This window comes from Opisthocomus hoazin, chromosome 8, assembly GCF_030867145.1.
Source record: "Opisthocomus hoazin isolate bOpiHoa1 chromosome 8, bOpiHoa1.hap1, whole genome shotgun sequence".
Classification (NCBI taxonomy): domain Eukaryota; kingdom Metazoa; phylum Chordata; class Aves; order Opisthocomiformes; family Opisthocomidae; genus Opisthocomus; species Opisthocomus hoazin.
Window position 1 is genome coordinate 73255735 of NC_134421.1, and position 247349 is coordinate 73503083.

At 51.5% G+C, this 247349-nt stretch overlaps 6 protein-coding genes across 9 annotated transcripts; 3 read left to right on the top strand and 3 right to left on the bottom strand.

Moving 5' to 3' along the window:
• Positions 1–2593: 2593 nt before the first annotated feature.
• Positions 2594–9453, top strand: LOC104332182 (uncharacterized). Its single transcript, XM_075429072.1, has 20 exons — positions 2594–2708; positions 3484–3630; positions 3714–3835; positions 3938–4046; positions 4141–4257; positions 4438–4505; positions 4596–4703; positions 4838–5023; positions 5111–5213; positions 5306–5447; positions 6086–6269; positions 6383–6482; positions 6571–6689; positions 6830–6867; positions 7076–7188; positions 7282–7430; positions 7649–7743; positions 8040–8118; positions 8378–8486; positions 8859–9453. The coding sequence occupies exons 1-20, from the start codon at positions 2648–2650 to the stop codon at positions 8930–8932; spliced, it is 2223 nt and encodes a 740-aa protein (XP_075285187.1). The 5' UTR covers positions 2594–2647; the 3' UTR covers positions 8933–9453.
• A 2269-nt stretch (positions 9454–11722) lies between these two features.
• KLHDC10 (kelch domain containing 10) lies at positions 11723–39018 on the bottom strand. The gene is made up of 9 exons (XM_075428992.1): positions 38872–39018; positions 23708–23929; positions 23023–23177; positions 20608–20756; positions 19878–19962; positions 18931–18997; positions 18282–18329; positions 15992–16131; positions 11723–13593 (listed from the first exon to the last, which is right to left on the bottom strand). Exons 1-9 carry the CDS (start codon positions 38987–38989, stop codon positions 13384–13386), a joined length of 1194 nt encoding a protein of 397 aa, XP_075285107.1. The 5' UTR covers positions 38990–39018; the 3' UTR covers positions 11723–13383.
• Positions 39019–39226: 208 nt separating this feature from the next.
• Positions 39227–52224, top strand: ZC3HC1 (zinc finger C3HC-type containing 1). The gene is made up of 10 exons (XM_075429167.1): positions 39227–39562; positions 40955–41065; positions 41246–41397; positions 44773–44856; positions 45404–45531; positions 48096–48253; positions 49110–49335; positions 50277–50483; positions 50675–50884; positions 51792–52224. Exons 1-10 carry the CDS (start codon positions 39441–39443, stop codon positions 51858–51860), a joined length of 1467 nt encoding a protein of 488 aa, XP_075285282.1. The 5' UTR covers positions 39227–39440; the 3' UTR covers positions 51861–52224.
• A 2912-nt stretch (positions 52225–55136) lies between these two features.
• On the top strand, positions 55137–117910 carry UBE2H (ubiquitin conjugating enzyme E2 H). Its single transcript, XM_075429006.1, has 7 exons — positions 55137–55480; positions 86173–86249; positions 86940–87014; positions 100502–100541; positions 101243–101295; positions 106619–106747; positions 113932–117910. Exons 4-7 carry the CDS (start codon positions 100507–100509, stop codon positions 114054–114056), a joined length of 342 nt encoding a protein of 113 aa, XP_075285121.1. The 5' UTR covers positions 55137–55480; positions 86173–86249; positions 86940–87014; positions 100502–100506; the 3' UTR covers positions 114057–117910.
• A 15375-nt stretch (positions 117911–133285) lies between these two features.
• Positions 133286–220921, bottom strand: NRF1 (nuclear respiratory factor 1). Of its 4 annotated transcripts, none has more exons than XM_075427743.1 (11): positions 220758–220921; positions 197539–197767; positions 194615–194729; positions 192271–192397; positions 187701–187841; positions 179177–179335; positions 177984–178181; positions 175062–175163; positions 171716–171873; positions 165388–165512; positions 133286–135322 (listed from the first exon to the last, which is right to left on the bottom strand). In XM_075427743.1, the coding sequence occupies exons 2-11, from the start codon at positions 197759–197761 to the stop codon at positions 135159–135161; spliced, it is 1512 nt and encodes a 503-aa protein (XP_075283858.1). In that variant the 5' UTR covers positions 197762–197767; positions 220758–220921; the 3' UTR covers positions 133286–135158. The 4 variants fall into 4 exon arrangements, with proteins under 4 accessions (XP_075283858.1, XP_075283857.1, XP_075283860.1 ...); XM_075427742.1 differs by having other exon boundaries at positions 197539–197770; XM_075427745.1 differs by lacking the exon at positions 220758–220921 and adding an exon at positions 202991–203013.
• Positions 220922–232910: 11989 nt separating this feature from the next.
• On the bottom strand, positions 232911–239287 carry SMKR1 (small lysine rich protein 1). The gene is made up of 2 exons (XM_075429208.1): positions 238275–239287; positions 232911–236748 (listed from the first exon to the last, which is right to left on the bottom strand). Exons 1-2 carry the CDS (start codon positions 238317–238319, stop codon positions 236545–236547), a joined length of 249 nt encoding a protein of 82 aa, XP_075285323.1. The 5' UTR covers positions 238320–239287; the 3' UTR covers positions 232911–236544.
• Between the last annotated feature and the right edge of the window lie 8062 nt (positions 239288–247349).

The following is a 247349-nucleotide window of genomic DNA, read 5'->3' on the forward strand; positions in this document are numbered from 1 at the left end:
TAAGTTTGTTTTTTTATTTTTTCATTTTGTTTTTTTAATTTTTTTCATTTTGAGGTTTTTTTCATTTTAAGTTTGGTTTTATTTTTATTTTTTTCATTTTAAGTTTTTATTTTTAATTTTTTTTCATTTTAAGTTTGGTTTTTTATTTTTAATTTTTTTTCATTTTAAGTTTTATTTTTTTTAACAAAATACGCGTGCCATCCCACCTGGCGGCCTCGCGAGCTCTGAAATACCGGGTGTCTCCAGTACCACCGCAGCGTTACCCCACTTTTGCTTTTTCGTAATTGATTTTTACAGCTCCCGTCGGCGTTTTCCTGCGCGTAACCTCGTGTTGCGGGAGCGTTACCGACTGGCACGTGGCTTCAGCGCCTCGGCGGGAGACCGGGCTCTGCAAACCCGCGGACTTTTTAAGTCCCCGCTTTTGGGGATTTACCTTTTTTTGGGGAAAAAAAAACCCCACTTGGATTTGTTTCAAAGAAGGGGCTGTTTGATATTTGCCAAAAATCCTTTTTATGTAGGGGAGGGAGGGGAGAATCTATTTTAAACTCTGACAAATGAGCATTTTAGAAGTGTACATAGTTCATTTTAGTAGCTTTTTTTTTTTTAAGGGGGATAAAAATCTGTTAACACTGAGACTCTGAAGATCTCCGAGCTGAAGACGGGGGTGGCGGCTCATTTCCGCTCACCCCATCTCCGTGAACAACCCTTCCCCCCACCCTAAACTGCCCCAAACCCATCATAAACTGCCAAAAATTCTCCCCTCGCAGCCGTGTTTTGTTATGAGAACACATTTTCCTCCGGTATTTTTTGCCGCGCTGGGGCCAGGTGCGCTCGCTCTGTATCTCTGCGCGGGGGGGGAGCCGCTATTTTTCGGTGTGAACCCACGGGACGCGCGGGGTTTTCCCGAGGGGCCGATAACGAAACGGCTCCTCCGGTTCCCGGATTAAAGGCGTTGGTTTTGTCGGACGCTTGTTTGAGTTTTTCCGGGGATTCGGCATCGCTAAATCCATCCGTGTGCCACGGAGGGGACGTGTGAGAACCGGGTGTAGGTGGGCTTCACCCCGAATCTCGTCCCCCCAGGGCAGCGTGGGGCTGTCCCCGTTGCCTTCCGCCCTGTGAGCTCGGTGACGCTCGGCTGCTCGAGGCTCCCCAAGGGCTGAAATTTTCTAATTCGACCCAAAAATGGGTGTTTCTCGAGAAGAGCCTGTGCTGCGGGGGCCCCAGGCTCCTGGAGGCCCAAGACCCTGTGCAACCTCTTCCCCAGAGCCTTGTGCACCCCGATAATGCTGCACCCCCCCATTCCTGTGACCCCAGTACGCCGTGGACCCCCGTCCCTGTGCACCCCAGATTCTCCTGCACCCTCCTCCCAGCGCAGAGCCCCACCTGCCCCAGTACACCACGTCCCCTGGAGCTCTGCGCACCCCCAATTCCTGCGTACCCCAGTCCTCGTTCACCCTGAAACCTCCGCCCCCCGAGGCACTGTGCACCCCGGTTCCTGGGTGCTGAGGTCCCTGCGCACCCCGATCCCTGTTCACGCGTGCTCCCTGTGCACCCTGACGCACCACGCACCCTGGTTACTGCGCACCCCAGTACCTGTGCACCCCGATACACCGTGCACCCCAGTTCCTGTGCACCCCCATCCCTGTGTACCCCAATACACCGTGCACCCTGGTCCCTGTGCACCCCAATACATCAGACATGCTGGTTGCAGTGCACCCCTGTCCCTGTGTACCCCAATATACTGCTCCCCCCAGTTCCTGTGCACCCCTGTCCCTGTGCACCCCGATAAACTGCACACCCCGATTCCTGTGTACCCCGATACAACCGCACACCCCAGTTCCCGGGTATCCCTGTCCCTGTGCACCCCGATGCATCGTGCACCTTGGTTCTTGCATGCCCCAGCCCTGTGCACCCCAGTCCCTGTGTACCCCATTACACCGCGCACCCTGGTTCCTGGGTATCCCTGTCCCTGTGTACCCCGATACACTGCGCCCCCCGATTCCCGGGTATCCCCGTGCCTATGTACCCCAATACACCGCGCACCCCGGTTCCTGGGTATCCTTGTCCCGGTGCACCCCAATACACCGTGCACCATGGTCCCTGTGCACCCCAATACATCAGACACGCTGGTTGCAGTGCACCCCTGTCCCTGTGTACCCCAATATACTGCTCCCCCCAGTTCCTGTGCACCCCGATACACTGTGCACCCCGGTTCCTGTGTACCCCGATACAACCGCACACCCCAGTTCCCGGGTGTCCCTGTCCCTGTGCACCCCGATGCATCATGCACCCTGGTTCTTGCATGCCCCAGCCCTGTGCACCCCTGTCCCTGTGTACCCCATTACACCGTGCACCCTGGTTCCTGGGTATCCCCGTCCCTGTGTACCCCGATACACTGCGCCCCCCGATTCCCGGGTATCCCCGTGCCTATGTACCCCAATACACCGCGCACCCCGGTTCCTGGGTATCCTCGTCCCGCTGCACCCCGCTTCACCGCGCACCCCCCTCCCCGCACCCCCCGGCCCCTCCCGCTTTGGGGGGGGGTGGGCTGCTCCCAGGGGCGCGTCCTGCGCATGCCCGGCGCCGCCCGTTAAATACCGGCGGAGCGGAGCGGAGCGGAGCCGCCCCCGGGCCCGCCGCCCCCGCCATGGCCAGCGAGAGCCAGCCCGGCCGCCGCCGCCGCTGCTGCTGCGCGCAGGATGCGCCCGGTGAGCGGGGGAGGGCCCGCGGGGGGGGGGAGGGCCCGCGGGGGTGTCCCCCCCCCATCCCGAGCATCCCACTGGGGGAGATTTCCCCCCCCATCCCAGGCATCGGTGGGATTCTCCCCCCCCCCCCATCCCGAGCATCTCACCCGAGGGGGATCCCCCCCATGCTGAGAACCAATGGGGACCCCCCCATCCTGAGCATCCCACCGTGGGGTGTATTCCCCTCATCCCGGGCACCAGTGGGGACCCCCCCCCCCCCCATCCCGAGCATCCCGCCGCGGGGGGGATCTCCCCTATCCCGGGCACTGGGGGGGGTGCGTCCCTGATCCCAAGCATCCCACCGTGGGGGGATCCCCCTCATCCCGGGCACTAGTGGGGTCCCCCCCCCATCCTGAGCATCCCACCGGGAGGGATCTCCCCTATCCCGGGCAGGATATGGGAGTCCCCCCCCCATACCAAGCATCCTGGGCACCGGGTGGGGGTCCCTGATCCCAAGCATCCCACCGGGGAGGGGATCCCCCCCCATCCTGAGCATCTCACCGGGGGGGGATCCCCCCCCATCCCAAGCATCCCACCAGGAGGGATCTCCCCTATCCCAGGTTCTGGGGGGTCCCCGATCCCGAGCATCCCCTGGGTGCCACCGGGGGAGCTCTGCGTGTGTCCCCCCGTGGGTTTGGGGACCAGGGTGACGTCCCAGCGCAGCAGCCCCCGGGGGGGCCCGTGGCACCGAGCCCAGGCAGGAGACGGCCCCAGCATGATCCTGCTCCTCACCCCGCAGATGTCCCCAAGGCCACCGAGCCCCAGGGTGACAGCGACGGCCCTCGCCGGGGCTCCCTCTGCGACCGGCACTGCGCCACCATCAACAACGTGCACGGTGACCTGGGCGACCCAGGCTGCCACGCACACCGTCCCCGTGTCCCCCCAGGTAGGCTGGCCACGGGATGGGCTGGGTGTGGGGCTTTGGGGGGGGTCCCACACCCCCTGTTACCCCCCCTGTCTCGCCCGCAGCCATGTCCACCCCGCCATGCTGCCAGCAGCACTCGGACGAGGTCTGCGAGAGCTGCGTGGTGAAAACCACCCTGACGGCCGAGAACGCCGTGGAGGCCAACAAACTCTCCAACAACTACAAGGTGGGTGCCCACGGTGGGGGTTAGGGGCACCCATGGGTGCTCCTGGGCGGCTGCAATGGGTTTTCTTCTTCTCTCCCCCCTCGAAAAATACTCTCTCTGCAGTTTGGGTTCAAGAAATGGAAGAGCCACGTGACGGCGCGGCCCTGGGAGGACCGATCGGAGATCGTGAAGGAGCTCTACTCTGACCTCAACGTCATCCGGGGCTCCGGAGGTGGGTGGCCTTGGGGACAACCCTGTGCGGTGGCAGCGTGGATTTGGGCTGCTGCAGGTGACAACGGTCCCATCTGGTGCCTTCCCTCCCGCAGGGTCCACGGTGACGTGTGGGAACGTCCTCTACCTGCTGTTCTTCGGCTGGTGGCTCTCGCTCCTCTACGTCCTCGTGGCTGCCGTGATGTTCATCACCGTTGTGGGGGCTCCTTATGGTGAGTCCCAAATTTGGGACCCCATCATGTGAAGGGCTGGCTGAACCGTGGGTCTCTTGGCTGAGCCCGAAACGGCACCCATGGGTCATGGGGTCTCCTGGGTCCCGTCTCTGGGGGGTGGCCCTGTAGGTGGTGGGGACATGGGTGTCCCCAGGAGAGGTGACGCTCGTGTCCCCGCAGGGCGGCTCTGCTGGGACCTGGCCGGGTATTTCCTCTGGCCCTTCGGCAAAGTGATCCAGAAAGTGGAGGTAACGGCGTGCCCCGAATCGGGACCCCACCGGGGGATAAATCGGGGTGTCCCATGCCGCACCCTGACACCCACCCCCGATCTCCCCCAGGTCCCCAAATCCCACCAGGCGCCGGGTGCGGGGGAGAGCTCAGCGCTGCTCGGCGGCCCCGTGCCGCGCCGCTGGCGCCCGCGGTGCTGGGCGGACGCCGGGCACTGGGTGAGCCCCGTGCTGGACACGGTGACACCCTTTTCCCGGTCACGAGCACCCCGGGAGCTCCCTATCACGGTGGGGATGGCACCCATGGGTGTTTTAGGGTGGGCAAACCCTGAAAGCGACTCACCCGTTCGCAGCGGCGTGCCGGCGGCGTGGCGTGGCTGTGCCTGGGCTACCCGGCGCTGGCGCTGGCCCACGGGCTGGCGTGCGTCGCCGCGTGGCTCCTGGTCGTTCTCATCCCCGTGGCCAAGCTGAGCGCCCGCGCGGCCGCCCGCGTCCTCCTGCTGCCCCCGGAGCGGGTGCTCGTCCGGCGCTTGAGGATGGTGGGTGACTGGGTGCGGGGGCGAGGGTCCGGTGGATTTTGGGGTGGGGGGTGCTCGGAGCGGTGTCACCCACTTGTCCCTCCGCAGACGGAGGTGCCGTTGGAGGGGGAGGTGATCCTGTGCTGCTACCGCGCCGTCAACCCCTACTACTACAAATACGCCGTGGACGGCATCAACGTCTTCGCCGTCAGTATCCTTTCGCGGGCCGGAGGGGGAACGAGGTTCGGGACCTGGCCCCAGATCCCACCCCACCTCAGTCATCTCCTTGACCGGCCACCCCAGACCTGCTGCCGCTGGTGCTGGTGACGCTGGTGCTGGGCTACGTGGACAGCCACAACCGCCTGACCAGCTCCCCCGTCAAGTTCACGTTGGCCCTGCTCTCCATCATGCCTCTCTCCTACTACATCGGGATGGCCATCGCCAGGTGAGCGGTGGCGGGAGGGACCCGTGTCCCCCCCTTCACAGAATCACAGAATGTTCGGGGTTGGAAGGGACCTCTGTGGGTCACCCAGTCCAACCCCCTGCCCAAGCAGGGTCACCCAGAGCAGGCTGCAGAGGACCTTGTCCAGGTGGGGTTTGAATATCTCCAGAGAAGGAGACTCCACAGCCCCTCTGGGCAGCCTGTTCCAGGGCTCCGTCACCCTCAGAGGGAAGAAGTTCTTCCTCAGGTTCAGCTGGAGCTTCCTCTGCTTCAGTTTGTGCCCATTGCCCCTTGTCCTGTCGCTGGGCACCACTGGAAAGAGTCTGGTCCCATTCTCCTGACACCCACCCTTGAGATATTTATAAACATTTATTAGGTCCTCTCTCAGCCTTCTCTTCTCCAGGCTGAACAAGCCCAGCTCCCTCAGCCTCTCCTCACAGGAGAGATGCTCCAGTCCCCTCACCATCCTCGTAGCCCTCTGCTGGACTCTCTCCAGTAGCTCCTCATCTTTCTTGAACTGGGGAGCCCAGAACTGGACACAGCACTGCAGATGGGGCCCTCACCAGGGCAGAGCAGAGGGGAAGGAGAACCTCCCTTGCCACCGTGCCAGCCCCGCTGACGCTCTCCTCCTCCTCCTCCAGCATCTCGGCCCAGAGCAACTTTGCGGTGGGAGCGGTGGTGAACGCCACGTTCGGCTCCATCACGGAGCTCACCTTCTACATCACGGCCCTCATCAAAGGCTCGCGCGAGGGCAACCGCTGCTACGCCGAGGTCGTCAAGTCAGCGTTGACGGGGACGCTTGTGGGCTGCGTCCTCTTCGTCCCGGTGAGATGGGGTGGCACGCTCACGGCACGAGAGTGCCCGGTCTCTGCAGAAAGCCAGGAGGATGCTGATGGGGACATTTTCTGGGGGGGTGGGTGGGTTTCTCCATCCCCAAGGGTCTGTGCATGGTGATCGGTGGCATCCGGCACCAGGAGCAACGGTTCAACAGCCGCTCGGCGGGCGTTGGCTCGGCCCTGCTCTTCCTCTCCGTGGGAGGTGAGTTGGGGACAGAGGTGTCCCCAGGTTTGGATGGGGGGGGTCCCACCAGCGTGGGCGCCCACCCTGTGTCCCTCCCTCCCCACAGGTGTCTTTGCCCCGACGCTGTTCTCCAAGGTGTACGGGAAGCTGGTGTGCGGCGAGTGCCACAACGTCACCCAGAACCCGCTGGGCCACTACCTCTGCCACAACTGTCACTTTGACCTGGTGAGGGGGGGACAAGGACCCCCACCCGCCGAGGTTTGGGGTCGGGGATGCTCTGAGCCCACCTGGCTCCTGCTCTTGGCGGTGGCAGCGGGGCTGTCCCTTGTCCCCTGCATCCCCTTTGACAGGCTCTCTCTCCACAGATGGAGGACAACGGCACCCTCTACTATAGTCACGTCCAGTGAGTGTCTGCTGGGGTGGGGACAGGGTTGTCCCCACAGTGGGGTGGCACCTCCCAGGCTGGGTTGTGGCCCCACATCCCTCCCAGGTCCCCTCTTTGCCACCCTGAAGGGCTCCGATCCTGCACCCCCATCTCTTCCATCCCCAGATGGTGCAAGGGAACCTTGCCAAGGGATGGTGACACTGAACATGTCACCCATGTCCCACAGACCCCTGGTGTACACCGTGTCCCTGCTGCTCCCTGCTGCCTACCTCATCGGCCTCTTCTTCACCCTGAAAACTCACTCGCACATTTACGACATCCACATCAGCGACTGTCACAGTGAGTGTCCCCAAACCGCGGGATGCCCTGGCTGCAGGGCTGGCTCTTCTCACTGCCCTGGGGTGTCCCACCGTCTCTCTGCTCTTCCCCCAGTGCCTGGCCACCACCACAGCGCTGTGGTCCACTGGTCTCGCTGGCGGGCACTGGTCATCCTCCTGCTCTCCACCCTTTGCATGTCAGCCTGTGCTGACCTGGCCACGGAGCACATCAGCCCCATCCTCACCAACTCCACCATCTCGCAGGTGAGTGTGGGGATGGCGGTGAGCCTGCTTGGGGTGGCCCTGGGGACCAAGATGTGCCCTCCAGGGATGAGAACCTGCCCTGGCTGTGGGGTTGAGCCCCAAAAGCTGGGGGACAAGGTGCTGAGATGCTCCATGCACCGAGGAGCCTGGTTGTCCACAGCTTGGATGTGGTCAGGATCAGGCCACACGCATATGCTGATGTCGCCTCTTCCCTGCAGTACTTCATTGGTGTCACTGTGCTGGCGATGGTGCCTGAGCTGCCGGAGATCGTCAACGGCATCCAGTTCGCCCTGCAGAACAACCTGAGCTTGAGGTGAGATGGCTCGAAGGATGGGCTTTGGGGTGTCCTCCTCCAGCGTGGTCCCCGTGCCCCGTAGCTGTGCCTTAGCGATGGTGATGGGCTTGCCCAGCTTAATTGCATTGGTGGGTCAGATCTGTGGGGATTTGCCCTCTAGAGGACTTAAAGCCACCCAAAAAATGGGGCCAGAATGAGATTGGGCTCCATGATTTGGTTCCCTGAAATGGGTTTGTTCTCACCCCAAGTTGAGTGACCCAAGGGCTGCTGGAGACCTGGCTCTTGGTGGCTCTTAACCTCTCTGTCCTCCCCAGCATTGAGATTGGGAACTGCATTGCCGTCCAGGTCTGCATGCTCCAGATCCCCATCCTGGTGCTCTTCACCATCTTCTACGTGAGTAGCCCCAGGACAGCCCCAGCAGGGCTGGGGACATGTGGCACTCCATGAGAGGTGGCAAGGGCACAGCCACTGTCTCCTCTGCTCAGTGCAGGGGAAGGTGGGGTCAGATGTCTTCTACCTTGGCTGATGCTGTCCCCAGCCCTAGGGACATGTAGCAGAGGGGGTTCAAGGGCTGACGTGCAAGTCCCCAACCGCAGTTGGTGAGGGGCTGTCCTTGGTTGGCCATAAATCCAAAATCGTCTCTGCCTCACAGCCGACCAACTTCACGCTTGTCTTCAGCGACCTCCACGTCTACGCCAGCATGTTCAGCGTGGTGCTCATGAACTACATCTTCATGGATGGCAAATGTGACTACTTCCAAGGTGACCGCTCACCCGCAAGGCTGCTGTGGGACTTGGTGTACCCAGCTTCCCTGCGCTGATGGGGTGGGGGGCGCCTGGAGACAGCCCTGGGGGCATCTGCTTGCTGCAGTTCTTGGCATGTGGTGGCTTGAGCAATTCTGGGGTCTTGGTTGACCACCTTGGGGGTGCTGGAGCTGCCACCCTGCAGCAGCTCCAAGGGGGAACACTCCTTCACCCTTAAGAGGGAATTTTAAACCCCTTTTAATTGAGATTTTGCAGAGGACCATGGAAGTCCTCTACAGTGGGCCAGTCCAGACCACACCAGAAGGTCTTAAAAGGTCTCCCTCCTTGCTCCAGGGAGTAACTGCCTCCAACCTGCTCTGTCTGCCCTAGGCACGGTGCTGGTGATGGTTTACTTCATCCTCCTGGCTGTGTATTTCTTCGCCCCATCGCCCAGTGGTTGCTGAGGTTTGGATTCTGCGTTCTCCAACCCTATCATTGGGTCCAGCGCCCATCAAGGCGTTATTCGGTGTCTCAGGGACTCGGCCGGGCTGGCTCCGGTCTGGAAGCATCGTTTGCTGAAGGTCCTGCTGCTGCCTCGCTCCCCTAGTGGGGTGCCAACGGGGCTTCAGTGATGGGAAGGGTGGTGGCAATGGAAGCACTCCTGAACCAAGAAGGAGCCTCAATGCCAGAGCACTTCACAGAGGTATTTCCAGCCCATGCCTGTGCGGTTAGAAGGAAAATTGTCCTTAGTGGAGGGTCTTGAAGGGGGTTTCTGTGCGGTCTCAAGGACAGACCCCTCCCTTGGGACATCATGCACTGGAAGAAGGTGCCTGGAAGAGCCTCTCGCCCTTCCAGGCAGTGGGTGATCCTGGGCCTGGAAGGGACTCAGGTCTGGGGATCACAGAGAGCTTCGTGATGGTACTAGAAATGCACCAAAAAGTATTTTTCAGCTGTTTTGTCATTAAAGCAGTTTTGTACAAATCAGAAACAAGCTTGTTTCTCCTTAAATGAGCCTTTGGTCACCTGTCCAGGCCCCTCTAAGGGGAGTCCACCAGGTTAGTGATGCTCTTGAGGTGATGGCTGCTTGGTGCCCGCCAAGGCTGGCTCACAGTGTGGTGGGTGTTGGGCACCAGCGATGGCTCAGTTGGAGCCAGCATCCCTAGGAGTGGAGCAGGGCAGTGCCCAATGTCCTCAGCCACAGCACAAGGGTGGGGAAGATCCACCACTGTGCTGTAGGAACAGAGACAGTGGTGGGCTGGCTGTGGGCTCCAGCTTTCTCCTTGACCCTCCCTAAGCTCCAGCTCTTGTTTCCAGCCTGGTCTTGTCATCCTTGCTCAGAGGTCTTTACCAGGCTCCTAAGAATCACAGAGTGGTCGGGGTTGGAAGTGACCTCTGTGGGTCATCTAGTCCAACCCCCCCCTGCCGAAGCAGGGTCACCTACAGCAGGCTGCACAGGACCTTGTCCAGGTGGGGCTTGAATATCTCCAGAGAAGGAGACTCCACAACCTCCCTGGGCAGCCTGGGCCAGGGCTCCGTCACCCTCAGAGGGAAGAAGTTCTTCCTTGGGTTCAGCTGGAGCTTCCTCTGCTTCAGTTTGCTTCAGTTTCTGCAGGGTGGGGGTCAGGAGGATGGGGCCAGACTCTTTTCAGTGGTGCCCAGCGACAGGACAAGGGGCAACGGGCACAAACTGAAGCACAGGAAGTTCCGTCTGAACATGAGGAGCAAAGCCTCCACCACCATGAGCCAGCAAGAAGCTTTTATCATTAAAAACTCAACATGCAGTAGACTAGCAGCAACTCCAGCAAACCCTCAAAAGAGAGCTGTCAGCTTTGCGGTAGTTAAAAGTAATTTTTTAGGAAGAGCAGCATCCAGGATCTTGTGCCCATCACGCAGCAGCCATCCCAGGTTATTGGGAGAGGCCTCCCATCGGTGGCCAACGCTTGTATTGGCAAAAGCAAGTCCCTGATCCTTCATTCCATAGTTCTCTTGGCCATGCTCCTGGAAGTCCTGTGTGCTGGGGACGTAGCATGGCTGTGTTGGAGGGGGCAAAACCAGCTCCAGGCCACCGGTGGAGGGCACAGGCAGGCTCTGGGCTTGCACCTTCAGTGGTCCAGCCCGTGGAATAGGCTTGGCGCTTGCGTCTGGGTGACCCAGCAGTGGGTTCGTGTGTCACAGGGACATCAGGGGCTGTATCGTCCTGCCTAGGTGGCTGAACATGTTCCATGGGAGGATTTGAAGCCAAGATCAAGTGACAGTGTTACAGGTGTCAGTATGGAGCCAAGCTGAGGCCACATTAACACCCACCATCTTCTTCCCCATGTTCACATCAGGGGGAAAGCTCCTGGCTGCCCCTGTAAGGCTGCCGGAGCAAGGAAGACGCAAGAGCATAAGGAATCTGCTTGATCAGAGATCCAGGCTTGGATGGTTTTAGCGTTGCCTTGGTGATGATGGGAGATGCCCTTTAAAGCAGGTAAGGGAAGAACCAGCACATGTATGACCCAGTATAAAGGTCCCAGCAGCACTGGGGGGTGGAAGGCAAAGACTAAGTGCAGATATTCAGCCTCTACAAGAGGCAAAAGCCACCGAGTTCAGGCCAGAAGAGGGAGCTGGAGCAAAGGTCCATTAGCCCACCATGGTCCTGCAGAAGAGGCCACCACAAGCCAGGGGCAGGAGAGTTAGCAGCCCTTCCACAGCTGCCAGCAAGGTCTGGGGTCAGCCCCTGAGCCCAGGAGCAGCGGGATGCTGCAGCGAGCAGCCAGGGAGGCTCAGAAGGGGTTGAAACAGGATGGTAACACTCTCCAGGAGCAAAGGCGTTCTGTCCCGCGGGCTCCGAGCTAGAAGCCAACCCAAACACCAAGACCTGGAGGGTCTGAGCATGTTTCCGTCTGAACATGAGGAAGAACTTCTTCCCTCTGAGGGTGACGGAGCCCTGGCCCAGGCTGCCCAGAGGGGCTGTGGAGTCTTCTTCTCTGGAGATATTCCAACCCCGGCTGGACGCGGTGCTGTGCAGCCTGCTGTAGGTGACCCTGCTTCGGCAGGGGGTTTGGACTAGATGACCCACAGAGGTCCCTTCCAACCCCAAACGTTCTGTGATTCTGTGAGGGGCTGCCAAAGCCACACGGTGCGGCTGAGTTCCCAGCTTTGCCTTGTGAGCTGCACGTCCTGCATGGGTACAACACAGGGGACAGATACAACAGAGCTACAAGCAGCTGCCACCGCTTTCTGTGGTCCAAAGCACCAGAGAACGCTTCAGCTGTGATGCCCAACCTTTATTTTTCTGGGCCCTGGAGGGAGAACGATAAAAAAAAAAAGCAACGGAGGCTACAGAAGGGGGGGAAAAAATCTATCCCCAAGAACAGGAGAAGCTTAACATTGGGGCAAGTGGCAACACCTCAATGGAACATCAGGGGTGGGTGCTCTGTAAGCGCGGCAGCAGTGACTCCATCAGCCAGTGCTGCTCAGATTAACAACATGAAGACAACGCTACGGTTTATTGAAACATAAATGCAATCTCTTAAAAAGAAACGAAAACCCCAGGGGCTAACCTTTGCCTTTGATGATGGAAGGGGAAGGTAGTAGGAAAAGCCGATTTAAAAAAAGAAAAGGCACTTAAAAATGGTCTTCAAACGAAAAGGATTTTGCACAAACCTGGTGCCGGCTGACTGGAGCTGCTCGGAGTTCAGCGGCCGCTCACACACGGTCTCTAGAGCTAACTCCACAGCGTGTGGAGCACAGCAAGACACGAGCCAGACATCCTCTCCTCTCTGCTCACAGCAAGAGGGAGGGATGTTCCCTCTCCCCTTTTTTTGATGCTGCGTTTCCCGGGACGAGCAATCCGTGAGCTTCCAAGGACCCAGAAAGCCACACGTAAAACCAGCTTAAAACCACACGCAGCAGTAACACCCCCCACCCCCAGAGGAACACGAAGCAAACTAGAAAAAGGCCAACATGTGATGTGTGGGAGGAAGGAAAACAACAAAGCTTACAGGTACACGCTGGAGTCAGATGCTGATAGCCAGGACTGAGCTGGCACGGGTGGCTGGCACCCAAGCACCAGGTAGAAAGCGCTGCAGGTTAAAAGACAGCTCCGAAATCTACGGGGGTGAGTTTTTGCAGTTAGCTCGTTCAGAGCGCGATGCGAGCAGACAGGGTTAAAAAAAGATTCAGCAAAACCTTTTCCCTCCCCTCACCACCCCGAGTAAACTACACAGTAGTCCATTAAGTAGCAACTTTTAACCAGTCTTCCAAGCAAACCTTTCAATATGAAAAGGTGAGGGACACAGACACGGGGTGTTTCAAATCACTGCAACACTGCACCAGAAAAGCTGCACAGGCAAAGCTTCGCTCGCTGCCCCATGCGACGTTCCAGCCGTCTTCCGAAGCTCAAAGAGATGGGAACGTGCCCACGAAACTCATGCAAAGCCTTCAAGCAGCAGGAGTTCTCGGTTTTCTAGAGGGGGAGCTCAGCTGGGCGTTAGCGGGATGAGTGTCATCCAAAGCAAAAGAACGGGTGGGCTGCTGTTCTGCGCTGAACGTCCTCCGTGAGATACATCTCGCGAAAATACTAAGTTGAATGCGCCACGTGGAAGCACGGGCTCAGACATTCACTGAGCTCCCCACCCTCCCCAATTAAGTTGCAAGCATGTGCTGATGACAGTTCGATGGCTGGATGTGAAGGATTAGTCCCAGAGAGTATTTTTGATTAATGGTGTAATTTCGAGATCCATAAATAAAAAGTGGATTTTCAACAAGTTAAAAGTAAAAATTTCTAGAAAGGCATCGATGTATTTGCTGAGTAAGGCGTTGAGCGGGTTTCCTCCATGTTCTTGGCAAAATCATCCACGGTATCCATAAATAGGGGGTGGGAGGGGCCTTCTTGAACGTAGTGTGTCTTGGACAGAAGCATGAGATGTTCTCATTTTAGTCGCTCAACGAGTCCCTGCGTCAGTCCAAGGTGCAAAAGCTGAGATCTGGAGAGAGTTGCCAGATGAGGGAAATATTCCAGGAGCTTCTCCCACGACAGTTCCAGCAGGCTGGGTACCACCAGCCACATTTTAAACAGAGAGCCAGTCCGTTTGTTTTCATGGATGTTGACCACCCCTCCGTGAACGTACATGCAGCCAGCCTAGGTGGGAGAAGGGAGAGAGGGGAGTTACACGGGGCACAGATCGAACTGGCACACCGGAAGGTGCTGAGGAGCCAGGAAAACCAGGATTTGACTCTGGATTCTCAGCTGGAGACTCAGAGAGTGAGGATTCATCATCTCACACACCTTTACGTGTCGGTAAGAGAAATATTGCTGCCTGAGCCAGCCACCCCAGGCTCCCCTCATAGCCAAGAGGAGGAGATCACGCTGCTGAAGGACACGTCTCTCATCCTAAAGCACATACCCACTCACTTAGAGCGCTTTGCTCTGTATTTCAGGTGAACTCTACCCCAAGAAATCAATTTCAGGAGTGGGACAAAGTGTTAACAAATCACTATAAAACCATAGGTAGGTTTCAGCTAAAAAGAACATATTTTTTTTTAAACTAGAACCACACCGTACAAAGACACGCTGCGTTCCCTCTGCTGGCTCAGCACAACCCTGCTCCAGGAACCACAGGAACACGGAGAGACAGGAAAAGCTCAGACGCTGGCCTATTTTGAGCGCTGGCATTTCTTTAGTACACAGGAAAAGAAGAGGCATTCCTGCTGTCCACAGAATCACAGAATCACAGAATAGTAGGGGTTGGAAGGGACCTCTGTGGGTCATCTAGTCCAACCCCCCTGCCGAAGCAGGGTCATCTACAGCAGGCTGCACAGGACCTTGTCCAGGCGGGTCTTGAATATCTCCAGAGAAGGAGACTCCACAACCTCCCTGGGCAGCCTGTTCCAGGGCTCCGTCACCTTCAGAGGGAAGAAGTTCTTCCTCATGTTCAGACGGAACTTCCTGTGCCTCAGTTTGTGCCCATTGCCCCTTGTCCTGTCACTGGGCACCACTGAAAAGAGCTTGGCCCCATTCTCCTGACACCCACCCTTCAGATATTTGTAGGCATTTATAAGGTCCCCTCGCAGCCTTCTCTTCTTCAGGCTGAACAAGCCCAGTTCCCTCAACCTCTCCTCATAGGGGAGATGTTCCAGTCCCCTCACCATCCTTGTAGCCCTCCGCTGGACTCTCTCCAGTAGCTCTTCATCTTTCTTGAACTGGGGAGCCACCAGACACCCACCTGCAGCCACCGAGCTTCCTGGGAAACACCTTTATCAGGCCTACAGTTTCCCAGCAAAAGCTGCATTTATAACAATCCCCAAACTAGGTGACACCCGCTCTTACAACCAAAGAACCTCACTCTCTGCCCTCGCACGCTGCCCTAAGGCGACAAGTAGCTGCCGGAGGCTGAAGTCACAGCTAAACGCATTTCCTGCTGCCTGCTGCTTATCAACCACAGGTCTCTCAGCTTCTAGTTACACAAAAAAGCTCTGGCAATACCAGGCTTCCCATGAGCAGCAGTTTCGAAAGAGGGCTGCTCACCTGCTAATCTTTCAACCCAGGCTGTCTGCAGTATCACAGAATCACAGAATGGTAGGGGTTGGAAGGGACCTCTGTGGGTCACTCAGTCCAACCCCCCTGCCAAAGCAGGGTCACCCACAGCAGGCTGCACAGCACCGCGTCCAGCCGGGGCTGGAATATCTCCAGAGAAGGAGAATCCACAACCTCCCTGGGCAGCCTGTTCCAGGGCTCCGTCACCCTCAGAGTGAAGAAGTTCTTCCTCGGGTTCAGCTGGAGCTTCCTCTGCTTCAGTTTGTGCCCATTGCCCCTTGTCCTGTCGCTGGGCACCACTGGAAAGAGCCTGGCCCCATCCTCCTGACAACCACCCCTGAGATATTTATAAATATTTATTAGGTCCCCTCGCAGCCTTCTCTTCTCCAGGCTAACCAAGCCCAGCTCCCTCAGCCTCTCCTCATAGGAGAGATGCTCCAGGCCCCTCCTCATATTCGTAGTCCTGCGCTGGACTCTCTCCAGTAGCTCCTCATCTTTCTTGAACTGGGGAGCCCAGAACTGGACACAGCACTGCAGATGGGGCCTCACTAGGGCAGTGTAGAGGGGAAGGAGAACCTCCCTCAACCTACTGGCCACACTCCTCCTAATACGCCCCAGGATCCCATTGGCTTTCTTGGCAGCCAGGGCACACTGCTGGCTCATGGTCAACTTGTCATCTTTCTGCTTTTTTTCCTTTTCAAACAGGAACTGCTGTTCACACATGGAGTGAGTCCTTGGAGCGGATGCAGTTTAAAAGCTAAAACTCCGCACCGCTGCTTTTAGAAAGCAAAACATACTGTGTGCTACCGCTCTTTAAACAGCAGCAGAAGTCAAAGCAGTCAACGCAGTGACCAGCCCTCAGCCTCCCTAAAGACGCTGCATCCAGTGGAGGTCACCTCCTTGGTAACATCGGTTCAGCTCTATTTGCAGCCCACGCAAACGTCAGAGTGCTAGGACGAACGGCTTGAACTTCGCCTGTGTAATGAAGAAATGAGTCACTTACTGGTGTGACAGCAGCACAGTGAAAATACACTGGTTCCGGCATGGCAGCTGGGAGCCTGACCCACTGGAAAGTTTGCAGATTCAGCTTCCAGACGTCTCCCAGAATCACTTCTCCGTTATAGCCTCCGCAAACGAACACATCTGTAAGAAAGGAAACCCACAGTGCTTACAGGCCCTGCCATCCTTCATCCAGCAGCTGCAGGACACTCGGTGACTGAAGTCAACGATCACCTTTCCAAAACAGTTTCAGGATCAACAATTATTTCACCTCAACACAAGCTCTCAGTACCTCGCAAATCAGTCCCAGCACACTGTGCATAATCACAGAGGCCACTTACAGAATTACAGAACAGTTTGGGTTGGACGGGGCACTTAAAGATCATCTTGCTCCAACCCCCTGCCATCAGCAGGGACCCCTTCCACCAGCCCAGGGTGCTCAGAGCTCCATCCAGCCTGGCCTTGAACATTGCCAGGGAGGGGGCAGCCACAGCTTCTCTGGGCAACCTGGGCCAGGGCCTCCACCACCCTCAGCATAAAAAATTTCTTCCTTATATCTAATCTAAATCTCCCTTCTTTCAGTTTGAAGCCATCACCCAGGCCCTTGTCCCAGCCCCTCTCCAGCTCTCTCGCAGCCCCTCCAGGCACTGGCAGCTGCTCTCAGGTCTCCCCGCAGCCTTCTCTTCTCCAGGCTGAACAGCCCCAGCTCTCCCAGCCTTTCCTCCCAGCAGAGGGGTTCCAGCCCTCGCATCATTGCTGGGGCCTCCTCTGGCCCCACTCCCACAGCTCCAGCTCTGCCCTGTGCTGAGGGCTCCAGAGCTGGACGCAGGACTCCCGGGGGGGTCTCAGCAGAGCGGGGCAGAGGGGCAGAATCCCCTTCCTCGCCCTGTGCCCACACTGCTGGGGATGCAGCCCAGGGCACGGTCGGCCTTCTGGGCTGCCAGCGCACATTGTTGGCTTATGTCCACTTCCCCTTCTGCCCATGACCCCAACCCTACCATGGCAGATTCAGGGCTAAAACCATTGAGAAGCAAGAGTGCATTCCCACTTTTAGAAGCTGTATTAAGCCCTAGCTAGCCTGAGTTCTTAGGCACCTGGGTTTGATCAGATTCTAGAGGTTTTAAATCCACAGGGAGCAGCCCCAGCCCCAGCTCCTAGTCCAGCTGCCTGCCAGAGGCAGGTCCTTGCTCCCGGCTTTGCCCAAGTTCTAAACTCAGAGGCTTGCACTGCAGCAAAATACTGCTGATGAAGACAACTGGAAGCATCCCCCAGCTCCTGTCTTACTTTTATTGGCACAATTAGCACTCTTAAGAAATGTAATCTGGCATATCACTCCACCCTTTAACTTACAGCTTTCAGTAATGGATCTGAAGAGTTTTGAAAAGAAGGATCAATATTGTAACTGCTTCTTCAGTCCATTATGAGCAATCTGGCTTTTACCAAGTTCGGGGTAATGCATTCTTGGAGCACAAGGAGGCTACAGGCGAGGCCCAAATCTAGTTGAAAGAACACTCTACCGCTCAAAATTGTGGCTAATTGAACATGGACTGCACATGCAGAGCCCTCTCTAAGCTGTGCCTCAAACAGCGCCGCACAAGTGATTTACAGCAACATTTGGAGGATCAAAGTGAAGAACAAAACGCTCTACTAAGCTCCGTGCAGCTCCTAACATATAAAATGGCCCTCGCTTTACTAGAGAATGGAAAGACTCAGGTGCTAACTCTGCTGCTGCCTCATAATCCCCTCCATATGAGCACCTTGGATTTACAACACCACGAAAAGGACCCACTATCAAAGAAATCCCTGAACAATCTCGTCTCCAAAGAACTCGTTTTCCAGCACTTGGCCCCACTTTGCCTTTTGCAGTGGAGTGTAAAGCTAACAGGTTAGTCACCGAGCTGTAGCGGGAGCATCACTTATACCTGTTCGTGAGCTTGCAACCAGCAAGTTGCAAAGTACTATGGAGATCGTGGCTAAAATATGTGGTGTTTTACCCTGAAGTGGCCACTTGAGATTTACGTGTTGCACAAAATACTGCAGAATTCCAGAGAGCGACAGTACTGTGCAGCGCAGAAGTAGATTTGCCTACAGCAGCAAGATCCCTCCTATGAAGAACAGTGCCAACTGGGCAGCTTAAAGCCTGTTAACAAGAAAGAAATCCTCTTCCAGAAAAGACACGTGTCCTGCTGTTCTCTCAAACATGTGTTGGAGGCCAGCATCTCTCAGGCTAGAAAGATGGGCTTGTCACTGCTAGGTCGTGTAAGATACACCGATTTTCAAGAGGCAGATCTTACCATTTTTTATCTGAACACAGCTGTGGCATCTTCTGGCTGCTGGGAAGCCTGAGGAGAATTAAAAAAAAAAAAAAAAGCATCAACTATAGCTGCTTTAAAGTCTTGGGCAAGTGGTGATTTTATGTCAACATATAATCATGGATAGGAGTCATTTATTTCATTTATAAGGGGCTTCTGATTTCCTAAAGTCACAGCTATAACATCTCTAATTTAGCAACCAGCTGCTTCAGGTTTGACTCCTACTTGCTCTCCAGCAAAGGACGAAAAGTGCTGGAATCCCATTCCCCACAGACTCCAGCTCTCAACACTGGCTTGGTGAAAAACAGCAGCCAAAGGCCTACGAGGTTCCAGGGAAAACCCCGCTGCTAACCAGCCCAGCACATGGTTCCTCAGAGGGAGCAGAGATGATGAGTATCTTCTTCTGGGAGGAGAGCCAGCCACTATCATCTTTCTCACCCAGGGAGGGAGAGAAGCCAGACTGCTAGTCCTCACTGCTAAAGCTCTAAAGAAGCAGGACCTCGAAGCCAGCACTAAGTCCCATACTGTACAAGGTTACGAGAAAGGCTTTCAGCCTGCCAGAAGAAAACTGCATCTTTGAGGCACTCTCTGGATCACAGGGAAAACCAGACACGGGAAATTCCAGACTCACCAACTTTTTCATGAGGTTTTGTGGCAATTTCCTCCCAGGTGTTGGTTTCAAGGTTGTACGCATGGATCTGAAGGGACAAAGAGAAGCCATTAGTTCCTCCTGGCTCTCAGATGACGCAGCTGCAGACTCTGACCCAGAGAGCCACTATAAATAACATCTCTTTTTCATTAAGTGTAAAAACAAAAATAGCTAATGGCAGCCAGTGACTAAGCAGGTATAAAATCACCTTCAAAGCGTACCAGCTTACTAAAGCTTTTATCTCAGGCTTTGCTCCTGGAGCCCCACAACTGAAGAAAAAGAATATTGCTTTCAAAAAAACTGGACCAATTAAAACCCACACCTCCAGTTCTCAGAAGTACTTAGAAATATCTAACTCATACTGCATGTAATAAGAAAAGAAATGCAGAGAACAGAGAGATAAAAAGGCATGTTAACTGCTGCAGTTTCAACTTTTTTGGAAGTAGAGCACTATTTTAAAGTCTCCTCATTTATCATGTCAGCATTCAAGATGAATTCACCCTTCCCTCCCCACAGTGTGTTGGAGATAAAAGTTTACCACAAGAAAGGGAATTAAAGCATACGACTGTCGTGGTTTAACGTCAAGGAATTCCTTCCTTCGGCACCTTCTTGTTTTGCCACAAATACAACATTTAGAAATATGTCCTAAGTGTTTTTAAATGAGAATCTTTGATAACAGATCCACAGAAATGAAGCTGTTTTGCAGATGAGTATGGTCACTGGGTACCACAGATGCAGCATTTGTTAAGTCAACAGGACATGCCTGTGGCAACACCAGTCTCTACAGAAATAGGAGAATAATCTGTTCCTAGTTATCTATTTTTTTACCAAGCTCTCCAGGCAAAGCCAGATGAAGAGACTGTGCTGGTTACGCTTCACTGCAGACAATCTCCTATCCAGCAAGCACTGGAGGTTTCCGATTGCCTCACCTTGTCTAAGGAATAAGCTGTCCAGGAAGTTCCACCTCCCAAGATATAAATCCGTTGACCATCATGTGCGATTTCATGTCTGTACCTGAAGGTGCAAAGAAGGATATTTAGCAGCACAAGAAATTAGTGCAAGTGAGCTACAACAAAAGCTTTCTGGAAAATACTACCAAATTTGAGTGGTTTAGGCAGACACCCCAAGCCTGGCTATGCTGTATCAGCCCCTCAGGTTGGGAGCTTTCAGAAGGTGTAGAAGCTTTCATAAGCAATCTGAGCAGCACCCCAGAAGCCTGAAAGGCATTTTCTGACAGCAAAGCACCATGGAAATCAAGTACAAAGATTTATGGAGCACCACGATGGCCCTCAATACTCCATCCTGTTCTCTCACTAAGGTGGTCACTGATTGATCTCCCAGCCCTCCTTCTTCCATGCCTTGCTGCAGATTAGAACACAGGGATCAACCAGAGGCTCTTTCCCTCCTCAGCACTCCTCAGCTCCCCGGGATCCCCGGCTCTGTTGGCACTACACAGTAGAGATCAGTCTTGGAGGAGGCTTCACACCCCATCCCTACATCCCCCTGCCTGCCAGATTGCTGAAGTACCCATCGTGCAAGATTCACAGCCAAAAAACACCACTGTAAGCGTGCCCAGTCTGTGCTCTTTCGGCTTCTCAGTCCCACTAAACGTGTTGGCTCCCCAGTGCAAAAGCTCTCTGAGACTGCCCAGCTTCTCACCTCTCCTCTGGCATGTCACAGGACATATTGTTTGGTTTCAGCTGGACCCACTCTCTAGTGTTGAGGTCTAGTTTGTGTAGGTCGGTACTGTAAATGTAACCAGTTGTTCCTCCAAACACGTAGAGACAACCATTGATGATGGCCATGGCCTGGAAGGTAACAGAGAGAAATCAGCTAGAAAGGACGCGTGACATCAGTCTCTGAAAAAGAGAGAATTCCCACCCTCCCAAAGCAAGACACTGCTTGCAAAGCTCTACCTACAACTTAGGAAATAACGTGTTCAGGAGGAACATGAAGGGCAAGCAAGGACAATACACAAAAGATGGGGAGGGGGTGTTAGTAGGAATGGAAAGTAACTCCATGGTCACAAAATGAGGACCTAGAAGTGGAGTTGTTGAGTTTCAGGCATCAGACAAGACAGATCTGTGCATCAGGGCCTCCCAGGAGCTAAAACCAAAGCACAGTTAACCCTGAATCTCTTCCACACTGACCTTATACAGATAGTGTTACAGAGAATCTTACAAACTAGCTCTCAGATAGCCAGCAGACTGAACAACGGAGACAGCCTGTACAATTCCAAAGCGCACGGGCTATCAGCCTGCTGAAACTGCGAAGGTGGTGCAGAGACGTCAGCGCCTTCTGCTCCCAGCTGCCTGTTTGCCAAAGGCCAGCTCGAGCTGAACTGGGGAAGGGGAAGACTACTTTCCTCCCCCCTAAGTGTCTGGCGCACATCCAAATGAGAAATCAGTCGGGTTATCAATGTCTGCACCACAAGTACGTTGGCAGCTTGACTGCAAAGCACAGCAAAAGCTGGCAATCACAGAATCACAGAATAGTAGGGGTTGGAAGGAACCTCTGTGGGTCATCTAGTCCAACCCCCCTGCCGAAGCAGGGTCACCTACAGTAGGCTGCACAGGATCTTGTCCAGGCGGGTCTTGAATATCTCCAGAGAAGGAGACTCCACAACCTCCCTGGGCAGCCTGGGCCAGGGCTCCGTCACCCTCAGAGGGAAGAAGTTCTTCCTCATGTTCAGCTGGAGCTTCCTCTGCTTCAGTTTGTGCCCATTGCCCCTTGTCCTGTCACTGGGCACCACTGAAAAGAGCTTGGCCCCATTCTCCTGACACCCACCCTTCAGATATTTGTAGGCATTTATAAGGTCCCCTCACAGCCTTCTCTTCTCCAGGCTGAACAAGCCCATTTCCCTCAACCTCTCCTCGTAGGGGAGATGCTCCAGTCCCCTCACCATCCTTGTAGCCCTCCGCTGGACTCTCTCCAGTAGCACTTCATCTTTCTTGAACTGGGGAGCCCAGAACTGGACACAGTACTCCAGATGAGGCCTCACCAGGGCAGTGTAGAGGGGAAGGAGAACCTCCCTCGTCCTACTGGCCACACTCTTCTTGATGCACCCCAGGATCCCATTGGCTTTCTTGGCAGCCAGGGCACACTGCTGGCTCATGGTTAACCTGTCGTCCACCAGCACACCCAGGTCCCTCTCCGCAGAGCTGCTCTCCAGCAGGTCCACCCCAAGCCTGTACTGGTGCATGAGGTTGTTCCTCCCCAGGTGCAGGACCCTGCACTTGCCCTTGTTGAACCTCATCAGGTTCCTCTCTGCCCAGCTTTCCAGCCTATCCAGGTCACGCTGAATGGCAGCACAGCCTTCTGGTGTATCTACCACACCTCCCAGTTTGGTGTCGTCAGCAAACTTGCTGAGGGTACATTCTAACTCTTCATCCAGGTCGTTGATGAAGAAGTTAAACAAGACTGGGCCCAGTACTGACCCCTGAGGGACACCACTTGTCACCAGCCTCCAACTAGACTCAGCGCCGCTGATGACAACCCTCTGAGTTCTGCCATTCAGCCAGTTCTCTATCCACTTCACCGACCACTCATCCAGCCCACACTTCCTCAGCTTCCCTAGGAGGATATCATGGGAGACTGTGTTGAAATCCTCCTCTGAGAGTGAATCTAGTTTTTTGTGCATTGTGCTCATCCAGGACACTATAGACAGTTATAAAAGTTGTTATCCTAATACAAACATGACCTACTAAACACCGTTTTCATGTATAGTCTGGGGTTTTAAAGGCTTTGAGGAGGCCACAGAGCAAACTCAGAAACTACCAACCACTCCTTAAACCAGACTTACTTTTTCATTCAACTGCATCTGGCATTTAGTAAACAAAGTTTGGCTTTTCTAAGCACAAGAAAACTATTCCTTTCCTCTGAAATCCCAAAGAGCCAAGACTGCTCTATTTCTTTGTGAACAATACCTGCCTTTCCTTACATTTATGTACACAGAGAACAACGCCGGTTACGAGCAGGGAAGAGGATCCCCGAGCTCTCGCCCCTTTTCTGCGACACACAGCGCAGCGTACGCAGGCACACTCAGAGTGCCTCGACAAGGGCTGTGCTTCGTACCTGGCCATAGATTCGATTGGGTTTCTTCCCTCGGCAGCTGAGCAGAGCCCATCTTTTGTACTTGACGTTGCAGACGTGGACGTCGTTGCCATTGCAGTCCCCAAAGGGGATCCCGGTGCCCCCGAACACGAGCAGGTTGTTGCCATGCAGTACAACTAGGAGAGAGAGACAGAGCAGAGATACTTGTTGCTGTGAGACGCAGTCAACCAGAACGACTCTCTGCTCCGGGGACAGCAGGCAGCGAGTGTTCAATATTGTTCAAATACCCTACAATTCACACAACGCATTTACAGCTTTGAAATGCTCTAGAAGAGAAAGAATGCAAGCTAAAACCATGGTAACCAAAGGCCTGCTTTTAAAAATGACTAGTGAACAAAACAGATCTATTTTTGGATGCTTTGAGACACCTGATTGCACTGAGCACCTAGCTGCTGAAAGTGCAGGTGCCTTGCAGCTATCAAGTTAAATCACCTCTCACACTCGAAATTTTTCTTTCCCTCTGCCTCAACCCGAGCGAGAGGGGAACAAAAAATCACAAAACCAACCCAAACTCAAGTCCCGCTTGCCAAAGAGTTGGAAACAGGATCCAGATTTCCCAGTTCTTGCCTGGTTTTGCATTCCACTAGGGACACCGACTAAAATAGCTCCAGGAGCAGGCTCATAGGAATTGAATTTCGGTACGTACGTGACATGGAGGCTAGTTCCCTGGGCATGTAGCCTTCGGTGCCCATCTGATGCCAGGTGTCTGTAGCAAAGTTGTATCGCCAGAGTTCCCTGAAGAGCGGGTAGTCTTCATTCTCTGGCCCACCCGACTCATCATAGTCGGGATTGTAGCCCCCAAACACATATAGGTTGGCATTATCTGCCACGCAACGATGGCCGCTTCTTGCTGGTGGAGATCTATGGCCTACAGCAAAAAGAGAAGGTAAAATAGCTTCAGTGAAATGCCAGCAGAGGAGCCGAGCTTGCACCCGAGGGGCAGGACTCTCCAATGGTGGTCCTCCAACGAGAGCGATTGGTGTTTGGCTGTAGAGAAAGATCCCTGCAGCCAGGAGGAAATGGCTCTGTAATGACAGATCCACGTCTCCAAGCAGGAATGGGGAGAGCCTCTGCGTGTCACCATCTTGTTCGTGTCCGCTTCAGTCCCTGGACCACACCTGCCTAAGGAGACCTGTCTGCAGGTCGACACATGACAACTCTTCCACGTGACAATCCTTCCGTCCAAGCTGTTTCCAAGCTATCTCACAAATTCCCCCTTCTGTCATTCTGTACGGCAGATTCCACTTAGGAAACAGTTCCAAAAAGTTTATATTTAAAGCTACCCGGGGGAGAACAAAGAAGGAAAGTAACGATTTGCTCTCCCTCCTACACAAACCTTCTCTCAGTTTCTTCTCTTCTGCTCCTTAAACCTTGTATCTCAAGGAGGCTCTTTCACCTTGGACAACCCTGGGCTTCCTGAACATCAAGCAACGCAGGTCTGATACAGCAAGTCAAAGTCTGCTCACAGATAAAGGCATTTGCACTGTGAGGGAGTGCAGCAGGGAAACCATCTGAGAACCTACAGGTTGAGCCTGACAAGTGCCGGACGCAGCCTCTCCCATACTGAAGCCCTCTGCCTACCCACCCTCTTCCCTAAAAACCAATGGAAATAAAAAATGGGGAGAGCAATTCAAGCTCAGGTCTCAACTGGAGTAGATAAAACGAACGATTCAGTCCAGGAAAATCTGCTCCAGTGCTCCGTCACCCTCAGAGGGAAGAAGTTCTTCCTCGTGTTCAGACAGAACTTCCTCTGCTTCAGTTTGTGCGCATTGCCCCTTGTCCTGTCGCTGGGCACCACTGGAAAGAGTCTGGCCCCGTCCTCCTGACCCCCGCCCTGCAGATATTTAGAGGCATTTCGAAGGTCCCCTCGCAGCCTTCTCTTCTCCAGGCTGAACAAGTCCAGCTCCCTCAGCCTCTCCTCATAGGAGAGATGCTGCAGTTCCCTCACCTCATCTTTCTTGAACTGGGGAGCCCAGAACTGGACACAGCACTCCAGAGATGGGGCCTCACCAGGGCAGAGGGGGTGGAGAATCTCCCTTGACCTGCTGGCCACACTCCTCGTGTCTTGAGAATATCTTGAATATCTCCCCAGGATCCCATTGGCAACCAGGGCACACTGCTGGCTCATGGTCAACCTGTCGTCCACCAGGACACCCAGGTCCCTCTCCACAGAGCTGCTCTCCAGTAGGTCCGCCCCAGCCTGTACTGGTGCATGGGGTTGTTCCTCCCCAGGGGCAGGACCCTGCCCTTGCCCTTGTTGAACCTCATCAGGTTCCTCTCTGCCCAACTCTCCAGCCTGTCCAGGTCTCCCTGAATGGCAGCACAGCCTGCCAGTGTATCCACCACTCCTCCCAGTTTTGTGTCATCAAAAAATGACAAGTGATCAAAAAGTAATTCTGAGCTTGCTCGAATTTGATGCACACCAAACAACCGCAAAACAAATGAGAAAGATGAAAGGAACAGAAAACAATCAGGGCCTTGAACAAAAGAGCTGGTTGTGAGACACAGGCAGAACATCTCAAGCTCACTTAAACCAGGAAGGCTCCAAAAATCATTTTTCCTATGCATTACAACAGTGTATAGGGAAGAGAAACTCTAAGCTTCATCTTGAGAAGGAAGATAAATAATAAGTCCCCTAAAATGCACAAATTCAATGCATAAGCATCACTCTCCCAAGCACATCCTCTGCTTGTTGCACCTCAAGATAGGCCCACTTCTGTTCAGCTGACACTAAAGAGCGAACCAAAAAAAACATCAAAAGAAGATCCCCAAAGACCCTTCACCCAAACAAACCAGCGACCTTCACCACCCACCTGCTCTCACAGCTCTTTTACGGACTTTTGGGATGGAACAGGACCCAGAGAAGCACCTGGACTTGTGCAAAGCATTTGACACTGTCCTGCACGACATCCTTGTCTCTACCTTGGAGAGATATGGATCTGATGGATGGACCACTCAGTGGGTAAGGAACTGCCTGGATGGTTGCACTCAAAGAGTTGCAGTCAATGGCTTGAAAGAAGAAATTCTTCCCTGTGAGGGTGGTGAGGCCCTGGCCCAGGTTTCCTGGAGAAGCTGTGGCTGCCGCCTCCCTGGCAGTGTTCAAGGCCAGGCTGGACGGGGCTCTGAGCAACCTGGGCTGGTGGAAGGGGTCCCTGCCCAGGGCAGGGGGGTTGGAACTGGATGACCTATGAGGTCCCTTCCAACCCAACCCAACCCAACCCAACCCAACCCAACCCAACCCAACCCAACCCACTCTATGATTCTGTGATCTAATGAGAACCCATCATGTTTTCTTCTTAGAGCCTGTTCCAATTATCAGCAGTGAATCAGACATGCGGAGCAATAACAAACGAGGCATCAAGCATCTTTCCCACAGGAAAGGTGAAACAAATTATTTGTCCAGACCGAATAATGAATTTTAACTCAGCACAAGCAGCTTTGCTTAATCACGTCCCCTGTTTGCTGCTGCTTTAAGCTCCAACTCTTGTCCAAAATTAAGCTGCTCTACAGGGTTCGGACAAACTCCTCGTGGCTATGTTTTGACAGATTTGGGTTGTTTCCAGTAATAATCGCATCTTGCAGCAATCCCCACTTAGAAAACTAATAAGCACTGGCTGAAAAAGAGGGCAGGAAAGTTAAGGAATTAATGGAAAAATCTGCAGTCTTTGGCCCAGCTACTGAGACAGCGCAGTGCCACTGGGTACCTGGAGCGGCGCGGGGTGGATATTACAAATACTAGCAGCGGCAGCCAGGAAGCTACTGGCCTCAGTGCTGGACTAAACTGTTACACAAATATTACGTGCTTTAGAGGTGATTCACAAAGGGAAGGAGAAGCATCCGTCCCTTTGGGCTTTTTATTTTAAACTCTGAAAATACCCAAAGAGATGGATTAATTTTGAAGTGAACACATTGACAACAAAGGTATTTACAATGAAAGGAATCATTCAGACTCTTCTAATCGGAGAGGACGATTCATCTGATCTTGAATATCTGCTAAAAAAACCATGCTTGAGAAGTGCCTGTGCCTCTCTGCATATCCCAGCAAAGGCCTCGCGTGTCTGCGCTCGGCCAAAGGGAGCTCATCCTGCTGGTTTCTTCTTCTGTGTTGGTCCTGAAGGTCTCCAAAAAGAAGACCTGAAAGAACTGAAATGGGAGCTTAATTCCAGGGAAGACCGGGAGCGTTGAGCACACACTTTGCAGGGAAGTGAGGATTTAATTCAATCACCCATTGAATTTAAAAGGTGTTAGGGAATTAGGAGTTGAAATATTACATTAACTATAGATCCTATTTCCCTCTAGTTGTAACACTTGCCATGAGAAATTTCCAGAGAGAAGAGAGGAGAATAAGGCCGAGTTTTATACAAAGCCAACAGACTAAACAGTAAGAAGCATAATTCAAAGAAAATAAATTAAAAAGCAAAATCAAGGCGGCTGTCTCTGCCATTCACCTCTCAAAATTAGAAAGGGAAGACACCTGACTTTGCCATAAAACCCCAGAACAGTTAAGCTTCAACAGAAAGGGATCAATGTTCGACGCATGCAGGTCCTCGAGATAGCAGGACGGGTACATTAAGCCTACACGCAGCCCAGGTGCTTTCACCTCTTGCCATTTACCTAGAAACCCATCTCCTATCTTTAAAAGATTATTTTTTTTCAAGATATTCTCAAGACACAGAAAGGGCATCAGAAGCCAGAGCTGGCTTCAAACAGATACTTGCAAGTACCCAACTGAGATGGTCCAAAAGGACCACCCTTCCCATGCAGCTGCTCCTGCTGCAAACCACATCTGCCACCAGTTCCCTGCCCATTCCCACTACTCTCACTCAAAGGGCTCTACACTACAGGAACAAATTTTTCAGTTAAACTCTCACTCAGTAACTGCCCTTGGTCAGAAGCTAGGGATCCTCATGGCAGAGGTAGCAGCAGAAAGGATGCCTGTCCCCTGGTCATGCATTCACAGCTCAGCTGCTGAAGGGAAATCCACCATCCTCAGCGTTCAGTTGAGCACCAAACCACGGAGGAGAGCGGCCAAAACGCTTCCTCCCGCTGTGCCTGCTACACGGCGCTGACTCCCAGGGAAAGGAGAGCTGGGAATGCCAACCAGAGCAAGGTTTCCAAAAGCTCAGGGCCAACCCCTTTAGCTACAAACACAAGCAATTTCATTTCGCTCTGCTCTAGAGTAGCAGATTTTGTGCTCTACTCCAGCAGAACCCAGCTGTGCTTGCTCAACACCATGCTCCACATGTAAGGACCGACTTCTCTCCCAGGGCTTCACACTTCCAGCCTGATGTTTTTAAGCTTTGCTCTTCACTAACCCCTTCATCTCAGCGGACCAGACCCTCCTGCTGGCAGAAGCCCAAAGCAGGTGACATATCTACTCATAAAACAGGAAAAAAACTACCCAGCACATCTTCCCAGTCACCTACGCAAGCACACTGGCAAATGTATTAACGAACTAAACAATGTTCAACTGAGTTAAACTGTCACCAAACTCTTCTATTCAGAATTGAAATGACCTCACTTCAATTCAGAAAAAAAGTCCTAGAAAAGAGAGTCCTCCAGTTATGCCTTTTTAAAGAAGGGACCTGTAAAAGCTGAACCTATTTAAGAGTTAATTCGGATTAGTTTCTTCAGCAGACAAGCTCTATGACTTGCACCTCCAATAAAGAGCTGCATTTCCATTTAATTACATTTTATCAGATGATTCACGTCTCCTACTAAAATTCTTCATGCAAGTTTTGGATCTGTTTTTGCTCCAGCATTGGTGGTGCGCAACGAGCATATTACACAAGCGCAAACTCTGGATGGTGGAGGAAGATGGAAACACCCAAGGGTTTGCTAACTTCCTCCTCCAGTTGGCAGAGCCCATCTCCCCAAGAGCTGAGCCTGCCACAGATTAAAGAAGCGTCTGACACTAAGCGAAGCCCAGCAAAGCACCATCACCGTGAAAAGCTGCAAGTCACCGGGCCCTGCTGTGAATTCTTTGATGCCGGACATGGGAAGCAGCAGCACCATGTACCAGGTCAAGACAGATCTGTGGGAAAGAGATCATGAAGCTGGTTATCAAAACGGCTCTGAAGTGGACGGATATCATTTGGAAAGCACTTGCTTTCCCAGTTTAAGACTCCAAAGCAAAGCAGGAAGGAAGGATGGGAAGGTGCATTCACAGGGAGACTCCTTTTCCTTAGTCCTGCAGGCAGCAACGGGAGCTATAAAACTTTCAGAGAATAAGAAGCTCCACAAACAGAATTAAATTGAAACATCGTGACATAATTAAGGAAACTCCTAATTTAGGACTAAGCTATCTGATAGAAACTTGCTTGCTGGCTACGCACTGACCTGTTAACACCCTGTTAAATTCACCCTTTTCAAGTGACTCAGAGGGAGCTGCTCAGATGGCCCAGATTGACTTTATTGGTGTGGATGCCCAGCTGAATACCTCTCCTGCCAGAGGTATTATTAGAACAGCAGGAGAGTAAGCAAAAAGGCGGCACGAATATCTATTCCTCAGTTTCCTGATGTGACGCAGCACACTGACTGATGCACAAGACATTCGTTTCCTATCTCTCCACAACTTTGAATATAGAATGGACCTGGGGCGAGAAGGAGAAGAGGACAGAGATGTTCATTACGAAAATGTAAAGAAACCCTTCGTTTTAGAGGAGAAAGCGTCATGGTCCTGAATGGTATCCAAGAAGACCGCGGTGCAAAATGTCCCTCTTATAGGGAGGGCAAAGCTGAATTGCACCTGCTAAGCCATAAATGTTGTTCCTATTCTGACTAACACAAGCATCAAAGCTTATTAAATTCCAACTCTGGTGCCTTGACAGCTACAGAAATCTACGGAAGGCCCAGAGAAAAAAAAAACACCACAAAAATCCCTTGGCATCAGCAGATTACTTGAAGTTACAAAGCAGATTAAATGCCACCAGCATGCCCAGAACCACAGCACGTGTCAACAGCCACGCTCAAGTCTACTGGATTTATCTACCGCTCTTCAAGAGCTCTGTGATAAAGAGGAAGAAAATTTAAACTGCGAAGTACCAAGTGGGTGCACTGAATCACACACAGTGCAAACGTAAGGCGCTTCAGACCGAGCAGCACAAAGACAAGTTTCGAAGAACAAAGGCGGTTTTTTTCCATTTGATTATGCTCCCTTTCGTGACTGCAGGAAAAAAAAATGTTGGCATCATCTCACTGGGTAGGTTAAACAAGAGTGGAGTACCTGCTATTTGAGTTTGTCAGCTAGCCAGCTGGCCTTTTTTTTTCCACACAAGAGGGGAAAAAAGGTCTAATTAGCTGAATTCATTTCTTAAAAATAAAAACCAACAATGAAAGAGTTGAATACAAAGCTGTTTTGAGAGCCTGCCTAAAACTGTCCTCTTTCTTATCATGACCATGCTGCCAGAAAACAAACCAAACAAATAAATCTATTAATCAATGAGAAGCTCTTGGCAGAGAGTGAGGTCTGCCTATGCCACCAGGTTCTGCAGAATTTAGTTTTTCTTTTTAAGGGGGTTTTCCCTAATCACAACCATGTCTCGGCATCAGTTCCCAGCAAACCGACGCAGCGCTGTTCTCCCGAGGTGGCAAACCCACAACCACTGCCTCCCTTTCCCAGCCAGCCTCGGAAGGAAGAGGCCAAGGGCCTGGGCTGTCCCACCACCCGCTCAGAAACCCGTAAGGAGTAAGGAAAAGAAGAATGACCCCCATAACATCCCTCGCCAGGGCCAGGTATGAGGCTGAGCTGTAGCCAAAGCAACCTGCAACAGAAAAAAAATGAATCCTAGATCCTTTGAGAGTAAAGATGAGGGAAGTGAAACTCCTAACCTCACGCTTACAAGGCAACTCTGGACATGGAACCAGGTCAAGCTCTTTTGCCTCCACAGCTACCAGAAAGAGATTTGGCTGTTGCTAGCAGAAAAGCCAGGAGCAGGACTAAATAAACACACTCCTCTTGCAAACACACACCCCTTCCCCGTGGGTCACTGCCTTGGGGCTGCAACTGTGACGACGTTCCCGCTTCAGGACGCCCCATTTCCAAACTCTGCCACGGGACGCTGCCTGCTCAGGGTGCGAAAAAATCTCGCGCAGTCAGGCGAGCAGACTCCTAGCCTGGGGTGTTGATTTTAAAGTTTTGCCTTCTTTCTTCCTTCAGCCTTAGAGGATCACTAGGCCTGTCTGAAACTGAAGCACAACTACAATGTCTCGACACGCTGCTTGCCCCATCCCAAGTCAGGGAGTCAAAACATTTATTATTTTTTATGATTTGTTTTTCCATGTGCTGCTTGCTTGTTTCACGCAACCATTCTATTGCTTGCTCATTTGGCCATTTAAAGACATTGCTGTTCACAAAAAGGAAAGCACATAAGATAAAGGCAACAGAAATTGGGGAGAACTGTCTATTCCATTCAGAATACACAGGAAACGATCCCCAAAGCCAAAACCAGTCATTAAAGGCCAATGTGAAAGGTTTCACTCTAATCTTCAGGTCACGTCTGACCCCAAGAATCTGTATTTTCCTTATAGCACGTGGCTTTCTCAACAGAAGCAGCAAATCCTCATGTTTTTTTTCCTTTTCCTTCTGCCCAGTTCATGTTAAAGCAGCCAAAAAGCAAAGGAAAAGAGCAGGATGGAGGTCCTGCCGGCAGCGGATGGAGCCAGGGGATGCTCTGGCATCTGGAAGCTCAGAGTTCGGCGCTGCAGGGAGGTAGTTGCTCAGTGCAGGGTTTTTTTCCCCCTGTAAAACAAACCTTCCTGGGCACTCGGGAGAATGGTGAAATGTATTCATGCGGTATCAGCTGCCCAGAAGATGTCCACACTCAACATCATCTCACGCAGGAGACCGGAGTTACAAAGGACAACTGGTCTCGAGTTCAGGGTTTCCACATGCAGGTGGGATTCAAGGTCAGAACAAACTGCTGGCTTCTAACCTTCAGAAAAGAAGTTTCTCCAATAAAAGTTACCAATATTTCTAAATCTTGAGGACAAGTAATCATTTTGGTTTTTTTCCAGCCAAGTTGCATTTGAAAAAAAATATTCTACATATTTTTTACCAACACATCAAGTTCTTTAAAGATTCAGAGACTTCAAAAATTTGGAAATAGGGGCACACAGAAGCTTACAGATTCCTACCACTAAATGAAATTTGCTTCAAACACACAGACCACCGTTCGTTAAGATGACGGCAGTTCAACCATAAGCTCACGATGGCCGTCCAAATGTTTACAACCAACAGTATACACCCTACTTTAAGCTACCCATTTAGAGCCTCACCTCAACCTCACCGCACAACACAATGCCAGGTCACCAATAACGATGTTATTTTACCAAAATCTACCCCAAATTTACCAAAACTTACCCAAGCACCGGCTATCAGCGTTCACAACACAGCGTGGCATCTGCGTTTTCATCTCCAACGCATGCTCAAGGCAGCAGGCCAGAGAAAGAGCAGACCTACGGAGGCGATCGCACGCTTCCGCCAAGTAATTCTCCTTTGCAAAATTAAAGATTAAATGCTGCTCTACCTGTAGTTCTTTGAGCAATATTATACCATGGGACAGAGCAAGGGAATGCAGCCATCCCATGGCATAGGGAGAAAGCATCTGGATTCAAGCTCTCGTTGTAGCTAACGCTGGGCAAGTTCCCAGTTCATTCCTTGACCAAAGCCGTATCGTTTTTCTTCTGTAATTCGATGGATTAGAGGTTGCCACGCACATCAGGTGAGCTGAAACAGATCAACGTTGAGGACCTCCTCCAGCTTAAACATTTGGGGCTGGCAGCAAAATAACAGCAAGGATCACGTTCTGCCAGGCTACAACAGGAAAACGCAGCCAAAATAGATTGCTAGAATGACAAAACATATTCTTGAGCTGCAATCAAAGCACGGATGGTTTTAATACTCTGAATTTTCATTCTGGTTAAAGACTCGCACCTAGAGAGATGTTCCTTCCAGAACTACAAGACTATTTGCTATTTTCATATTTACTGATGAAAACCAATTGCAGGTACAGCCATGAAACCTCTAGATTTTACGCGTGGCCCAGATTGGGATTTGGAGACTACGCTAAAGTTCTTTAAATCAAGTCTCTCTTTCCCTCTCCTCCAGACCACCCAGAACAAACCAGGTTTTATGAATTCCTGGAGCATAACCAACAGATATTCAGGTGCAGCTCCAAATGCCTCCCAGAGCTGCAACCCCAGCACCGCCTTTTATAAGCTCCTTTTTTTTCCTCAACCTATTTTAATCACGATATCCACTGATAGGTCATTTGCAAAGTAAAGCATGCAAGAAGTTAGCGCAACAAAATTCAGCATGAGGTTTTGGGCAATGGGCACAAACTGAGGCACAGGAAGTTCCGTCTGAACATGAGGAAGAACTTCTTCCCTCTGAGGGTGACGGAGCACTGGCCCAGGCTGCCCAGGGAGGTTGTGGAGTCTCCTTCTCTGGAGATATTCAAGACCCGCCTGGACAAGGTCCTGTGCAGCCTGCTGTAGGTGACCCTGCTTCGGCAGGGGGGTTGGACTAGATGACCCACAGAGGTCCCTTCCAACCCCTACTATTCTGTGATTCTGTTTTGGGGAAGGGAAGGGTAATTTTATTTTACAAAGTCTTTAAATAAGCTGGTTCTAGGATGTTCACACTCACAAGCACCAAGTACAACCAAGTGATCCGGCCAGGATCTCTTACGTACGGCACAGAGGATGAAAGGACAACTGCCAAGTCCTCATTACGATTCCTGGGTTGTTCTTCATTTAGCAGGACAGTCTAGTTTTGGATGGGTCTTTTATACCCTCTGGGAACCTCTGGCTCCTACAACGAGATGCTTTGGCCTCAAGAGTTTTGCTTCCTTCAGCTTCCATGAAGTTTAGACAGGTCTGCTGCCTATTGTCAGCGTTTCCTCATTTTGAGTTTCTTAAAAGTTCTTCCTGTCGGGCTGACAGGAAAAGGAACGGCACAGGCACCGAGCCGCAACCGCATCGACTCTGTCCTGTTACCAGGGTGTAGCGTCTTCTGCTCGTAAGACTTGCCCCAAACACGCTGCCTCCTTCCATCAATCTGCGATCTTCAATCCTACTAATCCCAGCGCAAGGCTTAGATTACACCGCAATATTATTAGCATTACTGCTAGCAATATAATTTCTATTTCAAGCAGTATTTTTGGAAATACAAACTAAATAACTACAGGATGTAAAGCTAACAAATACAGTGTGGCTTTTGGTTCCCACCTTTTCAAAGTAATGAGCCAGCAGTGAACAGCTATGGGGTGTGTACGCACCCTCTTCACTGCTCCTTACGGCCTTCTAAAGATGGCACCAGAATGGGGGTTGGAGCATCTCTCCTATGAGGAGAGGCTGAGGGAGCTGGGCTTGTTCAGCCTGAAGAAGAGAAGGCTGAGAGGGGATCTAATAAATGTTTATAAATATCTCAAGGGTGGGTGTCAGGAGGATGGGGCCAAACTCTTTTCAGTGGTGCCCAGCGACAGGACAAGGGGCAATGGGCACAAACTGAAGCAGAGGAAGCTCCATCTGAACATGAGGAAGAACTTCTTCCCTCTGAGGGTGGCGGAGCACTGGAACAGGCTGCCCAGGGAGGTTGTGGAGTCTCCTTCTCTTCAAGACCCGCCTGGACAAGGTCCTGTGCAGCCTGCTCTGGGTGACCCTGCTTCGGCAGGGGGTTGGGCTGGGTGACCCACAGAGGTCCCTTCCAACCCCTACTATTCTGTGATTTTCCCTCCTACCTCATTTTTCAACACCCAGAATAGCAGATTTCAACATCTCCCTCTACATTTACAATTTCTGCAAGAATTCTGAAGGACGTTTAGGTCAAGGGCTGAAGCCAAAGCACTGCCAGCTCTTGAGCGAGAACAGGACAAGTCAATATTGACTTTGACTCCAGTCTTCAAAGCTTCATCTCTTTCATACTGGCCAGACAAAATAAGATTGTAACTGATGTAATTAGAGTCCCTTACAAACGTTTGGATAAGCAGGATGTGAATGAGTCGCTGAGAACAAGGTTTAAAACCTGTTTGTCCATCCAGCTGCGTTCAGCCTCTCCAGATCACACAGCTCCCTTCCGCGGCACGCTGCCCGTGCCTGAAAAATACCCAGGAGAGAAAGCAGTTGCGCCTGGGACCCCGACGCCCGAACGACTCTGCCCAGGGCCGAGGGCAGCTGGGAGAGGCCAGAAGATCCGGCCAAGGATGCCAAACACAACCGGCCAAGAGCCTCTCAAATACCTGAAGTCTCTAACGCAGTGTTTCTAGGAGAACAATCATTCTGACATCCCAGCTGTGAGAGCTTTCAGGCTGCGATCGTCGTCCAGAACAGGTCCGCTTCTTTATCTCGGTTTTTCCGAGACTTCTGTTTTCAAAACTCTTCGTAGCAATCACGTATTTCAAAAATTTCTACAAGCCTGCAATTGGTTGTCGATATTTCCTCTGCTTAGTAAAACAGGAACGGGATTGTAATACAGAAGACAGCACCCCAGAGCGGAGAATAAATAAGGATTCCTTGTGAGTGAACTGTTCTTATCGAGAAACCAGAGCAAAAGAGGAAACGTTTGCCCCAGAAATATACATATATATTACAGATTGTGGTGTGTTTTTACACTGAAATTGTTTGGTTTGGTAGGTTTTGGATTGTTTGGCTGTTTTTTTAAATGTGTAAGGACAATAAAGAAAGGAATTCTGGAAAATTAGAACCACAGAACAGCCCAGGTTGGAAGGGATCTGGGAAGATCATCTGATCCAACCTGTTGCGGGAAAAGGAGCTGAGAGATTATTCAGCACCTTGCCCAGTCACATCCTGGAACTCTCCAGCAATGGGGACACTAACACATCCCTGGGGAGGTCATTCCAGTGACAGACTGCTCTCGCTGTAAAAAATGTCATTCTTAAATCGAGATGAAACCTCTCCTGGTGCAACCTGTACCCATAGCCCCTCGTTTTCTCCATGTAGCTCCTCCGAAAGAGCCCCTCTGTCCTCTTCGCAGCCAGAAAACTGTGATGAGGTCCCTTCCCAAGCCTTTCATTCTCCAGGGAGAAGAGACCTGACTCCTTCAGCCTTTCCGCACATGTCAGGTTCTCCAGCCCTTCGACCAGCTCCTTTGGATTCTCTCTGCTCTGTCCACCCCCTTCTTGACTTGTGGAGACCAGAATTGGACACAGCACTCCAGGGGTGGCCTGACGGAGTAGAGCAGGATGATCCCATCTCTCTTTCTCTCTGCTAGTAATGCCCCTGCAGATGCAGCTCAGGATCAGACTGGGCTTCAGGCTTGCTCCCCCATGTGACACAAAGGGGTTCAGGATATCTGGGGTTTTTATTGTGTTTTTTTTAAATACGTATTAGAAACTCTGAATCTCTCCACATGAAAAAAAAACTCTGCTGTGACTGCTACACTGGGAAAATTATAGCTCAAGACAAGAGCATAAATGCTGAGCATGCAAGAGGCAAAGATATATTTAGGTCTCCAGATCGTTTCTATCCACCTAACCCTGAGAGTCTGATGAAAACACTGCAAAGATTTAAAAGTGGACAGGAAGGTTTCCAGTGAGGAGAAGAACAAACCACACACCACCTATATTTGACATTTTTGATCTTTCTAAAGCTTACCAACACCTAAAAATAGCTCCCTCCTTTCCCTTATCCAACATACAATTTTACACATTTAAAGAGTCTGTACCCATCATGGGGCAGCAAAAACACAAAGAAATTGCCTTTTTTTTTTCTTTTTTTGAGCTGTTAAGCCATCAACGAGACTCTTTTGGAGACGCTGCTTGAGAAATGCCCCCTATTGAGAAACGCTCCACAGAAATACTCGGCTTGAGAAAGCAAACAGGGAAGCACAACCCCGGCACCACTTCCCGCTAGCTGCCTGCTCACCTTTCATAATCATTTCCCCGTGCAAATGAAATTCTCCGGAGTGTAAAAGGTGACAAAAATTTAAAATCTTTCCTACAAGTAGGTGGAAAAGGAGAATGTGACAAAAGCAGCGCTTCAATCAATGTGCATGCTCTCGCGTTTTACTAAGAGATAGCGGAGATCTACTTCAAGCAACACACATGGCTCAGCAGGAGCAAAAGAGCTCTGCAGGGAGGGACGTCGCGAACACATCCAACGCCAAAGCGTGCTACGAGCTCTTCGCACGACAGTAATTACCTATAAAACCAGGATTAAAAGGAGACAGCATGCTTTATGGAAAGAGTCATGAGCATTGAATGGTGGGGGGAAAATGAAGGAACGCCTCCTGGAAACTCTGAAAGAGAACCGGGAGGTAAGAAAACAAACCTGGCTGGAGGAAACAGAAGGAGAGGGAAAAAATATTCCTCCTTCTCTATCTCAATGGTTATATAAGGGCTGCTGCTGGGGCTCTATAAATAGGACGTTAACAGGTGTCAAACGGGGAGAAAACTCCAGCAATCAAACGGGATTTTTCCATCAGGCAGTTTTTTAGCAAGCTTGACAGCCAGCTTCGGGTTTGTTAAGGCTGGCCTTCAGTGCCAAGGCTGAGCTGAACGGGGGTAGTTTGTCCCCAGGGCCGCAGCGTCTGCCCCTTCCCAGGCGGCGGAGGGCAGGATTCCACATCGGGACATAATCCACATTCAAACGCAGGATTGTTACAACCGTGTCAGGAGGATGTGCTACTGGTTAGCTGAAGCGAAAGATTAAAATTTATGAACACGAAGATAATCAGCTCTTGTGTTACCAGAAAAGGCCCTTATCACAGACGGAAGGAAACATGTTTGAGAATTTGCCCAAAAATAGAAGGTGTGGAGCCACTTCGCAAATTCACAGCGGTCTTGCACGAGGCTGGAAGGCGTCCTTGCTGCAGATTCAGATCGTGACAGGTTTCACAGGGATGGAAACACGGACTCCGGTCTGAAAGCCCGTTCCCAGCCACTGCTGGCATTCCAGACATGCCGAATGCAGGCTCCTACCCCCGAGACAGCCAGGGGCTTCACGTCCCCCACCGAGGAATCTGAGCGGCGGGGCGAGGGGCAGCCAGGGCAGAAAAGGATGCCCTGGGCCTGGGGTACCCAGTTGCTGGGTGGCAGCACCCCAGCACCATGTGGCCCTTGAGGAGAGGGTGCTATGGAGATAAGGAGGGGGGAACACCCTAAACCAGCTGGGAATATCCCACCATCACAGTACCACGGGGTGCCCCATGTCCCTCCCAGTACCACAGAACCATTGGGATGGGGATGACCTCCCCACTCCTGCGATTGTGGGTTAACCCCTGCCTCCCCATGATGTCCTGGGGCTGCTGGGATGGGGTGACCCCACACAACCAGAGACTACGGGGTGTCCCCTCCGCACACCAACACTGCTAGGAGGGAGGTGGAAAGGGGGAAGAACCGTCTTTCCCAAGGCACAGGAGTGGGCTGACGTCTCATCCCAGGGCTCTCTGGCAGCCTGGACCCCCCCATCCCAGCATCACCCCTCCCAGGACTGCGAGGCTCTCCCGCCCCAAAACCCCTGATCCGTTAGGATCGGGGCTGAGAGGGTGTCACTAGGCGTTAGCACAGGGCCATCCAGGATCCCGGGGTCACTGAGCTAGGGCTGGCCCCTGCCCGGGACCGTGGGGTACCCCATGTCGTCCCCCCCCGTCCCGGGTCCATGAGGTATCCCAAGCACCCCCCCTCAAAATGTCCCGGGGACGGCGGTGACCCCCCCACATGGGACTACGGGGTATCCGTCCCCTCAGGGCGGCAGAGACGGAGATGTCCCGGTCCCCAACACCCCGGGGCCTTGGGGACGGGGTCATTCCCCCCCCCCCCCAGCCCCGTCCCGGAACCGGCCGCCACTCACCCGCCGAGCGCGGCCTGCACGGCAGCTGCACGAAGCGGTTGAGGAAGCCCCCGCCACCTCCCGCCGCGCCGCCCGAGCCCTCCCTGACGCCCTCCCGGGCTCCATCCGCCGCCGACATGGCCCCCGTCCGCTCCTCCTCAGGGCGAGCCCGGGCGGCAGCCAGCGGCGGCCCCCGCCCCCTCCACCGGCCAATCAGCGACGAGCTTCTACGGCGCGAGCCTATGAAACGCGGGCTTGTTGGCAGGTGGTGGGGGAAGGTTGTGGAGAGAACGCTGTTGTTGCGAGGGCCGAGCAATCGATCGCCGTGCCTGCGCGCCGCCGCGGGGGGCAGGCTGGAGCAGTAGAGCGCCGAAAGCGGGAGCGGAGCGCCGGGGGCGTGGGGGGGCCCGGGGAGGGACGCGCGACCCCGCAGCGGAGGAGGCAACGCGCCGCGAACCCTGCGTGGGGACGAGGAGGCCGTGCGGGATTTGCGTGGGGTCATGGCCAGCCCCGCGGGGGAGGCGGAACCGTCCTGCGCGGCCGTGTTTCCCGCCCCCCCTCCCCGGGTCGTGACGGGCTGAGGGACCAAGATGGCGGCGCCCAGCGCCGGGGCGGCGGGGGGGGCTCGGGGGAGGCCTCCCGCCGTCACCCCCCAGCAGATCCGCGACCTCATCGACGGTGGCATCGCCCCCGAGGGCGCCGGCCCCGACGGGTGAGGGGGGGCGGCGGGGGCCCGAGGGCGCCGGGCCCGAGGGGAGCTGAGGGGAGGCCGGGCCGTGGGGCACCGGCCCGGGGAGCGGGGGGGACACGGGGTTGAGGAGCCCTCGAAGTTATTGGGGGACGCTGGGAGACGATGGGAGTTGTTGAGGAGGTGCTGGAGAGCACTGGGGGTTGTTATTGGAGAGGGGTAGTGGGAAAAGAGGACGCTGGGAGGGACTGGGAAGCACAGGGGGGCACTGGGAGGCGATACTGGGAGTACCGGAGGCACTAAGGGGCAGTGGGAGGCAGCACTGGTGGGACGAGGAGGTACTGGTGGCACTAAGGGACACTGGGTGCCAGTACTGGTGGGATGAGGAGGTAGTGGTGGCACTAAGGGGCACTGGGTGCCAGTACTGGTGGGACGAGGAGGTAGTGGTGGCACTAAGGGGCACTGGGTGCCAGTACTGGTGGGACGAGGAGGTAGTGGTGGCACTAAGGGGCACTGGGTGCCAGTACTGGTGATACTAAGCGGAAATGGGAGGCAGTACTGGTGTCACTGGGAGTGCTGGAGGAACTAAGAGGCACAGGGAGGCAGTACCGGTGGGATGAGGCGGTGCTGGTGGCACTGAGGGGCAGTGGGAGGCAGTACTGGTGGCACTAAGGGCTACTGGGAGGCAGTACCGGTGGGACGAGGAGGTGCTGGAGCAACCAAGAGTAGGCGTGGTGGTGTTGGGTGGATAGTTGGACTTGATGATCTTAGACGTCCTTTCTAACCTATGATTCTATGATGGGAGACGGTAGCGGAAATTGGGAGATACCGGGAGGCAGTGGTGGGCAGTGGGAGGCACTGGTGTGCAGTGGGAGGGCAGGGGCAGTTAGGTGACCTGTAGAGGTCTGGTGTCCCTGCAGCCCAAGCCAGCAGAACTGGCTGTGTACTGGGGCTCTGACCCAAAGAATGCGGGGTCACACCCTGGGTGGCCACTGAGAGTCACAGGAGTTACTGGTGGGCACTGGGGGGACTGGGAGGCGCTGGTTGGGTGAGCTTTGGGGGGGGTCTGGCTAAAGCCAAGCAACCATGGTTGCCCGTGGAGGCACGGTACACCCTTGACCCAACCATCCCCACCCGCCACCGCTGTCTGTCATCATGAAATGTTCAGTGTGCATCTTCCCTTGTTGCAATATGTATTTTTTTAATTTGTTTATTAGTAAAATAATTGAAAGTCAGGGCTTAGGAGCTCTGGAGAAAGGGTTCTTGTAAGGATAAACCTGAAGGACGAGAGGTTAGAAAGTAGTCTGTGTGGTTTTTTTAATTGATGAAATTGATGGGGTTTTATTGATTCAAAGAAATTGATGAAATTATCTGACGGCGCGGATGCTTTGCTTGCTGACTTGCTGTTCCTTTTAGGAAGGACGGATCCGACTGGTCAGAGTCGGCTAACGGATCTTCTCAAATGGATGCTCTCTCCTTGGAGTCCACCAGCAAGGAAGCCTATTTCAGCAGAGTGGAAACGTTCACCATATCCTTTCTGGCACTGAACTTCAAGCCGTCCCCCACCCTGCTTCACTGTCACCCTCCCCATGGCTTCCCCATGGGCTCTGTCTTCTCAGAGGCTTTTCTTCTCTGGCCAAATAAACCCTGGCCAAATCTTTGACTGTTTAACCCATAATTTATTGGCTTTTCTCCTTAACGCGAGCACCCGCTGAAGTGGGCGGGCAAACCCCACGAGCTGTCTCCCCTGGTCTGCGCCAAGTACGGCTGGACCAACGTGGAGTGCGACATGCTGAAGTGCTCCAGCTGCCAGGCCTTCCTCTGCGTGAGCCTGCAGCTCGCGTTTGACTTCACCAAGTGTACGTATGCCGGCGTCCTGTGGGTACAGAGGGGTGGGCGGAAGGGTTTTGGGGGTGGGTGTACCTCACCGTGTATGTAAATGGCTTCCCTAGTCTTCTCCTGGGGGGTGCTGGGTGTTTGACATCTCTGAAAATAAAGCGCAGGTCAAGTCAAGTTGCTTTTGTTTGTGAGAATGGGATGAAACTTCTTGCTCACAGAATCACAGAATGGTCGGGGTTGGAAGGGACCTCTGGGGGTCACCCAGTCCAACTCCCCTGCCGAAGCAGGGTCACCCAGAGCAGGGGGCACAGGACTGCGTCCAGGCGGGGCTGGAATATCTCCAGAGAAGGAGACTCCACAGCCCCTCTGGGCAGCCTGGACCAGGGCTCCGTCACCCTCAGAGGGAAGAAGTTCTTCCTCGGGTTCAGCTGGAGCTTCCTCTGCTTCAGTTCATGCCCATTGCCCCTTGTCCTGTCGCTGGGCACCACTGAAAAGAGTCTGGCCCCGGCCTCTTGACCCCCACCCTGCAGATATTTAGAGGCATTTCGAAGGTCCCCTCGCAGCCTTCTCTTCTCCAGGCTGAACAAGCCCAGCTCCCTCAGCCTCTCCTCGTAGGAGAGATGCTCCAGTCCCCTCATCATCCTTGCAGCCCTCCGCTGGACTCTCTCCAGTAGCTCCTCATCTTTCTTGAACTGGGGATCCCAGCACTGGACACAGCACTGCAGATGGGGCCTCAGCAGGGCAGAGTAGAGGGGGAGGAGAACCTCCCTCGCCCTGCTGGCCACACTCTTCTTGATGCACCCCAGGATCCCATTGGCTTTCTTGGCAGCCAGGGCACGCTGCTGGCTCCTGGTCACCCTGTCGTCCCCCAGCACTCCCAGTCCCTCTCCGCAGAGCTGCTCTCCAGCAGGTCCGCCCCAGCCTGTACTGGTGCCTGGGGTTGTTCCTCCCCAGGGGCAGGACCCTGCCCTTGCCCTTGTTGAACCTCATCAGGTTCCTCTCTGCCCAGCTTTCCAGCCTGTCCAGGTCACGCTGAATGGCAGAATTGCTTCCCCGGTCGGGGATGGGTTTGAGCAGTTCAGTTGGAAGGGACCTGCAATGATCAGCTAGTCCAACTGCCTGACCGCTTTGGTGCTGACCAAGGGTTACAGCATGTTATTAAGAGCATTGTCCAGATGCCTCTTAAGCCCTGCCAGGCTTGGGGCAGTGATCACCTCCCTAGGAAGCCAGTTCCAGTGTGAGACCACCCTCTCAGTAAAGAAATGCTTCCTGATACTGAGTCTGAACCTCCCGTGATGCAGCTTTGAGCCGTTCCCATGTGTCCTGTTGCTGGATCCAAGGGAGAAGGGGTCAGCTCCTCCCTCTCCACGTGCTCTTCCTTGGGAAGCTGCAGAGAGCAATGAGGTCGCCCCTGGCTGCTGGTCACCAGGTCAGTCCATTCATAGAATCGTTAAGGTTGGAAAAGACCTGTAAGATCATCAAGTCCAACCATCCACCCAACACCACCATGCCTGCTAAACCACGTCTCCAAGTGCCATATCTGCACATTTTTTGAACCTCTTCAGGGATGGGGACTCCCCCACTGCCCTGGGAAGCCTGGTCCAAGCCCTGACCACTCTCTCAGCAAAGAAATTTCCCCCAATATCCAATCTGAACCTCCCGTGATGCCACTTGAGGCCATTCAGGTGGTCACGTTGTGTAATTTAATAAACTCTTCCACTGCCCTCATTAAACAGCTTGGACTACCAGCAGTAAAGCTTCCACCTCCTGTTCCCCTCCCCGAGCTCCCTGCCCAGGCCCAGTGCATTTTTTTTCCCCCCTGCTTGCAGAGCATCGGCCGTTCCTGTCGCTGTGGGGAGCAGCAGCGGCTCCGGTCTCGACAACGCGGGGCTGAGAGTGGGGCAGGAACGCCAGTCTCCACGGCATGCTCGGCCCCGTGGCGTGAATGTCACTCATGAGCCACAGGACAGCGATGACCTGTGCTCGATCAGCTTCCCAGGCCTTCACTTTCCTTTACCTGCATCTGTCCTCTGCAGAAAGATGTTTATTACCCCACCACAAATAGGTGTCATCTCCACTTCTCAGTTTTCTTGACTGCAAGCTCCTGCTCTTGTTATCCGGACGGGAGCAGAGAGCGCAGCCCTGATGGCTGATGAAGGCAGCGTGGGTCGTGTGTAGTGGGCAGCTGCGTGAGCATTTCCTTTTGGGTCACTCTGAGTGTTGACGTCCACTGTTTGTTCAGATTATCTTTTTTTAAATAAACCTTGGCCTAATTATTCTGTTGGTAATGGCACTGGTTTAGGAAAATCTGAAATGATCAGAGGCTGGAGGAAGGGCTTGAAAACTAAATTGAAAAATGAATTATTTGGTTCTGGAAGGGGTGAAGAAGTTTAAGTATGAAATCTATTTTTTTTTGAGAAGTTTGATTTTCAGACGTGGCTGTGATTTGGCTGCTAAAGCCAGGGTGGAGGGGTCAGGCGAGTTAGCTAGGGACTGGCAGCAGCCCAGGAGGTAAAACTGGCAAGAGCGGGCGGTTCCCCGCCCAGAGGGGACTGGAACATCTCCCCTATGAGGAGAGGCTGAGGGAGCTGGGCTTGTTCAGCCTGGAGAAGAGAAGGCTGAGAGGGGACCTTAGAAATGCTTATAAATATCTGCAGGGTAGGTGTCAGGAGGACGGGGCCAAGCTCTTTTCAGTGGTGCCCAGTGACAGGACAAGGGGCAACGGGCACAAACTGAAGCAGAGGAAGCTCCAGCTGAACATGAGGAAGAACTTCTTCCCTGTGAGGGTGACAGAGCACTGGCCCAGGCTGCCCAGAGGGGCCGTGGAGTCTCCTTCTCTGGAGATATTCAAGACCCGGCTGGACACGGTCCTGTGCAGCCTGCTGTAGGTGACCCTGCTTCGGCAGGGGGTTGGACTGGGTTGACCCACAGAGGTCCCTTTCAACCCCTACCATTCTGTGATTCTCTGATTCCTGTGCTGGTGGTTGGTTTGAGCTGTGTCTCCGCTACGCTGCCGTGCAGCAGGGCAGGCTCCCCCGCTCCGTGGTTGCTGTGGCTGGGAATGGGAGAGGAATTTGGTTGCGGGGAGGTGAAACCACTCTGCTCACGCTTGCTGTGGTGGAGATAAGGCCTTGAGCCTTCGCCGCGCCGTGGTTGCCTGCGGGGAGGCTGGAGGTGCGGCAGCTCCTTTCGGTGGGGAGGGAGAGGAGTCGGAGGCGAGAGCTTCAGGCTCTGCAGCCTGCAGCCTTGGGTGGCGTCCGTCACCCAAGCTGTGCTGAGCGGGAGGAGCAGGGAAGCCCTCGTAGCCTGCTGCCTTCCTCTCCTGATTTGGCTTTCCCAGCCATTCCCCGAGGAGGTGGCTCCGCAGGGGAGTGGAAGTGAGCTTTGCCTTGCAGATAAGGAGCGCTGCGTGGAGCTGAAGAAGGCCTTGTGCACCGCTCATGAGAAGTTCTGCTTCTGGCCGGACAGCCCCTGCCCAGGTTGGTGTCTCAGAGCCCGGCTAGTGCACGTGTCCGGCATTATTCCCTTTTTTCTCCCTTTCTGTTGCTGCTCTTGTCTACCATTGTAGGAACTGTGGTTTCTCTTCAAGTTCTCAAAGCAGGCAGTGTCATCGCAGTCCCCTTTTTCCCTGTGGGGACGATGAAACACACAATGACAAAGCAGCCTTAGTGAATAAACAACTGAACTGTGGCTGGAGCCCCTGGCCAGGCTGTACCCAGCCTCTCTGGACCTTTGCGTGTCTCTAGGCCAGTTTAAATGCTTTTTGGTTTGTAACTGGGTGTGGACAGGGGAAGTTGGAGGACATGGGATGCTCAGAGGGTGATAGATCTCATCTCCAAAGCTGCGCTGCACGGGGAAGGGTGGTTGCGAAGGAGAAAGGCAGTGCTCAGCTTTTCTTTTAAAAGCCAGGAGACCATCGTGGGGACATCTTGGCTGGATTCGTCTTCTCCTCCCTTGCCCTACGGGAGAAGGAGGGGCTGGAAGGCTGGTAGCTCAGCTCAGGCCTCCTGTGTTTGCTTTCACCAGATCGCTTTGCCATGCTGCTGGTGGATGAGCCCAGAGCCCTTCTCCAGGACTTCCTGGACCGCTTTCAGAGCCTGTGTCAGCTGGAGCTGCAGCTGCCTTCCCTCAGACCAGAAGACATGAAAAACATGGTGAGTTCCCATCTGCCCCCGAGATCGGGTGCGTTCCAGTCGCCGGTGGCAATGCTGGGCACGCCTCTGCTGTACAAACCGTGACCAAAACAGTCGCGAGATGAGGTGGGTTGAGAACTGGCTGAAGGGCAGAGCTCAGAGGGTTGTCATCAGTGGTGCTGAGTCTGGTTGGAGGCCGGTAACTAGTGGTGTCCCCCAGGGGTCAGTACTCGGCCCAGCCTTGTTTAACTTCTTCATCAATGACCTGGATGAAGAGGTAGAATGTACCCTCAGCAAGTTTGCTGACGACACCAAACTGGGAGGTGTGGTAGACACACCGGCAGGCTGTGCTGCCATTCAGCGTGACCTGGACAGGCTGGAAAGTTGGGCAGAGAGGAACCTGATGAAGTTCAACAAGAGCAAGGGCAGGGTCCTGCAGCTGGGGAGGAACAACCCCAGGCACCAGTACAGGCTTGGGGTGGACCTGCTGGAGAGCAGCTCTGTGGAGAGGGACCTGAGTGTCCTGGTGGACGACAGGTTGACCATGAGCCAGCAGCGTGCCCTGGCTGCCAAGAAGGCCACTGGGATCCTGGGGTGCATCACGAGGAGTGTGGGCAGCAGGTCGAGGGAGGTTCTCCTCCCCCTCTTCTCTGCCCTAGTGAGGCCTCATCTGCAGTGCTGTGTCCAGTTCTGGGCTCCCCAGTTCAAGAAAGATGAGGAGCTGCTGGAGAGAGTCCAGCGGAGGGCTGCGAGGATGATGAGGGGACAGGAGCATCTCTCCTATGAGGAGAGGCTGAGGGAGCTGGGCTTGTTCAGCCTGGAGAAGAGAAGGCTGAGAGGAGACCTAATAAATGTTTATAAATATCTCAAGGGTGGATGTCAAGAGGATGGGGCCAGACTCTTTTCAGTGGTGCCCAGCGACAGGACAAGGGGCAACGGGCACAAACTGAAGCAGAGGAAGTTCCGTCTGAACATGAGGAAGAACTTCTTCCCTCTGAGGGTGACAGAGCACTGGAACGGGCTGTGCAGAGGGGCTATGGAGTCTCCTTCTCTGGAGATATTCAAGACCCGCCTGGACAAGGTCCTCTGCAGCCTGCTGTAGGAGACCCTGCTTCGGCAGGGGGGTTGGACTAGGTGACCCACAGAGGTCTCTTCCAACCCCGAACATTCTGTGATTCTGTAAGATTCCAAGTGGAGACTCCAGCTTGCCAGATGGGCAAAGCTCAGCCCAGCTTCAGCGTGAGTGGTCTGTCATTGCCTTGCATTTCTCCTCGGTTGTTCCCTGCGTGGTGGTTTCACCTGGTGTTTCTGGAAGCAACTGTGAAAGCCAGTTTGTAAAGCCTCTTCTGCCACGCAAGCCCTTGACCAAAGCAGGCGCAGCTGGCTCATGTCACCACGATGTTGCCAGTGGGAATTGGGCTGTGGTGTCTACGCCTTTCCTGGCACGCAAGATGCTCTCTTGGTGCCTGGCAGAAGTGATTTGTGGTCCCACAGATTCCTTCAGGAGCTCTCCCTGGCAGCTCCCGCCCCTGTTCATTACCTCCAAGCGCTCCATGAGATGCAGCAGCCCGTGGATGGCCCCTTTAGCTGGGATCCCACAAGACTGGAGACAGTCGTTGCGTTAGGTGGGATCAGGAGTTTGGGGAGTCCAAGGCTGCCCCGGAGCAGAGGTGTGGGCAGAGGCCCATGATGGTGAGGGACCCCAGGGAGTGCGGTACAGAGGGGTCTCTTGTGTGAGGCAGTCACGCGAGGAGGCTCAGCAGGCAGGAGGGAAGAGCAGGAGCTATGGCATAAGGGGCTGGAGCGTAGCCGCAGCCAGGGGCAAGTGTGGGATTGCCTCCTGGTAGGGTCCTGGCCAGCCCTCGCTCTTCTCCAGCCAAGTCTGGCTTGTTGGGCGCTTGCTCGCCAGGAAACAGACGGCTCTCGGTGGTGAGAAGCCGTGTGGGAACCGGGGAATTCTTCATCCACTCAACAGAAATTGTGGAAGTGTTTTGTGGTTGCCACCATGGGCTGGCTGAGCTGTGAAACCCAGCAGAGCCCCCCAGGAAGAGACAGCACAAAGCCAACGGACAGATCGCATCTCCGCGTCTAACTCTCCAGCTGTCCCACCAGCAGCAAGGTCTGGAGCCCGGGCAGCGGCCTCCAGGGACTCTCTTTTCTCCCTGTGTCTCAGCAATGGCCCCAGAAGCGCTCGTGGTTTGCCTTAGCACAGGCAGACGCAGCCCTGCTGCCTCCCTGGGGTCGAGGGACTGGCGGTGGCTGTTCAGACCCATGCTTGCCATGGGAGCTGTGACCTGTTCCACTGTCCCCACGCGTGCTCCGGGGAGCAAATGGTGCTTAAACAAGAGTCTGCGCAACGGGGTCAGAGAGACGGGCACAACACAGGAGGAAGCCATCGCTCCGTTTGGCTTTTGTCTCTTAACCAGAGTGGAAATGCTGATGGAAATGCTCATGCCCCCAGCTCTTTTGGGGAGTGAAAAAGGGATTTTTCTCCATGTTGTAAGTACACAGTTTGTGAGTGGAAGCAGTGTATTTTATCAGACTGCTTCTGACTTCCAGCTCTGCCACCTTTCTCTGTCCCGCAGTGCCTGACAGAGGAGAAGATCAGCCTGCTCCTCCAGCTGATCGGAGAGGAACTAGAGCACAAAGCAGAGGGAGAGAAACCGCCGATGAAGTTTGCCACGGAAATCCTGCAAGTGCACGTCCCTGCCTGCGTCCTGGCTCTGTGTGGCTGGACTTGCAGGTGGGTAGCGGCGTAGGACTGACGCTGAACTGGCTGCCGCGCTTTGTGGTTTCTGGGGAAAGCTGTCAGAGGCTGGAGGAATGTGGATGTCCCTCGTGTGAAATGTTCAGTATCCCCTATTTCATTATTTTATTATCTCCAGATGTTTAAACTGACGGACTTCCACAAACCCCGGCGCAAAGCTGCCTGATCTAAAAGAGATGTCTCCCTGAAACAGCAGAGAGTCTGAAACAACCGAGCTGTCGGTGGCCCCACTCGTTGCTGATTTAGATGTTGAAGCCAAGCCCTGAAATGTCATCCTCGGCAACGCTTTGGTTGCTTGTCAGGCCTGCGGGGAGGGGAGGGATGGTTCGTGACCTGAAGGTTCGCGGCTTCCCAAAGCGTGTGCTGTGAGCAGAACAGCCGCGCTGTTTGTGCCCGAGGCAGCTTGCTGAAGGCGAAAGCGATCTGTTACGGTGCAGGCTGGCGAAGGGCTGACGGTGGGCAAGAGCCGAGCTGCTGCTGTGGCTGGGCAGTTCAGGGGCTGAAGGTGGGGACATGCTTGGCTGATACGCCATAATTGAGTGTGGTCCTGCTTCATGGCAAGCCGGAATGTAACCTAGCCAGTTTAAATCAATGCTATAGATGGGTTTTGATGGACTTGGCTTAATTCTTGGAACACGGGGCTACAGAAACAGTAAATCTGTGCCTCAGCACAGGGGTACTGATGTCTTGAAATGTGCTGGCTCAGGTACCTGCAGCTGAGACCGTTCCTGTGCTCTGCCAAATACCTGCATCTGTTCTGAAAGCTGCGATTCTGGGGAAGGGCCCAGGCTCGTCCCTGACCTTCTCTCACGACTTGGCTCTGTCCCCGCAGCGCTGCGTCTGGCTCCGTGCACCTCTCGGTGATCACCTGCTGCCGCTGCATGAGGAAGGTGGGACTGTGGGGCTTTCACCAGCTGGAGTCTGTGGGGCCGGAGCTGGACTCCTGCAGCATGATCAGCACACTGCCGGCACCTGCCGAGCGCATCCCGCTCGTGCCCACGTCTCCACGCAGGATGCTCACGCGGAGCCAAGACTCGCTCCCTCCAGGCTCCGAGCAGGTATGGCCCAGCTCAGCCGGTCCGTGAGCTCGGGGTGTCTGGGTGACACAGGAGCACATGGGAGTCAAGACTGACGTAGTTTGTGTGTCTGCTGGCTTTTACCTTGAAAGAAGCTCATTTTGGTGTCATGTCTCCAGCTGTAGGCAACATCTAACAGAAGTGGGTTGCTGCTCGCCTTGCCCTTTCACAGAATCACAGAATGTTCGGGGTTGGAAGGGACCTCTGGGGATCACCCAGTCCAACCCCCTGGCAAAGCAGTGTCACCCAGAGCAGGGGGCACAGCACCGCGTCCAGGCGGGTCTTGAATATCTCCAGAGAAGGAGACTCCACAGCCTCCCTGGGCAGCCTGTTCCAGGGCTCCGTCACCCTCAGAGGGAAGAAGTTCTTCCTCATGTTCAGCTGGAGCTTCCTCTGCTTCCGTTTGTGCCTGTTGCCCCTTGTCCTGTCACTGGGCACCACTGAAAAGAGTTTGGCCCCATCCTCCTGACACTCACCCTGCAGATATTTATAAACATTTCTAAGGTCCCCTCTCAGCCTTCTCTTCTCCAGGCTGAACAAGCCCAGCTCCCTCAGCCTCTCCTCATAGGAGAGATGCTCCAGTCCCCTCATCATCTTTGTAGCCCTGAAGCCTTTGCAACTCTCTGTCCTCCCCTCCATCAGCCCTCCTGTAAGAGGGCACAAAAAGGGCCTTTCCAGCCAGCATCCTGACATTTGTCTAACTTGGGGTGCTCCGAATCAGGGGCTGCCCTCACCTGTGTCCAACTAGACGCACCTGAGATGCTTCTGGTGTAAAGGGAAGGTGGCACAGCTTCTGCCAGGCTGGCTGAGAAGGTTTCGATCTCCGGTTTGAGCTGTGCAGGGCCCACCTGTCCCCTTCAGGCAAAGAATATGCTGGTGACCAGAGGAGCTCGATTAATTCCTTGTTCTTTCCCCACTGGCAGCACGAGAAGAGCACGTCCCCTGCCATCTCTCGCTCGCGGGGTTGGGACTCTCCCATCCCCATGGACCGGAGTGAGTTGGAGGTGGCCAGCCCCACTCTGAGGAACCGCCCCGTCACCCGCAGCATGGGGCAGGGGGACAACGTGGAGATGCCATCCAGTCCTCTCCGCAGAGCCAAGCGGATACGGCTCTGCTCTTCCAGCAGCTCGGTGAGCGACCCGGGTGCAGGCGCAGGGAGAGGAATCTGGGCAGTGCACTCCTGATCCAGGGAGCAGTGTTGTCCCCATAGCCAGCTCAGGGCTGGTGTTTAGGCACGGAGAGGGTTTTATTGTGTCATTGGAGTCTGTTTTAAACCATGCTGTTGCTGTCCCTCTTCACTATTACCTCCTCCCCTACCCAGGACACTTTTATGAGGAGCTTCTTTGACCCCAGCTCTCAGCATCGTGACTGGTGCCCCTGGGTCAACCCAGTGGAAGGAGGTGAAGCCCTGGAGGATACCACGACCCAGACTGAGAAGGAACCTGCAAAGGCAGAGCCGGGCTGGCAAGTGGTACTGAACACGCTCCTCGCCACCAGAAAGTGCGACAGAGTGCCCGAGACGGAGCCCGTGGTGAGCCTGCAGCATCCCCAGCCCCAGACCCGAGCTCTCAAAACACTGCTTGCCCCAGCCTTGCCCGGGGCTGAAGGCTTGTGGGTGGAATTTGGGGTAGATGGGCTGCGTTCAGGAGCGGAAGCTCACCTGGGTGGCAAGGACCAAGCGTGTGCCTGCAGAGCTGCAGCTCCCGCTCCGGCTGTGCTGACAGCCTCTCGGCCAGGTGTCAGCCGTGACAACGATGCGTTGTGTGCAGATCTGCTCGAGGGCTGCTATAAATAACAGCCCTTCCACTGCCCAAAATCCAGTTTCATTTCACATCCTGGTAGAGAACTCCTGACCCTCTCTGCAGCCATCCTGCGGCCGGCAGCTCCCGGCTGTTGGACCGGTGGGTTGGCCAAGCCGGGGGAGCAGAGCTGAGTCCACAGGTCCTGCTGCTGCCTCCCTGGGCCCCATCACCCACCTGGATTCCTCCTGCTGCCTCCCCCCTGCTTTGCTCAGGGCTGAGGTGGAGGGACCAGTGGAGCAGTCCCGTGCCAGCCTTTGTCTTGGGGACTTCGTGTGAGTTGTCGGTCCCTTCTGGCTGCCCCACGTGCCGGCGAAGTGCCAGCTGGTCCCGTGGGACCAGACACGAGCCAGACACACGAGAAGCAGGGGATGGTTGGAGTCCTGTCCCACTTCTTGCTTGCAGTCACCTTGCCCTTCTCCCCTCCCTTCCTGGTAAATAGAGCTAACAAAGAAGAGGAGCAAATTAATGTCATGGCAGCCAGTTAGGATATTTCAGATATCCTAATATCCAGATATCAGATGGGTTTTTTTGCTGCAGTTTCTCTCCTTGTGTGCTTTGTAGGCAGGTTGGTGGCAGTTGCAAGTGCTGTTGAGGTGCCGTAACCTCTGGTTGCCGCTTTGCTCCCCTCTCTCGCAGAGTCTCTCGGTGAAGTCCTGCAAGGTGTTCCGCATTTTCCGGCAGTGGGAGAGCATGAATTCCTCCTGAACGGGCTGCTGCCTCTGGGAACCGACGCCATGCATCGGTGCAGCAGAGATCCACTTCGCAGCTGCTCCCACAGCAGCTCCATGCCCTGGGGAGGGGATGCCGAGGAGGCTCCACACCAAACGCAGCCCCCAGCAGCCGCTGGGACCCCTCCCTCCCCGACTGCCTTCCTTGAAGCCCCCTGCCTTCACGAATTGCTGCTGTAGCCCTTGGCCCCGAGGGTTTCGACAGCCCTGCCCAGGCACGCGGGGCGAATGAGGAGACGTGGTCACCTCACGAGGGTGACCATCTTGTCCAGCTGTGACCCTCCACCAGCGGCACAGGGAAGCGATGCCAGGTGGGAATAAACATTTCACTTTTGTTTTTTTTTTTTTTTTTTTTATTTTCTTACTGCTGGTGCGGTGCTTCTTCCCAGGGCAGGCTGAGCTCTGGACCTAGCACGTGGCTCCTGTATCCCTCGGGATGCTCATGTTTCGTGGGATCAGTGTCCAGCTGCCTCCCTGTCCTGTTGCCTGCTCCTCGTTTTGCTGTCTCCCCTGCCTGGTGAGGGCTTTTGGCAATGGCTTCAGCCCCTGTACGTGCCTCGTGCCCCAATATACGCCAGCGGCTGCCCGAAGCAGATTTAGCTGAGGGCTGATAGCTTCCCAGGGTGATAAATCACCCAGCTCAGAGTACAGGGGAGGCTGGGAGACAGCCAAAACCCTGGAAGAGGCGGGTTTAGGGCTTCCCCGTGGCTTGTGGCCATGAGGCTGGGTGCTGGGAAGGGACTGGTCTTCATGGAACAGGGGGGGAGAAGAAGCCAAGAAAGGAGACCCTGATCTGTCATCTCCATCCTCAAGGATGTCAGGGAAGGGGCTTTGGGGAGGGCTCAGACTCCACAGACAACCCAGGCACACTTGGGCCTCCTCACCCCGGATCTGCTGCAGCCACATGGATGTGGGTGAAGGCACAAGGAAATGCCATTCCCTTTTTGGTTTTTTTTGAGCAAAGGGAGCCCCTGCCTCGGTTTCCCCAGTCTGCTTTGGGGTTTCTTCTGCATCTCACCTTGCCCCATCCCCTTTGGGGCGTTTTCTGGCTACTCTGAGCCTCGGAAAGCAACAGCTGCCTTGGTCAGGGCTGATCCAGGCTCTCCCAGCACCCCAAAACTTGGGGGTGCACCTGCCCAACTGGGGGCTTCTTCTTGGAGACACCCTTTCCCTACTGCCTGCGTGGGTAGGTGCTGGCCGGAAAGCCCCCTGAGTGGGGAGCAGCGAGGCTTGAGTCTGGGTGGGTGGCTTCCTTTCCTAAGAGGGTCCTAATTGCATGGCCCTAACGAGGGGCTGCTTCACACCATGGCTGTGCTGGGCTGGGAGTTTGGGGTGGAGATGGGGGTGTCACACCCACACGTACGTCCTGGGTACCCCCCGAGGGGTGAGAATGGGCTGGGATCTGCAGCGGGGTGTGGAGGAGCCCCTTCCACAGCTGCCCAAACCCCCAGATCCTCTTGTCCCCAACAGCCCCAACATGGTTTTGCCTGGCTCCCCTCATCCCCCATAGCTCTCCCCACTCCTTAGAGCTTCCTACAGCTTCGTATCGGTCCCTGTAGCTCCCCTGCTCCCCAGAACTCCTTTGCCTCCCCCATTTCCAGTGATTTCCCCCAGCTCCCCATTATTACCAAGATTTTCCCCCGTTCCCCATGGCTTCTGACACCCCCCCTTGCCCTCTCCTTTCTGCTTTGTCTGCCTGGCCCCAGCACGGTTGGGGAACCACCCCCCAAACCACGGGGGGAACAACGTTCCCACACCGGGGTGCACAAGGCCAGCCAGCACCCCGGCCCACGCACGCCGACTTTCAAACCCAGGAGGGCTCAGAAGGCCCCTGAATCCCCTGTGTACCCACGTAGAAGGGTCTGGGTGCTGCAAGAATGGTCTGAAGGCGTCTGAAAAGGCACAGGATGCCATCGTAGTCCCTAGAATCACAGAATCATTAAGGCTGGAAAAGACCTCTAAGATCATCAAGTCCAACCATCAACCCAACACCACCACCATGCCTGCTAAACCATGTCCCCAAGTGCCACATCTACATGGTTTTTGAACCCCTCCAGAGATGGGGACTCCCCCACTGCCCTGGGTAGCCTGGGCCAACCCCTGACCACTCTCTTAGGAAAGAAATTTTCCCCACTATCCAATCTGAACCTCCCCTGACCCAGCTTGAGGCCATCGCCTCTCGTCCTGTCGCTGGTTACTTGGGAGAAGAGACCAACAATCACCTCACTGCACCCTCCTGTCAGGTGGTTGTAGAGAGCATAGTTATTACCCTGAAATTATCCCAGTTGCAAAACTACGGTATTACTCAGACGAAATACAAGGATTTAAAGAAATTAAGGAAAACCCCTGATTTTTCCCCTTCTTTTCTCTCAGTTGCCTGGAACTGGTTGGGAAGGGCTGGGAAAATGGGGGATCCTCTACCTCCAACCTCTCCCTCTGCTCAGTTATAAACCCCCTTCCACTTTGCTTCTCCAAATTCCCCGTGGCGTAGCTCGCCCTGGGGTGCGGATCCGACCCCTCTCAGTGCGTTACCTCCTGTCCCAGCCGGGCTCGGGGCAGGTTGGGGCATTAAATGGAGGACACCACCACCCCCACATGCACACTTGTGGGGTGAGGCTCCCTCCTTTTCTCAGACTTCTTGGGGTTCCCTGGCTGCGTCTCCTCCCTCTGCGGGGAGGAAGCGTTGGGGTGGATTTTTGGGGTGATGCCGGGGTCAGGAATGCGGGATGTCCGCCCCGGGCGGGGAGTTGCCACGCCAGAGCCCCGCCGGCTCTTCCCCGTGAACGCCATCGTCACGCGCCTCGCTGTCACCTCCGGGGCGCTGGCGCGTGCCTTCCCCGTCCGGTCGGGTAAACTGAGGCACCGGGAAATGCTTTGCTGGTGTCGCACCGGATAACCGGCGCGGTGACTCGTGCTGCAAGGTCTGCCAAGTGCCCGGTTTGCAATCCAGAGATGGGGAGGGGGGAGGTTTGGCTTTAACGCTGGCTTTCCCGGGGTGATACTGGACATCCTGCAGGGGGGTGACCCGCTGCGCTGGGTCCCCCCCATCCCCGAGCCCCGACGGGGTCTCGAACCGGTGTCCCCGACGGGACTGCAGCTCCCCCCACAGTCGCCCACCGCACTACAACTCCCGGCGTGCCTCGGGGCGGGCGGGGGCCGGCGCGGCGTTCCAGGCGCAACCAATGGCGAAGGGGCGGGGCGGTGAGGTCACAGCGAGTGACGTCAGGGGTCCAGAGAGAGGCTTCGGCAGAGGCGACCGGAGCGGGGCTCGCCGCTGAGGGAGCGCGCGGCGGGGGGGGGGGGGTCGGCCCGGGCGGCACCGGCACCACCACCACCACCACCACCACCACCACAGGAGGAGGTCGGCGACAGCGGCGGTATCGGCGACAGCGGCGACGACAGCGGCGACGGGGGGGGGGGTGTCCCAGCGGCTCGGAGCCCGGCGCCCCCCCGCTCCACCTCGATACCGGGCCGTCCCCGGTCCGCGGCGGCGGCGGCGGAGCTGACAGCCCGCCCGGAGCAGCGGGGGCGGCCGAGGCCACCATGTCCTCCCCCAGCCCGGGCAAGAGGCGGATGGGACACCGACGTGGTCAAGCTGTATCCTTCCCGCACCCCCTGCCACCCCCCCCCCCCGCCGCCTCCTCCGCGGGGGGGGGGGAGGGGGCGAGGCTGCAGGCCGGGCCTACGCTGGGGAGGGGGGACACCGGGATCCCCCCCTCCCTGTCACCCCCCCACCCCACCGCGGGCGGCGGCGACCAGGCCTAGGCCTCTCCCCGGGGCTGGACCAGCCCCCCCCTTACCGGGGGAAGGCCTAACACCCCACCCCCCCCCCCCCGGGACTCTTCCCTTATTTTGGGGGGCTTTTCCCCCTTTCCCCCCTCCGCGGCTTAATCCCCCCCGGGGGGAGTCTCTTCAGGTGACCCCCCCCTTGGTGAAGCTCCCCCCAGCTTGGGTGTCCTGCACCCCACTGGCTTGCGGCCCAGCCGCCGGGGGAAGGTGAGGAAGGGGAGAGCAGCTCCAGCAGCCGCAGCCTTTCTTTAGGCTTTTGTGGGCTTTATTATTATTTACTCCCCGATTTCAGCCTGCGGTTCACGAAGCTTCTGGTGACGGCTTAGAGATTTAATTTGGGGGGGGGGGGGGGGGGGGAGAAGCTGGGGGGGTTCCCACGGGGCCTGGCTCGCGACAAACCCCAGACTGGGTGACGGTGGGGTGGGCAAAGGGCTCCAGGGCCCATAGCCCTTCTCGTAAGAGGTCCCATTTATGTAACGCTCCAGGTTAGGTTAGGCTTTCTTATTTTTTTCCTCCCCCCCCCCCCCTCCACGATAGATCTGTTTATATTTTTTCCCTTCTCAATTTTTATTCTTGGCCTTTTGCAGGGTGGCGAATCCTTTTTCTCTCTGTCTGGAGTGTGGGTGGCGTTGAAAAATATCGTTGGGAATTTGGTTCTGGGATTGTTTTATTAATAGTTTTTGTTTACAAGGTGGCGGTGTGTGCCGGGAAGGGGTAGAAATGACAAGAGTGGCTGAAATGTTTTTCAGCTCTGTTGACCGAACGTGCCTCGGCAGGGCTCGGGGTCTGGTGGCTCTAACTTGGTGGTGTTGAGGGGTCGAGAAACGGGTCTGATTTAGTTTCCAGAGAGAGATAAACTTACTTGGATTTTGGTTTGGGTTTGTTTTGTTTTTTTTTTTCTTGAGGAGGAGGAGGGGGAGGGAGGAGCGGCACCGCTCCTGTTTGTGGCGTGAGGGTGGCTTATCGAAGGAAACTTCTGTTTGACGTTCAGCCTGCGCGTTTTCTCGCTACAAAGCTGCTCTTCGTATATTCTTCGCCTTGTTTTTAAGCAAATAGGAAATGACTACCGATCGTGCTTGAATCGGAGCTATTTTTATCCGGGGGTTTAAAGTTACACACATGTCATACCCTGCCGAACGCCAATTGCGATCGATGTTTAATCGCACTGGGAGGAGGGTCGGGAATTCCAGCTGTTTAGTATGGGGGGGGGAATAAAATCTTCCTTGGGGATAGTCTGGAAAGAGGTCCGGGCTGGAGAGGGGCCGAGGCCCAACCTGATCCGATGCCACTCTCCTTTCCCCTCCCCCCCCCCCCTTTTTTTTTTCCTTCCCCCTTTTTGTTCCATTTGTAGCCAGCATCTCCAGCGATCGCAGCATTTTCAGAGACAAAAGAGCAGATTTTTCTGAAGTGGCTTCGCTCGGTATTTCTAGCAGCGGCCGGGCCGTGCGGTGGTAGGTAGAAAGCCCCAAATATCTGGCATTCCTCCCGACGCCGGGTAGTTTCCGCTCTGCTCTCTTTTTTGCCCCCCACCCCCCCCAACAAAAGAAACCCAAAGCTTTTCCAAAAGTGAAGCTCTTGTGATTGTCGACGCAGCCTTCCCGGTGTTTTGAGGGGTGAGGGTTAGAGCAGTCGGTCTCCTGCGGACAACAAACTTAGGAAGTTGGATGTGTCAGATGACTCTCCTCACCACTCCTCCCTCCCCAGCCTTTTTTGTTTGTCTGCCTGACTCGCCTTGCCTGCCCGGGGTGAGCGCAGCTCGCTAGGCCCAGGCTCCCGAGACGCTTCCCTGGGGAATCTTCCTCTCTGGAAGCTGATCTGAAATCAGGGTCTGGTGTGAGACGTGAGAGCGAGGAGGGTCTTGGTGGTGACCAAAGGCGAGAGGGCTTGTCTGAAGGAATGTACTTGAAGGCTGGCTCTCCCCAGGGCTCGAGGGTTTTGTTGTGTGTTGTGTTTTCTATTTCCCCCCCCCCCCCTTTTTTTTTTTTGCTGCCATTTTCATTACAGTTTCCCTTTTCGGCCGCTTTTTGTGTCTCCGATGGAGAATAATGGCACGGATTTATGGCCTGCCAAGGGCTACCTTTTTGAGCAGGGAGGGGTGATGGCCAGAGTGAATAACACCGCTGCCTTCTCCTGCTCTGACAGGTTTAGCAGCCGAGTGGGGTCTTTTTATTATTCCTATTTTCAATCCTAACACGTCCGTGTCCTTTTGTGGATGCCTCTTTGTGAGCAGGGAAGGGGAGAGGTTGCTCGGCTCTCTGAGGCTGGGGGGGGGGGGGAAGAGCTCTGTCTGTACGCGTTAATGTGTCGAACTGATGTTTAATAATCTCCTGGACGATTATGTGTTGAAACTCTGAGTCACTCATTGTTTCTCCCCCGATCGCGCTCGCGACATCGTGCGAACGCCGGGGAAGGGCCTGCGGTGGGGAGCCGCCGCTGCCTTCCTCCCCACCTGGGGGGCTGCTGCCCCCCACCGCGCTCGCTGAAGTTTCCTGCATAATCCGTGTACCCACGGAGTCGGGGGCACTGCCGCTTTGCTGGAAGGCTCTGTGCCCCCCCCCCAAAATACCTTGGGATCCACTCACCAGCAGCCTGGGAGCGTGGGGATGTCCCGTGGGCCTGCTGGGAAGCGCTCAAGCTCAAGGCCAGGCCTCTCCAGGTAGCCCCAAGCCAGACACATCCACCCTGGGGAACGTGGGGTGCTGGAGTCGGGGGGTGGGGGATCCCATCCCCGGTCCCCCCAGCTTCGGGGCGAGCTGCTGGCCTTGGAGCCGTGTTTGCAGGCAAGAGGCCTCGGGCAGAGCTCGCAACTCCGCGGATTGGCTGCTCTGTTACTACCCGGAAACCGGGGCCGAGGCGGAGCGAGCCGGCGGCTGGTGGGGTGCCCCAGCCAGCGTGTTTACACCCGTGGGGGGACGCACCCCGGCACCCCGCAACCCCCCCGGGACCACGGGGCCGTTGCGGTTCCACGCTGGGGTTTATTGTTCTGCGCCGGGGTGCAACGCGGGCGCTCCAGGGCGAGCTGTTTGCAGCCTCCCCTTGGACGAGAGTTGATTTTTGCGCTGATTTATTTTCCTCCTTTGTGGATAGATGCTTCTGGCTGGGTTGTAGTCCCCAAGCTCTATTTTTAAGCGTCGGGGCTGGAAAAGGGAAGTGTCACCCTGTTCTGTGCATGCAAGGAATTATAAATAGTGCCCAGCTTCATTTGAATCTCCCCGTTCTGACCAGTTTACAGAGCTGAACGTTTGTAACGCGTGTCGGAGCTGCCGGGGAGTGCGACGCGCAGAGCACTGCACGCTCCCTTCTAATTTTAGGCTCGTCCTGAGTCAAGGAGAATGATGGTACGAAGCTCCTCCATTTACCTGCGGAGTATTTTGTAATCGCAAAACTCCCCGCGTTTGCTCCGCCACGATCGGCTGAGGCGAAGGGTAGGACACAGTTTACATTTGGGATAAATTCCTTTTTATGTTCATTATAGGCTTACACCGCACTTCTCATCCTACTTGAACACCTTCCAAGAGTCGCGTTGAGCAATGGGACGGTCACGTGGCTTTGTTCTCTTTGGCCTGTCCCCAGGGGAAGAGCACGTGCGCTGGAATGTCTTGTTTTGGTAGGGTTTGGTGGTGGTGCGTTGTTGTTTTGGTTTTTGGTTTTTTGTGTTGTGTTTTTGTGGGTTTTTTTTTAAGGGATAGACATTTCTGGAAACTTTTCCAAGTCAGAATGTAAATGTTAGAACGTCACGCTACGCTTCTTTCTGCTACACCTCTCTCTGCTCTACTTTAATGAGGTCTCCAGGGATGAGGGTAATCGCACGGTGGTGCTTCAGAACGCACAAAGACGCGGCGACGGCCCCGTTCCAGGACTGGGAGAGCCCCCCCTCCCCCCCTTTCCCTAAAGCAGTCAGAAATGCTGGCGCAGGTTGTGGCTTATAAATAAAATCCAGTTAAACGCGGCTCGGATCGTATAGTGCTACCTGCCGTTGTGAGAACTTCACATCCACGGATCGTTCCGCCAAAACCAAACCAACTCGAGGAGAGGAAAACAAAATAAATCATCTTTGTTGCCTAAATGACAACTTCCAAGGGTATCATCTTGCTGCTTTTAGAGCTGAATGAGGCGTTTTTGCTGGCGGCTGGATTTCCCCCCCCCCCCCCCCCCGAAAGGACAGGCTCTTGGCTGGAACTGTAAGTTCACTCTTCCTTTGTTGCCTTGTCAGTTTGATCGTGGAGGCTATTGAAGCTCGGGCTTGTCGAACAGACCTGAAAGCACAGTGCACCTGCTTAATCATATAATTGCGATGGTCATTGAGATGAAACTGTAGAGTATGAATTCGGTGAAGACAGCTTGGAGCAGAGTGCCTGTTCTAGCTTGAAATCCTGGCCTTATTTAAAATAAGGAAAATAAAGCCTTTGTATCGCCCTGCGTTTGGGTAATTTTAACTATTTCGCTGTCTCATTCCCCAGGCTCGGAGCGGTGATTTTCATATTGTGAGTAGTATGGCAGTCATCTTTTTAAGATTATGCTTATGGTACCCAGTTCTCAAGACTAAACTGGCGTTAGATTACCAAACACTGATTAAACAAATCCTGGAGGCTGTTTCCTTGTAGTAACAGTTTAAAAAAAAAAAAACGACAAAGTGCACGCTGGATTTCAGTAAAACAAGTGGCTTGCCTTGTAAAATGGTGTCCCTGCTCTCCTTTCTGCTGCTGTGTCTAGAGGGGCGTGCTTGGTATTTCTGCTGTGTTTTCTAGGGAAGCTATGCTGTGATCTAGGCAGGCTTGGGTTTGTAGTAGGTGATTGTTTTTAAGTGTCATCACGACTGTCTTACAATCCCGGCAAGCTTTTGGAAACGCGTCTCGCTGAGCGCGCCTCCCACGTGTTCAACATTTCTTAGCGGCAGCAGCCAATGAACGCGAGCTTCGAGCATGGCTGTGAATCTTCCAAACCCTGTTAAAGTCTTGATACGTAGGATTAAGCAGAAGATGCCCCCTGATGAGGCTCTGTATTGTTTCATTTACCAGGGAAATATTACATATAATCTTCATGTAAGTACAGCTTGCGTTTTGTCCTGGTGCTGGTTATCGCTGTGCCCTGGCATTAAAATTATGTTCTTTTTTTTAAAAAAACATAAAAAAACAATCTTATGAAAAGCTTGTAAGCAAAGCCTTGAGGTTACTGGACGCTTGCTTTGTTGGTGCCTGAGTGGCGAGCAGGAGGAGCTGCCCCGTGTTGCGCTGCTGCCTTCCTCTCTTGAGTTCATGGAAAGCAGAGGCGTGCTCTTCCAGCGTGTTTTCTTACTTTGTTTTTAGAAGAACATCAGTTAATCGCTCCTTCAAATACGTGCTTAATTGCTGTCTTACCTTGTCCCTACCCGTCGTACCTGGAGCAAGTTGAGCAGACCTTGGAAGCCGAGGGAGTAAACCTTGCAAGGCGCCCAGTGCCTCCTTCGGAGCTCACACCTCGCCGCTGGATCGCCCTGGGAGAAAGGTGGTGGCAGCTCGCTCCTTGGAGGCTCCAGCTTTGCTGCCTCCGTGCCCGTGCCGTCAGCGGGGGGTGATGCCTGAAGACAAGGGGGGGGCTGCCAGGGGCAGAGGTGGTTGGCAATCCTGTCCCCTTCCTGAATGGGCAGCAGGATCCCGTTCTTGGAGCCCTCTGCCTTTCCCCATATCCTTTGTTTGCAAGCAAAAATGAAGGAGTGCTTAAATTAAGAGTCCTGATAGACTTTTCTCCTCGATTGATTTCTTACTTTTTTCCTTCAAGCAAGGTAAAGCAGCAGGAATTGGGCTGCTGAAAGGGGAAGGGTGCATCTGAAACCGCCCCGGTGTAGAGTGATTGCTGCTTGCAGTATAACTTAACGTTCTCAGCACCTGTTGGTACTTGGTGCCCTTCTTAAACCATGATTTAATCAGAGTCATAACCAGCATAAACACATAACAGGTTGTTGTTAAGGCAGGGAAGTGCCCACAGTTAAAGCGACAGGCTCCTGTATGGAGTGGATTCCCAGCCAAATAGCTGTCTGTTCTGCTGTCTGCTTACATTAGAGGTGATGCGGTGCTGAGGGAGAGGTGTCTGAATTTTCTGCTTTGCTCTCCTGCAGTTCTGGACATTATCCTGACAGCAAAGATGAGAGATTGCTGAATAACATTTTTTTTTTTTTTAAAAGATTAAATGTGAATTACATATGTGGGTGTGCATATAGGAATTCAGCGTTTCATTGTGTGTCTTATTGTGTGCATTCAGCTTCCCTCCTTTCACTCCCTCCATTTCCCGGTGGATTTTGTCCGTGTATTTCTGGAATAATGAACATAGAGCGTTGCTCTTTGTTTTTCTTCACCAAAATAGAGCTCGCGTGACTGAGGAATCATACGACCTTGCCATCTCTGGTTTCTACTCGGTCACGCAGCCGGTCTGCCTGTGCCTGTCGATTCTAGCAGGGAGCTTGCGGACGAACAGCCCTCGCCGTTAGAAAACGCCCCGTGTGACAGATCTTCTTCCGCATCCCGGGGAAAACGTCCCAGTTAGTTTTATTGCTGGCAGAGCCATGCAGTTCTCGCTTTCCCCCTACACCCCCCCCCCCCAATTTTTTATTCCTTTTTCCCACCTTCTTGGGATGTTGAGAATTGTTTGTTCCTTGATGTTGGTACTCTTTGAATACTGGTCAGCTGTTGCAGAGAAGTACAAGCGCTCGCTTACCCATCGTGAGGGCGATCTCTGCGAAGTCTCTGCCGTGCTGTTCCCCCTCCCGTCCCCGCTCGGTCCCTTCGGCCTTATGACCACTCAGCTCTAAATGCTATCTCCTCGTCTTCGGTCTCCATCTTCTTCCAGTTCCTCAGCCTCTCTGATAATGGTCTGTCTGAGGGTGGATGTAGTCTCTTGGAAAAAGTTGCATATCTTGGGCTTGGGTAGCCATTAATGGTTCTCTGCAAACTAGGACTGGCACAGGATTCAGGACTAAGAATTTTGATTTTTTTATTCCCCCTTCCCCCGCCGCTGTTGCCTTTGCAGCTTCCAAGAGCTGTCCTCTGGTCTTAAATCATTTGACTTATTCCCTGGAGCAAATTGATTCAGCCTTCCAAGAGAAGCCAAATCACTCGCAGTCCATTTTCTTGGCATTGGGTGTTTCAAATCAGGTAGAGGGGGTGGATCTGCGTGTATCATTTTCCGACTGAGGTGGTGGTGGTCTGTCGGCTCTAATCCCTTTTAAATTGCGAATTACAGAGCGTGCCTGTGTATTCTGCATGATCCACGTACGGGAAAGCGCAGGAGGTGGTGTAGACTTCCAGATATTAGTGACTCAGTAGGAGAAAGGGATTTTTAAGGATTTTTAGAATAGCCATTTTCAATTATTTTCCAAGGGTCAAATGCTGCTTTCCAGAAATGATTGCATTTTGCTGGTGCATGCTTTCCTTGGACTAAATGCTAGAAGAAAGAAGCGTAAAATATTTTCTTTGAGATTGTACAAATAGAGTGTCTGGGTGGATTATTCTGAAATGTCTGGCTGTAGCTGGCTTTAATTTTTTTTTTTGTGATACTCCCTTAAAATTGAGTGTTTTTAAATTTGTGGTAATGTTTTCATTAGGAAAAGTCTGCATTTATGACAGTTGCTGCCCTTTAAGGGAACTTAACCCTGGAGGCATTTGTCATCCCCTGTGAAAGGTTGAGGTTAAAAGCTGACAGTTGATTGTTAGATGAATTTCGCATTATTTCCAAATTCCGGTGGGCTTTTCACCTGGCCTTGAGCGTTTGCTCCTGCGAGAGCGGTGGGGGGGGGGGGGGGACTTAGCATGTAAATTACAGATGTGCAAATCACTGCTGCCTTCCCGACTGCCTGGGTACTCTCCCTGTAACAGCTGATTGTTTCTAGTCACTCATCTGTGGACCTGTTATAATGACTGTATTGGGACAGACTAAATTCAAACGGAGGTGAACAAGAGGGGCTGAGGTAGTGGCATGCGTAACGAATGGAGGGTATTGAGAGGGGATGAATAGCGTCCGGTCTGCCTGCTCCCGGCCCCAGAGCAAGGTATGACTTTGAAAGGTAAGCTTAAGCGTGTTTGCGCTGGAGAGACAGACTCTGGCAGGCCGTAAAGTCTGAGATTTTGACTAAAATCTAACCGGGTTTAGGATAGGATCAGATGCTTCCGCAGTTATCGAGCACACCTCCTGAAAAAGGTAAAAATCGGTGTGTGGTACTAAAGCAGGCCTGTGTGTCCCTCATTGACCTCCGGCATGGTAGATTAATACATGCAAAGTTGAAAAGATTGATAAATTATTAACTTAAGCACTTAGGCATTTCTCGGTGGGCTGTGTTGCTTCGTTTTGTCTTGACGATGGCAGGACCAGGCGTGCTCTGGAGCTGCGAAGCGACGCATCGGGCCGGGGGCGAATGTCTGATGAGACACTCGGTTCTTTTGCAGGAGAAGAGCTGGATGAGAACAAAGACCCAGGCTGTCTGCTGAGGTCTGACCGGAGCTCAAAAATTACCTTGTTCTTAAACGTGTCTCTAGATCTAAATGCTATTTTTAAAACTGTGCTACGAAGCTGTAGTTTAGTTTCTGATCACCAGTGTGGACACGGTTGAAGAGTTTAGACTCATCTTGGGTTTAGGGGCAAATGAAGCTGCTCCTTTAAGTCTTGCTCAGCCAAGTGTGACTGGTTTGAAGCCAGCTCTTTCTCTATTCTGAAAAGAACCAGGTTTGGCTTTTAAATGCATTTCGACAGGGGGACTGTTGGCTCTTCTCAAATCTGGTGTCAGCCTCAGGAGATCTGCACTGAGAGGAACCGGGTGCTTTTGAACCCTGGAGGAACAGAACATGGCATGGAGTCGGTGACAGACGAAGTCCAAAACTTGCCTTCATGTCCTGGCTGTTCCCAAGCTGGTTTGTTTGGGGAAAGTCTCTTTTCTTTTTAGGGGTGAGGAGAGGTTTCTCCCTGGTGATACGTTCAGTGGGAGCATCTTCGTCGGGGGAGTCTGGTGGAAGCTAATGCTCTGTTACGCTCTCCTTTCTGCTGAAGGCAAATGAAACCGCTTATGTTTTTCTTCCATCTAATACCATTAATTCAAACTCACTGACCTTCCCCCTCAAATCTTCAAAGCCAACACAGCTGAATACGAGTGCGTGCAGAGTGCTGGTTTCACATAGCAGCAAGGCAAGTTTTAAACCTCACAATAACTGGGCTGCTTTCACGCTGAGCTCATGTTCTGCATGAGAGATGTGTCCATGTCGACGGTGCTCGGGAGCAGTCCTTCGTAGCGGTGCGTTGCGATGCGTCTTGAAGGCATCTGCTTCGTGCTTGGCGGTGGCGGTTGCAGTTTGCTTGGACAAGAACGACATCGCGTGGACCGATTTCCGCAAAAGTTTCGGTGATGGCCTCGCTTTGTAATCCTCTAATTTGTATGACAGGATTGTAAAGTAAACAAGGCTGAAAGAGAGAAACAACCCTTCCAGGAGTGAAGCACTTACCCTGGAAATGTCAAATCTAACTGCGATGTGACTCAGCATGGTTATACTGACTTACTCCTCGGTGCTACCAAAGCCAGCTCCTACTTTTTTTTTTTTCTTTTTTTAATTTTGCTTTTAAGGCTTTCAGCCTGCTACTGTGTTGGTTGTGAAATGCGGGAAGCGGTGAAAATAAGGACGCTAACTGATCGTTGGTTTGTTTAACAGGCCTGGCATCGTCGGTAATTTAATACTCCTGGCCTAGGGGAGGAATCCGTGCACGGTTATTGGGGTAAGCTTAGATCCCAAGAGGAGAATGTGGCTTTGAGAGGCTGGGGGGGGACACACAACGCTCGGTTGAAAAGTTGAGGTATCAGAAATCAGATCCTTGTAACTCGGTCCCAGAGTCTGCGTTCCTTGAAAGGGAAGGTATGCGAGGAGGTGTTAACTCGCCCTTCTCGTGCCTGGTAGGAGCGACTGCACCCTGCACGTGAGCATACAGCTAGTGCTGCTTCACACTTTTTTAAAAGTTGTGGACACCGTAATGAACTCGTGTGTTTTTTGTGAAGCTCCAAGGTGCTGGATTTAAACAAATTCTGGCTTGCTTGCAATTGCTGAGAAAGTTATAAAATAGTCATGATGCAGGTTTTTCTTATTACTTCGTGGTTTCTGCTGTGTCTTCTTTTGTTTGATGTTGGCAGTGTGACCAGAAGGCTGCCCTGAAAAGGTGAGTTTAAATACTTGCCTTGTTTGGATCGAGGAGGAGGTGGTTTCGCCCGTGGGTAGCAATGCTCTGCTAACTTTGCAGAAGGCAAAAGCAGTGCAGTTTACGCGCAGAGAAGAGGCCCAGCACTAGCAGCTGGGGCATGGGGGGTGTCTCAGAACGCCACTTGTGATCAAGACTGTGTGTGCAAGACTGACCAGTGTACTCCTGTAGCCTCAGCAAGTCCTTCAAACTGCGAACCCCACTTTAATTATCGGTCACTGCTTGAATTTCCGCAGCGTAATATTGAGACTTGCATCTTGCCAAACGAAACAAAAAATACTGTGAAATTGAAATGATTAGCAATGATTTATTCGTAATGTTAAGCCCTTGTATCCATGAGAAGGCACTGCTTTGCATTTCAAACCATGCTACAAATGTACACGTGCTCTGAAAGAAACTAGAAAATTTGCTGACCTGCTGAAATGAACTTGATGTTCAGTCCTGCAAGGCTTATTGACCACTGGGCAGTTAAACCATCTGCCCATCCTCCGTTGCTAAACTCAGTTTTACAGATTCAGAGTATAGATTGTTTAGGAGAGGGATGTGTTTGATTCGCAGCGTACGTTGAAGTTAGAGGATTAGATTCTTGTGTTGGGATTTGGAGCGATTGGATGCCAGCGTGAGAGCTCTTCTCCTCGAGGTTCTTTGCATGCATTCCCCCCTCTACTCTGACCTAGTGAGGCCCCATCTGCAGTCCTGTGTCCAGTTCTGGGATCCCCAGTTCAAGAAAGATGAGGAGCTACTGGAGAGAGTCCAGCGGGGGACTACAAGGATGAGGAGGGGACTGGAGCATCTCTCCTATGAGGAGAGGCTGAGGGAGCTGGGCTTGTTCAGCCTGGAGAAGAGAAGGCTGCGAGGGGACCTTAGAAATGCTTCTAAATATCTGCAGGGTGGGTGTCAGGAGGACGGGGCCAGCCTCTTTCCAGTGGTGCCCAGCGACAGGACAAGGGGCAATGGGCACAAACTGAAGCAGAGGAAGCTCCAGGTGAACCCGAGGAAGAACTTCTTCCCTCTGAGGGTGACGGAGCCCTGGAACAGGCTGCCCAGGGAGGTTGTGGAGTCTCCTTCTCTGGAGATACTCAAGACCCACCTGGACAAGGTCCTGTGCAGCCTGCTCTGGGTGACCCTGCTTGGGCAGGGGGGTTGGACTGGGTGACCCACAGAGGTCCCTTCCAACCCCAAACATTCTGTGATCAGTTCCGGCAGACACGTGTCGATTTGTGCACAGCCTCAGGTGCGGTCCCTTGACTCACCTTTACGGTGAATTCTGCTTGCTGGAAGTCTGGCCTTTCAGACTGTTCTGCTGTAGCTTTTTAAATGTCAGTTCTCTGTAAAAAGAGAAACCTTTCGTCACTTCAGCGTGATGCATCGGAAAAAGATTCAGGGTTAAGCAAAGAAGATTTGCCTGTTAGGCCTGTTTAGTCATAGCGAGAAATGTGTTTTGTGGGGCTGTTGTCCATGCGGGGATTCTAGCGAAGGTGATTGGAGGCTGTCGTGCAAAGGTGCCTAAGAGAGCCCAGATGCTGCTGGTGCCTCTTCTCAACATTGTGCACGTGGCTTCGGGGCCTTACAAGCTGTTTTCCTCCATTAGTTTTTCTCTGGCGTTGGCTGCGTAACTGGGGATCGTGTATGAGATCGGCTGATGTGGTAACCAGCTGGTTTGAGTCTGAACCAGCATCTCTGCCTTGTTAGAGCCAAAAGTTTTCAGTCCTCTACTGGTGAATATTGCCTTTGATTCCTGTTTTTTTTCTTGGACTCCAGTTTATCCATTTGCAAGGGCTTCCTGCTCAGTGTGGCTGCAGTGCGATGGGATTCTTCAGGGTCAGGAGCTGCATTAGTGTGAGTTTTTAAGAGTCTCTGAATACGTACGGCTTAGTAGTTCTTAATTTGTCCTCTGTGCCCCTTGGTGGCTTCCAAAGCCACCGGTTTCTTCACTGCTACCTGAAGTTCAGTGTAATCAGGGCACTTTGGGATATTCTGTGTGCAGCGCTCTCTCACCAGTTTTCTGCTGTCTTGGAAGGCGTAAGAAGCAAGTCGTAAGATAAGTGAACTTCATAATCCTCTGCAGGTTTTGTTTTGTTTTATTTCAAATAGCAGCTGGGCATCTGTTGCTGAGCACCCAGGGAAAGGCAGCACAGTCAGGTCTGTGGTGCTACGATGTTGAAGGCTTTTATGCTCCTTTACAAGGAGCTGCAAACAACAGAAAAGGCCCTGGAGGGAAAGAGGGTCCTGAGCTGGCAGGTTATGTGCTGCTGCAAAGAAGTGTGCCTTGTCACTGGTATTAGTTTTCTTTTGCTGGTTTTGTTTAATATGCAAAAATTGTGGTCAAAAGTATGTAAAACAAGGGGGGGTGGGTGTAATGTTCCCCTAATTTTTGCAAGATACAGGATGGATCAGAAGCTGAAACTGGGTGTAATGTTCCCCTAATTTTTGCAAGATACGGGATGGATCAGAAGCTGAAACTGCTTGGAATCATAGGTTGGAAAAGACCTCTAAGATCATAGAGTCCAACCATCCACCCAACACCACCATTCCTACTAAACCATATCCTGAAGTGCCACATCTACACGTTTTTTGAACCCCTCCAGGGATGGGGACTCCACCACCTCTTTGGGCAGCCTGGTCCAATGCCAGACCACTCTTTCTGTGAAGAAATGTTTCCCAATATCTAATCTAAACCTCCCCTGATGCAACTTGAGGCCATTGCTTCTCGTCCTATCGCTAGTTACCTGGGAGAAGATACCAACACCTGCCTCACTACGGCTTGACTCGGTCAAAGCCGTTGTGTATAGGTGTGAATCGATAACTGCTTCTCACCGTTCAGTTCTCCCAAAGTCACCCAAAAGGCATCAGGACTTTGCACATTCTTCTCTTAGGACCTGAATGGAGCTGCCCAGGCTGCCGCATGCGTCGCAGAAACCCACATCAACTGTTTTTAGGTCATTACCAGGCTGGACTAAATTTAGCGTATGAGCCAGAAGTGTGAGGCTTTGTATCCAGCCTCCTGCCCGGTCCCTGTTTCTGGGCTGTCTGCTCGGGCTGTGCCCTACAACCAGGCTGCTTTCTCTTCTTAATCACGCAGAGCAAGGACATCACTGAGGTTTGTTTTCAAAGTTGGTGCGTAACACCCTGTGAAGCGGCGACAAAGTTGTAGGGAATCACAGAATCACAGAATGGTAGGGGTTGGAAGGGACCTCTGTGGGTCACCCAGTCCAACCCTCCTGCTGAAGCAGGGTCACCTAAAGCAGGCTGCACAGGACCTTGTCCAGGCGGGTCTTGAATATCTCCAGAGAAGGAGAATCCACAACCTCCCTGGGCAGCCTGTTCCAGGGCTCCGTCACCCTCAGAGGCAAGAAGTTCTTCCTCATGTTCAGACGGAACTTCCTCTGCCTCAGTTTGTGCCCATTGCCCCTTGTCCTGTCACTGGGCACCACTGGAAAGAGCTTGGCCCCATCCTCCTGACCCCCACCCTGCAGATATTTATAAGCATTTATTAGGTCCCCTCTCAGCCTTCTCTTCTCCAGGCTGAACAAGCCCAGCTCCCTCAGCCTCTCCTCGTAGGGCAGATGTTCCAGTCCCCTCATCATCCTTGTAGCCCTCCGCTGGACTCTCTCCAGTAGCTCTTCATCTTTCTTGAACTGGGGAGCCCAGAACTGGACACAGTACTCCAGATGGGGCCTCACCAGGGCAGTGTAGAGGGGAAGGAGAACCTCCCTCGTACTAGGGTATGGAGCTTCTCACCCTGCAGGTGATGGGCTTGAGTCCTATCTGAGTTGACTGGTTCCAGGTGGCCAAGAGGAGAAGCCTGCCTAGGTTTTGATTGCCCATCCATCAGCTGGCTGCTTCCGCAGCCCAAAAGCTGGTGGATTGCTGAGCTCTGGCTGCTGCTGGAGATCTGCACCGGTTTGGGGATGGGAACAGCTCGCACTCGGAGCAAAGGGGGAAGCACTTTTTTCATTAATCTTACAATACATCTTGAGCAGAGGACGTTCCCACCTCCTTTCTTTCATAGCCCTGTATGTCTGTTAAAATCAAGATGGCAGAGATGAGTGAAGGGGGAGAAAAGAAGTCGCTCTGACAGTACAAGGGACAATTTCAGGGCTGCTGGATCTGCAGTTCCGAGCTGTCCTTTGTTTTAACTTCCTCCGTTGTTTCGGGATTCTGTTTATTTGCAGTAGCATGCTGGTTAATTGGGGGTTTTCTGTGGATTAGTAATATTGTCATCCAAAATGGCTTAAAGTGTGTCAAGTCTGCTTAATTCGGATTTATTAAAGAAGGCTGTGATAAATGTGTGTCTTTGAAACTCTGCTGGGTCTGCTGGAGGTCACCTGTAATTCAGAGCATCTGGTGGAGGTCAGTGCCAGGCTTTTTGTTCTGTAGTGGTGTAAGCTTTGTGGTTTTTTTCAGCTCATCTCTGAAGGAGGAGATACTTCAAACTCTGTGACAAAACCCCACTTTTCAAGCAGCTGCACCCGCTAACGACTAAACTGTGTTAATTAGTTTTTAGTGCAGTTGCAGTAGAGTTCCTTTGTCCCTACCATAATGGTGATCCAAACAGATGATGTCAAGGAATCTTCTGTTTCAGCTGATTTTAGCTAATTATAAGAAAGCACTGCCTTCACTCTCAAAAACATGGTCTAAAAGCTGGGAATAGCAGTGGTCTGACAATAGCATTTATATTGATAGTGCGGCTTGTATTACGGTGATGTACGCAAAACTCGATTACAAAGTTCAGTTTTTGATTGTTTGTTGTTTGTTTTTTTTTTAAATCCACATAACAAACTTCAGGTATTGTTATTCCTGTAGGAAACCTCGAGGCAAGCGTTCTTCCTGCAGCTATCAGAAATACGCGGACGTAAATTAGGATGGCTAATTTGTAGAACTCCTCTGGGCTCTGTCTTCAGATAACTGATGTGCCTCTCGTTAGGGAGCTGAGAGGGAAGGGGGGATAATTAAGCCTGAGCAGATGTGCTAGAACAAGCTCTTGGATCAGAAGCAAAAGGGCTGGGTGGTGAGGAGGTCCTGACTCCAGCAGGTTCTGTCCTGGTCCCCCCTCTCCAAGTGGATTTGGTGCTTCTGCTGGGTAGGAAGCTCTACTTCAGAGAGCTTTAAGATGGTCAGTTCACAGAATCACAGAATGGTAGGGGTTGGAAGGGACCTCCGTGGGTCATCTAGTCCAACCCTCCTGCCGAAGCAGGGTCACCCACAGTAGGCTGTAGAGGACCTCGTCCAGGCGGGTCTGGAATATCTCCAGAGAAGGAGACTCCACAACCTCCCTGGGCAGCCTGGGCCAGGGCTCCGTCACCCTCAGAGGGAAGAAGTTCTTCCTCATATTCAGACGGAACTTCCTGTGCCTCAGTTTGTGCCCGTTGCCCCTTGTCCTGTCGCTGGGCACCACTGAAAAGAGCTTGGCCCCATCCTCCTGACACCCACCCTTCAGATATTTATAAGCATTTATAAGGTCCCCTCGCAGCCTTCTCTTCTTCAGGCTGAACAAGCCCAGTTCCCTCAGCCTCTCCTCATAGCAGAGATGCTCCAGTTGGGCACAAACTGAGGCACAGGAAGTTCCGTCTGAACATGAGGAAGAACTTCTTCCCTCTGAGGGTGACGGAGCACTGGAACAGGCTGCCCAGGGAGGTTGTGGAGTCTCCTTCTCTGGAGATATTCAAGACCCGCCTGGACAAGGTCCTGTGCAGCCTGCTTTAGGTGACCCTGCTTCGGCAGGGGGGTTGGACTAGATGACCCACAGAGGTCCCTTCCAACCCCTACTATTCTGTGATTCTGTGATTCTGTGAATTAGGACAGTTGTGAATTAGGACAGTTGTGAGAGCAGCGTCCAAACCCTTCCAGGGATATTTCCCAGTCTCTCTCCAGCCTTTCCATCTGTACGCCTCAGAGGTGCAGAGGAAACTGCCTGGCCACAGCGACGAGGACTCGGTGTTCCTGTGTTTTAGCAACACCCTCTGCTGTTCTGCTGGTCATGTTTTTTAAAAAACAAACCTTCCTCTGATTGTGGTGGTGTCGCTTGTGCCAGAGCAGCGTTAATGAACCCCTGCCTTCCTGTGAGATCCTGAGATTGGAGGCTTCGCGTAGCTAGAGAAAGCTGGAGCGCTTGAGAAATAGCCTGGACGAGTTGCTTTTGCTTCTGGTGCAGCTGCTGAGCGAAGGACCGGTCTTCAAAGCCTGGAAACCGTAAGAGGGGAAAAAAAAAGGTATTTGACATGACTGAATGCAGCGTGGCGGGTGTCCCAGGGTGAGGACACCCTCCATTCCGGGCACCGGTGCCACCCCGGCTCTGCCTCGCTGCGGTTTTGTTGGTGGCTGGCGAGCTCAGGCCTGCTGGTGCATTCACATCTACAAATAAAGCCCCAAACACTTTGTTAGGTTCCTTCCTTGGCAACCTTTCTGCCGCCTCCCGAAAGCTTGCATTTCCGTTGCGCGAGGAAGCTGGTGTGGGGCTCATTGTTAGTCTCCAAGTGTGGCTCTGTGGTGTCTTCCTCTTGAACACAATGTATCTTTATACCTTAAAACTTCAGGAAAATCCTGTACAGTTAAGCCTGTGGGGAAGGCCAAAAACCCCTCAGAAGCACTCAAGACTTTTTAAAAATACTTGTTAGCAGGCGGGTATTTAACTTCTTGATCCAAAAGCCGATCCAAAAACCTGGATGCAAGGGAAATTTCTGAGACTAACGGAAGCACCAGCTGGATTTCTGGAATTTCCGGAGCTGATAAAGTAGTGAACTTTTTCCAAGTGGTTTGGTGATTAACCAACAAGGCTGTGCCATGTTTGCAGTTAGAGTTAGTGGCTTGGCAGATGGGAAGTGACACGTGTTGACCCTCTACCTAACCGTGGAAACGTGTTTGTATTGGTATTTTTTTTTCTCAAGACTGCTAAGTACAGCAGAAGCTAACCTGGTTTTGAGAAGGTAGAAAGCTGAGTGATAGACCCATCTCTATAAACTAAACCTTTAAATACAGGTGCCCAAATGGACTGAACACATAAAGCTGAAGCAAAACCACTTGCCATGTGCCCCTTGTCTGTTTACAGCCAGCACTGGGACCTTGGATCTGTTTATGGGATCTGCTGAGGAAGCACCAGATAGGCTACAGTGCCCCACTGCTCTCGTTACCTAGTTAGAATAGAGGGGATCATTGATTTACTAGCGATGACGCTGGCATATTGGATTGCTGCAGGTATTTGTGTAGAAAACTGTGGCGCGCAGAAAGCTCCTACGGCTTTTCGATCAGCAAAACTGAACTGCAGTTTCCTGGTATGTGGGGCACTGTGGTGTTTTCACTTTGCAGGTGACCTAGAAAGAAGGAAAACGGTGTCTATAAACTTCAGCTGCCGTGTGTAGCCAAGGTCTGAAAGGTGCTTGTTCCTAAATCACTTTTTTTTTTCTGCTTTGGTTTGAGAGAAAACAGTGTATGGTCTGTGTTGGAAACTGTGGTCGTGGCTGTCGTATCACCGGGTCTGTGATTCAGATATGGAGTAAAGTCATCTCTCGCTCTGTCCTTTGGGTTGTTTGGGTTAAAAAAAAAACCCAGCAGCATTGTGTGTAAAACCCTGTCCGAACTGTTCTTTTAAAGCACTGTTCCTGAGATGCCTTTTAACAAAACTGAGGAGAGAAGCAAATCTGATCCCTCCGGAAGTTCTGGCAGGCTCTGTCAGGACTCCTTGCTGTACCACAGAGAAGAAGACAAATCTGATCCTCGTGGGTTTGCAAGTCAGCTATAAAAGGCGTATTGCCCTTCGGTTCCCCGTCACTGTTCTCAGATGTACCCTTACGAGGTGCGGGTATCAACAGACTCGTTAATGAGAGCATCAGAGAAGGCTGCGAGGGGACCTAATATATACTTACAAATATCTGCAGGGTGGGGGTCAGGAGGACGGGGCCAGACTCTTTGCAGTGGTGCCCAGCGACAGGACAAGGGGCAATGGGCACAAACTGAAGCAGAGGAAGCTCCAGCTGAACCCGAGGAAGAACTTCTTCCCTCTGAGGGTGACGGAGCCCTGGCCCAGGCTGCCCAGGGAGGTTGTGGATTCTCCTTCTCTGGAGATGTTCAAGACCCGCCTGGACAAGGTCCTGTGCAGCCTGCTGTAGGTGACCCTGCTTTGGCAGGGGGGTTGGACTAGATGACCCACAGAGGTCCCTTCCAACCCCTACCATTCTGTGATTCGGTGATTTTGTTGGTGGATGTATCTGTGCAAGCCCCTTGGCATAGGCAAGAGGGAGACAGCCCCAAGGGCGATGTTCATCCTGATGAGTTTCCACCTGCTAGCGAGCCGGTCTGTGCATTGTCTGCTGAGCCTGAGAATCAGCAAAAGACCAGAACTTAACTTGTTCTTGAAAAAACGTATTTCTAATAACGTGTTTTGAAAGGAACAGAAATCCGCAGGTGTCTCGGGGTGTGATCCACTGTGAAACGAACACCTGTATCTGGCAGAGCATCATGTGTTTCTTCACAAGCTGTTATGGGTGGTGGGGAGTCTTGACTGAAGCCCCACAATGTCTTTTCTCCTGTGTTACTTGAGGTGAACGAAATTGTTCTCATCTCTAGTTTAATTTTTAAATTTAGTTTGGTTTAGTTTCCTGCACTCATGCTGCAGAAATACCAGTTGTTTCTGAGATTTGTTTTAAAGCTCGTTTCTTTGAGGACTGGCAGATAAAAACTCTTCTCCAGGAAGGCTCAGAAATGCTGGAGCTTCTGGCTTAGGTAGCAAAGTAAAATGTCGGTTGTGCCCTGTTCTTCAAAGGGAGCAATAACTTCCAAAATGTCTTGGAGAGACCTTATTGCCGTTCTTGTTGGTAGAGAAAACACCCAGATGTGTGGCAGTTCACTGCCAGCGTTTTTAATATTAAGCACCTAAGCTCAGGATGTTAATTGTTGTTGAATGCTGAAAGCTGAAGAAGCTTCGTGAGGACCAGCGCTGCTTAATTTTCACTGGCACTGTCCGCTTCAGTGCTTTCTGTGGGCTCTGAGACTTATTCACAGTTCAAGCACAGCTTGCTCTAGCTGGCATTTCAAATAGTTGTTGCTGTCTCAATTCTGAAGATGGTTTACAAAAGCCTTTAAAAAAACCCCCAGTGCAGGTGTGACCTCAGCGAGCGAGAAATACATCATAAATATTTCCATGTACTCTCACATTTGCTGGTGCGGGGTTGGAGGGAGCTCTGCAGAACAACGCAGCGCTGTAGATAGCTCGGTATCCTTGGTGTAAGAGGTGCTTACGGAGCAGCTCTGCCTCTTGTTTCTCCCCTGATGTTTCAGATGCTCTGCTCCAGCCGTTGGCTCCATTAAGCTTATAGCAAAGGTCAGCAAAGCAAGCCTCTTCCATAGATCTGGTTTTAAAGCAAGCGGAGGCAGTACATCCAAGTCGGTGCCCCACAGCCATCTTTCCAGGTACGTTGCCAAAGCCTTTTGCACTTGGTAGAAAGGCAGCCCGAGCAACGAACCGTCTTGCTCTCATCGCATATGCTTATCACGTGGACCAGTTCTTGGTCTGCTGCCAGGTTTTTTTTGTGCTAAAACAGCACTTTCTGGTGAGTCGCACCTCTGCTGCGCCTGTACACACCAAAAAAGGGAAGAATCCCACTGAATTATGGTCCTGGCAGGCTGTGGACAGCTGTCGTGAGACAGCTTACAAATATCTGCAGGGTGGGGGTCAGGAGGATGGGGCCAGACTCTTTTCAGTGGTGCCCAGCGACAGGACAAGGGGCAACGGGCACAAACTGAAGCAGAGGAAGCTCCAGCTGAGCCCGAGGAAGAACTTCTTGCCTCTGAGGGTGACGGAGCCCTGGCCCAGGCTGCCCAGAGGGGCTGTGGAGTCTCCTTCTCTGGAGATATTCAAGACCCGCCTGGACACGGTCCTGTGCAGCCTGCTCTGGGTGACCCTGCTTCGGCAGAGGGTTGGACTAGATGACCCACAGAGGTCCCTGCCAACCCCGACCATGCTGTGATTCTGTTAGCCTGATTCCGAGGGCGCAGGACCCTAGGACTTCAAATGTGTTTCTTTCCCCCTAGATGTTTTAATAGTTCAAGCTTGAGTTTGTTTGTGCAAAGCCTCTTTCAGAGAGGACCTCAGGATTTTTTTGTTGAAGAGACATCTTGGTGTGAAGTGTTAATTAAAACAATTCTGAGGATTCCTGTATTTAATGCTTTCTCAATTCAGTGGTATCACATAGCCCAAGCCGATGCATTGTATCGGCACCCCCTCAGCGAGCCTCTGTGGCCCAGTCCAGCATCCCTTGCAGGCAAGAACAGATCCTGGTAAAGGGGAGCAAAGGCGATGGGGACCCTGATTCCAGAACTGGTAACTGCTCTATGCCAAAGCATCTTAATTTTAAGGTTAGGTTCAACAGAATATAACTCCAGATTTACCAGAATGAAAATACTTGCTTTGACACTTTCTCCTTCCCCCCCATTAAACTCTTTATCTTGTTTAAAAGCAAGAACTTGAGATACTTCTAGATTTTTTTTTTTTTTTTTTCCTAAATAGAAACTCTGGCCAAAGCTCAGCTGCTGGCCTCCTCTGCATCTCTCTGCTTTGACTACAAACATGTCGCGTCCCAGGGGCTTCACGGCCTGAGGAGATGGTTGGTTGTACGGTTGGGGTTATGTTGCTGTGGCTGAGGTGGCTTGACGTGCCTGCAGTTTCTAAATGACTGTGTAGGTTTCTTGGAGTAAAAAAGCATTTCAGTCTATGGAAACTTAAACCAAATTTCACTTGAGGGAAATGGCTGTATCTTAAAATAATGAGTGTTTTTGGGAAGTCGAAATTAGTGAAATATTCTACCTGCACAAGCACGTGAAGAGCATTTTGCTTTTAACAGACCTGGTACGTTCTTGTAAAACATGATGGGGCATAGTCCCCAAAACGCAGTTAAATCTAAGGCTTGGTGTCGGGTGTAGCACGGGTTTGAGGTCACGCTCTTGATACTGTGGCTTTACAGCCACGGTTTCTCTTTCAGAAGCGTTTCGACACTTCTTGAATCCTTGCAAAAAGGAAATCAACTGTACCCAACTGGCAAAAGAAATGATTGTATTTTCTACTTCTGATACTTCACTTGAAATGCACATGAAGTTTCTTGCTTGTTTGAGAAGTTTATTGTTCGTACATTAAAAACTCCATTCCCACCAGTGCAATCACCGTGGTAACAAACCTCTCTTGGTGGAAGCTGTAGCAATGCAAATATCATATCTAGTGGTTTAGCTTAGAGACAGATGTATGGCCATGTAAGCTACTACTGCTGTTGTCTTCGATGCTTCTCGATCTGACTCTGGTTTCCCCCGTGACTGACTTTAAATGTCGGCGTAGTGAATTCTGTGGCTTCTGGCTTGGTGGCTGGCTGGGACCTCAAGGTTCTCCATGACTTCTGTCATGTTCAGGCCAGGTGAGCGGCTTGTGTTGAACTCTGCTGGGAGGCTCCAGTGTCGGGTCAGGAGACCAGTGCCATCGTATCGTGGGGATTATTATTGTTATGGGGACTGTATTCTCCAGTTGTCCCAAGAAGCCCAGGGCCTTACGCTCCTGCATCATGGCTCTGCATGTTGTCTTCTTTGGTAGTCCTTTCTGGGAGGACACCTTCCTCAAACTGTGCGGTCGTGTCCAGCTGGGATCCATTTAAGGATTTTGCTAATTGATGGTTGCTTATCATTACGGACTGGTTGCACTGAAATTCTCTTGGTTTTCTAGTGTGTCCTCTTTTACTGAAGTCTTGTGCTTGCGGAGGCAATGCTGTGTTGTGTTGTAGTCATGCACGGGATCAGTTAAGCTGTGTTGATCACAGCTTTGTTCTGACGCCCTTTCATCAAGGCCAGTTCCTTCCTTTCATGTTTAAAAATCTTGTGTGCCAGCTTCTTCTCACCTCAGCTAATGCATTTTGCGTCCAGTTCTGGGCTCCCCAGTTCAAGAAAGATGAGGAGCTACTGGAGAGAGTCCAGCAGAGGGCTACGAGGATGATGAGGGGGCTGGAGCATCTCTCCTATGAGGAAAGGCTGAGGGAGCTGGGCTTGTTCAGCCTGGAGAAGAGAAGGCTGAGAGGGGACCTTCAAAATGCCTCTAAATATCTGCAGGGTGGGGGTCAGGAGGCCGGGGCCAGACTCTTTCCAGTGGTGCCCAGCGACAGGACAAGGGGCAATGGGCACAAACTGAGGCACAGGAAGCTCCAGCTGAACATGAGGAAGAACTTCTTCCCTGTGAGGGTGACGGAGCCCTGGCCCAGGCTGCCCAGAGGGGCTGTGGAGTCTGTGCAGCCTGCTCTGGGTGACCCTGCTTTGGCAGGGGGTTGGACTGGGTGATCCCCAGAGGTCCCTTCCATCCGCTACCATGCTGGGTTTCGGTGTCATTCTGTGATCTCCCTGCCTTTCTCGAGCAGCACATCTGCAGCCCTTACGTAGACCACGGTTTTAAGTAGTTTCAAACCATTTCCGTCCAACACGCTGCTCCTGGGACTGACCAGCACCACGTGCAGCACCGAAACACAGTAATTTCACAAGCAAATCTCTGCAGCGATGCAAATCAGGTGTCACCCTGGGCCTGTACGTGTTCTCATCCTGAACTGCGCTTGGCTAACGATACCTGGTAAAATGAGGGTCTGATGCTTGCACACGTGTTGTGTTCCTCTGTAAATGCAAATGCAAATGAAAATGAAATGTAAATGCAAATGAATTGCACCGCAATCAGCACCACAGAACTGGAGTTTGGCTACAGCACTCGTTATCTGCTGTCAAAATGACGCTGATTGTGTTCCCGTCTGATGCGATTGTGAAGGAGCTCTTGGTGCCACCGCTGCAATTAAACGTTGACCCATCCAGTGGAAGCTCGAGAACGCAGTTTTAAACAAGTTCTTCCCAGTCTGTTTTCGCTATGGCAAAAAAAGACATGTCTGTCTGCTATCTCTTCTTCTAAACAAGTTGAAACTTTTCAAGCAGCACAGAATTGGGGAGGGCAAAGAATTAGTTTGTTTTCTGAAGGAAAAGGGCGGTATTACTCCATCCAGCATGGTATGAGATGTACCTTACTGTCTCCTGGTGGTGGTTCCCTTCACTTCTGGCGAGGGAAGACCAGCTTTGAAGCCTGGAGTGTAAGATAAATGCTGACTTGGTTTCTAATCGCTTCATAGCAGGCAACTTGTATGCGAAGTGTCTTGAGGAAAGTTGGCTTTTCCTTCTACCTTTTCCTTATTACTCCAGTTTCTTGGCACAGAGTTTAGTGGAGAGCGGCCAGACGTAAATCATCAGGAGCTCCAAAGAAGGCAGGCCAGACTGGAGGGCTTGCTGTAGCACTGGTTCCTTTTCCCCAAAACCCCGATCGCACTCGCGAGCTACCTTGCAGTACACGTGGCTGCGCTTGGAAAGTGCCTTTTGGTGGGGTTGCTGGTGACTCGGGTCTGTATCTGGGGGAAATTTGCCGTCCTTGATGTGAAATTGTGAAGGGTGTGTGCAGAAGAACTTAATGCTCTTGCGTACGTGATTTCCCATCTTAGTTAAAATCTAGCAGACAAGTGGTGAGTAAGAGGTTTTTTTTTCCAAAGTGAAACTGCATTTCTAACAAGAAAACGCTGGAGTGCAATAAAATAAAAACTCGGCAACCCAGCGCAGGCTGCTCTTCAGGTATTAATTTGCTATTCCCTCACTTCCAGAGCATTTTTGGCTGCAATCATAAAGGGCACCCGTCTTGCAACGAGTGAAGCCATCTCTGTGTAATGCTGTCCCGGTTCACTTCTCGCAGCAGTAAGGAGGGTGAAGAGATGGGAAAGCTGGTTGTCTTCAGAGCCTTCCATGACTGCCTGCAAGTGACTTGCCGTCCTTCTTTATGCTGTAGGATTGAAGTGACTTTAGTGTCTTTCAAAGCTGTGGGATACCTGGGCAAGTCCGATTCAAATGAAGGAAGGTTGAGATTTCCCCCAGGTACGTGAAGATAAACTGCAGATTGCCCCAGTGGTGTCTTGCCTTCTTGGGGCCGGTGCGTACCATGGGGCTGTGGATGCTGACACCAGAAACTGTGGAACAGAACATCCTTGGCAAATAGAGAACCCGTTTCTGGTGCTGGAAAACCCCTTTGCTTGAAGCTGGGAACTGTACGCGGTCCCCTGTGGCAAGGAGAATACCTAGCCTGGGGGGAAAACCTATGGATTTTAATAATCTGAATGAGTTTAGCCTGGAGTTCTCAAGAAGTTTTGCAACAAACTGTCACTAAAAAGTGCTGCCTCTTGCCGCTCAAAGACATCACAAGAGCTTTTTTTTCTTTATAACTTTTTTCAGTTCTGACTAAGCATCCTTTCTTCTGGTGTTCAACAGGGATAGACACAGAAGTGTGAAGAAAGTAAGAAGTGGGTGAAGGGCGGGGAGCTTTACTTGCAGAAAATAAGAATAAATATTCCTTAAATGCTTAAAGCATCAAAGTCCTGGTGCTGGCTGTGATTTCCCGTGTGCAACTGGTACCTCGGGTAACTTGTATCAGATGAAGGCAAGGGAGCGTAGAGGAGGCACGACAGCCTCTGAAGGCTTGGAGGCAGGGAGGCGGCGGAGCTGAACTTGCCTTTTGCTGCCCACACGTCAGTGTAACCGGTAACGCTGCTAAATCATAGGGCTCCTTACAGATAACTGCAGGTTGTGTAAGTGCTTCTTAGCGTGGAGCTCGTTCGCCTTTGTAAGAAAATAAACTCAAATAACCATCAGTCCCAATATTAGAGGCTATTCAGGTTGCAAAATCTTGCTTGCAAATACTTCAGAAGAATTCGCGCCTCTGACGCCGCGAACAGGAGGAGCGGTGCTTGCCGTACCGCAGACGGCTGGAGTGGCTGCGCTTCGGTCGCTTGGGTGGCGTAGCGGCACTCGCTGCCTGCACAGCCCTTCGAGAAGGAAAAAAAAATGTATTCAGCTTATTTTTAAAACACTCGTTGTCACAAAATATGCGGATGGTGAGTTATTTCCTCAAAGATAGGTTCTCAGCTGCTTAGGTAGCAGAGCTGGATGATTTTTTTTAAATATAGGCAGGTGTGGTCTTACCATTTTCCCTCAAATTCAGAGTGTCTTCTCTGGTGAGGTTCTGCACCTGGAAGGATAGCTGTAGGAGAGTCTCCATGAGTAAGAGAAGACGTGGCAGAGATCCTTAGAAGGCAGGAACTTGCTTTCTGGTAATGACCATCGACCTGTTTGCAACTTGTGTTGAGATGCATGTAGATAAATATACAACTTTATTTTTCCCTAGAGCATTCCAGCTTGCTGCTTTGGGGCAGGGTGCTCGTGGCCGCTTGTGTCACTAGGCTTGTAAAAATATTTTCAGTGAAATATTTTTAGCTGGAAAACTGATGTGCCCAAGCTTACAACTAAAGTTAATTTTAAAGAAACTTAATGAAGGGATTTTTGGTTTGTTTGTTTTTTTATTTTTTTTTTAAGGCCAAATGTTTGCCAGGAAAAAAAACCACTCCACCCTGCAAACAGACTAGCCATCTGTTGGCTGCAATGTTCGTCTGGGATTTTGGGAGATCTGGGTGTGAAGTTGAATCCTAACAAATTTTTTTTTTATTACTCCAGGGGAGCTCCAGCCCTGTGGTGGTGGGTGGCCCCGCACGATGATAAGGGAATGGGAACTCGACCCTGGAACAGGCAAATCCGCAGTGGCTGGTCTGTTCTGACCGATGGTTGGGCAGTCTCTCGCTCTCCAGATCTGAAAGGTTTTGTGTGGTTTTTGTCCCGACACAGAATAGGCAAAATGCTTTAAATCACTTTTCATTCTGACTGAAGAAACAATTTCCTACAAGCTCAACCCTGAACAATAGAGCCTTGATCTTGATAGGGGGCTGTGGATGTTACTGTAATGCTAATACGTGGCCCAGTTGGCCTTTGCGCTTCTGGCACATTTCAGGCACTATATAGGGAGTCTGTAATCAGCTGCAGAAAAATTCCCTTCTGTCTCTCTCCTAGCAACCCCTTCTGAACTGATATTTGAAAATAAGCTTGCTTGCTGTAACATCATCTAAATATTTTCAACAGTTGTTGTCATTAAAATTCTCTTAATAGTCTTGGGACTAAGATAATTTATCTTCAGGTCCTCAGGACTCACTTCTCGTTTCTGTGGTCTTAAGGTAAAGCTTTTGAACTTTGTATGCATTAGAAACCTGACTTGTATTCAGATTTTGCTCTTTTCTCTTGACTTTTACACCGGCTATATTTGACACAAAGTCAGATCAGTATAGTGAGATGATAAGGAGATAAAAGCAGCAAGGCCATAAGTCGCCTAGACTAGTAGGAGCAAGCTGAGAGTCTTGAAAGGGATTTGGTTTTATTTTTATTAAACATTTTAGCACATGTGATGTGTTACAGGCTGGTTTTGTAGCTCTAAAATCTTGACCCCATGTACACAGGGTGTAGCCATGTGCCCTGCTGTGGAAGCAAGGCAGACTGCTCGTGCCAGTATGAACCACTGGATTGCCACTAGAATCGAGAACGCTGACGTCTTTATCCATTACCTGCTCGTTCTCTTTCTAGAAATCTGAATAATGAAAAGTGCAGTGAGAGAGAGAGTGGGCATAGAGGAATTCGTCTGGACAGAGCAGACTCAAGGTGAGGGGTTTGTGGTCTTCCCGTAAATGCTGACTGCGTGTTTGAAGGCCTGAGCGCTCGCAGGAGCACCTTCTGCGCAGGTTTACGTCCGTAGCCGATGAAAGACGTGGATGGGAATCGTCAACACGAACATAGCTATCCTGGGAGAAATACGCGGGGGCTGTTGTGAGAAGTCTGGTCACCTTCATTGTGGAAGTTTTGCTCCAGATTCTCAGTGGTCTTTTCCTGGGGCTTCCTGGAGCTGTGCTCGGTTTGCTGAAGACCTGGAGAATTTCTGCTTCCTGGGAGCTACTTGGGCTTGCTGCAGGATTCGGCACCGGGCCCTGTCTAGCTCGGAATGCAGGAGAGGGGGTTTGCTGTGCCCTAGGCACAGCTGGGTTTAAGTCTTGTGGGTCTCCAACTGGCAACTCTTCCTTGGATCTGAGGCAGCTGATGAATTGCTGGCATGTTTGGAAGAGGATTCGTTTGGGATTTGGTTGTAAGACTTTTGCCTTATGGAAAAAATCTGTCTGAGCTGAGAAAATAGTTGGGCGAGAGCCTGCATTCTTTACTTGGAGATACATTGCCCTCATGGTGGAGCTTTCTCTGGGAACAGGGTCTGGAGGGACAGTCCTCCAAACGTGTCAAGTCCCTGCTGCCGCTGCCCCATGCTTTTCCCTTGTGCTGCTAGAGGCTTCGCTGGTACAGCTTTGTGGGATGGAAGAGCCTCGAGGTCTGCCTTCCTGGTCTTCCTGGAGTCCCAGCTTGTGCAATAAATGCTTCCTGGGGATCCCGTGTGATAAGAGAATGGATCCAAAGACTTCCTGAAGATGGAAAGAGCTTGCAGGTTGTAAATGTTCTTCTTTCTGTAATTGCTCCATGCACTTCTGCCACTAGTGCTCTCAATCATTTTGTTAGTGGGATTTCAAGATTTCAAATTCCCAGACATCTTCGCCTTTAGAGAAAACTTGGTGGAGATGGGAAGGGGAAGATGGTTCCACCCTACTTGTGTTAGAACGTGAGAGTTCACATGGAATTCGCCTCATGCCCAGGAAAGAGGGCTTCCCCAGCCTCCTCAGCTCTGCTAATGCATTTCCAGAGCCTTCCCCTGTGTTGATACAAGGGCTTTATTGCTGAAGCTCACTTTGCGTTCAGTCTGTCCTCAAACTCTGGTATCACGTTAATAAACGATGCAGTTTTTCCCAAATGCAGCATCTGCATCCCAATACATATCCCTTTTGTGAACCTAACTTGCTGGGGTTTTTTGTAGGAATTTTAGGTCCTTGCCACAACACGGAGAATAATCAAATACGGCACCACGTGGCTTACTAGTAGTTTTTGGAACTTGGGAACGCTAGGACTGAGTCTGAGTGCAGAAAGCTCTGCTTTGATTTATGATTGGTATTAACTTGCAGAGCCAAAAGCTGCAGAGCTCCTCAGGAGCTTGCTCTGAAGATCAGGCTGGGAGAGCTGTTTTTTATTAAGTGGTACTCGATTTAGTCCTAAGTAAAACCATTTGTATTTAACCTGATCCATGAAGCTGCTGTAAGTGTTGACATACTTCAGTATTAAACATTTCACTCTGGGGCATCATCGGCCACGTCGGGGTTTGTGGAAGAGTCCGTTTCTGAGCCTGGAATAGTTACCCATTAGAAGAGTGTGTACATTTTCAAAGGAACTTAAACTCAGTTGAGCCTGTATTTAAAACTTGCTGTCTTGGTACTGGGTGACGTGAAAAGATCTGGTGACAAGCATCCCTTACCATCAGGTCCGAAGCAATCTGCCTCGGCCCTAAGCTGCTCTCCGCAAACCTGTCGGGATGTAGCTTTTCCCAGAGATGCCCGTTGGTTGTGAGCAGAGAAATCGCTTGCGCTGGGGGCAGTTAGGCACCCATCTGCCCTGTGTGAGCTGCTCTTGGGTGGCTGCCAGGTGCAGCGAGCTGCTTGCCATTTAACCGTAGGGCAGAGCAGCTTATGCTGAACCAAGAAAACTCTTGAGCCAAACCAAACCGCTGTAAACTTTTCTCCTTCCCCATGAGAATGAAGGGAAGAAGGTTATTGCATCCAAGCTCTTTTGGAGCTGGCACTGTGGGAAAACTCTGTCCAATCTGTGAGTCGTTATACTTGAGGAACAGTAATAAAACCTGACGGACCCCGCAGCTGGGACTTGGATCTCCTGCGTGCAAGTACGCGCGCAGACCGTCGGGATTGACTTGTAACTTCTGGATACAGGAGCCTCTTCTCTTCAAGCAGTTTGTGTGGTGCATCTTAAGCAGACCTCATGGGTCGAAATGTACGATCGAGGATTCGACCTACGCTGAGAATCATGAGTTCCTGGTGGGTCAGGAATATTGAAGTGAGTGTGTATGTGTGTGCCGAGGCGCACGGGTGCCTGTTTGCTCGGGGCCACGAAGGTGCAAGCGGGTCAGCCCCATTGCTGCAAAGTGGAGAGCTTCCCAGGCAAATTTTGTGCCTTGAAAGCGGAAAACCGTTTGCATCCGAGTGAAAAATCTTGGTTGTAAAAGGCGACCTGGCTTCGGTTCCTCTTCGCCTGAGCGTTTCTGCCGAGCTCGCCGCTGTGATGTTAAGGATCTTTTATTAGCTATTCTGTGCTGCTGCCCTCTTCCCTCACACGGGAGCAGCCTCTGTGGTGCGGAGCTGAAGCAGTCTGAAGTTCAGGTGGGAGTAAACCTTTGATTTTTCTCCTGCTCTGTTTTTTACCGATGCTTCCCTCGTAATTCATATTAAGATTATTGATTAAAGGTAATTGCTGTAGGATATTATTCACAATCCATTAACCCTGATTTATAGCAGAATTCTTCAGCAAGCTTGGGTGCTGAAACATCACCATTAATTGTCTTAACTGAGCCTTAGTAGAAACGAAGATTTCTTGCCTTTCTGTTTGTATTCCCTTCTTCCCAAAGCGCTGGTGCTTTGATTCTTTCTTTTAAATGTGGAGAAATAGAGTTGTTCTTTTTGCACTCTTAACAGTGCCTCATAATCTCGCCCTTCTGCCACCTCTCGAAAGACGCAGAGTTTTTTGGTCTTGCAAGTCAAATTAACATGAGATTGCCGTGATTTGCATCGTCGCTGTGGGAGGCCATCTGACAGCACCGAAGGCAGCCAAGGAGAATTGAATTCATCAGCTCTCGCGTTTGTCAGAGCAGGGGCTGGGGCGAGTTCTGCTCCTCTAATCTGGGCAGGCGAGTAAACAATGTGAGCGGTTGGCAAGGCTGACTTTCTGCTTTGTGTCTTCTGAGCGGTGGAAAGGAGAGAGATCTCTCCAAGTCCTGGCTTCACCTCCGAGCCTTGCCTCTGGGTTTTGTGTCTATGTGCGGTGAGGCTTTGGAGCTATTGCTGTTTGTAGATTTTTAGCTCCCCTCACAGCCCGAATATGTTTCCAAATACGTTGCTGATAGGGACTTGGCGTTTTTGTAGATCGGAGCTTACGCTGTGCAGAAGTAGATGGAAAATGCGAAGCAGCTCTGAGGGAAAGGGAGGCATCATCTCAAGATTGCTCAATGCAGGGCGAGAGATTCTTCAGCGTTGTAGAATTGGCTTTTGCTAACGTCATTGTGGTGGTGTGGTCACTTAGATGTGTCAAGATGCTTAAATTGCATGTTGTAGGATATTTTGAATATTTGGTTTTAAACTATTTGGTTTGACAAGCTTCTAGCAAGTTACCCGTGTCTGAGTAAATGGGTTTTGTTTCCCGGACTGAATGTTTTCCTTTACTTGATGTATCAGTATTGAGAGCAAACACGAAGTCACAATCTTAGGAGGACTCAATGAATTTGTTGTGAAGTTTTATGGACCACAAGGAAGTAAGTATATGACCCAGCCCTTCTGTAAAAACAAACTAATGGCTCATGGTGGGGAACAGCAAAATGACACATTCTTCTGGAGCGGAAGAAGAGATGAACAAATCTTAAGTGGGAGTGAGAAATCAAAGGGTAGCAGTGTTTGAAGGCCGTGCTCTCAAGGGCGGGGAGAAATACAGCTGCGAGCATTAACGCAGATGAACCACCTCCCTCGGAGCTGGGCAGAGCTGGATGTGGCCTTCGGACAGCTAAGCCCTCTGCTATGGCCTTCAGCACCATTCTTGTTGATCCTTAGCTGTTCTAGACCTGGCTTATAAGCTTTGCATCAGTCATCTGAATTTTTGTGGAGTTTGTAATTAAGATGGCATTTCTAGTGACTAGATGGCAAGTTGGGTCTCCAGTGTGTCTAAATTTAGTAACATCTCTAAAGGTAAGTAGATCATTCTAAAGTGTCTGTTTTTAATAAAGCTCTTGTGTCTTTGTGCCAAGATCTTCTGCAGTATCAGTTCAAACCATGTATTTCTTGTCAGGCAGCGCAGGAAAAAAGCTTTTACCGTAGGAGGTTTGATATGAAATCTTGCCCCCTGATGGAGCTAAGTGTTCTTCCAAAGATGTGTTTTGCTTAATGCTGTAGTTCTATTTATTCTCTCCTGAGTTATCAAGTGTCTAATACCTACATTTCTTTCTTTGCAGCACCATATGAAGGTGGAGTATGGAAAGTTAGAGTCGACCTTCCTGATAAATACCCTTTCAAATCCCCGTCTATAGGTAACCAATAATCACTTTCAGTCAAAATGGTTTTACTGTTTATGCAGAAGAGATGTGATTGTTTGCCGCGTTGTTGCAGGTGAGGTTGCACCACCCCTCCGTGCAATCATAAGCTCTTTACTTCGAGTCCGCAGAATGCTTTTACCGTAGACTTCCAGATATCATGTGCCAGGCAGAGAGGAAGTTTGGTCCTTTGGCTGAAGGGTGAGGAGCTGGAAATGCAATTTGGTCACATGTTTGGGTGTCTCTGCCCAGTGCTTTTTTAGTAATATATCCGTTTGTGGGTAAGGTGCAGGATACCACAGTGAGTGCTGGAGCCTGTTTATATAAAATGACTCATTAAACATGGAGAGCAGCGACCACAGTGCATGTTCATAATCTTCGGGTGAACCTAGCTGTTGGGACCTCTTGTCCAGAAGTGGATGGAAGTGAAGGTAGGAGCAGAAGCCTCTGTCCTCCTGGACTAGGTGATGCATGTGTTGAAGAACATAGAAGCAGGGACCCATGACCAGAAAAATTGCAGCTGGCTGGACTGATCAGGCTTGTTTGACCTTTGAGAGCAAATAGGAAGTTCGATAAGGAAATGTTCTTTAGCCTGTATCCATCCTATCTTTGTCCTTGGGTAGTGGTGATCTAACTCGGATGTCTTCTGGTACCTAAATTTATTCCAATCGCTGAAGCTATAAATAAAATCGCCAATATTGCTTGAAAAACTGGAGCGGATACGTGAAGTTCCAACATCTCTATTCCGGCTTATGAAATAAGTGCTGGTAATTCAGAGACGTGGCGTGTCTCCATCGGAAGGGTGTGCTTGTGGCTCAAGCCGCTGGAGGACTCTGCTGAATGGAGAAAACTGCCCAAGGAGGACTGATGTGGAAACTTGACTGTATGGGTTGGACAAGATGGGTCCCTTCCAATATCAACATCCTGATTTGGAGTTGATAAGTATTGGCTGCTTTCTTAAAATAGACTCTTATGCTAAGAGTGCCTTGTATTTAAACTGTCTCTCTCTGGTGTGAGAAATAATCTGTCGAGTCCCAAATGTGAACCAGGCCTTTTCAGAAAGAGCAACGCTGTTTTTACGCCATCCTTTACCCTGGTTTTTTTTTTTCTTGTTGAAAACTTAACTGAACCACAGAAATGTGCACATAGCTGAGTAACAATGCAGTGTTGCTGCAGCTATGCGAACCCTTTTCTCCTTCCTCTTGAGTCAGCTCCGAAACTTGCTGTAAACCTCTTAGGTCAGAGACTTTACGGGATGCACAGCATGTTATTTGGTGCCAGTCATTTTTCCCTCCCCACTTCAAGTGCCACAAACCGATGCAGATCAGCGTACTGTCGTGTTGGCAATCTTAAATGTGACCTGGCTACAGACCACTCTCAGAAGACGTATAAAACCCAGTTTCCTTGTTGTTAATTGCTTTGATGCTGGTCTACTTGGGATTATTTTTCTCTCTCCTGATGTTCTTCCTGTGTGTATCAGAAATCAAGATTGCTGGCTTACATTAAAAACAAACCTTCTTTCCAGTAGCCTGTGAAGCCAATGCAGCTAAACGTTGGCCAGGCTTTCGTGTATTCGTGGTGCTGTTGATTTAGGCTCCCGTTAGCTGCACGGAAGGTGGTCGGTTTGACGTTTTGGTGGTTTGGCTTGGAGGCTGTTTAGTGCTGGTTGGGATAGGCGGGAGTAAAAGGCAGCTTGGGATCAGAGTTGGCCCGGCTGTATTTTCAGAACTGACACCACAAGATGGCTTTTCCCCTTGCGAACCTGGGGAGGGTGCTGGGTGGGCGTGGAGGGGATTATTTGCTGCTCAGATCGCTTTGTCCCTTCTAACGTTGCTTTTGCTGTCTTCCTTTTAGTACAGCAGCTTTCCCTCTGTCAACTTGCTTACGCTCGCTGCGTTGTGACTGTCTTATTCCGGACCCATTGCACCTTCTAGCATGCTGCCCTGGCCCTGCAAGTCTTTGAGTGGCTGAAAACCAGCTCGCCTCTCGCTGAGCTCCCCCAAAGGCTTGGCCCTTGCTCTGGGGCCTGCCTTGCTGTCTGTTGGGCGAGGGCTGCTGGAAGCGCAGGTTACCTCCCAGGCGAAGCGGTGTGCAGCTGAGGTTTAGGCTGAATAAATAGTGGATGCTAGACGAGAGAAGGGAGGGAACTGGGCTTGTTCAGCCTGAAGAAGAGAAGGCTGCGAGGGGACCTTATAAATGCTTACAAATATCTGAAGGGTGGGTGTCAGGAGGATGGGGCCAAGCTCTTTTCAGTGGTGCCCAGTGACAGGACAAGGGGCAATGGGCACGGACTGAGGCACAGGAAGTTCCGTCTGAACATGAGGAAGAACTTCTTCCCTCTGAGGGTGACGGAGCCCTGGCCCAGGCTGCCCAGGGAGGTTGTGGAGTCTCCTTCTCTGGAGATATTCCAGACCCGCCTGGACAGGGTCCTGTGCAGCTTGCTGTAGGTGACACTGCTTGGGCAGGGGGGTTGGACTGGGTGACCCACAGAGGTCCCTTCCAACCCCTACTATTCTGTGATTCTGTGATTCTGTGATTCTGAGAGCTGGCTTAGCAAAGCAGGGTTCAACTCAAAGAGCTGGGGAGTGGAAGAGCCAAGGGGAGTGCTAGGACCCGGGGAAGCTCCCAGCCGGCTGCAGGAAAAGGTTTGTTTTTCTTTGTCTGGTTCCCATTTCTGGTGCCCCAGCCCAGCTTATCTGCACGGCCAGGGCTGAGTGATGTCTCGGCCCCCTTCTCTGGGCCAACCTGATCTCCACACTGCTGCTCTTGGAGGCAGACGCGGTGTGCCGTGCCTGATACCACTGTTTTTGGCATATTATGGATAGCTCCAGACCAGACCTTCGTCCCAGCTGAACTGGGAGCGTTCACAAGCTTGTGACTGAGGTGAGATCCTGTTCTCTCCCAGGTCTGCCTGTTGCAGTGAGCACGGGTGTCCTCAGCCAGCTTGAGCTCTGGATAACACAGGGGTAGGAATTAGTAGGGAAGCAATTTGCCGTGGCAATCTCCGATCTGTAAAGAGGTGGAAGTGGAGGATTTCAGAGGTGGTGGAGCCTGTAAATGGACAGGAGGTCATCTAGAGCACACATGTAGCTTGTTTCCAGCCCTTCTGTTCTCAGCACCACGTAGCTCCCACTGCGGTGATGACACGCAGAGTTCAAATTGTCTGTGCAAGTCCCTGGCTTCTATAAAGTACAGAATCCAGCAGTTTCTTTTCCTTTAATAAATTACACTTTCATGCCGAAGCGTAAAGCCAAAATGCTGCTCTGGCGGCTCTTTCCTTGTTCCTCTAGTACTGTAGGCTAAAATTTGCTTTCCGTCTTAGAAAAATCTTAATGCAGGCTTGAACATGGCATGGGCTTTTTTTGCAGCGAATAACGTGATGGCTTGAAGCATATCCGTGCGTTCTAGAGAACCACTTCTGAAAAATGACGCCTAATGGTTGCTTTCTAATCTGTTCAAATTGCTTTTATCCCAGCGTGGCTCTGAGTATAAGGTACAGGAAAACTTGGTGTTCTCTTCTAAAGTGTGACTGACAAACCCGAATAGAAAAGGCTTTTGAAATGGGCTCCACATTTATCATCTGGAAAGGTGTGGACCTTTTCTTAAACCCTAAATGATTGATGGCCCTATTTGCCTTTGAGGGTCTCTAGCAGAAGCGTTCACTTGGTATCGTGGCTTTTCTCCTGGCAAATCTTTGCTCCTTGTCCCATCCACAGCTCTCTTCTCAAATACGTGTAGCATTTATTTCCTGCCCCTCTCAGGTTGTTAATTATTGCTGTAGTCTATTAGATGCCACCCCAGGGACAGCGCTCTCCTGACAATGCAGGTAATGCCTCTGCTTAAAGACCCAAACTGTCCCGGGATCTATGTGAAATGAGCAGTTCTGGGAGAGCTTCCAGCGTGTCCTGCAATACCTTTCCAGTATTTCCGACACTGCCTGTTCCATGCCTGGTCTTTGGGGGGTGTGTGTGTGCGGACAGATCCCGTAATGGTGCAGGATGACCAACAAAAAGCTGTACAACATATAGTAAAAAGGGAAATGCACATCCTAGAAGAACACGAATCGAAGCAAAGCCAGATGTAGGGCTGTCATGTTGGCTTTGGGCTGGAGTGCTCCCGTTGAGATGAACCAACTCCGCTCGTGATCCCGAAATATCCAGATCTTCAGGGTTGAGACAAACCTCCTGCACTGGAGCAGTTCACAAACCTCCTGCACTGGAGCAGTTCACAAACCTCCTGCACTGGAGCAGTTCATTAGCACAAAACAACTCCTGAAAAACACCCAGTTGCTTTCCGAAGCCAGTGAATGCTGCTGCTCTTAATGCTTTTGCCGATTAATGTAAATATCCCTGCGTGCTTGTGAGGACCCGAAGCACTCCCCTGCTAGATGCTTGGTTCCATTTTTGCTTTCTCCTAGAGGATATATTTTGGCCTGTTTATGATTTCAGTAACTCTGCTGGCACTGCTTCGCTGCTTTTCCCTTCCCTCTGGGATTTAGTGTCTTCAGGGGAACCTTCTGCCTAGTCTCTTCCCGCTTTTTCAAAGGGGGGTTGTGAGGTACTGGACGTACTGTTTTGAGCTCCCAAGTCACGAGAACACTTTGTGTAAATTTTGTGTGGTTTTAATCAGTCTGTACGCCTGCCAAGAGCTGGAGATTAATGCTCTTTGATGCCGTAAACATGGGAGGAAGCACAGAGTGTGAATGTCCTGCCCTGCTTAGATGATAGGAGCAATAGAAATGTGAACCTGGGAGCCTGAGCTCTTACCTGGAAGCACTGTGGCATTTATTTTATTGCTAAAATCTGCAGAAATATTAGGCCGGCACTGAGTCACTCTGGTTTCTTAATAGTCAAATGTCACATCTGCAAAGTTTGCCTACAGTGTGCTCAGAGCCTCAATTTCTCAAATAAATTCTGTATATTTATACACAGTTCTCATTTTCTTGCCATCCCCGGCCCAGTTATCTGCAGATATCTTGCATTTATGTTTCACCTTTCTCCTAAGTGTTTTACAAAACAAAATGCCTACTATGTACACAAAACATATGGAAGCGTGTGTGTATGTATGTGTATGTATATAAGGAGACATTGTGGCAGCCGGTACGGGAGTGAAGCAGTGTTTAGCTCCAGCCAGGGTTTAACAGATCTCTCCTGCCCTGTGCTTAATTTTTCTTTTTAACTGCAGCTGCTATTTTTACTTTCGGCTCCCCTCTGGATTGCCTTACGTTTTGCTACTTAGAATTTCATGAGTCACTTAACGCCTGTGACCATTCCGAGCTTGCTGTTCCCTCTGTGTGTTGATCCTTACTCTGACCTATAAGCGACGGGGAAAGTGCTCTTTCTTTCAGATACGCTTAGCTTTGTCTAAGGGGAAAGACGAGACACCGAAAGGTAATTTGTATCCCCGTCTCTACTCCGGTCTGACGCACAACTCTGCACCCTCCGCAGATTCCCTGCTACAATCAGAGAGTGGGAACAGACTGACAAAATGGGGGTAGGTGTTTTCAGCCTGACTTGGCACAGATTCGCTGCCTTCTGTGCCAGTCTCGGAAGCCTGGGCATCAGGTGATGCTGCACCTAAGCAATGAGATGAACCAATGCTGGGCGATTGCTTTGTGCTAGTTTGGCATGTTTTTCCAGAGATTGCTGCTCTTAGCACCAGTCTGTGAGCTTGTGGATACCGCTTTTCCGCTTCCAAGAAGGGCTGCTCAGCCCTTCGCTCTGAGCACGAGCTCCAGGCTTGATAGCTCTGCCACTGTTTTCCATGAGCTACAGCCATATTTTTCTGTCCTGATCTTTCCCTCGTCAAGCTACCGCAGAATTATTTATGGTATTGTTTTGAAAAGCTACTAGAATTTGAGTATGGTAATATAAACTGTTCTACTTCTGCTGTTAGCAAGCTGATGTTACACAGCACCTCACGCCACCACCGCGCAGTGAATGCCTCCCTGATGAGTGCACAGTGTTATATTTGACTCGGTCATTAGCGCTCTGAATGGGCTCCTAACCTCCAAATCTCATAAAAATAAGAAGTCCTTGCCTTTGCCAGTGAGAGCTTATTGCCCTGAGAGTGCTGGACAAGGTACGCACCTCCGAGGAGGGCAGATCCTGCGCTCTTCAAATGCGGAACAGCCGCACGCTAAACCAGTTGTCCCAGTCTGCAGAGGGGAATAGGCAGCAAGTGGAGGACTGGGGCAGAGGTCTTGCTCTCGTGCCCTCTCCACTGTCTCCTACCACGGTTTCTCAACCTGTGGCGCATGGCAGGCTCGTGATGAGTTACACAAGAAGGTAGTCCCTGAAATGAGTGCAGTGTGGTTTTTTAAAAATAAACAAACAAATAAAAAGCATATTCCCTTGCTGTCTTTTGGGTGTTTGAGAAGGGGGAAGTAATAAGCAAATTTAGGCTGAGCTTATCTGGCTGTTTGGCAACACTGCGTGAGTGCTTGGGAGATCTTTTTCCATTCGGTAGGTTGTCCAGTGGTTAAAAAAAAGCAGAGGAAAAACGCTGCTCCTGACCTCTCTGTGCCGTAGGTAAGCTCTTTTCCGTGCTGCTATCTGTACACATAGTTCTGCACCCGAGCTTTGGATGGTCACCCAAGCCACGGTGATCTGGTGTGATATTTTAAACTCTGCTGCAGAGAGACTGTAACCACCTTCTCAACTCACCAGCCAGGCAGTCAGAACGGTTTCCTGACTTGGCCTTAATCTCTCATTAAAAAGAAAACTTTGAGGCTTGTCAGTCTTGCTGCACTGAAAAGTTCACAAACTGAAGCACAGGAAGTTCCGTCTGAACATGAGGAAGAACTTCTTCACTCTGAGGGTGACGGAGCCCTGGCACAGGCTGCCCAGGGAGGTTGTGGAGTCTCCTTCTCTGGAGATATTCAAGACCTGCCTGGACAAGGTCCTGTGCAGCCTGCTCTGGGTGACCCTGCTTCGGCATGGGGGTTGGACTAGATGACCCACAGAGGTCCCTTCCAACCCCGACCATTCCGTGATTCTGTGATTCTGTTGGTTACATACACTTTGTCCTGTCGACTGTTTGTTTGACACCGCAGTGGTACACCGGTACGAGTCTGCTGTCACAGTTGTTCGGGTAGGGAAGTGTCCAGCTGGCCTTGCTTTATGAGCAAAGAGAGCCGACGCGTGGGCAAGCGATGGCGAGTTTGGGATGGGCAAGTGGATAGAAACGAGCTCCGCTCTGGCACCTTCCCCAGAGCTGGTGGGGAGTCCTCTTACAGTTATCGCTGGTGTGGTCGGGCCACGCGGCTGACTCCTCACTGAGCCAGAAGAGGTGGAACCGGGAGGCTGGGATGTGCTGCGTTTGCTGGCACGCTGCTTTGCCTCCTTCCCCGCGTGCTTCAGCAGGGCTCACAGGACTAGCGCTGCTTTAAGAGCCATGCTACAGGAAAAAAAAGTCTCTTCTGGGGACCTCTCACCTAAACCTGCCAGCTAAACTGGCTGGACTTTGAGCTCAGATAAGCAACGGGCCACCTTTTGAAGCGCCGCTGGTTGGATTGCAGCTGGTTCCTGGCTTGGAGGAGAAGCGCCAAGGGGTGCGGAAAGCTTCCTGCTGCTGCGGGCCAGCGTTGTGCGGCTGGAGCTGTGGCAAGAGTGAGGAGGCGGTCTCCAGCCCAGGCTGCTGCTCCCTCTTATCTCCAAGTTTGGAGTCCGTTCTGCCTGCATGGTAGATGAGCAACCTGCTCTAGTGGAAGGTGTCCCTGCCCATCGCGGGGGTGTTGGAACGAGATCATCTTTAAGGTCTCTTCCAACCCAAAAAACATTTTATCATTCTGTGGGAGCTGTACCAAGGTAGGGGACCCTTTCTAAATCCCAGTCCAGCCCTGTAGTGTGGTGATAGGGGAGCAATCTGTGTGGAACAACCTCTTATAATCATAGAATTCTCTTGCAGCAGCTTTCTGCCTGATGGCTCCACAGGACAATGAGAGGTGCCTTGGGAGACCCCAACGTTCCCCAAGTTGTCCAGATGTCTGGGCTCTGCGTCTTGGAGGAGAATTTGCTGGCAGAGTAGCTCACGATAGTGCGTTGGTTCTGGCCTTCTAGCCATTTCCTGGGAGCTTTAGTCTGGAGTTGCTCAAGAGAGACACTGACATCAACATCGGTCCAAAATTCCTCCCCGTTCCTCCGCTGCGGTTTTGCCAACCTGGAGAGGGTGTCCAGCTATTGCCCAGCCACAGGGCCCGATCCTCGGAGCGACCGCTTTGACCCAACTGCGAGTCGGTGCCCTGGATGCTCAGACCCATCCACGGCTGGCGCGTCAGCGCGGTGAGAGAACTTCGTCCTGGAATGTGTCCAGCTGCCGGAGCCTTGTGAATGTTCCTGTGTTTGCAGCACCGAGGAAGATTGACAGCCTTTCAGTTAGCTGATTTTTAATTTAAAAACGTGCTTCTCTTGGAAGATTTTTGTCGGTCCAAGGAGTGATTACTCTAGGGCTGTTGCTGAAATACTAGCGTTTCTGAAGGTCAGCATCTGCATATTGGTCTCAGCATCTTCCAGCATCAGAACAGATGTGTCCCTTTCTGTTGTGTGATTCCTCTGTGGGTGTACAGGTTTTTTCTGTGACCACCCAAAGGCTTTTTGTCAATACAGATTTTACGCAGTGCTGCTTTGCCTGGATCTTGATGTCTCTGTATGGAAAGGGTGGACTGCAGCCACTCTGCTGCTCAAATTCCACTGAAGCTTTGGCTTTTCCAGCGTTCAGCATGAATATTGTTTTAAAATGTTCAATTAAGTGTTTACAACCGGTCCAGCACGCAGAATCACAACTGCTCAGGCTGTGACCTTGGCTCCATGCTCCAGGCTGTGGTGAGAACCCAAAATCAAGAGCCTGTCCCTTGGCACTCCTTGTGGAGTGCTCGCCTGGAGTTCTGCGCAGTGTATGAACTGGGGTGTGCTGTGCTCAAGACTATGGCAGTAAACCTGCCCCAGTGTTTATGCTGGCTTAGGAGGGGTTTTTGTTTTCAAATCCTGGCTTCCTCTTTAAATTGGAATTTTGTTTTTACATGGATGTTTATGCTTGCTTTGTCATTTGTAAAAATAAATACAGAGCAAGTCAGTATTATTGCAGCAGTGTCAGTGCTTTATCACTGCAGGGGACTTTACATTTCAAATAAAAGAGGAGATAATAGTTTTGGCTTATTTTTGGGTCAGGAAAAGGAAAGGTATCAGCGGAGCCGCTCCTGGCCTGGCCAGTTTGTGTCTGTAGGAGAATGAGACTGGGTGGACCTTGAAGAGTTGCAAGAAGATGTGGCAACAACCTAGGAAACAAGAACAGGAGGGACAGGGTGCTCGTGTCCTTTCTCGAAGAACAACTGTTTCATTTGGAAAGCTTGAAGCCAAGGACGAAGTGAAAGAAGGAATTGTTGCTTGCCTGGGTGAATGCAAAGATGACAGAGAAGAACTACAAATCTGTAGCACAGGAGCTGCTTGAGCAGACAACCTAAGCTTGTCTCCCTGGATATCGAGTGCAGCTTCAGTGCTGAAGTGTGTGAGTAAAGAACTGACCAAAACCTTACAGGTGGGTTTGCAGCACAGCCTTGCCTAACCGGCTGCAGGTGGCTGCGGTAGGAGATCCTCAGAAATAGGTGAGATGATCAGAAAGCCAAAACAAGAGGAGGTGGAGGGGTGCCTGCGTCTAGCTGGGTTAGAGAGCCAGTCTGCGTCCCAGATACCACAACAAAGAGTGTTTAATTCAGCAGGTCCACACATTAGCATCCTATTCTTGTTAACTGGTGTCTTCTGTTCTTGTTAACTTCTGTCTTCTATTCTGCTTTGTCAGAAACTTAACTTTTTTCACCCCCCAAGAGAGACAGACAGAATTTAGAACCAGGATCGCTGCTCGCTGCAGCTCTCCAGTGCTGGCATAATGGATCCGTGACCTGATTTAAACTTGCGAGAGCTGCCATAACGTAAATATTTGATAGAACTACGGCTTCCCTTTTGAAGTCTGCTTCAGTTTTTCAAGCTAAATCATGGCAAGGTATTCCTGAAAGACACTTGTTAGTGTGGAGTTGTTTACGCAGTTCTCGGTTTTCTTTTAGAGATTGTTCTGGCTTCGGGCATCGTTTCAGCCTTGCGTTGTATTTATGCAAAACCCAAGCAGTACAAGTAAACATGAAATTATATTTGTGTCATAATACATGGAAAGAAAGGGAGTTAAATCCATATGTCAGCTCTTACCCCAGATGGGAACCGTGCTGTCACTCAAATCGCAACCGCTCCTTGTTTGGGCAGCCATGGTGCGTCAGCACTACTGCAGTGTCTCGCCTGGAGTGGCTGAAGAAAGGTGCTGAAGGTAGAATCATAGAATCATGGAAAATTTTGGGTCGGAAGGGACCCCTAGAGGTCATCTAGTCCAGTTCCCCCGCAGCGAGCAGGGACACCGCTAACTAGATCAGGTTGCTCAGAGCCCTGTCCAACCTGGTCTTGGAAGGTAGGGCGTTTGCTGAACGGTAAACAGGGACGTGTTTCTATACTTCTTGGGCTGCTCTGGGCAGAAGACGTACGTGTGTTTTGAATCCTGCAAGGAGCTTTTTAAAGCTCTGGGAGGTGTGGTAGATACACCGGAAGGCTGTGCTGCCATTCAGCGTGACCTGGATAGGCTGGAAAGCTGGGCAGAGAGGAACCTGATGAGGTTCAACAAGGGCAAGGGCAGGGCTCTGCACCTGGGGAGGAACAACCTCATGCACCAGTACAGGCTTGGGGTGGACCTGCTGGAGAGCAGCTCTGTGGAGAGGGACCTGGGCGTCCTCGTGGAAGACAGGTTAACCATGAGCCAGCAGTGTGCCCTGGCTGCCAAGAAAGCCAATGGGATCCTGGGGTGCATCAAGAAGAGTGTGGCCAGCAGGTCGAGGGAGGTTCTCCTCCCCCTCTACACTGCCCTGGTGAGGTCTCATCTAGAGTACTGAGTCCAGTGCTGGGCTCCCCAGTTCAAGAAAGATGAAGAGCTACTGGAGAGAGTCCAGCGGAGGGCTGAGAGGATGATGAGGGGACTGGAACATCTACTCTACGAGGAGAGGTTGAGGGAACTGGGCTTGTTCAGCCTGAAGAAGAGAAGGCTGCGAGGGGACCTTATAAATGCTTACAAATATCTAAAGGGTGGGTGTCAGGAGGATGGGGCCAAACTCTTTCCAGTGGTGCCCATTGACAGGACAAGGGGCAATGGGCACAAACTGAGGCACAGGAAGTTCCATCTGAACATGAGGAAGAACTTCTTCCCTCTGAGGGTGACGGAGCCCTGGAACAGGCTGCCCAGGGAGGTTGTGGAGTCTCCTTCTCTGGAGATATTCAAGACCCGCCTGGACAAGATCCTGTGCAGCCTACTGTAGGTGACCCTGCTTCGGCAGGAGGGTTGGACTGGGTGACCCACAGAGGTCCCTTCCAACCCCTACTATTCTGTGATTCTGTGAAATGGATCGAGTCAATATCCCAGACCTCAATTTCCTTCCCGCTGTTACAAACACGGACCTTTGTCAGAAGGAATAGCTGCTGTTAGCTGAAGGAGATTTCTGCTCGTTGCAGAAAGGCGCGATTCCCACGTGGGAAGTGTTTGTAGGGCTTTGCAGGCTGCGGGATGGTGGCACAACAGCGGAAAGAAGGTTTTATTTGGAGTTCTGAAAAAAGTCAAGCTTGAAGATGTGGAAGCAGGTTAACATGACGTGAGTACAGACCAGGAAGAATCAAATATCTTTTTTTTTATGTTCTTAATTTTGCTAGTCAATTCAATGAAGTAGTGAAGGAAGCCTGAATTTTGTAGAAAAAGGTTGGAGTGGAGCACACTGAAGCCTGAGAATACAAAAGATGACAAAATCAAAGTTATACGAAAGCTATTAACTGAAATATTCCTTAGACTGAATATTTACTGGACTTTAATCTTTTGAAAGGAGCCTTCTTACGTTTGTTTTCTAGAGTTTTTTTAAAGGACAAAGAAACATAACACGCTCGGATCAAAACCCTCATTTTTGTATCATGGTCATGGTTCTTATCTCGAACTGCAGCATTCCAGGATTACTTAAGAAACAGAGTGATTCACTTCAGGGAGTTGCTGGAGACTAGAAGGGAACTTAACAGAGTATCCACGATGTACCTTAGTTTTCTGTGCTTCTGTCCTATCCTTGCTGGATTGAGTATTCTTACTTACCCCTGCTTGTGGGTCATAAGTAGCCGTTTCTTAGACTGATCTCTGCCATTGAATGCCTGTGAGTCTGTGCAGCATTTAGTATATGCCGTGTTGTATATTAATAATCAGATAAATTAGAAGAAATAACTAGAAGCAAGGGTTGCAGCAGCCCTTCTGGGCAGAGCCCAAATGATTCAGCCAAGCCAGCAGAAATATATAGGAATACTTGATCCATTTGGCAGTGAAATAACTGGAAAACCCGGGTTTCTATCCCTGCTCCCTGTCTGTTCTGCACTGGGAATGTGTCCTGCGCCCAGGTGTACGGACTCCTCCTGTTGGAAGAGTTTGGAAGCTGGGGTCTGCGTCCGCTCACAGCCATCATCTGGAACACTTAGCTTTGCCTTTTGGTGCTTTACTGCTGCCCAGACCATGGTGCCAAGTATGCTGTGTTGTAGTTCCTTTGATATCCTTGTGTTACAAACTCTGTTTGTGGGAGGGGAGTGATTTTGAGGTGCCGTCTCTCTTGAACCTGAGGTGAAAGCAGGGAACTGGAAAACACGTCTTACCTCTGGCTGCTGCTGTCGGATGCAGTCTTTAGAGTATGAAGCATCTTCTACCATGAGGTCATAAGCCTCAAAACCATAGGATTTTTTTTTTTTAACAATTGAATTTGCCAGTTGGAACAAAGAAAGCGCTGTCAAGTACAGAAGTCGGAAATGTGGACAAAGCCAAGATGAGATTTCTCATTCTAGACCTTGCATCTGAGCTGTTTCCTTTTGTACGATACCAGCGGTACCAGCTGATGAATTAATTGTTGTATTGATGGAAAACTTGAAATATTAACTCTCTGCCCCTGGATGGCTTACAAATGTAGATAAATATTGCGACTTCAAGTTTATAGAAAATCTTTGTTGGGAGATGTTAAAAAAATTTCAATATGAAAGCAAATGTTCTGAAGTTTTGTGTTCAGCGTTTGTTCAAAAGATCCTGGCAGCTTTTAAAAACGCTTCGTAAGATGTGGGTGCTCAACTGCGCTGATGGGCGTTTTTCCTAGCATCGTTTCTTTTCAAGATAATACTGAGCCACAGAACCTTTGCGGTACGGTTGCACTGTAAGCAGAGGGTTTTGCTGAATTTCGAGGGAATGGCCGAGGACCCTAGGGTCAGAATGTTGCCTGCGTATTTTAAAGGTTATGTAGCTATATATAGCTAAGGCTGGGTTTTCTTTGAAACCAGTCAGACAAGTCCTCGTTCAGTAAATTCCAGACTTCTATTGTAAAAAAAAAAAAAAAAAGGAAAAAAAAAAATCTTTGGCTGTTTTCTGCTGTTTACCAGTGTGTCTCTTTGCAGGATTCATGAATAAAATTTTCCATCCCAACATTGACGAAGCGTAAGTAAATCCCTAGTGTCTGCTTTTTCTGAGAAGTTTGTCTAATTGTAACTGTTTGGGGGCTTCAGGATAATATGCTGAGGAGTTGAATAACGCTGTCATCAATCAATGAGTCCAGAGTGGTGGTTTTGATAGAAGGAGATGTCGCAAGTTAACTTTCAGGAGTGGGTCAGGCTGTGGGCAAGCCTAGAGCGCTGCATGCTGCAGGCTGCCTTGCAGATGTGGTCTTCATATTGCAACGTGCTTCATTTACAGAACATTCAAGGTTGCCAGGCCCCCTCCTCATCGGCATCGCGCCGGCTTTCTAGAAATAAGAAACAGCATCGGCTAAGCCGTAGCTCCCTCTTTAGCTGAAGTTCACGTCTATACTAAAATTCTTCAAAACATGAGATGTTTAGCCACATTTTTTTCAATTAAGGTTTGTTAAGGGGAGCCATCTATGCTTTAGTCTCTGCAGCAGAGCCCCACGCGGACCGGCTAATTCAATAAAGGCTCCAATTTAGTTTCTTACGTGCAGAGTATGAAGATTCGTGTAGTTAAAGGCTACCCCTCTATTAACCACCAGATACGAGTGAATCATAGCTTATCTGAAACCATGGGGCAGAGGCAGGGCAGGGGAAGGGAGGGGGTAGATTATGTTAAATCTCCAGAGTGTTTTTGAGTGTGACTGTGTTTAATTCTATCCTTTCCATATGTTTCAGGTCAGGAACTGTATGTCTAGATGTAATCAATCAAACTTGGACAGCTCTCTACGGTGAGTTTGGCATTTCCCTGAAAGCTGGTCACGTGAACGTCCGTATTTGGTGTGTTAACATAACACAGCTTGCTGGAGACAGATGATCCTAGGCCAACTTTTTTTTTTTTTGAGCTGAAGTTTGAGACTCCTCACTGAGCCAAGATCGTGTGAAAAACCAGATTTTCATGTGAAAATCCTTTTGTAAGCTGTTTTTATGCCAGAGAGGCGAAAATATTCCATAAACCTCACACAGGATCATTCAGTCCATTGCTTGGCATTGTCTGGCAACTGCACAACAGCACCCCGCCGTGATTCAGCACTGAAGGAGTGGAGTGACTGTGTCTAAAGTGAAACCGAGTTCCAGCTACCCCATCCATGTTTTGTACGTGCATTCCAGCTGGTATTCTTTGTTCGCAAGGCTATGAGCCCACTTCTACAGAAGATGGCACCAGAAACCATTCCTGTTTGTCGTGGCAGCGTCATTTCCTTGCCAACTAGGAGATGGTGTTGCATCTAACGTCTGCACTGCTTGCTGCAGAATGTTTGAGGTTTCCCATTAGGTCGTTTCTGGCTATAATTCTCCTTTTTTAGAGATGTAAAAAGATCATCTGGTATCTGAAGACCTGCTAAAATAGCATTTGGGGAAAGCTGAAATTGTTAAAAGGAATACAGCTAAGTACCTCATCTAGGCTGGCTGCGTTTTTAAAATGTGAACTTTGTCAGATGTTCCTATTATGCTTTGTGGAAGAGTGTTCAGGGGAATGCGCACATCAAATCCTTCACGTTCATCCATGAAAAGCTGATTTTACCTATGTAAGATGAAGCTTTGAAGCAGTTGCTAGAGAGACAAGCTACTTCACCTTCCTTGTAAGCACAATTTATAAGAAAATACCAGGCTTGGTGAATCCTGGGTGGGAAATTGCAATAGCAACTTGTTGAACTTTACTCCTCATCAGGAGGACTGAAGTCCTCATGTAGTAGATGGATGGCGTACACTTCACATGGTTTTGCTGTGAGAGATCAGCTTAGCTGTCACCCAGGTGGTGTTGCTAATGGAGGAAGAGGATGCTCCTGTGGCCTGGGAGGATCTGATGCGAGGTGGAGGAATGAAAGCGGCGTTAAGCAAACCAAGCCCTCTGCTCAGGATGAACCTGCGTGGTTCAGTTGGCAGCAGAACCCAGCACAGTGCAGCGTGTGCTGCTGTTCCAACCTTTAAATGCTACCTGCAGATCATGGGGATGGCTGGACAATAGAAATTCGCTCCAGCGTAACAGTGGTGCTGGTTTTGTGCTCTGGCAGTCTGAGTTCTGCTTTGGAAGCCACACATGGATAGCCTCCCTGTTCCGCAGCACGCTCTCACAGACGGCCACAGTGGGGTTTCTGCACTGTTTCCAAACAATTTCATAGGAAGGCTTTCTGTGAGAGGTTTCCTAATGAGTGCTGCTGTATTTTTTTTGTCATCATCGCTCTTTGTACAGGTAGAAAAACCAGCGTGGTATTTGCTATGCTTGTGATGTATTAATATCAGCAAGCTTGCAAAAACCATCCGCGTTTGTCCTTGCCATGTCAGTGGTAGGTGTTAGGCAGCTTGGAAGGTATCAGGTGTGTGTTCTGTATGGAGCACCTTCCGCCGTAACTGGTGAAAGTTGGCTTAGAAGGTGCCTCACTTGATAGTCATTTTATTGCAGGCTTCCCTTGCCTCGCTGCAGGATGCCTGGAAGCGGCAGGGAGGACGCTGGGGCGACTGCGTTCACTCTGTCCCTCCACTGGGAAGTCATCAGCAAGCTTGCTGATAACACAAAACTGGGAGGAGTGGTAGATACACCAGAAGGCTGTGCTGCCATTCAACGTGACCTGGACAGGCTGGAAAGTTGGGCAGAGAGGAACCTGATGAGGTTCAACAAGGGCAAGGGCAGGGCTCTGCACCTGGGGAGGAACAACCCCATGCACCAGTACACAGGCTGGGGTGGACCTGCTGGAGAGCAGGTCTGCGGAGAGGGACCTGGGTGTCCTGATGGATGACAGATTGACCATGAGCCAACAGCGTGACCTGGCTGCCAAGAAAGCCAATGGGATCCTGGGATGCATTAAGAGGAGTGTGGCCAGCAGATTGAGGGAGGTTCTCCTTCCCCTCTGCTCTGCCCTGGTGAGGCCCCGTCTGGAGTCCTGTGTCCATTGCTGGGCTCCCCAGTTCAAAAAAGATGAGGAGGTACTGGAGAGAGTCCAGCGGAGGGCTACGAGGATGATGAGGGGACTGGAGCATCTCTCCTATGAGGAGAGGCTGAGGGAGCTGGGCTTGTTCAGCCTGGAGAAGAGAAGGCTCAGAGGGGACCTAATATATATCTGCAGGGTGGGTGTCAGGAGGACAGGACCAGACTCTTTTCAGTGGTGCCCAGTGACAGGACAAGGGGCAACGGGCACAAACTGAAGCAGAGGAAGCTCCAGCTGAACGTGAGGAAGAACTTCTTCCCTCTGAGGGTGGCGGAGCCCTGGCCCAGGCTGCCCAGGGAGGCTGTGGAGTCTCCTTCTCTGGAGATATTCAAGCCCCACCTGGACAAGGTCCTGTGCAGCCTGCTCTGGGTGACCCTGCTTCGGCAGGGGGGTTGGACTAGATGACCCACAGAGGTCCCTTCCAACCCCTACTATTCTGTGATTCTGTGATCAGCACTAGAGTGCCTACATCACCCCTTCACTTACAGGGCTTTGCCTCCTTGTGTGAAATAGGGAGGTGGCCCATTTGTGAACCTGAAATGAAAAGGGGGGAAATAATATTTCCCAGTGCCTTTCAGCACAGCTGTGTTGTTTGGAGTGTCACCCCTTTAAACCACAGCACTCCTGTGCTGGCAGAGGAAATGGGTCAGATAATTCAAGGAGCAACTAAGGTGGAAGAGACCCAGAATAGCTACCAATAAATTCATGAGGACCTCGCGGTTGCGTTCCCTCTCCTTCCCTAATGAAATACCAAGTCCTTAGTGCTATGGTTAGGCTTCCTGCACGCGTTCAACTAGTTGCTGCTAAGCCAGTGCTACTTCGGGGGATTTGAAAGAAGGGGGAAATTACTGAGGTGTCTTAAAAAAGAAGAATGCCTGCAGTGTGTCCTGCGAGCCGTGATGGCCTCCCAGGGCTCTGCTCGCTCAGCCTACGTGAGAGTTCAGTTGTCTAATGGCCGCAAAGAAATAGCTGATCTGAGCCTGCTCTGTGGAGAGACTTGACCCAGCTTTTGCTGGTGGTGTCTGAATTTAGCCCCTAGGGTGGTTAATTGTTTTACCAGGGACAAAAAAAGATTTCTTACAGAGCATTCTTGCTGGTTTTTGTGGTCCCTTTTTGGATTAGGATCCTGCTGCCAGTTGCTGTTGTGGTTATCCTAGAAGCAGCTGGTGGCATCTGGCTGTTCAGTGTCCCAGCCGTGGCACACTTGGTCAAGGTACCATGTGTGCTCTGAAGGGCTTTGTCACTGTCCTCTGCCAATATGGGAAGGGGCAACAGCTTTTATACGAGAAGGGACTTCACAATAAACCCACCCAATTTCTTAGTGATGTCTCTGTATAGCAGAGAGCAGCCGATCACTATCCGTAGCAATCGATGTCATTACTTTTTGCAACTGGGTGATGCAGAACCAGCTATAATGAACCCTACATTACTCCTAAGTGTGTAAAACCATGGCCTGTCCTCCTGCTCAGCAGGGTTTACGCTGAATGGATGACTGAGGTAGTCATGGCACATGTCTGGACCTCCCGGACCTGTTGATGCAGGAGGGAAGAACTGACAGAACCTCGAGTCTCCTTTGATCCTCTTGAGCAAGGTCTGAAAGCACATTCTGAAAGTGTGCCCGCTGGTAGGTTTGCAGAGGTGGTAACGGTGGGCAGTGGCGATGCTCTGCCTGGACCTACTGCGCAGCTCTTCTGAGGCTGTGTCCTCGCTTGTGACGGAGCCTGGGTTTCTGTGGCTCCAGCCCAGAGCCAGAGTAGCACAATGAGAGCACTTGGAGGTCTCTCCCCCTACCTGCCCACCCATTTTGATGAATCTTAGAAAATCAAGGGCTCTGATGGCCCTGCCCTCTGTCAGATCTGGTTGAATTTAGCAGATTCGTGAGGCTCGGTGGTGGCTGGGCTCAGGAATTAGTCACACAGCCTGGTTCTGTAAGAAGCAGGTTGAGACGGTTAACTGCTCTCGCGGTGGATCCTAGGCAGCATTGGGCTTCCCTTCTGACAGCCCTTCATGCTGGTGAGCTGGTGATGCTCATCCACAGGCAGGGTTTCTCTGCCACCAGGAAAGCAACCTTCTCTTTAATTAAGGAGGAAAGGGGGATCCTGTTGAAGGATGTGTAGAATATTCACAAACAACACCCAACAGAAAACCCCACACAACGAAGGCTGGTCTGCTATCAGCAGCTCTCCAGAGGCCAAAGGGAAACCTGGCGCACAGCCCTGCACGGGGAGTTTAGTCTCTCCTCTCTGTGGGTGCGCGTGGTCCTTCGGAAGTCCCCGAGGAGAAATGTTGACGCAGGGCTTGTTTCTGAACACCCCCACTGCTGAAGACTCCTTCCCCTCTACACTGCCCTAGTGAGGCCCCATCTGGCCTAGTGAGGCCCCATCTGGACCTCAGAGGTCCCTTCCAACCCCTACCATTCTGTGAGTCTGTGAAGTGCGGTAGGTGTCGTCTTAGGGATGTGGGAAGAGGGTTTCGTGTATCCACAATTACTCGTCGGCACCAAAAGAAGGTTTCCTGTTGTGGATTATTTGGTGACAGATGCCAACTGGCACCAAGGTGTTAATGTGAGCTCTTCACATTCTGCAAATTGTTTGGAGTCGGAGGCAGGACTTGTTGGTTGCTCTTTCTATTAACACAGTCATCTAAAGCGCTTTGGAAGATGCTTTATGCTTGAGACGCGTCAATTTAGTCATGGAGCATAAGACATTTAAAGACTGTAATAGGAGGCAGAACAGAATTAGGAGAAGAATTCAGTGACGGGTAAAGCACAGCGCTTTGCTTTGCTTTCTTCCTTTTTTTTTTAAGCCAGGGCTGAGCCTCACAAAGGAAGCAAGACAATTGTGTCCTTCCTCTGCTTTACTTAACCCACAGATCTCTGTATCTACATCGGTGGGATGTCGAGGAGTTTGTGCAGTTAGCCGAGGAGCTGCAGCATCCCTCCAGCAGCAGCAGCTCACTTATCAGCCGTGTATGTGCTTTCCTTGCTGCCTTTATTTTAACTGGTGCCCAGATTTTCCGTGTGTTTACCCTTCAAGCTTTGTGCTGCTGTTTCAGTGCCGGTGCTTGCGGGATGATTAATCGGACTGACTCTGGGTCTGTGGATGTGATCAAGTGTGTCTTTCTCTTGCAGATCTCACCAATATATTTGAGTCGTTCCTGCCCCAGCTGCTGGCCTATCCTAACCCTATAGATCCTCTAAATGGTGACGCAGCAGCCATGTACCTCCACCGACCAGAAGAGTACAAACAGAAAATTAAAGGTAAGGGCGTAAATAACATATTGTGGAATGAGGGGTGTTACTGTGATTCCACCCTGGGGGAATGAGGTCTTTGCTGTTTGTTTGCGTGTCAGTGCCCATTCCTTCCTGTTACAGGGTCCCCGTCCACTTTAAATGGGGGTAGTCTGAAGTAAGGGGTGGATGAACTGTTGCTGCTTGAAGACGAAAGCTGGTGTGTGCAGCGTGTGGGGCAGGGTTTTTAAATCGTTAGCAAACCCTAAGCAAGGAAGGCTGTAAGCAAACTGGGTTAGGATTCAGCACAGTTTTGAGACATCGGAGAAATGATTAGGAAGAAAAGAGTGTGTGACCAAAGAAGGGGCAAGGAATGTTCTCCTTCTCTGGAGATATTCAAGACCCGCCTGGACAAGGTCCTGTGCAGCCTGCTCTGGGTGACCCTGCTTCGGCAGGGGGGTTGGACTGGGTGACCCACAGAGGGCCCTTCCAACCCCAAACATTCTGTAAAAAGTGCTAAACTTAAACGGGAACATCCAGTTGCACAATTACTGGATGGAAAGTGGCTTGTTAGCAGTTTTGTGGGAAGTGATCTGAGAGCAGCAATCAAGGAATCGGTGATGCTGTTGCAGAAAGCACTTTTGTACTGTGACAGAGCAGGAATTTTCGGTAAATGCCAAATAACTGTTCCTTGCTAATTCCTAGTTAAGCCGAGGCTTCCTAGTGCTGTGCCTGGTTCAGGGACTGCCACTTAAAAAAGCTGCAGACCAGTTAGTAATGTCTCGAAGGGTGTAACAAGGGCAGATTGCCGTAAGGAGGTGTCTTAAGAGAAGCGATGGAAGGAATTGGAGGAGTTTAATCTCAAGGTTCTGAGCTTTGACGTGCCCAAGGCACCTTCAGAGTGGAAGGGAACGATTTATGCTGTGATCAGCGTGAGCAGGATGTGGTTGCAGTCGTTTAACTCAGCTGGGGGAGCACAGGCTGAACATCAGGTGTGACTAGGGGTGGTAGGTGAGGGCTGACAGAGCTGGTGAGGGTGCTGGTGTCTCTGCTGTCTGTGGAAGGAACTGTTACACAAGGCTGAGAAGCAGAGGTGGTACCTCCTTGGGGTCAGGGAAGACTCCCAGTAAGGACTCTCAAATACTATGGATCAATAGAAGGACCATCGAGCTGATAAGCAAGACACAAATTGAATTAGTTTTGCATGTGAAACGTAAGAAAAGACAGAAAATAAGAATTATGCTTTAAATTTGCTCTCTGCCTTCCGTAGAACCAGCTGCCCGCAGACAGGAGCAGGGCACCATTTGCTGGTGTGAGAGGCCTATGGCAAAGCCGTGGAATTTATTTCTCCCCTGATCCAGGGAGCACAATCAGCATTTAATCCAGCGGTGGGAAATTTACCTCCTTGGGCCCAGATTTGGTCTTCAGTGAAGTTTTTAAGAGACCACGACTACCTGATTATTTTTTGTTCTTTTTTGGTTACTGAATAACCATAAGACGTGTTTGTCCGTGGGAGCCACGCCAAAAAGGGTTGCAGGGCCTGCTCGATGAGGAGAGCCTCCGTGAGCGGCACGATCCAGTCGTCTTCCCGGTGTGAGGTGGGGTAGCAGCTTTCCTAACGGAGCGTTGTGAAAGCTCGCTCTTGTTCGGAGAGCGCAGGTATCCCAGAAAGACGTGGGATTTGGTGGTGGAGTCCTTCCATCAGCTCTGCCACGTCACTCTGGAGTGGTTAAACCACGAGTCACTTTGTTCTGATGAGAAATGAGTCTTTGTCAGCTGCAATTTTTGTTTGAGGGCGGAACTACAAATGAGGCCAAGCCAAGCTGTGATTTAAATACTGAGTTATTCAGCCCACTTTGCTTGACTCCTCTGACAGCTGCATGACACGAGCGTAAGAACCACCCTGCAGATCTGGCTTGCTCAATGTCCTGAAGTCCACTGCCTTTTTTTTCATATCACAAAGCTTCCAGGCAAAATGGTTTGTCAGATAAAATCTCCAGGGCCAACACAAGGGACGCTTTGGGTGTCCTTTATGCTTTGATGAAACAGGAATAAAAAAAGATGCACTCTGGGGAAAAGGGCAAGTAAACTGATGCTAGCCAACAGCAGGTCCTTCAAGGAAGATTGGAGGACATCCCTCAGGGAGGCTAAATGGGATAGTCTTCTCCTTCGTTTCCATCCTGACAGCCAGGTACAGGCCATGAAGATGATCTGGAAGGAGTTTTAAGTGCTTGCAACGTGTCTCATGTTCCATATACTCAAGAGTCCTGCTTCCGCTGTCTCTTCCCAGGCTTGCGTGACAAGTATAAGGCAGAGCTAAACACTGTCATTCCTCATATTGTAGCATTTTTTAAAATAGCCTTGGACATGTTAAAATTGATGCGATGGATTGTAGCAGCTTCTCTGCTGTGGGAAACTCTCTGTGGTGCAAATAAATAATTTATTGCTGCTTTTCTTCATTTTTTAGTTATGAGCGCACAGTGGCAGTGTGCTCATAACTAAAAAATAGTTGACATAGTGGTAGTGAAGAGATGGGATTAGGCTTAGAGACGTGGCCCAAGATTTGTAGTTCCTGTGATTCTTGGTATGAGACCCGGTCAAGTAAGGATTTGTTGTGAAACTCGTAAATGTCAATTAGTATTATGGGTATGCAGCTGGACAGTGTGATTCCTAGCATTAGAGCCTGCAGTTAGGTCAAGTAGTTCATGGACAGGTTGCCAAGCGCTCCTTTAAGATCTCCCTGACAGTCCTTGGCGAGATTTCATGCCTGATCCCTGGCACAGCACCGGAGGGTGGGCTTCAGATACACAAAAATGCCTCAACATTTGCTGGTGTTGGGCTGTTGGGAACTGGTGCTTAACTCCTGTGTGCGCTGCCTTTCTTTCTCTTTGGTAGATATAATATGGAAACTTCTTTTGGGAGGGAGGTGGTGGTGAGCAACAGCAGCTGAAGGGTGCGGAGGGGCAGGCTGAGTGTTTGCTTGGAGCAGAGGATGTCTCTGGGAGCGGTTCTCCCATCCCACGTGTTGACTCTGAGCTTCCAGTTAAGTACTTTGAAACCCCAGTATGGCTCACAGGCACGTACCAGCCATGGGGTGCAACCACAGCTTGTTCTTGTTGCTCCGGGGTTTGAAAACAGGTGGATCAAAGCAGTGTTTCCCTGGTAGGAATGGGTGCATCAAGGCTTTTGCTTCTTGAACAGGCTTCTGTGGAAGATGGTTTGTCAGTATTATTTGGATGTTTGAGTTGTCTTCTGTCAATAGACTGAAGATCCAAGTTCAGTAGAACATTCAGCACAGAAGCTCCCTGGAAGTTTGACCTTTCCCAGATTAAACCTTCACAAAACCCCAGCCTAGGGGCTTGGTAGCTTTCCTGGGTAGAAGATGGCAGTTGAAGTTTGAAGTGCTTCAAGCTGTGTTTTAGCTTAGGCTCAAGCAGCCCTTTTCCGACAGTAAGAAACGGTGGCTTCCAAGTCCGAATCTCCAGTGGCCCAGAGAGCGCTAGAAGCGCTCAGTGAAGAAGCGCTGCTGGCCTCCTGTCCTGCCATGGTCACTGGCTTGTGGCTGCTCTGTCCAGGGACTCCCGAGGCGGCTACAGCATTTGTTTAGGTGGGTTTGGGGTAAGCATAGAGGGAACGTATTTCCAAGGTGCCCAGCAAGGGGCTGCCTTTGTCATCCAAAGTCTTACAGCAAAGGCACCTGGGTTTGCTTTGCTGGGTTGTGCGAGGAAGAACTTCTTCCCTCTGAGGGTGACGGAGCCCTGATCCAGGCTGCCCAGGGAGGTTGTGGAGTCTCCTTCTCTGGAGATATTCCAGACCCGCCTGGACAAGGTCCTGTGCAGCCTGCTGTGGGTGACCCTGCTTCGGCAGGGGGGTTGGACTAGATGACCCACAGAGGTCCCTTCCAACCCCTACCATTCTGTGATTCTGTGATTCTCGGGGTAAACACCCCTTTTCCAGAGGGAGATTAATTCGTGGAAAGCTATGGGAAGGGAGTAGCCACTACAAGAATAGATCATGATGGCGTCCCATCTCCATAGCTCTGCTTGTCATCTGCTGCCCATCCACCTTCCCGTGTAAATTCTCTGAAGGCACGCGGCTTTTTTGGGTCCCTCCTTCAGTTAGTCCCTCTCGTCTTTAAACCGTTAGGTCTGTCGCACCAAGTTTTCTCACTTTGCAGTGTCCATCTCTTGACACTCTGAAATCTCTTTCTCCAGTACAGGCAGGAGATGCGATCAGGCAGGGCCTAGGCTCCGTGGTGGCACAAGCAACCACCATCCAAGAAGAGGGCTCGCGGCAGCCGGGACCTGAGGATGGAGCACAAGGGTGCTTTTCTGTCGACGCTACGTGGGTTCCAGCAGCATGAGGGCAATCGGAGACCTTGAGCGCTCCGTGCTTCCCGGTGTTTACAGAGCTGCCTTCAATACTTTATCAGCTCTTAACAAGTTCTTGTAGAACAGATTTGAACAGCTGCTTCCGTAGACCGAGCGAGCAGGTTAATAATGTGTATTAAACAGTTAGACTGAAGCTGCGTGCGTCATGAGATGCAGAAGCTGAAGCTCACTGGGCTCAGAAGACCTTTCCAGCCAGCTCTCACAGCTTTTCCAGGGCAAAGCAGGTCTGCCAAGGCCACCAGCTGCTCCATCCTGGGATCTCCTCCATGAAGTGTTGGCTTTGGGTTGCTTTGTCCGTACTATACTCCTGAACCCAGAGTAATGTGTTTGGGCTCTGTGTCCCTGCGTCAGCTCCAGAAATGTGGAAAAAACCCACAATGATGCAAACCTCTTGCAGAGTATTTTCCCTTCCAGCAGGCTGAAGGATGGAAGTGCAGAGGGAAGGAGGGACAGCTTGAAGAACAGCCAAGCTCTGCAAAGCACGGTCTTTAAAACCTGTGTTGTAGCACTTGGTTATCTGGCATTAGCTGCATCGTCCCGCAGCTTTGTCAGTGCATCCGCCTGCCGATACGGTATGGAATTGGACTGGGCTGGACTGGATGATCTGCAGAGGTCCCTTCCAACCCCTACCCTTCTGTGAATAAAAAGCAGCAGTCTGTACTCCTGATGGAGAGATGCTCCTTGTGGACCTCGTTCCCTAGGAGGACTTAAAGAACATAGAGTTGGGATGGCTGCAGGGCTGGGACTGGGATGTGATGTTCATGCTTCGCACGGGGGCTCATCTTGGAGCACAAAGGGATGGTGGTGTTCCTGCTTTCTGCAGTTTTTTAATACTGCTGTTTGGAGGAGGCTTTGTCATATTTTGGTGCCTTCGTATCTGGAAAGGTAACAAGTTCAGGTTTAACAAGGCCAAGTGCCGGGTCCTGCCCTTGGGTCACAACAACCCCACGCAACGCTCCAGGCTTGGGGAGGAGTGGCTGGAGAGCTGCCCGGCGGAAAAGGGCCTGGGGGTGCTGGTCGGCAGCCGGCTGAGCAGGAGCCAGCAGTGTGCCCAGGTGGCCAAGAAGGCCAACGGCAGCCTGGCTTGGGTCAGCAATGGGGTGGGCAGCAGGAGCAGGGCAGGGATCGGGCCCCTGTGCTCGGCACTGGTGAGGCCACACCAGGAGTGCTGTGCTCAGCTTTGGGCCCCTCACTCCCAGCAGGACATGGAGGGGCTGGAGCGTGTCCAGAGAAGGGCAGCCAGGCTGGGGAGGGGGCTGGAGAACAAGTCCCATGAGGAGCGGCTGAGGGAGCTGGGGCTGCTCAGGCTGGAGAAGAGGAGGCTGAAGGGAGACCTTCTCGCTCTCTGCAGCTCCCTGACAGGAGGGTGCAGTGAGGGGGGGTTGGGCTCTGCTCCCCAGGAACCAGCGACAGGACGAGAGGCGATGGCCTCAGGCTGCGTCAGGGGAGGTTCAGGTTGGAGATTGGGGAAAATTTCTTTGCTGAGAGAGTGGTCAGGGGTTGGGCCAGGCTACCCAGGGCAGGGGGGGAGTCCCCATCCCTGGAGGGGTTCACACACCGTGTGACTGTGGCACTTGGGGACAGGGTTTAGCAGGCATGGGGGTGCTGGACTTGCTGATCTTAGAGGTCTTTTCCAGCCTTAGTGATTCTGTGATTCCAAGACTTGAAGTTGAGGCTGAGCAGCCCTTCTTTAGCCCGGTTTTGGGCCAGGCTTTCACCACTGCTCCGTTCTGCACATCTGTGTGCCTATAAGGTGTAGGCTTTCTCCGCAGCGTGCCTGCTGGGGACACCAGCCCCTCCTCAGCTCTCAGAGAGGACACTGCTGGAGCCTCCTGCAGCCATGAAGGACGGGAGGGGATTGCCAGACTCGCACTCGTCTGATCCACTTCGTGTTGCTGTTTTGCTGTGTCCATCTGCACGGAGGTGACCAACAGAAGCCACACAACCCACGCTTGGCAGTGGTTACGTTACCTGCCTGCGGGAATCCCAGCAATGCCTGCTTGCTCCTGGTTGGAGTTCAAGGTGTTGATCTGGGTGCCTAGAGCCAGCGTGGTCTGAACCCCGCTGTGAGACACGGTTTTGGTCGGTGACCCACAGCGTGGTGGCCGTCCTCCCCGTGGAGGGCTCCCTGCGGGTCCTTCCCAGCTAATCCTACGGCTGTGGGCTGATGTGAAGCAGGCTGCAAGAGCCGTGCTTTGAAAACGGAGCCTGGGGCAGACCCGTGGTGATTTCCAGGCCGTGGAAGGGAGCTTTTGCTTTTTAAAGTGCGGCTGTTCCTGTCGTAGTCTCGTGCTCTGCTTTCTCTGTCCAACCTTCCCTAAGCTCTCTGTACGCAGAGTTCAGTCTGGAGGGTTAGTCTGGCTCTCTGCTTGCCTTCAGCGATGGTTGTTCTGCGCTTTCGGTTTAAACTCTCACATCTTCGTTTCTTAAAGTCAGGCTGTGTAATGGTGACACCTCGATGGCTTTTAGGCTTTTTCTCCAGCTCACCACGACAGCTCCCGTTTTGGCAGTAAATTGAATCCTATCCTTGTAAGTGAGAGACGCCGTACCGAGGAGGGCTCGTGTTACTTCCAGCCGTGGGTGTGTGTGACACCAACGTGGGAGCCTTGGGATCGTAGTTGTTTTCAAGGGTCTCCACATCTCTAAGGTCTCCACCAGCTGTTTTCACGCACTGGACAGTGCTGCCTTTGGTCTGAGAAACACGGTAACCTGTAGGACTTGCCAAACGTGGTGTGACCCAGCCAGCCGTTAGTCGTAGCTACCCCATCCGCTGACTGTTGAGTATGCGCTGCTGATACGTCTTTTCTCTTCTCTCACGTACAGAATACATTCAGAAATATGCAACAGAAGAAGCACTAAAAGAACAGGAAGAAGGCACCGGGGACAGCTCGTCTGAGAGCTCCATGTCCGACTTCTCGGAAGACGAGGCTCAGGATATGGAGTTGTAGTAGAAGAGGCAACCTGCTTTTCAGAGAGACTCTAATTTCCTAACCATGAGAAGCAGACTATAATATTCATATTTAAACAAAGCAATTTTTTTTATTACTAAACAAGGTTTTTATGAATAATAGCATTGATATATATATATCACCCTTTAGATCTTGATTTTCTTGGTCATTTCTCGAACCCGAGGTGCATAGCATATTCCCACATTCCATTTTGGTAGCAATATGCAGCCCGAATGCATGCATTCAAATTCCATTTGGCCAAGTCAACTTGTGTGCTACTGAACTGTCAGCTGAAACAGCTGCCCTGGTAGGTAGGGAGTTAGCAAAGACGTTTGCTTCCTGAATCGATGTTTCCAAAGACACCACCTTGGACGCGAACGTGGAACAGCGTTTTCTCAGAGTGTAAAATCTGGGGGATGACATACTAACCGTGTAGATCAGACAGTGGAATCAAAGGTGCTCCTTCAGGTCGACCTTGCTGATCGTATTTTATGCGGAGTCACATGATAAAGGAAAAAAGGAAAAAAAGGTAAAAACAAACAGTACAAATGCATGGAGCTCTTCAGAGCATTGCAGCTTAACAATTTTGACTTGGATTTTAAGTCCGTTTTTATATGTGGACTCCTGCCTGCCCTGCTGAACTGTAGGGACTGACAACCACTGGTCTATTTGCTTTTGGGACTTTGGAAAGCCTTCATCTGGATGTTACTCGCTTGCTTGGTCTGGATTACGAGCTGTTCCCTTCCCGAGAGGAAAAGAAACAAAACACAAACCACAAACGATGCTCGCTGAGCAGTGCTTTGATTTAGCTGGAGCACATGTGAAGTCAAACTCTTACTTTGTCATAGGTTTGAAACTGCTGCCCTTTAATGGCTTCAAGTTTTGCTTTTTTGTTTTGTTTTGTTTTGTTTTTTTTTTTCCTCCTCCCTTTTGCTTGAAGTATGGTTAAACACCTCGCAGACACTCTCCGTCTGCTCAGAGGCTCCTCTGACCGGATGGATTAGCCTGGCTGAGAGCTTCAGATCCCCGAAGATCGGCCCGTTGGCTGTAGTCCACGAATCCCATCGGCACCCAGTTTGTTTTCCTCCTCCCCCCACCCCCCCACCCTTGCCCCTCTTCTGCGCCAGCTTGGTTAGCCTTCTGCTTGTGTGTGTACGACGGGATTAAAATTTCTTAAAAATTAACAGAGGATATGATCTAGACAAATTTGTGATGAATAAAAAAAAAGCCTAAAAGCGCCAATCGAGGAAGCAAGTGAATCTGCTCTGTTTCGGTTTGGTTTTTTTGTTTTTCCGAGGATGCTTCTGAATTGAAATGTTTGATTTCTCCGGGTGTCCTTCAGCAAGCTGAGAGTTTTCTTTGTTTTATTCCTACGAAATCTAGTACAGCTGATGTCTACCTGGGATGCCGGTACACTGGAATTTGGATCATTGCGTGCTGGGAGATTCAAACTGAGATGGATTTCTCAAGCTGAATGTTACCTGCTGTATTCTTTTGGGTTTTTGGAGGGGTTCGGACCAGATGTTGGAATCTGTGGTGCAACCGACAGGACGGCGCACGGGGAAAAAAATCAACCCCCCCCGAGCAACTCTCGAGCGGAGTTTTGAATGTCAGACTGGTACATTGGTCATTTTCCCAGAATTGTTTGGGGTTTGGTTTTTTTTTTTCTTTAGAAGTGCCACCACGTTTCGAGTCGTTGGGGTTGGAAGGTTACAATCCTGTTTCTAATTCATAAAGCACAATCAAGTTCTTTTTTTTTCTGTTGGGAAGAAAAAAAAAACAAACAAAACAAACCCTCCGAAAGTACCATTTTGCTTTAGCATGATTTTCCTTAATAAAAATATACAAAGAATTTCCTTTATGTTAATTACGGGCATGAAGCAAAGGGGGTTTTTTTTCCTCTCCTTTTTCCCCTTTTTATTTTAAAGCAGTAATGTTAGGGCTGTGGCTAGTGACTGTGCTGAAGTTCTCTATCTAGCATTTGTGGCTTGTCGGAAGGGTAATATTAACTATTTAACATGTAATGGTGTACTTAACTCTTATCTAGCACGCTGTTTTTTCTCATTACTTTGGGGAGGGAGGGGCCACGTTTTGCTGGCACTGTTTAACTTGCTTACCTGCTGACCTAGCAGTTTGCTTGTGCTATAACCTTTACTGTAGGTGCTACTTAGGAGTAGAGTAAGTGCTGGGTGGTGATATCAGTTTAAAAGATTAAAAAAACAAAAAACCACAAAAAAAATCACAATAAAAATTTGTATTTTTTCAATATTGTATAAAAACAGTGTTCTAATTACCTCATCCCCCTTCCTTTGCAGGTTTTTCTTCCCCGTCACTCCGTCCCCTAACTTGGATTTAGTGCATCCAACCGCTCGCACGTTCTCCCCTCCTTTTTGTCAAACGCAAATTCTGCTAAACAGGGATTTCCCCCCCAAAAAAAAATTAATACTGGTAAAGCCACAGCTCGCCAGGGCCAGCTCCTGACCGGGGCATGAGGATGCAGCGGGGCTGGCGGAGCTTGGACGAGCTGTGCGGGTGGCAGCTCGGCGGGTCCGCAGCCCCCAGAACGCGGGTCCCCGACGCTCCCGAGCCGTGGCAAAGCACCGAGGGTTGCCCCGTGCCCGGCGGCGGAGGAAAACCCGGCTGTCGAAATGCTGCTTGCGAAAAAATGTGTGTAAAGATGCTTGTAGGGGACGAGGTGGGCTGGGCTCTGGCTGCCTTGCACCCCTCTCCTTCCCCTCCGTCATTTTTCACCTCTTCTGTGTATTTTTTTGTCCATATCTTCCCTCCTCCTCCTCCCAAAAGAACCTCCCCCCCCAAACAGTTTGTAAATAACGCTGCGCCTACGTAGTCTGGAAGAAAAGCTGGAGCCAGACTGAAGCAAGATAGCTCTAATTTTTCTTTTTTGGTCATCTTGAGGGTTTTTTTTCCTTCTTCTTCTTCAGAAAACAGTGTTACCGTCGCCTCTGTCGGGGTGACGGGAGTTCCTCAGCCGGCCCGTGATGGACCCCGCTGCCGAAACGTGCCACAGCCCCTCGGCGCCGTTTTGGAAACGGCCCTTGGCTTCTGTTCCTGCCATCTCTCCTTGTGCTGTCGAGGTCTTGGCGTGACACGAGAAGCTGTGTTGCCCGTGTCCCCTCCGTGGTGGCACCTGGTGGCCTCCCCGCTGCCGAGTTTTTCCTGACCCACGGGTCGCTGGGGCGGACGCGGGAGGATGCCGGCACGGGGCCGGGCTGGAGCAGAGCTTTGCCATCATCCTCGTGTGGCATGGGCTCGTCCTCCTGCCTTCACCACGTCCGTGGTTGAACCCCAGCACCACGTCCGTGGTTGAACCCCAGCACCACGTCCGTGGTTGAACCCCAACCCATCTCTCTCTCCTTTAGGTGTCTCCTCATCCCTTAACGTGTGCTGGAGAGACGGGGCTCCCCTTCCCATCCCCACCTGGCCAATGTCCATCGGCATGGACCCTCCTCACCGGCCATCACGAAGGCTGGGAGGTGTTTGACAGTTTTCTGGTTTGGTTTGGTTTGCTCCTTTTTTTCTCGTCTGAGTTCTGCTGGCCCTTGCGCGGGGGTGTTTGCAGCATGAGAAATGGCCATGATTTTACTGCCTGTGTTTGGTACCCATCACGCGATGCTTGAAGAGATCAGGGCTGTTTTGCCCTTTCTTTGAGTCAGCTCTTTATTGTTACTATTTTTTTTCTTTTTTCACCTCTTTTTCTTTGCGTTGTTGCTGTAGTGGGCATATCTGCCAGCCGGACAAAATGCCTCTTCTCTAAGAGTAGAACCTCTCCGATAGCTGTGTATAATTAAAGAACTGTAAACTTTTTTTAAAATAAAATATGTACATACCTTGAAGCTTGGCTGATGCAAGCTGATTCTGGGGTTCATCACGAGGAGTGTGGGCAGCAGGTGGAGGGAGGTTCTCCTCCCCCTCTACTCTGCCCTGGGGAGGCCCCATCTGCAGTGCTGTGTCCAGTGCTGGGCTCCCCACTTCAAGAAAGATGAGGAGCTACTGGAGAGAGTCCTGCAGAGGGCTATGAGGATGAGGAGGGGACTGGAGCATCTCTCTTCGGAGGAGAGACTGAGGGAGCTGGGCTTGTTGAGCCTGGAGAAGAGAAGGCTGAGAGGGGACCTTCAAAATGCCTCTAAATATCTGCAGGGTGGGGGTCAGGAGGACGGGGCCAGACTCTTTCCAGTGGTGCCCAGCGACAGGACAAGGGGCAACGGGCACAAACTGGAGCAGAGGAAGCTCCAGCTGAAGCCGAGGAAGAACTTCTTCCCTCTGAGGGTGACGGAGCCCTGGCCCAGGCTGCCCAGAGGGACTGTAGAGTCTCCTTCTCTGGAGATATTCAAGCCCCACCTGGACAAGGTCCTGTGCAGCCTGCTCTGGGTGACCCTGCTTCGGCAGTGGGGTTGGACTGGGTGACCCACAGAGGTCCCTTCCAACCCCAACCATTCTGTGATTCTGTGATGCTTGATCGCTGAGAGCTTGGTCTTGCAGGATAGACCCTGGGACCTTGCGGCGTTGACTCTGCATCCCACCAGGACTTCACCCATGGCCAGATCAAAGGCCTCCCAAGGCATCTTCTGCCTGGAGATGATCTGCTTGGAGCTGGAAGCAGAGGTCGTTGCGTGCACCCAGCGTGCTGATGGTAGTGCTTGGGGTAGCCGGCTCCTCCTCCAGCTGTTTTCAAGCGGCTGGGTGGTGTCCTTCCATGCCTGGTGACCACAGGAACCCATTTTTAGGGTCTTGGGCTGGAAACGAGGAGTGAGCGCAGCTGCGGGGCCTCCGTCCCTCCACCTGCGCGGCCTTGTAGGGTGGATTTTTTCCAAGATCGCTTCTTGTAGCAGGACAAGTCGTTACAGGTAACGCTGCCTGAGCTGCCAGAGCTGTGCTTGGTGTCCTGGGCCTGCAATGACGGCAGAGGTGGCTGTTTTCCGTGTCATCACCCAGAATTTTGGCTTGATGTCCCATGGGGATGGGGAGAACGCCTACAGGGGCTGTGACCGGGAGTGGGAGCAGCGCGAGGACCCCCGAGCAGGTGTTTTGGGGCTGTGGGTTGGCCGTGGAAGGGGACAACAGCCTGGCAGGTGGCTTGTCCTGATGCTCCCCGCCAGACCTTCTCCTCCATCACCTTCCTCCCCTCACCCTTGGCTTGCTCCAGCTGTTGTCACCCCTAGGACCCAGCCTTGGGGACAGGGCGACGGGTCCGTGTCCTGACAGTGCCACCTGCTGCCAACGCCCAGCCCTGAGCTCCTTTGGGCGATGGTGGGTGCAGGGAGGGGGACACCCTCTCCCAGTGCCACCTCCGGGGGCCACCAGCCCTCCGGGCTCTGCCCCTTGCCCTGGGGAGGGGGGACAGCAGTATACCCCCCACCATGCTGTGTCCCCCTCCCCCTTTTGGGAGGGGGTTGGGGCCAGCCCGGGTTGGCACTGTCCCCTCTGCCCAGCAGGTGGCCCCCGTGCCACACCAGTAACCTCCCACTCTACCCAGTAAAGGGTAGAGGTGGCCCCCGGTGCTGGGTTCCCTCCCCGTCCCCTGGATGCGGCCCCATCTCTGCTCTGTCCCCTGGGGACCAAAGTGTCCCCCCCCACCTTTCCATGGGGGTCTGGAGCTCGGCTCCCGTGGGGTGACGCAAGGTGGGTGCTGCTGGGGGGGCTCAGTGCAGCGGGGACGTGGGGGACGGGGACCCTCGGCTGGCGGTGGGTGCTGCTTGGTGCCCCCAGGAGCACCCAGAGGCCTCATCTGTGTCGATGCCAAAGGGCGTCAAAGAGCAGAACCCTGAGCCTGGGGGCCATCTCGCAGGGCTCCGGGTGCCCTTTGCCTCAGGGCTTTGGGTGACATCCCCAGGGGGCTCTGAGTGCCATCTCACAGGGCTCTGGGTGCCTTCAACATGGACGTCTGGGTGCTGTCCCCAAGGGGCTCTGGGTGCCATCCCCAAGGGTCTTTGGGTGCCATCCCCAAGGGACTCTTGTCTGCTACCACCACAGGCCCTTGGGTGACATCCCTGTGGAGCTCCAAGTACCTTCCCAGTGCGGCTCTGAGTGCCGTGCGCAAGGGGCCTTGGGTTCCCTCTTCAGATGGCCTTGGATACTGTCCCCAAGGGGCTCTGGGTGCCATCCCCATGGAGCTCTGGGTGCTATCTCCAAGGGGCTCTGGGTGCTGTCACCAAGGGGCTTTGTGTGCCATCCCTGTGGAGCTCTGGGTGCCATCCCCATGGAGGTCTGAGTGCCATCACCAAGGGGCTCTGGCTGCCATCCCCATGGAGGTCTGGGTGCAAACCTCACAGGGCTTTGGGTGCCAACCCTGTGGAGGTATGGGTGTTATCTCCAAGGGGCTCTGGGTGCTGTCACCAAGGTGCTCTGGGTCCCAGCCCTGTGGAGCTCTGCGTGCCATGCCCATGGAGGTCTGGGTGCAAACCTCACAGGGCTTTGGGTGCCAACCTCACCAGGTTCTGGGTGCCATCACCAAGGGGCTCTGGGTGCCAACCCTCTGGAGCTCTGGGTGCCATCCCCACGGCCACGCAGTCCCTGTGACCGAGGGGGACAAGCCAGCGCTGGTGGGTGCTCAGGGCTCCGGACCTGGGGCTGCTCATGGGGTGAGCGGGGCATTCCCTCCCCTCCCGGCTTAGTCCCAGCGCCAGATTCCAGGACCTTCCACCATGGGAACCACTCCCCATACCCCTTGGGGACCCAAAGGACCTTGGGGGTCTGTCCCAGCTGAGGGGAGCTGCACACCCATCCGGATGCGACCCCAAGGGACACCAGCGCTGCAGCCTGGCCCGGGCCACCAACCCTGGGTGGGACGTGTCCCTCTGAGCCACACCATGATGGGGCCACGTGCGGTGACCCCGAGGGCCGCGGGGGACACCTGAGCCTCCTCCGCCTGCCCCACACCGGCTCTGGTTACGGCCCAAATTGTTCCTCCTCGCTGGAAGAAATGCCGTCAGCGGCGGGGGGATCGGTGGCCATTATTAATGCATGATGCTCCGTGGGAGACGGCTGTGCCCGACCCCCCGCGGTGGGGCTGGGGGCCCCCCCCCGAGCCGCCCGCATCCCTCGGGGAGGGCAAGAGGGACAGAGATGGGTTTGGGGAAGGGTCTCGCTCCCATCCTCACTTCGTCCGGCCGTCCAACACATCCAACGCGTGCCCGGCTGGAAAGCGAGCGCGGTGGAGCTGGGGCCATGGCCACGCTGCCGGACGGGTCTTGTCCAAGAAGAACCTCGTCCTCTCTGCCGCATCCCAGGTGACCAGGAGCGGTCCTGCAGAGGATGTCCCACAGCTCGGCGCACATTTGCTCACAAACACCTCTGTTTTCCACGTAACCCGTCTGGAGCTGGCGGTTCTTCCTCTCCGCACTTTGCTCCTTCCCATTTTTAGCTCTGGGTGCCATTCCCGTGGAGGTCTGGGTGCTATCTCCAAGGGTCTCTCGGTGCCAACCCTCTGGAGCTCTGAGTGTCATCACCATGGAGGTCTGGGTGCTATCACCAAGGGGCTCTGGGTGTCAACCTCCTGGAGCTCTGAGTGCCATCCCCGCGGAGGTCTGGTTGTTATCTCCAAGGGGCTCTTGGTGCTATCACCAAGGGGCTCTGGGTGTCAACCTCCTGGAGCTCTGGGTGCCAGAGCTTTTTTCTTTTTTTTTCCGCTCCTCTCCTTCACCCTCAGTTTTCCTCTCCGCAGCTGGGCTTGGTGATGCCAAACCCAGCAGCTTCACCCCTCGCCCACCCCAGGCCAAAAACCCCAACAGAGCCAGGGTGGCCTGACCCACCAGAGTGGGACACTCATCCCTGTGCATCCCACCTCGAGCTGATGCCCACCAGGATGAACGACGGCGACCACCTCCCCACCCTGGAGCTTCAGCCCTATTTTTAAGCCGGGATCTCACAGAAGGGGGATTTTGCCAGCACCAGCCTCACCGGTGCCGTAAAACGTGCCGGGGAGGGCTCCCTGGCTAATGTACTTCGGTTGCATTCCCTCATCCCACCGCATCAATATTGCATGATGGCTTCCATCCCCATCTGAGCCCCAGCAAGGAGCCGTGGAAAGAAACCCGGCCCTGGCCGAGCCCCCGCACCGAGCGCCGCCGGGTCTCCGCGCCGGTGGGGCGGCTTTGCCTGACCCCCTCCGCCTTTCCAGAGACTCTTCCAGGTCCGTCCGCATTAAATATTCGGTTGAGGAACAGAAGAAGACAGTGTAAATTTTTAAACAGGGCCATTTGCTCTGCTCGGTTTACGTGGGTTGAGGCCTCGATGAAATTTCGGACGTAGCTTCGCGGAGCCGAAATATTGATGGTACTGGGGAGAGGGATGAGGCTGGCGCCAAGGGGCATCATGCAGCGCTTGGGTTGGCACCATGCAGGCCATCCATGGTGCCTTCTGGCTCTTGGGGACCATCCTGGAGTCTCAGGGACCATCTCTGGACATGGGGACCATCCCAGGTTCCTCCTTGCCTGTGGACCATCTTGGGTTCGTGAGGATCATGCAAGGTGTCTCCCAGCTTGGGGACCATCCTGGGTCTCAGGGACTATCCCTGGGCATGGGGATCATCCCAGGTTACTCCTTGCTTGGCGACCATCTTGGGTTCTTGGGGACCATGCAAGGTCTCCCCTGCTTGGGGTCCATCCCAGGTCTTGGGGACCATCCCTGGGCATGGGGACCATCCATAGTGCCTCCCTGCTTGGTGGCCATCAGGGGGTCTTGGGGATCATCCTGGGTTCTGGGGATCACCTGCGGTGCCTCCCTGCTTGGAGACCATCCTGGAGTCTCCAGGACCATCCTGGGCTCTTGGGGAACATCTGAAGTGCCTCTGTGTTTGGGGACCATCCTGGGGTCCTGGGGACCATACTGGGTTCTGGGGACCACCCAAGAGGCCTCCCTGGTTGGCAACCATCCTGGGGTCTTTGGGACCATCCTGAGGTCATGGGGACCACCCCAAGTCTTGGGAACCATCTGGGGTGCCTCCCTGCTTGGTGACCATCCTGGCCTCTTGAGGACCATCCCGGGTTCTGGGGACCACCAAGATGCCTCTTTGCTTGGCAACTATCCTGGTGTCTTGAGGACCATCTGAGGTCATGGGGACCACCCCAAGTCTTGGGAACCATCTGGGGTGCCTCCCTGTTTGGTGACCATCCTGGCCTCTTGAGGACCATCCCGGGTTCTGGGGACCACCAAGATGCCTCTTTGCTTGGCAACCATCCTGGGGTCTTGGGGACCATCCTGAGGTCACGGGAACTATCCTGAGGTCATGGGGACCACCCCAGGTCTTGGGAACCATCTGGGGTGCCTCCCTGCTTGGGGATCACCCTGGGCTCTTGGACACCATCCAGAATGCCACCCCATTCAGGGACCATCCCAGGGTTTGGGGCCCATCCCAGGGGCCCACCCCAGGGTGCCACAGATGCCAACATCCCGAACACATCCCCCCACCCAGCGTGGGGCCGAGCTCAGCCCCATCCTGGGTGGCTGCACCCTCACCCCTGTCCCAGCCCTCTCCTCCTCCCCCGTCCCTCCCCGCTCCATCCCACCTCTCCCGGGGGGCTGATCCCCATCCACCCCCCCACCCCCCCCCCATGCTTCACAACCTCAAAACACCTCTTCCCAGGGGGGGTTTGACCCCCCAAAAAAAAATCCGGGAAGCACAGACCTGCTTCTCCCACGCTCCATCCCTGCGGCAACCCGATCCCGGTCCCAGCGGGCAGCCTGGCCCCAAACTGGTCGGACTGGTTTGCGGCACTGGAGCCCGGTGCTGCACAGGCACTTGCGGGGGGGGGAAGTGCAGTGACCCCCCCCCCCCCCCTTTATGTATCTATATATTTCTATGTGTGGTTTGCATCTGTGGGCTTGCGTGGGTCTGTGTTGGGTGTGATTTGGGGAGGGATTTAATTGGGGGGATTTAATTGGGGGGGGATGTAATTTGAGGGGGGGAGGGTGTCACTGGGGGGGGGGGGGGTGAAGCGGTGGGGGCCACCCCCGCGTCTCCAGGGCTGGGGCAAGGAGACGGGGGGACCCCTCCATCCCCCCGGGGGACAACCGGCGAGCCAAGCCCCCCCCCCCACCTCGGCCATCACCCCAACCGTGCCGCCCCCCCATTTATCCCCCCCCCCCCGACCCCCGGAGCCCATCCCCGTCCCCTCGGGGCGGGCGGCGGCAGCTGCGGGCGCGGCGGCTCCTCTCGGGTTGCGGTCGGGGGGATGGAGGGGGGGGTCAGGATCGTTTTCCATCCCCCCCCCGGGTTGGGGGGGGCTGTTATGGGGGGTTTAGGGAGCGGGAAACCGGATCGTTACTGGGGGGGGGGGGGGGTGACGGCTCAGGTGCGCTGCCGCCGGTGTCCGGTATCCGCCAGCCGGTGAGCGGCCCCGACGGCGGCCCCGGTTATAAAAATCCTTTCCCCCCCCCCCCAACCCCCCCAAATCCGCGATGGGGAAAGGAACGGCCGGGCTGGGGGCTGAGCCCGGTCCCCTCCCGCCCGCCGGGACCGAGCCGCCCGCCCCGCGGCCGCGGTGATGGGCGGCCGCTGCCTCCCCCCCCTCGCAGGGAACCGAGGTGATGGGGGGGGGGAAATCCTCTCCGACCAGCTCAGGACCCCCCCCCAGCACTGGGAGAGCACTGGAGGGGGTCCCACCATCACCCCCCGGGGTGACAGCAGGGGTAACGGGGGGTAGCCCCCTGCTCCGGGGGTGCGGGTACGGGGATGGTGGGGGGGGGGGGTGTGTGTGGGGGGGGTGGCCCAAGGTGAGCCCGGCCCCCCCCCCCCTCCCCTCCTACCCCGGCTCCACCTTCCAGGGCACCTGGGCCAATTGGGAGCCGCAGGGGGGGTCCCCCCGGCCGGGCTAAGGCCGTCGCAGCCGCCGTTCCCCGACACTTGGGCGAGAGCCGGGGCGGCGGGAGGCGGCGGGGACCCCCCCCTCGGGGTGGGGAGGGGGGGTCCCGTGTCCTTCTTCACCCCCCTCCCCTGCTCCGGGGTCATCCCCCCCCCCCCCCCCCCCCCCCCGTCGGATCCCGGAGCCGAGGCAGCGCCCGGAGCAGAGGTAAGCGCGGTCCTGGGGGTGTGGGGGGGGTCGGGTCCGGTTGGGGACCCCCCCCGGGGGGCTCAGGGACCCCCTCCTTCACCACCAGCTCCCCTCCGCTCCCCCCCCCGCAGGATCGGGCCCCGGGGCGGCGTGTCCTCCCCCTTTTCCCCACTTTTCCTCGACGTGGGTGTCCCCCACATCACTCTCAGCCCCCCCCAAGTTCTCCCCCCCCCCCCCCCCCCCGCTCTCCCGAGGTCCCCCCCCTCAAACCTCTGCCGTTGTGAAGCCGGGGGGGTCTCGGAGATCACATCCCATCGGGGCGAAGCGGGTGTCAACGAAATGGGGGGTCCAGCCCCCTCCCCCGAAGCCGCGGCCACCCCTCGGCCGGGGGGGGGGGTGTGTGTGTTATTTGGGGGTTCAGGGGTGCCCCTTCACACACCCCCCCCCCGGCGCGATCTGTCACCGCTTTGCAGCCCCGATGGCATCTCCGATGTCACCAAAAAACGCCCGTAACGAAATCCCGGCTGAGGGGGACCCCCCCAAACTGGGGGGCGGGTTGCTTTGGGGAGGGGGTCCATGCCCCCCACCTCCCGGGGTAAGTAGCTCCTGTTGACCCCCCCAGCCCCACCCCGGGGCTGCGGAGGTGGAGGGACCCCAGGGTGGGAGTCAGACGTGTCCCCAGCCTTGGGGACACCGAAACCTCAGTTGGGGGGAGCAGGGTGGGGTCCTGTCCCGGGCTGGGGGATGCTCTGGGGTGGGGGGGGGTCCCCTGGGCGCTGGGGCGGCCAACGGGGCCATGGCGGGTGTCTCCGGCGCCGCGGCACAGATCTGCCCGGTTTAGCCCCGAAACGGGGCTCCCAGCTGCGCGCGGCCGTCCCGTCGCTGTCCCCGTCCCTGTTCCCATCTGCGTCTCCATTGCTGTCCCCATCCCAAGCCCCGTCCTCGTCCCCATCTCTCTCCCTGACCGCATTCCTGTCTCCATCTCCATCCCTGTCTCCATCCCCATCCCATCCCGTCTCCATCCCCAGTCCCATTTTTATCCCTGTCCTTGTCCCTATCCCCATTCCTGTCTCTGTTCCCGTCTCCATTCCTGTCCCCATTCCCATCTCCGTTCTCACCACCATCCCAGTCTCCATCCCCATCCTTGTCTCCGTCCTCATCCCCATCTCCTTCCCTGTCCCCTTTCCCATCTCCGTTTTCATCCCCATCTCCATCCCCATCCTTGTCTCCATCCTCATCGCTATCTCCTTCCCTGTCCCCATTCCCATCTCCATTTTCATCCCCATCCCAGTCTCCATCCCCATCCCAGTCTCCATCCCCATCCTTGTCTCCGTCCTCGTCCCCATCTCCTTCCCCTTGTCCTTGTCCCCATCCCCATCTCAGTCCCCCATCCCTGTCCCTCTCTCCATCCCCGTTCCCATCGCTATTCCCATCTCCATTCCCATCCCCACCTCCATCCCCATTTCCATCCCTGTCCCTGGCTCCTTCCCCTCCTTGTCCTTGTCCTTGTCCCCATCCCAATCCCAACCCGGTCCCCGCCGGGGCTCTCCCCAGCCGCCCGTTGGCCATACCCATGGCGCGGGGACCCGTGTCCGCGCGGATCGGGGTGTCGAGCTTGGGCGGCCGCCCGCCCCCTCCGCACCCCACGGCTGGGAAGACGTCGGTGGTGGCCGTGACCCCCGAGTCACCGCGACCGTGGCGGTGGCAGAGGCCCAGCACCATCTTGGTGACGCCGGTGGCCTTTTTGGGCTTGGGGATGGGATTTTGCCTCGCTGGGCCCCTCGCCGGGGCTGGGGGACCAGGGGGACACCCACCCAAGGTCTCGGGCGTTGCGATGGAGCCCGCCGGAGCCTTTGGGGGGGGGTGTGGGGTGGCCCCCCGGGGAGGGCAGCATCCGCAATGCGGCAGCTCCCAACGTCACGAGCCGGGGTGCGGCGGCTCCGCAGAGGGGTTGGCTCAGCTCCGGGGCGCTGGGGCTGCCGCAGTGGCCTTGGGCGGAGGCGGGGGGAACGGGGACCCCCCAAAGCTGCCACCTCCCCGAGCCGCGGGGTGGGACGCGGCGCCCGCCGAGGTGGGGTGGGCGAGGAAGGGCCCGATCCTGGGCTGGGATCCCGGCCGGCGGCGGGCGACGAGGCGAAGCCGTCGCCGTCAAAGTCGCGCCAAGGATGGCGGCGGGCTCGGCCTCGCCCATGGGGGTCCCCTGGGGAACGGTGTCCCCAAGCCCCCCGTGGCGCCGGGGCGATGTCCCCCGAGGTGAGGACGGTGCCGGGGGTGGGGTTGGGGGGGGCTCCCCTGCTTTTGGGGCCGCTCGGCTGAGCTCCCCAGGGCTTGGGCGGGGGTTCCTTCACGCTTTCGGGGTGCTTGGCTTGCGGGGTGACGAGGAGGGGGGGGACACACGTCTGTCCCCCGCCACGCTCCCAAATCGCGGGGGACGGCCGAGCCGAGCGAGCGCCGACGCTCACCTCCTGCCCCAAAAATCGAAGCCGGATGGGGCGCGAGGGCTTGGTGGCTGCGTCCTCGAAGAAAAGGTTTGGGGGTGTCTCAGCTCCTGCCGCCGGGTTCGGGGGACCCCGAGCTCATCCCGGGGTGGGGGCCCGCCCGTGTCCTCATCGGGGCCTCGGCTTGGGTGACACAAAGGACACTTTGTGCCTCCTTCCTCCGCCGCCATGGCGGGTTGGCACGGCCGAGCGCGGCCCCACGGCGACGGCGTCGCTGCCACCCCGTCTTTACAAGCTTTTTCTTTTTTTTGGGGGGGGGTCCGCAGCCATCCAAGGGGGGGCTTTGCAACCTTTCGAGGCGTCTGCGAACTTCTAGGGGGTCCGCAACGCTGGGTTGTGGGGGAGGGGGTGGCAACCATTGGGAGGGTCTGCAACCCTTTGGGGGGGGTTGCAATGGTTTTGGGGGGGTTTGCAATGGTTTGGGGGGGTTTGCAGCCATCTTGGGGGGGGGGCTTCATCCATCTGAGGTTTTGCAACGTTTTGGGGTGTTTGCAGCCATCCGGGGGTTTCGCAGATCTCCGAGGGGTTTGCAGCCTTCTGGGGGGCTGGGGCGGGGTCGCAATTTTTTTGGGGGGGGGTTTGTGGATGTTTTGGGGGGGGGGGGGGTCGCAACCACGTGCTGGGTTTGGAGTCATCGGGGGGGCGTGGGGGGGTGGGGGGGTCTGCAGCCTTTCGGAGGGTCCGCAACGGTCAAGAAGTTTTGCAACCTTTCGGGGGGCTTGCGGCTATTTTGGGGGGGGGGTACAACCAGTTGGGGGGTTTGCAGCCTCTTGGGGGGGGTAGTTGCAATGGTTTGGAGGGTTTGTAGCTATCTAGGGGGGGTCTGCAACCCCTGGGGGGATTTTTAACATTATTTTTTGGGGGGGGTTGCAGCCATCTGGCTGCTGTGCAACCATGCAGGGGAGGTTGGAGCTTCTTTTGGGGGGGGGTCTGCAATCATCTGGGGGGGGTTGCAACCATCCAGAGGAGTTGCAACCTTTTTTTTGGGAGGGGGGGGTTTCAACATTTTAAAAGGATTGCAGCCATCTGGATAGTTTACAACCATGGCGGGGGGGGGGGGGGGGGGGTTTGCAGCATTTTGGGGGTGTGCAGCCATCTGGGGTTTGTGACCGTTTCGGGGGGGCTTGCAGCCATATGGGGGGGGGGGGGGAGTTTCTCCTTGCAGACCTGGGGCCAAAACACCCACGTAACCCCCGCTAAGGTGGCGGCTGGGAAATGGCTCCCGACGCCAGGTCCGGTGTCACCTCGTCCCCATCCCGCCGCCGCGCGTCCCCGAAAATCCCCGGCGCTCGCCCAGCCGAGCCAGGGGTCTCAATTTTTTCCCCCCATCGTCCCCGGAGAGGCAGCATCCGGGGCGAGCATCTCCCTTCACTCAACGGTTTCCAAAGCTTTTTTTTTGCTGGTCAATAATAATTTATTCCCATTTTTTTTCGACAGTGGATAATGATTTATTCCCATTTTTTTTTTGCCGATGGGTAATAATTTATTCCCATTTTTTTTCGCTGGTGTATAATAATTTGTTCCCATTTTTTTGCTGATGGATAATAATTTATTCCCATTTTTTTTCACCGGTGGATAATAATTTATTCCCATTTTTTTCCCATCGCTGTTTCAAGGCTTGAGACTGGGGCTTTCGGTTCTCACAGAGGATTTTGGGGGGGGAAAGTAAAGAAAAAAAAAAACCAACCCCAAGAAGGTGCGAGCTCGCTACTCCTGTTCTGTGTATGGCACTGGTAGAATTCACTGTGCAACCCCGCGGTCAGTGAATTACCATAGGGCCATAAACAGAGCAGAGAAAGACCCGCGAGCCCCGCGGGGCCGTCGCCGACGTCGCCCGGCCCGTTTTGGCACTAGCACATTTTTGCTTTGGTTCGTAGCTTTGGAGCAATTATGTGTAGTGCCAATATGGGAGAAGGCGGAGAGAGCAGCACTTGGCGGGGGGGACGGATGAGCGTCCGAGGTGGTTTCAGCTGGGGGATGCTGGGAGCGAGGGATGCTGCTGGGGACCACCCCAAAAGCTCTGGGGTGATGAGGGGGTGGCCGTCAGACCCCATCCGTGGGTGCCGTTTAGGGGGTGCCCGGCCCGAAGCGGTGTCCCAGCCCCCTGGAGGCATCTCAGCCAGGCCATGTCCCCGTGGTGGCCATCATGAGCAGGATGGGACCCCCCCCCCCCCCACCCCTTGTCCCCTCCTGGACCACGGTGGAGGCATCTCCCCGGGGTTCAGCCAAGCATATCCATGGGGTCCACAGGTGCTGAGAGTGACATTTTTTTTCTGACCTGACAGGTGAAATTCTATTTTTTTTCACAGCTTTCCAGGCCTGGCATCATGGCCGCGTGTCCCCCCCACCCCATCCGCACGCTGGGACCTGGCTGCTGAGATGGTGCTGGTGGTGCCCGGCCCCGGGGCTGCCTTTGGCAATGGTAGAACTCACACTGGTGCGGTAGCAGGATCCGGTGGTTCTAGACTTGCCAACTACAGCCCCAGGGACCCACCGCGGACATGGGCCCATGGCACCCATGGGTGCAGCCAGGTGCCCTGCATATCCCCTCCTCCCCCCGCCAAGGGCTCTGCTGCCAGTCTGGGAGGGTGCTTGTGGGGGTCTTCTTCGTCCAGTATGGATCTGGGGGGGATGCGGTGGGTGTCTGGGCACATGTGGTACGGGGGAGATGGTGATGCTGAGCCCCACCCCCCCTGAGGAGGGGGTCCAGCGCACCAGGGTGTCTCCATGAAGGTGGGGGGGACCAGGGATCTGCTGGATACCGGTCATTGGAGCAGCGTGGCCACGTGTCCCTGGGTGACTCTGGGGGTTAAGGGCTGATCCGTCCCCAAGATGTGGGCGGGGGGGGGATGAGGTGGCCAACTCCTGCCCCCAGCCCTGGATCCAGCCCCAGCCCAGCCCCTGTTTCTGGGAAGGGGGGGGGAAACTGAGGCACCGGTGAAGCAGCTTGTGGTGGCAGCTGCCACATGTCCCCCGGGTGCAGGAGGGATGGTGACAGCATTTGGGAGGTGGTGGTGGGGTTGCAGGTAACCCTGGGGGTTGTATGTTGGGGGTGGGGGGGCCGTGAGCACCCCCTTCACCCCCCCATCACCCCCAGGTCTCGGGGAGGGGGGCTGGGGGGCGGCTGGTCGGGATATGTAGGGCAGCGCTGGGTGATTACGGGGCTTTCGGCGTAAGCCCGCAGAGATTGGATCACGCTGGATTAGGCTGCACGCTCCAATCATCCTCCCTGCGCCGGGGGGTGGGGAGGGACGGACGGCGTCCGCATCGCCCTCCCGGGGCAGGTGGGAGGTCAGCGCAGGCTGTCCGTGTGTCCGTCTGGTCATTTATCCATCCGCCTGGTCATCCAGCCACCCATCCGTTGTCTGTGCAGCCATCCATCCCTCTGTCTGTCTGTCCAGCTGTTGAACCATCCGTCTACCTGTCTGCCTACCCATACAGCTGTCCATCTGTCCATCCATCCATCCCTCTGTCTGTCTTTCTAGAAGTTGAATCATCCATCTACCCGTCTTGCTATCTATACAGCCATCTGTCCGTCCGTCCGTCCATCCCTCTGTCTGTCCAGGCAGCCAGCCATTTCTCCATCTACCAGTCCATCCATCTGTATGTCCATCCATCTGTCCAACCAGCCATTGATCCACCTACAAGTCCGTCCATCCGTCCGTCCGTCCGTCCGTCCATCCATCCGTCCATCCATCCATCCCTCCACCCATCCATCCATCCATCCATCCATCCACCAGGCTGTCTGTCTGTCCATCCACCCATCTAACCAGCCATTGATCCATCTACCCATCAGTTTGTCCAGCCGTCTGTCCATCCATCCATCCTTCCATTCAGCCAGCCAGCCAGCCAGCCAGCCAGCCATTGATCCATCTACCAGTCAGTCTGTGCGTCCATCCATCCACCCACCCATCCATCTACCAGGCTGTCTGTCTGTCCATCCACCCATCTAACCAGCCATTGATCCATCTACCAGTCAGTTCGTCCGTCCATCCATCCAGCCAACCAGCCATCCATCCACGCATCCACGCATCCATCCATCCATCCATCCATCCATCCATCCATCTACCAGGCTGTCTGTCTGTCCATCCACCCGTCTAACCGGCCATTAATCTATCTACCAGTCAGTCCGTCCGTCCATCCATCCATCCATCCATCCATCCATCCATCCATCCATCCGTCCGTCCGTCCGTCCATCCATCCCTCCCCCCAATGCTGGGCTTAACCCCCCCAGCCAGCTCAGCAATAGGGCCCTGCCCCAAGGGGGGAGCAGGGGGCAGAGCATCCTTCCCAAGACCCACCCCTCCCAAGAGGCCACACCCACACGAGATGCTCCACCCCTCCCAAGAAGCTCCACCCCCAGCAGTCACCCCAAGGGGAGCTGGTGCCCCCAGGACCACACTCCCTCCCCCCTGCCCTCCAGGACCCGCACCCTGTTGGGGATCACCCCGAGACCCCCCCACCCCATCCTGCCCCTTCCCAGCTGCAGCAGCTGGGCTCATCCTGAGCACCTGCCAGTGCTTTTATAGAATCACAGAATTTTTGGGGTCAGATCCTGCAATTTGGGGTCAAATCCTACAATTTGGGGTCAAATCCCACAATTTGGGTCCAAATTCCACAACTTGGGGCCCGCCCTGGGCAGAGCAGTGCTGGGATTGGGGGGGGTGTAGAGGCAGCAAACCCAGCTGGGCCATGCACGGGACCCCACGCTCTGGGACCCCCCCTCCCCGATGCCCGCAGAGCCCCCCAGTAGTGCCCAGGCTGGGGGGGGGAGCAGGATCCAGCCCCCCCCACCCTCCCCCCAGCCAGGAAATCCAAAGCGAAGCTTGCTGGTGTGCAAGCCCCAGCGGGAGGCCCCGACCTGCTTATTAAAGACTGATTAACGAAGATTAAAGCCTCGCCGCAGCGTCTGCCGGGCCGAGCCGCCTCCCCCGCGGCCGCGCTGCCAGATCCGGGGACCCTTCGGGGCACCCCAGCCCGGTCAGGATTGGCCTGGGGTGCCCAGGGGTCCCCGGACCCCCCGCATCACCCTTCCAGCACCTGCAGCATCTCATGTCTGGGGATGCTGAGCTCGGCCAGGGATACCCAAAAGCACCCATAGGTGCTCTGGTCAAGCAGCCGCATTCCTCCTTCCCTTCCTTCCATCCGTCTGTCCATCCATCCGTCCATCTGTCCATCCGTCCATCTATCCATCCGTCCGTCTGTCCATCCGTCCGTCCTTCCTCCGCTCTTTTTCTCGCCCCAGGATTCGCCGCGCCGGAGCGCAACCGTCCCAGTCTCGGTGTTCAAATAAAACCGCTGAAACCCATCGCTGCGATTCCCCGGCTCCTCCTTGGGTTTGCGCCCGTGACCTCGGCGGCGGCTGCTGGAGCTGAAAATGGAGGAATTCAACCCAAAGGCCAGCTCGGCCCCCGGGGTCGGAGCTCGGGGTGGAGGGGGGGATGCTCAAGCAACCCCGTGGTTTCCACCCGGCCCCACGTTGGTGCCGGAAGAGTAAAAAGGAGGGAGATAAATTGCATAAATTTCACAAAGGAAGAATTAAGCCCCAAAATCATCCCATCCGAGCCCAGCAACTCCTCTCCAGCCCCACCGTCACGGGGAGGGCTGGGGGTGCGGGACCGAGCCCTGAAACACCCACCGGGTAGGGAGGGATGGCAGGATACACCAAAACCCCCCCAAAACACCCCAAAACAGGAGAGCGGGAGGCCGGGGTAGACACATTTGTAACAATTTATTGAATGAGGCAATAACAGACACTGGGAAAACAAGGCGGGGGGTCCATGCTCTGCTACTTGCCTGGTTTTTGTCTGTTTAGGGGTGGGTGGGAGGGCAAGGGGGAACGTCTCAGGCTAAAAGAACGTCATTTCATCGCCAAAGAAACACCGACTTGAAAGCCACCGACATCTTCACAACGACGATAAAAAAAAAATAATAATAATTAAAAAAGAAAAAAAAAATTAATAATAACAAATTGGAGAACCAGGACTGCTTCACTGGAAAGATCTCCCTCCCCTCGTTAAAGTACAGAAGAAATGTATACAAAGAACATTTGATATTTTTCCATATAAAACAAGTAAATACAAGAATCTGAAAACTTCCTTGAAGGCGGAGCGAGATGTGAACTTTGTTAATGGCCACTCGGGAATAATGAGAGAAATTAAAAATTAAATACCATGCACGACTGCACGCGCGGCGGGGCTGTGGCTGGCGGGGGGGGGGGGGGCTCGGCCGGGCGCTGCTGCTGGGACGCACGCGAGAGTCGAGTAAAATTTGCCCCCCTCCCAAAAAAACACCCCCCCCGAGGCCTTTTTTTAACCCTCCTGGAAAGGTTTTTGGGTGACGGGGATGCAAAGTCCTCAGCGGCAGCAGAGCTGTGCACGTAGGGCAGGACCGGGGGGGAGGGTTGGGGGGCGCAGAGGGGTCCCCCGAAGGGAAGGGTCTGCGCTCGCACCCCCCGTTACCTTCAAGCGAAGCTTTCTCGGGGGAGCCGGACTTTCTGGGGTCGGGCAGGGGCGGATGAGGGGTCCTGGGGGATGGCAGCGGGGACAGGGACGAGCCCGAGGCCGCTCTCGGGCAGGGGAATTTCTGGGAAGCGGGTGGGCGAGCGGAGGGGAACGCAGCCAGAGCCCCTCTAGAGGCGTTATCACTTCGGTCTAGATCCACCAAAACAGGAAATAATAATAATAACAACAACAACAATAATAATAATAATAAAGAAAAAACAACCCCCCCCCCAAAATTAAAGGTCTAAAATGGCAGGTACGTTTCGAGAGCAGAGAAGTAAGAACAGGTCTCCAGTGTGCACCAAGGGGAGCCGAGCGGAGCACGGCCGGGATTCTCCGGGCGCTTGCGGTCGTCAGAAGGCAGAGGCGGCCTCGCTCGCTGGCGCGGGGAGGGCGGCGGGCGCGGGGATCCCTTCGAGAGGTCGCCTTGCCACCCCCCGCCAGTCACACATGCAATTTTTTTTTTCCCCCCCCAAGAGAAGAGCCTTTTCCAAACGCTTTTCCTTTTTCTTTTTTTTGGTTGGTTTTTTTGTGTGTGTGTTTTGTTCTTTTTTTTTTGTTTGGTTTTTTTTGGTTTTTTTAATATAAAAGTCCACGTTAAAATCTTCGAAACCTAATTTGCCAAGTGCGGACGGCGGAGGGCCGTGCCCGGGAGATGCCGCAGAGGAAGGTGCCAGCCCGGGATCGGTTTCGGCTGAGGGCGATGGAACCCCTCGATCCCCCCAGGCCTCGCCCTGCTCGATCCCGTGTTGGGGAACGGGGGCTTCAGGGGCTGCTCTTTTATTCTTTCATTTTCTTTTCATCTCTTCAGAAGGAAAGTCCCATCACAATTTGGCTTCTCACTCCTACGAGAGCAGAGCGGCGCTGTAAAAATGCACTTAACACCCTCCTCTGCTAGTATTTTTTTCTTCTTTTTGATTCCATCCTTTTTAAAAAAAAAAAAACAAAAAAAAACCCAAAAAAGGTTAACAAAACCTTTGCTTCCAAAGCTGGGAGACTCCATGCCACCTGATTGCATCTCTGGAGAGGTGTAAAAAAATTCTTCGCGTTAAGAGACGAGGATAAATCGCCGTGATCCTGCTCCGGGCATCGTCACTGTTCCAAGGTCACCACTTCCACTGCCTGCCCGTCCATGGTGACGGCACTGTCTGCTATCCTCGTGGTGACGGGCGCCATTGCCACCTGCACGGGGCCGTTGCCTTGGGCCAGGCTGGTCACCACGGTCTGGTACATGCTGACGGGGATCTGGACGAGACCTGAGGAGATGAAAAAAAATCAACAGGACTGAGGTTGGGAGGGAAGGAGCGGAGCGAGACCGGTGAGAGGGACGAGGGTGGTGCAGCCACGCGCCGTGGTGTGGTCCCCAGGGGTCTGGGGGCTGCAGGCGTGCTGCTCCGGAGGCGACGCTTTGGATGGTTGGAGTACTCCCACCCAGGAGTCCTGCACCCAGCTCTGGAGCCCTCAGCACAGGGCAGAGCTGGAGCTGTGGGAGCGGGGCCAGAGGAGGCCCCAGCAATGATGCGAGGGCTGGAACCCCTCTGCTGGGAGGAAAGGCTGGGAGAGCTGGGGCTGCTCAGCCTGGGGAGGAGAAGGACAAGGGGAGACCTTAGAGCAGCTGCCAGGGCCTGGAGGGGCTGCGAGAGAGCTGGAGAGGGGTTGGGACAAGGGGATGGAGTGATAGGACAAGGGGTGATGGTATTAGGCTGAAAGAGTGGAGATTTAGGTTAGATATAAGAAAGAAATTCTTTACGATGAGGTTGGTCAAACCCCAGCCCAGGTTGCCCAGAGAGGCGGTCGATGTCCCATCCCTGAAAACATCCCAGGCCAGGTTGGACAGGGCTTTGAGCAACCTGACCCAGCTGAAGATGTCCCTGCTCATGGCAGGGGGGCTGGGCTGGATGGCCTCTGAAGGTCCCTTCCAGCCCAAAGCACTCTGTGATTCTATGCACGGGAAGCCGGCAGTCGGGGAAGACACCTGCCTCCCACCCAGCAGTCTTCATGCCGGTGTCATTATTTGTGGCTCGGTGGCCTCGTGCCAGACTCACCCACCTCAGTGCCACGAGGGATGGGAGCAGGGACGGGATGGGGTAGGGTTGGGTGGCTGTGGCGAGCTCAGCCCTCATCGCAGGGCTGTCTGGACGCAGGGAGAGAGAATAAGGTTACAGAGGAAAGAAATAAGAAATTTTTGGCGGAGGAACCGAAAGGAGATGCTGGGACAGCACAGCAGGTATCTGTACAGTCAACCCTGCCAGGCCATGTTTTGCTGGAGACACGTTTGCTCCCACGTGTTTCTCCCACAGTCGTGGTCACCCACAGACGAGGAACATGCTTCTGAAATGCATTTTTCCACTTGATTTGCCCAGAATTGGGAACCCTTGGGCCGAGGAAGGGATAAACGCAGGTTCTCCCCCCTTCAAGACTCCCATCCCCTCTAACTCCATACGCCACTCAAACACCTTCCCACCTCCACGGCACACGAGAAGGATCTTGTGCAGACCACAGACCCACCGGTTCTGCCAGCAAGCCCCAGTATGGCCATCGACCTCTCCCAGACACAATTCGCTTCCTCCAGCTCCCTCTCCACCCCAGCCAGGTCCTCCTGCCTTCGCCCCGAGACGGGTGAAGGGCAGCATGAGACCACTGAGCCCTGGCCAAGCCATACCAGCTCCAGGCACTGGCTACAGACACACACGTATATACAACATCTAACAGAGATAAAGCAAAGCAAAACAAGTTTCTCAGCCCTTCCCCACTTAGGGATGGGTCCAGCCAAGTAGGAAACATCTTTTTCCTAAGGGTGGCTGAGCTAGAGCAAGGGATCAGATGCCCCCAAGCTGGAGCTGGCAAAGCTTTGGGCACGTTCTTGGCCACGGAAGAAAGCACTGCGAGCCCCGGTTAGCTAGGTAACACCAACCAAGGCCACAACAAAACAACGAGGCCCCTGAGGATATTGTGATGTGAATGATGAGAAGAGGTGGAAGAACCAGCAAGGAGCGGTGGTACTGCTCAATACAGCCGGGCAGGGGAAGGGGAACAGCAAGTCCTGCAGGCTGCCAAGGCTCACTTCATCTTCTGGATGTGACAGGAGCATCTCTCCTACGAGGAAAGGCTGAGGGAGCTGGGCTTGTTTAGCCTGGAGAAGAGAAGGCTGAGAGGGGACCTTCGAAATGCCTCTAAATATCTGCAGGGTAGGGGTCAGGAGGACGGGGCCAGACTCTTTTCAGTGGTGCCCAGCGACAGGACAAGGGGCAAAGGGCACAAACGGAAGCAGAGGAAGCTCCAGCTGAACATGAGGAAGAACTTCTTCCCTCTGAGGGTGACAGAGCACTGGAACAGGCTGCCCAGGGAGGTTGTGGAGTCTCCTTCTCTGGAGATATTCAAGACCCGCCTGGACGAGGTCCTGTGCAGCCTGCTGTAGGTGACCCTGCTTCAGCAAGGGGTTGGTCTAGATGACCCACAGAGGTCCCTTCCAACCCCTACCATGCTGTGATTCTTACTCCACTATTACCTGCCTGTAACCACCACTGCCTTTGGCCTGGCGATTTAGACAAGCGAGCCTGTAAGCGCTACGCTGTACACGACATTTCTGAAACCACCTGCATCTCTGTTGGGATGGAAAAAAAAGCTTTTAGGGGTCAACGAATCCTTCCAGCTAGCGGCACAGGACTGCTAACTCCTGAAACAACACTCAGACAGTTGAAGACTGCAGGTTCCTGATCCAGGCTTTCCCGAAAAAGCAGCACGATCCCTTCAGATTCAGGTTTCTGTGGCAGAGAGCAGACCTCTGTCCCGCCAAGGGCACCCGTTTAATAATACCAGGCGGCTCGGTGTCCTCAGATAACTTGCTGTACAGACAGGAAAGCTTACGAGTTAATCGTGCTGACGAGGTGCGTGACCCCGACGGAGCGCAGCGTGCTTCGCAGTCCTTCGACATCCCTCCTTTTGGGATCTCAACGCGCTCTGCGGGTAGGAAAGTTCCGTGATCCCCCAGCCAAAGGGCTGCCCAACGCCAGAAGGGCTACCTCCACGTCCGCCCGGTTCCCAGCTCAACCGAGGAATTGCTTTCCTGGCGTGATGGTTCAACGGTGAGCGCCAGGAACGGCGTGGAGCCAGAAGGTACAAAGCCCCCACGGTGCTTTCTACTGGATGAGAATTTTAGGCGACAAAACACTGAAATGAGAGCTCGTGCTCAGCCCTGCTGAAGAAAATCTCCTACCAGACCCTTCAAGGCTATGTAGAACATCCCAGTTTAAGTAGGTGCTGGCACAGACCTGGAGATCTGCCCTGGGATGCACCCAAAATCCCCGCTCCAGACCAACAACTCAACAAAGCCCTTTGGGTTACTTGGGTTGCTAACCCGAAGGAGATTGCTGGAGCCCTCAAATGACAGTCTACCACCCATGGCCTACCCAAAGACCAGAGTCAACACTACCACAGAGCATGCAACGCTAAAAGCCTGATCCACCCATGCTGTTCAAATGTGCCTTGGCCAGGACAGGGCTGCTGCCAAAGACGGGTGCTATCAAAAGATGGCGAGATGTGAAGACCCAACCGGGGTCTTCTTTGGAAAGGATGAGTTCATGTCAACCAACGTTTGGCCAAGGTTGGCCACATCTTGGAGCGCACAGAACAGGGGATTCTCCGTGAGAGACAGCGACACGCAGATCCCTTTCTGCATGGGATTAAACTAAATCGCCTCAGCATCTGACGTAGCAGCCTTCCTGCCAGGGGTGGTAACAAACCGAAGGAGGAGAGGGCTGAAAAGTCTGCTGTGCGTTAAAGCAGAGATGATCGCCCTTGGGAGAGAGACGATTAAACTACTGAGATACTGTAATCAGGTCTAGGATTGGCCCTGTGCTGCATCTGCTCAGACCTGCACCCTGATTAGCCCTAATCTAGCTGGCATATGTTAATCTAAAGCATGGATTTCAGACCCTTTCAATTGTATTAAAAACAGGAAATCCATTAGACAAAAAAACCCCCAACTTCTCGAGTCTTTGAAAAATACCTCTCTGCAAAGAAAGCGGAGCTGCGCCGCGGTGCTCTGCAAGGAACGGGGCACGCAGGGCTGCGTCAGGGAGGAGGGATCCCACCAGCCCCGCAGGCAGCTCAGACCAGCTCCTGCCCGGGGAAGGACGGCAGCAGAGGTGATGAATCCAGCACCGAGCGGCGCAGACCACGGCCACGGACTCCCAGCAAGCGGCTGGGCTGTGCATTGGCTTCCCCTTCATGAAGCTGCCCAAAAAGCCCCTCTGGAAGGAGCGGTGGTGAGGCATGAAGCCCAAGAACCTCCACACCCCTCTGTGAACCCACCTCCTCCTGGTCACCAGCCTCAGCTCCCTGCCAGCACCTCCCGGACTCGACAGGGACCTCCACCCCTCTGTGAACCACCTCCTTCTGGTCACCAACCTCAGCTCCCTGCCAGCACCTCCCGGACTCGGCAGGGACCTCCACCCCTCTGTGAACCACCTCCTCCTGGTCACCAGCCTCGGCTCCCTGCCAGCACCTCCTGGACTCAGCAGGGATGAGGTCCCAGCTCCAGCTGGCCGGGCACAAGGACAGTATCTATGCAGGAGCTGGGGCAGAGCCAGCACCAAGGTCCTGCCTCTCACTTACCTGCACCATGCCATGGAAAGATGGTTTTTTTTGGGGGGGGGGGAGGATCAGCTGGCTTTGGTAGCAAGGAGGCTGACAGCCACGGAGGGGAATGGGTGCTGCGGCAGGACACGAGGGTGGCCAAGGGAGAAGAAGAGCTGTGGCAGGCCTTAGGGGTTGAGATGGCCACCATGAATCAAAGGATTAGCGCCGACCGACTCGGAGACGGCTGCAGCTGTACTCTAATGCCGGGTCAGACGATATTAGTGGCTGCATTTTAGCTGGGGGACTGTGACAGGCCACAGAAGATAATAAAACTCCTGCTGTTTCAGCAGAGAAGAGGTCACAGCTTACAGAAGAAGAAGAGTAAGGCTTAGGCTCTACCGTGACCTGAGAGCCACAGCACTCAGAGGCCTAAAGTCACGCGATGGCTGATAGAGACATCTTACCTGGCACGGAGGGCAGATCAACAGCGTAAGGACAACCACTTTGACCCTAAGTTGCTGGTGACTGCATTAAACCACCACCAAGGGCTCTGGGGCAGAAGGCCAGGTGGGTGGGATGATTCAGTGTCCTGGGAATTCATGTCCAGGTTCAGCAGTGCGCTGGACATCCAGGACAGTCCACGCTCAGGGGACGGGGTCATCGCTGCCAGTTTCTGCCTTGCTTTAAACACCTCTTCACCCTTGAGATCAAAGCAAGTGCAGCAAGAGGAAGAGATACCACCGGAGTCTCCAACCATTAAGGCCATTCCCAGTCCTTCAGGATCTGGAACACTGTCCTATACTCGGCGACATAAGATATGCCTTTTTTTCTCTGTTTTTTTTTCTCTGGTATCTAAGGTTGAGTCCAGTCCTCCAGCTGCATCCCGATCTCCTGTTCAGCGTCTGCTAGTTTAAAGTGGCTCAGGCCATCTGCTAAGGTGCTCAGAGTTCACCGATAGCTAACTAGCCAAGCAGATCCACTCTTCAATGCCCCAGTTCCACAAATCGGTTCTTTCCTGACCATAGACACGGTGAGGCTTACTCTACCTTGGCTGCTGATACAGCCCATCACTGTGGTGTTTGACCACAGCTGGAGACCGGTGCAGACGACCCATTTGTCAGGTCAACATCCCATGCGGCTCCACATCTGATAAAGCTTATGTAGTGGATATCTCATTCCAGATATGAAGCAATCATACCAGATGTGGGTAGAAGGATGGGCTAGAAGGCCAGCAAAGATCCTACCCACCACAAAGGTCCCATCAGCAAAGAAACAGTAATAGCCCAAGGCAACCTTGGACAAAGCTTTGTCCGAAGGTGGACTGTAAGCATCAGGTTGTGATCTGGCAGCAGATGGTATGAAGAGCCTTGCTGCCCTACGCCCTATGAATGCTTGGTATGCTCTCATCATGGCGGCTGTGTGAGTTTACAGCTGGACAGTCAGGTTCTGCAAGCCTTGAGACACACCCTGGAGTAGAAAGGTCTTCACTGATACGAAGACATGAGCTGTCTCAACAACCCCTATGGACAACTTGGACATTCAATGTAATGCTTCTGAAAGCTTAATCCTCATGTCAAAATGCCTAGAGACACGCAGAATGGCCGGGAGAAAATGAACAGTGTGTCATCTCGAGGGACCTCCCAGCTGCCAGTCACTTGTTGAGTGAGAGATGGGCTCCTCCAGGGAATGTCTTGGCACAGCCCTCTACACCACGGAAAGGCTGAACGGCAGAACCTCGCACGTAACGTTTTCTGTGAGGAGCTCAAACAGGAACACAAGACCAAAGTCCTTGAGGGTCAGGAGACAGGAACCAGCCCCATTCTTAACCAGACAACAGCAACCACTGTCACCACATTGAACACCAACTCAAGGAGGGAAACGACCTCCTCTTCTTTCTAAAAGTGCAAAATCCTCTCCGTTGGTAGCATCAACTACAACAGAGAGCTGATCTCCTGCCAAAGCAAACTCCTGTGGGAACAGCCTCTGGAAAGGGAGGGTTGTGAGCAAGCAAAAGGCAGATGGAGAAGCATTACCACTTGGCTCCTGCATCAGGGAGAGCCAGGAGCCTCGAGGAATGCTCAGCCCTGCTCTGTGGTACCAAGCCAGCCCAATTCCAACAAGAGGGGGTAAGAGGAGATGGTGCAAACCTTCTTAACACATCCTCAGGTGCGTTGAAAGGTAAAGGAAGAATTTGAGAAGGGTGCTGTCAACAGAGGTGAGTTTATGGTTGTAAAAGCTGTGAAGCCACAAGAAACACTGTTCTGAGTGCTGAGCGTGGAGGAGAAAGGGGCATGGGTCTGGAGTCATGAAGTAGCACAGAAGTATAGCTCTTGGATTTCGTTTTACGGGGTAAAATAGAAAATGCAGAATGACTTCAGTGATCACCTTGGAGCCCTCGACAGAGCATCATCTGTTTTTCAGCTAGGAAACACAACCTTACAAAAAAACAGGACCTTGACTGAGAGCTGCATGCCCCCTTCCAAAAGAAGTCCAAAGCCCGCTTCAAATCATCAGAAGACATAAGCCACAGAATCACAGAATGGTAGGGGTTGGAAGGGATCTCTGTGGGTCACCCAGTCCAACCCTCCTGCCAAAGCAGACAGTCAACTGCACCCGGTGCCGCTCTTGGGGACCTACTGGCACCAGAACCAGACTCAGCTCCACGGAGAGAAAGCATATCCGATGCAACTGATGCCAAAGTTGATACATCTTGCTCTGTTCTCTCGGACACCAGCAGGGTTACGTGCTGAAAGCTGTCCAGTTTATCAATTGCTTTGAACACCTGCAAGCACTGCAGAGTCAGAAGACCACCGTGAGTGGTCTTACAAGTCTCTCAGACCCTTGCTAGAGCTCTGAAGGCCTTACAGTGCTCACACCAACAACGCAGAAGGCTAAAAAGAATGAAATTTTGCATTGGACTTTCTTGGCCGTTGACATCCAACTCATCCAGAGGACTTTGCTTGCTTCAGTCTTCTCAGCCAGCACTGAGAGGAAACTAGTAGAAACTTTGCTCAGCATGATCCTGCTGTAGTATTTTGCAGTAGATATTCCTGCAACTTCTTTTTCCCCTCCTCCGGAGGCACGGGGCTGAGCAATCCAACCGAAATTCCTGTGCTCAGGAATGCACTACAGGGCCCTAGCACGAAGGCCAGCACAGACCACCTCATCGCTACAGTTCGTTCAGAGCCAAAGGCGACTTTTGAAGACACGATGGAAGAATTCATAGAACCACAGAATGGTTTGGGTTGGAAGGGGCCTTATAGATCATTCAATTCCAACCCCCCTGCCATGAGCAGGGACATCTTCCCCCAGCCCAGGGTGCTCAGAGCCCCGTCCAACCTGGCCTTGAACACCGCCAGGGAAGGGGCAGCCACAGCTTCTCTGGGCAAATTCTCGTAGATGATTCAAAATGAGCAGTGTGCAGATTTTAATGCACAAACATCAATCAGGGAAATGCACGGCTAGAGGACCTCCAAACAACGAAACGTTCACCCTCGGTGCGCAGCACAGTGAAAGGGCACTGGGCATGCTTCGATCTACATACCTATGACAGCCCGTAAATACATCAAGACTGACGCAGTTAAGTAGGGAATAACCTGATCGTCCTTTCCACAGTGGGACAGAATAAGGTGAACTCGAAGTGCAGCATGGAAAGCTGCACTAGATATTGGGGGGCGGGGACACACACAAGTTAGTGAAGCTCTGGAACAAAGTCTCCCTCACCGGAGGTCTTTCAGAGCCAGCTAAGACTGAAGCAAAGGGCTGCCGTAAGCCACCACTCGAATTCCTTTCAGCCTGGCACGTGAACAAGACGTTGCAGGCTCCATTTTACATAAAGAAGCTTTGGTCCACTGGTGGCAGAGTCACCAATGTGTAAACCTGAGCCAGCACTAGGACATACTGGACAAATCAGTTGGCACTAGAGGTATCGCTGACAGTAAAATTGGTTCGTAGCCAATCATGGGATATACCTCATTCTCCCAGCCATGTATAATTTCTTTTAGCAACGTGGCAAAACAGGAGGGACTCCGTTATGCTTCGCTGCTACTAGTTTAAAAAAGAGCAGTCATACAACCAGGATATCGAGCAGCTCTGTCCAGCTGTTCGCAGTCACATACGCATTCTGGCAACACGGCAGGTATGGTGGCCGAAAATAAAAAGCAGCACAACCACCAGTACTTCAATAACTGCAGAGCAACTGTGTCCTTCAACCGAATCCTGGAGCAACGACCATTCCTGTCCTCATCAAGACAGACAACTGCAGTGCTGGAGACTACCTGGTGTGTTACGGCCAACACAAAAGAGCATTGTTCAGCGTGCACGTTAAATGCTCCCACAACAGATTTTTATTAAATCCACATTGCTTTGCATGGGAAACTGGCTTGCCAAGATTCCCAGGAATTATCATCTTGACCACCTCCCTTTTCAGGGGACTAACTCGGGAGGCCTTCAAGAGGGGGGAAGGACAAGCAACGGGCATGAGCATGCATCTTCAGAAAAACAAAACAGATCTCTGTAACAAGTTCAAATCACACCAGCTAAAATGAGTGCTCTCAAAGTCACACGTTACCCTGAAAAATCCTCTGACCATAAAGAAGCAACATCCGCAAACGAAATGCGTCCCTAAGATACGAGGTGTTGACATGACACCATGGATAGGTTTTCCCCCAAAGTCAACTGCAGAAACCAAGCATTTCAGGAATCCTACCACACTCAATGGTGACAAAGGAAGCAGAAGACATCTCTTAACACAGGCACCTACTTTAAGATAAGACAAACTGTCTTCTGAAAGCATGCCCCCTCTCTCTCTCGCCCCGCCACGACTGCTACAGCATCAATGACGAACTCAAATTAGATGTCTCTTAGGGTAAGATGATAATTGGAAGGATTTTCACTGTCAGAAACGGCTTACTGACAAATAGCAAACAGCCCATGCAGTGATTTGAGCTCTGTGAACCTTCTAGGCATGCAGCTCTTCTCTATACATCCTCTGCGCCGCTCATTTCAACACACAAAAATTGTTCCACCAAATAATAATTTGAAAAAAGCTGCAGTCCTTCTTTGGCTTGCTGACCACAAGCATACCTCAAGACCATCCATCACCTGTCTTTTCAAGAGCCATTCTGGTCAAAACCACAACAAAGAGAAATGTAACAAGGCACCTGCAGTTTTGGTAGCAAAGTTGAGTCATGGCAGCTCGCAGACTGAGCACTAAACCGAGTGTTGCAATCTAGTAGGTTACATCATAGCCTTGACATTTCCTTCAAACAGAAGATAAGAACAGGAGACAAAACAAGATGCAACATTTCCATCAACAGCTGCATGGGATGTAGGAAAGTCAGCCCTGGAGCCACTATCTCCTTCCCTGCGGCCAACCCATCTTCACGATCACATCTCAGACTGTCCCAGCTGTCTCAGACTGGGCATCATCTACCTGCTTAAACTGCCAGTGACTTGTTCTTTCCTTAGCCTTGGCTCCTCTTGTTCTCTTTCAACGAGCTCTCCTTCTCCGTTCATTCAGAGCAACAGGAGCTGCTGTCTCAGTGGCAAATAAAGCCTGGCTGATCTGGGACCTCCAGCCCCACACCATCAGAAAGGCACGGGCCAGGATGCAACACCACGCTTACACAGCTCTTTCTTCCACTCATTTAGCTTCAAGAAAAGACCACTAGATGCTTGGCATTTTGCATCAAGGTGTTGTTTTAAAACCCAAGCCTGGTTGTTTGTTTATTCTTTATCCCCAAGTCTCGGTTGGAGACAATCTTCCTTCTCTAGATGTGAGAGGACAGCTCATTGCCCTAGCATCTTTGGATACGTTTCTGCTTTCTTCCTCTCTACAAGGAGGGAAGGGTCACAGCTTGGTCAAGACTTGAGACACCTTTGGCTTAATCTCTCTTATTGCTCAGTCTTTTACCTTTGCCTCTATGGCAGAGGAAGGCAATCCATCCTCGCAAAGGGACCACTCAGTTGCTTGTGGCTCCTTTCAGCAGACCACAGCAGGGCAGACGTGTCTGCACCTCCCGCTTTGGCCCACACAGAACCCAACAGAACACAAACCCAGTCTTCATCCCGGAGAGATGACCCAGAGGACAGCACTCTCCCTTGTCAAACGACGCACAAGATCCCTGAAGAGGATTCCAAAGCTTTTAGGGGTTCTGAAGTTTTGGGGGTTGTTTGGGGTTTTTTTTGGAGTTGTTTTTAAGTTGCAGTGCTTTGAGACAAAAATGCTGGGCTGGGATTCCTGATTTACAGGAGCGTCTGTTGGCGGAGGGGACAGCCCAACCTCCTGAGCGACACGCAGACAGGGACCCAGCTATGCTCATGGAACGATCTGCTCTGAAGCCCCAGCATTTCCACGGAAAGAGGAAGACCCCAGTGAGCTAACCTGCTACCCAGACCCTTCCCTGGCACAGCAAAGACTCATGGTCTTCACGTAGTGGTGACAAACATCTCCTTCACCAGTGACACTTCCTAACTGCCAAGCACCTCTGTTTTTGCAGCCCTTTCCTGACTTATCAGAAGTCTTCCACCTGCGATCGTCTGCAGCGAGGATAGCTACATAAGGCAAAACTTGCAATTATTTTTAACATTGGAAATGATTAATCTGAAATCCTGGGTCTTCCGTTTCACCCTCACTTTGACATATCTGAAAAGTCCCATGGAAAGGGCGCCGGGCAAAGCAGCAGTCTGGGATCCTGATGGTGGATTAGCTTCATGCCTTCAGCCCTTGTGTCCTACCTAAGGTTACCTGTCCCTCCCTCTCCCCTTCACGGGGTGTCGAGGCTGCATTTAGAGCTTCATCACAGGACCCGGACGTCGGCTGAGGCAGAATAAAGCTGCGTCTGTTCAAGCTCAGTCCTTTCCTAGACCTCACACGCTAGCGCTGGGTCCCCAGGGTAAGTCACTCTAAAACCAAGCCCATTTGGCACGTAGCAGAGGCGACAAACACGCCAGGAACGTATGTGTCTACCTGCGAAAAGAAAGCTTTTTTACCGGACTCCACAGACGAAAGCTTAGCGAATAACCCTTCTAAGCTCCCTTGATCGGCTGGCTTTGCTGTGGAGTGAAGGGCACACCTGATCAGATTAGCAAGTCTATCACGGCCAATCATGTATATAGGAAACACAGTTAAAAATAGAGAAAGTTAAGCAACGGCTAACGTCGGCTCCAGTTGGGATTCACTTTCCTTACGACCTCTTTTCTGTTAATAAAAAAGACGGAGCGGGCAGGTGTTATCAGTGCCAAGCTTCTCACAAAGTAGAGATAGGAAACACCTAAGAATAAATTAGAGCCGCCTCCTCTTACGAGAAATCAGATATTAAACCAGTGATTAGACAGGCGAGCAAGGCAGCACCTTAAAGTTTCTGGACAATCACCTAAGAGGGATGCCTATTATATTTTGCCATAAATACTTCACTGACTTGCCTGCTACGCTGTTAACATCCATGGGGGCTCTTCCAGAGGAAGAATTGTGTCTCGAGACTGATTCTTATCCTACCTTTCAAACCAGCCTTTGGGTCCTGTATTTTCTACATGGTTTTATTAAAGGCTACTGTGAGATTGAAGGCAGGGTACCATCTAAAATTGATAAAATGTTACATTACTTGAATGACAAAAGTCCATTTTATTCTGAAGTCATTTGAATTGAATTATATATATATATTTTTTAAGCACTGAAATGTCACATATTCTAATGAAGCAGATAATTATTTGGCAGAGTTCCTGCAGGAACAACCCTCTGGGCATCCTTGCAAACCATAACTAGCATGCAAGAGGAATACAGTTGCACATCCAAGGGCAGGTGTGTCCACAGTCCACAAGCTGGTGGACTTCAGCTGGCAGAAGCAGCGTCAGCGGTCACACAAACACACAAGCTCTTGTATCTGCCCTCCCGTGCTGTGTGACGCACGGGACACCCTACTTCTTTACTCAGGTTTCTGCTACAGCATTCAGCCTACAGTTTCTTAAAGCTGATGGGTGCTCTAAGTCTATTCGTGGGGTTTTCTCTCCTTTGCATTGCTGCTTTAACTCTGCATCACGTCTGTGACCTTTAAAAATCCAAATTTTACAAATCCAAAAAGCACAACATCCCCACAACCCCATCCATCGCCACAGTCCCGCTGCTTGAGTGTTACTAAAATACAGGCTCCGAGCCCAGCTCTGTCCTGCCCCGCACTAATTCTTTACTTAAGTAACCATTAGGAGAGAGCTCGGCTTGCGTAAGGCTAACAGGATTGGGCTGTCGGATATTAGCACACCCAGAGGCACGCGCATCAGTACCCATCGCAGCCCGAACCGTGCCCGGGCACGGAGCAGCGGCTGAGGCAGCCACTGCAGGATGCCTGGATGCAAATATATATCCGATGTCTGATAGCTTCCCCTTGAAAGTGTGAAAGGAGGAGGAAAAAAACACAAAAAACAAACAGAAGACAGATGGATATAGCCCCTTCAGCCCCAAGAAACACCAAAGAGTGAGGAACCTAAAGGAACAAGTGGCAATACCGACGACAGCCAAACCCCGTTATTCCAAACTACCACCACAAAAAGCCACTCACCTGAGGAACTCTCTGCCAGGCTCCACTTGAAACCTGAATAGTCTGCTGCTAGGAAGCCTGACAATAAAATGCAAGTGTAAAAGGCTGAACGAAGGCCAGACACCACAGTTGGGGAGGGGGGCATCAAGTGGGGTAATTAATGTGTTCATAGGAAATACGTCCTTTTGCTTACTAGGCGAATTAAAAAATTCAGCGCCCACGTATGAGAAACACCCCAATATTAGGCACAGCAACTTAAATATTTCTACCTCTATGCAGAATGTTATGTGCATAAGTGGGAGGTCAGTATAAGATACTTCCAGATCCTTGTACTGTATTTTGCAAATATTTAGATGAATGGCTTAATTGGACCAGAGGGGCCTGATGAGAAACAGCTCCACAGAAGTGAGAGCAGCAAAATCCATCTCGGAGAAGCTAAGACCACCTCCAGGCAAGCTCTCCACTATTCCCCGAGTACTGAGGGATGAGAAATGAACGAGGAGCAGAAATGGCTGCCAAAGGGGCTTTTCTGCGTATCCCAAGAGCACGAGGCTAGAAAGTTCATGAAACCCAGGCGCTCGGCCTCCCCGGTCTCTGAAAGGAGCTCAATGTATTTTTTTAATGCTACGACAGACCCGGACCTCAACGAGATTCGCAAGTTCATACGCTGTGCGATAGATCACATGTGAACACGAACATTAGCATATACTACAGAGCATTTAGCACACGGAGATATAAAGCAGCTATTGTTCTGGCAGTAAGGTAATCCGTAACCAGATAGTCTCTGGCTTCATCTAAAAACCATTTTCCCAGCATTTCGCTGCCTCGTTCAGCGGGAGCCTCTCCGCTACAACAGAGCGCACATTCATGGCCAACGAACGGGTCCAAAGCGATGGGTTCTCTCCCCCAGCGCCCCACTCCCGGCCCCTGCGTCTTTTCGCCGGGGGGAAAATTGTGCTCCTAACCCAAGAGAGGTGCCACCAACCCACGGCCAAGCGAGGCGCGCAGCTTTTGGAGGAGGACAACGCCTCGGGAAGGCGTTCAAAGCTTCACCTTGAAGATACGGAAAGCTGCAACTCTGGTGTCTCTGCTGGAGCCTTACCTTACGCTAGTTCCCACACTAGCTACAAGGAGGTAAGCACTCTTCTTTTTTCCTTGGGGGAGGAAAAAGGGCTAGAGACACACTTCAAGGGTCCTTTTTTCCCCTCTTCTTCAAAGCACACCCTTCAAATCCAGCTGTCAGAGCATCCCTGCCACAAACCAGCACCCACCCTTGTTGCAACGCTGTTCAGCATCCCAGGGCTTCGGTGTCTGCAGCCTGTCTTCTTCCTAGGACAAGGGACCCATCTGGCACAGATCCCCCCCTCTTCCCCCCCGTGTAGGACCTGGCCCATCCTCAGCAAGGTAAGCAATAAATCACGGCAACTCAGACATGGAATATCTCGTGTAAAGAGCAAGTTTTTACAGTCCACATTCCTCCTTTTTTCGCACACCACCGTCTTCCACTGCCCGGGCTGCGCGGCAGGTGGGATGGGTTCCTACCTCTCTCTCCAGAGAGTACTTAATCTTGGTATGCTACTGCCTCTGGCAGATTCCTCCCTTTTAAACTCTGCACATCTGTTGATAAAAATAAAAAAAAGCTTGGACTCTGGCCTGGTGACTGAAGGCACAGGGCATTTGTGCACCCGGGCAGAGCCCGAGACGCGCAGGCTGGGTGGCTGGAAGCCCCTCCGCACGCCAAGAGAAGGAAACGACGGGTGCAGGGAGAGAAGCGGCCCTTTGCTTGGCAGAAATCAGGGGGTCTTCCAGGTGTTTTCTCCCTGTGGGTCTCACCGCAGGGGCCCGCAGAGGGGAGACTCGTGGCACACGAACCCACGCGGTCAAAAACTGCAAGAAGAATCAAGCAGTTGCTTGTGTAACAGCCTGTCCTGTTGCTTCCCAGGGCAGGACAGAACAGGTCAGAAAACGCTTCCCGAGAGCGAAAGGAGCTGCGGTGGCTGGAGAATCCCCTCTGCTTTGCATCTGCTGTGGAGGATTCAGACCGGAGTCTCCCTCGCTGGCTCTGGGAAGGGCTGCTCTGGCTCAGACCGCGGGTTCATCCGGACCAGAAGCAAGAAAGCACATCTCTGACAGCAGCAAACAGGCAGAAAGCCTAAAGCCTGGCCAAGTCCAAGTCTTGATAATTTGTGGTGGGACTTCAAACCTCTTAACACTTAACTCCTATTTGGAAGTGCGTCTTGGATCCTTTTTTTGCAAAGAAAACGTACCAGGAACCTGCAGAAAGATTTGGCCGAGGAGATCGTAAGGTATCTGCGGGTTAGAGCAACAGGAAACGACCACGGGCCAAATTCACTGACGGTGCATAATTGAACACAAAACACCCCCGGCCGCTGATCCCTGCGACTTCAAAGCAGTTGAACATGCTATATTTATGCCAGCAATAAAATTCAGCATCCATTAGCTATACGTTCGCCATTTAAATGCAGTGGTCCTGTCGTGCACGCACCAATTAGAGTCCCCTAATGCCTGGGAGTACAAAGTGCTGCTTTTTTTTTTTTATTATTTTTTTTTTTTGATGGGAAGGGGTGGAAGGGAAGAGATCAGCCGGCTCAGGGGAATAGCAGAGAGCCTTTCACTGCGAGGTCTCGCGTTCAAATCTGTCATAGGCCAGCAGTAACAGATGGCAACTTCTGAAGGCTGTTCTGTAGCTTACATGAAACGAGGGATTGTCTCCGGCCACCAATGGACCACTTATCGACGCCACACTGCTAGTGGTTTCTGGTAGAGAAACCGAGGGATTACACGGGTACGAAGCAACTGCTGCCTACCTGATCAAAGGCACCTCCTTCCCGGAGGGAACCGAGGCAAATTGCTGGCAGCTTAGGGCTGCCACTGCCTGCGCCGTGCAGGAACCTCCAGCTGCACAAGCCCGGATCTCGGTCCAAGACCTCTTGCTTTAGCTGTCATCAGCTCCTCTGACTCGTCAGCACCAGCTCCCGTTTACCCAACGTCCTTTCGGACACGCTTGAGGTTTTGAAGATTAAAATCATGGGGGGAAAACGGAGATTAGGAAGCTCAGGGCTATATGGCAATAAGAAGGCAAACCCATAGGAGAGGGAAAGTTTGCTACGATCTGTAAGCTCGATATGGGAATAACAAATAATACCGTGATTAATTTTAAACCGATAAATATCTGCAGGGTGGGTGTCAGGAGGATGGGGCCAAGCTCTTTTCAGTGGTGCCCAGCGACAGGACAAGGGGCAATGGGCACAAACGGAAGCAGAGGAAGCTCCAGCTGAACACGAGGAAGAACTTCTTCCCTCTGAGGGTGACGGAGCCCTGGCCCAGGCTGCCCAGAGGGGCTGTGGAGTCTCCTTCTCTGGAGATATTCAAGACCTGCCTGGACGTGGTCCTGCACAGCCTGCTCTGGGTGACCCTGCTTCGGCAGAGGGGTTGGACTAGATGACCCACAGAGGTCCCTTCCAACCCTAAACGTTCTGTGATTCTGTGATTCCAAGGTAGCGCTCCCCTTCCCATCTCATTGTCTGCATCTTCTTCGGGGCACCCTTCAACTTTCTCTGGGCAGATGGCAAAAAGTCCACCAGCTACCGCGTGCCCCTGGAGCAGCAGGGGGTCCACGCAAGCCATCAGAAAGTGTCACACAGAGAGGGAGTTGTACACATCAGGGGATAAATTAAGCTGAAAAATACGGGAGGTGGGAGGAACAAGTCAAAATCAGGCTTAGAAATGCCACCACTGGTTTTGGAAGAGATTCTGAGGAAACCACTTGAGGAGAAATTGAGAAGAAATTCTGTGATAAATTGCTTTTTTTCCTCCCTGGAACCTGTTTCGCAGCTTCACGTCGACTCACAGCAGCACGTGCGTGCTCCTGACCTAGTGAGGCGTGCTTTGCAGCGGTGCCTGGTGCGGCTTCAAAAACACCAACCCGCCGACAGGCTCGTGCAGCCAAGGAGACAGCAGCCTCCCACAGCAAGCAGAAGCCACCGTCCTGCTCTCGTGTGCTGGCCCGCCAGGGTCTGCAGCGCAGGGGAAAAAATAGGGCGATTCCCCTGCAATCTTCCTGCACAGCTGTTTACTAGCTGCGGATTACCGCTGTCACATGAGCTGCTTTACAGCAAAGCCAAGCTGTCTTCGTGAGCTGAGAAGGTCACTGGGAGACAGGGGCCTCCAGGGACAAACTGCCCTCGACCACGACTTATTTCCCAGAGGGACGTCAGGCAACAAGAAAAGCGTTCCTGACTGGTCAGGGGGCAACAACAAATGGTTTTACCTTCAAGCCCTCTGCCCAGCTATCGTTAGGACTCACCCAGTGAAAGGGGAGAGGAGGGATATCCCTGGGGGCTAGTCGCACGCTGTCCGTTTGCCAGGCTGCAGTCAAGGTGGTGGAAGGCTAGAACTGTCCTTACGGTGAAAAATTTACCTTCTTTTCCTTCTGTGCCCGCAGACGAGGGCGTGCCACCAACCTTTCGGACACAGCCACCCAAGCGTCACCAGCCAAAGGATGCCAAGGTGGAGCTGCATCTCCCCAGGCTCTCGTGCAACCTGCTGAAGCCTCAAAGCATAAATGAATTCATCCTACAGCAAGAAACGTTGTCCTCTTCAAACCCCAAACACCAAGGCCAACAAAGAGGAACGAGTTTCACTCGGAAAAACAGAAGTCTGAAGGTCCAGAACCTGCCATGTTCACCATTCTGCCACAGGCAGGTCTGGAGGACAGTGAAAACATCTCTGCAAGTGAGATTGCTCACAGGCTTAGTAGCTGCAGGACAGGGCTCTTTACTACGCCCCAGAGGCACGAGACAGATGGGGTTGTGCTTTTAGGCTTTAAAATCAGTCCATGCTATGGCGATGCAACGCAGAGGATAAATACAGCCGCAGAACGATCCTCTAGATGTGCTCAGCAAAAAGCAATAGAGGGCCTCGAGAGGTCAGACCCCGCGAAGAAAGCAGCTGAGGCTGTTGGCAAAGAGGGGCAGAGCACTTCTGAAGGCAAGGAAACCAAACAGCACACCTCGAGCAGTCCGGAGACGTCTACTCCACGCCGCGTGCCCGGGAAGAGGGAACGCACGGTCTAAATACGAGTACGGGGCGGAGGAGGCTGCGCTAAGAACAGAAAGTACAAGTAGCTCCACAGGGAGAAAACTTTGCTCAAATAGACAAGACTATGAGTTTCATAAATTGAGAGACGCGCAAACCGTGCCCCAATGCACTGAAGAGCTGTACTTGGGGGAAGCCCCAGCTTGTAGCTTAGCTTACAGGGTATTTCTCCCTCGAGTGGGCTGCCCAGCAGGGAGGAGAGTTCACAAAACCCATCTCATTTCATAAGATGCCTCACACAGTAACAACAGCTTGCTGGGATTTCAGCCAGCTTCCCATTTGGATCAGATTGCACCCTACGCCCACTGACAGCCATTAAGAGCCTGGAGCTCACAAACTGCCCTCGGGTCAGACGAGCCGCCATCCATTCAAAGCCCCGCAACATTTTCCACTGCTCTCCAGCGTGCAGCGGGAGAGGGTGGCCTGATCCAGCCCGGCTCATAGCCACAAGCGTACCTGCTAGGGAAGGCAAGAACTGTGCCCTGCTGTCATGAAACAGCAGATTGCAGCCCACTTCTGCTGTGACGCGGGGGTGCGGGGGGATTAGAAAGCCCCTCTCCATCTGCCCTGATTCAGTGCAATCACAGGCTGCTCTTTCAGTTCCCCAAGCCCTTGAATGGTGTCAGGGGTACAAATGGCATGGCACAGGTAGAAAACCAGCAAATACATCCCCAGCTTTGTCTGGATGAGCGGAGAGGGACCTGGGTGTCCTGGTGGAAGACAGTTTAACCATGAGCCAGCAGTGTGCCCTGGGTGCCAAGAAGGCCAATGGGATCCTGGGGTGCATCAAGAAGAGTGTGGCCAGCAGGGCGAGGGAGGTTCTCCTCCCCCTCTTCTCAGCCCTAGTGAGGCCTCATCTGGAGTGCTGTGTCCAGTGCTGGGCTCCCCAGTTCAAGAAAGATGAGGAGCTACTGAAGGGAGTCCAGCGGAGGGCTACAAGGATGGTGAGGGGACTGGAACATCTCTCCCACGAGGAGAGGCTGAGGGAGCTGGGCTTGTTCAGCCTGGAGAAGAGAAGGCTGAGAGGGGACCTAATATATACTTACAAATATCTGAAGGGTGGGTGTCAGGAAGATGGGGCCAAGCTCTTTCCAGTTGTGCCCAGCGACAGGACAAGGGGCAATGGGCACAAACGGAAGCAGAGGAAGCTCCACCTGAACCTGAGGAAGAACTTCTTCCCTCTGAGGGTGACGGAGCCCTGGCCCAGGCTGCCCACGGAGGTTGTGGAGTCTCCTTCTCTGGAGATATTCAAGACCCGCCTGGACAAGGTCCTCTACAGCCTGCTGTAGGTGATCCTGCTTCGGCAGGAAGGTTGGACTAGATGACCCACAGAGGTCCCTTCCAACCCCTACTATTCTGTGATTCTGTCTGTGGGCACGGCACTCACCCATCACTACGTAGAGGAGGACAAGGGGAGGCCTTTCTCTAAGCAGGAGGTCAGCCACCTCACAAGCTAAAATCTGCGCTGAAAGATGCTACAGCAGCTCCACGGCAGGGGTCATTGCCCACCCTTACCCCCACGCAGCGAGGGGTCATCTGGGATCAGCCACAGAAGAAACAAAGCCCTACAACTCAAGATGCAAGTCTTGCTCCGCTTTGGGAAGCAGCTCACCGTGCCAGCGTAGGAGGGGGGCGAGCTGGGACCTCTTGTTGGGGATTGCCTGGAGAAGCAGGAGAATGAGAAGAAATCAGGCCAGTGTGAGGGAGTCTCCTGCCTGCTAAGATGGAAGGTCTTCAAGAGATGGGCTACTATACCCACCATCTCACAGGGCTCAAAAAGTTGAGGGGGGGCTGCCACACGCTCAGCGTAGGTTTGGAGAAGTTGTTATTACAGGCAGAATCTATCACGCATGAACTTCATCCTGCGAGGACTGAGAAAGGAACAGCAGAGGCTGGTTTTGAACTCGGCTTAATCTACCATCCACCTAATTCAACGCTTATGGGTTTGAACGCCCAGATCCACAGTCGAGCTCTGCCAGCACAGATGTGTCCAGCAGAAACGGCAAAAAGCTGCCTTCTCCAGCCTGATGTTGCCCATGGTCCTTTCACGAGTACCACCACCCTGTCTGCAAAGGTGACAGGAGCCCCTTGAAGAAGGTCTGCTGGTACAGCTCTGCCAACCATGCCTCAGGTCTGGGTTAGGTGAGGCGTGGAGGAGGAGGGCTGGACTAGATGACCCACAGAGGTCCCTTCCAACCCCTACCATTCTGTGATTCTGTGATTCTGTGAAGAACGACTCGGCGGCACCGCGATGGGTCAGGAGAGCGATGCAGAACTAGGCAGCTTCACAGACCTGGTTCTCTGACTCCACCTGTGCCCTTTTCTTTAGGCCAAGAGCTATAAATAAAACAGCATCGTGCTGAAGATGTGCTGCTCGTCAGGAGAGCACCTCCCTACCCCAACTTGGGGCAAAAGCACCGGTGCCCAGACAGCGGCACCAAGGAGATCTGCTTGCAGACAGACTACACAAACACCTCCATCCCTTCCCACCCCGATTCTTGGGACTGGAAACAGTGGCAAGCAAGGAGATGTTTCTCTGTCCAGTTCTGCGCTTCCAGACACAGTCAGGGAAACACGCTAAGTATACTGACTGCCATTCCCTTCCTGCCCATATTCAACCTCACCTCTTTTAGACAAAAGCTTGCCAAAGATGAGGATACCCATCCCTTGCAGGCATCCCAAAACCACTGCTGTAACCAAACAAACTGGCTTAGGTCCAAAGCCCTTCTCCAGTATCGAAGTCTTACAGCCAGGGTGCACATACGTTACGGAGATAAAAAACCCTACAATACGCCATCAAAAAAACCCCACCCCTCTCTCAAACAAAATCCTATACAATTCTCAGCCCTGAATTAGTTAAAATGAGGACCGTATTCTGCAAAGATGACCAGGACCCTTCCTTCTCCCGCTCAGTTCAGTGTCCATCTTGGCTGAGCAAGCGTGGAGCAGTGCAGAGCTGCCCAACCCCATCAGCTTACGCAGACACCAGGCAGAACGCACCTTCTCCATGAGCAAAGGTGATCTCCAGCCATCCAGCGAGCCAAGAGCCACACGCCCCGCCACCCCCAGATACCCAGCTCCAGGGAAGTCAGCATGAGGGACCAGGAAAGCTCAGGACCTCAGTAACGCGGCTCTCAAAGCCAAGTTGATGGGCATTTCATCGCCATAAATCGAAACAAACGCCTGGAATTCAACGTGAACATTGGCAATGGACAAGTCAAATGAAAAGTCTCATTAAGAGATGGAGAAAAGCAAAATCCAATGAATACAAATATATGCCACACACATCACTTCACCTGCCAGAAGGCCTGGCCTCTTTTCAGCAAGTGTCCTGCACCAAGCAGCTCCTTCTGAAGCCATGTGGATTACTGAGGAACTGCGAGATAAAGACGCAGAAGCCTGGACAAATATACAAAAGCACCAAATAAACAGGGCTTCAGGAACAACCTAGAAACACAACAAATTTCTAGCCAAGCAGCACATTCATTCAGAGTGTTCACAGCCAGGCTGACTTCTTACTCTTTCGTGATGAAGAGTGACCATGGGCAGGAAGCTCAGTCTTGGGAAACTTGGGAAGGCAACAACCCTAAGCAATGAGAAAACAGGGTCACAGCTGCAGGAGAGAAGCGAGCAAGCCATGCCACGAAGGCCCTTGTTGAAACACACCTCCATCAGGAAGCCTAAGGAAGACACCAACCCTCTCTGTTTCCTTACACCCACGTTCACGCTCAGCCCAAGCCCACGCTGCAGCTAGGCCAGGCATGGTGGGTACAGCACCTACTGGCCCCAGCACGCTCATGTTTCCATCCTTCCATGCATGAAGCCACCACGTCCCTTTGGCTTTTCTCAGCCCTAAAGATCTCAGGCCAAACATGCCTTAAAATCCACCTGCCGCGGTGAAGCCGAGCCTTTACGGAGCAGTGAGGGGGGGCGAAAGCAGGATGTTTTCTTCCTGACTGCTAAGTTTTGGTGCCGGAGCGGATGCACGTGTAAAATGATTTGGATCCCTCAAACATGAAGCTTCCCAGCACAACAATTCAGAAGAGTGACTGATGAACGTCATCAGAGAAGACTGATGAACGCATTGTCAGTAGATCTGAATTTTCCAAGAGATCAGCAGAAAGAACTTCAGCTTTCTGTTCTGATCACAAAGATGGCAGCCGCCTTAGGTTGTAAGACCAGAACTGCTTTGAAGTATTGCAGGAGACATCAGCCAGCGTCTCTTTCAAATATCTGGATAAAGAAGAAACCCTGCCCAGCCTGGAGTCGATACCAGTCCTGCTTCCTCTTCCAGACCAGAACAAAAGGGAACATATTGCAACTATGCTGAGAGAGGAGGGCTGCTGTCTATTTCTTTAAATGTAACATTAATGCCTTGTAATCAGCTTTAATTTTTAAACAGACCCAGCCCTCCTGTCCATTTCCCCTAATTCAGGACACGTGGAAGGTAAATGGCCTATGCTTAAACCGGGACAGCATCAGCTGTGACAGCTGGAGAGCCTGTAAGTCTCAACTGCCTGATAACAGGAATGGATGTCAAAACTCAGCCGGGGAGGGGAGATGGGGAGGGCAAGGGAGGTGCTGGAGATGCTGTAAGGTCATCGAGAAGCCGGGAGATAAGGCCACACGGGGCACGGGCTCATTTACTGGATGGAAATTCACTGAAGCCACCAGGACGCGAAGAAACCCTAGAAGTGATCAAACAGCGAAGGGCTTGGCAGCGCCTGCCCACCCCTAAGGAAGTTGGCTTCCCTTTCTGGGTATCGCTAACACCGTCACGACGACGCTGAGGAGGAAAGGCGAGTGTCTTTTCGGGGACAGCAACAGCTCGAGGCAGGAACTGAGTAACTCCCCGTGTCTCCCCAGGACGCTGCCTTCTCTCTTTGCAATCCCAAAGGTGCATTTCAGAGCTATAAAGCAGCCTGCAGACTTCATGCGAGACTTGGACACAGAACGTGGGCACAAAACCACCCGGGACGCTCTCCTTGCGCTCCTCCGACACCACTGCCTTTGCAAAGAGGACAGAGACCTGTTGTACACTGCAAGTGCTCATCATATAAAAACGTTTTTCCCCAAGGAAATAAAATGACAGAGCCCGTGAGCCCCCCGACCCCAAAAGCCAGCTGTACCTAGAAATAACCATTCTGCATCTCCATCAAGGGACTCGTCTCTAAGAGTAGAACCTCTTCAATAGCTGTGTATAATTAAAGAACTGTAAACTTTTTTTAAAATAAAATATGTACATACCTTGAAGCTTGGCTGACGTAAGCTGATTCTGGGGTGCATTAAGAAGAGTGTGGCCAGCAGGTGGAGGGAGGTTCTCCTCCCCCTCTACACTGTCCTGGGGAGGCCCCACCTGCAGTGCTGGGTCCAGTGCTGGGCTCCCCAGGCCAAGAAAGATGAGGAGCTACTGGAGAGAGTCCAGCGGAGGGCTACGAGGATGAGGAGGGGACTGGAGCATCTCTCCTACGAGGAGAGGCTGAGGGAGCTGGGCTTGTTCAGCCTGGAGAAGAGAAGGCTGAGAGGGGACCTTCAAAATGCCTCTAAATATCTGCAGGGTGGGGGTCAGGAGGACGGGGCCAGACTCTTTCCAGTGGTGCCCAGCGACAGGACAAGGGGCAACGGACACAAACTGAAGCCTGGGAAGCTCCAGCTGAACATGAGGAAGAACTTCTTCCCTCTGAGGGTGACAGAGCACTGGCCCAGGCTGCTCAGAGGGGCTGTGGACTCTCCTTCTCTGGAGGTATTTCAAGACCTGCCTGGACAAGGTCCTGTGCAGCCTGCTGTAGGTGACCCTGCTTTGGCATGGGGGTTGGACTGGGTGATCCCCAGAGGTCCCTTCTAACCCCGAACATTCTGTGATTCTGATTCTGTGAAGGTCACTCCACAAGCCAAGGGAAGCCCTCAAGCCAGCAGCACTCAAGTGCCATGGTGTCCACCTCCAGCCTCCTGCTCTACTCAAACCACCCACACAAACCACGCTGGGATGCGCGAAGCCGGCGCTGTGTAACACAACTGCACGTTGGCGTAGGTAGTGCCTGGTTAGTTGGATCGAAGGGAAAATCTGGCCATCAACGTGGTAAGAGAGGGACTTGTCTGAGCCACTATTTTTAGCGCCGGTTGGTGGGCAGACAAATCCTAATCGCCAGCGGCAGCTGCCTTGTCACCAGTCCCAAGACGTCAAAGCAAAGCCGCACAGCACCCATGACAGCCCAGCGTCAGGACAGCCTGAGCCGACCGCGCCGCCAGCGCCGCCCAAGAGTAACGTAGGACAGCAGCAGAAACCACGCAATCCATCATGATGGGTTTAAAGCAGCAGGGCACGCCACGCCAAAGCGAGCAGAAATCATCTCTGCTGGTAAGGTTCAGTGCAAACGGAGCAGCGGTCTCGCGTCTTGGAGATACTTTGGCCCTTACCATGCTGGGAAAGACCTAGCAGCACCACGCTGACTGCTTGCACCGAACCTGTGGCTGGTGTCCCACGATCCCAGCACTGCATATATTCCTCACCACCCACACCAGGGCTTTCTGGACAGCCAGGTGCTGACCTGGAAAGGGTGCAGATGCAGAGATGGCTGCCTGCAGTCAAGGATCCCCTTCTCTGCAGGGCACACACAGGGAACTGCATGTACTTGACAAAGAACAAGCTTAAAGGCTGAGGGAGCTGGGCTTGTTTAGCCTGGAGAAGGGAAGGCTGAGAGGGGACCTTCGAAATGCCTCTAAATATCTGCAGGGTGGGGGTCAGGAGGATGGGGCCAGACTCTTTCCAGTAGTGCCCAGTGACAGGACAAGGGGCAACGGGCACAAACTGAAGCAGAGGAAGCTCCAGCTGAACCCGAGGAAGAACTTCTTCACTCTGAGGGTGATGGAGCCCTGGACCAGGCTGCCCAGGGAGGTTGTGGAGTCTCCTTCTCTGGAGATATTCAAACCCCACCTGGATGAGGTCCTAGGCAGCCTGCTGTAGGTGACCCTGCTTCGGCAGGGGGTTGGACTGGATGATCCCCAGAGGTCCCTTCCAATCCCTAGCATTCTGTGATTATGCCAACATATTTTACTCAAGAGCGTATCACGGCCCCGTTGCTGACAATAATTCATTCATGCACAGTAATTCATCCTCTAGGAAGCACCTCTCGCTGCTGCTGGACCAGGAGCTTGCCCACAGGAACTTGCACTCATCCTCTTCAGCTCTCCTTACTGGCTGCCACCAGCCTCTTCTCCCCTGTCATCTGAAACACAGCTGCAAAAATGATTGTCCTCACTTCTCCTTCAGAGTGGGAATAAATCCTACCTGTCTCAGGGATATACTTCATTAAATAAATCTGTTCCCACTGGGCAGACCCCACCAAAGGTTCGTTTCCTTCCTTCCTGTCCGCTTGGACGCAAGCAAGCTGATCTGCACTTTTCCAAGTTGCTACTGACTCGTTTTGGTCCACCTTCCCTAAAAAGCAGATCCAACAGGAAAAAAACAAACAAACAAACTTCTTTTAAAAACTGACATTTGCAGCAGATCAGGCTCCCAGCCTCCCCCCCATTGTTTTTATTTATTTTTTTTTTTTTCTCATGCAAAAAAGCCACCAGTTACCAGCAGCTCAGTCTGCCGCACCTCCCTGTCCCGAGGCACCCAAAAGCAAGAACAGGCAGTTCCCTTCGCTGGGTTTGCCCCAACGCATCTCCCTCTGCCTTCACGCTCTCTGGGAGCCGCGCACAGCCCAGCGGACGGGATCTCGACTCCTGCCTTCCCCTCCTGGATGTGCTTTCCACTGTAAACAGCTTTGCACAGAGCCCGACGGGACTGGCAGCCACGCTCCAGGCCTGGGAGGTCTCTGCTGCCGAGAGGAGGGTTCCCCATCTCCCATCTGCGCGGCTGAGGGTGGAGACGGGTTTCCACCTGTCACCCTATTTATTTCGTGCCGAAAGCTCGGCAACCTCACCCAGAGCTGAAGCCTTTTCAGCATTTAAACGGCTCCTGATACAGAGATGGCCAACTGGAACAGCTCTTCTACGCAGCAAGCTCCCCATCACCCTAAATGCCGCTATAGGCTTGTTTATCCCGTGCTAACTAGCAAGACCCGCTCCTGTACTGACGCCTTCTTTCCCCTGTTTGCGAAAGCACAGAGCTTCCTAATCCCCCTTTGCCCACGTCAGAGTCCTAATGCTCTCCTCGGGCTTCCATCACAACTCGATAATCCTGGCTCACCCCCAGCCGTGAGCACGGCTCCCTCGGGTTGTATGGAGAGTGGGGTTTGAATTTTTCGGATGGCTGGGGGGACGGAGAAGGGCAGGACTCACTGGAGGCTCCTCTTAGTGCCCACCTGTATGGCTGCTGTGCTACCACCAGGCACATCCATGCTCCCAGGAGCATCTCCAGCAGCACGGGGAGGAGATACACCAGTAAAACGTGCTTCGTGGCCAGGAAAAAGCGCGGCAGTTGCCACACATGAGGACCAAGGTGGACAAGCAAGGATCCGTCGGGGCTCTGGCTGCACCTAGCTTGGGTCTATTAAACCAATTCCCCGATCACAGCTTGACTTCCCATCCTCCAGTGCCACTTCTCTTCCCAACACCGGCTCTTTCCACCGTGCCTCCTTCCATGCCCTGTTAATGAACCCCAGCTGAAGCTTTGAGCACACCACCCCTGTCGCCTCCAAACCAGCTCTTCAAAATGCCGCACGCTGCCCAAAACGGCAATAACCCCGGGCTTGTGATGACACCGAGGCCACCGAACCGACCTTCCTTGGGCAGAGAGTCTGCTCTGTCCTTCACGGGCAGCACTGCGCACGGCTACAGCCCTGCGCAGCTACTGCTTCAGCAAAAGCTTCATCAATATTTAAAGACGAAGCCAGGAAGCCCGTAGCCCAAGCGGCTTTCCAGCCCCCGATCGGATCAATGTCAAACAAAAGGCCGCAGTAGGAGGATGCTTCAGCGAGCGAGGCCCAGGCTGCAGGCTGGCACTGCCACTTCTGCTTCCCAGCGCCGATCGAGTTTCTCTCCTCCAGCGTCGGCAGGCTGGGACGGCTCCAGCACCAGCCCATCGCAGGGAGCTGCCCACCGACAGCAGCCCCAGAGCGCACAGTTTCCTCTTACCAGAGCATTTTCAGCTTCCAGCCAACTTCAGGAATCGGTGCTGCTACAATCCCCTTCACTTGCTTTGAATATTGCTTTGCTTTAATGCCAGCCACTTAAGAACCAAACACCTGAGCCTCAAACCATGGGGTCATCGGTTCCAGCATCCTGACTCAGAGCAGATGCTCCAGAGCAGCAAGAAAACCATAATGCACTTAGCTAGTTTGACACTGCATGGGAGCAGGAGATCTTATTTCCCTTAGCTATAAATGTAACCGATCATGAGATTATCCGCAGCCTTTTCGCGGTTCAGCCACGCCGCTGGGCTCCCAACTCCCTGCCAGACTGAATTCAGCCCTAGCTTCCGAGACATCCACGAATGTACAGAAGTTGCCTCTTTTTAGCCATCTCAGTTCTCTTGTATCACTTCAGATGGCAGAGAACAGATGGGAAAAATACCACAGCAAGACAGAAGCAAAAAATTTTAAGAGAATAATTACAGCTAATGGCTAAAAAGCAGGAATGAAACACCTTACCTGACCTCAAGAAAGTCTGTTAAACTACTGTCTTGGTTTCCCTACCAATAAGATGGGGGTAAATTTATGCCCTTTGCAGGGAAAGTGGTGTGGTTAAGGGATTGGAATCCCTCAGAAAGGGCCCACAGAAGAGCAAGAGCATTCCTAGAGAGAAGTGTTTATTGGAAATATCAGCAAATTAACGATTTTGCAAGCAATAGCGAGCAGGGGGAATTTGCCAGTTAATACCATTATGGCTCTGGCAGTCGTTTTCCCTCTCTCCTTCCTGCAACCAGTCGCACCAAATCACTCCCCGTTTCATCCCCTCCCGGCAGAACGGCACGCAGAGCAGTTTGTCCCCACTGCATCAAATAACCGAGCACCGGTGTCCGGGAGGACGCTCTCAACCCTGGGCTTCAGGGTACGGAGAAGGCAGACAAACCCTCCGCGACAGCGCCGACGCTGAAAATCCGTCTGCTCTCCATCCCCAGACCGAGACAGCAGGAATGGATACCAACATCTCCTCCATCCCTAAGGGAGATATATTAGCTGGTTACGTAATAAAACTAACAGCACGGCGCTTCCAAGGGCTACCGCGCCGACAAAGCCCTTCCCCTTAATACCACTGGAGATTAGAGCAGATCGAAGGAGAGTGGAAACAAGGCGAGGGGCTGCGGGTGAGGTTTTGCGCCGAGGAAAATGCTGCAGGCTCTCCCTTTAATGCACTCTAAATCCCATCTGATTTCCAACTCTGCTGCTGGGGGTGGGAAAAGAAAAAAAAAGGGGGGGGGGGGAAAATAAAGCCCAGCCTGCATTAAAATGATATTAATGCTGGGTGGGTAAGGTAGAGTGACTCAGGAAGGGTGTGGAGGAGGAGAGTTGTTTAGGGGAAGCATCCAGAGGAATCCAGACCACGAAAGCCTTTTGGAAGCAGACCAAAAGGAGTCAGGGGTGCAGATCTGCTGCGGGACGCTAACGTGCTTTCACAAATCTGATTAGCTGCTGGTTTCGAGCATCCAGGGTCAGATCCTTCCTTCGATAAACACACGCCACTTCTCCCCCTCATGCCAGGCTGCCGGCAAAGCGTAATGCTCTTCCCTCTCAAGATCAGATGCGTTCCCAGCTCTGAGGACAGGGTTTTCACTTCCTTTCTGCTCCCTCTTCAGGCTGGCTGACTTCACAGCAGGAGACATCAAGTCGAACACCCCCGAGTAAAGCTACTCTTCCCTCCACTGCCCCACTTCTGCTGCCAACTAAACGCTGATGTTTTAAAACGAGCACATTCCCTATGAGGTGAATATTTTGATGGAAGTCAAATTCGAGCTCTCTTCTCCTTTACATGCAAAGTGACAAGGCAAGAAGCCATCGCTCTGCCACCCGACTGCACATGCTTGTTCCCCCTTTGACAATTAGCGTCCGTACAGCGCACCCTCAAGGCAATGTTTCTTTACAGTTTTGCACTTTGCACCACTTTTGAGCTTATTTTGACACACCTCCGTTCATTTAATCAAAATAACCAGTGAAAAACTGGGAAAGGCATTCAGGCAGAAGCACAGGGCAACCGCAGGCAGTGGATGAGCACCAACTAGATATGTTCATACGTTCCAGTATCGTCTCTTGAACCAGTTTCTATGAACTGACTGTTTTATTCACTGCCAGCTTAGCTTGAGTAACTGCGAAAGTCACCAGAGTTGGCAGAACAGAAATCCAGATAATAGGTGAGAAATGCTACAGTTTCTCCACTCTGAGGGTGATGGAGCACTGGCCCAGGCTGCCCAGGGAGGCTGTGGAGTCTCCTTCTCTGGAGATATTCCAGACCTGCCTGGACAAGGTCCTGTGCAGCCTGCTCTGGGTGACCCTGCTTCAGCAGGGGGGTTGGACCAGATGACCCACAGAGGTCCCTTCCAACCTCGAACATTCTGTGATTCTGTGAATCCCTAGAACTAAGAGATTGACTATGGTGGCAAGATGGAAAGTAAAGCAGGAGGTGAACAACCCAAGGCTGACTGCTGAGGGATGACTGGAAGGTGTCACCCCAGCAGAAAAGCGACAGTTGCTCAAGAGCAGCCACCAAGCACACAAAAAACGTCTTGAGAAAGGAAGGAAATGAGTGGGCAATAAAGCGTTGGTCATGCTCTCCGCCACTTCACAGTGAAGCGTTTTGGAGATGAGTTTACTATGGCACTGACTAGTTGCATTAGTTGACCAAGTTCGGTCCTCCTGTACAGATACAGAGTCAGGAGCAGTCTTCCCACCCAAAACTAAGGCTAAGTAGCAAGCTGGCAGAAGGAGGAGAAGAGCAGAGCCACCAGCACTACAGCAATAAACAAGTGGTTAGCGCTACCATTTTGTTCCGGCCTTTTACGTCACAACCTAGTTAGTGACCATCTGCAGTGAGGCAGAACTGTTTCAATAGGGAAAACTTGATATTTTGAGTAAAAGAGAGGAAAAACCCCTAGCTAAGAGCAAAGACAAAAACCAGACAAAGTAAGAACTTTCCGGCAGCCTTACCATTGGCATCTTGGACTCCGGTAAGTGCTCCTACTGCTGCTGCAGTTTCACCAGATAAGACAATTTGTCCTCCGCCTTGAAGAGTGGCTTCAGCGAGCGTGGCTACTGCATGGGCAGCTGCTTCACTGCGGGCACAGGAGAGGAGAAAGAAGAATTAGGAAGACCAAACAAATAACTCCACTCCAGCAGCATCCATTTTAACCAGGCACTGCCTGTCAAGAGAACAAATCCAGAAAGGAGGGACAGCGTGTCCAGAGAAGAGCAACAAGGTTGGTGAAGGGTCTAGAGCACAAGTCTTATGAGGAGCAGCTGAGGGAGCTGGGGGTGTTCAGTCTGGAGAAGAGGAGGCTGAGGGGAGACCTTCTCGCTCACTATAGCTACCTGAAAGGAGGTTGTAGTGAGGCGGGTGTTGGTCTCTTCTCCCAAGTAACCAGCGATAGGATGAGAGGAAATGGCCTCAAGTTGTCATGGGAGGTTTAGATTGGATATTGGGAAAAATTTCTTTACTGAAAGAGTGGTCAGGCATTGGCCCAGGCTGCCCAGGGCAGTGGGGGAGTGCCCATCCCTGGAGGGGTTCAAAAAACACGTAGATAGGGCAGTTCAGGACATGGTTTAGCAGGCATGGGGGTGTTGGGTTGATGGTTGGACTTGCTGATCTTAGAGGTCTTTTCCAACCTTGGTGATTCTATGATTCGGTGATTCTTATTGAGCCCAGATGAACTTACCCAGAGCAGAAAATCTACACTGGAGGAGGAATATATGGGAAGAAGCTGCTTCCACTGACTTTTTTCAGCCTGCAGATCTCTTAGGCAGAACACAGCTGCCTTCTTACCTTCAGATCCCTTTGCCTGGGACATTACTAAAGCTTTCAGACAACCCAAGTAGTGACACCATGTGGCTCCTTCCTGCCTCCGGTTTCTGATACAAAACTCATTCTTTTGGCACTATCACATTCCAGGTCTCCACAGATTTTAGAGCTCTACCCTTCATTACTCGTTCAGCCAGTTCACCTTGCACCGAAACCAGCCCAAAGGTTTACCATTACCAGGATCACTCCAGCAGCTCTGTATTTAGTGAAGATGGAGTATCTCTCCCTAGCCAAGTGGTTTAACAACTCTATTTAATGAGTGATCGGTAGCTTAGCACAGTATTCTTAAATTTCTTCACACGAATGAGGTCAGACCAAAGGTCCTTCTCGTGCAGCAGCCCTGCTGTGAGAACAGCCAGTGTCAGATATTTAGGAAGGAATACGTATGATCCTTCCCCTCCTACACCTTCTCAGCTTCTGACGGTCGGCAGCGTATCGATTTCCACATCTGGACCATCAGGTTTGATTTGTCTAATCGGCTTTGAAACCCATTTATACTTCTTGTTTCCACAACATCCCGTAGCGATGAGTTCCGCATTTAATTAGATGCTACGAGGAAAAAATCGCATTCTGGTACTCTGAAAACTACTGCCTCAGTCTGGCTGGGCAGCCCTTAAGCCTGCTGTTGTCAGAAATGGAAAATAACTGTTCCCGTTTCGTTTTTCCTCATGATTTCATAGGCTTCCAGCAATCTCTTTCCCAAGCTGAAGCGTCACAGTCCACTTACTGTGCAAGCACTCTTCCCGGCTTCCCATCACCCTTGTCCTTTCAGACTTTTTCTAAATACAAGACATCTGTTTGAGCAGGGTGACCATTTCTCAACACTATTCAAGACAGGCATACCATGAGGTAGTCCAGGGGCCTAATTCTTGCTTGTTCTCCATGCCTTTGCCTATAATTCCTAATATTCAGCTCACTCTTTTGACAACATCCATCCAGCAGTGAAAAAACATTTGTGAAGGACCGTCAGCTGAATGCTTTCTGAACGGCAACTGGTAGCACACAGTTAGTTCCCCACGGGGTACACGCAGGAGATATTTCTTAGTGTGTGCATCACTTTGCATTCCGTGACGTCATATTTTATTTGCCATTTTATTTGCAGCCACAGAGTGCTGCGAGCATCCTTCAGCAGCTGTCTAGATTTCTCCAGACCTTTTGGACAACTATTAGCTACTTCTGGTGACCTCCTGCTAGTCACAAAATTATTCCAAAGCCACCTCCTTTCTGCAGCTGAATCTCCTACCATTTCTTACCTTAATGAACTAAAAAATTCAGTATTTTCTTTAGCATTTCCCATGGAAAAGAGATCAAAGGAGCCACCTAGGAGCTTCCCCTAGGACACTTCATTGCCCCGCTCATTCCCTGGTAGACCAATTGACTCAAATATTTTCCAAGTACTTCCTTCTCATTCTTTCTGCTTAGATGCTGTGCACTTTCCAACTGCATTCACTCAGGGTGTATTTTCATTTCTAAATAGCCCCTCTGTCTCTCACAGCTCTTAAACACTGTTAGTGAACCAGAATATTTTCGTGTTCTGCTTTCTTACTCCCTTCGGCTAATCTCTCTGCTGATCCTGCAGCCACGGGAAGGCAGCTACACGCAGGAAGGCCAACTGCAACACGGCAAACCTGGGTGAGCACGCGTTTACCGGTGTAACCCCGTTTCCCAGACTTCACACAACACTTAGCTGAATCCACTTGCAAGGGCAACTGAGCATTTTAATAATCTGTTACGGTTGCATACCTGAAAATAATAATGATCTGCGGCATAAAAGCTTTTTCCAGTTGCAGTGGGCTCCACAAACATTAATTGGTCCAAATCAATGAATTAATTACCTGCCTCCACTTTGTCCTCTTTCACTAGCAGGCCTAATACTTCCCATCGTCAAACCTGACCGAGGTTGCATCATCCATCATGTCAGGCTGTTGGCAGATGTACTGCTCTACACAAGACTATGCAAGGCTCCTCTGCGCTCCGTCTGCAGCCATTGGAACGAGATTCAGAAATGGTTGCTTTCAGCTAAATTAGGCATAAAGTTTCCAGAGCTGGGATGAGCCACCAGCTTTCAAGGACCAGAGCCTTGCTGGGATCTTCGTACAGGCAGGGGAAAGACTGCAGTCCTACAGCTGAAGCTGCAAGGAGCATTCTGCGGCAAAGGAAAATGTACACCTCTTCCCCATGGAAGGATGCTGGAGGACAGTCACCTGGAAAGGTCTCCAGCCCTACCATGGTCAGTAAACAAAGAGGATGACAACAAGCTGGGAAATGCCACCAAAAGGGCCACAACAATGGAACCCCTCTGCTGGGAGGAAGGGCTGGGAGAGCTGGGGCTGCTCAGCCTGGGGAAGAGAAGGCTGCGGGGAGACCTTAGAATCACAGAATCACAGAATCACAGAATAGTAGGGGTTGGAAGGGACCTCTGTGGGTCATCTAGTCCAACCCCCCTGCATAAGCAGGGTCACCTACAGCAGGCTGCACAGGACCTTGTCCAGGCGGGTCTTGAATATCTCCAGAGAAGGAGACTCCACAACCTCCCTGGGCAGCCTGTTCCAGTGCTCCGTCACCCTCAGAGAGAAGAAGTTCCTCCTCATGTTCAGACGGAACTTCCTGTGCCTCAGTTTGTGCCCATTACCCCTTGTCCTGTCACTGGGCACCACTGAAAAGAGCTTGGCCCCATCCTCCTGACACCCACCCTTCAGATATTTGTAGGCATTTATAAGGTCCCCTCGCAGCCTTCTCTTCTTCAGGCTGAACAAGCCCAGTTCCCTCAACCTCTCCTCGTAGTGGAGATGCTCCAGTCCCCTCACCATCCTTGTAGCCCTCCGCTGGACTCTCTCCAGTAGCTCTTCATCCTTCTTGAACTGGGGAGCCCAGAACTGGACACAGTACTCCAGATGAGGCCTCACCAGGGTAGTGTAGAGGGGAAGGAGAACCTCCCTTGTCCTGCTGGCCACACTCTTCTTGATGCACCCCAGGATCCCATTGGCCTTCTTGGCAGCCAGGGCACACTGCTGGCTCATAGTTAACCTGTCGTCCACCAGGACACCCAGGTCCCTCTCCGCAGAGCTGCTCTCCAGCAGGTCCACCCCAAGCCTGTACTGGTGCATGAGGTTGTTCCTCCCCAGGTGCAGGACCCTGCACTTGCCCTTGTTGAACCTCATCAGGTTCCTCTCTGCCCAGCTCTCCAGCCTATCCAGGTCACGCTGAATGGCAGCACAGCCTTCCGGTGTATCTACCACACCTCCCAGTTTGGTGTCGTCAGCAAACTTGCTGAGGGTACATTCTAACTCTTCATCCAGGTCGTTGATGAAGAAGTTAAACAAGACTGGGCCCAGTACTGACCCCTGAGGGACACCACTTGTCACCAGCCTCCAACTAGACTCAGCGCCGCTGATGACAACCCTCTGAGTTCTGCCATTCAGCCAGTTCTCTATCCACTTCACCGACCAGAGCAGCTGCCAGTGCCTGGAGGGGCTGCGAGAGAGCTGGAGAGGGGCTGGGACAAGGGCCTGGAGTGACAGGACAAGGGGTGATGGCTTTAAACTGAAAGAGGGGAGATTTCGATTAGATATACGGAAGAAATTCTTCACCATGAGGGTGGTGAGGCCCTGGCCCAGGTTGCCCAGAGAAGCTGTGGCTGCCCCCTCCCTGGCAGGGTTCAAGCCCAGGTTGGATGGGGCTCTGAGCACCCTGGGCTGGTGGAAGAGGACCCTGCCCGTGGCAGGGGAGTTGGAACTAGGTGATCTGTAAGGTCCCTTCCAACCCAAACTACTCTCTGATTCTATGAAATAAAACACATAAGCTGTTTGAACAGACTTCTCACAGGGCTCTCCTGGGTATAAACAGAGCCAATCCTGTCTTGAGGAGCAGTAGAGGCTACAGGACTTGTTGAAGGCTCTTCCATTTATACTTTCCAGGAGACTCTTTAGTTCTACCAACGCTTTTTTTTACTAAGGGTTCTGAATTTCTTAGGCTAATGCAGGAAAGGAACAGCTCATTGAGACCTTAAGAGCTAAAGTTAGTAGCGATGGGATGTAACTAAAATCAAAAGCAACCTGATCTAGTGGAAGGTGTCCCTGCCCATGGCAAGGAGGTTGGAACTAGGTGATCATTAAGGCCCCTTCCAACCCAAACCATTCCATGATTCTATGATTGATAATCTAATCCAGAAAAGCTTCTAAAAAGAATACATAGAAAAATCTATTGCCCGGAAACGTGCAGGATACAAATCCTGCAAGTCGGATTCCAGGAGATCGGGCTTTTTGCAGCAACTCCATGCCTAGTTACTTTAGCTGTTCTTCTTGCAGTGGCCTAAAAAGATCACTTGTTTTTTTAAGGGCAATTTTACAGTGCAACTATTAGCAAAAAAGCCTACTTAACCAACCTCGTATGGCAGCAGAAAAGAATGTATCTGATGGACCTGAATCTGGACCACAACGAGAAGAAACAGTTCTAGGTGCATTTGTGATTCAGCTGCAACAGCAGTTTGGAAGCAAGATGTTAAATGCCCCCAAGATCAAAGCAAGTGCTTTAGTAATTCATGTATAAAACAAGGTCTTGGAGCTTTACTCCAACCATCAGCAGCATGGACTTGTGCTTTGTCCTAACTCACAGCGGCTCAGTTAATAGGCTCTAGACCAGAATCCTGATTTGGATGAGGAAAATATTTTGCCTACCCCTCAGCAATGTGAAACCTCCCACGCTGCTGGGGCTGATGCCGTGTTTCCTACAGTCCTCCTGCTCTCTCAGGGTGCAGCTGCAGTGTGCCACAGCCATTGCCAGTCTTTAAGAACAGCAGGCAAATCTTAAGGAACTCACCAGAGCTGAGCAAAGACACCTCTTCCTGCTGCATGGACCCGTGGAGAGCTGAACTGCAGATCTTGGTAACCTGAGCACAACCAAAAATCTAACAGAGCTCGCTCCAAGATGAAGAGGCAGCATCACTATTGCAACTCATCCACCTTCTGCTTCAGTAACTCGTTTGGGAGAAACCCCAAAAACACTGTCCTCTGGAAGAGATTCCAACTTCTAAAGAGAGATCGTACTGCCACGCAGCAGGGAAATTCAGCCTTAGTCTTTTAGTAAGAAACCATTAATAATACTGAGGAAGACCCAGACCAGCGTACTTTGAAGGTGCTATTAGCACATGGTAACTCCTGCTTGCTTAGCAAGCTCAATTCTGTAACTGGACCCTTGCTGTACAAGTAAAATCATTTACAGGGTACAGTTACTACCCATCTTTTCCACTTTCTGGAGATTTTCTTGCCAGCGTGCTTCTTTAAAGGTGGGTTTGGTTACAACGGAAACCAAGAACTGTACTGCAGACACCTGGACAGGGGCTGAACTACGAATTTGCTAAAGAAAAGCCTGTATTTGTACTGCAGATAATGGTCTTCGTGCCATTAGAGCGAAAACCTAGATGGAAATGTCATGCGTGCATGCTCCAGCTCTCACTTTTACCTGTTGAGTGCCATGGTAACAGTCGCTCCTTGTTGCATCTCCTGAGATGCTGCCACTGCTGCTTCTGCTAATGATGCCACCGCCTGCGTGGCCTCTGATGCCTGCGTTGTCTGGATGGTCATCTCACCCCCCTGTAGCGTTGCCCAGTTCTGCTCCACCTATGGGGAAAAAGAAAAAGAAAGGCACTAGGATAGGACGTCATCCCATGAACGGACGGCTGCTTCCTAAAACGAAAGGGCCAGATTGTTTCAAGAGGTCTCAGCAGAATCCTGCACATGATCTGACTTTAAGAGACAGGTAAAAAAGGGAGAAAGCCTGGGATGCACCTGAGAACATTGCTGGACCTTACAACCCTCTATCAGCCGTGAGCAAGTTTCTATAGTCAGCCCATGACTTTAGTTGCTGTTCTCCACATGTTCAATCTTCAAACAAGAATGTTAGCTTTCTCATGCAGGTGGAAAGCGTGCCCCGTGAACATTTCTGAAGCCCCTCAACCTCCCACAAGCCCCTCTTGTCCAGAACAAAATGGGACAGCACTGATCGTTGCTGTGCTCTGATCACTGCCTGCCAGCCTGGGCAGTTTATTAAAGCCGCTGCATTTCTGCGGTGCTGGAACGCGAGCGTGGAACACGTCCCTGAGGGAAACGGGCTGCGCTTGGCTCCCTGTTTCGATTTGTCTGCACCCATCCGCTGTCATTTTGGGGAACAGTCCACGTTCCCGTTCAGGATTTATCTGTACAGCACTTGTGAACTTGGATGGGTTTGAGCCAACTGGAACTTCTTTGTGCTGCAGTAATATACTTAATAAAAGAAGATGGCAGATGGAAAGTACTCTGTTCATATATTTCAGGTACTTTCAATTCCCTTTACGTAGATAGGTTTCATATTACTTCAAGTTCACTCAGTCTCAGTTGCTCACTTCCCACCTTGTCTGCATTTCTCCACCTGGGACTTCACAGCTCCTGAGACACTGAGCGTATAGCCACAAAATCCACCAGGATGTGAACCAGAAATACGCAATGGACAAAAAAAAACTAAGGAAGTGGAGGATGAAGGCCCATCAGATGGCAAATCCTGCTGGCTGCTTTGCAAGATGAAGATCTTCCCCGGTCCTCCCATCACTGTTCTCATCCCCGTAAACTGTTCAGGCCACTCACCATCTTGCTGAGACACAAATAAGAATGTCGAAGAAGGTGATGAAAGAAAAGCCCTCAGTTTGTTAAGATGGAGAAAGCTAAAAAGTCCATAGAAGCAGAGCTGGCTCAAGGTTCCCCACAAAAGGATGAGTAAATTTTGCTGCCTTTGGGCAAGAAAAGGGTTAGTCCCATCACAGGGTGGAGAGGGAGGGAGAACCTGTCGCGCTCTCACTCACATCTGCTATCACACACTGCTCAGCAGCTGCCAGTCTGGTTTTCCAGTACTTGGGCACAGGCAAAGCTGGCACTCGTCATAGCTCTTTAGTCATCCCCAGCTGTCTGACATTCAAGGCAACTGCTTCATTCTCCTGTGCCCAGAGCTGACCCTGGGCAGAAGGATCCAAAGCAGAGAGGAAGCAGTGAGACAGTGCATTGCAAAAAGGAGAAAGGATGTCGATCTTAGAGAAGGCAACATCTTTTAGGAAAAATGCAACCAAGTTTGAGTGCCCAGAGAGGAAGAAGTTGCAGATGGGAGAGATCTCAAGAGAGTTGGATCGAGTTTGTGGTACTCGTTAGCCACGTCAAAACCTAACTGAAGCAAGCCCAAGCTGGGAAAGACCCCCTTCCCACCACCATGCAGAAGAGGAACAGTCATACATTTTTTCAAATACATGGCGAGACACATTTGAGGGGTAAGACAGGTTTCCACTGTGATACACAGCACCCTGCAAAGATGCCCAAGCTGTTGCAGAACAGGGATGGAGTAAGGCCTGGAAAAGAAGTGGGGATTGTCCAGGCCCTTCTCCACGCTAACATGAAGGTTGTGCTGCTGAGGTACGAGCGAGCATCCCTGCTCCATGCCGCTCGGTGTCCTATAAACACATCGATTTACTCAGAGCTAACTTAGATCTTCGTGCAGCAAGAGACAGCAGGACAAAAGCGTCCCTAGAGAGGCTGAGGATCTATCCGTGCAGAGAAACAGCACCCATCCTCAAAGCAAGTTTACTTTTGCATCTTTATTTCGTCCAAGATATCGCTTAGACATCCCAATCGCGTTAGGAATTAGATGAAAAATTTCTTTCAGATCTCAAGAGACGCAGCCGGTTCTGAAAACCCTCAAAGCGGCTGCCAAGTGCTTCGAGGTGACAGTCCCAGAGCCAGGCTGTTTCGCTGCGGGTCTGAGATGGAGACAGGGTCTGGCGCAGAGCAAAGCTGTCCGGTGCTGCCATCTGTCGCTGCGCCAGCCCCGGCCCCGCAGAGCCGACCGGACCTCGCCGCTCCTGCGCACCGACTGTCCGGCCACAAGTTCCGGCGTGCGAAGGGGCAGAAAGCAATCTATAACCTGGTTTAGAGGTGTGTTTGGTGGTCAAAAAAGAGGGTTAAAAAAAATTCTTTGTAGTGTTAAAGGAATGTTCCTTAAACATAACAAAAAAACCTTTATGACTTGATTAAAAAAAAAGTGGAAAAATAAAAGCATGTGAATTTGAGCGTTCAGATTTAAGGGTTGAAATGGTCTGATCGAGTCCTCAACAGAAACAACTGTGCCAAGCTGTAAAGCAGTGGAAGAAGCTCTCACAGTAAATGGAACAGTAACTCCGCAGCATCTCCTCTTGTCTCTACACCACTGTGCATTTACACAGCTCTCTCCGCGATTTTCTTGCCACCCTCCCGAAAAGCTGCGGCAAAGGAACAGTCCCATTTTGTCCAGAGATCAGTGGCCAAAGAATCACAGGATTTGCCCACAGCCATGCAATATCCTCTGCTAACCACAGGCTCTAAATATCCCAGGCATCGCTCCCAACCCTGACCCGACAAACCGGCACCCAGGATCTACAGCACACATAAAACAGTTAATCAATACAAATACACAAATGTATATTTGTGTATGTCTTTAAGTCCCTATCTGCTACAGCAGATAGAGACAAAATAAATAATCTATCAGAGGCACAAAAAAAATTTATGAAATTCAAAACTGAGGCTTCCATCATAACTGCATTTGTACAGTCCTGAGTCAAAATGACAACAGTTCAGCTCCTCCTACACGAAATGTTATATGCTCTTGTGTTCATATGTATTTTAACCCTTAACACTGCAGGGTAGGGAAGCAAGGCTTGGTGTTTTCTGTGATCACTCAATTCTAGGAAATACTTCACTTCATTGAAGTTCAGATAGTTTGGTTTGTGCACCATGAATATGACCCGGGTCCTTACCTCCCCATCAGCCACTGCAGAATAATTGACTTGTGCGACGGTAACTGTGGTAGGCAACTCTGAGGCATCGGCCAGCGTGGCGACTGTAGCACCGGTGCCAACCTACGGAAGTCAACAAAATGCGATTGAACACATTTGTTATTGCAGGAAAATCACAGAATCACAGAATGGTCGGGGTTGGAAGGGACCTCTGTGGGTCACCCAGTCCCACCCCCTGCCAAAGCAGGGTCACCCAGAGCAGGCTGCACAGCACCGCGTCCAGGCAGGGCTGGAATATCTCCAGAGAAGGAGACTCCACAGCCCCTCTGACAGACAGAGCCAGGGCTCTGTCACCCTCAGAGGGAAGAAGTTCTTCCTCGGGTTCAGCTGGAACTTCCTCTGCTTCAGTTTGTGCCCGTTGCCCCTTGTCCTGTCGCTGGGCATCACTGCAAGAGTCTGGCCCCATCCTCCTGACACCCACCCCTGAGACATTTATAAATATTTATTAGGCCCCCTTGCAGCCTTCTCTTTTTCAGGCTGAACAAGCCCAGCTGCCTCAGCCTCTCCTCGTAGGAGAGATGCTCCAGTCTGCTCCTCATCCTCGCAGCCCTCCGCTGGACTCTCTCCAGTAGCTCCTCATCTTTCTTGAACTGGGGAGCCCGGAACTGGACCCAGCACTGCAGATGGGGCCTCTGCAGGGCAGAGCAGAGGGGGAGGAGAACCTCCCTCGCCCTGCTGCCCACATTCCTCGTGATGCACCCCAGGATCCCATTGGCCTTCTTGGCACCCAGGGCACGCTGCTGGCTCATGGTCACCCTGTCATCCACCAGCACACCCAGGTACCTCTCCGCAGAGCTGCTCTCCAGCAGCTCAGCCCCAGCCTGTGCTGGTGCCTGGGGTTGTTCCTCCCCAGGTGCAGGACCCTGCCCTTGCCCTTGTTGAACCTCATCAGGTTCCTCTCTGCCCATCTCTCCAGCCTGTCCAGGTCTCGATGAATGGCAGCACAGCCTGCTGGTGTATCCACCACTCCTCCCAGTTTTGTTTCATAACTCAGGCAAAGGGACACTCGAACGCTCTGAGATGAAAAAGCACCGCATTCACAGAGAATAACAGTAATCACAGAGCTCACAGAAAACGTGGAGCTGTGCTGAAGGGTGGAGGGAGGAAATCACACGCTGGAGCCACGTTAATCTATGGCAGCTTCCAGAGCAGACATGGCCCAGGAGCAAGTTTTGCACAGTCCTCGTGCTGTCTCCTACGTTCACATCGGAGACAGATTCCTCGCTCTTCTCCAGCCTCGCAAAGAGCAGCTGCAGGATGCTGCTGCCATTCCCAGGCGCGAGCGTGGTGCACAGGTTAAAAAACCACCGAGCAGTCCTGGATCAGAACATCCTGCACATCAGCCCTCATTCGCAACGCCCCTTGCTTACGATTCACTGGGTCTCTCGGCTCCAGGCACTTGGCAAAGATTAGTTCACCCTCAATACCCCACTGCCTTTGGATATTACCTCTTCCCCACTGAACAGCTGGGAAAAGACAAAGGCAGGGAGATGTGCAGCTTTGTTTCTAAGGACAATTAAACCTATAAATGCCAGAAAGTCAATGGGATCTCTGGTGCCCCGCACCTAAAAGGACACTAGTCAAAGGGAAAATGCACGTTAGCAAGTGAGCAAACAGAACCAGCTTGGCAAGTCTGCAGGGCCTTGGTGAGGGGAATAGAAAGCTGTAACAATCTCTGAAAAGCTTTTCTCTGGGGAAAAAAAACCAAACAACAAACCAACCCACACCAAAACAAACTCACACACCATGTTTTCATCTGCATGGCTGTGAGATGAGAACAGCCAACAGAAAACGATGTTTGAAACTTTGCTAAAAACACGATGCTCGAGAGGGAGAAACCAAAGGGCCAGTCAGGCATGAGAGGGCAGCGGTGGTTTGGAAGCAGGGGCACAGGGAAAACTGAGGTTCATATCCCACACTCACGAGGAGTTCTTGGGAAGTTGCAAGAGAGCACTTACATTTTTGACATCCTGAGCTGCCAGAACCTGCCTCCCCACATGGGAACCAGAGGGAAAGCAGCAGCACCACACAGCCGCTGCCTGAACACAGCTCCTCCTGCCCTGAATCCCCCTCCATAAAACGGTGCAAGAGGCATCCTTACCACAGAATGTATCATCAGGATAAATATATATTAGGTGTGTGTAATATCTATATTACACTTCAGGTGTAAGATGAAGAACGGGGGCACAGAAATACCTAATGCTGTAGATTAAGATATGCTTCGCGCCATTAAAAAGGCAGTCCCACCACCTCCCCTCCCGTTGCCACCACAGGCGTTGTGTGGGCACGTGACGAACTGTATTTGTTCATAAATGGGTTTGTTAAATCCAGGTCAAGATCCCTGGACCGCCTGACCAGATAGCTGCAGAAATGCGTGTACTGTCGTAACAGGAGAACAAGGGGTGGGAGTGGGGAGGAGAGAGGATGAGACTGCTTCTTTGGGTGGGAGCGCTGGGTTAAGCCTGCGGGCTAAGACATACAGATAAAGAGAAAATTCCAGAAATGCAGCATGCTTTGGGTTGGAAGGGACCTTTAAAGGCCATCCAGTCCAACCCCCCTGCAATGAGCAGGGACATCTTCAACTCAATCAGGTTGCTTGGAGGCCCATTCCACTTGACCTTGAATGTTTCCAGGGATGGGGTCTCCACTGCCTCTCTGGGCAACCCGTTCCAGTGTTTCACCACTGTCATTGTGAAAAATGTCTTCCTTGTATCCCATCTGAATCTACCCTCCTTTAGTTTAAAACTTCTTGAAGTTTTAAAGTTCTTGAAGGACAAATTAAGCTGCCAAAAGAATTTTGCTCTAAAACGCCCCCCCTGATGCAGGCAACTCGATCTCAGGTCAGCCGTGCTGGAAACGGAAAAGCTGGAGGGTTTCACTCACCTGGATGAGGGACACGGTGCCATCAGGGTTACTGAAGGTCTGTACCACTGTCTGCGACGGCACCAGGTGTGCTATACTGTGTGTGGTCGTAGTCTGCTGCTGTGTCTGCTGATCCTCGAACGCGTAGAGCAGGTCTTCACGCCCGTGCTGCTTGTAGCAGTTCTTCACGATGGTTCGCAACGCTTGTGTCCATGACACCTACCAGCAGAATCAAGAAGAGTGAAGAGTCAGTGCAAAAAGGTTTTCTGAACCACTGCAGTGCTGCTGCAGCTATGATTTGCGTGCTTACCTTTACTGGGTTTTATTAGGTGGTTTTCAACAAATTCTCAAACAAACAAAAGGCCTCAATACATAATCCCTCTGTCCTCATCCCCTCCTCTCCCCAAGACTCAGAAATCACCCTGGAGAGCTATTGCATTTCTGTGTACTGACACAGAACGAGCACGCACCTGGCCAAGGGCAAGGGAAGCTTCTCAATGAAATCTGTTTCGCCAGCTTTCAAGGAATTCTAACTAAGGGATTAGGGCTGACAAGCAAAAAACCATCCCTGCCTAGGAAAACACTGGCTGCCACAGCACCATTTCCAGCCTCACCAGGCACCCCTCCCAACCCAACCAGACTTACACCAGCCTGCACAAGTCCTGCTCCTTGCACACCCTGGTAGCCTTCTTCGATTATTTTTGTGACAGGTTGGTAGAAACACCACCTGCGTACAGGATCCATGGCTGTAACTGATACCTCAGATCTTTCCACTCAGTTCTCTCGTTTTATTCCTGGCTCTACTGCACACGCTTGACCGCTTCCCTTTAAGCGCAAAGGTCCCTGCTGCTCAGGACGGGACAGTATCCCTTCAAAGGCTCCAAGGGGCCGTGACATCGACTCTACGGTAAATGACCTGCACACTTGGAGAGTAGACTTGTCTTAGGCTGGGTAGGCTGCTTCAGAAGGCCACCCACTGCAGAAAGAGATGTGGTTTAAATACCTGCTCGTCACACAAACCCAGCAGGGACAGAGCAGACTGAAGGTTATGCCCCTCTCATCTCATTGCTCTCTGAGGTTGAATGTCTGACACGAAGTCAAGGAAGGGCCGATGTCATCATTTCTTCCATCACTCAAGAGGAAAACTGCTCCCACAAAAACTGGTCGCACACCCCCGTACTCCATTTGAAGGTAGACAGACACAGGATACACACCCGCTGCTTCTGTTCCTCTGTGCGGACATCACTGCGAACGTTGGCCCACGGAATGTCCTCAGGCCACCAGATGGGCTTGCAGCTTTCCTTGCCCCAGCCTGGTTTCCCGCGACCCGTGGAATACTTCAGCATCTCAGGGATGAAAGCTCGCAGCTGTGCCTGGAACAAATCGCACGAGAGGGCTGAGAGTTTTTTTAGGAACTCGTATCATAGAATCACAGAATGGTTTGAGCTGGAAGGGACATTATAGGTCCAACCCCCCTGCCATGGGCAGGGACACCTTCCAGTAGAAGTATCTCCGGTAGTTCTGAGGTGCATAGTACAAAGTTATTACATTTAAATTCCATGGCTCTTGGAACCATCAGCTTCTGGAAGAGGCCTGAACACCTAAGAAAGATGGACAAATACTTCACCATCTTCTTCCGAGACTCAGCTGAGAACGGCTTAGTAGCAGATGGAAGAGCAGAAACAAAATTAAGTCAGCCAATTACAATAGTAAGGAACAAACTCACACTGTATTAACACACTTCACGGTTCAAACACTACCATGAAGAGAGCTAGCCAACCTGAAAGGGAGAAAAATAAAAGAAATTGGAATAATGCAGAAGGCCCCACACACACTCAATGTTCCCACAGCAACAGGAACTCAGACGTGAGCTGCCGTACATTTTACGGAGACGCTGCGAAGAGGACGGAGCTTCGGTGAGCTGCTCGAATGTGAAAAACACAACCTCACACACACACTCCTCCACCCCTGCAGAACATAGCACACACTGGACTAATTTTCTGAATCTATTTTTAACTTTTGCCAGAGCGGGGACACCTTCCAACCTGATTTTACTTCTCCTTAGCACCCACAAAAACTGGTCAACTAGTGACATTCTTTACCATCAGGAGATATCAAAAATAAGACTTGCAAAGCAAATCGAGTAGATATGTCACCAAGAGCAAGTAATACCCTTAGTGTTATCAAAAGAGAATCCAAAACTCACACAGGGTTTTGTGACACACTTGGTTTTTGTACTGGAGACTGCCTGGAGCCTTGGGAAAAGGTTGGTTCAGCTGCAGAAACAGCAGGAAGAGAAGCAGAGCTCACGACCACATACGTCAGAAAAAACCATGTTAAAGCTAAATAGCTGCATTGAAGAACACCTCCCTGTATCCTTTTGTAGCTTTAATAGCAAGTTATTTGAGCTTGTGACAGTGCCACTGGGAGTCCTCTGGCCACAAAGATGTCCAGCCATGGAAGAGCACGACGGGATTGGCATCGGTTGCTGCCACAGCCACGACACGGTCCCAGCTAGCAGAGACACGTGTCAGCTCATGGAGGACTTCTCACCCACCCCTAATATTCTGCCGTAAGAGTGTCCCTTCCTGCCAGCCACAGTCCTGGCTCCAGTCTGGATATTGGTCAGTACTGGGCCCAGTCTTGTTTAACTTCTTCATCAACGACCTGGATGAAGAGTTAGAGTGTACCCTCAGCAAGTTTGCTGATGACACCAAACTGGGAGGTGTGGTAGATACACCGGAAGGCTGTGCTGCCATTCAGCGTGACCTGGATAGGCTGGAAAGCTGGGCAGAGAGGAACCTGATGAGGTTCAACAAAGCCAAATGCAGGGTCCTGCACCTGGGGAGGAACAACCTCATGCACCAGTACAGGCTTGGGGTGGACCTGCTGGAGAGCAGCTCTGCGGAGAGGGACCTGGGCGTCCTGGTGGACGACAGGTTAACCATGAGCCAGTAGTGTGCCCTGGCTGCCAAGAAAGCCAATGGGATCCTGGGGTGCATTGAGAAGAGTGTGGCCAGTAGGACGAGGGAGGTTCTCCTTCCCCTCTACACTGCCCTAGTGAGGCCTCATCTGGAGTACTGTGTCCAGTTCTGGGCTCCCCAGTTCAAGAAAGATGAAGAGCTACTGGAGAGAGTCCAGCGGAGGGCTACGAGGATGAGGAGGGGACTGGAACATCTCCCCTACGAGGAGAGGTTGAGGGAACTGGGCTTGTTCAGCCTGAAGAAGAGAAGGCTGCGAGGAGACCTTATAAATGCCTACAAATATCTGAAGGGTGGGTGTCAGGAGGATGGGGCCAAGCTCTTTTCAGTGGTGCCCAGTGACAGGACAAGGGGCAACGGGCACAAACTGAGGCACAGGAAGTTCCGTCTGAACATGAGGAAGAACTTCTTCCCTCTGAGGGTGACGGAGCACTGGAACAGGCTGCCCAGGGAGGTTGTGGAGTCTCCTTCTCTGGAGACATTCAAGACCTGCCTGGACAAGGTCCTGTGCAGCTTGCTGTAGGTGACCCTGCTTCGGCAGGAGGGTTGGACTGGGTGACCCACAGAGGTCCCTTCCAACCCCTACCATTCTGTGATTCTGTGATTCTGTATCCACTGGCCCCAAGCTGTAAATCAGCTCATTTACACGCTACCTTTTCCACGTTAGCATAGGGAGTGTGTACTGAAGTCCCCCGTAACGGAACAGAGGAACGCTGCCGAGGAACAGGACACTGCAGATTGTCCCTGCGGTCTCTGCAAAAAGCCTAAAGCCGCTAAGCACCGCGCTAAACGCACCGGGATCGGCAGCAGCTCTTTTGGACACAGGACTGCTCTTCAATGCCAGAGCCCAACTGGAAGATGTAATGTGGGCCCCAGCTTACACAGTTCAACAGAAAAATTGAAGTGTTTTTTGATAAAAAGAAAACAATTTCTTTGTATGCATGATTTACTACATTACATACAGTTTGCAGCAGTAGCTAGGGACTTTAAAGGCAATAAAAATCCAGTATACTTGTGGGTCCACATATAGCGTATCCGCTGCACGCCCTAGAAGAACCACCCATGCTTGGTAGAGCAGCTGCATTTCAGTTCTTCCACTCCATGGACATCCTGAGCCATCCCCGAGCAGCCATACTAAAACCCTGGATTATAAATGGAGGCATAAAAAACCACTTTGGTGCCCTGTTTCCCAGCTCAGGCCAAGTCTGTCCATGCAGCATCATCTACTGCAGGGCCAGCAGTCACCCTGCCATGCTCCAGGTTCCCCGGTCGAGGCCCCATTTATTCAAACAAACCCGCTAACGGCATTGAGCTGCCTGGTGCAAAAACAGTTAAAAGCTCCTTCCCAGAATTGCTATCTGCAAGCCACGCTCCTTGTTACCAGATGGATTAATTACTGGTCCTAGGGAGTTCAGCAGCTCAGGCTACTCAAGGCACTTGTTAAGGAGGGTTTGCCTTTAATCCGCCAGGGAGACAATCAGCAGCGGTGTTACAACCTGCTCCAGCACGAGGATTTCTCTAATTAGTGCCATAACGAGCCCTCACCCGGGGAAGCTCGCAGGGCTCTGACACAGGCTACGGCACCAAGACAAAGACCCCACATCTCTCGGGGCGCAGCCAGGAGGAATCGGTGCAACCGCTTCATCTGCTGGAGCTGCGGTTCTGCTGACTCTGTCCACAAACCACCCAAAAATCAAACCTCTGCTAAAAAAACCCAGCAGCTCGCTCCGATTTCCACAGTCACCAGCTCTGGAAAGGGCTCATATAATCTCTAGCATGGAGGGTTTGAGAGAAACCATATTTCTTTGACACCCTTTGGTACACAGACCAAGTGTCTTCTAAGTTTTAACGTTAAACCCCAGCATTAGTGACTGTCAGCTAACCCTAATTCTTCCATCTGCCACGGCCCAAAGCACAGACAACTGCACTCCAGTGCTGGAAACATGAAGCTGTCCTGCGTGCAGATCACCCAGCAAATGCTCCAGTCTTAAGGTTTACGCCCTGCTAAGGAAAGTGGTTTTTAGAAGGGAGCAAAACCTGTGGCTGGGAATTTTCTACCTGGCCCCACAAATCAACATCAGGATCTCCACCTGGGAAAAGCAAAGCTGAATCCACCCAGGACCTTGGCTGCACCTGAAAGCAAAGAGGGCAAAGCAGGAACTGCAGCAAAAGCACCCCGGTATTTTGTTCACCGGCCCTGCTTTTTGCAACAGCCAATTTCAGACTAGAAGTTCTTTAAGTTTAAGGTTCCAATTAATGTTTAAACATTCAGATTAAAAAGCCAGGCATCTGTCAAGGCAGCAACCAAGCTGTCACCATGAATTTCCTGCTACGAAAACCCACGTGGCCCTGACCGAACTCTGCGAGGTCTCACTGCCGGGTGCCATGAAAGCAGGCTTGCCCTGTCATAAATTCATCACGGTAAAGACCAGGGGCAGGGTCAGCCTGGGTGTCCCCAACGAGAAGCAACAACCCTCAAACAACACAGAAGTTCATGCCTGGCCACAGGAATCCAACCCAAAAATTAACAACCTGGTCATCAGGGCAACAAGCAGGAGGTGCGGTGGGTCTCCCCACGGAAGCGTCCGCTCACAGATTTACTCTTTAGGCAAATCCTTCTTCTCTTCCACCCCGGAACCGTGGCCAAGCCATGAGGGAGTAGCTCTAACATTTCAGAGGGGCACACTGGGGACCAGGCTGTCCCTCTTGGCATCACCTCCTCCTAGCAGAGTTTGGAGATCTGAGCGCTGGACACGGCTGCTTGTTCTCGCTGGAAACGAAGCACGACCTGGACTCTGAGCTGAAATGCTGTAAAGACGGGCAGCTGCCCGCATGGCAGTTAGCAGCATACACTCATCCTGGCACCCAGCACCTCACACCACTCGCCACCCTTCCCACTGCCGGAACAACCATTCGGTGCTAGAGCTCAGCTGCACGGGGGACCCAGTTCCTAACTCTGGGGTCCCTCCACTGCAAAACAAGGGTGCTCCCTCTGCCACACATCAATGACCTGCTGGGAGAGCAGAAATACAGGCTGGCCCCGTGCCACACATCTGATGTGGACCAGAAGGGAGCACCAGGAAGCCTTGCGCCTAGACAATGGGGTCTGGCACTGCAGAACCATTCCTACCCCTCCATGGAGGGGATCCGACAGCTGAAAATTGAGTTTAGCTCCCATCTTCCCAGTGCTTGGCTTTTCCTACATCCAAACAGGCACGTACAGAAAGGTACCTGCTGTTCGTGCTAAAGCTTTTTGCAGAGTAGTAGGCAAACAGGCATCAAGATGGTTTTTGAGAGGCCCAGATAAGCTTTGTTGGCTTGTATAAGCAGACTGCAAATCATAGGGGCTTATTAAGTTTAAAACCAGTCACCTTAAACAACAAATCACCTCTTCAGAAAAGCACAAATTCTAGTGACCTCGGCGAGAGCCGACCAAAGCATCGGCCACAGCATTACCCAACCTTACTCCTTATTTGTATCAGCGAGCAACTGAGAACAAATTTCGGGGTACAGTGCCAACGTAGCTGAAGCCCAGAAAGCAAGGAGATTTCTCTGGATAATGGTGGCAGGGTAAAAGCCCCACTGCAATACATTTTTTTTCCCCGCACAGCTGAGGTGGGCGATACTCTCCATTCCCAAGTTTAGAGAAGCATCTTTGCTCAGGCTAGCAAAGGCTTTATTTCCCTCAAGACCACCAGGGAAGCAGAGCAATTAAAAGGAGAGTTATTTTCATCTCCTCGTTGAGGAGCTACCGCCTCTACCACCTGCCTGCTGACACCTGCAGCTGCTGAAAGCAGAGGGCCTCATTTTTCCACTCCTCCTGACACACCTCTTCATTGTGCTGCCCAATTTATATTTGCAAATATTTCCATTTTCCACAGGGCTTTGTGCAACTTAGTTGAAAAAGCCCATTTCTTGTTAGCAAAGAAGTGGATTGGCAGCTCTGAGAAACAAGGTTCCTACAAAAAAACCGACGGCACCTCTAAGCAGGGCAACAGGTTGCAGCGATGTAGGAATCAGATTTATCATCCACTCTCTCAAATGAATATATTCAAATTGCAACTGTGGCAAAAAAAAAAAAGACAGCATGGTGTCCTCATCATATTCAGCAGATCTGTGTTTTGTTTCTATTTAAAGTTTGCTCCCAAGTCTGGTAAAAACTACACAACATCTGGGTGCTTTCAGCAACAACACGGCCTCCGAAGCACCACATGCAGCATCCTACCCCTTGAAAATTTTACAAGATGGACCGACCTGCTGGGTTGTGAAAATCCACCCAGGGCTCTGCAGTCCTGTCCATTAATTCTAGTGCTCTGTCCTCAAGTGGCCTGCAGCCATTCAAGATCTCAAAAACCTTTTAAAGACATTTACAAAACACCATCCTTATATGATACGTGGGGAAACTGGGGCAGCGCACAACACACCATAGCAGCTGGGCTAACTGGGACAGCGACGGTTAGCCAACCGGGCACACAGAGCGCGGACTCTGTCCACACCTCAGGTGAATCCTCACAAAGCTGTTTTGAGTCACCACACTGCACTAAAAAGAAGAGGGCTGCTCCTACCAAGATACTTGTTTTACCACAACGCAGCACGAGAGGACTTGAAATAAGAGGCTTGACGTTGCTGTGCTGCTGCATCAGCCGTTTGCACGTTTGCTGACCGAAGGCCCCGCAGAACACAAAGAAGAAAACCCATTTCTCATTTAACAGAGCCACAAGAAGTCTGGGCACACAGGAGCGTTGTGTATGAGGAGAAGAAGAAAAAGAGCCCTGCCAGCAGCTACTGCCTCGGACTGGGGAGCTGCTTCACACGTGGAAACGCAGAGCAACCAAACTCTGGGGGCAACTGGGCTTGGGCAAATCTTTCTTCAAGGTTTCCTGAAGACCAGGGCCAAGCCATGTCTGGGAGAAAAAACATCTCCAATCTTATTTTTAGCTCACCATGAAAAGTATTAGTACTATGTCCACAGAATTCTACGGATATTAGTATTTGATTCATAAAATAGAAACAGAAAACACTTCAGCAGCCTTTGATGTTAAAAATTTTAATTTCCACCTGTCACAAAAAATAAACAGTATGCATTATAAATCCAGCTGAAGGCTTCTCTGAAGTGAGAGCTTGTCACTTTTACCGCTGCTTTGATGGCACGTGCAACATTAACAGCCAAACAGTGGACAGATCTTTTTATTGGCCCTTTTATAAGTGCACATATTCTGTGCACTGCAAACCAGAAAAGCTTGTCAAATGTGTTACTGGATTGCAACGACCTGGCATCCTGATCTCATTCATCCACACCCACTTCTCTCTCTCCTTTCTTTCCACCACTCCACCAGCAACCGCTCGTTTGCTTTGCTCCTTCCTCCGAGCCCACGTGCTGTGGGCCCAGGCACCTCCAGCTCCACTACTCACACTGCGCTAGGATGGCCTCCCTCTGCCCGAGCAAATCTCCGCACGGATGTCTCCTTCTCCTTGTTTTAAGTCCCAGGCACTTCTCTTGCTGTTATTCAGCTTAATTACTACAATGGCAAGGCCATAAGGAAGCCAGATAAACACAAGTGTTTTGTTTGCCAATACAAACAAACTGAGCTGTATACCTGTGAACTTTTGATGCTCTTTCATTTTACTCTACAAGTGTTTCCATTTTTTACCTGCCATTTCCATGGGAAACTGTTAACGATACAAAACAAAAGCTGTCTGTGAACAGCTCTTGCACACAGCACCTTTCACAGTGGCTTAAAACTCTAGCAGCCAAGATTTTTGTCATATGTTGTCACGGGTTAGGAACATGAACAGCTATCAGCCAAGGCACAGCAGATTTCCTTGCAAAATTTTATTAGAAGTGTGAGCTTGTCTGATTCCACCTAAGTAATGGAAACGGTGTTTTGACCAGAATGTGATCTTTCTGCAGAGCACAGAGGAAACCCGCAGATCTCTGCTCTACTACAGCACCTCTCTGTATGTTGCCCAAAGCACCCTACCTTTCCTTCCCTCTGAAGGAACTGGCTTGCAGCATTTAAAATGCGTTGTGGTGCACCAGACTGAGTGTATCCAGAGCCTCCTGCAGAACACACTCACCTGCACTCAGGTTCTGCACCCCAGGGGAAGGAGATTTCCCCGCAGATGATCCCTCCCACACCAAGGAAGCCTCCCTGGGGGGTCCCCTTCATTTTCTCCTAGCAGTAAGGAGGTCAATAAAGCGCTGGACCTAGAGAGAAAGGGAGTCCCCTGCATCCCTAGGGCAGATGACTCCCTGTCTCCATCAGAATTATCTCACTCAGGGTCTGACCTGGAGATAAACCATCGGCATGCGCCCCTCTGCTCCAATCCGCCGCAGAAACAGAGGAGGGAACGAACTAGAGCACACAAGGAATGTCCAAGGAGGATAAGCCAAAACGGTACTCCACAAGCGACCTTCCTGACCTCAGTGCCTAAAAATCACTGCAAAGTACAGAACAAATAGCCACCCTGCTCATAGCTTACGGGAGGTGACAAAAACAGCTCAAAGGGGAATGCTCCCAGCAGCCTGAGCTCTAGTCCTTACCAGCACCTCTGCTGTTTCATCTAGAAAATAAGCACCACTAACAAAGTGTCACATCTAACTACTATCTGAGCTGTTACAGCCCCACGGGAAAGAAAAGATCAAACGCTTCCCCTGGAGATGCAGACAGAAGCTCCACTGCAAAAAAACAGCATGTGACTGTAAGACGCCAAATCTCTTTCTCTCTCTCTGGTTCTGCCGTGTCTGGCTGCTTACCTGGGTCATCTTGTCCACCGAGACAGGAATGCCATCAATGGTGAGGGGCGGCAACTCTGAGTTAACCTCCTGAGGCGCAGGAGCATGCTCCGCTAGCGCGGACTCCAGGTCTTCCAGAATCATGCTCTTGTACTTGCGTACCTGTGGGGAATCGTTAAGCTCAGGTAAACAAGGTAAGGAGCACCAGGAGAGGCAAGGGCAAGGACACAGGGCCAGCCACCTTCCCCAAGGTGCTGCAGAACAGAAGGAGCAAACAACGCCACAGCTAGCAAGAAAAAATACCCACTGGCCCCGAAGGCTTGGCTGTATCAAAGAGCTGATGATGAAATATCAAGAAACAACGGCAAGTGGAAGTACTTACAGCACTGAAAGAAAAGTTCTGAAGTAAGACTTCTCATGGTCAGGATCTGTTCCATTTACTGTCTGGTCTGCAACAAGGTCCAAGCACTGACAGCCGAGCTGAGTTCAAACACCTCATCACTACCTGCTCCCTCTGATTTTTAATCCAGGATATTCAACCCTGGTGAGATGTGCTAGGCAACTACTCATACTGAGAAGATGGGACCTCAGTGCTATCACAGAACCATAGAATGGTTTGGGTTGGAAAGGACCTTATAGATCATCTCGTTCCAACCCCCCTGCCATCAGCAGGGACCCCTTCCACTAGACCAGGTTGCTCAAAGCCCCGTCCAACCTGGCCTTGAACACTGCCAGGGAGGGGGCAGCCACAGCTTCTCTGGGCAACCTGGCCCAGGGCCTCACCACCCTCAGCGTAAAAAATTTCCTTATATTTAATCTAAATCTCCCCTCTCTCAGTTTAAAGCCACTACCCAATGTCCCATCACTTCAGGCCCTTGTCCCAGCCCCTCTCCAGCTCTCTCGCAGCCCCTCCAGGCACTGGCAGCTGCTCCAAGGTCTCCCCGCAGCCTTCTCCTCCCCAGGCTGAGCAGCCCCAGCTCTCCCAGCCTTTCCTCCCAGCAGAGGGGTTCCAGCCCTCGCATCATTGCTGGGGCCTCCTCTGGCCCCGCTCCCACAGCTCCAGCTCTGCCCTGTGCTGAGGGCTCCAGAGCTGGACGCAGGACTCCCGGGGGGGTCTCAGCAGAGCGGGGCAGAGGGGCAGAATCCCCTCCCTTGCCCTGTGCCCACACTGCTGGGGATGCAGCCCAGGGCACGGTCGGCCTGCTGGGCTGCCAGCACACACTGCTGGGTCATGTTGAGCTTCTCATCAACCAACACCAAGTCCTTCTCGGGGCTGCTCTCAATCCATTCTCCACGCAGCCTGTATTGGTGCTTGGGATTGCCCTGACCAAGGTGCAGGACCTTGCATTTGGTTTTGTTGAACCTCATGAGGTTTGCATGTTCCCACCTCTCCAGCCTGTGAAGGTCCCTCTGGATGGCATCCCTTCTCTCCAGTGTGTCAACCGCACCACTCAGCTTGGTGTCATCGGCAAACTTGCTGAGGGTGCGCTCGATGCCGCTGTCCCTGTCACCGACAAAGATGTTAAACAGCACCAGTCCTGATACCAACCCCTGTGGAACGCCACTTGTCACTGGTCTCCACTTGGACATTGAGACGTTGACCACAACTCTTTGAGCGCGACCATCCAGCCATTTCCTTATCCACTGAGTGGTCCATCCATCAAAATCCACGTCTCTCCAATTTAGAGAGAAGAATGTTGTGTGGGACAGTGTCAAATGCTTTGCACAAGTCCAGGCAGATGACATCAGTTGCTCTTCCCTCATCCACCAACGCAGTAGCCCCATCATAGGCGTCCACCAAATTTGTCAGGCACAATTTGCCCTTACTGAAGCCATGTTGGCTGTCACCAGACACCTCCTTATTTTCCATGTGCCTTAGCATACTTTCCAGGAGGATCTGCTCCATGACCTTGCCGGGCACAGAGGTGAGACTGACTGCCCTGTAGTTCCCTGGGTCTTCCTTTTTACCCTTCTTAAAAATGGGAGTTATGTTTCCCCTTTTCCAGTCAGTAGGAAGTTCACCAGACTGCCACGGCTTCTCCAATATGATGGACAGTGGCTTAGCAACTTCATCTGTCAGTTCCCTCAGGACCCACGGATGCACCTCACCAACAGACTTGTGCCCCTCTTTGTTCCTCAGATGGCCTCAAACCTGATCTTCTCCTACAGCGGGCAGTTCTTCATTCTCCCAGTCCCTGCCTTTGCCTTCTGCGACTTGGGCAGTGTGGCTGGAGCACTTGCCAGCGAAGACTGAGACAAAAAAGTCATTGAGTACCTCAGGCTTCTTCATATCTTGGGTAACCAGGTCTCCCGTTTCCTTCTGGAGAGGGCTCACGTTATCCCTAGCCGCGTTTTTATCACTGACGCACCTACAGAAGCTTTTGTTGTTGCCCTTGACGTCCCTGGCCAAATTTAATTCTATCAGGGCTCGAGCTTTCCTAACCTGATTCCTGGCTGCTTGGACAATTTCTCTGTACTCCCAGGCTATCCGTCCTTTCTTCCACCCTCTGTAGACTTCCTTTTTTGTGTTTGAGTTTGTCCAGGAGCTCCTTGTTCATCCATGCAGGCCTCCTGATGTTTTAGCTTGCCTTCCTCTTTGCTGAGATGCATTGCTCCTGAGCTTGGAGGAGGTGATACTTGAATATTAACCAGCTTTCTTGGGCCCCTCTTCCCTCCAGGGCTTTATCCCATGGTACTCCACCGAGCAGGTCCCTGAAGAGGCCAAAGTCTGCTCTCCTGAAGTCCAGGGTAGTGACCTTGCTGTGAGCACTCATCGCTGCCCTAAGGATCTTGAACTCTCCCATTTCATGGTCACTGCAGCCAGTGCTGCCCTTGAGCTTCCCATTCCCCATCAGCCCCTCCTTGTTGGTAAGAACAAGGTCCAGCATAGCACTCTCCTCATGGGCTCCTCTATCACTGGGAGAAGGAAGTTGTCATCAATGCATTCCAGGAACCTCTTGGATTGTTTGTGTCCTGCTGTGCTGTCCCACGAACAGCTACTGGGGTGGCTGATGACCCCCACGAGGACCAGGCCTTGTGAATGTGAGGCTGCTCCTATCTGTCTATAGACGGCCTCATCCGCTGGGTCTTCCTGGTCAGGTGGCCTGTAGCAGACCCCCATTACAATGTCATCTGTCCCTGCCCTGCCTTTATCCTGACCCATAAGCTCTCGGTCAGCTCCTCATCCATCCCCAGGCAGAGCTCCATGCACTCCAGCTGGCTTTTGACATAGAGGGCTACACCCGGTCCTCATTTTCCCTGCCTGTCCTTCCTATAAAGCCTGTATCGTTCCATTCCAACACTCCAGGCATAGGAGCTATCCCACCACGTCTCCATGATGCCATCAAATCAGAGCCCTGCATGCATGCACATGTCTCTAACTGCTCTTGTTTATTCGCCTCACTGCGTGCGTTTGCATAGAGGCATTTCAGTTGTGCCTCGATGAAGCTCACTTACTGGCTGGAGTTCCTTTGTGCTGCCCTTCAGGTGCCCTCCTGATGACCTGTGATCCTCCTCCATGCTCTGGGCATCTACTCAGAATCACAGAATAGTAGGGGTTGGAAGGGACCTCTGTGGGTCATCCAGTCCAACCCCCTGCCGAAGCAGGGTCACCCAGAGCAGGCTGCACAGGATCTTGTCCAGGCGGGTCTTGAATATCTCCAGAGAAGGAGACTCCACAACCTCCCTGGGCAGCCTGGGCCAGTGCTCCGTCACCCTCAGAGGGAAGAAGTTCTTCCTCATGTTCAGACGGAACTTCCTGTGCCTCAGTTTGTGCCCATTGCCCCTTGTCCTGTCACTGGGCACCACTGAAAAGAGCTTGGCCCCATCCTCCTGACACCCACCCTGCAGATATTTGTAGGCATTTATAAGGTCCCCTCGCAGCCTTCTCTTCTTCAGGCTGAACAAGCCCAGTTCCCTCAACCTCTCCTCGTAGGGGAGATGCTCCAGTCCCCTCACCATCCTTGTAGCCCTCCGCTGGACTCTCTCCAGTAGCTCTTCATCTTTCTTGAACTGGGGAGCCCAGAACTGCTGGCACTGGCATCAAACCGGTAACAACGGGATGGAATGAGGTCCCCCTCCCCTGGCAACTTTAGTTTAAAGCCCTCTTCACCAGCTTGGCAAGCCCCTGACCGAAGATGCTCTTCCCATTCTCTGTCAGATGGACCTCACCCGCCCCCAGTAGACCAGGTTTCTCAAAGCGATGCCCACGGTCTAAGTAATCAAACCCCTGGCTGTGGTACCCGTCCAGTAACCACTTGTTGATTCGCCAGATTCGACTGGCCCTCTCAAACCCCTTGACTGGCAGGACTGATGAAAAAACTACCGGCGCTCCAGAGTCCCTCACCGCCGCTCCCAGGGCTCTGTAATCCTTCTTGATACTCCTCAGCCTGCTGCTGGCTGTATCACTGTTGTCCACGTAAAACAACAGCAGTGGATCCTATCCTCATGTCCCTACAACCTGAATTCCTGTTTCCAGGGTTTTAAACACGACCTTCATACCACTACCAGGCTTGCAAGGCTGCCTTGAGCAGAATGAAACCTGCAGAGGTGGTGAGCAATTTATTAGCTAGGTTTTCCTAGAGACACCTACCACGTTCTCCAAGGGTGCAGCACCGAATACTTTAAAGACAGGATTGGGTTTGGAGGGAGAGATGCACAGAACGATGGCCTGCTGCCCCACTCTGGTGGTGTACTCATCCAGCGTGGCTCGGAGCTTCCTGAAACAGAGGAACGGTGAAACGGTTCAGTGAATGGGTATCGGTTGAAAACCCTGCCGAAACACAACCCTTGGCCTTGTAAACTCCCTTTCTTCATGCCACCCATTCACAAGCCAGGTGAGAAACGGAGCCCCAGCTGGTCAGATCAGCCACATGTACCACTTTTTCCTCCGCTCCCGCAGGCCTGCTGCGTTGCCTGCAGTCACCCAGCAGCTCAAATATCAATTATTCCCCCTTCTCTCCTTTTTCCATTCATGTAAAAAGTAAAGAAATCACCAGAGCATCAAAGCTAGGACAGCAGGAGTCCGCATATCTGCTCTGTCACTGTCTATTAGCAATACAAAACTTGTAAGGTAAAGAACCTGAATGATTCAACAAAAGAAGACTGCAAACACAGGTTATTTTACACCCAGCCTCGTAACAGCGCATTGCAGTTCTCTAGTACCAAAGTCCTGCTGAAACCAGAACCGTAAGCATTAAACCGACAACCACACAACAGGCAAGAAGCAGAAATATTGCAACAGCTCAGCAAGGGAAACCCACGTATTCAGACACCTGCCACATCAGCAAGTCCCTTTGGAACGATCTCTCTGTAGGAAAAAAATGTTCCATCATCTGCTTTCCACCTCTTATTCACTTTTAAGCAATGCAAGAGAACGTGTCAGAAATGTAGGCAGAAACTCACAAGGCGAGAGAGAAGGAGCAGTTACCACCAGATAACTCGAGCGCTGCCATAAGGTGACAGTTTAGTATCTGCCCTGCTCATCTCAGCGGCAGACACGTCGCCAAAAAGCACCAACGCCACCACCAGCTACGCAGAGATCCCAGAACCAGAAGTTGTAACTTCCCACTTGATTCACAGTGGTGTAAAAATCAAGCCCAGACATGTTAAATTGATCAAGAGTGCAAAAAATGATGCATTTTGTCGCACCTTACATGCAGTAAAATGAAGAAGTTGCATGAAGGGAGAAGAAATAATTCCTTTACAGAGGAGTATCTTCAAAAAGGTATTGTTTGTATTTCAAGAGAGAAAAGAATCTGCTCTTCAGAAACGTTGACACATACACACGTACACACCTACACACGGCTGGGTCAGCAGAGGTGGGAGAAGTAGGGAAAACCAGAACGGGGCTATAAAGGAAAGGGAGTCCCCTCCCAGGGAATGTTATTTCACGCTAACCCTGCTTGACTTTGTTCCAGTTTGATCATGTGCAAAGGGTGTTGTGGAGATGAGTAAGCAGAATAAGGAAACCAACTTAATTTCTCACCAACTTTACAAGAGTGAGACTAGGCGAGAGGGAGGAAAGGTGAAATTCTGGCCGTCACTGCTCCAGCGCAGTAAGCGTGCACTCAGGAGCAAGTCAGCAAGAAACAGAGTGACAAACCCCCCAAACTCCTCTGACACAATCCAGTTAAACCCAAAACAGTTTAAAAAGCAGAAATCGCCTCATTCCAAACCCTGGTAAATCGCACCAGCCAATATTTACAAATGTTTCCTGAAGCCGGAATGGCAGGCGATCTCCCCGAGCCTGTGCAGTCACCTCGGCACCAGTGCTCCTCGGAGGCCATCAGGCGGGCAGACAGCCTCAGAGCACCCGCAGTGGAACTCTGCTATTTACAGAGCAAGTTTCCAATGCCAAAGAAAGCGTCTCAGCTCCAGCAGGCCATCTCCTCTCGATTATTTTCCCCCAGTCCTGCGCACTACGGGCTGGGTCAGCCTTCAGAGTGGAGCTCACGCAGCGAGCTCTGCTGGCAAAGGAAATTCAGGTACACGCACACAGGCTAGATTTATTCATATAATGCAGAAAAGACTTTTTTTGGTTAGGTAGATAAGTCCTTCGTGCCACTGCAGAGCTGGGATACGGCTGTAGCTCCAGATTCTCAGGCCAGCTGCTGTTACAGCCCCCATGAATGTCTTGCAAGGCAATGCTACCACGACAGATTTAACTTGCGAGCAGTTGGGGTTAAAAAAGAATGGTGGATCCCACTGGAACGGTCATGTCAGCTCTGGTGACTGTAACATCACATTAAATACAAGCAGAACTGCAAGTGACCCATTTCTACAAACTAAAACATAGCTCTCGGGTTCCAGAAAAGATGCCCCAAAAATTCCCAAGCTGGGCAACTTCTGGACAGCACGTGGTCTCGCCACACCTGGCGCTGGGAACGGATCGAGGGGGCAGCCCAGGGTGTCAGCGTGCAGGCGGGAGGCCTTACCGTAGCAAACGCGTCTGCTGCCTCTTGCGGATTGACGGGTTGGATTCAAAAACGTGTGGTCGCTTTCGTTTTTTACCCGTTGCCACGGCAGCAGCTGCTGCCATCCCCACAGGGCCTGGAAATCAAACCACAAAGGGTGAATCAGCACACACAGCTCAGGAACTGGCCAGAAAGGACATCTCTATTACCTCCCTGACCAGGGACAAGTCCCAAGGGCCTCCTCACTGGACCAGAGTGACCCAAATTCCCCGCTGAGCTCCCCAGAAGCTGGGATCCCTCCTCTCTGGCATCGGAGAGGTGTATCAAAAGGCTCCATTCCCCAGACTGGAAAGTCCCAGCTCATTCCCAGGTGAAAGTTACCCATTTCAGTCCAGAGTTTTCCATGCAATCACATAATTATGTATTTTGTCTTCCAAACACACCGGAAAACTCTAAGGTATGCCAAGACTTTAAATAGCTGGCTGCAGTCAAGAAGATCCCGGTGGCAGGCGAGAAGAGACCAGGAACAACGCCACGAATGCTGCTCGGACACCTCAACTAAGGCATCAGGAGTCCAAGGCTTTCCCTAGGGATTAATGACCAGCTCTGATGGGAAAGAAAATGTAAATCCAGAGTCACGGGAGGCATCCTGCAACAGCCCCCTGAAGAACAGCAGGGACCATGGCAGGGCAGTGCTGTTGCTTTTGTGATCAAACTCTAGACACAGGATCTATGGAAGGGGAAGCTTCATTAAGTTCCAAAACACAAGTACAGGCTGGATAGAGAGTGGCTCGAGATCAGCGCTGAGGAGAAGGACTTGGGGGTACTGGTGGATGAGAAGCTCAACATGAGCTGGCAATGTGTGTTTGCAGCCCAGAATGCCAACCGTATTCTGGGCTGCATCAAGAGAAGCGTGGCCAGCAGGGCGAGGGAGGGGATTCTGCCCCTTTACTCCGCTCTTGTGAGACCCCACCTGGAGTCCTGCATCCAGCTCTGGAGCTCCCAACAGAAGAAGGACATAGATGTGTTGGAGCGGGTCCAGAGGAGGGAAACGAGGATGATCCGAGGGCTGGAGCACCTCTCCTGCGACGACAGGCTGAGGGAGTTGGGGCTGTTCAGCCTGGAGAAGAGAAGGCTCCGGGGTGACCTTAGAGCAGCTGCCAAGGGGCCTACAGGAAGGATGGAGAGGGGCTTTTCACAAGGGTGTGTAGTGATAGGACAAGGGAGAACAGCTCTAAACTAAAAGAGGGCAGCTTTAGATTAGATGTTAGGAAGAAATTCTTCCCCATGAGGGCGGTGAGGCCCTGGCCTAGGTTGCCCAGGGAAGCTGTGGCTGCCCCCTCCCTGGCAGTGTTCAAGGCCAGGCTGGATGGAGCTCCGAGCACCCTGGTCTGGTGGAAGACGTCCCTGCTCATGGCAGGGGGGTTGGAACCAGATGATCTTTAAGGTCCCTTCCAACCCAAACCATTCTATGATTCTAAGTTAATTGGAAGTAAACCAAGTAACACACAGTGGGTTGTGCTTCTATTCTATTCTCATTCCAGAAATGAGTGCAGGGTCAGAGTCAAAAGCCGCTGGGGTCTAATGCAGGCTCAAGACTTGCCTTTGACTCCCGAGCAGACCCCAGTTGCTCTGTGTGTAGTTTCTCCATATTTCAGAGGTCAAAGATCACATTGGGGTCATAAAAACCACTATATTTTTGTGTTTAACAACAATACAGCTACTGCCTCAGGAAGTCCTAAGCTACCAGTTGGCAGAAGGTGGTGGTAGATGATAACAAAAGTAGCATCCGATGACACGTTTTCTGTAGGCAGCTGCTTTGGAAGATGGGACGCAGCAATGAACAGAGCTCCGAGCAACACTACAGAGCCAGGTTTTGTTAATCGGTAACAAACTACCTGAGCACTACCCATGGTGGGCACAGCAAGCACTGCTGCATACTGCTCTAACGACCCTGTGCTTGTGAAAAAAGAATAAAAAGGTTGATTTTTGCGGGACTGGAACAACATTTACTCCGGAGAAGAAAGAAAGGGCTACGCCGGGCTCTCAAGCAAGCTTTGGGCTCGATGTGCCAGCCCACGCCGTGAACTGGAGCCGCCTGTCCCAGGGAAGCAGGGCTGCTCCCAGTTTGGGGCACGCAGCTGACCAGGGCCTGGAGGGCTCACCGGCAGGTAAGGGTCACCAGATGTCCCTTCTGCAACCACCACCCAGGCCTGGAAAGCTTGTGTGCTAGAAGGGAAGGAGGAAAGAAAAAATCCTGCAGGATTCGAGGTTGGAAAATTAATAAGCAAAGGGCGTGGGATGCTCAGTGGGGTGGCGGAACTTCACAGGTCTGGTCAAGAACATCAAGAGCTTTATTCCTCAGATAAAGTCTGATAAGCAATCAGACAAGCCTGAGAGTGATTATTTGTCACTGCATTTTTCTACTAGGGAGGTAGATCCACGACAAGGCAAAGCTGGAAGACACGTGGCAGGGGCTTGACTGGAAGAATTCTGTCATTCTGAAATACTTTCCCAGCCCAGATTGCCAGGACCCACTGTGGCATCTCCCTGGGAGAGGCCTAGCACGTGAGCTCCCTGGCTAAGCAGGGCTGTGTAGTGCTCCTGGGTTATTTTTGCTGTTGTTTATATGGGCCCGAAATAAGCTTGCTCTTTGACATATTCAGTATTTTAGTTTCATTTTTTGAGGCAGCATTTACCAGGGACCTTTTTTATTGTACGAACCAGTCTCTTCTCCCCAGCACCTCCACAGCACACACAGATAAAGAGATGCAAGATTCAAGCAGCCGGCAAACCTTGCGAAGAAGCGCTATTAAGGGTACTAAGGAAGCATTCAGAGCACCCCATGGGGGGACAAGATCACCCACCACCCTCAAGCGCTGTTCACAACCTCTGCACGAATGCTACGGGAAGGCGAACGACGCCGAGCACCCCGCTGACTTTACCTGCCGCAGCGAGGTGGGCAGTGACCTCATCGGCAGCCGTGGAGTTGAGGATGTCAGAGTCATCGTAGGAGGTGTCCTCCGGTGAAGACGGCGAGTCTTCGTCTGCGCTCAGCATGCTGTGCTCTGTGTAGGTGGCCACATGGACCTGCTGCACCTGCTGGGCCACTGCATGGGCCTCGATGGTGGCCATGTGCTCTGTTTTGGTCACCCCGTGTTCTTCCATCAATAGCTACTGTCAGAGGAGACAAAAATCACAGGAAGGAGTTACTGACACTGAGGAACCCCAAGGAAGGGCAGCCAAAGGTTTCTGAGCCTGCTCGGTTGGCAGGCTGTGACCAAGAGGAGACAGAGATTACCTCCCCCAGTGGAGGTGGTCTTCTACGAGGGGGGAAATAACTGCGCCACGAGCCAGAAGAGAAACTTCAAGTATAACAGTTTTGAAAAATCCATACTTACAAACAACATGGCATAGCACCCAGAGGCAGTCATCTTTGCTGGAGGAAAGGTCTTCATGGGTCTTGTGGCCCTGAGATTACGCGCCCCACACACACACTACATATTAAGGTCTGATCAAAGCTGGAACTTGTATTTGCCACTTCAAAAATCTAGCTTTCAGGAAGGCTGCTGAAGGATGATAGATAATCTCTCCAACCTCAATAGTTCAGTATACAAATGAGGATGCCAGTACCGAAGTTTACTGGCAGCAAGTTGTGTTCTACAGACCACTTCTGTTGCATTACTTGTTTAGAGTCCGGAAGCAAGCAAAATCATTGTGACCCAAGCACAAATATTACATAAAGTGTATTTATTTAATGCATCTAGTGGTAAACCACTGAGCAAAGTAGCAGCTCACGTAGTCAGCAGGGCACTGGCTGACACACCATGAACATAAATCTGTGCAGAAGGAAGACGACACGAGGAACGCAGACATTTCCAGCGTGCATCTACCATACATTTGTGGAAAAGGAACAGCACATCCTTAAGGTATTTTCAAACTACATTAGTAGAAATAGCACTCCAACCCTCAAAACCAGATTCCCCCAAACCCTCAGGGCAAACAACAGAAGGAAAGAGATGATCAGCTGTAGGAGACAATAAAATATACCCAGCAAACTCTAACCCTGCAAGTATAGCCACTGAAATTAAAGCTCTTGATCGACACCCTCTTCTTGGAAACCTGTTCAGCTTGTCTTGTCAGGAGGAGAGAGCTAGGCGTCCGGACACAGACTGCAGAGCGGCTGGTCTCAGATACGTGGTTGGGTGACTGCTCTCTGAACTCCGACAAGCCATGCCATCACCCACAGCTTTGTCCTTCAAAAGCTTTCAGTAGCTTCTCGTATCTGCATCGTGTCATAAATACATGACACTTTGCAAATAATCAACATGACAAAAACCTCAGCCTGGTAAAACAATCACCAGGCTTCTACTGAACACAAAATCCACATCCTGATGATCAAACCATGGAATGCCATGGTGGGATAGATGGGACACTTGGACCCAGACCACAGAATCATAGAATGGTAAGGGTTGGAAGGGACCTTAAAGATCATCTGGTTCCAACCCCCCTGCCATCAGCAGGGACACCTTCCACCAGACCAGGGTGCTCAGAGCTCCATCCAACCTGGCCTTGAACCCTGCCAGGGAGGGGGCAGCCACAGCTTCCCTGGGCAACCTGGGCCAGGGCCTCACCACCCTCATGGTGAAGAATTTCTTCCTAATATCTAATCTAAATCTGCCCTCTTTTAGTTTAGAGCCGTTCCCCCTTGTCCTATCACTACACACCCTTGTGAAAAGCCCCTCTCCATCCTTCCTGTAGACCCCTTCAGGTACTGGAAGGCTGACCAGGAGAAAGCACTTTGTCAAGAGGGTTCTTTTGACCAAAATAATCAACAGTTACACACGAAGGAGGAGCAACTAATTGAGACTTGGCAAGAGAGACTATTAGAAAGGTGGGATGCCCCATGGAAGAAACAGAGAAGAATGGAGGATACCTCAACTGAAGCTGTGAACACAGTGACAAACCACAGAAGAATAGGTGGGAGGCAGCAGGAGGTTAAAGGCGAGGACCAGAGTCTTGCTCTGAATTCAGGAGAGAGTACAAAGGGACAAGGCACGACCAAAGCTGTGGAGGAGTAAGTGTTTTCTGCAGCAGCATTTTAAGCAGCAGAAGCTCAGAAGCCAGGAAGTGGTTGCCACAGTCCAGACAACAAACGGAAGAAAAGGTAGGGCAGGGAGTGACTGGTATTTACATGCATTTATTTCTGCCTCAAATCTACTGACCAAAGAGCTGAAATATGACAGATTTTTTTTTTTCCCCCACCACCAGCTGGTGTCTAAAGGCTTGTTTCCACATGCCTCAAAATGTCTTCCGCAACTCAGTGAAAGGAACGTTATGGGCGTTTACAAAACAGCTCTTCCAAAGGCAGTTCCAACTCAAAGATACCAAAAATAGGGATGCAATTATTTTAGAGAGTCCTGTCCTCAAAACAGGACCTATTTTCCACGTTTTACTTAAGCACATCTATTTTTGTGGGAAATAAAACCAGCATCTCGATCACAGGGAAAATATTCCCAGGACAGCACTAAGAGAAAGCTTCCCGTTCAAACGCCAGAGGCACGTGCGCTGTCGAACAGGGGGTGAGATGAAATCTCTGGTGTGGCAGCAGGACCAAGATACTGAAAGGAGACTTGGAATGAGCCAAAGAAGTCCACTGAATACAAAGCCAAAACACTCCTCACCACGCATACTTTATAACAACCAAACCACGCTGTTCTCGCCCTGCTTCAGCCAGACAGAGGGTGGTTGCAGTCCATCACCTCACCTGGGATTGCCCAGCTAGCCGAGACTTTTGCAAACACCGTTTTTATCCCCGAAACGGCTGTGGGCAGTCAGACAGCCACCCTCTTGCTCAACAGATCAACAGATCAAGCTTGCCAACCATCACATCTTAGGGTTTAGGATGAGTTAGCTCCACGTATCCATTTGCAAAATGAATTCATTCCTTCTGCAGCTGCTGTAGCAGCCTTCATCTTCCCGAGAAACCAGATCTGACCTAGCCCCTCTGGCATGGTTTCTCATTTATTAATCCAAAGAAATCCAGGTGCATTCCACAGAATCACAGAATGGTAGGGGTTGGAAGGGACCTCTGGGGGTCATCTAGTCCAACCCTCCTGCCGATGCAGGGTTACCTGTAGTAGGCTGTAGAGGACCTTGTCCAGCAAGGTCTTGAATATCTCCAGAATATTTCCAAAGCATTGCTGAAGTTTCCAAAAACCCAAAACCGATCTCCAAAGTGTTTCGCCCTGCTCAACTCTGTCCAGGTACCCAACAAACCAGACCTTAGAGGCCAAGCTCCTTGGGAAGTACCTCCACCGACCAGAGAGGAAGGCCGCAGCAACCTGCCTTCTAACGTAGACATCACGGCCTCGTAGCTAAAACACAAAAAATGGTTCAGATTACGGAACCCTTTCATTTTTCATGTCTGCCTATGGCTGGTTTCCCTTCTACACTATACACACTGCTAATAACAAGAATCACATAAAATTAAAAGCTTCTACTAAGAGACTACAATTCCCACACGTAACACCAACTTCCTTGTGGAGCATCAAAGCTAACTCCATCATTTTGATATCATCTTGGGGGACAGAAGCAGAAGGGAACTGCATGTTTAGGCAGTGGATTTTTCATCCATGAGATGCCAACAGTGGTCTAATGAACAGCCGTATTCTAAACGTTAGGGTGATACTGGTTTGTTACTAGTTTGGGTGTCTCAGCTCGGGAGAGTCAGTCTGGTTAAAACCAGAGACCTGTACTCCCAGCTGAGATGGGAGGAAGGACTTGGTCACGTATTTAATTACGCAGCTGGCTGGTGCGTGATGGAAGGAAGCATGGTCTAGTGACTAAAACAAAGAAACAAGTATCAGGATAGAGGTCCAGTACTGGCAGCTGCTCAGCTACCGAGATGACCACGGCACTACAAATCACCCTCTGTACTGGGAAGGCTGGGGAAGAGGCACACTGCCTACATTTAGTAGGCATGGTGGTGTTGGGTTGACAGTTGGACGTGATGATCTTAGAGGTCTTTTCCAAACTTAATGATTCTATGACTACACTCCCCCACTGACATTATTGCCCCAGAAAAATGAGTTTCCTGTCCATCAAGCACTAAGAGATCCCCTAAAAGGTCCTGAACGGTATGGACGGGAAACTGAATTCAATCTGGACCACAGATGTTTTCAAACTTCTGTTTTCTATCCAGGCCTGCACTAGAGGAACTCAAGCCTGTGGGACTGTTCCAAACCTACTGAGATTACAGCTAAAGCCAAATCACCTCTAAACTCACAATCCTCCATAAAAGGCTGCTAGAGTTACATGCTGCTGTTGTCCAACCCTGTTTACAACTCAGATTGTAATATTAGAATGATCCAAAAATAGCAGCAATTCAAATACCACCAGTAAGGAAGGGACTAAGATGCTGAGGTATGTTGAAGCAATCTGAAAATTTCTGGTTAAAAAAATAAATAATTCAGCCATAATCTCCAACGAACTTATTTTGCCATCATCACAGAAAAATGAGGAAGGAGAAAAAAAAAAAAAAAAGAAAACAGATTTCAGGCAAAACCTTAATGAAATAGCTCAGCAGGCCAGGCTTTCCCAAGCCACTGTGCATTTTCTGAAAAGGTGCATTGCTGCTTTTCTCCATGGAGCAATACAACTCTAAGTACTTCCCATTAAAATATAAAAAACTTATTTACCGACAGAAAAATATGACCAGAATCTAACTGGCAAAGCGTAGTAACCTTTTAGCTCACCAGGACACAACACTGCAAGACAACTGATGCTTCAGATACTGTTTCCTTCAGAAGGAAACCTCCTTGAACCAAGGGGCAGTCTACATTTGATGCCACTAAAAACCATACTTTTTTATAAATAAAATTGGTAGTAGGCTGAAACTATGCATTTGTGAGTCAGCAAGTGGACAGCTGGGTAAGCACCACCAGCACTCCTCACGGGCAGCTACACAAATTTAAACACACGTGCGTTTGATCTGGTTCTTACGGGCACACGTCCTGCTTCAGCGCACGGTGCCTGGCTAAATTTTGGCATTTTTGGAAACCGTTGGCTATAGGCAGTGACTGGGATAGTCAACAGCAAGGTCATCACGGTTCTTTAAAGATGAAGTCCACTTGATTCAAATAAGGTCTAATAACCACCAATCTACTACAGACTCTTTCCTCTCTCCACCACCTCCCGTGCAAAGGAGTCCGAGGTTGAATTTTGTCATTTTTGGAAACAGTTGGCTATAGACAGTGACTGGGATAGTCAACAGCAAGGTCATCACGGTTATTTAAAGATGAAGTCCACTTGATTCAAACAAGGTCTAATAACCACCAATCTACTACAAACTCTCTCCTCTCTTCACCGCCTCCCGTGCAAAGCAGTCCAAGGTACCTGCTGCAGCGTATGAAGGGCACTTTCTTCCTCAGTGGCACTATTAGATTTCTTCACTCTTCAGCTTTCCTGCCTATATAAAAGTAGATAGAAGATGGAAAAAAGGTAATAAGCTACTACAGCTCTTCAGTAAACGGCACAGCCTGCCCAACCCTGCACGCAAAGCCACCACAAGCTTTAGTAATTCATTTCCAAGTTGTAACATGGATTAATTCCAGTTTAACTTGAGAGCTGGCTTCATTCAGCACAGGTCTTCTACTTCTCCAACTTCTGCACTATTTGCATACCTGCACGTTTTCCTCTCAGAAAATTCCCGAACGTCTCCAGAACCCTACACTGCAAGGCATGAAGCCTTATCTTCGAGCGCTGAAACACTGGGTAGTTCTTCATATAATTATTCCCAAAGGATTCCTGATAGAAGCCAGGCATCGTGGGCAAACACCTCGACTGGCAGTTTCTGCTGGTGATTACCAACCTGTTGATGCTGTTGCTGGCCCAGCAGCAAAGCATCTCTGTTACGCATCCGAAGGGTCCGCACCTGGATTTGAACAGGGATTCAGGCACAGGGGATGAAAGTTGTTCTTGATTAATTTTAGACATCAGCATTCATCGTTCCAGAAAAGGGAAGTTTATTCCTGTTTTATTTCAGAAACCAGAAGAGTTTGAGGTGTAAGGAAACCCTGATAATACAATGATGCCTACAAAGACATTTCCTGGTAGCTGTAGCTTAGTCCAGAAGCCTTGGATGACAGCCAGCAGGATTTTTAAAGTCACTTAAAGTGGTTAAAAAAAATGAGGATAAAATCCCTCTCACCACACAGCACAGTTGTTTCATGACTGTGTCAGAGGTTCCTTTGATGTACTGTCAACTATGATCAACGGCTGTTGACACCATCGCTGGAGGAATACCAGATGCAGGAGGAGCAAAGCAAGCTAAAATAGCTGAAGCCATACCATTCAAACCCAGCAGAAAACAACAGAAACTGAAAGTAAAACCCGTAAGTTTTACATTACATTTAAAATCATGTGGATTAAATGCAGGTCTCACCCACTCAGTGTAATCTGTGGTGCGAATGTGAAGAGATAGAACTCAACCAATAAAAACCATGTGCGTTACGCTACTGTAGAAATTGTCCTCTGCCACTGCCATCTAGTTTACTGCTGCTTCATGGATGCTTTAAACTGAGCCAAAAATAAAACGTCCACACCAGAAAAAACGATGAGGTACACCAGAACGACTGGAAAAACTCTCTTACACAGACAGGGCCTGGAGTTATTTTTATCTTTTAGACCTCAGATGCTGCAGAAGTGCAAGACGCTGCCCTCTGAGACAGTCTGAGCTTAGAGATGAGCATTCACCTGCTGGTGCTTTAAACCATGCGGCCATTTCTACTACCTCATCCAACACAACGCCCAATCCAGCTGAAACTCTGTTCAGATTAACAGTAAATGAAAGAACTGCTGGGTCTCACTTCTTCGGTGGTTTAAATAATTTTTAGAAGGATGCAAAATATGGATTATCTGAATGCAGACTAACTGAGAAGGGCTGAGACACAGAATGTCTTGCTGGAGAACCTGCTCTGCGCTACATACCGCACGTGCACGGTTCATTCCTGCCACTTGTGCGTAGACCCCTCTCAAGAAAGCAGCTGCTGCGTGAAAGGGAGCTCAGGGAACGCAGGGGCACAGGTTTGAAACGAAAAGAGGGCAGATTTGGATCAGACATAAGGAAGAAATTCTTTACAATGAGGGTGGTGAGGCACTGGAACTGGTTGCCCAGAGAAGCTGTGGATCACAGAATCAGAGAATGTTCAGGGTTGAAAGGGACCTCTGTGGGTCACCCAGTCCAACCCCCCTGCCGAAGCAGGGTCACCCAGAGCAGGCTGCACAGCACCGCGTCCAGGCGGGGCTGGAATATCTCCAGAGAAGGAGACTCCACAGCCTCCCTGGGCAGCCTGGGCCAGGGCTCCGTCACCCTCAGAGGGAAGAAGTTCTTCCTCGGCTTCAGCTGGAGCTTCCTCTGCTTCAGTTTGTGCCCGTTGCCCCTTGTCCTGTCTCTGGGCACCACTGGAAAGAGTCTGGCCCCGTCCTCCTGACCCCCACCCTGCAGATATTTAGAGACATTTCTGAGGTCCCCTCTCAGCCTTCTCTTCTTCAGGCTGAACAAGCCCAGCTCCCTCAGCCTCTCCTCGCAGGAGAGATGCTCCAGTCCCCTCCTCATCCTCGTAGCCGTCTGCTGGATTCTCTCCAGTAGCTCCTCATCTTTCTGGAACTGGGGAGCCCAGAACTGGACACAGCACTGCAGATGGGGCCTCACTAGGGCAGAGGAGAGGGGGAGGAGAACCTTCCTCAACCTGCTGGCCACACTGTTCTTAATGACGCCCCATCACTGGAAGTGTTCAAGGCCAGGTTGGACTGGGCTTTGAGCACTCTGGTCTAGTGGAAGGGGTCCCTGCCCAAGGCAGGGGTGGGGTTGGACTACATGCTTTTCAAAGGTCCCTTCCAACCCAAACTATTCCATGATTCTACAATTCCACCATTTTGAAACGGGGTGGGAACAGCTAACAGCCTCATCAACATCCAAAACACCAAATATAAAGTTCTCACATTCAAGTTTTGTAACCATACCTTCCTTCTGCTTTGGCATTTCAGAGCTCACTCGATGAGCAAACCTCTCAACATCACACAGCCCAAGAAGTCACTGTGAAAAACCATGGGTTGTCTTTCTTACAAAAATTGCTGCTTCATCAAATAGTTTTGTATTTTCTTTGCAAATAATCCTGGTTGTCAGAATTCAGGCTTCATATTTTTGTAACAAAAGTGAGTCACTACGGGCAGAACACCATAAGGGAAAAGTTCACCTATATTCTGTAACAGCCTCCACATAAAAATGAGTATGACATTAGATACCTAACAGGTAAGAATTAGCAAATCACCCATGGCAAATAGAGAGGCCAACCCTCAGGCAGCCCGCTCAGCGTGCTATAGCACAACCTCTTCCAATGCAAAGTTTTGGGAAGAACGAAATCGCACCCCAAGGATTTAGGAATTACACAAGGTAGGACAGCAGACTAACAGACGCGCATACTTTCTCCGAATCCACTTTCTGAGTGATCAATGTCAACAGTTAGTTTAATAGACAGGTTAACCTTTCCAGGGCAGGGTATCGTCCCTGTACTCGTTTTGGGCTGGTCAGGTCATCGACCCTCTTCTCTTCCCAGCAATGAACCTCGGGAGAAAGGCTGCATTACATGACCCATTGAGTGTCCTCCAAAGAATTGGCCTCAAATCGCTGAAAAGGTCTTAAATTTACATGATATAGGAACAAACCACGTCCTATGGGAAGCCACAGTAACCAGTGAAAAAAGGGGCAATAAGCCTGCACCAGCCCATGTCTCTGAAAACAGCCAGCCAGCCTGCATCCAGCTTCTCCTCATCCTCCCTTCACTCCAATATCAGCGGCGTCGATACCTAAAATACCTTAAGTATCAGCAGCATTGATACAAAGGTGCATGCAGAGGTCTCGGTTGGTGCCCACAGAGGCCAGGCTTGTTTAAAAACGTACAAACCAGCCCGTTAGCTAGTGATGGACCCTCTGGAACACAAAGAGCAGGGCACTGACGAAGCCTCACGGCCTGCAAGCACTCTCTGCTTGTAGAAGAAGGTTTATAATGGCGTTTTCCCCAAAGTCATGCCTTGTCCTCAGCAGACCGTAAAGTACACAGAAGAGAGAGACAAGCCAATATTGTGGTTGCTTGGTTGGCTCAGGGGACATCAGATGTTCCTGGACTTTTTTAATATTTGTCTTTTTTTTTTAAATTAAGTAATTTAGAGGACTTATTTGAGAGGGCCAATTCTATATAACCACTCTGAAGAATAATCCCTCTGCCTCGTTTCCTAATGTGTTTCAAAGGAGTGGAAACACTCCTGTTCTTAGTTTCCCAACCCATTTTCTGTTTGATCCCAGCACCGTAGTCAGTACCAATTCCTTATCGACATCGCTGCTCCACACAGGAGCTCGGCACGTAGTGCTTTGGCACCACACAGCAGCCTTGAGACCAGCATAAAAAGGAAAAAATGTTCTGTCTCCTCATTCAAGCTGGTCACCCTACTCACGGGTTTTAACTTCAGTGAAATGCTGCTCCACGCTCGGCAAGCTGAGTTTTTTCACGAAAACGCACAACACCTCCTCCCTTTCCTCCACTCTTTTTGTAAAATTGACAAGCATCTGGAGTTTAAGATGCCCTTAATGGATTCAAGCCTCCGCTGTAAATAAGTCGCTTGCGTTGCACTAAACAGCCGACATCACACTGGCACTTTTGTTCTCGGCGGCGACTGCGGGGAGTTAATCAACGGGGCTCCTGTGATCCGGGTGCGTCCATTCTCGCGCAGCAGCTCCGTGGGCTGCGGGGTGGCTGCTGCAGCCATCAGTCACCGCCTGCTAAGCCCCTTCTTGCAGCTCTCCAGCGGCGTTCGGCCGCGTAGCCCAGCACCTCTGCTAGGAAATGGGCCTCTACATCAGCTCATAGCCATTTGCTGCTCAGTTTGCTTTTCCCCTTCCCCTAGCTCGGAGGGGAGCTTGCTCGGTAAACGCTGCTTCTTCAGCGATGCTGCAGGGAGGTAGCGATGATGCTGGGCGTTACTCTTGCGCTTGTCCCCATCCCTTGGCCATCGCAGCGCGGCAGGAGCAGAGTTCCACAGAGCGGGTCGCAAAGATGCCGGCGGTGGCACGCAGGGCTTCACCCGTGCAAAGCCTGCGCCCCGCTGAGCCGCCTTCCTCGCTGCAGTGGGTAAGGTAGACCACACCACCCCGATTTATTTTCAGAACTACCAACTGTTTGCAGCTGCGACAGCTCCTCCGCCTGCCCGCCACAGCGACCATCGGCACCCGTGTCATCTCGCAAGAGGGAGGGATCTAAACTACCTTTGATGACCCAGGCCAACGTCACGTGAAGGAGCTTTTTCAGTTAACTAGGTTTCATACTTCACGTATTCAATCAGATTAAAAAGCCCTTCCTATGCACTTAGTACCTAGGAATGTTGCATTTAAAAAGCTATTTCAAACATCCAGCTGTATGTCTAGATAAATTCAAAATTCGCCGCAAAGACAGCCTGGAATAATTCATAAGTGAAAACTGATCCAGTGAGAAATAAATCATTTTCTATTTACTAATAAAATCAAATCCTGTTTGCATGTAATTATACCTCTGAAATTGTCCGGTACTGCTTTTTGCTACGCTGGCACGAAGCCCTCTACACATATTTTAAAGCACGTACACACGCCCCGAAACAGCTGGCTGCTAATCAGCAGATCTCAATGGTGATGCTAACCATGAAGACCTCACCTCACTCAGAAACAACGGCAACACAAGCCAGGAGATCGTACACCACGATTTTCACAAGGAGCCGTGCCTGAAGTCACTGCTGTTCATCAAACCTCATCAGTCCTGCGAGACTTGTGCCTACCCTCCGATCACAACAGCCAGAACTGGTGCGGTTTTGATAGCTCCTGAGACGGTCTGAATCAGAGAAGCTGCCAACCTCCAGCTGAGTGAAGGACACTGGACAACCTCCAACAGAGGGGAGATGGCCAGCCTTGGCTCCGTGCTTCCAGCCGCGTTTCTCCTCTCTCTGGGACCAACGCTGGCTGGTACCTCGAAGCCACATCTTCTGCAGAGATGTCCACCTCCCAGCCCAGCCTGACTCACACCGGCACAGAGCTGGCTCGCAGCGTTTCCTGACGATGCTGGTTAAGAAGCCACTTCCAGGTGAAATGTGAGATGGCAGGAGGTCTACTCCAGCCGGTTACAACTGTGCTGGCTTCTGCGAGCGCAGCTTGCCACCGAAAGCACATCCAGAAAGTCCCCATCTCCCATCGCTGGCCACTCTACATACCAACAAAGCAAGACCCAGACCTTCTCCTGGTCTTTCCTCCATGGGGAAAAACGGAAGAGGATGTTCACGTCCTCCCTAGCAGCAGGTTTCACTCTCGATAGCAGAGACCTCTTTCCATGATGTCCACCTGTTACGCTGCATGGGTGTCTCTCACTAGTTAAACATTATTTGTTAATTCACCTCCATGATAAATTTGATACCATTCTTGTATAAAATTGTGCCTAGAGGAAATTACCACTGTGGGTTTGATAAGGAAACAACACCAATTTTCAGGAACAAGATGAATTAATATCTTAATTACTACCACAACTCATTAGAAATACACATTTAAATCCAAAAATCCTGTTTTTCCATGGCTGTAGAAAAAGTCTTCCTTTGCTCATGAAGAGAATTTGCTGGCCTACACCTCAATCCAATAAAAAAATGGCTTTTTTTTCTGGTGAAGCATCTGTCACGCTGGAAGCTGCGCAAGGTTTTAGACGGGACAGACTTTCCAGGACTGGAGACATTGCCTCCTGTCAGCAGCAACAACTGACACCCCGCGCACAGGCAAGACAAGGCACGCTAGTTTGCACCTCTCCTATCAAGACTGAAGTGAACATCTTCTTTCACGCTGGCTCAGAGCGGCACGTGGACGGTTGCCGCATGTCGGCAGAGACGCGGTAACTCAAGCGCTAAGAGGAACTACAGAAACCAGCTCTCGTTCCACAGCGTCCTCCTGTGGCATAGTATTAGAATAATGATCCTTTTAATTAGGACGGAGAAAAATTCCCTATGCTTCCAGTCTCAGCACGAAAAGAGCTAAAATAAAATTGACCCTAGAAAACAAAACCAAAACCCCTTCTAGTAACGTGCTCTTTGTACCAGCCTCTCGGATAAAAGAGAAAACACATCACACGGCGGGAAAAACTTCACACACAGAAAGTCTGGAAAAGAAACAAACAGGATCTTACACACATTTATTAGGCATAAAAACTCGTCGTTGCTGCTGACGTTTCTGCTGCAGGCCACCATTTGGCGATGCGATAGGACATTAATTTCGTGACATCCGATGCAACTTGCAAGGGGTCCTTTTCGCAGCTGAACTTCACGCACGCAGCACCAAACGCCGGCAGAAAGCTTCGGGCTGAGCGCAAGGAAGAGGTGGTTTCTGTGCGATGACTCTTCTCGGGCTTCGGCGCGATGGTGAGGGCTTCACCCGCACAAGGCGACCTGGAGCAGACGCCTGGTCCCCCTGCCCAGGCCAGCAGGGAGCAGAAGTAGCACACTGGAGAGAACATCAAGCTCTCCCGGGAAAAAAAAAACAACACACTTTTATACCACCCCAGCTGAACTGGGCTGGACTGGCTGCCAGAGCAGCTTCTTTTCGGTTGTTTGCCTCAACCAGAGCAATGGTAGTTCACAGCACGGACACGCAGGACTCCACTTTTTTTATACTCCACCTTTTTGTCAAATTTTAAGCAATTCACATCAGTTAAAAAAAAAATAAGATAATAAAAAGTACTGCAGTGGAATGAATCCTCCCCACGAAGACATCAAGAAAAAGGTTAGCACACGTCCAGCGTTCGGAAAGCCACGGGCAGGGCATACCACCACATCCCGGCCCATGCCACCACATCCTGGCCCATGCCAGCCAGTGAGCGTAATCCAAAACTGGAAGTCAAACTACACCGTAAAATCGTAAACCACGAGGTGGAATTCTCATTTAGCATTCCCGTGCTTCCCTCCCCGGGCTCTGCAGGTTTCACATTAAGCATCCGGGGTGCGATACGCAGACGACTCTCTCTTACCAGGAGCCACCAGTAACACCTGTGGCAGAACCTTCTCCCCTAAGATTTTTTGCCAGCTGTGGAGTCTGATATGAGCCCAGGAAACGTAACGTATGATAAATGGCATCCTCAAAGGTAATACTTCGTCAACTCGCACAATTCTTCCATTTTATTTAAAGAACATGTTTAAGAAACATTCCAGGCCAGGCTGGACGGGGCTCTGAGCAACGTGACCCAGCTGAGGATGTCCCTGCTCACTGCAGGGGGGCTGGACTAGGTGGCCTCTAAAGTTCCCATGCAACCCAAACCATTCTGCGATTCTAACCACACCAAAATCCCAATTTCAAATTATTTTACTTTCTGGGCATAGCCCAAAAGTCATGTTAACAGTGTGAAGCAAGTCAGTCACCTCTAGTGGATACAGCTTTTTAAATCAACACACAAAGCAGTCTTTTAAAAATTACTAACCCAGTAAGCGCAACTACCATGAGAGCTGCTGCTTGCTGATCGCCGACAGAATTCCTGGCACCGCACGCCGGCAGAGCCCGCGCCCCGACAGGATTACTGCCCAAAAGACAGAGCGCAGCCCTAGCTGGCTGCATTAAGGTGCAAATGTTCCCAGTTTTAATCCTCTTTTATCGAGAGAGAGGATTAGCGGTTATGCTGGACTACCACAGAAAAACATAATGGAAGCGTGTTTTACCGAGGGATTCAAGCGAGAGGCTGGCGACGCGACACACCACGGCCTCAGACTCGGAGGTGCGAAGTATCTCGTTATCCCTAACAGCCGGCACGGGCAAGGTCTGCTCTCTTCAACCTTGGCTAGCTGGATCACCTTACGGACTTGGTCCTCACATCGCATTAATTAATTAGCACACGGGAGACAGCACAGCCCTAACCACACCGAATTATCTCACTTCCACCCTAAAATGGCGAGCCTGGCCCACCCCTTGCTGATGGTGCTGTTAACGACGCAGCCTTCAGGGAGACGCTCAATACGGTCTGGCTGATCCTAAGCCCAGAATGAGTTACACCAGTATGACCGCAACTGGTTTTAGGCGGGGTGGTGCCACCTTAGCCGGGTGAGGAAGGGTACAGGTATTCACCCTGTGCACAGAAGGACCCAGGCAAGGGACTAAGAACTGATGAGCTGTCCCAGACCAGAAAAAAACAAACAAAAAACCCCCCTCTCTCTCTCTCCTCTTGCAGTTTTATAGTTTTTCAATTCATCTCCCTTCCAACCCAGCAAAACACACTGAGGCCCTCAATGCTGTGAGCAAACAGAAAGATCAGGAACCCACGTGTCCTGGTTTGGGCTGGGACAGCGTTAATTTTCTTCCCAGTGGCTGCTGGGGTTTGGATTTAGTAGAAGAACGTTGATAGCACTGATGGTTTTAGTCATTGCTAAGAAATTCAGGGCTTTCTCCAGTTTCCCACGTTCAGCTATCGAGTGGGAGTGCAGCAGCTGGGAGGGAGCACAGACAGACAGACAGCCAAGCTGGCCAAGGGAAATACTCCACACCACAGACATCATGCCCAGTGTACTAATGGGGGGTTGTCTGGGGAGGGCTGGAACCTGCGGTTTCGGTGAGTTCCGCCAGATGCCCGAGTTCTGCGATCACTGCTCGGGGACTGGCTGCGCAAGCGGTCGTCGGGCAGTGAGAAAAATCGTAATGTGTATCGCTTGCCTTGCACATTCTTTATTACTTTCTTTGTTTGCTTATTAAACTGTCTCCATCTCAACCCACAAGCTTTACTTTTTGTCCATTCTCCTCCTCCCACTGCGGGATGGGGAAGGAGCGAGCGAGCGGCTGTCTGGTCCCAGTTGCCAGCTGCCAGGTTAAACCATGACACCAGGCCATTCTGTCTTAAAAAAAAAAACCAAAAGGAAGTCCTGTAGGGAACATACAGCCTACAATAGCATTTGTTTTCAAGATCTTCTTCTACCTAAGTTTGTTTTGTAGTTTTTTTTCCCCCCACAGCTGTTTAAGAGCAGAGGCTGTGCATTCACAGCTCTGCAGACAGTCTCTGATGTGAACGACCGTATCTGCACTCACATGGGGGAGAAATTGTGCATTCTCCTCCACACTCAGGAAAACGGGCGTCTCGTTACCCTGCAGAGCCCTTTAGGGCATCCGAGGTGACAGAGTACAGCAACGCTTGGTTCGGTGCCAGTAAAAAACGGGATACCCCCTCCCCTCAGCACCTGGAATTGGGAAAAAGGAAAGGACAGGCTCCCTCCCAACGGTTTCCTGCGGTTCAAGAACGTGTCCGCTTGCCTGCCCTGCAAAAGACTGCAGATGAGGAGGACAAACTTCCTGGGAAAACCACTAGAAACTCATGAGCAAAGACCCTGTAAAGGGACAGCATCACCTCTATTAACGAAGCACCACGTACACGAGAAAATCCAGTGCATGCTGCATTTGCTGCTGCGTTTTGTGCAGGATTAAAATTTGTGTTTTCTGGAAAAAAGTGCATCCGCAGCACAACTAGATCAAAGAGATTTGTCTGCGAGTTACTTAAGTCTTAAGTACCGGCACGCTGGATTTAAATGCTGGTTCAAGCATTTTTCTCTCAGGTATTGACAAAGAGCCTGTTCAGCAGGCACCGCGCTCTCCAAGCGCCCTGCTCGGCACTCAGCTGCCTTCCACACGGGCAACACCGAACACTCCAGACCAAAGCCACCATTCTAACACTGCTTCATCTTTTAACAAATCACACACATGAGCACATCCCCTAATACTCTTCTTACCAAGCATGGTTATTTCCTTCTGTCTTAGTCCAGGAAGGGCCGTGGGTCGGTAGGGCTTACAGGAGCACCACTCCACCGGAATCCCAAGCTTCCCACCCATGCGGAGAACATCCATGATTCAGCCATCACAGGTGAGCCAGCAGCATGCCCTGGGTGCCAAGAAGGCCGATGGGATCCTGGGGTGCATGAGGAGGAGTGTGGCCAGCAGGGCGAGGGAGGTTCTCCTCCCCCTCTACTCTGCCCTGGGGAGGCCCCATCTGCAGTGCTGTGTCCAGTGCTGGGCTCCCCACTTCAAGAAAGATGAGGAGCTACTGGAGAGAGTCCAGCGCAGGGCTGCGAGGATGAGGAGGGGACTGGAGCATCTCTCCTGCAAGGAGAGACTGAGGGAGCTGGGCTTGTTCAGCCTGGAGAAGAGAAGGCTGAGACGGGACCTCAGAAATGCTTATAAATATTTTAAGGGTGGGGGTCAGGAGGATGGGGCCAGACTCTTTCCAGTGGTGCCCAGTGACAGGACAAGGGGCAACGGGCACAAACTGGAGCAGAGGAAGCTCCAGCTGAACCCAAGGAAGAACTTCTTCCCTCTGAGGGTGACAGAGCCCTGGCACAGGCTGCCCAGGGAGGTTGTGGAGTCTCCTTCTCTGGAGATATTCAAGACCTGCCTGGACAAGGTCCTGTGCAGCCTGCTGTAGGGGACCCTGCTTCGGCAGGGGGGTTGGGCTGGGTGATCCACAGAGGTCCCTTCCAACCCCGAACGTTCTGTGATTCTGTAAGTCAGTGCTCAAGTGGGGCTTTTCCTCCTTTGAATAGACGGCACGATATGCAAATCCCACAGGAACTCAAAGTTTTTAGGGTTCCTGCAACACACAACCATGTACCTGATACACTGAAAATGGACTGCAAATTTTTATTTGCTGCTGTTATATTTTACTTCAGATGTCTTTCACATTTCTCCACCACCACCTCCACACGCTTCTCATTATCAGGGTTTAAGTATCACAGCTATCACAGGAACATACACCATTCCCTTCTCAAGCGAGAGACCCAATTTACCGATTTATCACAGAATCACAGAACAGTATAATAGAACGGTAGGGGTTGGCAGGGCCCTCTGTGGGTCGCCCAGCCCAACCCCCTGCCCAAGCAGGGTCACCCAGAGCAGGCTGCACAGCACCGCGTCCAGGTGGGTCTTGAATATCTCCAGAGAAGGAGACTCCACAGCCCCTCTGGGCAGCCTGGGCCAGGGCTACATCACCCTCAGAGGGAAGAAGTTCTTCCTCGGGTTCAGCTGGAGCTTCCTCTGCTTCAGTTTGTGCCCATTGCCCCTTGTCCTGTCGCTGGGCACCACTGCAAAGAGTCTGGCCCCGTCCTCCTGACACCCACCCTGAAGATATTTAGAGGCATTTCGAAGGTGCCCTCTCAGCCTTCTCTTCTCCAGGCTGAACAAGCCCAGCTCCCTCAGCCTCTCCTCGCAGCAGAGATGCTCCAGTCCCCTCATCATCCTCACAGCCCTCCACTGGACTCTCTCCAGTAGCTTCTCATCTTTCTTCAACTGGGGAGCCCAGCACTGGACACAGCACTGCAGATGGGGCCTCCCCAGGGCAGAGCAGAGGGGGAGGAGAACCTCCCTCACCCTGCTGCCCACACTCCTCGTGATGCACCCCAGGATCCCATTGCCCTTCTTGGCACCCAGGGCACGCTGCTGGCTCAATTATCTGTCAATTGCCACGAATACTCAGAAGTAACCAGCCCAAAAAGACAACCTGCAGCCCAGAGCAGCTATGGGAAGAGCTTCAAATCAGCTCGCTCTTCCCAGGGCTGAAAGGGAACAGCACTATCTGAACGCCCTTCTCCTTCCAAAGGGAAACCACAAGTTAAAGTATTTTCTTTGTGCCCAAGAAAGCAGTTGCAGCAGCAAGAGACTCTAATGGCTGACGCCAAAAATAAATTTACGGGGAAAAGAATTAATTTACACGCCATTCCTCTGGAGAGGATGTCACGAGGTAAATAAAACGTGGAGACTCTAGGGGTGTGGTCCTGCAAGTATTTTTGACCCAGACTATGGGGAAGTTTTCCAAGCCTCGAAGTCATCCCCATTTGATTACTTTAATTAGATGGTTATGTAATAAACAGAGGGAGGGACTCCGTTTCTTTTGGATTGCATTTCTTGATCACGCTGGTTATAAGCAAAAAGCGTGTTCTCTAAGTGAAAATATACTTTTCGTGTTTTTCTGCTTAGGTATTTGAAGTCAGATGAATTTTGTAACAGCACTGAAGAAGTTGAGTTACCCTCCACGTCGCTATCAGTCTGCAGCATCTGAGCAATCCATTTATTATTTATAGGCAATACAGACAGCACACAGAGCAAACGGATAAAATAATTCACACATCTGCCCTACACACCGCTTCACAGAGGCAGAAAGTAATCAACACCCAAGAAAAACAATGTGAGCGAGGAGGCAGAGGCTCAGAGCTCAGCACCACGAGCAGAACACACCTCACCATGCTCCGTGCTGAGGAGACAGCTGCTTTCATCCTCCAGCACAAAACCAGGCTCCGTTACCCACTGAAAGCAGTCTGGTCTCCAAGAAAGGATGAAAAACAGGAAGAAAAGGAGACACTGGACTTTCCAGTCCTATAGAGCAAATGCTTGGATGGAATACACCTTCCATCCAAAGCATCCCAAGAGCCTTTGTACAGCAACATCTTTCTTACAGGAGGAAAAAAAAAAAAAACAAAAACCCATGGTATTTCATTGACATCAAAACGTCAGTGCGCATCGGGATGCCTATCACTCTCCTATATGCTCCACTAAACATAGCCTCCACCTCCCCGTTTTCTAGCTGTCAATAGAAGGGGCTCCTTCTTGGAGTTTGGCAGGCCGACTCATCCACAACAAAACCAGACCAGCCTCAGACGGAAGTTCTTCCCACAAAGCCAAACGCATCAGGCAATCTCCAAAACAAAGTGGGCGTTCAGCCTCGGCTACTCGGCCACCCTCTCCCAGCTCCCCCCTTACTAGCGCTCCTGGTGAGAACGCAAGGTCTGCTCCTCGTCATGAAGTGTACTATTCCCAAAAGGATCACGGGCTCTGATGTCTCCTAGCGAGCGGTGCCATCGCACAGGGTGGAATGACTCCAGCCAACCTTCCCAATGGGACTGTCCAACTGGCTCAAGCCCACCAGTTCTTGGGACAAAGCAAAAGCACCAGGGCCGGAATAAGCAAAACACTGCAACTACTGAACCTTGTTGCAATCGCTGCAGTGGTTACAGGGGACACCTGAATTCTCCCCAAAGCAGATGGTGCCTGGATGGTCCAGGTTTTCGCCTGGACAGGTGAGAGGTTCCTGCCACCCACGGTACAAAGCCCTGGCAGCCCTCACCACTCTGGACCTTCAAACCTTTCTCCATAGTCCACTGCTAACGTACAGCCTTTACTTTGGAAAGCGGCGAGAGTTTCAGGTGGAAGAAAAGAGAAGATGCCAGTAATGTTCAGCATTTTATGGTCTGGAATACTTGAAAAACAGTGGGCATGCTAGGATACTTTTACCTGGTTTAGATTCACACGCAAAACAAGCTGATGAGGAGATTCACAATAGCTGACACACCAATTCAGTCACTAAAGCGAGTGACAAAACAGACCGGGGCAAGGGCACGTATCTGCATTCAACAGGGGGAACGGGAGAAACTGATCCTCTAACAAACAACGGCATTCAAAACCGTAAGAGGCTGGATTACCTTCAAACACAGAAAAACACCGCCCCAGCGCCAAGAGACCGTGCTAGAGGCTGCGTGCCACTCGACTCCTTCACGTGGAGGGTCTTCAGCGGTTCAGGAGACCTCCAGCTGGACGAGCCTTACTGAAGATCCAGAAGAGAACAACCAGCAACAGAGCTCCGAATCTGGTGCAAAAACTAAACTGGAACAAGTGGAAGCTTTTATCCTTAATTTTGATTTACAACTGGCTGTAGCCAGTCCTAATTTTAGACAAGCACGCTTGACAAATGGCTACATATCAAAGCGCTAATGAAGTTCACTAGAGGAGAGCCGCATGAGTCACAAGTACTGGCTTCAAGTGCCACCTCAGCACCATCTTCCATCTTCCTACTACTGTGTCTACTACACAGCAAAAGTAAGATCCCCACCACGCAGCGCAAGTTATTTCAAAAGACAAAGGGGCGTATTTTAAAATTATTTTATTAAATAACTCAAGCACTGGGTAATCAGCAATACAAAAAATCTTAACCATTTTTTTTTTCTTCCTGTGGATCTACTTCAGAAGCAGCACAAGACAGATAAAGTCCGAGGCTAAATTTCACAGTACTTCTGGCAGTGAAAAATTATCAACACAAGCTGATTTCTACCGACCACACACAACGTTCTTACGTATAAAAAAACCTCTGTATTAAATTTTCTTGGTAAAAGGCATACAGGGGCACAGCAGAGTCACTGCACTCTGCTTCCTTCCCAGAGGATACTTTTCCAGATCAGAGGATGGTAATGCAAAAAAAGAATAATTCCAAAAGCCTCCAAGAGACTGAAAAGCCGCATGGAAATCTCAGCAGGAAGAGCAGGTGGAAGCAGTAGTGGAAATATTCCCAGAGCACGCACACGCACATGGCAGCAGACGTTTGACATGATGTAGCCTAGAAGCAAGATTTACAACAAAGACAGCCCCAGTGCTCCCAGCCTGGGCTCCTCAAGCCATTTGTGGTTCTTCACTTTCACGTACGAGGCTGAAATCTTCCAGGCTTGAGCTTGCCAGAAGCAAAACTCGCTGGTTTAAGTCTAAGAAAAGATGATTCAGGCTCCTGAGCAACAGAAAAATTATGAAATTCCAACACCTGAAGTAGTCCTCACGCCAAAATACCTGCAATCAGAAAGCCGACATCCGCGCAGCCGACCAGTCGTGGGGCTTTCGTCCAGGAAAGTTGAGACAATTAATTGAAGCGCAATATTACAGCGCATAAAACCCCTGCGTGGCCAACCTTACTCAGAAGCAAAGTGGCCGTCGCTCACCGTAGCTTAATCCTCTATGAACACGTTCACGCCACACATTTTCCCAGTGGAGCTATAGAGAAGGGCAACCTCCGACCGACACGGCGCGCACTAAGGACTCTCGCTGGTATAGCTGGGTTTTGCCAGGACGGCTCATTTACGCCTGGGGACAGGGTATTTGTTGTGCTGGCACACCGGGCAGCACCGCTGGGATGGCACAGTCCACGTCCATGACAAAGTTGTGTCGGGATAACTTACACGCTCGTTACACAGAGCACGGCCAGGCCAAGTTCCCTCCAAAGGAGCATCCGCGCAGCGCAGCGGGTACCGAGCGAAACGCCGCGAGTTAATGGGGTCCACCGAAAAATTTCGCTTCAACAGAAAGACAGCGCTTTCACTGCTCCACGCCAAAAATCACACTGCCTACACAGGCGCGAACACCAGCTCTACCCAGGCTGCCAAGGAACGACGCTTTACAAGACCCGTGCTTCATTCCACCCGTACAACGCGAACGCACACCAGGCCACACACTTTGCAAAGCGCAGATGCCAGGGCGGTACGTGAAATCGGAAGAACTGCACAAAACACAGAGTGGACGAGGCAGACGGTTCCCCGGCTCGCTGTATCGACGGCACGTGTGTAAGAGCCCGCGCCTCGCTCATCGTAAAGCCTGCACATAAATGAGGCGAGACTTCTGAAAAACAACTGCAATACAATAAAACACAACAAAAAACAACAGCGGCACGCTATCAAACAGTAAACACATGTGGAAAATTACGTGAGCACAGGAGATTACTTAATTAAACACTACACTATAACACTTCTCCATGATGGACAAGAATAAAACCCTAAGGAAAGCGAATGTCATCCTGACCTTTCCCAAGTTACCATCGTTGTCATAGACTTCCTCTCTCCTCAGTCAAAAAAATCCGTTGCTCCCAGTTTTACCACACACACAAAAATCTAAAAATTTACAAAGATGCACAATTTCCCTCTCATCTTTTTCCCCAATATTAGGGCATTAAAAGTTCAATATAACAGGTTTTAAAAATGAGCAACTGTGATGAGGATGAATCAGAAGACAAGGTGATGCTACTGCTAAAGTAAGGATGAACACGAGTTGCCGTGATGTCATGAACGAAACTCTTGAAAAATAACGACTGCACACAGCCACCACAACACCAAAAAGACTCTCACCATACCCACGACATGGGAAAAGGGTCTAAAACCACACCTGGAGAGCAGCAGGGCTAACGCACTAGAGACAAAAACCACAACAGCAATGCCCTTCCTAAGCTAAAAATCCTGAATTCTGGAAATAACGAAGCCGGTTCCGGCGGAGGGGAAAAAAAACCGCAAAGCAGAGATCCAAATCCTGAAGAGGCGCAGAGAAAACATCTCCCCATGCTACGAAAATCATCCGTCGCTGCAAGAAAGCCCAGACGAGGTGACCCCACGCGTACGAAGACGTCTGAGCCGAATATTTCTGCCCTGTAATTATTATTATTTACACTGACGAGGTTCCCGAGCACCTCACCAGGTCTCTCCCGAGCCAGGTGTTGTATAACCCAAGAACAAAGAGATGCGAATTCTACCCCCTTTTTGGGCATACTGGAGGGTGGGGAGGAATAAAAATATTCTGCTCGGTTAAGAGCGTTTAAACTCGCTGCCCTCCCAGCAGCGCCCCAACTCGGATACGAAAGGGCAGCTGCCACAAGGCAGCGGTCTGCAGTCCGAAAAATAAAATAAAAAAAATAAATATATATATATAAATATATATAAATACATATATATAAGGGGGGGGAAGGGGGAGAAAAAGGGGGGGGAAGGGGGGGAAAAAGGGGGGGGAAGGGGGGGAAAAAGGGGGGGGGGGGAAGGGGGGGGGATAAAAGGGGGAAAGAAAATAAAAGGAGAAGAAAAGCCCCGCAAATGGCTGCGGCCGCGACCCAACTTCCCTCCCCGGAGCGGGACGGGCGGGCAGCGGGGCCGGAGCAACCCGCAACGGCCGGCTGGGCCCGACGCGTGGGCCCGGGGCCGCCCGCACCGCCTTCGCCTTCCCTTCCCTCCCGCCGCCGCCCCGCAGGCCCCGCAGCCGCCGCCCCGCCGCCACCTCCCCACCCCCCCCCCCCCGCCGCCGCCTTCTCCCCGGCCTCCGGGCGGGAGCGGCCCGCAGCCCGCCACAGGGCCGCGCTCCCCCCCCTCCCCGCGTCGGGGCCTAGCGCGGCCTAGGCGGCCCCGCTGAGGGGAGGCGCGGGCGCCGGAGCCGGGGGTGCCTGGGCGGCCGGCGGGGGCCCCCGCGTTGCTGCGGCTGCGCCGGGGCTGGAGGAGCTGGGAGATTGCGCGGTAGGACACTCACCTCAGAGCGGCTGCGCTGCGGCGGGCCTGCGCCGTGGAAGCCTCTGGCGGGAGGCGGCCGGGGAGGGAGGCGAGAGGTGGGGGGGGGACGCGGAGCGGCTCGCCCTGAGCCGCCGCAATGGCGAGCGGGAGAGGCGGGGAGCGGCGGCGGCGGAGCGGCGGCGGCGGGAGGAGGCCGGGGGGGGAGAGGGAGAAGGGGGGGGGGGGGAGGAGGAGGAGGAGGAGGAGGACGTATGGCGTCATAGCCCGGCGCCGCCGCCATCTTGAGGAGGGCGAGGCGGGCGGCGGCGGCGCCATGTGCGGGAGGTCGGGGCGGCGGAGGGGCGAGGGGGAGGAGGAGGAGGAGGAGGAGGCGGCGGCGGCGGTGGCGGCGGCGGCGGGGGGGAGCGGGCCGGCGCCATGATGGGGAGGTCGCGGCGCCTCTTGCCCCTCAGGGGGCGAGGAGGGGGTGGCCGCCGCCATCTTGGGGAGGTCGCACCCGCTCTCCCCCCCTCCCCGAGGAGGTGCGAAGGGGCTTCGGGCCGGCGGAGCCTGAGGAGATGGCGGGCGGGCGGAGGGCTGCAGCTTGGACCGCGCTGGAGCTGAGGGGGTCGCGGTCGCAATCGCGTTTTTCTGTGGGAAAAAAAACCTGTTTAAAACAATCCCGGTCTGGTGCTGGGCCGTGGCTTTCCTGCCTGCGCACCGCCCCGTACCAACATCATGGTTTTGGGGTAGGAGAAACCATATTGCTGAGCTCATCTGGGTGTCAAAAAAACAAAAGAGATCAAAATAACGCGTCGGGAGGCCGGCGGGGTGTGCGGAGGCCATCTGTAGCTGTAAATCTTTGCCCAATCCCGGCGAGGGCCGCCGGCTGGAAGCAGCTGCGGCTCCCGCGCTGGGGCTGCCTCGGAAACGGAGCTTGGTCTGGTGCTGAGGGGACGGGTGTCCCTCCTGTGCGTAAGAAAGCGGCAAAAAGACCGTTAGCAGGCCGACCTGCTGCTTTCTGCCCCGAACACAGACGTGCTCCACAAAGCCTCTTGTGTCCGCTACCGCCCAGTGGGTATCGATGAACTGAACTCGGCTTTAGCCCCACTAATTACCCTTCCCAGTATATGGAAGCTAACGATTTCTTGTATTATATTAGGGCTCAGAAACGTCTGTTAGGATCGCAGCCTTGTTCTGGGCAGAGGTGTTCACGTCTGAAGGCTGTTGCTGTCCCCGAGAAGCCTGGGTTTTCAGTAGGAATCTGAAATATAAAGGAGGAGGATTTAAAACACAGAGGGAAAAGGAGATGGGGAAATAATGAAAATGGGTATAAATCTGTGTTTTGTAGGAGGGAGCGTTAAGATGGCACTTGAAGTTTGATGCACTGAAGCTGTCAAATTTCAAGATGTTTTCCCCGCACTGTGTCACCAAGAATGACATGGACAATACAGTGAGAAGAGGTACTAGGAGAAAAGTTAACAGGAGCTGGTTAAGAGCAGCCTGGAAAGCAAAATATTTTCAGTAATGTTCCTTCATTAGGGATCTTATGCATTTATTGTACACTCTGTGCTACAGATCTGGTGGGTCAGAGATTCAGTGGACTTTTATATTAGGGTAATCATAATTTTATTTTTGTTGGCATAAAATGTATGTGATTTGTTTCATTTCAGGACATGAGCCTGCCATCTGTGCCTATTAGAAACCTCTTGCATGGGTATGTCATTGCACTAAATATGATAAATTTTTTGTCATTATACTAATATTCACTACTGGGATTTTACAAGTTCCCTTGAAGCATGCAGCACCAGTCCCTGTAAAAGGGGATTTGTCCGAGATGCCTGCCAGCTCACAGCACTCTGCAAATTTACTGATAGTCAGGCAAATGCAGAAAATTTAGAAATAAATTCGTCTGATCAGTGCAATGAAACATGGCCACGAATTTCTTCTGCTTACAAACAGGATAAAGCAATAGTAGATCACTTCTTAGGGCAGAAAGTGATAAGCATACTATACCCATCTGAAGATGCAAGAATATGGAAAGGATGATACAGAAAACAAGTGCTGACGTGCCTCGTCTGCAGAGCCATCCGAGGCCATTGGCATGCGCGTCAGGTCACCTCGGGATCGACTGTCCACTCTGCAGTCACACTCCAGCTGTCGCTTCCGCAGGGCCCCTGCATTTTTTCAGGGTCTTTGCTACCACGTGTGCACTCTCACAGCACGTTGTGGGGAAAATAACAGCTCCGCTTCTTGTGTGAGTGTCCTCTCAGCCCGTAGACTCAGTTACTGTGAGTTTTGGATGCTCTGGATTTCTGTTGTTGGCCTCCCATAGGTACGAAATGTGGATCCAGGCCAAATGGTGACTTATGCCTGTTGCTGAGATGAATGTAACTTTTGCTGCAGAGCCATGAAGGTGCTTGGCCTGAGGCTTGCTGCTCCGTGAAGACAGGGTAGCGCCTTGGCAACGCAGGCAGACATGTGGAGACAGCTGATGCGAACTGTAACAGCGGTGGAAATCCCTTGTGCTAATCGGCGGTTTTGGAGCAGGGCCACAAGCACCGAGACCTGGGACCGTGCCACCCAGCAGGCCTGGTATAACCCACAGTGACGCAGAATCTCCCCAGGAGGAATGTTGCTTTCTGGTACATCACAGGAAGGTAGATTTAGATAAGCCACCAAGAAAATTTCGTAATAGTAGGATGTGACAATACTGGAAGAGCTTTGGGACACTCTGGAGTCTCCACCGTTGGCGGTTTTAAGAACAGGTCAGACAAAATATGGCTCAGGAATGCTGTGGGTAGAGTTGCTGCTGCCTCGGGGAGAGGGATGGATGACATGACGTCTTGGGGTCACATCCAGGTGCATGTTTTCAAGGCCACATGTTGCTAATCGGTTTGGAATGGACAGCTCAAACCATGGGCTTGTCAAAGTGCACATTTATGAGTCAGTGGCTGTTGAGTGTGCTGGGATGGGGGCTGGCACAAGTGCTTGTTGTTTCCACCTCTCTCAAAGTGCACTTAGTTATGTGAAGAGAAGAGTGCACACAGGACAAAGCCTTTTGACAGGGAACAGCGTGGACGTTCATTTGGGGCATACCAGAAAGGTCCTCCAGAGGGGCAACATTTCCCAGTATGAAGAAACTAACTCTTCCTCTTTGGAAGAACCGAACATCAGCACATGTCTCCCCAGGTTCTTTTGGAGATCCAGACTGCACTGTGACATAGACCCATAATCCTACATGAAAATGGTTGGGAAAAGACTAATTGTGAGTACAAATGTACATTTGGCCAGCAGAATGGTAGGAAGCCTGGCTTGCACAGCCATGGGAGTGCCAGGGGCTGGTTGGGACGTGCCGTATCCAGCATGCAGGGAAGGAGAGGGGAGGAAGAGTGAGGCATGGTGGGGAAAGAGCTCTGGTGGCAGGGCACACCTGGAAAGTTTACCTGTCCACAACCTGGGTCTGGGAAGAGAAAAGGTAGAAGGGATAATGTGAGGACAATGTTATCAGGTTACCAGCTGGATGCGTCGGCTCCGGTGCTGTGAGGCCGTGGGAGAGAGGTCAGAAGACCAGGCAGTTTCAGTAGATCACATTGTCTTTGGTTGGTGACTTCTGCGGCAGAAGAAGAAAGCAGATGAGTAACAAGGAAGGATTGCCTAGGAGAAGATGCACAGCAAGGCGTAAGGCGAATGGGAGTGCCTGGGTCAATTAGCTGGCGCTGCTTTGTAACATGGGTGGGTTATTACCAGCAGTGTAAGCGGCTTTTGGGCTTTGGCCAACGGCCTCAGACAGGTCTGGCCTGAAAGTGCCACCAGCCTTGGGTCACAGATTGTGTGGGTTTTCAGGTGCCACAGCAGAGTCCATGCACAAATAAGAGCCCTAGATGAAGACAGCTAGCTCCAGTGAAGACTTTTGTTCTGTGGCTGCATTGCAACAGGAAGGTTTGCATGTGTGAAAAAGCACTATTGACTTTTAGGGACCACAAACAGAGATTATATTTTCGTAATGGGATGAGACGTGCTCTTAGTAGTGTGTTTAGCACATCTCATAGACCAGGTCAATCCAACACATCACTTCTCTCAGCTAAGCTAATGTGGGCAGGAGGGAGACTTCTCCAAAAAGTGTTTTGGAGACACAGGTATAGCTTTAGGACTTCCTGAACACAACGACTCTTGCTTATTTTATGACAACAGACATTACAACAAACAAGAATCTGTTACCTTCCTGGGTTTACACAGGAAGGCTGATCTCTGGCATGCTGGAGATGAAGGAGCTGCACGTGGTCATGCAGGAGAAGAAACATTCCTCGCAGCAATTCTCTTCAGGGTCTGCTTGCCACAAAATGTCCTAGCTGCCTCATTTGAAACATCTGCTGCCTATTGGCACTTCTTGGCTGCCTGTGCTTGCAAGCGATGGAAGAGGTGGAATCCCAGGCGTTTGGCATTTGTATCATCAGGGGAGAAAAAGTGGATCATAGAATCATAGAATGCTTTGGGTTGGAGGGGACCTTTAGAGGTCATCTGGTCCAGCCCCTCTGCTATGAGCAGGGACATCTTCCACTGGATGAGGTTGCTCAGAACCCCATCCAGCCTGGCCTTGAATGTTTCCAGGGATGGGGCCTCCACAATTTCTCTGGGCAATCTGTGCCAGTGTTTCACCACCCTCATGGTAAAAAATTTCATCCTTATATGTAGTCTAAATCTACGCTCCCTCAGTTTCAAGCCATTACTCCTTGGATGGGTCTTTGTTCTTTCATACGGAGTTTTTATTCATCTTAAACCCAGAGAAGAGAACAGTAACTGATTCAACCACTATGCTGTAAACAAAACGCTCTGATGACTGAGCAGAACTAACTGACCAGTTCTTAAACGTTCACGGTGCAGACTGAAGGGGAAGACAGCAGACACAGCTGCTTGGCGTTTTCCTTCTCTGCCCCTTTTTCAGATTAAAAAAATTGCATCCATTGCTTTCTTTTAATGTGAGCCTTTGCAACAGTGATTGTTCAGTAACGTGCAATAAACCAGATCTGCATGGCTCATAAAGAGCCGGGCTGGTTTTCATTACTCTAGGGAAAATGCTGATAGTGCAATGAGTTTGTTATAAGTAGCCTTGATTGGGCTCTGGCTGACATAGTTTCTCTGGAGCCAGGTTAGACCAAAGCTGAGTCTGAGTTCTGGGAGCATTCCTGTGATGAACAGCTCTGTTACAGTGTAGTCACCAAAAATCTACAGAGGTGCAGTCACTCTGGAGAGCTGCAACTGGTAGGATAGTGGATCCTCCAGCATCCCCCGGAGCCTGTCGGGGCTCTGCAAACACACATTTCTGGCCTTTCCTCTGAATATCCCCTCTGTTCAGTTTAGATTCTTCCACTTAGCTCTCCACCTTTGTGGACACTCCTCAGATGTTTTCAGCTGATTTTGACTCCTTCTGCTCAAATATAGTTTGGTCAAGTTCTGCATACATTGATCTTGCCATTTTTCTGCACAGAGTATGACGAGCAGCTAAAGTTGTCTGGTGTTACAGTGGAACACGGGACGGAGTGAAGAGGCTGAAGAAAAGACGTTATTAGCTTTGCCAGGTATTAGAGAGAGAAGGAGGCATTGTCCCAGATAATTCCAGTTCTCCGGGTTTCTTATTATTTATTTGGTCTCTTTCCCAGATTGCTACTACCTCCATAAAAAAGACACTTCCAGAGCTTTTTTCCTCTATTTCAGGTCCAGTGTCACAAGAGCCATCTCAAGACCAGAGTTTCCAGTACGGCCTCTCTGGGCTATGATGCCATAACTCTTAACTGTAGAGCTTACCCCTTTTTTGTAATTCTTTGGCATCACCACCCGGAGCCAGCTCGTGCTCATTATTGCACCAGTGAAAAACCCTAGTATGGAAAGCGATCGGGCAATCAACAGTTAATTTCAAGCTTTATTTTCTTGGACAGTAATAAATTATTTTAGGGCTTTGCTGCCTGTTTTTGAAGTTCCATTTTGGATACTCCTCTGGACCAGCGGTGCTCTGGGGCAGCCCTGAGCCTCAGAACATTTCTCTTAAGGAGCAGGGAGGGTTACAGCAGAAAGGGGATCTGTGCCATGGACTCTGGAGACCTGGTTTCTCTCATCATGAGGGAGAAAGGCTGCATGGTGTGAAGATCTAGAAGATACCCCGATTGGGGCTGAGACCCTTGGTTTGGCATGTGATTATAGAACAAAGTTGGGTCTGAATGTGCAGCAACACAAGCAATACGTGACGTGTCTTGGGGACAGCAGCTTTACTTGTGGTTCCTCTTCTGCAGCAACCAGTAACCAAAAGCAGTCTGGATTTTGGGCTTGCCCTGCAGCAGCCAGCCTCTTCACTGCTTCTCATAACTAGCGATTGTTTCTATTCTGCCAGGACCCAGAGTATTTAGACATAAAAGGCGGCGGTGTTGGATGAGTGCCATTCTCTCATCTCTGTGAAACAGCAGTAACAGTAACAACTACAGAGAGAATGGTATGAAAGAGCCCACTTAGGCTATTACGTACAGCTTTTCACTGCCCGTTGCAATGTTCCTTGCAGCTAAGCACCGAACTACAGTAGACTTTACAGCAAAAACAGTTTATGGGGAGACAAAGATGAGACTAAAAAAGGAAGAAATGAGCTGGGAACTTGTTAGCAGGAAGGTTTTCCTCTCCCATCCCCACATTTCACCTGAAGCTTATTTTCAAACACACTGGTGAAGATTTTTCTTTTTTTTTTTGATTGGTTCTTAGGACAGGGGTAGCCTGACTCGAGTAATTTCCATACTGAAGCTTGTTCTGTACCAGCACTGCGCTGCTGCTGAAGCACCTGATAATCCCAGTCCTCGATTGTGGGACAGAGCTGGCAGGGGTGGCTGTGGCCAGCGCTGCTCTGGCGAGCTTGGGGGCCCAGCCCCAGGGTGACACCTCCCTAGACGTCTTCCTAAGGCAGAATGAAGCATACAGTGCTTCCAGAAAATGTGCTGCTGCAGTGTCTTTTGTGCAGGGCTGCGAATCCGCTCTTTGTGAGATACTTCTTCCGGTCCGATCTGCTTTTCTTAGGGAAATAAATTCCCCAAGCAGTCACTGAAGACTGATTACACCGAGTTGGATATTTATGATTTGCTTTTCTTCGTTACTCAAGGCAATTTCTCCTAAACTGTGTAACAGGCAAGGCAATTTTCCCCCAGCTGGGCTAGTCGTCTGAACACAATTACACTTGGCTATTATTAGCAAGAGTGAGCAGGGCTGAGTGTACAACTGTGCAGGAGTGATAAGAGCAAGACGACTGCACTTTCTCTCCAAGGAACTTTCTAGCTCTGCTCCATTGCTCCGCGTCTGAGGCACCACCGTGCTGAAGTCAGGAGGTATTTTTATTCTCTGAACAGGGATGCCCAAAAGGCGCAGGCTGGGTGGTTTCCTTTTAACAAAAGAGTAGACAGAGAGAATATCCCACGCAGTTTTACCTTTATCATTCAAGACACTAGAGTCACAGAAGTTTTCAAGTTTTCTGATACCCCTTCTTATGGCCTTTAACCCACATTCCTTAGGACCCTCAAGCTGTGGCCGTACTGGTTTCCCTGGACTCACCACTTTGTGAAGAACTTACATTTCTGTATCCACACTAAATCTGAATTTGCTTTTTCAGTAAAATCCTATGTGTCACAAAGAGTAGGGTAGGTCTCACTGATGTTCCTGTATCTAAACAAGGCACCCGGGGCTGCTTTAAGCCTCTGCACACATTTCATCAGAGGAATCGCATCCTGAACTGCTCTTACGGTGTGAATCTAGACGACTAGTCCAGGCATTGATGCAGACATGTAGATTTAGGGGAGATTAATCACATGAGTCTCAATTTTATGACTCTCGTGTAGCAACATGTGAAAAGAAAACCTGCATGTCGGAGGTGTTAATTGTCACCTTGTGCTGATGAAGCAGTAGCATTGTGAAGCATGGAGGAAAGCAACAAGAATAACAGGTTTAAAAAAATGTAGGAATGAAAGGCTGAAAGTAGTGCACTTTCTTACCCTAAAGAGCTGAAAGGAAGGGATTTTAAGAGACATAACGATCCTCACTTCATGAAAGATCACTGTAAAGACAGTGATGAACTGTGGGTAATGACTACTGGTTAAGCTCAGGACTAGCACAGCTCTGCCACGTGTAGGCATGGGAACAGCCCTGGAGCTACCTGATAGCTGAACGACCCTCAGACATTTCAAGAGACACTGACAAGCTCACCAGAGGCACCCCCAGGAGGTCACCAATCTGAAATCTCACAACCTATTAAAACTACTTTGATCTCCTCTTCCAAGTAAGCTTGCAATGCCAGGTTGTGCAGAACATTTAAGGCCTGCCAAAGCATTGCGACAGAACCTGACTGTGGTTCTAGGCAAGAAAAGCAAAGTATCAACTGCCAATGTAAGAGCTTGAAATGTTTCCTCTTCTGCTGTCTGCATTCTGGTGATGGCAACAGAAATCATGCAAGCCAAATGCATAAGACAGTGGAAGAGGATGAGGAATTAATAAAAGCACGTACATTTCTAAGAAAGCAGAGCTACTCCTTGGACAGTTCCCAAAGGGCAAGCTATAATTATCAGGTGTTCCCAAAACATTATCTCTGTTTTCAGAAGGTGCCAGACTTCCTGGATAAAGTATCTCAGGAGCCAAAACAACAGGTGACAGAAGGAGGACTCTGACTTTCAAGGACACCGTTTCAGGCCATATCATTTGAGATGTCGGATACCATGGCAAACTCAACAGTTATTACTGGAATAAGGCAAGGAGCCTCACGCTTAGAAAGCTCCGATATACCCCAGCAGAAGATACCTATTTCACTAGGTCAGGGAGCTTCAGCTTTAAGTAATAAATAAAGCATCACTTACCTTGAAGAACTGAAGCAAAAGGTGAGATTGCAAAATTGAGATCACTAGAGGAGGCACTGCTATCAATAGTATTAGAAGCAGTGATTTCATAAGCAGTCATGATATCTTCAACAGACCCATATAATTTTCTTCTTTAATCAAGCATCGCATTGTTGCCAATAAGCAGACTGCAAGCCACGTCAGACACTTTAAAACGACCATAACCCTCCTTAAGAAGCAATTGATGTTGCGAGATAATTCACTTTCCACAGAAAGGTCAGACTAAGAAAACTAGGAACGTGACATCATTCATCTACATCACTTGGGATCCCGCCTTCACTTCTGCTGTCTTAGGGGCCTGATAAAATCTGCTTACAACCCAGTCAAACTCTAGAGACATAAAGTAGATATCTTCAACAGGCCCCTCCCCTTCTCTGATGGAAAAAAATCCATCTTATACATGGAAAGCATTCCCACTTGTTCCTCCACAGCCATCTCTAGTGAAGGATACATTAAATCAAGGATGGGAAGCTCCCAGAATAAACAAAAGCAAATGTCACAGAATGGAAATTCTCTCCATACATAAACATATGATGGTTTCAAGAAGGTCGATCAACCTACATAACATTTGTATGAAAATGCCATGAAAAGAAACCCACAGAAGCTGTCACAGACAACATTTTATGTAAACAAGAAGGGAGCCAGATCATTCCTGCTGTGCAGGAGAGGTCAAAAAAGTCATAGATAGTAAATTATTTTTTCCAGCAACAAAATAAGGAATGAGCTGTTTGCCATAAATGTGACAAAGAAACATCAGACTTTTTGGTCCCCAGTGGTCATGCCTCACATGCCTGTTTCCCATCTCCTTTTTTTCTGTAAGGAGATCCCAGCACGACTAGCTCCAGCAGAGGTAGCTATGCTACAGACGTGCAAAGCAAGGTGAGATGACCCACGTTTAAAGTCTCTGTCAAGTGTGTTGACCATATCCCCACTGAGAAAACTCAAGAAAAACCCAGCTACAATAATTAATTGTCCTGGTCTAGACTGGGATAGAGATAATTTTCTTCCCAGTAGCTGCTGTGGTTTGGATTTAGTAGAAGAATGTTGATAGCACTGATGGTTTTAGTTGTTGCTATGAAATCAAGGACTTTTTCCAGTCTCTCATATTCAGCTATCGAGCGGGCGTGCAGGAGCTGGGAGGGAGCACAGACAGACAGACAGCCAAGCTGGCCAAGGGAAATGTTCCATGCCGTGGATGTCCTGCTCGGTTTGTGAATGGGGGTTGGCCGTGGGGCAGGAATCTTTCTTCTCTTGTTTACGTGGGTTCAGATCCTCTCTTGTGCAGCAGTTCAAACTTTTCCAGGGGTTCAGTCTTTTTCAGGAGTTTTACGAAATTTGCAAAATCCACGAGTTTGGGGTTCTGTGATCGCTGCTCAGGGACTGACTGCGAATCGGTCATCGGGTGGTGAGAAAATTGTATTGTATATAGTCTGGTTTGCATATTCATTATTACTATCGTTAGTAGTAGTACTTACTTTGTTGTCTTATTAAACTGTCTTTATCTCAACTCACAAGTTTCTCCTTTTCTCCATTTCTCCTCCCCATCCCGCTGGGAGGGGAGGGGAGGGATAAGTGAGCCGCAGTCTAGTGTGTAGTTTCCAGCTGCCGGATTAAAGCACGACATTATTGTAACTAATTGCTTAACCAATACACCTTTAATTCACACATCAGTTTTGTAGCTCCAGTTTGACATCTCCGTATGCATGGGGAACTCTTCTCCCAGGCTGGTTATCTTCATACTTCACAGAACAGGCACTTCCTATTAAATGATGTGGAAGAAGTGCCCTCAAGAGATGCATGACCTATGTGAATCGCCCTGAGAGAGAAAAGGATTTTCTGAAGTTAAATGTAATTTTCAACTTGCACTAATCGGCATTAAGTATTTTTGCTGTGTTGATATAACCCGTGTCCTCCTGTCTACCTGCTAACATTAAAAAAGGGCTCCCTCTCAGATTGTAGGAGCACTCAGCCTATCGCTCACAATTTCAGCTATTAAAAATATTCAAACATTCAGCAGTAACTGCAGGTGAGCTTTTAAAGCACTTGGTTCAAGCGTTTCCACCAAAGAGCAAACTGCTCCTTTCATGGCATATAATCATGGCCGTTCCAAGAAAGCCATTCTAACCATGTGTTGCATTAAATACTTTCCTCATTTTTCTTAAACATTTCTCTCTTTTAGTGCCAATTACAGCTAGAAGACAATTGGGAGAAATACTGATACTGAGCCAGTCTTTTGCATAAAAAAGATTTCACGCTCAGTTTATTTTAGCTTAGTCGTGAATGTATCAGACCTTAACAGTAAATAAAATAAATCCCTTTGGTTGTTTCTCCTGAAGTCATATAGCAATAAACTAGAAGGAACACTGCAGACTTACAGGACTCTATTTTCTTTTCAAATAACTAAATATTTCTTACTTTTAACAAAATTATGTGCAGCCTAAACAAAAAAAAAGGCCAAGGAAAAAGGTATTTTCTCCCCAGGATTCTCTTATGACTAACCTATGGTCTGAGGCTGTTGGGGTGAGAAGACCCTATGAACTTCTTCCAAAGGGATATCAAAAGCATCTGCAAGTAGGAGGACTCCTGAATTCACCAAATACTTCCAGAAAACTACCAGTAACTGGACAATTACATAGTGGATAACGCACTGGGATGTAAGAAAAATCATTCCAGTATTTGAAATGGAAAGCATCGGTACTTGCAGGTGTCATGGTACCTAGACAGCACGTCTTGGAGAGCAACCATTTCTGTAAGTTCTAATCTTTTGTTCCTTCTGGTCTTTTGTGCGACAGTTACTAGCAAAAGAGACAAAAAAAAATGACTTTTTTTTTACATAAACAGAAAGCTTGAAAGAGAGAGGCTTATAAAAAAGACAGTAAAATTGGACTCTGTTCCTGGAGGAGATGTGAAATGGCAGTGGGGAACCAAGACAGTGAAAAATGAGCAAATGAGACAGAAGTTAACCTACTGAAAACTTTATTTTATTTACTTCTGCTGACACTATTTAGTGCCGTCTAATACACCTTCTGGATGAAAGTTTTTCTTTAAAAATTCACCACAGTAACCTCTTGATTATGGAGATACGATTTATGAGCAAAAGAGTCCTTGGCTGTCCTCCCCTGAAGCTGGGAAATTACAGCCAGGGCATTTCTCAAAATGAGAAATGAGACAAAAGGATACGTGCCACTTTCAAGCCTTTTTTATGTATCATAAAGATTCACAACGCTTTTCTTAACATGAAAATAACGTGCTAGGAGATACCAGGCAATACAGAAACACTGACCGAAGAGTAAAGAGGGGAAGATGCTCACATACAGCTTGAAATATTCTAATACCAAACGTGGTGAATAATATTTTTTTACACTTTTTATATGTATATATAGCCACCACTCACATCACATAGCAGTCCTGTGACTCTCTGCTCCCCACAGCTGTGCCCCCCCCCCAACACGCACATCAACATCCAGTGTATTTTTAACAGCGGGGCTTTAGTGTAGAACTTCCTACAGGAAACGTTAACCTCGCGTACCCCAAGCAGCACACTCTGCACAACTGCTCGGTAACAGCAAAACCCAGGAAGCCCAAATACCAGAAAAATGTAACTCGCTGCAAGAGATGACGCGCATAACGCCGCGAAGTTCCCTTGTACTGTGCCTGTAAAGCAAAGGGCCTCTCCAGCTTGCAGTCTTCCCTCAAAAGATTCTTTGCTGATTTGAGCAGAACAGGCTTTATCCGTCATAACCTCAGCTTATTAAGTTCTGCACCCCAGCAGACAGAAAAGCCCGTCACAGAGTCAAACTCTTACACGTTGTGATAAAACAGAAATACCTGCACGCGTCATCCCGCAGCAGCAGAGACTCCCTGTAAAGTCACGTCCGCTTGAGCCAAAGACTCTCCCTCAGAAGCCAGCAGCGCAGCCTGCGGCACTCGAGGCAACACATTCAAATGGAGGATCGAGCCACCTGAAGTCCAAACTTAGAGATGTCTGTAGGTCTTTATTAACCACCAGGGAGCCTGAACTACATGCAAAATTTGGATGGATCAAGGCGTGAGAGAGGTAAAAGGCAAAAAGGAAAATAAAAAAAGCTTTCATTTTTCAGTTTGGGATGGTTGGAAGGGTTTTCTCATCTGTTGTCTGAAAGAAATGAATGGCTGCTTTTCAGATACACTGGAAAGCAGTCTTTGCCCTTTGCACTTCGCTGGTCACCATCTGGTGTGCCTACCTGCATCATGCAGAAATCATTTAGTTTTTTTAAGACAAAACATATAATGATATTTCACTGTTTGTTCCAGTAATTTTTGCACACTGAAACTTTGCTCTGGAGTCTTTAAATAATTGTGGCTCCAGTCTATCGCAGATGTAAAAATGGCTTCGCTTACTCGTAACCGTCGTATCGGATCGGACCGCTTGCCTATCTTGTGCGGCACGCTGCCTCCGACGCTGGTCAGATACCAGCTGCTGCAGAGGAAACTGCGCACAACGCTGCCACAGGTAGCTGGAGAAGAAGTTGCCCAGGAGGAAGTTACTTCCCCCCAACACCTGCTCTGCGTGCAATTGCTGTGCAACTGGGTTCTTCGTCTCAGCAAGAGATTTATCTGCTCTTCAACTTCTCCTCCAAGCTGGCCCTGGGACCCAAACTGACAGCGATGCGGGGGGCTGCCCCAGGATGTTAAGCAGTTCCTGCCTCAGTGCTTGGAAACATCTATCCCTTAGAGCTCTGTCTAGTAAATATGTCATACAAAAAGGGACTATTTTTTTAATTTATTTATTTAAACATTTAGCTTGAGAAGCTCAATACAAAGGTCGCAAGAGATCTCTTGCTTTAGAACGCTGATACTTGGAGGAAATAGTTGCAAGTCTGTGCTGTGACCAGAGACTTCCTGGTGCGTGATGGGGAAGCAAGAATCTCAGTAAATGCAGAGGAAGACATGTCCATGCACAACATAGAACAAACTGCTACTGCAAACCACATCTCTGATTCAGCAGAACATGCCAACTGCAGACTAAGTAGCAAGGAAACAGGGTACCCACCATGACTTTCTTGACGTGTAGATAAAAAATGCAGTGGAGTAGTGCAGTAGCCTATGTGATGACAGTAGTTGGCCTACAAGCCATGCCACAGAACTGTGATTTCACCTAGTCAAGACCTCTTCACAGAGAGAACACTTTAAGCTGGAGAAACAGCATAAGGCTTCACAGGCCTTTATCGCTTTGGGTCAATCACATTATAACTGACTGTTCTGTTATCTGTAACATTAAGTCACCTGGAAGTCGGAAAGGCGCTGCACCTCCTCCTGCAGTGAAGTCAGTCAGAAATGGGCTCGAGAGCCAGCTCACTGCTCTGCCAGATCGGCACCGCAGATGTTCAGCCCTGAGAAACCAACTGAAATGCTGATGTGATACTTCCTGCGCCCGTCACAGTGCTGCTGGGTGTAGAGGACGGTCTTGCATGCTCACAGTGCCTCAGGTATCCTAGAGAACGGGGACATCTCCCCTTATAGCAGCTCTAACCCGTTGCAGATTCTCTTTTCCCAACTCTTTCTCCAAGATTCCAGCCCTTCTGTATTCCTTCCCATCTCTCCATAGCCTGCATCAATTCAGGACACATCCTCACCCCTCCCAGTAACTCTACTGCATCCTTCCAGTCGGTGTAAGAATCTGGGAGAGATGTACAGCGCCGCTTGACATGCGGCTGTGTTAAACACACATGGAGGAAACGGAGCGAAACAACTGCGAACCGTAACACAAAGCTTGTGGTCTCTAGCTGGGATGTTTGGACTAAGACCGATTACTGTAAGGGCAGCCCTTGTAGGGGCTTCATCACCACCTCTAACCATGTAACCATGTAACACAGGATCACTGTCTAACATCTGAGCTAGACCTCCAGCTTTTCACTACAGCCAAAGGAGAGCTGGTGGTAGTTCACTGGAGCTTCAAGTCCTGTGTTTTGGTTTCGGCTGCCGCCGGCAACAAAAGCGCCACGCGGCCGCCCCTCCCCCCGCCGGCGTGTGGAGGAGAATGAAAAGAAAGAGGCAGAAGCTGGTGGGTCGGGATAAGGGCAGTTTACCAGAACAGCAAACAGAGGGAAACAGGAACAACAACGATACAGATAAGGAGAAAACACGACAAAAACAGACCCGCTCTCTCGGACCGCACCGGCGCCGCACGCTCCCGAGCCGCGAGTGAGTTCCCGCCGCGCCGCCCCCCCCACCGGAACCCAGCGTGACGTCACATGGTATGGAATACCCGGCTCTGTTTGGCCAGGTGGGGTCAGCCCCCACCCCCTGGCTGTGCCCCTTCCTGGAGTCCGGTGAAAATTAACCCTGTCCTGGCCAAACCCAGGACATACTGCTTACCTGACCAAACGTAGCCATTTCCTTCAGAACGAGGTGAATCACACAGAGAGCATCGCATGGCTCATCGCTGACCCAGAGAGGGAGCGCTGGGTGACTCTCGGACAGACAAGCTGATGTTATAGATATCGTACTTAACACCATCAGTCGTACCACGGTATCCACCTTCCGAGCTCAGGTTTCCACCAGCGCTGGTTAAACCAGCTGGAGGTGCACCAACGCTACTGGGGAGCACGTCCCATCCGTAAAAGAATGGCAGCAGGACGGGTAAAGCAAACCCCACTACAAACCCTGCATGCGGCTGAGGCACAACGCTTTATTCCACACAGAACCGGAGGGCGAAGGACCGCAGCTGAAGTGACAGTGGCACAGTGTCGCTTACCGTTTGGCACTCTACGCTTGAGCTACAGTAAGCGTGTCTTTGTACGGACGCAACAGTGACTATGGCAAAACATTTGAGCTAACCACCGGAGAGGTCAGCGCGAGTCTAATCTGCAAAAAAGTCTCTTCTGCGCTGGGGAGCTTGGGTTTCACCGAGCCCTTTGCTTTCCAGCCACCCGGTTACTTTCCTTTCTTCTTTTTCTTTTTTGGGGAGCCAGGCCAGGGAAAGCCCCGGCACTCCAGGAAGGCGGGGGCATTGTGGCAGATGTAGTAGGCGTTGAGCATGGCATCTGGGCTGAAGATATCCCCTTCCTTCACCACCTTCTTCGCTTGCTTTTTGGAGCGTTTGCCTTTGCCACGCTTGGGTTTGCTACTTTTAACTGCCTGCAGAGAGAAAATGACCACAAAAACACTCAGTCCTGCATCTTTATGGTCTTGCTTCTGGGTAGAGGATCCCAAGACATCCTGGAACAGCTGTTTCATTGCATCTTAGTCCTGGCTCGCAGTATTAGCTCAGAGGCCCTCACCTCAGACTCCTGTACTTTGTGGTAATTCTATATATGGACTCACAAGCGCTAATACACTTTCACCAAACCCCTATTTGCTCTATAGGCTGTAAGAATCTTTGAAGTCATCAGGCCGAGCTAATTAGTGTTCCCTTGTGCTTCTCTCTGGCTAAAAAAAGGCTTGTGCGAAATGGAAATCATGCATTCTTTTCAACAGATTTTTTCATTAATGCATTACGATACAGTCCTGAAGTAAACTAAGCCTATGCTGTGTGTTCATCCAGTGCTGTGTGTCTGCTTGTGACTCTGGATCATAAACCAGAAAAGCAGGTCTCCCCTCTACAGCTGTGGCCTTTTCAAGGCTCTGCGACAGAGCTGCTCTTCCACCGTTAGCAGCAACACCAACCTAAACAGCAGCTCTGCCATTCTGCATGCAGGAAGGAGGTGTTGGCAAGACTCAGCCCAGCCCTAGAACAGGCCAAAACAATCCTCCTGGTAACTCCAGCTGATCAGCGCTGGTGCCTGAACACCCAGCCTCTTGCCTCTGAGAGGGGTTTGCCAGAGTCTGATTCACTCCCTGGATTGTTTTCTCACCCATCCTGGCCACTCCTCGCAACAAGCCCGGAGCGTGTCTGCATGGAAGACGCTGCCTCCAGCTACTGAGCAACAGAAACCGGGTCAGGGATCCGGAGGGATCTCTCCTTGCTGCTGTGTAGGCAGGAAAATGGTGATGGCAACACGGAGCCAGAAGGGGGGCTGCAGCCCCGGAACGCCGAGGATGGAGCGACAGCTAGTCCCAGAGAAAAGGCTGAACGGGAGTGTTTGCACATCGCGAGTGACTGGAAGTATTTGGTCTCTGGTCCGATGCCAAGAGCACTTTCAGTACACGCCACGTCACTTTATAAATCTGCCCATCTATTTCTGTTGCTTGCCTAGTTTTGCACACTGTAATTAAACAGATCAAGCACTTCATTAGGAGGAATTAGCAGAGACGCAGCCAGAAAGACCGCATGTAACTAACAGCTGGGCATAAACGAGGGGAAAGCAGTATACGCAGCATATTTTTCATGATATTGAGTCTAAAGAGTCCCTTCACAGCTCAGTACTGTTAAGTGCGAAAGAGACAAACACCTGTGCTCGGAGGGATGAGAACAGAGTCAGGGGCACAATCTTCAGAATCAGGCAGGACCACAATGTGAAGGAGAATGTACAGGTAAAGGAAAAGGAAAAAAAAAAGCCAAGATTTCTATATCAAACACACAACCACTATCCACAGAAGGAAAAAAGAAAATACAGAGCGCGAGCTGCAGCTGATGGCAGCTTTTTTAAGATGTTTCTTAAACCTTCAGTGACGCAGACTGCAAGCGACTTGAACTCAGACATACATTAGAGAAGACAACAAACCTTTTTTGCAGACCTTAACTGGACAGAATGTGTTGAACACTTCATGTGCTGGAATGTGCACGCTTCACACAGTAGATGCTTACGTCAGATTTTTCAGCCAGTCACCTGAATCATATTCCCTGTTTACGCACTCCCAGCAGGTTCTCTGTCGGACTCTGTGAGCACAATTATGTCATGATTTGGCCTGTAGTTGATCTTTCAAAATAAAAAAGGTGCTTACAGGTAAAGGCAAACTTGTCTGAGTCTGCAGTGAGAACCAGGGAATGCCTTTTGTCTAGAGGAGCCTCACTGCTCCTGCTGTCCCTCTGCAGCGGGTACCTCTGACCTCCAGGCTTTAAATGTTCTCAGTCATTGTCGACAACTGTCTTGTCTTCCGTTTCCCGTTTCTCATGAAAAGTGGCATTGGCAAGCTGTAGCCTGCAGTCAGCTCACAAATTCGAGCACAACCTAGAGCAGGCATTCCTGAAGCGCGGGAAGCGAACAACCTACAGCCCAGCATCACAGATGCTGCCAGAAGTAACATCTTGTGCGTGGACGTGCACACGCAGCAGTGCCAGAGCCAACGCCTGGCGCACCAGCTGACGACCCCGGGATTTCTCACGGATTTATCGGGCAACCAGAAGACGTGTGATGTTGAACAGAGCTCCGATCTTTTTCAGGGTGTAAAGGCAGGACTCGCACGGCTCAGACTTCCCACCATGATCTCTTTCGAGTTTTTAAACTACAACCCAGTGCAACACGCTCTTCAAAAATACTGGGAAATCCATGTTTGTGCAGTATTTTGATTCACCCACAAGCAATAAGATTTGAGGCTTTATAAGGTGTGTGCAAACTTTTACAGCCCGTAGCTGAGAACAGCAAGTAAAGCTAAAAATTGGAATCAGGTGCATAGTTGCACACAAAGTGAATTTGGGCAGATCAGTTTATGTCCTGCAGCCTTGGGATGGAGCCTTTTGGATATTCACTCCATTTCCTCAAAAAGCAGTCTCAATACATTTCAAAAGAATCAAACCTGTATTACCATGGCTAAGTCCTTTCACTGAGCGGAGGGACTCCACATCAAGCCCTGAAGATGGACCCTGCAACACACAATCACGCAGCAGGTTACGTGCTGTCCAAGGTGTTAGTATCATTCCCACCTAAACTTCACAGTTAGAGGGGGGAAAAAGAAACAAAAACAGGGAAAATTTTGCTTGCTTGGTCGAGGTGCACCCTACCTAAATGCGTTTCTTTGCGCAGTCACCAGTGAGGTGCATTAAGAGGGTGCATTAAGAGGAGTGTGGGCAGCAGGGCGAGGGAGGTTCTCCTCCCCCTCTACTCTGCCCTGGTGAGGCCTCATCTGGAGTACTCTGCCCAGTTCTGGGCTCCCCAGTTCCGGAAAGATGAGGAGCTACTGGAGAGAGTCCAGCGCAGGGCTGCGAGGATGAGGAGGGGACTGGAGCACCTCTCCTGCGAGGAAAGGCTGAGGGAGCTGGGCTTGTTCAGCCTGAAAAAGAGAAGGCTGAGAGGGGACCTTATAAATGTCTCTAAATATCTGCAGGGTGGGTGTCAGGAGGACGTGGCCAGACTCTTTCCAGTGGTGCCCAGCGACAGGACAAGGGGCAATGCGCACAAACTGAAGCAGAGGAAGCTCCAGCTGAACCTGAGGAAGAACTTCTTCCCTCTGAGGGTGACGGAGCCCTGGAGGAACAGGCTGCCCTGGGGCTGTGGAGTCTCCTTCTCTGGAGATATTCAAACCCCACCTGGACAAGGTCCTGTGCACCCTGCTGTAGGTGACCCTGCTTCGGCAGGGGGTTGGACTAGATGACCCACAGAGGTCCCTTCCAGCCCCTAACATTCTGTGATTCTGAGGTCATCTGCTAACTGCTGGATTCCAGGACGCTGAGCTTTTCAGCAAAGCCCTTGAGATTTCCTCTAACAACGCAACTCTAGACAGGGAAAAAAGGAAAAAACCTGAACCCCCAGCTGGGTGTCAGGTCGAGCAGCCTGCCCAGCCCCGCTGCCGGCCTGCCCCACGCCCACCTCACCCGGCGACCCCAGCCCTGCTGGCGGGACACCCCGCGTAGCCCAGGCAGCACCCTCCCCTCCCTGCCTCCACACCACGGGCTGAAGAAACGAAGCTGTGGAGAGCTTCCCCCCGCACCCCCCGCCTGAGGAGCCAACCGGTTCTCCACAGCCTCCCCCCTCCCACCGCCGGATGAGCCGCCAGGCCCGCAGGGACACAGCGCTCCAGAAATAAAAGCACAACGCTTACGCGCAGCCCACCGGAACCCCCGCTCTGCCTACGGCGGGCCCCGAGATCTGAACGGGTCCTGGGTCCCGGTTCCGGTTCCCGGCCCCGGCCTCCCCTCAGGGCCGCCGCCGCCGAGCACGCCCTCCCCTCGTTCACCTCCCGGGCGTGGCGTTGCCGTGGCAACGAGGCCGCGCTCCCCCAGCCCACGCATGCGCAGTAGGAGGCGGGCGGGCAGGGAGGGGCGTGGCCTGGCGCTGACGGACAGCCCCTCGCCCAATCCGCCGCGCTGCCCGCGACCGTTGCGGTCGTAACGACCGCCTGAGGAAAAGGGCGGGAAAAGCCGTTCCGGGGCTGAGGGGAGCTGTGGGTGTCCCAGCCCGGAGGGGCCTCCGCAGCCCAAAGTAGCAAAGAAAGGTCGTGGGGAGGGGGAAAACAAATACCACAACAGCTTACAGTTGGGAGGAGGAGGGAAGGAAGCTGCGCTTTGCGATGATTGGCGTTTGGTAGGCTGTTAAATGAACGTTCGCGTTATTTGTGGGCAAAAAAAAGCGCCTCGGGCTGGGAGGTGTCAGGCCCCGGCTTCCTGCTGAGGGAGGCGCAGCCCCCGCCTTCCTCCTCTCTGCTGTCGCGGCGTGAAAATCGCGAGGGGTTGGGGGGGGAGGGCGAGGGGGTGTCCTCCGTGTTGAACCAGCTGACCCAGCGCCCTTTACCGCAGAAATGTTTTAAAAAACAACCTCGGCCTTCGCCGCCTTTCAGAACCGCGGTTTCGCACAGCAGGTACCAAAAACTACGCGTAATGAAAGAGTTCGGATGCGTTCAAGAAATCCCCACGCAGTGGCTAAAAGTTAAGCCGAGGTCTGAGACCCAGGGGAAGCGATGGAGTCGAAGGGAGAAGCAGGCAGCTCTGGGGTTCATTTTAATGCCCAGCACTTTTTTTTTGGATGCTTTTTTTCCACAGCCAGGGTACCAAATGCTCATAAATACATTTTTTTTCAAGCTTTAGAGAAAGGATGGGAGACAGGTGTGTCTTCTGCATCCCTCAGCACCGGGCTTTCACTTGCAAAGTGCTAAAAATCAAAAAACACAAGTGATAAATATCAGTAGGAGCTGAATTGCCTGGCAGGAAAAAAATAGCTCATAATTATACCATTGCCAAACCCCAAAACATCAACGAGTCTGTATAGATCATGATTTTATTTTTATCTCAAACTTCAGCCTCTCTAAACCAGCTTTCTGGTATGTAAGCCCATAGGATGCGCTTGATCATAATTTCAAGCTCTTCTTCCAAATTTTGACATGTAGGAGCTTGGGGGGGGTGGGGTGATTTTATGAGATTTCCTAAGGAAACAAGGTTTGCACTGTGACGCGTGTTGCCTGTCAGCCCATCTGCAATAACTTCTCAGCTGGCTGGCTGAATCCAACCGATAATGACACGGAGGTAACAGTGAATTTCCTACGCATTTCGTGAAAATCGTCCGATGCGCAGTGTGGGAGAGAAGCACTATTAATGTCTGCTGCAGCACTGTCAACCCAGCTCAGCCCATCTCTGGGCTGTTCGGCACGGGGATGTGCTGTCCTCGCAGTGGGGAACGCAGCCGTATTTAAGGGCAGTGGGACATGAACCTGTAGAAAGACAGCTTTCTTTCAGAACAATTTAAGAAAAACAAGAATTCTCTTAATTTTGGGAGCTGGAGGTTCTGAAATAAGTTTCAAATGTCTAAAATGCTCATCATTTTAATGCAATGGCAAGTACTGAAGACCAACATGTAATTCCTTTTTTTAAAAAGCACATTTGGAAATAGAGATGCCTTTACTTTTTAATTTGCCTACTGGACATAACAGCTGTCCAGCCTCTGTTTTATCCCCTGGTATGTAGTTTGTACATATTACAGTCTGCTATGTACACACATTTAAATAAATCAGCATTGGAAGGGGCTCTGGGTAGAGAATTGTAAGGCTGATTCACAAACATCTTTCCTGCTCCTCCTGGCAGCTACAGAGATTGTTGGGTTGATTACACACACAAATTTCCATCTCACGGAATGACAATGATTAACAAGCATTCACCCGTTGCTTTGGACGCTGTGAAGCGATGCGGTGGTTGGAAGGTGTGTGGGCCCTGTAAAGCAGCTTTTTTAACACTGGTAGAAGGGTGAACATATTTGGCTACAAACATAAAAGTGCTGAAGACAGAGCAACTCTGTAGTGGCAGTAATGTTTGTAGGGACAGTGTTTCAGCATGAAAATAGAAGTGGATGTAGAGAATGAGCCAGACAGGCGACTGAGTAGAGTAAAATGCGGTTTAATGAAGAATGGTCAGCAGAACTCCCAGAAATGAGAACAAAAGACGAGATGAGAGCAACAAAGAAAACAAGAGCCCAATAAAACATGAAGAGAAATAAAGGTGTCAGTGAAAGAAAGGAAGAAGGTAGTGAGGAGGAAATGTCTGAAGGAAAATAATTATCACTGCATGTAGATTAGATATCAAAAGAAGGCTAAATGAGAGGAATGAGTGCAACAGCAAAATGCACCAGGTGGTGAGGAGGAGCTCAGGGACGGAGAAAGCAAAGAGCAAAGGCACTCCTTGGCAAAATGCAGGTCTAGTAATTATCTCTTTTAACAAGAGGGAAAGTTGAGCCAGGAGCGCAGGTTGGATGGAGAAATGAGACGAGGAATCTGTGGAAATACTATCAGCTGGGTCATCACCCGGCATCGTGGCTGAGCATGGGTGTTGGCGGAGAGCGAGATGCTGCTGAGGAGGATGTTTTGAAAAGCAATTTTGAAACATGGAGTGGAAAGCATTAGACTTATTTGCCTTGAGCAGAAAGGGATTGAGTTAATGGAAAACACCATTTTATCTTTCCAAAATAATGTGTTTGAGTGGCTGACCAGCTGAATGCTGTTACCGTGAATTCAATGCAGACCTTTTTCTCAATCCAGTGGAAAAAACTGCTCTATTGTAACCTGGACAAATCACATGTTTTCAAGAACAAGTGATAAGACAGTCAGTCTAGAAAACATACATCTCAGATCCTTTTATTTATCATGGTTATTTTGTTTTCTCTAGAAAATACCAGACTTTTCTGTCTGGTGACTGCTCTCTGTTGCCATGAAGAAGAAGCCTGAAGAAGAGAAGGCTGCGAGGGGACCTAATATATACTTACAAATATCTGAAGGGTGGGTGTCAGGAGGATGGGGCCAAGCTCTTTTCAGTGGTGCCCAGCGACAGGACAAGGGGCAATGGGCACAAACTGAAGCAGAGGAAGCTCCGTCTGAACATGAGGAAGAACTTCTTCCCTCTGAGGGTGCCGGAGCCCTGGCCCAGGCTGCCCAGAGGGGCTGTGGAGTCTCCTTCTCTGGAGATATTCCAGACCCGCCTGGACGCGGTGCTGTGCAGCCTGCTCTGGGTGACCCTGCTTCAGCAGGAGGGTTGGACTGGAGGATCCACAGAGGTCCCTTCCAACCCCAACCATTCTGTGATTCTATGAGTGGGATCCAGGAGAATGTAGTGTTCATAGGGAATTGCTTTCTGTTCAGTGAGGAGTATCGAACCTCACTGAGGCTGATGAGCATGTTCTCTCTTTTCTACTCAGGCTAAATGATGGAGCAGCTGAACTTTGTTGTATTTAGCAGTGAAGGAAAACAGGATATACTGTTACCCTGTCTCAGAGGCCATTGTCAGAGCAATGTGGAGGATGAATTTTAGAGTGAAGAGGCTCCTTGCGATCTGAAAAGGTGCAGGGCCTTGGTCTTGGGTTGTTCTAGGCATGTCTGTGGTTTGAGTCTTGTTTTCAGTGGCTCAGTTAACTAAAGCAGCTCCCATTCTTCCTTTTCTCTCCCTTTTCTGTCTCTTAAGAGACCATGGGTAACTCAATCGGTTAGCTGTTTGAGGTTAAAATAGCCTTGCCAGAAGAACGTTCACTGCTGAGGAAAACCTCAGAGGAATCCTGGCACCTGATCAGAAGGAGCCAAAAAAGACAGCGAAAGAAGCAAAAGACCCAGAGAGGATAGGGAAAGGCTCGGCAGTGTAGCTCAGAAAGAAGGTCTGCAGATTTTTCTGAGTAAAACTCTTTTGAATGAGTCTTGGGGTGGATAGAGAAAGAAATAATGAAAAAAAACCCTTAATTTTTACTGTGTTTAGGAAAAAATTATTTTGTGTAATTCTTATTAACAAACCACATGGCATAAAAAAAGCAATCCTAATTATTATCTCCTTTTAGCAAAAACAGCTGGCAAGAGACCACATTATACTAATGAGGCTAAAAAGACCTAACAGTAGCGACAAGCATGCCCCAAATATTGGACCGAGGAGACAAAAATTAGCCAACTGTTAGCCAAATTAGTCAACTGTTGTATTTGGTAAAGATGCTTGGACCTGGCTACAAAACAAGCTACTGTTTACACATGCAAGGCTTTTGATAATTAATTAAGGGAAGTTTCTGCAAATTAAGAGTATAATAAACCTGGCCTCGTAAAGTCACTGCTGTAGTTAAAACTGGATAAATAAAGAGTGCTTTAGCTCTGGCAGCTGTCAGGCCAGGACATCTCAGTATCATTATTTTTATGGAAATATTCACATAAGAGGAAGGGGGGATGTTAGGTTCTGGTCCTTTTCACAGAGGGAGAAGAAAATGTATATACACAGCTGGGGGACTGCATCCAAACTGAGAATCAAATGACTACTGAAAAGTGGGGGGGGGGAAACATACTGTCTTATGTTTTTTATTCCAAGTCGATAATCTCTTTTTTTTTTTAACAAGTTGTTCCTTAAGCTGTGGAATTAATGAAAGCCCGTGTCGTACAGCTTCACATCCTTTCCCTGCAGCGCTCTGCAGCTCAGCCTGCCTCCCCCTTGACTTTTCCCAGCACTGACCGTAAGCCTTCCCCATGTCCCGCAGAACAGAGTTCCCCTTTCCCTCGCCCCAGCGCAGGAGGCAGCTGCAGACTCGCCCCAGCATCCGCCAGGCACACGCAGATCCGCAGCCATCACACGGGCACTTGCTGCCTTCTGCCAGACCGTCCTCGTTTCGGTTAAAACAGAAACAATTCTCTTTTAGTGAATTTTCCTTACAGCCACGTTCTTCGCCTTCGCCTCGGCTGGGGAGTTAACAGGGTCGCTCTCTACCTAGCTGCCAACTTTCACAACTCTGAAAGGAACTGAATATCTTTGAGGCCTTTTGTCACTCAAATTTGCATGAAATTAGCTAACCAGTTTGAAAATTGCTTATAGAGGACCGAGAAACTAATAGCTTAATTGCATGTGCCTTATATCCCTAGGAAACAAGGCTAAAAATAGATGAATCTGTACTGACGTACTGAATAAAATGACTTGCCAACAGCAAAACTTTCAGCAACCACCTGTAGGCTGAAAAAAGAAAAGCCCTGCATGTACCAATTACAACAGAAACTGAGAACCCTGGTGCATTCCTGGAAACGACAGTCATGTTTGGGGTAAGATAACAGATGTTCCTTCAGCTGCACAGAAACCACCCGAAACTTTGTTCTGAAACTTTCTTGCTATACATCAAAATAATTAGTTCATAACTGCTGTCTCCTAGGTCTTCTGAGATTTTTTTAAGGAGCAGGAAATCCTCACTGTGAAGCAACGATGTTTTAAACTGCTACCTGCTTGCGGTTTGAGAAGTGTGATAGGAGGATGGAGTCTTTTCTAGTACTGCTAGAGAAGCACCATCTGGGACTGTCCGAAGTACTGGTAAGGGAGTTTTCTAGGGGGCCCCAGTTAATATACTGCTCAAACACCTCGAGGGAAAGCCTTTGAAGTATTACGTTGTTTGAGTTACCCGCATCTGTTTGTAAGTGGAATAAACTTACTAAAGTAGAGGGTCCCTCTATTCCTGTTAAACTGGCGTTTCAGCCCCACAGCTGCTGTGCAGAGCACTGCGCAGCGAGGCCAGCAGTCTGTGTCAGCGTGAACTGAAACCCACGTGTTCCAGCTTTCCAGAAGATACCCTCACTAAATGTGGCACGTCTCAATAGAAGTGCAGTCTTTGTGACAAATATGTGATGAGACACAAAATATTTAAGTTAAAAGCCGCACCTTTCCCTAGTTACTTTTTTACCCAGAGGTTCCTTCTGTATAGAGGCATTATCTCTAGGAAGTGTAACTTGTGGTGATGCAAATAAATTGTATTCAAAGAGTTTATACCATCCTCTACCACACAGACATTCAGGTAAGAATTTGTATTTCAGTTCTCTACCTCAGTAAAATTAGAAGACACTGAAAAGCTGTGGAAACCTTACATGAAGCACAATTTAAATATAAAATGTAGAAAAAATGTACATTGTGTAGGTACTGGTCATTCTGTTTGACATGAACATTGTGGGAACGAGACACTTGGGAGGGAAAAAAAGTTTTGAGCCAAATACCCAGGGCTTTTCTGAGTTTGTGATTCTTCCGTAATTCATTCATTCCCTTGTCCCACTGAAGAAACACTTACCTTCATGACCATAGTTTATTATAAAGACTAAAAGGATTTGGATGCATTGATAGTACTTCCTTTACATGTGCATTTAGTTGTTGGGGAATTAAGATTGTTTTCTAAATCGCTCTAAACCAGAGAATATCAGAGGAATCATAAAGCACGGGGTGTAATAGGGTTAACCAGAAAAACCACTCCAGACTCTTTCAGTGTGGGGTCACCATGTGAAGGAAGGAAAAAAGGAGCCAACAGTGCTGGAGAGGTGTCCCTTGTGTCAGGCTACGTGATACCACGCAGAGGTGCAACTAAATTCCCAGGACCCTGGCCTGAGGGGGAGATTGCACATTGGGTAGGAAAACACAAGACAAAACATCACAGAGAAAATCCTGAACTTTCTAGGTA

Coding starts and splice junctions, on each gene's coding strand:
- LOC104332182 (XM_075429072.1), top strand. CDS start 2,648: ATGGCCAGCGAGAGCCAGCCCGGCCGCCGCCGCCGCTGCTGCTGCGCG. Junction 3,836..3,937: donor AACTCTCCAACAACTACAAG/GTGGGTGCCCAC, acceptor CTCTCTCTGCAG/TTTGGGTTCAAGAAATGGAA. Junction 6,270..6,382: donor GCTGCGTCCTCTTCGTCCCG/GTGAGATGGGGT, acceptor TCCATCCCCAAG/GGTCTGTGCATGGTGATCGG.
- KLHDC10 (XM_075428992.1), bottom strand. CDS start 38,989: ATGTCGGCGGCGGATGGAGCCCGGGAGGGCGTCAGGGAGGGCTCGGGC. Junction 23,930..38,871: donor GTGCAGGCCGCGCTCGGCGG/GTGAGTGGCGGC, acceptor TTTTTGCTGTAG/GCCATAGATCTCCACCAGCA. Junction 23,178..23,707: donor GGAACTAGCCTCCATGTCAC/GTACGTACCGAA, acceptor TCTCTCTCCTAG/TTGTACTGCATGGCAACAAC.
- ZC3HC1 (XM_075429167.1), top strand. CDS start 39,441: ATGGCGGCGCCCAGCGCCGGGGCGGCGGGGGGGGCTCGGGGGAGGCCT. Junction 39,563..40,954: donor GAGGGCGCCGGCCCCGACGG/GTGAGGGGGGGC, acceptor TGTTCCTTTTAG/GAAGGACGGATCCGACTGGT. Junction 45,532..48,095: donor CAGAAGACATGAAAAACATG/GTGAGTTCCCAT, acceptor TCTGTCCCGCAG/TGCCTGACAGAGGAGAAGAT.
- UBE2H (XM_075429006.1), top strand. CDS start 100,507: ATGAATAAAATTTTCCATCCCAACATTGACGAAGC. Junction 100,542..101,242: donor CATCCCAACATTGACGAAGC/GTAAGTAAATCC, acceptor CATATGTTTCAG/GTCAGGAACTGTATGTCTAG. Junction 101,296..106,618: donor AACTTGGACAGCTCTCTACG/GTGAGTTTGGCA, acceptor TTTCTCTTGCAG/ATCTCACCAATATATTTGAG.
- NRF1 (XM_075427743.1), bottom strand. CDS start 197,761: ATGGAAGAACACGGGGTGACCAAAACAGAGCACATGGCCACCATCGAG. Junction 179,336..187,700: donor CGGTGGACAAGATGACCCAG/GTAAGCAGCCAG, acceptor GATTTGTTCCAG/GCACAGCTGCGAGCTTTCAT. Junction 135,323..165,387: donor CGGAGTCCAAGATGCCAATG/GTAAGGCTGCCG, acceptor TCATCTCCTCAG/GTCTCGTCCAGATCCCCGTC.
- SMKR1 (XM_075429208.1), bottom strand. CDS start 238,319: ATGAAGTGTTCAACACATTCTGTCCAGTTAAGGTCTGCAAAAAAG. Junction 236,749..238,274: donor AGTTAAGGTCTGCAAAAAAG/GTTTGTTGTCTT, acceptor TTCTCTCTGCAG/GCAGTTAAAAGTAGCAAACC.